We start from the raw sequence: 206,867 nt of genomic DNA, 5'->3' as shown, positions 1-206,867 counted from the left end.
CAGGTTCTTCGGCGGCCCCCGGGGGCCTGGCCTTTGAGTGCAGAGGCCCTTCTGCTGGCCGCCCGGGTGTGGAGGTCGGCTCGTGGCCGTGGTGCCTGCACTGCTCCCATCTGCCATGTGCTTGGCCAAGTTCATGGGGCTGCGTTCCAGGAGGGCTGCTCGGTGATGGATCAGCTTTCCCCTGAGGGGCAGCCTATGTCCCCGTCTCCTGAGGTGGCCACTCCGCCTGCGGGATGCTCCTGCTAACACCAGGCTTATGGTGGGAGTCTTGGGCCACAGGGCAGAGGCTGGACGCTGAGGCTGGCATGCAGACATGGCTAATCCCAGTTCAACCCTGGGTGCCAAGGCGCAGGTGAGCTTTCTAGGCTGGCGGTATGCCAAGTGTGTGGTCACAGCTCTGCTGGCAGAGGACAACCGGCAGCCCCGAGCCCCACCTCCCCTGCCTGTTGACCTGACGTGTCCATTCAGCACTGTCAGGTGTTAACCGTGAGCAGAACAGCTTTCCTCACCTGGGTGAGCCCTCCGGGGAGTCCTTGAGCCTGAGGGTGGGTGGGGCTCCCAACCTTGCAGCAGCGAAGCCTCAGGTGCACAGCAGACTCCCGGTGCCGGCGGCTGCTCTTCCCTGCCAGGCATGTGGGTCTTACACCAACCTGCTCTTGAGAAGCTTCAGGGCCTTAATAGGTATTTCATTCTACATGGAGGGTTTTTAACACATCTTTCTGAAACCCAAGATAAACTATTCTGAAAGAAGAAAACTATAGATTTCCTAGCAAGGAAATTCACCGTGGAATCATCTGGGCTTAAAAAAGTGGTCTGGATCCATTCAGTAGTAACACTAGTTTATACGTATGAGTCCTCACTTTCGGTTTAAGACCAGTCACCTGATGCAACCACGGGGCAGTGGGATTTGGTGGCTCTGTGGTGCTCAAGATTCTGGTTTGCAGGAGAAAGTGGCGATCCTGCCCTGCACTGACCCTCAGGCAGCGTGCTCGCTCTGAGGGGCTCACCTGGTTGGGGACCCACTTTCAACAAAATTTTCAGCACTAATTAGGAGCTGTGGTGAAGGGTCAACGTCTGTTCACCTGCCTTGGGCTGCAGCGGAAGTTGTGACTCATGACAACCCCACAGGGTGGAACTCGGGCTCCTGGAGCGAATCCTGCAGGAAAGGACTGAGCAGGAGGCTCAGCACAGGCACCGACTAGCAGGGTGCAGACACTGGCTGCGAGGCGCAAGCGACCTGAGGCAGACTTCCCAGATGCGTTCTGAAGACGGTGACGGATGAGGTTTCCTGGGAGACGAGGCAGGAGCGGGCCTGCCTGGGCCACTCGGCACCCCGGGACTCGTTGGCCTGCACGTGGTGCTGAATGTCCACCAATCACGGCGGGTCCAAAACCCCTGGCGGACTAGCAACAGGTGTTGAGGAATACAGGACCACCAAGCTCAGCTGGGCAGGGCTTAAAGCTGCTGGCATGGTTGTGAAATCCCGTAAAAGTACAAAGCCCGGCTCACTTGACCCTGAGCTGGACAGTCAGGAAACCTGGGGACAAAGATAAGTCCTTCCTTGTTTTTGACCTGCTGCTCCCATCAAGGCCTAGGACGGCTTCCTTCTCCCTCTCTCTCTCTCTCTCTCCCCCCCCCCCACAAAAAAAAAAAAAAAAAAAAAAAAAAGAAGCTCAAATCACGCTTCCTGGACTTCATACTCTGGTAGTGGAACTTACTGGGGATTGAACCCTGGGCTTTGTGCTGCAAAGCAAGTGCTCTACCAACTGAGCCGTATCTCCAGCCCACAGTCAGACGTATTAAGAGCTAAATCTTAAGAGTTCATTTCTGATTAACTTTACAGATTCATGTTGGTAACAAAGTTATGACAATAGAGGTTCAAGTGTTGGTCTCCAAAAGGCTGAAATGTGGTATATTTTTAGAAGGTTTTTTTTAGAAGTTAAAATGCTATAAAATTTAAATTTACATAAAAACAGTGGTTTCTGAAGACGTGCGTGCACCACCAGCTGGCTTTCTGCCTTCTCCTGGTTCTGTTTTGTGCTCGACACTGTCTCAAGCACAGTGCGGGGTGTGGGCCGGCAACACGGTTGGGAGCAGAGCTGCTGGGGGCCCTGCCACCCTGCAGGGCCTGCGTGACGCGGTGGAGCAGATGCGCAGCCTTGCCTGGAGTTCTCTCCACACTGCCCACATGGGTGCGTCTACCCTGGCATGGTGGGGACAGAGATGGGGGCCTCGCCTCTGCCCACTGCCACCTGTGTGGTCTACGCAGGGAGCATTTCTACCCACAAATGGGGTGGCCAGGGGCTCGTGTCCCAGAGCCACACTGCCTGGGTCAAAACCTAGTTCTACCCAGTGCTGTGTGACCTCAGGCGAGGGACCTAAGCTCTGTGCGCCCGTCTCACTTGTGAACGAGGGTGGGAGTGGCAGATACTTGGGTGAGTCGTGAAAATCAAGTAAACCAGCCCAGGGACACCAACTACCTATGACGAGCCCCGGCAAAAAGGTGAAGTAAAGGCAGCTCTGCCGTCATCCCTGCTGGCCAGGTGACACCCAATCCCACGAAGGAGACGAGCCAGGGCAAGTCTGCATCCAGCCGCCGCTGTGGGCACGAGGGCCGAGGTGTCCCATCTATGCAGCCCCCACCTGCTGGGACCACTCAGGACAGCCGCTCCGCACCTGGAGGAGGAGAGGCGCGGCGGAGACCCTCTGGTCTCAGACGGTCTTCCGACCACGAGGCTGCTTCAGCTGGGGCTGGGGTACAAGTGGTTCTCCAACAAGCCCACCCCCTGCTGCTTGGGCCCGAGACCGTGGGGGCAGCCCCAGGCCTCACTGCCTGGACTCGGCCCTGTGAACACCCGGTCCTGGAAGAAGCCTCGGGAGTGGGGAAGGCGGGACAGTGGAGGAGGAGCTGCAGGCCAAGGGTCAGCGCGAGCCAGCAGAGGGCTTTCTGGGACGCCTGGAGGAAGCGGCTCCCGCCCTGGCACTCTTCTTTATTTCTTCAGAAACCTCAGTGAGGACGGCACTTGTCTGCTGAGGACGAGGCAGCTGCCCAGGCCCCAAGCTCATCCCCACCAGTTCCACTCTAGCTCTCTGTCTAAGTGTTTGATCTCTTTCTACAGACTTTTAAAGACTCAGAAGGGAAAGTGGCTCGGTTCCTAATTTACATTTGCCTCCTCAGTCAACAAGAGGTGTCTATAAAGTCCCTTCTGCCTTTTCCCTTAAGGAAGTGGTCAGTGCAGGGAACCGGCTCTGAAAGCCCGAGTGGAGGTGGCGAGGTACCCGGGGGCTGCTGGGGCGCAGTGTCCACCCTCAGGCCAGTGCCTGGCAGCAGCCTAGAGCACCAGAGCCAGCTTGCCCAAGGCCACGGCTAGATTTAGTTTCATGATGAGCAATAAAATTCACATGTTCTTTATTTAGTCCATATAATACACCATTTTTTAGAGATTTTTAAAATTAGATAAAAGAGCATATTAAATGGCAAGTGTATGAAGTTTATCTTCATAAACAATGTCAAAACAAAAAAGTTTTGAATTACAAAATGTTAAAAAATATGTAGGTACTTAACATTTCACTGAAGCATAAAGTTACAGATATTTTCTAAAGAAAAATAATTGTGCCACTTACCTACTTTTGCTGTTTCTATGAACTTTTTATTCTGTACATAGGACATTTTGTACAAAATATGAAGTCTACATTTTTATTACTTATTACCATAAAACAAAGATACAATGTATGTACAGTATTAAAAGGAAGCCGTACTACAGCCACACTGGACAGACACTCGGACCAGGACACTTCTGGTGCACAGGGACCTTGTGGAAAGAGTGAGGTGCCACGCAGAGCTTTATGAAGAAAAACAGTCACCAGTTTATTTTCAATGCAGTACTTCTGAAATCAGTTTGGTACAGAATAAACAGTGTCTCTATATAATAATATATAAGTTGAACAATTAGCACAGGGAATCCGAGTACTAACTAGGGAAACTTCCATAGGCCAAAATATCAAGTAATACTCTTGTCAAATAAAATTAGTTTCTCTCAAAACTCCCCCCCATTGGTGAATGTTTATCTTCAATAAAGAGCCGAAATAAAACCTAGACCAAAAGATGTTCTTACACGTCGAGCTTTACAACCAGCCGGACAATGATAGTTTGCTTTTCCCCTAGGGCAGAAGGAGAGTCTTCCCAGAAACCTTTCTCTCAAACATACCGAACATCCAGGATCAGGGATACGTGAGAACCTACCAGCTAAAGACGGAAGTTCAAACAATGGTTTATCAAAATATGGAGGACGCTGCTTTATACAATAAAAGCACCCTTTTTCCCTCAAAAGGAGAAGGCATCTGAACTTTTTTTTTAAATCATAGATTTCGTAATGGTAAAATGGATAGATACTTGTCAAGTTTTTCAGGAAGCGTTCTCACAAGGTGGACTGACTTGTCCACTTCGGCTGGGGCTATCTTTTGCTTCAGTGCTTGCGCTTGCTCTCAACCCGAGGGATCCCCTCCCCCAGGTGGTTTTCCCTCAAGACACCGGGAAATCAGCGTCGTCAGTGGGTGTAAAGGAACCCAGGCAGCAGGGCACTGCAGCCGCACAGGACCCATGTCTGACTCCACAGTCTTCCACGGATAACCAGAGGCCACGATTAAAACACAGATCCTAAAAGAAGCCACGCTTTACCTCTTTCGCATCAAGACATTTGACATTAGGTTATATGTATGCCAGAGACAAAAGCAACTAGAGCCACTGTCGGAACAGCAGTACACACCTCAAGTAGCTTTCAAGCAGGATAGTTTGTCACAATACTGGCCACCCTGAGAGAAATACAGAACGGACAAAGCACGAGGTCACAGGTTTTGCTCCTTGTGCTCTCCATCTGGACAATAGCGAACTCCATGCAAGAGGTCTGGGGACACATAGCAGCACTGAGGACTGATGGGGACTCCCACTGTTCCTGCCTTACAGGATGGCGAAGTGTGCTCTTCCCCAGAGGAGGCCCACCCCGCGCACCCTCGCCAGTGCTTCCTCTAGGCTCTGAGGACCGCGTCATGGCCACTGTGCGGCACTGGACGCCCAAAGGCGCTGCAGTCTGCACTGGGCCAAGAGCTGGCTCAACTCAGATCCTAACTCTACAAAATGTGGGCCTCCTAGACAATAAAATTTTATTAATTCAAGAGCCTTGTTGAAGGGCAACATGTGTAAATAGATGAAAAATTGATTCTGCAAATAAAAATATGAACACATAATTTTAAAAATTCAATTCCAGTCAAGGTAGACACAAGAAAGCTCTTTTGAAACACATTTCTCCTTTGAGCTTACCCCTGGAATCCTGGAGCTGTTCCACAGACTCGGAAATATGGCTTTCGGTAGACTTAAGAGGAGGACATGGTGGACAAGCCGTAACCAAAGAAAAGACACGCCTAGCAGGTGCCCACGGCTGAGGGCTGTCCTGTCACTCTCCCAGCAGGCTGTGAGAACGTGAAAGCAAAGAGCCACTTCTGTGAGGTCGAGCAAACAAATGCGGGCCTAACAATCACGTCAAACAATTTCGGAGGTTGAAGTCTTAAAAACAGGTAATGCTTCTGAAAGCGTTCCTCTGGTCTGAAAACATCGCCACGGAACGGCCTCCTTTAAAGGCTCCCGTCCCGTGCGGGCAGGACATGGGGATGTGACAGGGTGCTTTCCGAGGGCTCTGACTCTGTCAGCCGGACGCAGGCTGCGCGGGGGCGAGCGGACGCCGAGGACACCGCCGCGGCCTGGCTGGCTGACAGGGTGAGAAGCCACCATTGTTTGAACTCCTGGTCTGGAGCTGAGGCGGGCGAGCGTTACTGCCTACGGGTCGGGCCAAGGAAGCGTTGCCTGGATAACTGACGGGTATGGCACAGACAGTGTTTCTACAGAACCCAGAAGCGCGCCGCACGGCGGCCGCCGGCCCGGCTAGCGCCCGTCCTGGGAGAGCAGCTCGTCGGCTCTGCAGTGGGCTTCCAAGGCTCTCTTGGTGTGAGGGTCCTGAGGCAGCTCGGACTTGCGGCGCGCAAGAGGACGGTCCTTCTTCAGATCTCTCTGTGCCTGGAATCAAAAATGCAATGGAGTTGGCTACAAACTAAGCCACCCGAGAAGCAGCTCGCTTCTGAGTCAGAGTCGGAGGAGCGTCACGGGGCACCCCACCGCCCACGGCCCGGGCCTGTGGCCGTTCACCAAACCACCTTGTTGATGGAACAGCCTGACAAGCGGCGTGGGGACTTGTGTAGGGCCAGAACCTGGATCCTGCAGAATCCCGCGCCTAGCAAATAGCCGCTAGTTCACGAAGTGCTACCGAAGCCACTTTGTGACTGAGCCCATCACAGGGGCATTTCAGGCTAGGAATTTCCTTTGGAAGTAGATAAAAAGAGTGAATGAAAAACATGTTTAGACTAGATTGAAAACCAGTAAGAATCTACAACTGGGCTGGGGTGTGAGCTCAGTGGTGGAGCGCTTGCCTAGCATGTATGAAGCACTGGGTTCGATTCTCAGTACTGCATATAAATAAATGAAATTAAAGTCCACTGGCAACTAAAAATGTGTGTGTGTATAGACACACATGCCTGTGTGTGTATATATACACTCTCACACACACACACAGACACACACACACGAGATCTAAAACTATCAAATTTAAAAAGATTAAATGGGACATTAAATGGGACACAGGGAGTATAAAAAACCTCTAGCATTTAGAAAAACTGTACTTAATTATTTACATAAAAGTTCCAGATGTTAAGGGTGGAAAACAAAAGACTCCCTTCTGCATTCCATTCTCTTTCTGAAGTTGAGGACATTTCGGTTTTACCCTTTTAAAAGTGGAGTGAATGCCATTTTCGCAGAAGGGTCTGCAAAGGAAGGGCACCGACTTGGAGCATTCATGTACCAAAAGCATCTACTTCCACGAGTAACAGTTATGTTAGTATTTCAGTTTAATGGAGGGCCACTGCTTATTACTGGGGTCTTGAAACAAAACAAGAAACCACCCACACCAGCCCATGCAATGCATATGCCAGATGATTGTCAATTAGTTAGCAACTTTTCTGGATAGGAGTTCCTTAACCAGATTCAGCATCCTTTCTGTTCAGTTTCTCCATCAAAAAGAAGACAGTATCAGGGGCTGGGGAGATAGCTCAGTTGGTAGAGTGCTTGCCTTGTAAGCACAAGGCCCTGAGTTCGATCCCCAGCACCCAAAAAAAAAAAAAAAAAAAAAGACAGTATCAAAGGAAGGAAGTTACTTCTGTGATATATCTACCAGAAGGAATTTGTTTAAAGTTAATCTGACAACAAACAATTTCTCAGAGTTTCCAGATATCTGACTTCAGCCTGGCATGCAGAATATGCCTCTTGCTTGTGGAGATTCAAGGGCCTGCACGGTCATGAGAGAAAAGCCCACCATTCTGCAGAGCCAAGAAGTTCCTAACAGGGTTTTCTGCAAATTTATCTATGAAAACAGCAATAATGACAAGGTTTGGAAGGAATCTTGTGTGGTAGTATTTTATGATCATTTGTAAAACTGTTACTTGAACATTAAATTAATCATGGTAAAGGCAGGACTTCTGTCTTTCCCCCTGAAGCTAGTGTGAGATGGTGTTAGGAGAGCACATTGGCAGACGGTGAAGGTCACGTCCCCTGTAAGAATGACCTAGTTTTGTAAAGCAGGTTTGCCTCAACCCAGCAGAAACTCAAAGCTGAAACTCTACCCTGAATTTTATGCCCACTGTATGTTGATCTGTAAAGTAAAACAAAGCAAAGCAAAACCAAGATTTTTATATAGATGAAGTATGTAATTGCTGTTGAAATAGGCACTTCAAAGAGAATACACATTGTAACGGAGAGCGGCACTTGCAGCTGGAACCAATGAGGAAAACAGGGAAACCCGGCTTGACCCCAGAGCTTCTGGAAGGAGAAAGAGGTGACGGACTCGTCTGGGCCTCTCTGCTCAGGTGGATCAGAAACCACAGGGGGAATGAGAGACAGGAGGTGAGCAGAAATGAGGCGTGCATGTGGTGGTCCCGGGATGCGCTGGGGGTGGGTGGGGGGGGTGAGGTGCTGGCGCGCATGCGGTGTGGCAGGGGGAGGCAGGTGGTGTCTCCGTGGCCTGTTCTGGGTGCGCTGGGAGAGCTGAAGGGCTGTCAGCAGCACTGGCGTGGGAACTCAGGCTGGGCACACGCTATTTGACAAGTGTTCTTCCTTTCATAGAGGATGAGGATGGATTCAAACTTTACTTCTTAATTTGGGGTGGGACTAATCAAAGTCTCCTAAGGGACTGAATTTCTTTAGCTTTGTCTTGACCACCACAGGCTGGCATGACACGGAAACAGGGAAATACTTCATGTACACGACGTCAGCTTGTCAGTTCTTTTTTGCAGATAAAAAGCCTTATTAAGCAGACTCTCGTATTTAACAGCAAATACCTGTACTGCCTACCTTTGTCTCTACACCTTCCTTACTTGCGTAGTTGACATTGCTTTCCTCCCGACCAACTGTTAAAAATGAGAATTGCAAACATTTTAAGCCTCTGATAACGATGTCATTCACCAGAAACTTGTTTTCTTTGGATGTTCTGTATAGGGTTACACGAGTTTGTCAAAGAAAAGTCAAATAATGGTTCTGACCAGTAAATACATCATTGAATTTCTCCTCAAATATCAAACCGAGTGTCCCTCTTAGTGCGACAGTCTCCTGCAATACCCTGCTCACCTCACGCCCTGTCCTGACCCAGTATTCAAGTCAGCTTAAAGAAACTTGGAATTGCCTTGGAAAAGTAGTTAGCTGAAAATAAACTCAAAGGAGTCCTGGAAATATTGAAATCATTCTATTAAAAAAACCCAACCACTAGTTTTCAGTGTGACTTCGTATGTCCATTTGGTCACCAGACTGTACACACCCACGTTCCTGCATCTCCTTATTACTGTAACAATCAGTGAGGATTTCTGAGAGATGGTTCCAAACATTTTCAAATTAAGTCTATCATTTCAAGCTGGGTGTGGTGGTGCACGCCTGTAATCCCAATGGCTTGGGGAGCTGAGGCAGGAGGATCACGGGTTCAAAGCCAGCCTCGGCAATAGCGAGGCACTAAGCAACTCAGTGAGACCCTGTCTCTAACTAAAATACAAAACAGGGCTGGGGATGGGACTCAGTGGTTCAGTGCCCCTGGGTTTAATCCCTGGTTCCCAAAAAAGAAAAAAACCAGTATCATTTCAAATATTATACCTAAGAGTCCACACTTCATAAATACCTTCATCTAGACAGCATGAGATTCAACCACATTTTAATTGACTTACTGAATTCAATCAACACACAGAAGGCTACAGTAAGGCTGGATGCTGGGAGATGCTGGTTCTGATTCTCTTCTTTTTCAGTTTGTTTGAGCTACTCTGAATCCTCTGCATTTCCAGAGGGATTTTAGAATTAGTTTGTCAACTGCTTAAGGAAGGGGAAAAAAAAGCCTGCTGGGATTTAGTTGAGGTTATAGGGATTGGGGGAGAACTGACTTATGCCCCTGGCATCTGAGTCTTCTGATCAGGAACACGCCCCATGGGAATAGTAAGGCAGAGGATGCCAGCGGCTCAGAAAACTGTTATTCAATTAGTATCAAGAACCAGGAAAGCCAGCAAGGAAGCCAGCATGCCACGGCTGTTGCCCAGAAGCATCCTGTCGTGCCTCCACCTGGAACCGGGCAGCCACGGACTGCGGGCCTGGCCCACGGCCCAGGGGCCCTCCTGGAATGGCAGAGGACTCAGCAGCCAGCAGGGCTCCTCAGCAGGGACATCCTGGGAATACCAGAGCCCGCTCTCAAGAGCGCGTCACTTGCGATGGATCTCTGGTGTGTGTTCTGAATCAAGCTCTTGGTCCCACAGAGTGGGATGTAGACTGTGAACATGTCAGCTTAATTACATCTGGGCAGAGCTCATGGTTTTCCTAGTTTTAATTCTGGCTTAAGTTGAAGGATGTACCAAAAAGAAAACTTCCCTGAACCTTCAAATATTTAATGTGTGAGAAATGGCTCATAAACCATCCATTTCCTTTCGACTCTGTGTGGCCCAAGTATTTTAAAAAGGAACAGGAGGTCACGAATTCCCAGGCAGGCTTCTCCACGGATCAGAGAAAAAAAGACCAAGGAGGAGGTAAATTTACATACCACCGAGTAAAATATGTGGGCTTTCACATTTTTGATGAAAGCGCCTCACTGCCGAGATTAATCACTGAGGGAAGGATGGAGACACTGGCATCAGTCACAAAACTAGTCCCTGGGTCCAGGCAGGGGCCGTGCAGTTTCCCCGTGTCAACGCATCTTCAGTCTCTGGTGAGCTGAAAGAAGCGTTCATCCACCTATTTTTGTCTTTAAATTAAGTAGAGGGTCTAACTGGGCAAGAGAAAGGCCCTCTCCTTGCACAGCTGGGCAGAGGGTGCCAGGACGGGTGCCGTCCAACTGAAACAGAACATCAGTCACGTATGCACCTTCAAACCCTTTAGTAGCCAAAGTAGAAAGAAATGGATCACATAAATCCAACATATCAAAAATGGGATCATTTCAACACATGATCAATAATAAAAATTAGGAATGAGATGTGCACCCTTCTCTGCACACTGAGTCTCGGAATGCTGTTGTATTTACGCCAATCACACAGCCTGACCCTAAGCCCCTTTTGTGTGCCCATAGCCTCATGGGGCTCGATGCTGCTGTGGGGACAAGACGGGTTGCTGGGCTGTCTGGGTAACGCCTCAACTTGTGGGAAACACACTACTTGAGTCGAAATAGGTAACATTCTGATTGCTTTCCCAGGGTCTGCCTGCTGGGCCTCTGGCAAACTCTAACATCTTAACGGCAGTCAATTACTTAACTGAGCTCTGAAGGACACCAGCACTGAGAAGCCACCTGCACAAGTGGACAGTGAGCAGCGATGGGGTCGCTTTGGCCATTCACTTTCACACTGGGCTTCTAGTGCTGGGCATCTTCAAATTCTCCCACAGGTCAAGAATGGGGCTAAAGTTGTAGTCCTCAAGTCCACTTAGGGCTACGCTCCTTTGCTACATCAGGGACCACATGCAGAGAAGCACGGTGGCCCCAAGGCTCCTCAAACCCAAGCAGGTACTCAGTGGGCTGCCCTCCTTGACGCTGTGTGGCAAGAGGCTCCCTGAGGGTCGGAGGTGATCACCATGTTTATTCCCACAGTAGAAATGAAACTATCAGAGCGTGGGAATTACCACAGGTGCCCCAGGCAGAGCCCTGGCCTGGGGGTGGGGACATGGGCTCTGCCCTGGTGTACTGAGTGGGGGGGGGGGTTAGTACCTGCTGTGAAGAACTGGAAGGGAACATCTCTGGGCCAGAGCAGAAGCCAGAGGCGGGGAAGGGAAGCACTGGCAAGATATTACTGCAAAGATCTTGATTTTGCTCAAGTTAATATTTAAAGAAAGGTAAAAATGGAGGAAAGAGGAACTGTATAGAGGGAAAAGAGGGGTGGGGGTGGAGGGGAAGGAAAAAATAACAGAATGAATCAAACACTATTATCCTATGTAAAAGTATGACTGCACAAATGGTATGCTTTTACTTCATGTACAGAGAAACAGTATGTATCCCATTTGTGTACAATAAAAATAATTTAAAGAATAGTTAGGAGTTGGGATTATTACTGTTAAATGAAGAAATAAATTAGTCACATACTTAAAACATTAAAAGTTGTTTGTAATAAATTGATCGCTAAGACCTATAGATAAAATGTTTCCTGAAAGATCACCAAAATTTAATTTACAAGTTTGGCTTGAACAGAAGGCACTGACGTATATATCACGTTACCTGCTAAAAGCACACACATTTTTTTTCTTTCCTTTTTTTTTTTTTGGTACTGGGGAATGAACCCAGGGGCCACATCCAAGCCCTTTTTATTTTTTGAGACAGGGTCTTGCTAAGTTGCTTAGGCTGGCCTTGAACTTTCAAGCTTCCTGCCTCAGCCTTGGTCCCAAGTGGCTGGGACCGCAGGCGTGCACCACGAGCCCGCTATCACACGCATTTCTTAAGCAAATCTTGGTGGGTGTGTCCCTGCTGAGCTCAGTGCTCGGGCACTGTTACCTGACGAGCCTCCTCGGTCACTGTCTTTCTCAGCATCTGCACATCTTCAAACACAGGCCCATCTGTCTCCATGGCAACCGGCATGCTCACGGTGCTGGCTTGACTATACACTGCGTACTGCAATGCAAAGTGCGGAGTCACTCTCTGTAGGCGCTGGGTTCTGCACTCCAGGGTCTCATCCTGGCAGGGGACGCGTCTCCCCTGCGGCCCTCCCCCGGGGCCCTGGCCTGCTGAACACCACAAAGCCATTCAACCTCCTGCGGTCCAGGCCATAGGGCTGGCCTACTGCCGGCCCCAAGGTCACTTCCATACCCCTCCTGGGTCTCCTGTGTCTGATGGCCAGCCCATCCTGGGCCTCCAGCCTCTGATGCTGATTCCACATGAGCCACCACACACAGGCACGTGGGGCGACACCACCTCACTTCCTGTCTCTGTGCAGCCTGGTCACCTCGGGTCCTCCTCCCTGTATGACCCCAGGGCAGGGGACTTGAGCCCTCTCCCTTGGGCTCATTCTGTTGGCTTTTCCTAACATCAGCTAGACCTTCTCCCCTAGTGTTTTTCTTGCACCAAAACAGACACAGCCTGGTTAGCCCAGCACCTCCTCTCCACTGCCAGCCTGCCGGGGAGCTGCTGGAGGGCTGGCGCTCCAAGGTCAGGAGGGCCCACGCTCCCGGCTCCCTTCTCTCCCCTCGGTGTTCTGGGTGGGTCGGGAGGTTGTGGCTACAGAGATGCTCTAGCCCTGCCCTGCCCAGAGGCTCCCAGCTTTCCTGGACAGAGGCTGTGGTGGTGTGTGGTGTCCGCCCTCCCTGTGAGCCGGGAGCGGGCAGCCTGTGTGCCTGTGGCAGGCGGGGCCAGGCTCAGGCTTCCCTGGTGCCCAAGTAACAGGTGACATGCGTGCTGCTGGAAGGACCGGGGCAGGAGGGGCTCGGAAGCTCATCTATGGTCTCAGAGGCAGAGGGAGGGGCGCGTGAGCTCAGGCCACTGTCTTCCCGCGTCCCAGCCTCACCCTGTCTGCCTCAGCGGGCCCTCTAGCCCGTGCAGCTTGGCGCAGCCGCAACACAGTCCAGTCTCCGCCCTCGGCTCCCCAGTGGAGCTGTTGGTACCAGGGCTGTCAGCTACCTCCTGGATGCCATGCCACGTCCTGGCTTCGTCCTGCTGGGGCTCCCTACGGCACGAGGCACCAACAGTCACCCCTGGGACTCACCCCCCCATTTCTGTGACACCAGTTCTACCTGGCTTCTCTGCTCCTGCTGAGGCCTATCTTAGGTCCCCCTGTCCTCTGCCTACCTGGACGACAGTTTCTGATCCTTTTTGAGGATCTCACACCCCACGACCTCCAGTCCTCCCTGTTCATCCATGGTCCTCACATCTATTCCTCTCACCTATGGGCCCCAAGGCTGTCCGTGTCCGTCCAACATTCTTTGAAAACGGGCAGCTCCCTTGCTGGAGCCTCGTCCTGGGCTCAGATTCTTTCTTCCGACACCAAAAGGTCCCTGGTCCGCTCAACACCCTATGCCCTTCATGTCACCTGTTCTGCCTTACAGCGCCCTTTCCACACATTCCTCCAAGAGCCCCTCTGGGCCTGGTTCCTCCTGGCAACCTGTTTCTGTTCCCACCAGAAGAGCTTCCAAAGTGGCAGTCCGCCTGGGCTGCTTTGCTCCTTCTGGCTCTTTCAAGTCTGCTCCTTCCCCAGCTTTGCCTGGCCCTCCCCTGATGACATGGCACGGGTGCCACTGCCAGTGGGTCTCTTACTCTTCCCTGTGTGTGCTCCTGTTCCCTGGCCTGTAGCCGTGGCCAGTCCACACCTGCCTCCTTCAGCGTCTCTCCGAAGACGCCAACCATCTCTAGCACATCACTCAAGAGCATGTTATGCTCTGTGTCCCTGCTCCCCTGCCGCACCTCAGCCTCCACAACGCCAGGGCTGTGTCCTGTGCTCAGCTTTGTGTACCTGGCAGTCGCCACCTTTCTTCAAGGGGGTCACCACCAGGTGGGGAGATACAGAGGCAGAAACCACTGCAGCAGTCTCGAGATGTGCCAGGGACTGTATTTAAACCAACGTTTCAGTATGTGGCCACTCTGAGAAAAACAGCCAGTGCTTTCCATGGAACATGCCAGCAACCATGCTTGGTGCAGGCGCCAGCCCTCCCTGGCATTGGACGGAAAGGAGCCCCAGGGATGCTGCACAACGCTCACAGCACACTACGTGCCACCAGGCACGCAGGAAATGCTTCTTCCCAGGAATGCTGGTCTTCCCCAGGACCCCACAGGAGCGTCTCCCAGCAGAGGGGCCAGCCCAGACCCTCCCACAGCTACACCTGAAATTTGCAGAAGTACGCTCTTCACTTACACGATTCCCCCACCAGAGCCAGGATGGGAGTGGTCAGATGGCATGTGACCTCCTGGGGGCTTGGGAGGAGCATGTTTAAATCAGAAGTCTTCAGTGTTTTAGGATTTCAAAAGTTAGATCCTGTGTGAGTTAGGAAACCCCAGGGAAGCTACCACAACTGCTAAAACAGTAGAAACCCCGGGGGCACCCGCCAGCCAGGTGCTCCGTGTTGCCCGAGGGGACAAAGTCTTGGTCTGTGAAAACTGGAGGTGAGCACCAGGGAGAACTCTGAACAGATGTCAGCCAGCACAGGGTGAATGACAGGATCTACCTGCAGAAAGCGAAGCCAGCAAGGCAGATCCGAGAAGGAAACCAAGCTTCAAAACCCAACCGTCTTTGTTACAGAAATAAGACCGGATCATCCACAGACTGCTACTAAGCCGTGAGGCAAGCAGCGACCGGAGTTTAGGAAGGCATCTCTCAAGGGAGGAAGAGCAAGCTCTGAGGCTGTATGTTCAGCTCTGACGTCTTTGCCCATGAAGTATTTTCCACTTGAGACAATGTCACGGAGCTGAGGCATGCACATGGGGCTCACGATGGGTCACACAGAGATGGGGGTGAGGACGGAGGGCAGGGAGGTCAGCAGAGTGCCAAGGCCAAACTCAGCTGGGTTAGTGGTCATCAGGGTGTCACAGCGACTGAGGGAGTAAGCAAGCTACCCGAGCAGACCGGGGAAGCGAAGGCCGGCCTCCCTGGGGCACTGCAGGGGAGCACGCAGGCTCTTTATTTGCAACACAAAAGTTTTATGCAGCTTGTTCAATACATTATTTCTATACGCCAGGTAAAGCAAAAAAAAAAAAAAAAAAAAAAAAAAAAAAATCAGATATTCTGATTTATACATATTTTTACAAGTTTTCAAGGCTGCTTATTTCGAGAGTGTGGAAATCTGTCCACACCCCTTCAGCCTGGGCTCTTCACACAGCGAGGCTCCCAGGGGCACACCGGGCAGGGTTGAACCACCTCCACTCGCCCCAGACCTCCTTACTCTCACTTTGAACACAGATTTATTTGCTGAAGCAGAGAGCTACAGTTATCTACCTCAATCAAGTTTCTCACAGTAGTCTCAAAAGAGCATCTTTGTCTGTAAGAACGTGGATAAAGAACTGTTAGAAAAAGGCTGGCTACTGGTTTAGGTAGAATCAAGGACATAGGCCTGAGAATGTCATTCAGTCCCCACGGTTTACATCTCTTGATCACAATTTTATCAGAGGGAAAACAGGTCAACTTGTTATATAGGTAAAATACACACCACAAACGTCATATTCCTGTATCTGATGTCAAACGATTTAAAAACCCACATCCCAACTTAGATAAAGATTATGTATCTTTCTCACCAAAAGAATCACATTGTTTAATGAAGCATTTTCTCTGGGGAGAAGGCCTCCTAGTTCCCAGGGATCTTCATTAAGTGGCACTGTCACTTAGACAGGCAGAGGCCAAGGGGGACCATTCACAGCCGCCTCTTGCCAATCACTTAGACGAGTGCACGCAGAGCCCAGAGAGCACGACTGTGAGCACCTCCCAGACCAGGGCAGCCCTGGAGTCCGCCAGGGGCTGACGGAGATGCCCAAGGGCAGGCGGCCCCAAGACACCACGGCCTCGACCTGCGGAGCACTGCCCTGGCTGGGGCAGGAGGAGGGTCAGTGCTAAAAGGCAGAATTTGGTTAATTTTCAACAATAAAATACTGAGCCTACAGAAATCTAAGTTCAGGAAAGAGGACATCACCTTCACACTTTATCTATTTGAATTGAATTTTCTCTCTTTTAGAATTGATTTAATATTAAAAAGAAAGGGAAACATGGTCGAAGCTACTGCTCTATGACACACGAGAAAGCAAACCACTCCTGGATTTTCTTTTTACCACAGCATGTTTCATAAGATCGATATCTTCTTTAAGAAGTAGGAAAACGTCATTTCTGTGGTAAAACCTTATGGGCAAAATAAGTACGTGTACAAGAGGAGGGTTACGAAGGTGCAAATCATTCCTTTATTGCGACACTTCCACGTACAATGTCAGCGAGACCCGTCTCCGCGCCGGCCCGGCCACGCCCTACCTATCTGACAGGCATTCAAGCAACACCCTCCATACTTCATGTCACTCTCTTTTTTAGTACCTGGGGATTCGCTTTGGCTAGATTTTCTATTTTAACCCATGCTTCTTCTCGCTCTTTCATCTTTAGCTTCTCTCTGAAAAACAGTAAAACGTCATTTGTATTAGAGACGATGACACTGAGGGGAAGCCGCGGCAGGAGGGAGGCAGGGAGACCCCGCCACGCCTGCTCTCCTCCTTGTTACTTGGGGTCTTAGTCCACGTGCCTCACAGTGCTGCTCAAGAGGACTTAATGTGAATGACGAAATTGAAAACTGGTTGAGATTTAAAAGACTAAACAATGTAAAAATGCTAAAAATTCAGTAAGTCTGAGGATTCAAATTCTTCGAACACTCATGCAAGTAAATGTCACATTCTCCTTCTTGGGAGTAGGAGCTTCTTCACAGGAGCGAGTCAGCTGACGAGGAGCTTACTCATTCACTGAAAATCAGACTCCATCAGAGTGGAGGGAAGCAAGCTGGCAAGAGCTGGCATTCCGGTACTGACGGTCACCAGGAGACCTGGCTTCTTGTCTAATTCTGCTGTTAAATAATCACAGGAGCTTGAGGGAGACAGCGGACCCGCACCGGAGGAGGAGCGCTAAGGCCTCATTCAGAGTGCTGGTTCTCTGAAGGGAATGTGCCACCAGAAGCCCTGAGGCTCAGAAACCTCTCACCTGCACACGCTTCAGCCCCGAGACAGGGAGCACCATGGCGGGAGGCTGGGGATGGTTGTGGTGCCCTGATTCTGCTGCCCTCTCACACGTCTCACACTTCACCATTTTGTATTTTGTTCTCTTTCGCTTCCCTTGTGCAGAATATTAACTGTCATGCCGACGATTTTATCTGTTGTGTTCATGGGTGTATTGTCAGAAACTGGCTTAGTGGGCCTGGAGTACGGGTTTACTGACGTATCTGTCTAAAGAATGAATAAGCTGGCCACACAGACACTTTGTAATTTGAATTACACTCAAAGTTTATGCACCTTCACCAGTTTTAAGTGCCCAGCAAAGAATAAAATCTGCCAAAAGTCTGCACTCAGCTCTGCAGAGTGACTTTGATCACTAATCAATCATGCAATTTCGAGCTTGACCTAGGGACAGAGCACCTTGTCACCCAGGTTGTCCCTGGGCAGATGTGGGCTCTGAAGTTCTTAAAGGCAGAAAAGCAGAACTTGATTTTGTCAAGGACAGAAAGTTTCGGAGGATGCCCACGTTTATGGAATGGTTAAATTAGAAAGACCTATACTGAAGTGTGGGTTTTTGCTCCCTCTCATAAACCTTTTGGGATGTGGTTCTAATTCCTGCCTTATAAGCATGATACAGGACCACACTGGTAGCCTTCACGTGTCCCTGATAGCCATCCTGAATGCTAGACTCCTCATCTTTGCAAAGATGACTAAACTAGCAACAGAAGGGAGGACGGCCAACTTTTTAACACCTGTGTTCCTTGAAAATAACTCACCATGACTAAGTTTTAGTTTGCTTTCCACACATGACAGGACTAGTTCTCATCGAAAGCTAAGAATAGCTTTTTGGAGCAGAACAATGATTCTTACTGAGTATTAAGGTTTACTGAGTATTAAGGACAGAACCCTGGAAGTGGCAACCTGCAAAAGGAAAAACTTACTTCAGTTTCTCTGCTTTAAACTGTTGCGTGCAGTCATCAAACAATTTTTGGTTCATTTCCATGAAGAGTTTCAGGGCATTGTATATCAAGCCGTGTATTGTCCTGCAGAGAAAACGGCACAGTGACACTCAGACGCTGCATTTGATCCGTCTTCCTCCTGCTTTTCCTCTTTGAAACTTCTCAGGCTGTTCTGTATTTCGACAGTCCTACGTTTCCCAATCTTCCTCGTCTTTAACATGAAAAGCCTGATAGTTTTGATCCCCTCATCTTTTTCTTAGAGTCCTTAGTAGACCCCAGTCAGGCCACCACCCTGGCCACCAGCAACCAAATGCCACCTCGCTTGGAAGCTGAATAAAAAACATTGAAACCTGAATAAATATATTGAAGACAAAATAATACAGAGGAAAACACCTTATTGTCTACAAATATCTGTTTCCTTTCAATCTTATTCACTGAGGATAATTTTAATTATGCCAGGAGCTGGAGTGTGGCTCAGTGGTAGAGCACTTGCCTAGTATGTGTGAGGCCCTGGGTTCAATCCCAAGCACTGCACAAAAATCCCCCGAAATAACAAAACAAAACAAAAACCAAAACAAAAAGAAACCTCAAAACCAACAAAAAAACCAAAAGAAAACCAAAAATAATGTGAAAGCAGACCATAAAACAACTCCATCAAAGCTTAGCTCTCTGGCCCGATGTGCATGGAGGAGGAGGGACCAGCCGTCCCTGAGTCCATGCTGGGCCTTGAGGCAACTCGACCATGAGCCTCTGAGAGAGAAGAGCAGGAAAACTGCCTAGCAGAGCCCTGCAACCCACGCTGCTGTGAGCAGCACACAGCAGCTGTCGAGAAGCAAGCAAACAGAACCAAGAGCACCCAACTCCAAACCACAGCCACTTTTCAGTCTTCATCATGAAACGCCAATCGTGTTAGAAATCACTTCCTCTAGCAACCAGCAGGACAGCTCACCAGTCGCGCTCTGGAATCATGCCACACGCACTGACTTGTGTGCAGGAGCACGGCCACTCGTGGGGCTTTGTCATCACCTGCTGTGCTCAGTAAAACCCTAAGTGCCTCAGAGTAAAGGTCACCGAAGTCGCCATGCTGCTGGGCAGCATGAGGAACGCTGCCACCCAGGGGATTGAGAGGCAGGAGGTTCCCAATTCTGAGGCCAGCCTCAGTGACTCAGTGAGCCTAGTTTCAAAATAAAAATAAAAAGGGCTGGGGGTGTGGTGAGTGCTAAAGTGGGGAAGGTACCCTTGTGTTCAGCACCATGGCTCCCACAACCGGAGGTCAGCACCTGGTCAAACCTACAGGTACACGGCAGGTGCTGACAGGCACTGAGGCCGGTTTCAGGCCAGGTATGTTGTGTATACAAGAAAGCCCTGGATGCGTCGACATGCAGACCACCTGGTGGGTGATGGTGTGCTATTTTTCGGACAAGGAACCCGGAGATCCGCCTTGCCCAGGTTGAGTAGCCAGTCAGCAAGCGCGGCAGGCATGCTTGCCTCTGACCTGCCTGTTCGCGGCTCACCACCTGGACAGCCTCTGCTGCTCCAGAGCGCCAGGCAGGAAAACAGGCAGGGATGCCTGCTGCCCTGGGGCCTCGAGTGGGCAGGACAGAGGTCCACAGAGGGCTGGATGGCAGACAGTGCCTGTTAGGAGGCTGCTGGAGCCAGGAGCTGCTGACCAGCCTGAGGACTGCAGGGCAGTGCGCAGTCCCGTTCAGCTGTGCTTTCCTGTCCACAGGACAAGCAGGAAGTCTTGGCGTCACAGCTCTGCTCTTCACACTTAGAATTCTTCTTTTTTTTTGTACTGGGGATTGAACCCAGGTATGTTCTACCTTGGAGCTGGATCCCGGGCCCCTTTAATTTTTGAGACAGGGTCTCACTAAGTTGCAATCCTCCTGCCTCAGTCTGCTGAGTGGCTGGGATCACAGCAGTACATGTGAGTCACTGGGATTACAGGTGTGCACCACTGTGCCTGGCCCTGACTTAAATTCTAATTAACGATGATAACATCCAAAGAAAAGAAGATGGAGAAAGAAAAACTCTGGTGCCCACATTTATTTGAATAACATGAATATTAAGTTCAGTATTAATCATAATGCAGCACTTATGCGGATAGTTTCCTTTTAAGGTCTCAGAAGGCTGTCTGTCACTGGTGACTCCATTTCTTCACCCTCATTAAGTGAAAAGATGAAGGAGAGAAGTGAATATTCTCAGTTCCTCAGGGGTGTTTAAGCTGCCTGCTCTTCCCTCTTGCCCTCCAGGCAGTGCCCACAGCAGGTTGGCCCCTGTGTCCTGACAGCACTGAGCCAGAGCTCTGTGGTGACCTTCAACTCCCCTGGGGGCACTCAGGAAGTGTCCAGGAGGTGCTGTGGCTGAAACCAGCAGGTGCAGACACAGGGCCTCTGCCCCGGCTAGAGACAGGAGTAAGGGAAGCAAGACACAAAACAGGGCCTGCACTTCACACGGCCATGTCACTTCAAAATTGGGAAGAAATCAACATCATTTTTTAACTGGTATTAAAATTCAGATTTCAATTCTAATTGCAGTAAAAGAAAAATACAAACATTTAAAAACGTCCAGGAAAGAGGGAGACCCCATTCTTTCTTACTTGTTCCAATGGGTCTTCGAGTTGCGGTACAAAGATGGAAACATGATGGGCAGAATCTTTGCTGCGTTGTCACTAATTAAACTCATAATGTATTCATTATTCCAGTAGTACAGCGCTCGCTCCGCCACCTGAAAGACACGAGTGGAAGTGTTCTTGGTGTTCATGCTCAAACACAGCAGGCAAATATCCTCACCGTTAAACCTATAAATAGGGTAACAAATTATACTGCATCAGGAAATTAATTATTTCAAAATGTTCTAGACTGTAACCTTGAAGAGCCTGCAACAACGATGTAGCAGTTAATTTCTTATTAGAAGAAATAAAGAATATTGTTATTCACATCTCCATTTATTCAGTAGACACTTATGTTAGATGTTAGGCTAGATGCTCAGATATAAAGCAAATGAGTTCATTCTACTCATCCATCCATCCATCCACCCAGCCATCATCCATCGGTATACCCACCCACTTACCCATCATTCATCCCTCTATCCATCCACCCAGCCATCATCCATCGGTATACCCATCCACTTACCCATCATTCATCCCTCTATCCATCCATCCAGACATCATCCATCGGTATACCCATCCACTTACCCATCATTCATCGCTCTATCCATCCATCCAGACATCATCTACCTGCCCTCCTACCCGCCCACCCTCATTCTTAGTCTCCAGCCTGTGTGACATGTGTTCAGCACTGAGCACACAGCAGAGGATGAAGCGGGGCAGAAATGCTTGCCTCTGCAGAGCTCATGTTCTGGTAGGGAACAGACAAAGGACAGTGATTATTTGATTTCCTAGAAATGGTGAGTCATGGAGAGAGACAGCAGGGAAAGGCAGACGTGTGGGTTGTGGGTGGGACTTCAGCATGCAGAAGGTGACATGTGAGCCAGGCCCTGGGGGAGGACAGGTCCTGGGAGTGAGGGCTGAGGAGCAGGGGAGTAATCAGCAAGGGGAACGGGGAGCCAAGACCCCAGAGTAGCATCCCAGGACCCACCCTGGTGAGATGGGAAGCCGTGGGAGGGCCCGTTATTGTCATTTAGTAATACTCGTTACTAAAAGCTTCCAGCACACAAAGCTGAAGGGCTGTGTGAGCACCCACATCTCCACCTAGGCCTGTAACTGTGTGCGTCTCTGCCCTACTTGCCGTCTCTCCGTAGTTGACAGGCACTCTTGGGCACGTTCTGCAGAACCATCTGAGTCAGTGTGTGGTAGCCACCAGGACATGTGGCCCATCCCTATCTTGGCACGTGTGTCCCTAGGCAGAGTCGGTCCTCCTCCATTACCACTTGCCAACACCACATCAAGCATGCAGATCTGGTAGCAGTCCTCAGAAGCTTGGCGCAAAGCTGAGATGGTGTTTCTGTCACCAAAAGCCTAGAGATTCTGGGATCACGCGTGGTGGTGCAGGTGGAGGCTGAGGGCATGGCGGGTGAGGCCTGAGGTGGGCTCGAGAATAGGGTCATTTCTCAGAAGAAGCGAGGTGGGTGATCTTTTCAGAATTGGGGTGAATATGATGAAGGGAAGGGAAAAGTGTATGAGAACAGAGAGCACAAATTTAAAAAGGAATAAGGACAGCATTAGAAGCTTCTAGATCATTCCTATTTAGGAGTTGGATACTTTGTTTTAAAAAGCACCCATATGTCCATATATGTATTTGTGGTAATATTTTAAGTCTAAATTTGAAAGTAGAAGCTTGAGACACTTAATGGCTTGAACTTTGAATTATTCTTCAATTTTTAACACCAGCAATTTATTATTATTATTGTTATCAGTACTAGGGATGAAACCCCAGACCATCACCCAAGTTAGGCAAGCACTCTACCCTTTTATTTTTTATTTTGAGACAGGATCTCACTAAGTTGTCCATCCTGGCCTTGAACCTGCGATCCTCCTGCCTCAACCTCCTAAGCTGCCAGGACTACAGGGGTGTACCACCACTCCTGACTAGGAACATTAATGTTTTTTTAAATGTAAGGGAGGACATATTTATATGATGTCAGAAATGGAAGAGAAATGTCACAAGGGAAGAGAATTTCAGATGTGGAGATTCTTACCATCACATCTCTATCACTACTGATCACTCAGCTGTGGAAACAAGGTCAGGTGGTCAGAGGTCTCAGACAGAGCCTGGTGACAGTTTCACAGAGAAGTTGCTTTTCATAGGTTTTGTTGAGAAAAATGCTTTCAGTAGTGAGGACAAGGTTCTAGAGTATAGTTTTTAGAAATAAAGTTTCTCCATCTTATTTTGAAGTATGATTAAAGTAAAAACTTGGAATTTTACCTTAAAATCATACCAGAAGCAAACCATAGTTATATGCCGAAAACTTTTATTTCCAAAAGTAACACCTGAAATCATCTAATTATCCTTCTCCCAATCCCACATACCTGGAAGTGTGGGCTGGAAACGCACTTGGCTAACTGCCGGAAGAGAGGCTCCATGATCTTCACAAATTCTGAGGGTTCAATGACATCTAAGATTTCTTCTAATTCATTCAAGAACATTACTTCTTTTGGACTGTGAGTCTTTGGCCAGTATTTGAGAAGTGCCATTACCACCTAAAAAAGAAAGGGCACAGGAAGTGATGCCCACCAAGCTACCTCCCTGTTGCAGGAAGCATCTGTGTCTAGTCAGGTGCCCTTACTGCAGAGCAGCCAAGAGCTGGTCCTGGCTTCTGGTGGGACCACTAGATTTGTTAATTTGCACATGGTGTTTTATAATTTGATAAACAGGTAGACAGTTCCTTTAATAATAATAAAAAAAGATGCAAAACAAAACAAACAAAATTCCCTAGCAGTTAGGAAAATTCAGTCAAAGTAAGACCAGTGGACAGAGCCTTCACCTGTGCATTCTGGGGTGGAAGTGGCCAGATCCAAAATTGCCGTGATGTGTTCACGCATGTTCAATCCACTTCTCAAATTAACTGAACATTTGATGTATTTATACACATGCACATATGTGTGCATGTATAACAGTTTGTAACTGTGTTGAAATACATCAAAAATGCAAAGTGAGCCAAGCAGATGCTAACTCACCTGGGGTGCCATGGCGACCTGGGCAGGGTCCTCACTGGCTCCACTGCATGCCTGTGGGCCCTTGGCCAGCAGGAGCATGTGGCAATAGTGGCTCTGGCCTGGAACCTCACCATTGAGTGTTTGTGCTGCCAGGCTCCGTGAGCCACATCCAACCAGACCACAGGGTTTCCTGTGAAAGTTGTTCCTCGCTCAAGTCAGACAGCTAGAAAGGGTTTCTGTGGGCAATCTTTTCTTCCTTCTTCTCATTTCTTTCCCTCTCTCCCTTTCTTTTTGTGGCACTGGGAATTGAACCCAGGGGCACTCTACCACTGAGCTACATCCCCAGATCCTTTTATTTTTTTATTTTGAGTCAGGGTCTTGCTAAGTTGCCCAGGCTGGCCTTGAACTTGGGATCCTCCTGTCTCAGCCTCCTGAGGAATGATAGGTGTGCTTCACCTTTCTTTCATTTCTGTATTTCCCAAATGTCCTACCATAATCAGACCAGTAGAAAGTACTGAATTGGACTCAATGCAGATTAACAATATTTCTGGAGTTTAGCTATCTTACTTCTAAAAAGGGAAGATGATGTCCAACAGGCAGTAGACGTAAGTACCTGTAAGTATGCATGCATGCATGCACCTTGCACATACAGTTGCACAAGCACACTGATCACTCTGAGGGAGCCGCTGCCTCAGCTCCCGTGCAGGACCAGGACTGTGGGGGACTCACTGCATGCTGGCTCTCTGGGACTGGCTCATGGTTCTCACTGACGCGTCGTTCCCAGCTTGGCAGATCATACCCACTCAATGCTGAGCCAGCCAGTCCACTACTACAGTGGTCAGAAAACACGGTAGGCATTTAAAACACATCCAGTTAGTTTTTTTTTTTTTTTTTTTTTTAATGGTGCTAGGGACTGAAACTGAAGGAACTCTATCACTGAGCCATATCCTTGGACCTATTTCTAAAGTTTTATTTGAGACAGTGTCTTGCTAAGTTGCTGAGGCTGGCCGTGAACTTGTGATCCTTCTAGGATCCTCCTGGTTCCACCTCCTGAGTTCCTGAGATTACAGATGTGCACCGCAGCAGTCACCCAGAATAATTCTGTCTGATGCTTTTAGCATTTGGGTTCCTGGGCAATCTTTTATAATATTAATTTCATGAAACTCCAGTCTTTTTTTTTTTTTTTTTTTTATGGTGCTGGGGATTGAACTCAGAGCCCTGGGCTTGCGAGGCAAGTACTCTACCAACTGAGCTATATCCCGGCCCTCCAGTCTTTATTTAAAAAGTGCTCCTTGCTCTGAGTTTATAGCTCAGGGTAGAGTGCTTGCCTAGCATGCACAAGGCCCTGGGTTCCATGCCCAGCACTAAAAAAAAAAAAGTGCTCCTAGTTTTGAAATCTGACATAAAAATCCACAAAACAACTGTCTTTAAAAGGAGTTTTTTCTACAAGTGCATCATTTAATCATTTACCTTCTACTTGCAGCTTGAAATAGTTTAGTAGACATTTATTAAGTACCTATTCTGCACAGTGGAATTGTTGTGGAATCCCACAATTGCAAATCACCTCATGAACCTCCCACTTCTTTACATCTGTCAATAGAATGTTATTAGGAGGAGTACGTTAATTTTTGAGTCATACAAAACAACTGATTTAGCTATTTATTTCACTAGAAAAGGTAGTACTTCTAGGATCAGGTTCATGCCCTGGACTTATTCTTCCTGCTACCTGAAACTCCTGAGATCAGTGCCCAGTCATCTCAGCTGCTCCTGAGCACGGTGGGACTTTGCAGATGAGGAGTCTGCTCAGGGGCTGCTGATCCTGGAGAACAACCGTGGCCACAGGCTGCTTGCCTGCAGCTCTGGGCACAGAGTTTCCTTGGAAACCCAATGCACTGCCTGCTCCCTGGAGGGTGAGCAGCCCTGGTGGGCATGCCAGCGGGCATGACCTCAAGCCCTAGGAAGCTCACTGTCCTGGGGCAGCCAGGAGAAAGCTACACCAGGCCATGCGGTAAAATTCGATTAGCTGGCCTAACACTCCTTACTTTGCTATTCAATAATGAAGAACAACTCAGTTTTTAAACAGTGCATGATACATGAAACGGCCGATTCCCCAGAGATGGCTAGGAGGTGGGTGAAAACAGACACAATTCTTGTCTGTAAACTCTCTGATGAGCCTTTTTTCTTACAACAATAAATATGTTTAATGTGTCCAGAAGCTTGTGAGCATGGTACACCATGTGCAAATGAAAAAACAATGAGTACAGGTTACGAACAGGACAAATGTCCTTTATAAAACTGTAGTCTTACAGTGGATCATACTTCAAAAAAGTACTCTTGAGCCTGGAAACATGGCTCACACCTTTGTGAGTCTACAACTAGACTGTATTCCTGATAAGCTTCCACTGCTGAAGTGTGACAGAATGGCCTTTGCACTTTCCTAAAACATTAACTTCGAAGGAAGAAATTTAGTGACATGAGGGTCTGAATGTTTTTAATATACAGAAAACTAAATCTGCTTTATGTAGCCAGAAGCGTACTGCTACGTCATCTGTGCATAGAACTAAGAAACGAGACGGTCCTGGGTGGACACACCGGGACGGGGCCTGTGGGTCTGTGGCTGTCTGTGCAGGTGCCGAGTCAGAGCTGGAACCTGCAGCTTGCAGACAAGGCTGCATGGGCTCCTGCCCTCAAGACAACTGCAGTTGAGTCTCGCCCTGCTTCCTACATTAGTGGGATAAAAGCATTCACAGACATCATCAGCTTGCACATGCTCCCAGGTGGGGGGACAGGACAGAGCCTGCACAGCCAGCTCCACTGCCAGAACCTCAGACCACAGTGGCTGGCAGGCAGGTGCTGTGGGAGGTGATGGGGGAGAAGTTTCAGTCTACAGTAGACGAGGTGAGACATTTGGTGAGTTCTTTAGCTATCGAAGAGTATGAGAAAGGTGTACAAAGAAAAATCACAGCACTCTGTGTACTTCTGTCTCCTATGCCTTTCCTTCCCTCTAGTTTGAACAGAAGGATGGGGGGTGGGGCTGGTGGGGCTTCTTCGCATGTTACTTTCTTCAGGAAGGGCATCAAATAGATGGGGGTTTAGGACAGTAACCAGGGGGAAAATACCGTAGGCCCCCCACCCCAGGGCGATCAAACAGCACGCAACAGGCCCTTGGCACATGCTAGGCAAGCGTTCTACCCACCGGCTTTTTAAAATTAATAACATTCTTTTTCTTTTCTTTACGTAAACATGATTGCATGATTGCAGTGAAGAGGATAAAATTAACACATCCTCACAGAAAATTTGACTAAGGATCTTAACCATGCTTGTTGCCGAAGTCTGATATGATCTAGTATATTCCTTGGGGTCTTCCTGAATCTCAGAGTGGAGGCAGAGGAGTCTGGAGACCAGGGCAGACGAGGGCCAGGACAGGGCACAAGTGAGAGCTGCTGCAGCCTGTTGCCTCTGAAATCTGCAGAATGAGAGCTTTTCCTAGACCTCCTGGGAGGCTGGGGTGCAGGGGTCTATACTCAGGACTTAGTGACAGAAAGGCAGCAGTGAGAGGCCAGGGTAACGTGGGAAGTCCCTGAGTATTTCTCACTCACTTTGATTAGAAGGACTACGATCTCACAAGGAGACTGAAGAACAGCTAACGGGACTAAGGACTCAGGAACTGCAATATCTACATTTTCTAATCTAACAGCAGTGTTTTAAAAAGAGGACTCAAATGTTTAAAGTGGCACCTGACACTCCTTACTCTGCTATTCAATGATGAAGAACAACTCAGTTTTTAAACAGTCATTTCTCCAGAGATGCTAAGAGGAATGTGAACTGACAGCCCAGCACGAAGGTGGGTGACAGTCAGAAAGGGAAGGAAAACAAGCACTGGCGAGGACGTCCAGCGGCACCCTGGGCATGCTGCTTCCACAGCCGCTAGCTCGAGCGCAGAACGGAGCCTCAGGAAGCTCAGGAGACAGTCCCCATGCAACCAGCAGTCCCACCCTGGAGCACACTCTGAGGAACCGAAAGTAGGGCTGGAGCAGAGAGGCTACACCCTGTTCACAGCGGCATTGTTCACAACAGCCAGAAATGGGCCACCAGTGTTTACTGATGGACAAATGAGCAAAATGTGGTCTGTGCAAACAACAGAGTATTACGCAGCCACAGCCAGGAGTGATGTTCTGATACAAGATGGGTGAAGCCTTGAGGCATTATACCACGTGAGAGGAGGACTGTAGGAGTCCACGTTCACGAGGAACCCAGAGTAGTCAGGTTCAGGCAGAGAGATACGAGGAGCAGGTGCTGCGGAGGGGCAGGAAGCCATCACTAAATGGGGGCACAGTTCCTGTTTGGAAGTCCTGGAAACCCACTGGTGAGCTGCACAAGGCTCGCCGACCCTGAGCTCTACGCGTGGAATGGTTCATGCCGACCCTGAGCTCTTCGCGTGGAATGGTTCATGCCGACCCTGAGCTCTACGCGTGGAATGGTTCATGCCGACCCTGAGCTCTACGCATGGAATGGTTCATGCCGACCCTGAGCTCTACGCGTGGAATGGTTCATGCCGACCCTGAGCTCTACGCATGGAATGGTTCATGCCGACCCTGAGCTCTATGCGTGGAATGGTTCATGCCGACCCTGAGCTCTACGTGTGGAACAGTTAAGGCCAACCCTGAGCTCTAGGCGTGGAATGGTTCATGCCGACCCTGAGCTCTACGCGTGGAATGGTTATGAAGGCAGATTCCATGCTGCAGAAGTGTCTCTTACTACCCTGGAAATCAGTGATTCATACTTTTAATAGGTGCATTGTATGGTATGTGAATTACATCTTAATAAAGCTGTGTCAAATCCTTAAACTGTCATCTGACAAGCCTGACTTGGTTAATCTTGACTACAATATCCTTTTTAATTTCTTAATGAAGATAAAATGCCATGAAAATGAGAAATCCAGAACTGAATGGTAGCCATCTAACACTGAGCTGTGATTCAAAGCTCACAGAATCTTCAGGACAATACAGCCTCTTCTGTAAAACAAGCACTTCACATCCTCACTAAGCCTCCTCCAACTGGTTGTGGGGACATGCTGTCAATCTACACAGATGTGAAGATCTGGAGCACCCACGGCGGGGGGCTGCAGCTGCTCCGCACTCTGCCCTCGTGGGCGTGAAGTACGGCGTGGGCAGGGGCAGCTCAGCACGTGAAAGAATCATGCGGCAGAGGACCTCGCCGTGCGCATCACCGCACCCTGAAAACCTTCACACTTGAATGAAACCAGCCTGTAGGTTAGTACTGCGATTTAAGACAGGAAAGCTGCGTGACTGGCAAGCCGGTGAGGCAGATGTGCTGCGAGGTCAGGAGGTGAGCCCGCAGGCGGCCGGGGCCGAGGGAGCACTTACTGGTTCAGTGAGGGTGCTGTCCTTCTCTAGAAACTGCACGACACAATACGCCAGCTGAAAAGGGATGGGAGAGAGTGAGCACTTGGCTGCAGCAGGGAAACACCCCCACTCAACACCCTCCTCTGGCAGCTGGCCTGAAGCGACTGTGCTGCTGCTGCAGGGTGCCACCCACCCCAAGGCACTAGGGGAGGCTAAGGGAGGCACCCCAGGACCACTGCTCAGCAGGTAATTCTTTCCCAATTAGTTGGTGATGATCTGCAAGCTAAAAGAGAAAAAAAAAAAAAAAAAAGAAAAAGAAAAAGGGGTGGTGGTGGTGGGAAGCACCTTTTAGACTACCCACCTACCCACCAACGTGACCCAGCACGATGGGTTTGCCTTGGGGTCCTTTTGGAGATTAGCATGAACAAGGAATCAAACAGCTGGGAACAAATTAAAATCTGGTTCCACCTTAACTCTGAACTATTAATTCCTTTTGTACAATTAATACAACAAACTGAACATAAAAATATTACCAGTTAATAGCAATCAATTGGAGAAAGTAACAATGGCAATCCTGCTTGGCCCTGTGACAGCTAGAGATGAACATGCATGAGGGCAGCCCTCCTGAACCATCAGCACTGAGGACACAGCACGCGGGAGGCCCATCTCCCAGGTCAGCAGAGCCACCTGACCAGATGGAACCGCTTGCTGGCTGATCTCTTAGCACCCCTCTGGTCAGACCTTTTTTTAGAAACCAGTCTTTTTTGTTTTACTAGACTTTGTTACAGGTCATTTCACTGTCTGGGGCTAACAGGCTTTTGTCTTGAAGGTACCAGATTTCAAATCACGCTGCGGAAAGCTTTCTTCTGGTAGTCCTTCTTGACTGTTCTCACAGAGGCGGTCACTTCTTTTTTCTATGCTAAAAGTGAATCACACAATTCTGTGTTTCAGAGATTTTCCTGAATTACTCAAAAGGAATCTCTCTTTATTCCTTATTCAATTATGCAGGACCTTGTTACAGAAGGTAGTGATGTGAGAAAGAAAACGCGCCCTGGGAACAGGCTGATCCCTGCCCTGGGTCCCCTGGGTCCCCTGGGTCCCGAGGCTGGCATGCCTTCACTCCCGCCCCCTCACCTGCGGATGGTAGACACTGAGAGATTTCACTTTGTGCAAAGGTAGCAACACCTTCAATAGGAAGATCTTGTGCTCTTCTTTTAGTGGTAAGGCAAATCCATTAATTATACTGTTAAGAAAGAGTTTATTCAAAGTCTGAATATTTATAAATTTCAGATTACAATCAAACATTGTGTTTTTTCCTTCTAGCATGAAAACCTAGTAGGCACAATACATATTTCAGAAAAGGATGAATCAGTAGAAAAAATAAATATCTCTGAGGAAGCATAACCATTTTTATCCTTGTGACTGCAAGGTAATGATAAAGTTTGGGGTTTATAGGGTATGGCTCAGAGCAGGGAACTGGCTGTATCACAGGGGTCCTGGGGGCAGGAAGTCTGCCCAGCTGAAGGGGCCCAGCCCTTCTGGCTGCATTCATCTTTTGGGTAGGCATTCCTGGGTACCTAGAATATCCAGGCTCATTCCAGTGCTGGCCACAGAATCCAGGCGTGCGCACAGCAGGTGCTGGTCAACAACCAGGCAGAAAGCTGCCCGTGTAAGCAAAGGGCAAAGGACCTCCAGACTCAAGTCTTTGTCTCGAGCATGGACTAGTTTAATTAGGCAAGTGCAGATCAATGAGAGCTACAGGGCAGTGATGGCAATCCTCACGTGCTCCTCCACGACCCACGAGCTCAGGCTGCAGTGGGCACCTGGCAGCACGCACACCCCCTGCGGCAACTGAGGGGGACGTGACATCCTTCCCACCTGAAGAGCAACCTGTCCCTGGTCCTGCAACTGGGAAGGGGCATTCCTCAACCACACTGTACTGCACTGAGAGACCCGCCCGGCCTGTGAACACTGACCTCCACATCTAAAACAGAAGCAAAGCTTTTCTCAGAACTCTTGCTCGGGACCAGACAACAGTGTCTGTGAGAAAAGAGCCTGTGTTCAGATGCTGCAGGGAACCACTAGACTCAGTACGAGAACAGGCTTCTTCACTGCAGGTGCCTCAAACCCCAAGCTGCTCCTGCACACGGAACAGGAGGCAGCGTGGAAAAGCACTCCCAAGCCATTTACTCTGGAACCCTGAGGAATTCTGGGAATAGTGGGTTTGGGGGCCTAATATAAAATATACAGTCTACAGATTTTAAAAGAATGATAGTAAGTGAGAACTTTACCTGGATTAAGATGATGAAAAGTTGAGATGGCAATTATTTTACAGGTACACATGTGAAAAATCCACAAAGTCAAAGCAATCTGAGATGTTAGCATGAACATTAACATGCAATACCCCAAGTGTACATCTACTCTTCTAATGAGCATCTGACATAAACCTCAGGTAACTATTTTTAACACTGCTCTTGAGGAAACGAAGTCCCAGTGTCACAGTAATGACACTGAGGTGTATGGAGTGGGACCTGGACAAGACCAAAAGTCCAGACGGAGCCTCTACCTGGTGTGCTCTAACCCACGAGCTCACAGGCTCCACTTCTGTTCTTTTAGAAAGTGCCACGCTGCCTGGCGGAGCTCAGTGAGTTGATCATTCTGGCGTGCATTCCACCCTCCATCCTTTGCTGCCAGTCACAGAAACTTACCTTCCCAATATTTCCAGTAATTCTGCTATGCCATTGTGATGCTCTGTTTCATAAATAAATCTAGAAAAAACAATTTGTCAGTTAGAATCAGACCCTAAAGTAACAGCTGGAAAGACTAAAATCCTCTCAGACAAAGCTTGCGGGAGGAAGCCAGGAAGCCAGGTAGCTAGAGGCTCGTGCACCTGTGAGAACCTTCCGGGGGCAGTTGCTCCCTGCCCAAGATGCCCTTCAAGACGCCAAGCAGCTTTGCAAAGCCTAGAGAGTCAGTGTCTTGAAGACAAAGGCTCTTCTTGCTCAGATTTCTCCCCAATATTTCATTTTGAGAAATTTCAAATGTGCAGAAAAGCTCAAAACTTCACAGGGACCACCTATGTTTCAACTACCCAGGTCTAGTTGTCCATGATGAGCCTGTCACACCGACACCTATCCAGCCTTCTACCTGTCCACTCATTAATCCATTGTAAATTCTGCTGCACTTCAACAGGTGATTTCTTGTCACTTTTACAGTCTCTATTACTCGGCACAGTCCCCACAATGGGCAGAAGCTCTTCCGGGTGGCTCTTGGACCACATTGTCTGCTTCCCTGCTGGCATCCTGCACGTCCTCTTGGCTGCTTCGAAGGCAGTGTTTCAGAGCACCAGTGTCCCTGGGGTCTGCTGCGGCCCCGGGTCCCTTCTGTCGTGCTCCCTGTGTGTGCCTCTGGCAGGGCTCCTGGCCCACGTGCCCCAGCCTCCTCAGCGTCTCCCTCCAGGCAGGACAGGACTTCTAGTCACTGTGCTCTCAGTGCTGGGACCATCTTGGCATCTGTTTGACACTTAAATCTGCTGAATGAACTGGGAACAGGGAGAAGGAAAAGGAAAATGTTCTCTGCTCCCACAGGAGCAAAAGGCCTACTGCTGCCCCGACCCAGGCTCACCCAGCAAGCTTTACACCAATGCGTGCACAGGATTTGGTTTGAAGCAAGAGGTATTGAAAAGGTTCCTGCCTAGCAGATAAAACCTTTCATTCAGAAACAGCTTTAAGCCAAAAATAAATTCATGAAGATTAAAATAATTTGAATTTGAAATTTCACTGTTCTTCTTTGAAACAAAGGGACTAGAGACCTTAAGGTGGAGAACAAACACCCAGAGATGTGAAATCTGCCTGACGAGAGTTCTTGATGTTCCTGCATTCCCAGAGGGCCAGGATTCTCCGAGGGGTGGGGCCTGACCTGAGTCCCACAGGAAGGTTTCTGAGATATTCAGGAAGATGGGGTGTGGAGTGGGAAAGAATGCAGGTCTGGGAGTCGGGGCGACAGGCAAGAAGGCAGACTGAGCTCCAATCCCAGCAGCAACAGGACCCCTGGGCAGCCAGACACAGAAGCAGGAAGATGCACTTGCCCGTGGACTGAAAGCACAGCAAGTGGGCACTGAAAGACCCTCGACCCCGCTCAGGAGGCGACACTGGAGTGTTCCAGTCACATCTGCCTTTCCCCTCCTTCCAGCTCCTGCTCTGAGGGCAGGCACTGCCACCAAGCAGACGTGTGCCTTCTGCAGGCGTCCCTGTGGACACGCACAATTTCTAACACGCAACCTGAAGGCTGCCCTTTGCCTCTTATTTTATTTGAAATACTTGAAATGGTTTAAATGCACGAGACTAAAGTTCTGCAAGCATGGCCATGCAGCTGCAGCTCACTCTGGGAGCTGAGCCAGGGGTAGGGGACCCCCTTGGGTGCCTCTTCTGGTCGTCTCCCCGACCTCACCATTCACATGGGAGTGGGCTCAGCCCTAAGCCGTCTGGCTTTCCAAAACCAGCATTACTTTTTTTTGGGGGGGGTGCTGGGGATTGAACTCAAGGGTGCTCTACCACCAAGCTACATCCTTGGTCATTTTATTTTGAGACAGTGTCTTGCTAAATTGCTGAGATTACAGGTATGTGCTGCCACACTCTGCTGACATTACTATATTCTTATTAAACAATTCTTAATTTCTAATTACTTTAAACTAAACTTGAAGTGGATGTAAGAAAGAGAAAATGAAGCTAGTTCTCTTCCTTACTTTTCCAGAGGAGACAAAATGGGAGAGAAGACAGAGCTCCATTTGGAGCAAGTTGGGGAGCTTCTCATTCTTGAGCAGATTCTGAGATCCAGGCAGAAACTTGCTTGTGGAGAGGTCTCCAAGATGGACAGCACCACTTCCTCTCCTCCTGCCTCCCAGGAAGAGGTGGCTGCTTCCCCTCCTGTCAGTCTGGGCTGTCCGTGACCACCTCCTGACACACAGGGCAGATGGACCTCACACCAGTGCTGGGACAAGCCTGTACCAAACCGGCAGCTTCCGCATCTTTCCTCCTGACAGCAGCTGTGGCAAGCTCAAGCAGGTCACCCAGAGAGGCCCGTGGACAGAGATGTGCAGCAGCCCCTGCTGTGCTGGCCATTCCTGCAGAGCCACCAGACGTGAGTGAGGAGCCACCTCGGACATTGCAGCCCCAGCAGATGCCCCTGGAGCACAGCGGTCCTGCTGAGCCCAGTTCAGGTGGCAGCACTGTGAGGATGACAGGTGGTGACTCAGCCACAAGGCTGTGGGGCAGCTAAGGAGAGGAGCCCCTATCCGCCCTGCCCACTGACCCTCAGGTTCCACCTTCTGCCAAGCAGAGCGTCAAGTTGTCTAGAGCAAACTGACTACGAACTGATATTAACATTTCCTTTTTTCTTTGAGGGGGTGTAACGAGGGATTGAGTTCAGTGCTTAACCACTGAATCACATCCCAGACCTTTTTATATTTCATTCTGAGACAGGTCTCCCTATGTTGCCTAGGGCCTTGCTAAGTTGCAGAGGCTGGCTTTGAACTTGCCATCCTCCTGCCTTAGGATCTAGAGCTGCTGGGATAACATGTACCACCATTCCTGGTTATATTAACATTTTCAAGAAGTTGAACAAAATAGGTTTGAAATACTTTTCTTATAAGAGATAGTTGTATACGTTGAGAATCCCTTACCTGAAACAGTTTTGAATGTCGAACTTTTTCCAGCTTTTAGGACATTTGCATATGCATAAAGTGAACGATCTTGGGACAGGACCCAAGCTGAAACCTGAAATTCACTTATGCTTCATGCGCACCTTTTATACATCGCCTCAAAGTAATTTTATACAATGCTTCACTAAAAGAATTTTTTTTGGGGGGGGGACAATATCTCACTGAGATGCCCTGAACTCCTGGGCTCCAGTGATCCTCCTGCTTCAGCCTCCCAAGGAGGGAGACCACAGGAGTGCACTGCCACACCTGGCCACGCCATGCTTGCACCTTGACTGTGACCTGCACGTGAGGTCAGGAGTGAGTTTTCCGCCTGCGGCATCACGTCAGTGCTCAGAAAGGTTTTTTTTTTTTTTGGTACCAGGGACTGAACCCAGGGGTGCTTTTCCACCAAGCCACATCCCAGCCCTTTGTACATTTTGAGACAGGGTTTTGTTAAGTTGCTTAGGGCCTCATAAGTTGCTGTGAGTTGCTGAGGCTGGCCTTGAACTTGCCATCCTCCTGCCTCAGACTCTGGAGCTGCTGGGGATTACAAGCGTGTGCCACTGTATCTGGCTCAAAAAGTTTTGAAGTTTGGTGTGTAGACTTCAGATTAGGGATGCTTAACCTGCACGACAAACTTAGGTAAGTTGAATATATCTCTCAAGAGCTTTTGACTTTTTTCTCACGTGAAATAATGAAGGATCAAGTAAATTATAGAATCTAAATAACATGTTTGCTTTTGATTATCTACACCAAAATAATTTACAGAAAAGATCACTCAGAGGAAAAAAACACAAAAATACTAGACTCTAGAACTGACCCTTTGGTGAGAAAAGAACTAAGTCAGTGTGTAATGACTTTGAATATGCTAAGTATTTTGTAAAAGTTATTTTTAGTTGTAGATGGACACGATGCCTTTGTTTTGTTTCTGTGGTGCTGAGGATCTAACCCAGGGCCTCATGCCTGCTAGGCGAGTGCTCTACCACTGAGCTGCAGCCCCTGCAAGCTGAGTATCTTGATTAGTTTTCTCCTGGGCTTGGGATCTGCTTGCTTGCTCATTCAGCGGCCTTGCAGGTGCTGCGCAAGCGCTCTCCCAGGAAGCGGTCCCGCCTACCTCACGCAGGTGCTGAGGCACTTGTGGTTCTGCTACCTGAAAAAACTCACTAGTGCCGAGGAAGCAGAACCACTGGAAGCAAAGCTTTGATTTTAGGATCAAAAGGCTGGAATTTAAATTGTACCTGTTCTATGCTATTTAAAGAGTGTATATTATGTCCTGATAGATAGCAACAGCAGGCAAGTAACCATCTTGTTAAAAAGGAAGTGAGGTACCAAGAAGCATAAACAGGAACATGACCTCTAGGAGAACAACGTCATCCTGATCACCGTTGGCAAGTCAGGACGGGCTCTGTTCAGCCACGGGTGCCAGGATACAAATGGGACCCGGGAAACTTGGAGGCGTTCAAAGGAGAGCCACACACACAATGAGCAGCCATGCCACAACGCTATCAGGGTGAAGACAAGGGCGCAGAACCGGCCCAGGAGTCAGAAGGGCGGGAGCAGGGATGGAGGGAGGGCTGCTTCTGGAGCCTGGCACTTTCGGCAGCCCGCCTGCCCCGCTCTGGTCTCTGCTTCCCTTGCTTAGCCACTGTGATGGAGGGAGGACCCACCAGGCCAGTGTGTTACTATGGCTGGTACCTTGGACTCCTCCAGGCACTGACCTGGCCCTAGCCCTGACCCTGCAGCTAGACCGCATGGAACTCCCCCACTTTCTTATCTCACAGAGGGACACTGCTACAACGTTCCTGTCACCAGGAGGGATTTGTCACTTCCTGCAGTCAGATGTCTTAGAAAGGCAAGGCAAGCTAACCTGAGTAACTAAAACTCAATGGAATTAATGGCCTATTTGGTAAGCCTTCCAGGGACAGACGAGGAACCACAGGGACTGATTGCCCCACTGGCACTCATCTTGTGCTACTGCAGGCACTACACAAAGCTGGTGCTGGGCCTGGGGACACAACAGAGCACGTGACCAGACAGGATGGAGCCACTGCCAGGCACGTTTCCTGGGGAAGGGGCTCCTCAGGAAGACTGGAGGGCTTAGGGAATGACGAGCTAGAAGAGGGTGAGCCAGAAGGGGCAACAAAGGTCACAAAGCTCTCGAGGAGACAGCCTGGACGTGAGCAGAGGGCTTGGAAGGCTGCGCCCACCACCGAGAGACCTGGGCAGCAGCAGGCACTTGTCAGTAGACTGAGGGACATCAGAACCTATGAGGCCTGGCCAGCAACGTGAGCAGGGCTGGGAGGCGGGGCTGTGTGAGGAAGTCACAGTGCACACAGCACCTGGAGCCCCCGGTGCTCCTTCTGAGCTGTGGGCTGTCTGCCATCATTCCCCAGGGTCCTGCAGGCCCAGGCCCGGCACAATGCTGGAAAGCTGTCCTGCTCTGCCCGTTATCTAGCAGGCTCGCTCCCCCAGGTGCTCAGCCAGAGCCCCTAGGATCTGAGTTCGCAGAGGTTCCCAGGTTGAGGCAGTTACTCCCTGCTCATTCCTCCCTTCCATACTGAAATTCCACAGGGAGAGAATGAGGCAGCACACGTAGGGAAGGAACGAGGTGGTTCAGACAGTCAACCCATCCACATTTTGGGACAACTGGACGATTCAGCAGAATGGAAACAAAGTCAGGATGTATGGCGAGGTCTGGGGAGCAAAGGAGGGAAGCCACCTGGACAGCAGGCCCTGGAGCGTGCAGAGGGCCAGGCCCACTGACACTCACTGGGCCTGCAGTGCCCAGCAAGCACGCGGCTGAAGCCTCCCTCCGCTGTCCTCGCCCAGGTTGGGGAACACACCATGCTCGAGGATGAACGCCACCCATGCAGGGACTTACCTATAAAATATATTATTTATCTGTTTCCTGATGTACGCTCTCAGGCCTAAGAACTTTCCATAGATTCTGTGAAGGGTGGTTTTTAGAAAATCTCTCTCCCGAGGATCCTCGCTGTCAAAGAGCTCTAAAAGCTTCAAGAAGAAAAAGACACTCAGTGATGAGTGCACTCTGCAGGTCAGGGCTGCTGCAGGCTCAGTTAATCTGTAACCTTACCTGCAATACAAACTTCTGATCAATATATTTCTTCGCTATATTAGGCTGGAAATCTGGAGACTCTAAAAATCTTAAGAAAAATTCATAAACAAGCTAGGAGGAAAAAAACAACAACAGTGAGTCAAACACCATGATATTTTATCAAGGGGAGATGAAAATATACTTAGCTGAATCTTTATTTGCATGAAAATATTAAGATTTTTACAAAAAGCCACATCTCTACAGAATAAATGCTGAATTATATGCTTAACTTAATTATAACTGGGATGGTCATTTTTTTTTTTTTGTGAGAACTGCACTTTCCCTTAAATGGCACTTAAGCAGAATGCTTTCCATGGCCCATGTCACCAGTGCTTAAGTAACTGCTCAGGGCCTGCGGTGCACAGTTCAGGCCGTAACCAAACTCTAGGTGCGATCTGCAGCCCGTCACCCACAAGTGCCTACAGTGCTGAGGCACAGAGCCAAGCTGACAGGAACTCTGGGTCTGCTAGGGGAGAGGGGCCCAACGATGAGACCCTCGCCTGCAACTGGTGAGTGTGCTGGGTGCCATGGAGCGGCCTGCCTGCCAGGAGCAGGTGTGGACGTCAGGTGCTGAGGGGAAGGCCTGGCTCCTGAGGGGCCCCTCCCCACGTGTTCCACCCTCTGGTTCCTCCCTGGTTTCCCCAACTTCTTTCCTGTGGTGATGTGGCCTCCCTATCCTCCCTCACGTCTGACCCTGCTCTGTCATGCTGGCCTTGGTGCCTCCTGACCAATCAATCTTGTGTCTCACAGATATATCAGAAAAAGGCGTCAGTCAGCTCAGGAGCCTGGGATACGCAGTGGCACAGCCAGATTCAGGTACTGAAGGCTGGAACATAACCCGCCAAGTCCTCTAGGCTTGACCTCAATGGTCAACCACAAGTGGGCACCGCCACAGAAGGCACGGCTCTGTAGTCTGTATAAAGTGTACACACGCGCACTTCTATGCTGAAACATTTTTCTTTTATCTGTAGTTTTGAAGGTCTGTACCACTGAAGACCTGAGGTCCTCTGGCCAGCAGCTGAGCTCAGGGAATACCCTCTATTCAGGTCTGCCATCTCCCAAGTTCAGCACCTGCAAATGCGGCCAGGCTGCTTCTAACGTTGGTTCGTCTTCCTCTGGGTCAAATTCGGCTCCCGTAGGATTGGAGGAAGGTGGCAAGGTTCGAAACATGTTAACTGCAAACTAAAATCCACATATTCTATGATTACAACCAGCATATTTAAAATAAGTACCAAGAACATTTAAAACACATCAGTAATTCTAATGATAATTGCTTCTCATGGTAAAGTGGCCTCAAAATTCAGAAGTAGTGTGGGCCCCCCAAAGAGCCTCGGCCGGGAGTGCAGCAGAAAGAGGTGGCCTCAGGCAGGTGAACAGCGGGCCGACCCGCAGAGACATCTTGATTCTAACTGTCACACTTTCAAAGACAGATGATGTCAACCAACGCTGAGAGAGCATTGGGCTTCTGAGGTCCTGTTCCGTCTGCGGGGTGGGAAAGCAGGAGGACGGTCTAGTGCAGCAAGAGCAGAGGAAACATGACGGTGGGGACACTGCCCTGTCACGGCGAGGAGGAGCAGCTGTCAACACAGGATATCCCCAGGGGAGCTGCGTGTCCCGGACTGGCCAGTCACACTGTTGTCTGTCTTGCACAGCACTCGACAGGTCGAGTTTTTCTGTGTCACCAACTTACAGCATATTTTTCTCTTGTACTGACCCTAACTGTGAGTGGTTACCTTGCTGAACTTTGAGCCCACTGTGGGCCAGCTGCAGCTCTGGCTCTGCAGCCTGGCTTACCAGTGGTCAAAAGAGCCCCTGCCCCACACCTTCAAATGTATGAATCAAATATCTGACATAAAGATAAAATCCCGCTGCAGGGCAGGGAGACAAGAGGTGGCCCAGGGGAGCCCAGTAAGCCAGCTGAGATGCCCAGTCTGGTCAAGCCAGTGAGTGCTCACTGCCACCGTTTCTTCTTTCTTCACAGTTACTGACTCCCAACCTACGAAGTCGCCGACTATGAGGCCGCGCCACCAGAGCTCCTCCGTTGCCTGGCTGGGGCTGACGTGAAGGGCAACTGCAGCGGAGGCAGGCGGTGTAGGGGTGAAAGAGGAAAAATGGCCGGAAGCCCAGAAACAATCACTTTAAAAAATCTTTTAGTGAAAATATAGGAGTAATTTTCCTAAGACATAGTAGAAAGGGAAAAAATTTGGAAATTAACTCTGAGTAGCTCTGGCTGTCACTGATGTGTCTCCAGCACCGTCTTCCCTCTGGCGACCAGGACTTTCTCTGTGAACCGGATGTATGCCAAGGCCCTGTAAGGCTTCCCAGACCACCAGCAGTGAGCCCAGAGACTGGCTGGTGGGCAGGATGCTTTCTGTCACCAGCCCAGAGGCCCTTGGCAGAAGGGACCAGGCAGGGAGTACCTCTTGGCACCCTGCTCCCAGAGCCCAGGGACGAGGCAAGGAGGAACAGGGTGCGTAGCCACCAAGGAGGTCACATTGTCTGTATGGGCCACCGTATCCTTCAGCGCTCGCGCAGGGCAGAAGAACCAGGTCTGTCATTGCCAAACACCTTCCCCAGCTCTGTGCCTCTGGGCTGGGAAGTGCTGAGAGGTGAGCAAGAACTGAGTCTCCAGGCCTCCTAAGGTGGGGCTGCCTGGGCCCCCTCAAGGCATATGGTGGGGGAGGGAGCCAGGGCTGCCTGCAGAACAGGATGGGAGCTTGGCTCTTCAACGGGTGGGAGCTGTAGGCCCAGCCAGGAGCCCACTTGGGAGCAGAGGCCTCTGTGGAACAGGATGGTGCTTGGCCACAGGCAGAAGCAGATGGCAGAGTGGGCTGCGGGGAAGGCTGGGGTGTGGAGGAAGGGGAGGTACTGTCCTCCCAGAGGCTGAGCACTGTCCAGGAGTCACAGGTGCACCACACATGGAGGGCCACCACCAGTGGAGGACACAGACAGTGAGGGAACACACAGGCAGCTGCCTTCTGGCTTGGCTCAGGGAGACAGAGTGGCTGGCAGCCGCCCCCACCCCAGTTCAAATCCCTGAGGGAGCTGCCCACAAGGATGGGCTTGGGTGTGATGGGGCAGGTCTGAGAAGACAGCCTTAAGCTCGAAGAGGCCCTGTAGCTAAAGACAATTGGAAAGCTAAGCCATCTGCCCAAGATGTATCCAGGAGCAGGAGGGTATGACGTAACCCATCACAGCTGAAGAGTTGGAAGAGGCACAGGCACCCCAGTGTGGAGGTTCATCTCATGCCAACCTGGCTAGGTTGACACTGATGGGGTGTCCTGTGGAGGTGTTTGTAGATGTGGTTCACATCTACAATCAGTTAACTTAGTAGAGATAACCCTCCATAATGTGGGTGGGCCTCATCCAATCGGTTGAAGGCCTTTAAGAACAAAGCTATGGCTTCCTGGAGGAAGAAGAGTACCACCTGTGGATGCGGGTCACCTCCCACCAGCTCAGAGCTGCCTGCTTTCCACCCACCTGCCTCCTGTTGGCATGTGCTCTTCAGTTCAAAGTTCCTTGAAAACCTCTCCCTCTCCTGCTGTTTCTCTGGTAAAACCGTGACTGAACACCAGTTAGCTGGGATTCCTTAGCAAACTGGTTGTGTTGTACTCGGAAAGCCACAACTGCAGTCTCAAGTTGAAGCCCACTGCAGTGCTTAGCCGAGGCCCACGGGCTATGGTCTGTTCACTGAATCCTGGGTGTGGATTAGGCGCTTGCCGGGTGAACCTAGCATCTTGTTGCTAGCCCCTGGGCCCTCATTCAGCCATTGAGACCCTAACCCCTTGTGGCTGCAGCTGGAGATGGAAGTGAAGGCAGTAACTGGTGAGTGAGGTCCTTAAGGGTGGGCTCTGATCTTAGGGAGACCAGACCCCCCACCAGACACACTTGCTCGAGGAAAGGCCACATGAGGACAAAGCACCCTGTGAGCTGGAGCCCTGCCCAGCACTGTGATCTCTGAGAGAAACGGATGCCCGAGGTTCCTGCTCTTCAGCCCTGGCAGTGCCAGCAGACTAGCATGGCACCCCTGACCACAATCCCCCCAGATCCTGCAGTTTCATTACTGGTCACTCTGGTCCATTAGAAGTGTTTCTCATATGTAAGAAAAAAATCTACTTGTAACCCCTACCCCGCTTTCTTACACTGCACGATTTAGTGCTCACCTCTAGAAAAAGTTAAATAGTATGCTAGTAATTTTCAGGTTAAAAAAAAAAAAAAGAACAAACGATACTACACCACAGTCATTGCTGGGTTTCTCCTCCAGTGACACCTGGCACAGAGCTTCCGGGGCGAGTCTGCGGAGGGCCACACGTGGTGCAACTCCAGCTGTCACCGGGCACCTGCCACCTGTCACTCCCTGTTCCCGGTGTGCAGTCCAGCCCTGGTGAGCCACGGCAGGGGGTCTTCATCAACGCACCATGGGAACCAAGACTGGGAGGTCTGCAGTCTCAGGTCTTGTGTGGTCACAGACTCGCTATGAACTCTTAAGCTTACGCGGTTCAGAGTACACCCGGAGGCGTGGACGCAGACACCAGACCAGGCCAGGCGGTGTCTCCGTTTCCTCTTCCTACACCTTCCTATGCCTCGAGCCCTCTCTTCACCAGGCCACCGAGCTCACGGGGAATGTTCGCGAAAGCACCTGCTGAGGGGAAACACCGTGTGCCGCACTACTGTCATCCAGCATCCCCGCCCCCGCCACTGGTCTCAGCTCCTCAGGACGGCGGCAGCGCGGGGCAGGTGTCTGCACGTGACCATGCAGCTCCACTGTGCAGACCTGGACTGGCTCTGTGTGCCATCAGGAGGTGCCTGCTTCTGCTGTCTGCCTGGCACTTCCACTTTCAGTTCTGAACTCGGTCCTGCAGGTCTCTCCACACTCCAGATTTACTGAATCAGATGCAAACCAAAGCAACTTGAGAAGAGTCTTATTGAAAATTCTTACGATGCAGCAATCTCATGCAGCTGTTCTGTACCTGTATCATTCATTACCAATGCACAGAACCTTTACACCATGACAGAACTGCAGCACATTAAAACACATAAGGATTTTAAGATATGAAGGGATACACTCCAAAACACAACTCTGCTAATCTAATTTTAGAGGCAATAGGAAAGACATATCTGATTACTCATAGTTTTCTGTTCAAAACCACAGGGCTAGTCTACTATTAACTACCCTCTCAGTTTTATTTACGTGGACAGGATTTGTTATTTGTTTATTTATTTTTTGGTACAGGGATTGAACCCAAGGGCACTTGACTATTAAGCCACACTCCCAGCCCTCTTTTTTATATTTTATTGTGAGCATGGCCTCGCTAAATTGCTGAGGCTGGTTTTGACTTTGCGATCTCCCTGCCTCAGCCTCCAGAGCGGCTGGGATCACAGGTGTGTGACCCTGTGCCCAGCTTGGGCAGGATTTTATAACAGGTGAGTGGCCTCTTTCTTCCATGCACACACTTCTAAGAGTTAGGCGGCTATGAGATATGTTCCTGGGAAAGGGGTAAGTCCCTATAACATTAGCTTTTTAAATGCAAAACTGTCCCAGGGTGTGGTGGTGCACACACTTGTGATCCCAGCAGCTCGGGAGGCTGAGGCAGGAGGATTGAAAGTTCAAAGTTAGCCTCAGCAACTTATCGAGGCCCTAAGCAATTCAGTGAGGCTCCGTCTCTTAAAAAAAAAAAAAAAAAAAAAAGGGCTAGGGATGTGGCTCAGTGGCTAAGTACCCCTGGATTCAACCCCTGGTATCAAAAACAACCAAATAAAAAATCCCCTAAACAACAGCAGCAACAACAAGAAGACCCTACAAAGTGTCATTTGCTGGAAAACAGAGGCACAGACTGACCATGACAGCTGGATGGTCCACAACCAGCTGCAAAAACCACAGCCGACAGCAGAACTTTCTAACAAAGCAACAAGGAAGTATACTAGATAGGAAGCCCCCTGCATGCTCCAGACACCGACACTCAACGCCTGGCAGATACTGCCCTGGTCAGAAGGCCTAGTGGTGATCACAGAGCTCTGAGGAAGAGCCCCAGGAAGACCTGAGGCAGGGGCGCCGCGTCCACAGCAGCAGGGGCGGGGCCTCATGAGCCATGTGCGAGGGCAATGCAAGCTTTCTTTTTTCTTTTTCTTTTTTGTGGGGATTAAGCTACATCCCAGTCCTTTTTGCTTTCTATTCTGAGACAGGGTTCCACTAAACTGCCCAGGCTGGCCTGGAACTTGTGACCCTCCTGCTTCGCCCTCAGGAGTAGCTGGGATCGTAGGCGAGTGGCACAGTGCCCCACTTGAATGCAACCTTTAACAGAAGTTCGACTGAATTTTTTATGAACTCAGTGAACCTAAACCGCCCCTTTCCTCACCAGTTGAACTTGGAAATGAAAGCCCAAGTCACATTGCTCAGCCTCAGCACCTGCACCTAGGAGGTCCTCAAGAACCTGTGGAGAGCCACTGGATTCTCTGGGACAAGCACACATCAGTCACCTTTCAACTGTGACACCCGAGAGCCGTGAACCTGCTGGATCAGACGGCAGCTCTTGCCTGTGCCCTGCTCGCAGTCCCAGCCGTGTCCCCGATCGCAGGCTCTGCTATGTGGCCCGGCCTGTGAAATACAACCAGGGGTTGGGGCTGCCGGGCAGCGTCCTCCTCCTGCACCCCCTACCCCAGTACAGGCACTCAGCACATCCTCCAGGTGAACAGAAACTGCCCTGTTTGTCACCCGTCCCTGCTGCCACTTTCTCCAGGGCACAGCTGCTGTCAAAGAATGCAATATTCCCCCACATAGATGCCAGAATATGATATTTAGGGAAAGAAAGTTATATTTAAAACTTATTTTGAATGGCTTGCTATTTTAATCATCTACTCAAATATAGGTTGGGTATCTTTTATCTGAAATGCTGGGGACCAGAAGAGTTTTGGAATTTTCAGATTCTGAAATATTTACATAATGAGATATCTTAGGGATGCAATCCAAGTTTAAACAGGAAGTTAATTTAGTTTTCACATGCACCTTACATATATAGCCTGAAGGTAAATTTAAAAATTCTTTTTCACTTATTGTAATTACTTTTCGTACTTCGGCTTTTTGTAAAGCCTGACAGCGAGTTTCTATGATACTGTCAGAATGCCTGCATTTCGCCTGTGACCACTCACATGTGGCTGGGCGTGGGATTTCCCAATTGTCATGCTGATGCTCAAAACGTAGAGATTTTGGAATGTTTTAGATTTCAGATTTTCAGATTAGGGATGTTCAAACTATATGTTCCTAAATGACATGTGAAAGCATGGAAAGTAAAAACCTACAAAATTTTTGTAGAATACTATAAAGGAAACTTAGCCACAACTTTTGAAACAATGAATAATTTTATAACTAAATGTACAAGACCTTACTTCAGATAAGCATGAAAATATGATAGCCACAATTATGTGTATCAGTGTAGTTTGTTTTATTTTATTATTATTTTTTGACATCCCCAGCCCTATTTTGCATTTTATTTAGAGACAGGGTCTCATTGAGTTGCTTAGCACCTTGCTTTTGCTGAGGCTGGCTTTGAACTCGAGATCCTCCTGCCTCAGTGTCCTGAGCTGTTGGGATTCCAGGCGTGTGCCAAAGTGCCCAGCTTATTTCTTTTTGAGACAGGGTTCTCATTATGTTGTCCAGACTCATCCCTAACTTGTGTACTCAAGTGATCTTCCTGGTAGGTTGGCTGCAGTCTTTTGCCAGCCACCTAACTTGTTTTTGTCTGTGTTTGCTGTACTGGAGATGGAAAGACCTTGTGCACGTCAGGCAATCGCTCTGCTACTGAGCTACATCCCCAGCCCTTTTCATTTTATTTTGTGTCCAGCTACAGCTTGAGTTTACTTAGAAATTTTCACCCCACTTTTTTATATTGGAGCATTACAGTTGAACATACTGATGGAATTTGTGTCACACATTCATACGTGCACATGACACACAATATAACATACATCTGGCCGACATCACTCCCCAGCACTTTCCCCCTGCTTTCCTACCCTCCACCCCTTGGTCCCTTTCCTCTACTGCTCTCCCTTTGATTTTCATGAAATTCACCACCATCTTTCTTTTCCTTTTTCCTCTCCAGCTTCTGCATATGATAGAGAATATATGACCCTGACCTTCTGAGTCTTATTTGGCTTGTCATGATGATGATATCTGGTTCCACCCATTTTCCTGAAAATGCCATAATTTCATTTTTCTTTATGGCTGAATAAAACTCCACTGTGTATATACACCACATTTTCTTTATCCATTCATCTGCTGAGGGACACCTAGACGGTTCTATAGTCTGGCTACTGTGAAGTGTGCTGCTATGAACATGGGTGTGCACGTACCACTGTATGTTATGGTTTGGATGTGAGGGGTACCCCAAAGGTCACGTGTCAGACGTGCAAGAAGGTTCAGAAAAGAAATGATTGGGTTACGAGGGCCTTAACCCAGTGGATTAATCATCTGATGCGATTAACTGAGTGGCAGCTAAAGGAGGTGTGGTGTAGCTAGAGGAGGCGTGGTTTTGGGGTATACATTTGTATTTGGCAACTGGAGACTCTCTCTCTGCTTTCTGATCATCACGTGAGCTGCTTCCCTCCACCACCCTCTCCCACCACAATGTTCAGCCTCACCTGGAGCCCTGAGGAATGGAGCCTACCTCCTATGAACTAAGACCTCTGAAACTGTGAGCCCCAAATAAACTTTTCCTCCTCTACAATTGTTCTGGTCAGGTCTTTTAGTCACAGTGGTGAAAAAGCTGACTAAAACACTGTAGTATGATGACTCTAATTCTTCAGGATAAACACTGAGGGGGGTACAGCTGGGTCATATGGTGGTTCCGTGCCTAGCGTTTTGAGGAACCTCCATACTGATTTCACTAATTCACAGTCCCAACAACATTGTAAAATGTGTTCCTTTTTCTTCACATCCTCTCCAGCATTTATTATTCTTTGTACTCTTTTCTTTCTTTTTTTTTTTTTTTGGTGGTGCTGGGGATTGAACCAGGGCCTTGTGCATGCGAGGCAAGCACTCTACCAACTGAGCTATATCTCTAGCCCTATTCTTTGTATTCTCGATGACTGCCATTCTGACTGGTGTGAGGTGAAATCTCAGTGTAGGTTTTTTTGTTTTTGTTTTTTGGTACCAGGGATTGACCTCTGGGTGCTTAACCACTCAGACACATCTCCAGCCCTTTTTTGTATTTTATTTAGTCAGGGTCTTACCAAGTTGTTTAGGGCCTTGCTAAGTTGCTGAGGCTGGCTTTGAACTTGCCATCCTCCTGCCTCAGCCTCCCGCACAGTTGGGATTACAGATATGCACCCTCCCACCCAGCTTCAGTGTAGTTCTGATATGTATTTATCTAACTGCTAACAATACATTTGTTGGCCATTTACTTTAAAATTTTTGTTTTCAAGTTCATTTTAAGAACAGAAAATCTATACATAATAATTCATAATATTTGTAATTCAGTTCAATTACTATCATTTAGAAATAACAATGGCTTTGGATATTTATCCTAAGTTACTGTGGGAGAAATGTTAGTTTTATACAGCTTCTAAATAAATGCATCTCCAATATTTTCTAATGACCAATTTCCAAAAATGTTGGAAGGACTGTATAGTGAGTGAATGGCTATTTCCTATATTAACCATCAACATTCTAATATATTTACTTTATCATAAATACTGATGTTTCAAAAGTAAAAAGTGAGAAGGTTTAGAATACTTTAGAACAGCAAAATGACATACTCTGCTTCCACATGCTGTAAGTAAAGTGATCCGGGACATTCAGAGTTACAGGACTCAACCCTGCTCAGTCACATGTCCAGAGTCAACCACCTCCAGACCACGTGCCCTGACCCCAAACCCAGAATTCTAACTGACTCAAATAGCTGGATCACTACATTTTAAAAAGAGAGATGAAGTAGTCTGTGATTTTTTTTAAAAAAACGTTTTATCTTTTTGGTGGTACACAGGGATCAAACCCAGGGCCCTGTGAATACTAGAAGTTTTTACCACCGAGCTACATCCTCACTACATTTTTTACAATCATTGCTGGATCATCTGTATGAATGGGATTGTTTACTGATAATATGTTAAAAATGAAGCAGAGACTTATGCTTTCAGCAAGATGGAATAACTGAGATGGGGTTTCTCCTACTCGCTGAAATGACCAAGAAACTAGGCAAAATTACATGGAAATAGTTTTGCAGACAGTGGATTTCAGGTAGTGAAGGTTAGTAATCCCTGAGAGAGGGTGAGCCCTACAATCACCCCAGTTACAGTCCAGAGGTTTGCAGGCTGCAGGGCATGGAGAAAGAACCGGGTGGAGACAGCAGTCAGGGGCTAGGATTCCCAGGGCGGAGTCTTACAGAGGAAGAGACAGCTCCAGAGGTCTGCAAGGGTCCCCCATCAAACAGAGTGCGAATCCACAAATGTGTGTGAGGAAACTACCAGAGGTGGGAAGAAAGCACCCCAAGGCTCAGTGAGAACCAGAACAGCCTGGACCTCCATATCCACATTTCAAATTCCTGGATTCAATCAACCAACATTTAAAATGTTTGGAAAAATGTTTCACCTGCACTGAACATGTATAGAATGCTTCTCTTGTCGTTATTCACTACACAATGCAGTACAACCACTGTTTACCTTGTATTAGGTAGCGTAGTAACCTAGAGATGATTTAAAGTGTACGGGAAGATGGGCAGTAATATGAAAGTATTATGCCATTTTATAAGGGACTTGAGCGTCTCAGATTTGGGCCTCTGTGAGGGATCCTGAAGCCAGCCCTCACAGAAACTGAGGGATCACTATACTGACCCAGGGCTGGGAATAGGGCCTGTTCCCACCAACCAGACTGGAAAAATTTGTGATTCATGGGACCTGGGATTCATCATCAGAAGGCTCTTGTCTCAGCAGCAAACAATGAGCCGTGGAATTAATATGGCTCTGGTCTTACCTAACACAAAACCAAAAGAACTGACTGTTTTCAAGTACCTTACTTACACTCACAAACAAGCCTCAAGAACATTAACAGAAAAACGTAAGTGTGCAGCCGGCACTCAACAAGGCCAAATTCACAATGTCAGGCATCTCATTAAAGGTGACCACACATGCAAAGAAGCAGGAAGATACGCCTTACAATGACCAGAAAAACAGTCCTTTGAGCTGAACTGGAACTGACATGGGTATCAGAATTAGCAGTCAAGGATGTTAATTCTATGTATTAAAAAAGTCGGGCGTAGACACTGAAGATGTAAGAGAAGACAAATCACACTACTTGAGATGACAATTCCAGCAGGTGGGATGTGAAATGTGGTAGCCGGAATTCACGACAGAGGAGACACTACAGAGAAGGTCAGTGAGCCTGAGGACAGGAAACAGTGCAGTAAACCATGGGGGGATGAAGAGAAATGGGGCGCCAGGGTGTGGCTCAGGGGTAGAGCGCCAGCACGCACAGCCCTGGGCCCTCTCCAGCACCCTGGAAACAGCACCAGCTGCTGTGGGATGACCAAGAATCCTCACGTGTGTGTCGCTGGGGTTCCCAAAGGGCAGGGGACAGAGATTTCTTTGTGTGTGTGTGATTCTGGGAATTGAGCCCGGGGTCCCTCTACCATCAAGCTATACCCCAAGCCCTTTTATTTTATTTTGAGATAGGGTCTCACTAAGTTGCCCAGGCTGATCTTGAACTTGTGATCCTCTTGCCTCAGCCTCCCGAGTCACTGGGATTATAGGCATGTGCCATCATATCCAGCAGAAAAATGTTTTTGGAACAATAATAGCAAGGAAAAAAGAAAGAAAGAAAGGAAGGAAGGAAGGAAAAGATAAGTTAATGGCCAGTTTTTCAAATTTGATGAAAACTATAGACAAATTCTAAACACAAGATAAATGAAACCATGTCAAAGCACATCATAATGAAATGGCTTGAAAAGAGCAATAAATGAGAAAATCTTGAAAGCAGCTAGAGGGGGAAATGTATTATGTCCAGAGGAACAAGGTAAGAACGACAGCAGATTTCTTATCAAAACAATGCAAGGGGCTGGGATGTGGCTCAGTGGTAGAGCACTTACCCAGCACATGGGAGGCACTGGGTTCGATCCTCAGTACCACGTTAAAAAAAAACAACAATGCAAACAAGACGCAGTGAGCACTGAAGCAAGAAAGACCTTCAGACATATTAAAGTTCAAACAGTTCACCCTCAGAGGCCCATGCCACAAGAAATATGCAAGGAAGCTCTACAGCCAGGACACAGAGCAGAGGGCCTCTGGACCTCCCCGGTGGAGTGGTGATAGCAGGAATCAGAAAACATAACCGTCTGGGTAGGTATAAAGATGTGACAGATCATAAGGTCTCTTTAAAGATGGCCACTTAGAACAAGACTAATAATGGACTGTGGGGTTTGCAACATGAACTAAGGCATGTGGCAACAGCAGAGAGACTGGGAGGGAAGCAACAGGAACACTGGAGGTTTTACACCGTGCATGCCAGACTGTGACATCACTGAAGATGGATTCTAGAAAAGTTAAATAAACACTTAAAATCAAGAATACAAGCAACAGTAAGTGTTGGTGAGGATGTGGGGTAAAGGCTCACTCATACCTTGCTGGTGGGACTGCAAATTGTGTAACGATTACAGAAAGCAGAATGGATATTCCTCAGAAAACCTGGAGGGGACCCACCATTTGACCCAGCTGTCCCATTCCTTGGTTTACACCCAAAGGACTTAAATGACACTACAGTGATGCAGCCACAGCAATGTTCACAGCTGCTTAATTCACAATAACTAAACTATGGAACCAACCTAGATGCCCTTCAACAGATGAATGGATAAAGAAATCGTGGTACACATACACAATGGAATATTATCCAGCTTTAGAGAAGAATGAAATGATGACATTTGCAGGTAAATGGATGGAGCTGGAGAATATGCTAAGCAAAATAAGCCAATCCCAAAAACCCAAAGACTGAATGTTTTCTTTGATATGCGGACGCTTATTCACAATAAGGGGGGTGGCTAGGGAAGAATAGAGGTACTTTGGATTAGACCAAGGGGAGTGAAGGGAGGGAAGGGGGTATGAGAGTAGGAAGGACAGTAGAATGAACTGTGCATATAAGACTATATGACCCTTGTGATTCTACATCAGGTACAACCACAAGAACGAGAAGTTATACTCCATTTATGTATGTGAAGTGTCAGAGTACATTCTACTGTCACGTATAACTAATTAGAACAAATACAAATAAATCAAATGACAGAGTTACAGTTAAAAAGCTGACAAAGGAGACGGAATGTAATCATAAGAAGCACAGAATCGATTCAAAAGAAAGCAGAAAAAGAGGAAAGGGGAATACGGGAGAGGTGGGACAAATAGAAAGAAAACAGGATAGTGGAAGGCTTATTTATTTATTTTTAATATGGTGCTGTGGAGTGAACCCAGGGCCTCATGCATACTAAGCACATGCTTTGCCACTGAGCTACATCTGAGCCCAGGTGGTCAATTTAAACCCAGTCAATCAATAATCATATTAAAAGTAAGATATTTGAAGAATCTAATCAAAAGGCAGAGATTGTCTGACTAAAAAGGCAAAACCCAACTATACACCGTTTATTACAAGCCCACTCTAAGTACAAAGATACAAACTGATCAAAAGGAAAAGCAGGGCCAGAGGGGTCGTACTAGTAGATCACAGGGTGCGAGATGCAACCAGGGGTGACAAGGAGGCAACTGACAAGAAGCCACACCAAACACGCACACAAATGACAGGAAGGGAGACCTGACAGGTCTGCAGGGCAGAAAGGATGATCACAAACAAAATGCACGGGCAGGGCTGCAGTTCGGTGGCTCCCTCGCATGCACGCACGAGGCCTCGGGTTCGATTCCCAGAGCCGCCAACCAACCAGCAAAACAAAGAATGCCCCTGTTTATAACAGCACCAAAATATGAAGCACTGATTGATGAGTCCAAAAAGTAGGAAAAGAACTTGTGTGCCAAGAGCCACAAAACAAAGACCAAAGCGGGAGACACACTGCCCCTGGCTTCAGAGGCTCATTCTGTTAGGATGCCAGCCTCTCCACACCCACAGCCGACACCGCTCCAACCAAATCCTGAAGGCTGTCTGGTGGATGAACTTAAGCTGACCTCCTCCCCTGGCCCAGACAGGGCCTCGCTCGCTTGCTGAGGCTGCCTCTGAACTCGTGATCATCCTGCTTCTGCCTCCAGAGTCTGGGGTTCTAGGTGTGCACACCATGCTTGGCTGACAAACTGACTGCAAAATGCAAATGCAAAATAACCAGAACAGCCAAAATACTTGAGGAAAAAAAGAAAAAGTCAGAAGAGTAACACAACCCGATCTCAAGATCCACCAGAAAGGGACAACACGGAACACAGCATGGTGCTGGTGAACAGAGACCCAGACAGGGAACAGAAGACCGTAGAGGGCAGAGGGACTCGCTGATAGCGTCTGCAGGTTCCGAGAAAGACAGAGAGCCTTTTCCATGGAGACTGGTCAGTCTTTTCAACACAGGCTGTTGAATAAACAGAACGCTTTAACATCCAAAGACGAGCCTCAGTCAAAATGGATCACAGACCTACGTGTAAAGCGTGAAAGCACCAAGAAAACAGGAGAAAGCCCTTCTGAGCTTTGGTTAGCAGAGACGCCTGTGATACCACCAGAAGCACCACTGGTAAAACTGTAGCGTGGACTTCACTGCAATTAAAAACCTTTGCTCTGTAAAAGACCCTTTAAAGCATAAAAAAGCAAGCTACAGACTAAGAGAAAACAAGTGCGGGTCACGTATCTGCAAAGGATCTGTATGCAGAGTATATGAAGAAACCTCAAAACTCAACGGAAAGAAAACGACCCAAGTGAAAAAGGGGCAGAGGGTGTGAAGAGAGTCACCTCGGAGGACACGGACAAGACGGCGCAGGAGGAGCATGTTCAGAACGACCGGTCGGGAGAGCGACCAGCGCCAGGAAAGCCAGGGGGATGCCAGCAGGATGTGAGCAGGCTGGTCCTCCTGCTGTAGGCGCGGCTGCACATGTGGGGCGGCGGCCGGCAGCGGCTTCTGAGGAGGCCAGGTCAGACAGCACACCTGCTCTGGCGACCCACTGCTGGGAGTGTGCTCAGGTTGAATGGAGACCTAGGTCCAGAACAGTTCACGAACCTTTACAGCAGCTTTACTCTCCCATCTGGAAATGACCCAGATGTCCCTCAACTGGGACTGGATAAACAAACCAAACGAGAGAGTATTACACAATTAAAATGAACCACCTTCTGACGTGCAATCACATGGATGAATCTTGAGCACATTATGCTAAGTGAGAGAAAACAGACTTGAAAGCACAAATCCACTTGCATGACATTTGGGAGAAGACAACTTGATAGGTCCAGAGGACAGATGAGTGATGTCAGAGGCAAAGGGGAGGGGAGGTTCTGACTCCAGAGCAGCAGCATGATTGATCTCTGTTGTGGTGGTGGTCACCCGACCACATGTATTTATCGAATCTCCACAAACTAGGGAGTTTAGCTGTATGTAAAGTAAAAAATTAAAAGTTGCAAGAAAAAGATTCACTAGACCAGAAGTCCCCAGAGCTTCCTGGTTCACCATGTCCTTAATGTCTGAGTGATCGCTGTGTCCAAAGACTAAAAGAAACACCTAAGAACTCTGAGCTAAAGTCAGTCTACGCTGAGCTGTAACTGACATGCAACTGACTGCACATATTCAAGGTGCTGGCTGGATACGTTCAGCACACGTGTGCACCTGTGCACCTGTGAAACCATCCTGCAATCAGCTAATGAGCTAACTTGCTCACTGTGCCCCACACTTCTTAACAGACTTTTGAGAAAATAACATTTGTTGTAAGTATATATTCCTTTTGTAATTTAAAAATATCAAACAAAATAAAGAAAAATCTCAAAATCATAAGAGCAAATCTCTAAAAAAAAGGGTTTTCACTGATATTTAGAGTAAAAAAATTATTCTCTGAATTTCAGAAAGTATATTTTTTAAATGTCCTTTGGCTGATCATTGATGTTTGCTCTTCTTTAGCCCATATTATTTTAACTTTGGCTAAACAAAAAATGAGCAAGCAAAACGAGGAATCCAGCCGAACCCTCTCCTGAAGCAGGCATGCTCACCACTGGAAACCGCACTGGCGCTGCACCACCCCTCTGCATTCACATGTTCTTTCCGCACCCATTTCCCAACCAGCATCAGCCTATGACAGCAAGGGAGGCTTTCCAGAACACACTGCAAGGATCAGGTCCAAGGAGGGAGGGGTCCAGCGTGGATTCTGAAGTGAAGCACAAGCCAACCCTCCTGGGCCCTGGGAGTGAGTCCCCCAGGGACCCGGCCAACACACCTTGGGGACAACGAGGGTGCCCATCAGCTTCCAGTCAGCATCCACTCAGAGCAGGAGGACTGACGATGCAACAAGCTCACTCCCTGAACCTCCAGGAGTCCTGGCAGTACTTCCACTGCACATCATAAAAACCAGCTGGTTTTAATTGTTTTTTTTTTTTTTTTTTTTCCAAAGAAAGAAAAACATACCTTAATTGATTTTGTTTCTTTCTGGAAGTGGGGTCTTCCTATGTTGCCCCATTTGGTCTTGGACTTGGGACCCTGCGGTCCCACCTCCTGAGTAGCTGCGATTACAGGTGTGCACCACCACACCAGGCCCCTGTACTGATTTTTGATGATGACTACAGCACTATATGATCATTGTTAATTATTAAAATATATAGTACAGGTGAAGAATTTACATGATCATACCAGCCAAAAGCAGCTACAGTTTGTGCTGTGTTCCTCTAAACTTATTTTTATCACCACAAAGTACAATAAATCAATTGCTGGTGCAAGAGGCCATAGTGCAGTGTAGTGGTGCTGTGTGCAGCGTTTCAAGACGTGCTTCCTCTCCCCAAACTTAATTTTACATCTATGAATTCATTTCTGTTTCAAACATAAGACCACACTTCAGAGCATGTGTCTTTAATCCCTCAATTGCTAGTAAAACTAATATAACTAGCTCTCTACGAGGTAGTTGCACAGCCGAACAGAAAAATTAAGTGATCTCAAGGAATAAAACCTACACCACTGGTTAAAGTTCTGAAGAATCAGTTGCTTCCTGGGCCCATTTCTGAGGCCCCGGAGAGGAGGGGACACTTGAATGGCAACTTCATCATAGGGCCGCCCTGTTCTCCACAGGTGTCCCCTTTCACCCCCTAAGGCCCATGGTCGCCACGGCCTCTTCTGCTCCGCCAACTCAATCTTGCAGTCAAGCTACTTGCCTAACTGACACATCAGCGGACAGAAAGACGGGCACATGTGCTCTGGGGAAGTCTTCCCCCAAGTCTACTGCGTGGTTTGGTGGGTCACAATCAGAACCCACCTCCCCAGCAAGAGTTCAAAGATGGGAGGAGGTACAGAGGCAGTGCCAATAAGGCCAGTCCTTCCTGGAAGCCACACAAAGAGAACACAGGCAGCACACAAAGTAGGGGGCACGGGACACAGAGAGGGGGTCCTCCCCTGAGTCTGTGGACCAAGTGTGAGCCATCCTGTGTCTGAGACTCCCCTTTGAGCATGAACAGTGAAGGAGGGGTGTGCCCAAGATTCAAGCCTGCCCTTTGGCACACCAGGGTTCACACACTTCTTCCCAAGTCACCATTTCACCTGCTGGGGTCAGACGGCTGGGTAACTGCTCCTCTCCCAGGAGCTCACACCAAATCTGCCCCTGAATCTCATTCCTACCTTAACGTCTGCTTGCCTACTACTTCTCTCCACCCTCCCCTAGGCCAACTTCCCTGCACCTGCACTTTATCCCCAGTGTGTACTCCACAGTGCTGCAGATCACTCGGGGCGGCCTATCCTCCACAGTGCCTGTGCACATGCTCCCAGACCTGACAGGAGCCTCCGTCACAGAGCTCAGTCCTCCTGCCTGCCTACTTTCTGGTCTTGTCCCTTAAATAACAAAGGCAGGCACTGGGAGGGCTGAGACCATTGCTGAATGCCTGCACTGGAATCCAGCAGGTATGCAGTACATATTTCTGAGCGACTTAGTGAGTGGCTGTGTTCCATTCCGCAACCCAGCACAGTCAAGTGACTGGGAAATTCTGATGATGTTAAGTGCCTCTGAGCTGTCCAACTCATCCAAACAACGATCACAGTTCCCTTTCTGAACTTCAGGTTATAGGCACCTGTGCCTACTAGGACTAGTCTCAAAGTCAATTCAGGAAACTCTACCAAATGAACGAAGCTTATGCTGAATTCAGTGGAAGAAATGCAAGCGTGTATTTCTTAGGGAATTTACAATCCGAAGATGGGGCAAGGCAGAAAAATCACTCACAACACTTTTTCTTAAATTTCTGGCATGCCCAAGATCAACCTGGAAGATGAATGAAGACACAGGGCTGCAGCCTGTTTGAGGGTCTGCTTCTGCAGGGCCAGGGAGGGCCAGGAACCCAGACCTCAAGACAAGCTTCGGGGCGGTGCTGAGGCTGCAGTCTCTGAGAAGTACTGTTTCAGAAGTCCTGCTCTCAAAGTTTTTGGTCTTAGGACACTTAAACTCCTAAAAATTATTGAGGACCCCACATAATTTTTGTTTATGAGAGATATCTACTGATATTTACTATATTAAAAATTAAGCCAGAGAAATTTAGTAACAGTGTCTCTATTTGGTTTTAATGTATAGAACATACGCTGATGGGAAACAACTATGTTTCCCAAAACACAAACGGCGTGAGAAGAGTGGAAGAATGGTGTGCCTTCATTCCGCAGCTCTCTCCAACTGTGGCTGGGCAGGGGACCAGTGACCATCACACCTGCTCCTGTGCTCAGAAGGTTGCTCTGGCTGGAACAGGCGGGCACCTGGGAAGTGAGCGGCAGGCAACCGCACGTCCAGATGACCATGGGCTTCTTTGCTACACTGGGGGACTGTGATGGCTTGTTATGGAGAGCTGCCATGTGGACACTGAATCTCAAAGAGGGCCTGTCCTCCCCTACATTCAAACCCAGAGGTGGACGTTGCCCTCCCAATGGCTCTCTTGCCCATGAATGATTTTGTGATGTCACTTATTGGTCATCTGGAAAGTACTGGTTCACTGAGTTACAAAGACCTTCCATGTGGTGACTCACTTCATGGTAGTTATTAAAAATCCCACTCTTCATATCACCATGGGGCCCCAAATTTCCTTAAAAGCTCAAATTTTACCATTGACAATGTGGTCAGTTATTTTACTTAAGTGACATTCTCATTTAGTTTGTTTTGAGAAAGTGAAATATTTAAGTCTGAATATTTGGTGCGTCTGTCACTCATTTTCCAGGCAAAAGTGGGGCTCCTGGAACGCCAGCAGCTGCACTCGGTCCTCCCTCCCAACTCTGTGCAGGTTGTGGTCCCAGGGCTCCTGCAAACCCAGAGCTCAGCGGAGGGGACTGAACTGCCACGATGCAATATGTTTAACACCTCCTGCTTCGGGCGGGCCTTCAGGGGCAACTGGGTGTGTGGCTGTGGCTATGCCAGGTCATCCTAGCGCCACTGCCTGGCTCATTGCCAAGGTGCCCAAGCTGCACCCACGATGGCTTCTGCACCATCGGTGCCCATGTAACTTCAGTGAACAAGGGAAAAAAGTCTCGGTGTCATGATGGAAAGGATCTTGACCCGATGGACCCTCTGCAAGGGTCCACAGACCAGGAACCTCTGATCGGCTGACTTGGACGAGACCCTGATTCAGAAAGAGAGGCTCGAGAGCTCATCATCCGGGATCTACTGCAGGCTGTGAGTCAGAATGCTCTAGAATCACAGGGAGAGACTGTCATGCAGATCCGTGTTTCAGATCTTGAAAGGGTCCATCAAATTTAACTCCCTAAGCACTGCTATCAAAGCAGTTTTACTTTTATTACTTCGAATTTTTTTAAGTATTCTGTTACTTGGTTTTGTGGTCAACATTATGACTATCAGAAAAATGTCCAGTCTGAGAAGCAGAATAACTAGAGAATTAAAACAAACAAAAGCCAGATGCATGGTAATATTTAAAATCTGAACTGAAAGGATAAGAGTCACCATAATTCGAGCCTCAGAACCTCAAGGACAGGAGTCCTCCACTGGGTGCTCCCTCTCCACCCTACTCTCTGAACCTAAGCTTCTTCATCTGGAAAGGGAAAGGGCCATGCTAGATGTCTATAGGGTCCTGGTAAATGTCAGGACAAGGTCCACCATGCTGAACACACAGTCAGCTCTCCAGGAGGCTGAGGCTTGAGGAACAAGGGTTTGAACCCAGCCTGGGAAACCCTTTCTTAAAACAAAAATGAAAAACCAAAACATAGCATACCTGAAAATATGCTCAGCGACACTAGTTGTTGGGGAAATGCAAATCTAAACCACGACAAGATGCCATTTCACACCCACCAGGCTGGCTGGAATCAAAGATAGATAAGTGTTGGGGACACGGAGACACTGGACCCATGGACACTGCTGACAGGAACGCTTTGAAAAGGCCTGTCAGGCTTCAAACTGTCAAATGCACAGAGTCAACGCACGTCCCAGCAACTCCACTGCTAGGTGGACACCCACGGGATATGCTCACACAGAAGCCTGCACAGAAAGGTCCCCAGCAGCATCGCTCACAACAGTCAAGCCCAGAGGTAACCCAACAGGCGCGTGGCAAATAAGATGTGGTCGTGCTAAAGGAGGGAATATTATGTGGCAGTGAAATCATTTGGTTAAAAAAAGAGAGAGAGAAATGAAATGCTGATCCAATGGTACCACAGGGATGAGCCATACCCTGCTGAGTGGAAGCAACCTGTCACCAAAGACCTCGGACTGTGCAATTCCACACACATGAAATGTCCTGAGTAGGCAATCTACAGAGACAGAAAGCAGACCAGTGGTGGCTTAGGGCGTGGGCTGGGGAAGAGGCACTGGCCAGGATTAGCAGTAAGGACAAGACTTCCTGTAGCAGTAGAAATGTCCTAAAATTTGATGTGACAATGGTTGTACAATCTATTCAAATCAAAATGCACTGAAGTACATATTTTAGGTGGGTGAATTAAGATATGTGAATAATATCTCAATGAATCTGTTAAAAAACCACATAGCAGTCTAGGCTAGCAGGCAATATATTTACAAGTGGCAGGATCAGGAGTACAACATCCACAGAGCATCACATTCTTCAAAGTCAGTGGAAATTAATGTCTCTAAAAATACTATGACCAAAATATACACACGCATCACAAAGAGACACAGAACAGCAGGCAGTCCTTGGAGCACTGGCTGATTGCTGCCTAGGTGACCAGCACAGCAGGCAGAGCTGCGGGCTGCAGGACTCCTCAGCAGAATGGACCCTGCAAGTGTCCAGCTTCACACCTGCCACGAAGGCTCTGCCTGTGGGTGGAGGCCCTGGGGTGGGGGCAGGACTTCTGTGCCCTCTGGTGATGGAGGGTCACACGGTACAGTCCCACCCCCGCCCACACTCTCTTCTTCCATTATGCCTCTCATCAGTGCTGTCTGTAACACAAAACAAGAGCAGCGGATAAGAAAGCCCACCGGTCCCTGTTCCCATTCCATCCCCAGAGCTGCAGACAAGGGCCAGGGAGAAGGCTGTGTTCTCTTCAGCACTTTCCTCCCCTCAGAACAGAAGAAGAATGAAGTGTCCCACCCTCAGTGATCACAGAAGATGACCACAGCCACAGTTCTTCAAGGGACAGTGCAACAAGCCTGGAGGTGCTCTCTCTCTGGACCTTCTTCCCACCCGCCTACAGGGGCAGAGGGCAGCCCACCACCAGGCCAGGCCTGGGGTCTCTTCTTGCAAAGAACCATCATCTAAAACAACACAGTGCTGGGTGGCTTGTTTTGTGCTCGTCTCCACTGAAGACGAAAGCTTCGGGAGGGCAGAAATCTGCACAACTCTATTTCGTCGCCTAAAAGAGCGATAAAGTCCACTCCTGGGGGAGCTCAGGAAGGTCTGCACATGCTTCTCAGGGTCAGCTGCAGACCTAAGGGCTGGCCTGATGTCCTGCGAGGGCAAAGTAAGAGTAGGAGGGAACTCCAGCTAGGAAACAATCATAATGGTGAGCAGAGTCATGGTGATTCAATAAAAAAAAAAACAATCTCAAGGGCTGTCGGTATCCTGCGCGGTTCTGGTGGTGTTCACGGGGCAGTGACAGACGCAAGCCAGCCGCTGAGTCAGCAGCCAGCAGGCTTGGTTCACGCACAGGCGTTTAACCCAACCAGGCTAACTGGAGTCTCTTCAGCTTTGCAGACTCCTCCCTCTTGGCAAATCAGGGACTAGGGTCACTGAGACCTTTAAAAATGAATCAATCTTCCATACAGGTAATTTATATAAGTCTCAAGAATATTAAAAACACGACACAGGGCTGGGGATGGCTCAGGGGAGAGGCCTGCTTAGTTCACGTGAGGCCCTGGGTTTGGCCCTCAGTACCTCGAAAAACAAAAAAGGAAGATGTCATGTGAAGAACAAAATTATGAATTGTAGGAGAAAATATTAGAGGTTTTTTTCTTTATGATTCTGGGGCTGGGGTAGCCTTCCAAAGAAAGTGAGAGCTAAATTAAAGAAAGAAAAAGACACCCCCTCGTCCTTAGTCTGCACAGGGGATGTTTCAACATTTACTTTCTGTTCACTTGTCTCCAGGCAGGAGTTGAGCAGGGGGGGCCACATGGCCCTTGTAGTCTCGAGGCTGACCATACACAGCTGCGCTGGTCAGCATAAGTAACTTAAAATGATCAAGCCAATCACACCCTCTGCCACAGAAGACTCAATGACAAAAGGAACATTCCGATAACAATGAAAAAAAAAAACTCAACAGAAAACTGTGCTCAGTGTCAAGAGGAGTTTTGCTGACCATCATGTGAAATGCTGCGGTGAGGTATAGCGGGTGGAGTAAGAGCTGCCACTGGTCTGCAGACAGGCTGGAGTGGGGACTTGGAGGAGACCCGGGGGGGCATGGCCTGCCTACAGGCCGAGACTGTCCCAGTCAACCAGGACACTCCTGATCCCGGGACCAACAGATGGAGGCCTCCCCAGCCAACAGGCATGGACTCAGCATGCTGACATCTGCTTGGTCCCATCAACACTTGAACTCTGTCCCAGCATTAGAACTCTCCTGCACACGAATGGATGGTGTGCTTACTTCTAAACAGCACAAGGGTTTTATTATATTAATGTTATGTGTGTTTATTTATTTATTTATTTGGTACCAGGGATTGAACCCAGGGGTGCTTTACCACTGAACCACATCCCCAGCCTTTTTTATATTTTATTTAGAGACGGGATAATACTGAGTTGCTGAGGCTGGATTTGAACTACTGATCCTCCTGCCTCAGCTTCTTGAGCCACTGGGATTACAGGTGTGTGCCATTGCTTCTGGCACTATATGTTTTCAAAAAACAAAAAATTTAAACAGGATAAAATAATAAATATGCATAAAAGTTCTATTATTTTCTACCCCACAGGGTAGTTGTGAGGCCCGAAGGAGTTAAGAATGCAAAACACCTGCTAGAAGACCGCTGGCCCTCCCCTGCCATGATCACAGCAATCCAGCGAACAGCACCAAGAACAAATCTTGGAAGAGGAGGAGGCTGTTCCTGGGTGGTGCTGTGTGGGGCTGCGACGTCCCAGCCTGTCCTGGGAACACCAGAGTCCTGCTGAAGCTCAGGGCTGGGATGCACTGGCAGGCCGCAGTCACTTACCATATGGACTACTTCTGGGTAAATGGGCTCTGTGATCACATTCCGATTGTGGGTGATGTATTCTACCATTTCACTTAGAGCAGCTCGTTTTACTTCCTTCCACTTGAGGTCACTCAGTGGGTCGGAAACAAAGTCGAAGAGGACACAACACTGACGTAACTTCTGGGTAAAAAGCTTCTCTTGATCCGCAGGAGGAACATCTGAAAGGAAGAAGGCAAAGCACGTTGATCTCAGTGCCTAACCTAAGTGCCTGTTTCTTTTTATTGTGAATTATTAGAAGTTTAAGAAAAAAGAGAGGGTAGGGGTGAACAGAGGTTAAACATTCCTTAAACAAATGGCTAGTCACTGCTCTGATCACAGGTACATTGTATAATAAAGTAGGTGCTTTTCTTTCTCTTTGGTATTGGGAATTGAATCCATGGGGGTACTCTACCACTAAGCCGCATCATGGCACTTTTTACAATTTTAAATTTTGAGACAGGGTCTCCCTAAGTTGTAGAGGCTGGCCTCAAATTTTAGACTCTCCTGCCTTAGCCTCCAGACTTGCTGGGATTACAGGCATCTGCCACTAAGCCCAGCTTTTTTCACTTTTTTAAAAATTAAAAATAATTTATTTGATACTGGGGATTGAACCCAGGGGTACTTAACCACTGAGGCACACTCACAGCCCTTCTTATTTTTTATTTTGAAACAGGAATCTCACTAAGTTGCTTAGGGTCTCACTGAAAGGCTGAGGCTGGACTTGAACTTGAGATCCTCCTGTCTCAGTCTCCCATGTTGCTGGAATTTCAGGTATGTGTCCCTCTGCCTGGATGTTTTTCACTTTTTGAAACTATGTTGAGAGTAAGGTTCAAAATAAATTCCCCTCTGAATGCATTCACTCAACAAATACTGTCTGAGCCAGTGGTCACATGCCGGTCACTGCACTGGACCAGGAGTTAAAAGGCAGTGGTAAGCCCAGCCTGGGTGCAGATCTTTATCCTGTCTGATGACTGCAGGGAGCAGGTGCCGGTGAGCAGAGGACCGGGGGGATGCTTGCTCACACGTGTCTACTGGCTCTGAATGTTCACAGGTAGGACGCAGGTGGCTGTCCACTCCGGCTAGCTGGCAAACACTGGCCTCAGTCTTCAGACTGTCAAACTATTAGACAACCAGTAAGAGCAAGCACTTCAGTGCTCCTGAGAACATTTCATTCCTCATGCTACGGTGGGCACGTCGCATGTAGTGACCAGGTGTTAGTGACAGCAATATAGAAGCAGCAATGAGAACAGTAACAATTTTAGTGAGTGCTTACCTGGGCTGGATAGTGCCCAAAAACCTTTATTTATAAATCGACACTTTTTTCATTCAGTCTTTACAGTAAGACAACAAAGAGTGGTGTTGTAACAGTATTCGAGGGTAAGAGAAGCATTTGAAGCAAGGCAGGTCACTAGATTTTAGTGCAATAAATGTACAGACAGCAATTCGGGTCCCACACTGCAGACGCCTTTAAGAAACTGCCCAGTAATTAAGTTTTGGTGTAATATCAAAGAAAATGTCCATATTTTCTGAAAAGACCATCAAAACACTTTTGCCTTTCCCAACCCTGTCTTCCTACACTCCATCAGAGCAGCACACGGCCAAGGCTGAACACAGTCATCCCCAGCAAGCCGGACAGCAGAGACTCGGAAAAGAGAGAACAGTACCACTCTTCCCACTCAAGCTCTTTTGTTTTGGAAAATATGTCTATATTCCAAATGGAAAAGGCTAGAGAAAGCATGCATGTGGCAAAACAAGTAAGTAGATGGATTGATAAATAAAAGCATACAGGACACATCGTGACATGGGAGACCCTTCCTCCACACCGTCCCCTGGCCTCCCCCTCTCTTCCCAGAGATGAACTCTGAACTGAGCTGGCTCCACTGAGGGGAGCCCCTGAAATATCACAAGAACCACCACCTGCTCCAACATACTGTGACAATGAAAAAGAGGCAAAAAGACAATTTGCAAAAAACCAAAAGAATTTTAGGACAGGAAAGCAAAAAATTAATGAAGAAAACTCCTAAAATAACACCACAGGATTGACGAGAAGCTGGAAAGACTCAAAAAAAAAAAAAAAAAAGTTTTTAGAGGTTCTTCCGTAAATTGAGTGCTGATGCTAAAACTGAGTGAGAATTAGTGATATCGCTGTTAAGACCACAACTCTGAGGAGGACGACAACTCGTGAAAAACAGAAATCAACTCTTTTCAAGAATCATGCACACAATTCAGTTTTATGTTAACTGTAACAATGTGTTTAATTCAAGTCCAAGCCATGTAGAGTGTGTTTCACCATTCATCTTTAAAATCTCCAACCAATACATTTTAGTAAATTAAAAAAATGCAAGTTAGTTTGCATTTGATCAACATCTTAAAAAAACATGTGCTAACAGGACAGTAACACAGGGGAATAAAGGTGGGTGGAGGTGTACAGGAATGGGATTTACAGCTTAACGGATTCTGATTTCCCCTCCGTGCTGGGGATTGAAGCCAGGTGTTCTCTCACTGAATTACATTCCCACCCCTTTTGATTTTGAGACAGGGTCTCACCAAATTGCCCAGTCTGGCCTCGGACTTGCGATCCTCCTGCCTCAGCCTCCAGAGCTGCTGGGATTACAGGTGTGTGCCACTGCACTGGCTTTCTTTCTTTTTTCTTTTTTAAAAAATATTTTAAAAATTGCCAATGAACCTTTACTTTATTTGTAAATAAGTAGTGCTGAGAATCGAACCCAGTGACTCACACCTGCTAGACAAGTGCTCTACCACTGAGCCATAACCCAGCCCCTGGCTGATTTCTTGATAGCATAGATGTCATCACAGATACTAACTTCTGCCCAGGTCATTTCAGCACCCCCTGATTTTCATGTTTATTACCGAGAACTTGAGAGAGCTTCCAATTATTTCAAGACACCCAGGAAGAAAACACACAGACATTCTGGGGCCTCCGAAACAACAGAGGTCAACAGAGATCCTGGGGGAGGTAAAGGGAAGGGAAGGGGAATAGGAAAAACAGAGGACAGAATCAAACGTCACATGTGGGTACATGACCAGTGTAACTCCATGTCATCTACAACCACAAGAATGGGATACTAATTAATGTATAATATGTATAATGTATAATGTATAATATGTCAAAACACACTCTATTGTCATGCATGCTATAAAGAACAAAAATACATAAAAAAGAAAGATGGTGGAGTAAGAACCGATGTTTTAAGGCCTATCTAAGGAAGGGAAGCCTGTCATTCATATGTGATAAACAGTCATGCTCAACAGAAGCTACCCTTTAAGTAGGATGGGCATGCCCACTTCTAGATTTGCAAATGCCCCTGGTGCCAGTGTGCAGAAGGGCAGTGTTCTTATATCATAGCACCAGAACGAGACACAGGGAACTGAGCTGGCTCCACTGAGGGGAGCCCCGGACTAGCAGGACGCAGGAAGAGAACAGCAGTGTGCCTACTTATGTTTTCTTTGGTAAAAAGCAATAAATTAAGATGTACTGACATTTCATATGCAAATAGGCACACGTGGAGGAGCATGCTAAGACTATATTACTGCTGGGCAGCCGTGATCAAGGGGGTCTGGAGACCAAGGATAGGCAGTGAAGAGTCACTGTAGGCTTTTGTCAATGATTCCTAAGTGGCCACTAATATCACAGCTGACATCACAGAAATTACAGTGCACAGTGAAGAGGTCGGTCCTTCAACATATGGCACTGGGACAACTAGTACATAGGGACCAGAAAACAGAGGCAGGGAGGGGAAGGAAGAAATGGATCACATTATGTACAAATATAAAACAAACTAGCAGCTTACAGACTTAGATCTGAAAGGCAAATTGCTACTGCTTTTAACAATAATATAGAAGGGTGTCTCAGGTGGGTAAAAAAATCAGAAAGGACTTCTTCAGATACAAAACTCAGTAATTGTTAAAAACCAATCAGCTGAGCTGGGGCTGTGGCTCCGTGGTAGAGCGCTTGCCTAGCACATGTGAAGCACTGGGTTTGATCCTCAGCACCACATAAAAATAAAAATAATAGTATGAAAACAAACAAACCAAGAAACAAACAAAAAAACCAATCAGCTGAACTAGTCTAAAACCAAACACTTCAAGACCACCATCAATAACGGAAAGGTGAGTCACAGAATAGATTTACTTGAATACATGTAACCACCAGACTCAGATCTAGGATACAGAAGCTCTTCCAATCAATCAGTAAAGAACCTCCACAGAGCACCAACAGGCAAGCAGGCACAAGTCTTAACCAGGCTCTGCATAAACTATATTCACATGGTCAATCTCATGGGACAGGATCGCCACTCTCAAATGACTACAGAAATGCAAATTAAAACCACAATGAGATGCCACCAGTTACCCCAGAGAGCAGCACACACTTATCAGCGTGCGAGGAACTGAGTGCACACAATGCCAGTGGGCTGTGGAGCTGGAAGTTACCAAGTGGCCTGGAGATGTCTGCACCCTCAGGACTGCCTACCGGGCACACCACCTTGTGACAAGGTGACACGTGCACAGCACCTCTGTTCTCACAGCCCAGACTGGCCATTGGTGGTGGATCAGACACTGGCATAACAATATTCCAAAACCATGAGGGCAACAGGAAATGGATAAATCTTACAAAGTGCTGCTGCACGGCAGAGGCAACCAACCGACCCACCGATTTATTCAGCCTGACCTTATTTAGCACACCTTGAACTTTATAATGAAGGATCTATAGGGCCCTTGGGGTGCACGGCCCGGGTGGTGGTTATATGGTGTTTACTTCATGATCACTCACTACACTTTGATTTGTTTCACATGCTTCTGCATGTGACTTGTATTCCAAATGGAAAAGGCTAGAGAAAGCATGCATGTGGCAAAACAAGTAAGTAGATGGATTGGTAAATAAAAGCATACAGGACACATCGTGACATGGGAGACCCTTCCTCCACACTGTCCCCTGGCCTCCCCCTCTCTTCCCAGAGATGAACTCTGCTGCTTGGTCCAGGTTGTGGCAAGTCAGCAGGTTTTCAACAGGGCTTGAAAGTACCTCTAAACTAACTAGGAGATCTACCTGGGACTGGGAACACACCCGCGTGGGAAGTCCCCGTGCGTGCTGATGCCTCTCCATGTGGAGGAATCCAAGCTCTAGACAGTCTTCTTTGTTCAAAGATTTTTCCAACCAAAATGAGGACCTGAGCGATCTCTGATTCTATCTACATAGAGATTCTCACTCCAAGAAAACATCAGCACTTGGGATCCCAAGTGTATAAGATAAAACTGTGGTTTGGTTTATCTATGGGACCTAAAGCATCCATGTGAGGGGACAGGTGTGAGAACCAGAGTTGTGGAGAGCTGGCGATCTCGAGGACACAGTGCACGTCTTTAGGAACTGATTTAGAAATCAATCCAACACACATGGGCCAGGCACTGCGCTGGCATTGCCGAAGGGGATAAATTAAAACAAAATTCTTGATCTAAAAGAAAAACAACTAAAACCACGTGAGATGTGGTAAGTGCTGTAGTACAGCCACGTGGAGGCACTGGGGGAGCGGCAGGAGTGAACCATTCTGCTCTTGGTTCAGAGGCACGAAGGTCAGGGGGAACTGGAACTGTGGGGTGGGGGTGGGTGGCCAACACTGGCCATGGAGGTTCTGACAGCCACATGAGGTGGGAGCGGTCATCTAGGGGTGACCACTGCTCAAATCAGAGGGGCCTGGAGTCACAGGACAAATTAAACTCTCCTGGAAAACGAATGCTCCTCCAAGACAGTTGCTTCCATGAGACACTGGGTGAGTGTCACATGCCCCTAACAAATCACTGGACACTTAATGACAGGTTTTCATGGAGCAGTGTCTTCGTCTGTTCACCATTTTATCCCCATAGTGGGACTGCAAATATTTGCTGAATGAACGGATAGCTGTGAGGGAAATAAACTTAACTGAGAGGTTCCACAATTTAAAATGTCTACATCAAAACAATGCCATGCGTGTCAGAGGAGAATGCAACGTCTACGTGAACTTTAAGACAAGACCCAGAGTTCCAGAGAAGCCACCTACTCTGGACAGCACTTCCCACCCTGGGGTCTCCACAGCCAGGACTCTGTGTGGGTATGGATCTGAATCACCACGGCTTGGTGAGATGAGCGGTGCGACTTGACCTGGGTAAGAGCTCTTCCCAACAGACACCGACGGACCCAAGTCAGCAGGCCAGAAACAGGAAGAGACCTTTGGAAGACAATTCCACTTCCTGGGTGGCAGAAGACTGTCATCTGTGGTGAAAACGGACCCAAGTCAGCAGGCCAGAAGCAGGAAGAGCCCTTTGGAAGACAATTCCACTTCCTGGGTGGCAGAAGACTGTCATCTGTGGTGAAAACGACCGATTACTCTACAGAGCCAAACTCCAACCTGAGAGCAGAATCAACACATGACTGATGTGTACGAGGTGACCTGCATCACTGCCTGACCCTGACCCTTAGTAGCACAGTCACAAAACTGACTGACCCTAACCCTTAGCACAGTCACAAAACTGAATTTTCTCAAAATGAAATTTATAGTAAATCTTTCCTAATTTCAAAGTGCAAGTGTTCTCTTTCAAACATTCTAAAATAAAGGTACATCTTTCACATTTTCTTGATAATCCTCAAAACACTGATAAGGCAGTTTAGCTTCTGCTCAGGTGTGTGCCTGTGAGCTGCTACATGCATCCAGGGCCTGGTACCCGCTAGCCAAGTGCTCTGCCACTGAACTGCACCCCAGTTCTGCTCAGGTTTCTAAGAGGATGTTATTTCATTCAGAAGCAGCCAAAGTCCCCACCTCTCTTCATGGTGTCTGCAGTACTTGGTAGAGGGGGGCTGAAGTAACTGCCGGGTAACGGCAGGCAGACAGGACTCTGAGGAGTGCGGTCGCCATCCCAGGCGTGTCCCTGTCTCCCTGCAGTGCACTGTGTTTGGAGGTGTTCCAGGAGCCACAGTGAGGCATCCAGCGGTCTCTGCCGTCATCACGCTCCTGAAACTATCCTTCCTGCATGCCTTGCAGGTGGGATTCTGGCAGAACAAAAGCACTGCCTACTAAGTGAATGCGGGTATGCACGTGGAAATGCAGCTATGCTCTCGGTTTCTCACCGACACTCTATTTTAGACTTTTGGGTAGAGACGACCTGCAGCTCCAAAGCCTTTTCAAGCCCCAGCTCTGTGGCTCTCTCTCCTTGTGGTATGCCTTCACCCTGCCTGAAGCCTCCTTCCTGCAGGAAGAGCTGCTCACCCAGGGCCGAGTCTGGGTCCTCCACAAACCTGAACCGCTCTTGCCTTAGACATGTGCCTCCTCCCTTTGGGGTTCCTGCTGATTCTGGGCCTACATGCAGCTGCTGACCAAGAGAGGGGTCTGATGCGCTGTCGTATGATGTACCAACACTGACTACCAAATGCCACCCCTTTCTTAATAAGGGCAGTTAATTTCACTTAAAAGAGCAGAGGCAGAAGCCAAGCCAAGTTCTAGTTCATGCATGCTTTCCACCCCTGGGAACAGGGAATGGGTGAGGAAGGGTGGACGAGGCAGAGCAAGGTCAGTCAGGGATAAGATGGAGGCCAGGAGAGACTGGCTTCCTCAGAAAAGTTCTCAATCCTGCTGGTGAACAGGCAATGTGACCTGAATCACACAGAAGAGACAGGCTGGTTTCTAGTCCAGACTCTGCAGAATAAGAACATGGAAGTCATGAAGTCATTCAAAGTTGCAGGTTCCTGAAGCTATAAACCTCCTGTGGACACACATGCTTTCATTATGTGTCCCTGCCTCTTGGTGTAGGCGATCCAGAAGAGGAATCCAACAGACGGGAGCCCTACCAGAGATGGCTTTTTTTTTTTTATAGGAAAAGATTAAGATAGGTCAAACAAATTTTGAGGAATGATCCAGAATCCCAGCATTATTCGCCATTGTAGGCCATACTCCCCATTTCAGAACTGTGTTCTAGAATGTGGTGAGCGAAGTTAGATGCGCTGATTAGTACTAATTAGTAAATTTTCAACACCTGGGGTGGATCCCTGTCACTTTTGTCTTTTACTCATTAAATATTAAATAATATTATTGCACTTGGGGACCAGCAGCCCTAGCAACACAGTAGCTCATTTATGTAAGAACAAGGGCAGATGCTATCTCAGTAAAAGTAACAGTTTTTATTATATCTGATTAATGAAAGACTGATAAACAAGATTCCAGAACTTTCAACCAGTGGACAAATCAGTGTGGAGTTGTCAAAAGGGTATACTGACAAAAAATATGTGATTTTTTTTCAGCTTCTGTTCCATGTTCTCTAAGTCCTTTCTCTGTGTCTTAGAACAGGTGTGAGTTCTTCTTTCTGGACACAGCCTCTCTTGCTATGACTGGGCTCCTTCTTCACACCTGATGGCCCAGGGCTGGGAGCAGAATCAATGAAGGACAGAATGTAGTACACCTCAAGGGCCTGTGTGTTGGGACCTGCAGTCTGGGGCTCTTACCTGCAGTGCCAGCCTCACCAAGACAACCTGGGAATCAGGGTCACAAAGCAATCCAGGCACCATGAAGTCAGGGACAGTGTGCATGTGTTCCTTCTGGGGAAGTGAGGCAGAGAGAAACGGGCACCGGACTCCTTTGGCCTCTTTTGCAAGCCAAACCCACCGCATGACTACGCTTACCTCTAAGATGTAAATGACACTGCTATGGTTTGGACACGGCTTAAGTGTGTCCCCCAAGGTTTCATGTGTTGGAATTTAGTCCCCACTGTGAGGTATTAAGAGGATGAAAACTTATCCACTGTTGTGTTTAGAGGGGGGCCGCTGGGAGATGACTAGGAGTCGATAAGTTTGTCAGGGTGGAGCCCCGAGACTGGATCCTGGTGGCTCTATAAAGAAGAGGGAGAGACAGGATACAAGCAGACACAGGCTTTCCCTCCCGGCCCCTGCCATGTGATGCTCTGTGGCTGAGATTCTGTCAGTAAGAAGATCCTCATCAGAGGTGGAAACAACGGGCCAAACCAAACTGAGCTAAATAAGCCTCTTTTCTTTATAAGTTACATAGCCTCAGGAATATCAGCATAGAAAAGAAAACGCACTAAAACCAATCAGTGTTAATACAATCCTATGATTTCCCAGTCTCCATCTTGCCTGGCCATCGCCTTGTACTGCTGAGATTCTACCATACCAGAGAGATAAGCCAGTGAAGATGCCTGGCAGCTCTCCCCATCTCTGAGGGGTTCTCCAGGGCCCAGCAGAGCTTGCGATGGTGGAGAGGGCCCATACTGCACTCACTGCTTGGAGACCTGGACAAGAATCCCTGAGGCTTCCTGACTTATCCCTGACACTGAATTTGGTCTCATTCTGTGATTAGGCTTTTGGAGAGAAATGTGGTCAAGAAGGGACCATACATCCTGCACTCTGGCCCACTAACTTCTGCAGATCTCCAGCCCTGAGGTCAGTGTCCACAAATTACCGGCATGTGACAATGGTGTCTTAATGGTACTGATGACTCCACAGGTGCTCACGACCCATGAATTCCACGCTCCTGCTGTCTGTAGCTAACTTGCCACTAAGAAGAGCTGATCGGGGCATCCCCTGGGGAACAGAATTCTTCCTGTGCAAGGTGCCTGCAGGTGATCAGCAGGAGCTACCACTGGGGTGGGATACCCAGTGTCAGGGGCAAACACAAATTTTGAAGTGTGATGTAAATGGAAACTTCCACATTTCTTTTCTTTTTCAGTAGTACTGGGGACTGAACCCAGCTCTGGTCTTATCACTGAGACATCCCTAACCCTTTATTATTCTGAGACAGGGTCTTGCTAAGTTGCAAAGACTGGCCTTGAACTTGTGATGTTTGGGCCTCAGTTTCCCAGTAGCTGGGATTACAGGTGTGCACCAGCTCTCCTGGCAAAGCTTCCACACTTCTTAAGCCTGTTGTGTTACTGTCTCAAGTAATAACTACTTTAAACTGATTGCTTGGATACAATAAGACACATGTAGAAAAAGCAAGGTTTTTCCTCCAGCAGGGAAACTCATCACTGCCCCGCATGAGCTGAGGGGCCTGGGCCCACAGTGCAACTGGGTTCTAAAACCCTGTTCTCAAGGGTACTGCAACTCAGCTGGGGAGTTGATGGACACAGACCTGTGCCTGGAGGGATAATTCCCAAAGGGAGAACCAGCAGCAGTTCTTCAGTGCTGAACTCTTTCCATGCCCTCTGCTCCCATGGGGGATCCCTGATGGTGAGGTGGCAGGGGTGGTCAGCAGCACACTCAGCTCTCAGTGCCACTCCCTGCAGCCTGTCACCAGCCCGTATGGGTGGCTCCACTGACGGAGTGCATGAGTGCACTCTGCAAGAGCCAAGAGCCGCTTGCTGTTTGCTCCCCTGCCTTGAGGACTCCAGTGGCAGCTCCAAACAGCAAAGTGGCCACCCTGGAACCAGTTAGCACCCTGCCCTTCCCTTCTTCTCAATGGGGACTCAAGCGAGGCAAGTGCTCATTGGGGAGCTTGGCCTTCGACTGAAGTCACCATTTGCCACCCTATAAAAGGGGCTGTGACCTCATGCTCCCTGGATGACACAGCTGTGAATACATTTCAGGTTAGCAGGCTGTCCCTGGGGTCCACCAGTGGGCTCGTTTTCCCTTGCAGGGGTATGCCAATGTGATAACAAAAATCTGATGTTTTCATTATTTGACAAGAGAGACACACCAGTTGTAGTGCTTAGTATGTGCTGAAAGACACCAATCCCTCTCCTTCCTTCACTTGTTATTCTGCAGAACTGGGGATGGAACCCAGGGCTGCACATATGCTAGGCAAGCCTCACCACAGGGCCTTCCCAGTCATGAGGCTGACCCCCCCACACCTGCAGGGGAAACAGACTATTCAGGACCAGACATGCACTTCCTCTTAACTCCCACTCTCCTGACGCAGCAGGCGCAGGCCAGGGAAACCTGCCGTACGAGGGCACCCCCAGGGCAGTGCCACTGTTTGTGCCCAGGAAGGAGGGTGGACTCTGGCCGACTGGCAGCAGCTCTGCAGGGGGGCAGGGTGGGTGGCAGAACTGCTCACAGGAGCTTGGCAGAGGCTGGCAGAGTGTCTCTGAGGAAGACAGGCAGGCCCAGCAGGCCGTGTGCTTTCCTCCCTGGACTCGCCTGCGCCACCCTGGGGACAGCATGGGACTAATCTCCTGAAGCTGCTCAGTGCAGTGCCTGCTCCAGCGGCCTCCCAGGGCTCTGGCTGGTGACAGGCACTGCCCTCCGCCTCCCAGGACCATGGACAGTCATCGGCCTCTGTTCTAAAACTAGACAGTTCTACTGCAAAATGAACTCCCCATTGGTCAGGGGCAGCCCCTTTCCCTTGCCCCACTCCTTGGGTGAGGACAGAAGCTTGGCACATGCCTCCAACACTGAAGCCTCCTACTCTGCAAGTCACAGACGGATCCAGGACTTGAGGTGCCACCTCTGTGGAACTTTCTGTCTAGTCCTGTAAGTTCTATGTTTCCATACACAACACTTTGAGATTTGTCCTTTGAGTCCAGATTTTGGTTAAAACGTGTACTTGAAGCACTTCAAGGCTGTAATGCCCCTTCGTTTCTTTGCTAGGCCTCTAAGACACAAGGCAGCAGTAGCTCAGAGGAGTTAGGAACCTGGGCAGAAAGAGGGAGTACCTGGCCTGGATCCCAGCTCCAACTCAGTGACCTTGGACAGCAAGCTTTCTCTCTGGGGGCCTCAGTTTCCTCAATTGGAAAATGGGAATACTTGTGCTTCCTGGGGTTGTTGTGAATTAAGATATGTGTGTGTGTGTATATATATATATATATATATTTAGTTGTAGATGGACACAATACCTTTATTTTACTTATTTATATGGGGTGCTGAGGATCGAATCCACATGTGCTAGGCAAGTATTCTACCACTGAGCTACAATCCCAGTTTGTGCCTATATATTTTGCTTTTGTATATGATGCATTTCATTTTTTAATGTTTTAGTTATACATGATGGTAGAATGTATTTTGACATATACACATAGAGTGAATTAAGAGATATTAATGTGTTTAGTGTAATCCCTAAAATAGTGTGTCCTTGATAAATTTTGGTTGTTCTTTTTTGTTCGTCATAGCTCAAGTGACTTACTGTCTTTTACCACTCAATTCTGTTGTTCTCCCATCCCTTAGAAATGTCCACGAGGAAGGCAACATTTTTCACCCTCTCCAGGCACTTCCAAGCAGACCACTAATACGCTGCACTCAGCAATGAATCTGTACCTAGTAAAAGGCAGGATCCCCACTGGTTCTGTGTAAGACAAGTGTGTGCCTGCCCTGCAAACAGAGCCCAGAGACTGTGCCTGCTCTTCCTGTTCTGAGAACAGGGCAGCACAACACAGCTCCTTAGATGTTGGCTAACAGACTGGATGAACCCCAGATCAAATTATTACATACGTGCCCACTAGGTCAAAGGGAGCCAAGCTCTCCCACAAGTTCATGAATATCTTAGTGTTACCAAGATGTGGCATAACTAGATTTGAACAGAAAAATATTCTTAAAGTTTGATGGTTTATAAATGATTATGATGAAGTTGGGTTTTTCCTTTCTGTTTTTGTGTCTTATGGGGTGTGGAAGCTCACATGGATAAGAAGATCAACTGCAAAGTAGTAGGCAGACCAGGCAGCAGGAGACACTGCTGTTAACCAGGTGTGACCAGTTGTTTGACCTGTTTGGGCCTTCGTCTCTACAACTAAAAAATCAGGTTCTTTCAGGAATTCAAGTGCTAGGAGAAACTCCTAGAGCGGGAAGAGGAAAACACAACAGGGCCCTAAACAGAAACTAGAAAGAGCGATGGAGGGGTGTATGTGTGCATGTGCACTTCAATCCAGAGGGATTTACCAGGGAGTACTACACATGAAGACTCAAGGGCTTGTACCCTATAAATGAAACCCCTCTACAGAGAGCTGACCTTGGTGTTTACATGAAACCATACCTTGGTATTCGACTCCCAACTTATCATGCGTAAATAGGTATTTTTGAAAAATGCTGAGTTTAGAAAAAGACAGGCTCATGGCAAAATGAAAAAAAAAAAAAATAACCCAAATGACAGTCAAGAAAGAACAACTCGGCTGTTCCTATCTGGATGTCAAACAGGGGTCTCCTGGTGAGGCAGAGTCACATGAATGTGCCTGAGAAACAAACACTACATGTCCTTCTGTCCTTACCACTCTCGCCCCATGTCCAGGTGTCCAACGTACCGATGAACGATTGTCGGAAACTCACTGCACATTGTACTACAGGTTAATACAGTGTGCCAGCCTTCTTATACTGTTCTCCCTGACAGAACCTCTTGGAGACAGTGAATCCTGCAAAGCACATGCCTTCATGGCCCTGGGCCTGCTGTGCTGGAGAGCAGCGGGCAGGCAGGGTGGCCAGAAATCCAGGAGAGGGGATGTTGGACACCAGTGTGGCCATGGGAAGGCAGAGCAGCAACCTGATGTGCACTGGTGAAGCCCGAAGGCCCAGGTCAGGAGGGCCCAGGGGTCTGTAGGGGAAGGGTGCAGGTGGACAACCACGAGAAGTTACTAAAAAGCCCCCAGAGTCCATGCCACCTATGATCACATAACTAGAGGGCTCTAACCCGGCACAGTGAGGACTAGCTTTCTGTACTTGTAAGGTCTTTGCCTCTGGTAAGAGCAGATCATTATAACCAACCTCCATTGCACTGGGGACAAGTAAGTCTTCGAGTCAAACAAAACCTGTTGAAAGGCGTCAAGAAGTTTGCAAAATAGTGAAGACTTATAGGACCAAGAGAAAAGACATGGGATGAGCACTGCACCTGGGTGGCCTTCTCCTAGGCTAAGCCTTGGCCCTCTGGGACAGGGGGAGAAGCACGAGCCTAGCCTCTTTATGGCCTCCTCGGTGAATGAGACAAAAAAATAAGACCAGGGCCCTGAGGTTGGAGACGAGCCGGAGACCTCTGTGTTCTGTCATAAATAAATACATACATTCATAAACGTGTGTGTGTGTGTATGTGTGTGTGTGTGCAAGAAAGGGTAGAACAAATGCAGTAAAATGTGGGAGAGAAAAAAATCAGAGTGACGTTTAAATGTACGACCAGGGCCACTTCAGATGTCTGTGGTCCCATGGATGTGTCAAGGACCAAAAGGCGAACACCAAGAACGAGCCAGCAGTGCCAGGGAGGGCTGGGCGCAAACACCTGCTCCCCTGCCCAGGGCCTCCTGGGGATTGGTAGCTGTGCATTTAGTGCTACTGCTATAGCATCATGAGGAGAGAGTACAGTTCCTGCTTACTTCAACTGTCAGAAAAATACTGTCGTGCTGTTTTGTAAGCTACCACCTCTTAGATCTGAAAACACGCTCCTGTGAACGCTTGCTGTTCAGCCACCAAACCTCTGCAGTAATGACCGTCTCTGCCAAGGCTGCAGCAGGGCTGAAGCCCAGGCCCTCGCCGCCACCGCTGCACTCATGGGTTTGTCGCGTACTCCCCAGAGTTCTGGCTTCATGTTTCAGCGTCGATTTATCAAGCCACCCAGGTTCATGCCAGTTCCATCACCCCTAGAACCTCCGTCAGTGTCATGAGGTCAGCTTGTCTCATTTCTACTTTTTGCCCTGAATTTACCTTTGCCCGATATTACTGTCATGACCCTGCTTTCCTTGTGCATCTGCCTATCTTTAACTCGATTTCCCAGTCATAATAAAGAATGGAAGACAAAAACACCTTGACAGATAGTGTATTTGGCTTTCATAATTCTGGAAAAAAAAACCCAGTTTTGGACAAGTTACCTGACTTGGCCACTAAAGGAGAGATGGACCTCAAACACGCACAGGTGCTCCTGCCCCTCCACCCTGTGTCCTCTCCGAAGGGCATCCTTTAGCCTACTGTAGGGGAGGGGGCTTTCTAGGCTGGATGACTGGATCCAGGAGTGAATGCGGAATTACCACCACCAGTTCACCCACGGCAGTGACAAGCCACTTGATTAAATCAGTCACTTTCAGTAGCTTTGTGATCTTCTAACATTTTTGCTAAACTTATGGAGTAAGGACTCTTAGTAGTGCCATCTTCTTAAAACTTTTGGTCAAATAAGACAAAGCTGGTCAAGACCAACTGGAAAAGACTCCTCATGATCAGGATGACTGAGAAGTTCCATCTCCTCACTTATGTAAGGAAAACCTGGCACTGGATGGGTGAACAGTGGTGCGCAGCACCGGCTGGCCTACTGTCAGCCAGAAAGGCAGGCCCAAGCTGCCATGTTGGTTAGCACCTGGACCCCACTCCCATGTAGCCTGGGCTGGACAAAAATACCTGACCAGAAAGAAATGTCTAGGCCAAGTCAAAGCTGTCTCCCCAAAATTAAAGCTACTCACAGTTGGCTTCCACTAACTGGAATCTGGATGTAAGAGGAAGCAGGTGGTCAGCGTCAGTGATCTTGGTGTGTTCTAGACCTGGTCTAGACCTGGGCCACACCCGATCTCATCCAGCAGTCACAGCTCTTTTGTGAGGGAGACACTGCTACTGTTCCCATTTTACAGATGGGCCACAGTCACTCAACAGGGTGGGTGACTTGCTTCAGATCACACAAACAGAAAAATATGCGCACCCCTGAGAGACAGCGGAGAGAAAACCTGGTTTAAAGGCTGTGTGACTGGCGGCTGGAGGAGAGCTGGGACGCAGGGGAGCCAGCTGTGCTTCTGGAATCTGACCCTGAGGCCCAAGGTGTGGCTCCTCTGCTAGGGTCTATTCTTTACTGCTCTCTTAAACACCCCTCCCCTTTCATCTCATCCCCCGGCCGAGGCTGCTGCTGCTGCTTGCAGCCAAAGGGAAGAGCCTGGAAGGCCTCTTCAGAACAGGCCCAAGGCCCTGTGGCTGGTCCCAGGTGTTCCGCACCCCAGTCATTCACCAGCTCCTTTGGGAGTTCTGCCACACCTGTGTGGATGTACCATCATTTACCTGGGTGTTTAGCTTAAACAGACACATATATAATCACTAAAAGATAATAACACGCAATTCTGACTTAACGTCCCCCCTACCCCGTGTAGCCAGTGGCACTGTGTGCTGACCATATTCAGGGGACTCCTGGGCTGTCCCATGGTGTGAAGGAAAGGACAAGACAAGAAAGCCTGTTTACCTAATTCACAGACTTCTGAGCCAACAATGACCGCTGCTTGGCAACTGCATACGAAGCCTCCAGCTACCACCTCGAATGAGGAAATGAAAATTGCTTTAGCCTCCACAGCAGTTCTTTCCTTTCACTGGGAGGACGGGCGGACAGACAAACAGAGAGACGGACCACGTCCTCTCAGCCTTTGATGGCGCTGCCAGTCTTTGGTTCTATAAATGAAGCAGTATTTAGGAGCCCAGTGTGAGAATCTCTCCCCAGATCCCAGGCTACCCACTGGTTCTTTTTTAAGTTTTGCTTTCAAATATACATCATAATATTGTTGCTCAAATAAGTATGCTTTGGACAAATTAAACTCAACATTAGAGTAAATAACAGCTAATTCCTTACTAACTTAAGGAATTAATTGTATACAATCAGGTGGCATGTTCCACCTTACCAATCACACAGAAGATCTGATCCACAATGGATCTGCAGCTACAAACTCGGAGAAACTTAAGAAGGTGATATGCCCATCAATCTGTTAGCTGAAAACAGTTTCTGAAACTGCTGAATAACTCCATTCAAAGGTGAACTGATCCTCTAAACTGGCTTCTAGCAAGCTTTTTCCCCTGTAATACACTTCTCCAGACAGTTGAGGCCGTATCAAATTCTTTCCTGGAAGTAGCCAAAAAAAAGCGCCATAATGCCCCACACCAAGGAGGGCATGTCTTACACATTAAGACACAACACGAACATATCATTGTACCAGCACGTCAGGAAGGATCAGGCTTCGTCAGTGATAAAACAAAATAGCAAAATGAACAAAACCAAACCAGCATACACCTGTCCCCAAAGCTGAGTGAGCTGCTTTCCTCTGGGCTGGGCACAGTCCCCGAGCAGCTTCCCTCCCAGTGAGTGCCGCGCAGCACCGCTGCACTCGCAAGTGGGTGCTCACCCAGCCCACCACTCCAGGTGCTGGGCACCCGAGCGCTCAGAGGCGTTTGCTGACCGGCCAAGACGGCTGCACGTGCAACTGCACTGCGATACCAGGCCTCCCTTCTGCTTCTTCACCATCCATGCAGTTTTCTCTGCCAGGTCTCGTGTCCCATGTCCTCGGTCCCACGTGTAGCAGCTACAAGCCCAGCAGTCACATGAAGGCCGCCCTGTTGGAACATTTGTTTTTCCACTCTGTAACTGGGGCTACCTACTCATCTTCTCACCTCACAGCACTACGGAAGCAGGAGGGAGAGAAGTGTAAAAAGAAAGCTGTACTCAGAACTTATCAAGAGGATACTTACTTATTAAACATAATACAGGGTGTTTTAATTTTTTAAAATCGTCTCATGCTCTTGTTCCAAGGCTAACGGCCTTGGAGTGAACGGCTGCCTTCAGCGTTGATGGCTGAACTCCCACTAGCTCAGGCTGACTGGACTGAGTGGATCTTCAAAGCTTCTAGTGTCTCAGTGTGAAGGTTGTGAAAAGCTGCTTCTAAGGTGAGATAAAGAATTTGGGGCCTTGGCTGAGTGCTAAGAGTTTCTGCTTGCCCAAAACAGAGGTCTGTCGACAGTGATTAGACCTAAATCACTGACACACATGGCCCCTCTGCAGCTAAGTGTCCGCACACAGTATGCTCCCCTGGATGCAAGCACTGGAATGAGACCTGGGTCTTCCAGTTTATGCTCAATCACACCAACGAGTGAAATGGGCTTCTCGAAAAGTGGAGGTGAAATTCACACCATACAGAAGAAAGCATCACCAACACACAGCTTGGAGGCATCTGCAGACGTGGTGCCATGCGACGCCCGCCGCGAGCTCCCACGCTTGGGCACCACCCCAAAGCCACCTCTGGTGTCCGTCCAGCCCTCGCTCCTCCCGCCCTCCGTGGTCCCTGGCAACCTCACGCGTCTGTTGAGACGCCGATTTCATATACATATCATGGATATCTCATGTAAAAGGAGTTTGAAAATGGGCTTGTAAATCACATAAACCATTTGAAATATTATGTGCTGACTCTGAATGTGAACAAAGTAAAAGTGTGGGACCTGTGGTCAAAAATGACATTCTGGAGTTTGGATTTCAAGACCACTAAGGTTCCCTGAGGGTCGCTGGCTGACACTGCCTCACTGCTGAGGAGCTCATTCAAAAACATGACAGCGGAAAAGACCCTTTAGTGTGAAAAAGGGCAGTCTCTGACTGAAAGGATCGATGTGTGCAATGTGCTCGGCTCTGTGGAGACCCGCCCATGTCACTCTTGCTTTTCAGCTGGGAAGTGCCTGACCCTGGACCCAGATGAGCTAAAAGCCTGTGCTCACTACCAAGAACTAGATTCCCAACGAAGGTGGCAGGGCATGAAACAGATTTCTGTCAGAAAGAAATCGTTTTGAGGGCCAAGGCTGAGGGGACATAAGTTATCACAAGAATCAACAGGGCTGGGGTTGTGGCTCAGGGGTAGAGTGCTTGCCTGGCACTGGGTTCAAATCCTCAGCACCACATATAAATAAATAAATAGATAGATAGACAGATAAATAAATAAAATAAAGGTCCATCAACATCTAAAAAGAATTAAAAAAAAAAAAAAGAATCAACAGATAAGAACAGCAGCTTTGCCAACACCTATGAACCTGCTCACACCCCCTGGCCCCCGACCTTGGCAACAGCAGACGGGGTGCTGTCCCTCTGCTCCAGCTCCACCTGGGGCCTGTGGTCTGCAAAGGCTGAATGGTGGCAGCTCACAACGGATCTTTACAAACAACTCGCCTAACTGGGCACGAAGCTTCACAACTGTGTGGTGCTCCTGGGAATAACAGTGCCCCATGCAGTTAAGTACGTTAAACATTTACAGTGCACTGTAATAATTATAAAAGAGAATACTAAATCCAAATAGCTTTTCATGATAAAACCTTAGGGCTTAGAAAGTCAAGCTTCTGGGGGTTTTTCAACTGTCCTTTTTTTGGAGGGGAGAGGGGTACTGGGAATTGAACTCAGGATGTTTTGTCACTGAGCTACATCACCAGTGTTATTTATTTATTTTATTTTGAGACAGGGTCTCCCTAAGTTCCTAAGGCTGGCCTTGAACTTGCCATCCTCCTTCCTCAGCCTCTCAAGTCACTGAGATTTACAGGTGTGCTCCACCAAACACGACTGGTTCACTGATTTTTGACAAGTATGCCAAGTCCCTTCGAGATGGGAGAGAAAAGTTTTCTCAGTAAATGGCGCTGGGAAAATGGAATATTCACAAGCAAAACAAAAACTGGACCCTCATCTCACACCAAACACAAGAACTACTTAGAGACCTAACTGTAGGCACCATGACTGTAAAACTCTTAGAAGCAAACGCAGGCTTAACCTCTGGATTTGCTACTGGTTCCTTAGTTAGCTACAATGCTCAAGGCACAGGTGACAAAAGAAACTGGTGTTCTCCTAAATTACAAACCGTACTGCGAATGACACCATCGAGATAGCACAAAGACCCACAGAACTAAGGACAAGGTGACAGGGACCGGCACTGTTCCAGTCAGCGTTCTCACTGCTGTGAGGAGAGGGCCTGACCAGAACAACTGTAGAGGAGGACGATTTTACTTGAGGGCTCGCTCTCGGTTTCACAGGTCTGAGTCCACAGAAGGCCACTCCCCTCCTCAGGGCTCGAGGTGAGGCAGAACATCATGGTGGAAGAGTGTGGCTGAGAAGTATCTCACATGGTGATCAGAGAGTCGTCTCTACTTGCCAGATACAGATACATCACCCAAAGCCACACCCCCAATGCCCACCTTCTCTGGTTACCATTGGGTCAGTCCCACCCGGGACTCAGCCCCGTCACTTCTCTTCTGAACCCTCTTTCTTGCACTGCCTCACATGCGAGCTTCTGGGGGAGCCCTCACAGGCAGACCCTCACCGGCACTGGACAGAGGCCTGGCTGCGTGGAGGGAGGAGCACCGCGGCTGGCCACACCCTCGGCCCGCCCACACTCCACCCACCTTGGGTCCCTTTTATTGTTCCGTCCTCAAAATCCTCTGCTGAGGCCTCTTCTCAAAGCCACAAGGCCCAATCCCTCCCAACTTCCTTCTTAAATTCCCCTTCCTGCCCCAGAAATTTCTGGCACCATCTTGAAGATGACTCTGAATGTTCTGGTTTTCAACAGTTGGTTTTGCCAGCCTTACGTTCGCCCAAGAGTGAACAGGGCTGACCACCTGGTGACAGCGTCTGAAATAGTCACATGGGTTCATTCAACTGAATGAAATGAACAAATGAAAGATCAGCGGAACCGGAAGGGCACCACCTGAACGAGGCCCTGGTGAGCAGCTGAGAGGTCACTGAGTCGTGCCATCTACCCAGCACTCCTGTACCCTGGTGTCCTCACAGACGAGAGCGGTGCTCCAACAGGCTGGGAAGGCCGAGTGCACACACTGACAAGAACTGGGAAGGCGGACTTCAGGCCACGTCTCAAATCCAGACCCAGGACTGCAGCCTTTCTGCACTGGGCTAGCTGGGCACCAGCACAGGCTAATATCACAGCATCCCCGTGGGAAAGGCAGCACTGCCCGACTCAGTTACCAGTTATGCCCCCACTGAATGCTACGCTTGTCCTTCTTGTCTTTTGGTCCTGGGGCTGGAACCCAGGGTGCTCTACCAATGAGACACATCCCCAGCCCTTTTGATGTTTCATCTTGAGACGGCATCTTGCTAAGTTTCTTAGGGTCTCGCTAAGTTGCTCAGGCCGGTCTCAACCTTGTGATCCCTCTGCCTCAGACCCGAGTCGCTGGGATACAGCCACTGAAAAAGGCTCATGCTTCAATTCTTTCCAACAGGTAACACGCTCACATGGTTCCAACATGCATGTGCACACACAGTGCCAACCATTCTACTCCACAACCCACCAAAGGTGTTGCTGAGAGCTGCTTCCACCTCTCTCTGTTGCGTGTTCCTAGCCCACCCCCCTTGTGTAATGACAACAGTGGCACACCACCCCACTGCTCTGTCTTGCCATCCACTAATGGCTCTCTGCTGTTCTCCTTTTATCAGTTCATAAAGGGCTGCTGCTTTTCTGCTTACTTGATTTAAACCCTTTTCCAGGATTATTCTCATCCCCTGGCCAAACCCATCCCCAGCACATGCTCCAGCAGGCTGAATCCCATCTCCACAGATATATCCTGGGACCACCAATTAGCTAATCAAATGAGCGGAGGAGGATTTCTGGGAAGTGTGCTCTCTCTTTCCTGAGCCTCTCAAAGCCAGCATCCACAGCCCTCTTAGCAGTTCCAGCACTGAGCAGAGGACAAGCACCACCTTGGTGACATCTAAACCCTAGCCTGATGAAAGCTGTCCAGAAGGGCGGCCTTAGGCAGAAGGTCAAAACTCAGTTTTGTTCTCCTTTTTGTGCTAGTTATTTCCATAAAGCTCTCCTAGCTTTGAAATAAACTTGGTTAACTAAAAGTTTTCAGTCTGAATTTCACCCTAATGTGACACAACAAAGGCTGTGGGGTTGCTACATGACCAACACAGGACACAGTATACCCAGAGCGGGGAATGAGGAAGGATCTGCAGAGCTTCACGAAGACCAGGAACGTGTTTTTTTTTTTTTTTTTTTTTTACTACAATGTAAACATCACCTCATTGTATACATCAAGAAATATTTCTGCTTTACTGTCATTTCCCCTTAGGTGCCTAAACTAAAAGAGCCAGTTTTTAGAGAAAGAATGCCACTCTGGGGCTGCATTTGTGGCTCTGCAGAGCGCTTGCCTAGGAGGTGTGAGGCACTGGGTTTGATCCTCAGCACCACATAAACATAAATACATAAGGTAAAGGTATTGTGTTCATCTACAACTAAAAAAAAAAAAAAAAAGCCTCTTTGTTCTACAGCTCCAAACTCTACCACTACACCAAGAGAAAAGATGTCTAATTTTTTTTCTACCAGATTCTAAAAACTAATCATTGAGCATCTTTACCAGTTTAAAGTTCATGTTCAACATTGAAATACTCTTGCCAGGTCTGCTTAGGATGCAGCTGGAAAGTGAACCTCCCGGGATGTGAGATCTGAGTTCAAGAGGAAGGTAAGTTATGGGCCTGTTCCCTTCCAGCAGGAGCTCCACGCCAGGCCAGGGTACAGCTAGGTCACTCAAGGCCCACTGAGTTAACTTCACCCAGAGCCACAAATCGCAAGGAAGAGCCTTACCTTCATGACCCAGAATCTGCATCTTGTTTTTCTAGATGACACCATAAGCTCCACTAACCTGGCTTCAGTGGCACTGCACTTACACCGCTGTAAAAACAGAGCCCGGAAAGCGCCCTGTAGATCTCTGTGATAAAGGAACCTGCAAGAGCAGCTTCCCATGCCCATCCAGAGCAGCGCAGGCCCAGAATCTGAGTCAGAAAGCCCAAGTGCTCACTGGTCTCTGTCACCAACTCCTCTGGGTCCTCAGGCAAGTTGGGGATCCTCTCTGCTTTGGTTTCCACAATTGTAAAAATGGGACTAATAATACCTGTTTACTACCTCACAGGAAAGAGGGCGGTGGTTAATGAACAGTTGTAAGGAGCTTTGAAGATTAAAAAGGTTCCTGGGTGCTAATGACAAACAATAATAGCCTATCTATTCTCCTCTGGGAGCTGCAGAGGACATATGGAATTGCTCCCAGTAATGGTCTTCCAGATTTTTTTCTTAAATAATTTTTAAAAACCCTGGAAGACATGTACATTGGTGATGCTCGGCACACATGATGAAAGGAAAAACCCAGCTCCAGCACTGCGCTGGAGCTGCCTGGGCTCTGCAGCAGGGCTAACTGGGTAAATATTTACCCAGGCGGCAAGTCTAGTTACTATGGACGCCACAGCTGAGGCTATTAACTTGGCCGATAAGTCCCTGTTTCCTGCCAAAGAACTCTTCCCTGAACACGATTTTTAAACTTCCCTTTATTTTTTTTTTCACATTTAGATGTGAAGTGGAATGTTAGAAATTGCTCAGGGGACTCCAGGTGTGGCTCACCTTCACTCTGGCCCTCTGCTTTTTTGTAAGAAACAGAGTGAAAAGGCTCAAATCAGCAAAGGTTTGGGTTAGCCCAACAAGCTGCAGGCCCAGCTGTTCTGTTGGCTGGTATTTGGTACTACACAAACCCATGTGCACACATACCCAAGCAACCCACCAAAAGGTACTTTTCCAATGTAGGTAGGCAGGACAATCTGTGATAATAATTCCAACTCACACAAACACAAAATGGAAAATTATATATTGAAAGTTGACAATTAAATGAGGCACAAAATTTAGAAGTAAAATGCAGGTTTCAGATCACTAATATGGCACAGTTTTAATAAACAAAAAGGGTCTAGGGCTGGGCTGTGGCTCAGTGGTATAGCGCTTGTCTAGCATGTGTGAGGTGCTGGGTTTCAGTCTTAGCACCACATGATAATAAATGAATAAAAAATAAAGGTAAGTCAACATCTAAAAGAATGTTAAAAAAAAAAAAAAAGCCTAAAACTCTTCACAAAAAAAGTGCTGGTTTCCACACCTGATGGCCTCATCCGGAAAATAAAGAGATAAAAGAATGGGGTTCTTAGGAAGAGGAAATAGGGAGGAGAGTAAGCTGAATAAATAGTTTCAGAATATAAAATTAACTTTGGCTTAAAATATAAATTTAACTGTTAAGAGTAAGGACAAGTCTTTTCAGCAAAATGCCATTTGTGACTTTAAAGAAAAAGGGTATCTGAATTTGTAGATGCTTTGGAAAAAACCTCCTGCTCACTGGATAGTCCACTGGCAGGACTTTTTTTTAACTAATGAGGTCATAAGAAGAGAAATTCGCTCATTTTCATTATGTGTTTCTTATTCTTGGGAATATCAGACTGGAATGTGAATCGAAGTTGCTTTTTTTCAACTTCCTTGAAAATAAGGAATTAAATGTATTTTTTAAAGAGATCATACTTGGTGGTTCGGCAAGGCGCACCAACCTAATCCTGACCCGATAACACTGCTAGGTCTGTAACCTGGATCCAACAGTTCTGGATTCCTGTATGATTTGACCGACTAATTCCGGAAAGGATGTGTAGGCTAGGGAGGCTCATTTGATGAGCAAGACCTCAAAAATTTTCAACGCCTAGTAAAAGGTCATGTGTTAAAAGGGTAAGTGATATTCTCTAAATTAGAATGCCTCCTCAGGACCAGGTCTGAAGAATCGAGGAATGAAAACCCATATTTCCAGCAGTCTGATGGGGCAGAAGGGGCCTCGATTCTAAAGTTAGGCCAGGCGGGTTTTGCTATGGACTTGCCATTTTTGACACCTGTAAAATGAGTGCAGAGCAGAGTGCTGTTGGCTGGCGGTTGGAGGTGAGTGTCAGTGATGGCTGAGGACAGTCACAAGCAGACGGCAGGTGCTACACCTGCCTCCCTTTCCAGACACGCACCTATTCTGAAAGTTCAAGCCTAATGCACAGAAAGGCACAGGAGACCACACCAAAACACTTACGCCGCGTCTGTGCGCGTAGCACGGGACAAGACGGTGAGGTGTACCACCAAACTACTGGAGAGAGCTTTCAACTTACTAGAAATCTGTAAAAGGTTTTCATTTTTCAAATTGTTCTCCTGTCAAAAATTTTTCCACTTAAGAAATAAAGAAACAGAAACCACTATCTATGTACTTTCTGCGAATGAGTACATGACTTATGTGGACAAATAAATAGAGACACCACTGGGGTGGGGGCAAGGTAGCTCTGGAACAACACACAGCAAACTAAAACAGTCCCTGTGGAATGTGGGGAAGGCATGGGACAATCTGCAGGATCAGATCAGGGAGAATTTTAGTTTTAGTTATAATTAAGAAAAAAAATAAAGGAGGTTATATTTACTTAGTAATTAATTAAAAATAAATTAAAAGATTTGATAAAGGGAAACCAATGAAGGCAGAAGAGAGGCAGGAGGATGGATGCCTGCTGTCACCTGGATGGCCTGAGACATTCACAAGACTGGCTGCGACTTAGTTCACTTCATGTTGCTGTTCCTATTCTGCTTTTTTTGAGAGGGAAGAGAGAAAACACAGAGGCTCGGTACACACAGGGTCTGAGTCACTTCCAGCTCACACTAGAGTTCCTGGGCCTGGTACTTTTTATTTTTGTGGCATCAGGGCCTGTTTACACTCTTAGTGTGAGGACCCAAAAGAGTTTTGATTACACGGGTTATACCCAGTGATACTGACTATGTTAGGGAATTTAAAAAACATTTACCTATAACCCATTTAAAATAGCAACAGGCCATTTTGTGTTAAATAACATCTTTATGAAAGTTATTTTTAAAAAATTAGGGAGAAAAATGGCACTGTGTTGCATTTTGGTATACATCTTTCATGTCTGACTTAACAGGTAGCTTTGCTGATCTGCTCCTGTATTCAAGGTACTGTAATACATTGTTTTAGCTAAAGTATTGGGGAAAGAAAAAAAATCCAAACCAACACAGGCTCATAGAGATGTTTTTGAGAAAGGGAGCTACTTCAATGGTCTTTCCAAAAAAGTTTTGATATTCTCTGATCCTACACCAAAATTCAACAATTAATAGCTTTTTAAAAATAAACATTTTAGTTGTTGATGGACCTTTATTTTATTTATTCATATGTGGTGCTGAGATTTGAACCCAGTGCCTCCCACATGCTAGGCAAGTGAGACCCACTGAGCCTCAGCCCTGGCCCCAACTGCTGATAGCTTGTTAAAGATCAGTTGCAATGTGGTATCTGAAACCATACTGGTGAATTTTTCAATCACGCTAAAATCCAGTGGTGCGCCTCACACTTTGAACACCTCTGTGTGTGTGTAACAAGGTCTCATTTACCCTAGTTGTTGGGAAAGAAGTGGTGTGCCGAGTTACCGGGCCCCCCGCCACATGCAGGAAAGCCCGTTCGCTAGCACCACCAATCCCAGCAGGAGTGCGACTGGCACTGGGAGCTGGCATGCTCGTGCCAGCAGACGGAGGCTCCAAAATTCAAAGTTTGCTTGAAAGTTCGAGTTTTATCGTGGGCAAAAATAGTGTCACAGTTGCTTCCCTTGAATTAATAAGCCCAGTTCATAGATGTTTCATTCAAGTCATAATAACCACAGTTTGTCTGCCTTTTGTTCTTTCAAACAAAAATGATGTTCCTGAAAAAGTGGCTAGTTTAGTTCGCAGTGCAGACCCACCGAGGGGATGTCCCTCCAGTCAGCCGTCACGTTCCAGCGCACCGAAAGGGCTTCCTGTGAACCTGGGACCTCCGCACACAGAAGTTAAAAGGCATATGCAGGCACGGAGATGTAGCAGACCGATCATTCCAGCTCCATCCTGGACGGTCGTGGGTCAGACAGCACGCACACGGCAGAGTGCACAGTGGTTGCAGCTGGACACCATGGCCTGCTGTATGGAGAAGCTGTTTCACCCCTGCTGCCTCTGCACCCAGCAATGTCCACACAGTGAATATGGCACCGCCGTGACGGTCTTGCAGACCCCTGAAAGCAGCTCGGCAACTCCAGGCCCACAGGCCACCCCTGGTGGTGCTCTTCCTTGTGTGACCCAGGGAACTCTCAGTCTGAGTTCTGAGGAAGTGGCTGTCAAGTGTTCTTGGCCCACTACACAGGCCACGAAGCTGGAAAAGTCCATTCCAAGCCGCACATGTCCACAAAGTGCCCCCAAGCACACACATGCACACCCCTCCACCCGCTCTTCCTTCAAGTCTACCAAGAATGAACGGCTGGGAACTTAGAGAAGACTTAGGCTTGTTCCCTAGAGTGAAACATTACTGACCTCATCATTTTATAAATTCAAATACCACAATTAGAACACACTGTTTATGAGTAACACGACTGACAAAAATCCAGTTTTATGATAAACAAGTTGCCACATGTCAAGGAAGAGGACAAAACCCTCTAATCCAACAGTGTTAATAGATCATCTCTGATTGGAAATATCACTATATTAAAATTTAAAGCAGTAAGATTTAGGGGTTAGTTCATATCTAACTAATTAAAACAGCAAAACAAAACAGCACTGGCTAGGTGCTGTGGTACATTACTACAGCCCCAGCTACTGTGGAGACTGAGGCAGGAAGATCTCTCAAGTCCAGGAGTTCAAGGACGGTCTAAGCAACACAGTGAGACTCCGTGATGGTGGGGGTGACACCAGAACAAAACAGGAATTCAGCAGAGTCTGATGCACGAGTCTGACAATATGATGAGCCTTTTGAAAGTCAAGCAGCTAAAGTCAACAGGGAGCAACATCTGCATTTAAGGCAACTAAAGGGAATGACACACTGAAGTCACACTGTTTGTGATTAGTCACAGACGCATTTCTGACTTTTAAACATGAACCTCCTTATGCTGAAACTCTCTCCAAGGGTTAAAAGTGTAAGTGCCAAGTCATTATTTCACTCGACTTGACAGATGGATGAATGGGGACCAGAAAGTACACTCGGGGCAGAGGCCACAGAGGTGGTGCCTGGACTCATCTGGGCACCTGATTTTACACCCTCTAGAGTACAGAAGTTACCGACTGCTTTCAGTGGCAAGAGGCCAACTAGACTGCAAGAGATGTAAAGGCTCCGGAAATGAGAGACAGACAGATGGACCGATGAGCTTCGAGATGAACAAACAGAGGTAACACAGCTGTAGAAAATCAAAACAGATTGTGGTTAAACTGCTGAGTTCCGAAGTACCCCATGTGACCTACAAAAGGGGTCACCATGGCCCCACTAACACTTGAGCAGTCCTACCACAATCCAGACGCCATTTTAAGCAATTTACACGTATTTTCTCATTTAACGTTCACAGGTCCACAGAGGTACGCGTACTCACTTCTATGCACAGAGGGCCTTGTCTGCCCACCATGGCTCAGCTAGTCAGTGGTGAGGGGGGTGGGGTCTGCCTTGGGTGTGAGGCTCCAGAACCCCACCTTTACCCTTGACCACCAAGCATCAGCCTCTCAACTTCAGTGGAACCTTGGTTTTATCTCCCAGTGTGCCTTACTCTACAAACTAGTAAAAAGGCCAGCAAACAGCAAAGTAAACTTTCCAAACACCTTTGATAAGACAGTGCTGTTCATGAGTCAGTGACCAGGGGGCAAAATCTTCACCACATAAGACCACTGCTCACTACTCAGGAAACAACCCCTAAAGTATTACATTTGCTTTGCACATTTTTTTTCTTAAGCAGAACCTTCTTAAAGACATTTCCCTCGAACACTGATCCATCTAAAGCTGAGTGCACACTGGTGTACCTCCTTCCCTAGATGCAACGACTGGCATTACTGTTCTTTCCATTACTGTTCTTTCCAGTCTGAGTGCGTTACAGAGAACACGGTATTTCACGTGTGAATACTTCAGTCTGCATTCCCTAACAACGAGAAGTCTCCTACAAAACCACACCACCTTCACTGCACCTCGAGGAAGAAAAGCAATCCCACAGCATATCATTCTGTACTTTTCTCCCCAATGTCCCAAAATGTCTTCTATAGGTTTTATTTTGTATTTTTTATTACAAGAATCTGATCTAGATTTACTTGTTGTATTTCACTCTTAATCACTTCAGTCTTTATTTTTAAACTAGAATGGTTTTGACTTATAAATAGGTTCAAAGACTTAAAATCAGACCCTTATTTGCTGTGGTAGGATGTGTCTGTGCACTTGAGCCAATGTCTTCATAAGATTAAAAAGAAAAGAATTTTTTTTTAAAAAAAAGCATATTAATGAGAGAAACTCCCCTGCTAAAGTTCTCCACATGGCACCATTTCCCCTGGGTCGGGAGAGGGGTCTAGTCTGTGCAAGGCCAGGCAGGAGTGTGCAGCATGTCTTGTGTTTGGCAGGTGCTTCCTGCTGATGAAGTAGTTAGCCAGGAAGTACACTGGATAGTTAATGTCTCAGTGAGTGTTCAATGAAAGGACTTTTTTCTTCTCAATCCACTGACAATGACTCAGAAACCATGCTCAGTGCGCCATGAAAGAATTGGAGCTCAAGTGACTGTCTCCAGGACGCTCATGATTTTCTGGAGGAGATAAGAACAGCCAGAAAGTCATGCCTGGTGGACCTGGGCAGTGAAGTGGGATGGGGGTAGAGCTCCCAGAATGATTCTTGCAGCCCCAGGTGCTGAGCTGCAGACACGGGGAGTAGTGCAAACCAAGAGGCACCCATGGCGGGCGCTGTCACCACACCTCCCCACGTTGCACACTGCGCCGTGGCGCAAGGAGGCATGGGGGCTGTGCTGAGCTCAGACTGCCCAGGCTCTTGACATTCTCTGAGGCCCTGGGCAAGGGGCTCTCCTTTCTCTTCTAGGAAAACAAAAACAAAAACGAAAATAGAAACCATAAACAATAATGCCTCACAGTGCTGGACAGATTCAAGGAGAGAACAAGACAGGAGGACGTGGCTCTGACCCAGCACACTGAAGGTACTCAATCAATGCTCTCTTCCCCCCCGGGACAGTCACCAGCAGCAGCTCGAGGGCAGTAGTCCTGGACTGAGCCCACAGACTAGGTGACCCTGGGGAGGAGACATAGCTGGATTTGTCCTGCTCACCCTGCAGGCAGGAGCAAAAGTTCACAAATGTTCATGGATGTTCAGGGTTCACAAAAGCTCGCTGGGATTGGCCAAGTGCTACAGGATGAACAAGGAATAATCACATCTGACACGGGGAACTGGAAGCAGGATGTGCCCCACACTAGGTCTGAGTCTGTCCTTTTCCTAGGTTGAAAAACTCACACCCCTTCCTTGACTAATAACTTTCTCTGTTTTTCTCATTTCTCTACACGATTAACACATCTCAATGAAGTTCTAGGCGGCAGTTTCTGCTATAAGGTAGAAGCCCCATGAGCAGATGTTAGTCCCAAGTTCAAGGGTAGGACTAATTAACAAAAGGTGTGCACTTTACACAAGGGCTTTACACCCCCCAAGGGCTGTTACTATGGTTACCTTCCACACCCAGGGACAGAAAAGAAACACCTTTGCATACAGGCTCACTCCAGTTCAGGTGTACAGGTGTGTTCTGAACAGTTACTTCACAGAGAACTAACTGCAGCTGTGCAGTAAACAGGCGTCTGTGTAGTCAGGATCTTGAGTTGAGCTGAGACATTATTCAGAGGGAAAGAATCACTGATTTGCTCTTTTGAAGGGTCTTTTGTTTTTGTTTGTCATTTAAACATTTCTCCTTAATTTTGGTAATGTGGGTAGCAGGTCGCACGCTCACCATGCTCACTGACCTCTTGTCACGCAGGTGTATTCTAAATTCAGCAACTTTTGAATCATTATCAACACTGAGTACGTTGTGAGATTCACTGCGGCAGGAAATGAAAGCCAGGGTTCGGCTTCTTCACGTGCTTCCTGAATGTCTTTCTGAGAAAGACAAAGACCACTCAGCTGGCGACTCAGCATGTACTTGTGAGAAACCACAGGTTCCCATGAGTAGACCTCCACCTTCCAGAAGTGCCCTCCACAAAAAGAATGATTTGCTCTCCAGGCCCCAATGGGCTTGTAAAGACATCCCCACTGACCAGGACAGGTGAGAGCAGTCAACAACCTGGAGGCGAGGCCAGGCCAGAAGAGGTGGGGAGCTGCTCACGGTCTCTCTGGCCACTAACCTCATTCTGGCCTGGCTCTCGCTACCTTAAACCGAGCTCTTGAATGGGAGGGAGGAGGAATTGGCCACAAAACCCCAGCCCACCTCCACCTGGCCTGGCCATAAAGGGCAGGAGAGGTGGCATTGGGACCCTCTAGGAAACAAGCTTTACTGGTCTTCGCAGTAAATGAAGAAAATGGAAAATGAAGGATTAGCCTAGAACAGGGTTAGATGCCCAAGGTCCAGGGGTGGAATACAGCCTGCCTGCTGTTTCTGTAAATAAAACTTTACTGGACCACTGACATGCCTATTCCTTTAGTGTCCATGGCTGCTTTTGCTCACACAGCCAAAAATATCTACAATCTGGCCCTTTTCCGAAAATGTTTGCCAATTCCAGTCTAGAACTGAGCAGTTCAATATAGTAACCACTAGACACAAGTCCATTTAATACAAGATAACTAAAATTAAGTTAAAAATCCAGTTTCTCAGCTCAACAGTCCCATGTGGCAGGTGGCTAAGGCAATGGACAGCAGAGGACATTCCCTCCGCTGCAGGCCGCTCTCCTGGGCAGGGCTGGGAATATAGGATTCAAGTCATCAAGATGAATTCACAGTCATCAAATTCTAGGTCACTCTCTCTCTCCTTAGGAAGGTCTGCAATGAGTTAAAATATGTCCCTTTCACACTTGAACTCTTAGGATATGCTAATTCCATGCGTTGATCACAAGCTTCAGATTATTTGTTATACAATAACTGTAACCAATGAGAACTACAAATCATCTAGTGGTCATTTTTACTTATTTGCTTACTTGCCTGCCCCCTGCCCCTAGTGGACTGTAACTCCGTGAAAACTGGGTCATTTATGGTGTTGGCAGAATGAACAAGAAATGAACCCAGGTGCAAAATGGCCCTGCAAAAAGAGGCCACTGAATCGAACAGGTGATATGGCAGTGGATAGACACACCATTGTAACCCTACTGCAAATGCTCTACAAACAGTTCAAATTTCTACTTTAAAGTAAGTTTAAAAAAAAAAAAAATTACAAACAAGCCATCTGGGTTTGGATTTTCGCCCCACCACGTAAGGGCAGCCCGGAGACCTTGGGCAGGTTATTTTTGCTTCTGGGTGAACTACCCTCCTTCCTAAATGGGATGGACGAGCAAACCAGTTAACTCAGCACCAAACCCCTCCTGTCCCTCCTCCTTCCCAGCACCCTGGCATCAGCCCCCTGCTCCCTCCAGAGCACCCTGCCCACAGTTCCTCCTGCACTCTCTCCTCCATGGCTGGGTCTCTCCCACAGAAGCTCCTCTGAGGCAGGGGCTGAATCCTAGTCACTTTTAATGACCTTCAGCTCTTGGGCCACAGCAGCTGCTAACTGGAGGTTCAACTAAGACTCTAAGAGGTCGATAAATAAAACACATTTTTGAATCCTATTAACAAGCTTGCTCAAGAAGTTCTTATGAGTAAATGAAGCATTCTTTGAATTTTGAAATTAGACATACCCCCACCGTTTGAATTAGTAGTTAGTCCTAGGTCCCTAAAGGTTACTCTGTAAAAAGTCAAGTCTCTTTCAGGTTAATACACTTCACTGCTTACCCCACTGCAAATACACAGTGAACAACCACACACAGTGAAAAATTCAAACTGGGCAAATAAGATCTTGGAATTAACAGCGAATAAGGTCTTGGAATTAATAATAGCAGCAGCAGTAAATGTGGTGGTTTTAAGATATAAAATCAATGATTCTATTTCAGAATAAATTCATAATTCGAAAAGTAACATTAGGTATCTAATAAATATCAGAAGACTCACAAACCAAAAATATTAATTTTATATGTGATCAAATTTTTTTCTTTTTACTGCTAGCTAGTCAATATTTAAGGTCTAACTGAAAACCAAACAATTTACATTTTGCTCTTGTCCATTTGAGTTCTGCAGCTAGAACACCTAATGCTAACTGTAGGCATCCTATTACTTGCTGGTTGCACAGTCAAACAATAAATTCACAGCAGACCCTAAAATATTTGGTCATTGTGAAAGCTGATTTCCACCAGCTCTGTCAAAGGGGGTTTTGGGAGAAAAAGCAATGTGCATTTCATTCTAATAGGCTGGGTGTTCACGTGCTCCTATCTTCCTGGGTACACCCTAGGATCTGAGAAACCCTGCCCAGCATTTTAGTCACAGGGGCTGTTAGTCACCTAGAGGTCCTGCCCCCACCCTTTCTTAACATGGGTCCTTAAGGAGATTCTGATAGTAAAAACTGTTTTGTGAGGGAATTGCTGTGATACTACATATTTTAAAAGTGATTTGGTGAGGCTTAACACCATTTTCTCTTTCACCCAATTATGAACAAAATTTACATAACAAATATCTTAAAATGCCAACTAAGTATGTACTACCCTGATAACTCCAATTCAACATGACCAATAGGAACTGTGTTTTTAAGTTAAATTCAGAACCCCAAATACGTACCAACTGTAAGAGAGGCAAATTGTGATTATTAAAACAATGATCTGTGCACGTCTTAGAAACTTGTTGCCATTTTAAATTTAAACACCAAATGCAACACACAGTCTGTGCATGCTGAATAGTTTGTAATACTCCACGAAAATGCTAACATCTAAAAAATTACAACCCCCAACAGATTTCAGTATTTCAAAGCATGAGCATATTTCTTATAGGCTCTATGGCAAGAATGATAGTCCTTCTAACAGGAAGCTCTTTTCTGTTCAATTCTGTGTATTTTTGGATCGCAATTTATCTTTAATTCTGAGACGTGTCCCCGGCAAAGCCTTTGCAGTATTAAGCAACACCAATGTAACAGAAACTGTGCGTACCGACAGCAACTTGGCCCGGCTTGGCCGGCCCGCCTCTCTTTCCTACCCCCACCCAATACCTTCCCTGGGCAGTGACTTCACATCCTTTGACATCAGCACAGCTTAGAAAGGGGGATGGGAGAGCGAGCTGAAAGCAGAAAAACCAGCTTTGAACTATGCATGCAAGGCCTCTCTCGAGCCGCGGATTCTATAAGTAGTTTGTAAAATGCCGAACGGCAGTGACACACCCCATCTGCTCCGGTGAAGCCTGCAGCGAAGTGGAGTGAATACTGCTGAAGGGACTTCCTGCTTTTCCTATCTGAAGCACAATAGCCATTTATTAACTACCCACGGAAGGTTCCGGTCAGTGGAACACACAATAACTCACCTCGAATGTGGAGAAGGGCCACGGGCTGGAAAGGCCCATTGGAGCTGGCCGCATCCACCACCATCCCGCTGCCCGCCTTATTACATGTCAACATCTAGACTCCTGCGGGGAAGCCAGTGTACTCCTAGGGCAAGAAACCAGCCTCCATTTTAGTTTAAAAAAAAGACAAACTGAAGCTCTGCAGCTGGAGGGAACTGGCTGGCTAGTGATGTCAGCAGGCACGGAGCTCGCTGATTGGCCAGAAGCTGCAACTTAAAATGACACTGAAAAAAAAAAAAAAAAAAAAAAAACTGCAAACGGAAAGAGCGTTCTGCTTGGCTGTCAGTGTGCACTGAAAGCCTGGGCATTTTCCGGCTTTCTGCAGTCCTCCTTTCTCAGGAACTTTCAGGCAATGATCCCATCTCTCCAGGGAGATACTGGAGGCCACAACCCCCTACCGGACTGTAAACAAGCGATTCTGAGGGCGGGTGGGGGAGGCGTGTGCACAGGAGGTGCTCTGTGGGCACCAGTCTGGCATTTCCCTGACGCCCGACGCAGCGGCACTCCATGTGCCTGTCCTCTTCTCCCTTCTAGTTCTACTTTAGGATCTCACTCTGCGGACGTCACAGCCACCGGTGTTGTAAGGCAAACGGCTATTTAAATATCACACAATTCCAGTTCATCAGTCCAGACTCGTATTCAACTTCCCCTTGACCAGGGGGGTAAGTTATGAATTTATAATCCCCACACACTGATTTTTCCTGAGACTTAGTTGTCCCCCCGCTGGAAAATGTAGAGTTAAGAAAAATGAAGGCTGCTTTGTCTTTGATAGCTAGGAAGTGCTGCGAATTAGAGTCTTTATTTCACATGGTTGTGGACGCTGAAACAGGCATAAAATGAAATGTGGTGCTTTCTTCTGGAGCTTAAAGATGTCAATACATCAGATTCTTTTATTTAGGTTTTAGATATTTTGTTTAGATTTAAAATTGACATTTCACTAACTTTTACTGGGATATTATTAAAAGCAACATTACTTTCCTATCTTCAGACAAGGTCAATGAAAAAGTTGCTCCAAGAAGACGTCACTCTAACGGGAGCACGACTCCCACAGACGGAGACAGCTCGAATGAAAACAGACCCAAGAAGCCTCTTCAACAGAGCAGAAGGAATCTCCTCACTCTGTGCAAACAAGGAAGTCTGCCCAGGTGACGTCCCCTCAGAACCATTTCCCACACAATCCTCGCCTCTCCCATTTGCTCCACCCGTGAAGAAGAACGAACTCCTAAACACGATTTGCAGCAAGAAAAAACACGTGCCGCTGGTGGGTGGACTGACTTCTGCGCCAGGAGGCCACACATCTCAGAGGAGGAGGGCACCGCTGCCCCCATGCGGGGGTGCTCTCCCGGTCTTCCCACCAGTGAGAGCGGAGATGCCAACTGTGTTCAACAGCTGTGTGATGAACAGAGAAGCAGGGAACCAAGTCCCACCCGGCCCTTCTCCCCAGAGCTGAGAGCCCTGCAGGACTCCACAGCCAGCCCCACAGTTTCCAGTGACCAGCAGACGCCACCCCAAGGCTGTCTCCCCACCAGTGCACACTGCTGGCCTCGCACCCGCCCAGGTGACACGGCTACCTGAGCAGTAGACACTGTTAAGCGAAAAGCCCAAGCCTCGGGTCAGGTGACCTGAACTCAGATCCGGGCTGTCCACTTGTTCTGGGGACCTCTCCTCTGCCCTAGGCTGTCTTTGAGGAGAGGACCACCACTGACCACAGGCCACCTCCGGCCAGCGGTGCAGAGGGTGCCCCTGCTCTCACTTCCACTCACCCGGCCTCTCCTCCCCAGGAGGGACAGACACCAGGTGAACAGGGTGCTCAGGGGTGTGGGAAAGATCTGGAGGCACGTGCTTGCTGAGGCTGAGCTTTCAATAGGAAGAGACTGGCCGGCCAGCCACATTTCAATATTTCACATGAGACAGGACGGGGAGATACGCCCATCCTAGGGCCGTGCTGACAGCTGGATACAGAAATAAGAGGGAGAGACTCCCGGAAGCTTCACATGAGACACAGATTAGAAGGTGAAGAGCAAGTAAGACACTTCTTGATGTATCTTTCCTAATGATCTCAGATCAAAGGATCTCGACTTTATTAGTGATTTCCCTCCACACTCTTTAACAACCTTATACATATAAAATAGTTCTTTAAAGAACTCTAAGACTGAGACCTGGAAATCACTGATAAAACACACTTTAAAATATAAATCACTTAAGAAATAAGACTTGAACAAACAAATATAAGGCGTATTTCTGAACTGGAAGCATACATGCTCTAAATATGCTGATGCTAATTTTCCCCTAAAATGGCAGATTAACAGCATGTGATCCTGAGTTGCTGAGATTACAGGTCTATAACATGATGCCTGGTTGCAACTTCAGAAAATATCTGGCAATATGTTTCAATATTTATTTTTGTCTAAGTACTAGTTTTACTTTTGGGAATCCATTCTAGAAATGTAGTAGCCATAAATGAGTACCACATTTAAAAATACATATATTTTAAAAAATCCAGATAACTTTGGGAAATACTGACATCTTAACATTATGTCTTTCAATCTATGAACACAAGATGTTTTTCCATTTATGGGCTTCTTTAATTTCAGGAGTGTTTGTAGTCTGGAGTGTACACAGCTTTCAGCTCCTTGATAAGTATATTCTTAAGTATTTCATTATTTATTTGGTACTAGGCATTGAACCCAGGAGCACTCTACCACTGAGCTACACCCCTACCCCATTTTATTTTATTTTGGGACAGGCTCTTGCTAAATTGCCCAGGGTCACCTGGAATTTGCAATCTCCTGCCTCAGCCTCCCAAATCACTGGAATTACAAGCATGGTGTAGGACACCATGAGTCTGTCACTTTTGCATGGAGTCTGTGTTCATCTCAGTGGTCAAGATTCAAGTGGTCTCTGGAGTGGAGCTCTCTGCCCACTCTGGACTACCATGCCTGGCTCAAGTACTTTATTCTTTTTGACAGTATCATGTTCTATTCATGGTTCCAAAATAATGGAAACTACCTTAAGGTCAAAAGGATTATCCCACATACTCTGTGAAATTTCATACATCCACCAAAAACACACATTTACAAAACTGAATTATGAGTGAAAAAGAGTATGATTTTTCACAAATAGTATGATCAGAAAGTAATCCCCAAATATCAACAATGGTCATCACTCAGTGGTATGGTTATAGGTGGCTTTTCTTTTAGAACCTCCACTGTATTTTTTAGCACTGCTAAAACAAGTACATTATTATTTTCATGAGATTTAAAAGTGACAGTTTTTAAAAGGAGATATAGATTGTTACAGGGAGAGAATCCCTTAATGAAGGTTTCTCTTAGGTGCAGGCTAAGAACAGGGAAGGGGTGGGATGAGAACCAAGGAGATCTGATACAAAAGCTTTTACTGAGATTGATAAATGAGATCATGGATGCAAAACCACATAGACCTTTGCTGAAATCAGGCATAACAAATTGTAATAACAGATAAGGGTGATGACTCCCTGTCTCAAAGAGTCGGTTATGAACTGCCTAATTTCTCACCATGAGTCTGTCACCTTTGCATGGAGTCTGTGTTCATCTTACAGATCAAGGTTCAAGTGGTCTCTGGAGTGGAGCTCTCTGCCCTGATGAGACAAGCACTGGCAAATGCAACCTAGAAGGGGCTCATAATATAGCCACATCACTCACTCTGGGACATGTTTTGTCACCTTCCTGGGAGGGGCCAGGCAGAGGGGAAAGATCAGCATGGGGCAAGAGGCTGCCCTGAAGAACCCCGATGGTTCTGTCCTCAACTGGAAAAGGGAGTGTACCTGATCCCTGGTGTGGTTAGGATTGTGGCCCCAGCCAGCACAGGCCAAATGCAGGAAGCAGTGTGCATCCCTTCGCTAAGAACATCAGAGTCCACAAAGAGCATTTTGGAAAGACCCCTTGGCTGCAGTGCAGAGACACTGCTGAGCCACGTAAGGGATGTCCATGTAGGGTAACCCCTTTGGGCCACCTTCCTCTTATTTCCTGCTGGGTTCTGCAAGAGCTCCAGCCGCAGGTTTTTCCCTTGGCCTAGTTCCTGGACAGTCCCTGGCACGGGGGAGGTGCTGTCAGTGTATTGAATCATCTGGTGAACAGTACTTTCCATGACCCTGAAACAGACCCCCTTTCCGCTCTGCCGCCAGGTGTCAAGTAGACACCTCCAGTCACCACCTTGATCAGACCCCTCTTTCTGTTACGCTGGCCTGCCCGCGGTGCTTCCAGACCCCTCCTGTCTGCAGCTGTGCTGGGAAGGCTCACAGGGCAAGGCTGGGAGCTGGCTCAGCACAGTGCACCTCCCACTAGGAAACGGGCAAGCAGCAGGGCTCTCAATGCACCCTCCAGCAAATGTGGTACGTGGGAAAACTTCTCACAGTATGAAAGCTTAGATCTGTAAAGGAATTAACTTTTATTTTCTGGTCCCTCCGTCATTGTTTTGTTCTCTGTTTAAAAACAAATGCCTGTAAATACATCCTACTGACTATTTCCAGGTAGTATTTCTGAATAAAACTTTCATATTTTCACTTCTAAATTCAGCCAAAGGTTTTCTTTTTATCTCCCCAAGCCCATTTGCAGGCACATTAAATATGCTTACATTTTAGTAGATAAATTTCACTGTAATTAGCAGAGGTTTTTTTTGAACCTAGTGATCTGTGACACTACAGCCATTAATGTGGGGGGATTGGGCTGGCCAGCACTATTTTTCAAACAAAACCCCAAACACAAAAAACTGGAAACCACACACGCATGGATTGCTGGGTATGTCTCACTGGGTAAGAAATCTAACCTAAAAAATTTGGCTTCACTTACAGTTTAAAATAGACCTTTTCCTTAGACACATCAAAGGTACCTAACATTCAGCTGTGCTCAAAGGCTGCCAGGGAACTTCTGCTTGCCAACAGCAAGGACAAAGGGACAGGCACTGACTGCCCTGTTGATCTGAGTGAGTCCTGTGAGTAATTAGGAAGCCACGGCCGAGCTCAGCCACAGCTAAGTAGAGGAACTGTGCAGACCTCGCCCGGCTCCTGGGTGAGACCAGGGCTCATTCACTGCTGCCTGCACGGGTGGGAAGCCTGCAGAGCAAGGCAGGAGCTCACAGTCCTTCTTGTTCTGAGAGTGCAGGGAGGCCCCACGCAGTAGGGAAGTCCACGTGTGCTGAAGATGGTCATGCCCATTTTGTTTTGTCAGCTCACGCCCCTGCCGACCCTGTGGTAGATCAACTGAGACATGGACCTCATCTTCCAAGAAGAAACCTGAGGTGGGGGGAGGCGAAGGCAGCGGTGAGTCCAGGCTGGGTTTGGCCACCCTTAGAAATGACGCCACAGCAGTCTCTGTGAAGACTGCAAGGATAGGCAGAGGACAGGTGGGTGGCTGCACCCTTTCTTGGATTTTTGGCGGGCACAGGCCTGGGTACCAGACACAGGTGCAGCGGCCCCTGCTCTCGCCAACAGCACAGGCAGCCACATCATGAAGAGTGGAGTTCATGCTGGACCATGCTGAGCCCAGGTGTCCATCAGGGGACAACATGCTGAGTCCACACTGGAATGCCACAGCCTTAGAAAGGACTTGAGTGTTAGTGCACGCTGCGACATGGGTGGAATTAGACCTCAGGGCTGCAAAGGCCCGGCATTCTGCTTCCCAATCCCAGAGAAAAACTTGGAGGACTGAGTGGGAAGGGTGTGGCTGTTTTACTCCTCAGTTGCTCCCAGGATGGCAGGCAGGGCAGGTGCAGCACAGGTTGCACACTGCACTCATGGGTTCTTCATGTGGTGCCAGGACAGTCCTTGAGTTCACAGCCACTGCTGTCCTGCTTTGATCCCCATCTGAACACTGGAGAGGAGGGAGTGGCCAGTTTCCGCTTCCTCACGGAGAACACCACACTTGGCAAAGTCCCTCCTACTCACCAGGAGAGACAGCCCTCCCAGGCACTGACCAGAGGTAAACCCCAGCAGGAGTGCCTGGAGAAGGTCATGCTAAGTGAAATAAGGTCGATGGAGAAGGACAGAAGGACGGACACCATGCGACTCCACTTACATGAGGTCCCTGGAGTCATCAAACTCTGGAGATGGAAGTAGAGTGCAGGCTGCCAGGGGCTGGGGCAGGAAGGAGGATATCCTGTGTCATAGGACAGTTCCTGTGCGGTCTGATGAAAAGTTTTGGTTGCAGATCAACAGCACAGTGAATGTATCTGATGCCAATGAGAGGCATAACTATGAATGGTTAAATGATAAATAATATGTATGCATACGTCACCACAATTGAAAAAAGAAGATAAGGCAGGCTGGAGTTCAGGGACACTGGAAGCTGAAGCAGCAGGGTACAGACTGCTTCTGGGGAAGGTGGAGCATCACCGGAGCCAGATCTCCAGCTGGAGGGAATGGATGGAGAAAGCAATGTCTGAGGAAGCCTGTGTGTATGTGCGTGTGTGAATTCTAGGTACTGGGAGAAAGCCTGGGAGCAGTGTAGAAGGTGGATGCTGCACACTTACGTGAAATGAGAGATTGTGGCTGGAAGTTAGAAACCAAAACCCTGGGGTTCCACCCAGAGAGGTCTGAGTTGACACCTGGAGTGACTCAGAGGGGCATCTGTGGTTCAAGGGGCGTGAAGAGGACAGCACTCGCAGCACAAGGCTGGGCTGCTGTGGGACTGGCCTGTCACACAGGCAGCTAGCTCTCAATCACCTACAGGCAAAGTACTGGCTGTGCTCTGCTACCCAGATGCTGACCAAGGACAGCCGTGAACACCATGGTGCCTGGAAGGCTTGGGGGCATCTGGACACCATTCTAGCTATTCTTCTGCTCTGACCAACACAGATGGTCAAATGTTTGCTCTAATCTGGGAGCAGGCTCACCAAGCACAGGGACTGTGGGTAAGCAAGACAAGGCACAGTCAAAATGCACGACAAAGAAAGTACTCATCAGGGCAGAGTCTCCCTGTTTGGCCCTCTCTAGGTTGACCAGGATAAGTCAGCAATCTGGTAAATTTCTCACACTCCATTCTTAGTATTCTTCAACTAAGAGGCAAGAAGCCAAGTCCCCTGGAAATATGTGCATAATTCATTTTTTAAAAATGTTTTTTAGTTGTAGATGGACACAATACCTTTATTTTATTTATTTATTTTTATGTGGTGCTGAGGATCAAACCAGGGCCTCGCACGTGCTAGCGCTCTGCCACTGAGCTGCAACCCCAGACCTCATAACTCATTTTTAAGCAGTAAAAGCATGCATTGTTATGGCAAAACTTTCAACTATATTGAAAATAAACTGCTGTGCACGAGATGAAGTGTTGCATTTTCATGAAAGGAGAGCAGGATATATAAAATGTTAACTGCCACTCAAAAGCCAAACTGGGAAACTGAGCACATTCTCCTACGACACTACGAGGACTGCTTTCACAGAAGGCCAGAACCTCAGGGTCTCCTGTGCAGGGTCTCCTGGTAACCGACAATTACAGCCCGCATTGTTCCATCATAACTCTGGCTTCTTCCTGGCCTACTGTTTCTAAAACAGGGAGCAAGTCCTCAAGAAACATGATGAATTCGCTGTACCCGTAAGTCACTTTAAAAAATTGGTCTCTTCAGCTAACACTTTAACACTTCTACCTTTCAAACCAAACATACCAAATGAAGGGTTCGATGCAGAAAGATCTTGCAGTGAATAGGTCTGAAGACTGTACTCAACCTGTTACAAAAAACTAAAATACAAAGTACAAAATACAAAATAAGTTTCCAACTTAGCAACTGACCAAAGTCTCTGAGTCATGGCCCCGCTGGAGTGACGCCACCATGCAGACACCCCACACCCTCCGGGAGCACGAGGTGGTGGCACCCCCTCTGCAGAGGGCATGTGCACAGAGCCTGCAGTTTCTGAAAATCTCTCTTCCTTGATCCCCGACAGCTTTACTTTGAATCCAGCTTAAGGAGAAGTTAAAAGATGAGAACAAGGACAATAAAAGATTTACATATGGGCACTGCTTATAACCGTGGAAAGCTGGGGTACCCACACAATACTATAATAAACAACGGCTAAAATGACACCTGTCATTTCCACTGGTGTCAGAAACAAGACACACGTGCTCACTCTTACCACTACCATCAAACACCGTACGGGAATTGTCAGTCAACTAAAGAGAAAGACATGCAAGGTATAAGAATCAAAAAAGAGGTGAAACTATCTTTTGGGGCAGAAGATCCAGATACCTGGAATGTCCAAAAGAATCAACTGAAAAATATTGTAAGGAGTAAGATGATAATTCAGTACAGAAGCATGATGTAAAAGTAAGGGTCAAAATGATGACGACTTTTAGAAGACACATGGAAGAGAAAACCCTATTTCAACAACAGCAGCAATAATGGACCATCTGGGTATTAATAAGAAATGTGCAAAATCCACACAAGAGAAACTGTTAAACATCCCTAAAGGAAGCAAAAGTGGCTTAGGAAAATAGACACGACATAGTCCTAAACAGGAGAAGGCAAAAACCTTAAGATGCCAACCCTTCCTTGGACACAATTTAAGCGGATCCCAACAAAAATGCCAACAGCTCTTTCTTCAATGAGATGAGTCAATTCAAAGTTTCAAGAGTTAATGATATTTGTATCACTGCTGAATTGTTTTAGTAGACTGTACAGCCAAAATTACATCAATGATGTTAGAAAGCAAGATTTTCAGCATAAGACAGAGGTAAAAATGAAAATCCAAGAAAAAAGTGAGATCACTATAATACTAAGGTTAAATTAAAACTATCAATATGAATGCATGATTTAAAAATAATTACACTCTAGCTCCCGCCACTGAAAGCAACTAAAAGTAATCTTAGTTCTGGTCTCTAATAGCATTTCCCACTAAAGGAACCAAGTCTGATTCCAGGTCTGGGGCAGGAAAAGGTGCAAAATGAGCCTGCAGCATATCTCACTGCTGGAGATCAAGAAATAAAAAACACATGATCCAAAAAGTACATAAGAGTTAGCATAAAGGACACTCAAGGTTGAAATTATGTATTTGAACACAGGAAGAATAATGATTTTAGATTAAAAATTGACATCAAAGACAATACATTAGACTCCATAATGATATTCAAAGAAAAGAAGTCAGAAAAAAGCGTAAGTGGTTACCATTTCAGGGAAACTGGTAACTCAAAGACAAAAGAATTATGCTTACACTCTTTTTCCAGCAGGAACCATATTTCAGGATAATCAAATATCCAGTTGGTATGAAAAATAATCATTTTCAAAAGAATGCCAAATTAACTTGTAAAACTGGACTCAGGAAAGGTTATCAACAGCTGTTTAAAAGATCGGCATGTGGGAATAGACATCAGCTGGGTGTCAGATTAGGACTAGTACTTTCTGAATTGCAAAGGGAAGCATTTAACTGTACTTGGAGAGAGGAATGATTTGTCCTTGTCCCCATGTGGTGGTGAAGTTGAGCCTCATTTCTCAGGCAACCAGAGATCACATATCTTCCACAAGGAAGACACCATCTACTGAGTTACAGCACCACCCCTGTCCTAGACCAGCCAAGAGAGATTTCCACTACACCTGGGCAGAACAGCTGGCCTGGCCAACTTGATAAGTCGGTGTTGTGGTTTAGACTGGCAGGTCTCTGGCAAGGTGTCCCCTGTGGCCACTAAATCGATAACAAATCCCTGTTGAAAACCCTGACTGTAGGGTTCAAATATTTTAATACAATGACCAGTGCGTAACAACAGCAATGACGACGACGATGAGGTCAGGAAGCAAGCAGAGAAGACATCATGAACAAAATGTGACAGGAACTGTAGAGCTGGTCTTAGCTGCTGCAGGTCAGAACAACGTGCTTACCGTAACGCTCCGCGGTGTGTGCAGAGCAGGGAGACTTAAAACAACAGCGCAGATTTTAAAAAGACTCAAACAGAATTTTCAGACATGAAAAAATACTTCTGAAGTTAAAAGGTTAACAAACGGGTTGAACACATATAGATAAACCTGAAAATTCTCAATCACGTAGAAATTGAAAACAAGTGTTAGAAACTTTGATAGCAATTTAACAGGGTAATTTTATGTCTGCTGACTATGATAATGAAAATTGTGGGAGTATTTTAAATTTCATTTCTGTAATTATTCATTGTATTTTATGACAAAATAAGGGACATATACCCAAGATACATAAAGAACTGTTATAATAATAAGAAAATCAAGTTAAAAACATACAAGAGAATTTGAAAATACATTTCATTAAAATGATATACAAATAGCCAACAGACACATGAAAAGGTGCTTATTCATTTCCAATCACTAGGGAAATACAAATAAAAACCCCAGCAAGACACCACTACACACCCACAGAAAGGCTACAATCGGGAGGCCAGGCAATAACAAGCACAGGCAAGGACGTGGACACACCGGAACCCTCGGGAATCAATGGTGGGAATGAAAAATGATGCAACCTCTTTGGAAAATAGTTTGGCAGATTCTTAAAAAGCTAGACAAAAATTTACTACATAAGCCAGCAATTCGATTCAGACACTGCCTCAAAAGAAATGAAAACACATGTTCACACACTTATACATGAATATTCACGGCAATATTATTCATACTAGCTTAAAAAACCAACCCATGTGCCCATTAATTGGCCACTAGACAAACAAAAAATGGCAATATCCATAATAACAAGAGTACTACACAGCATTAAAAAGAAACAAACTACTCAATAGGGATGAACCTCCAAAACCTCATACCAAGTAAGAAAGCACATTATAAAAGATAACGTACTGTGCAACCAAGAATACTTCACCCAGAAAAGCTACCTGTTATGGTTTAGATGTGACATGTCTTCCAAAAGCTCCTGTGGGACATCCCAAGAACGTTTAGAAGTGAAGTGGTTGGGCTGAGTGTTAACCTCGTCAGTACATCACTCCCCTGGTAGGGACCCACGGGTGGTGACTGTAGGAGGCAGGGCGTGGCTAGAGGAGGGGGTTATTAGGACAAGCCTTTGGGGTATACGTTTTGTCCTTGGTGAGAGAAGAAGTCTCTCTCTCTCTGTGCCTCTGGTGCCATGTTCCTGCTGCTCTCTCCTACGACACCCTTCTGCCATGATGTCTGCCTCAGCTCAGGCATGGAACAATGCAACTGCCATCTGTGGACTGAGACCTCTGCAACTGGGAGCCCCAAAATAAACTTTTCCTCCTCTAACATTGTTTTTGTGAGGTCTTTGGGTCACAGTGATGAAAAAAGTTATAAAAACACTATCATTCAAAAATAAAGAACTGAAATCTTTCCCAGAGAAGCAAAACTGGAGGGATTCATTACCACTAACCAGCGTTAAAAGGAATGTGTAAGGGACTCTCACATCTATAAGCAAACAGATGATCATGAATAAATGCAAAAGTATAAAACTTACTAGTAGAGCAGACATACAGAAAAGAAAAAGAATCAAACATTATCAATACAGAAAACCATCAAGTCACAAAGATAAACAATAAGAGAAGAATATAGGAACAAATGATATATAAAACATCAAGACAAAAATTAACAGAATGACAGGAATACATTATTAGCAATTAATAATAATCCTGAATGTAAACAGATCAAATTCCACAGTTGACTGACTGAATGGATTAAAAAAAATTAAGACTCAACTATATGCTGCATATAAGAAACTCACTTCACTGGTAAGGACATATATAGATGGAAAGTGAAGGAATGGAAAAAAAGACATTACAAATAAATGGAAACCAAAATCTAGTACAAGAGTAGCTACACTGATAGCACATAAAAGAGACTAAAAAAACTAACAAGAAAATCTCTTGATCTTTTCTTAGAGATCACTGATCCCAAAGAGAACAATTCAATAAGAGAATATAAATATTATAAATATCTCTGTACCCAAAAGCAGAGCACCCAAGTATATAAAGCGAATATTGGATCTGAAGGGAGAGACAGACTGTAGTACAATAATATTTGAGGACGTAAATGAACCTAAAAGATATTTATAGAACATTTCATTCAACAGCTACAGAATACAAATCCTTTTTTTTTAAAAAAAAATTTTAATCATACATGTATATGGGGTAATAATGACTGTCTCATTCTATGGTCCTTCCCATCTCCACATGCCCCACCCCTCACTCCCCTTTGCATAATCCAAAGTTCCTTCATTCTTCCCTACCCACCCACCACTGTGGATGAGCATCTGCTTCTCAGAGAAAACATTCAGTCTTTGTTTTTTTGGGACTGGCTTATTTCACTTAGCATGATATTCTCCAGTTCCATCCATTTACCTGCAAATGCCAGAATTTCATTCTTCTTTGAGGCTGAATAATATTCCATTGTGTATGTGTACCACATTTTCCTTATTCATTCATCTGTTGAAGGGCATCTAGGTTGGTTCCATAGTTTACCTATTATGAATTGAGCTGCTATGAACATTGATGTGGTTGCCTCACTTAGTATGCTGATTTTAAGTCCTTTGGGTATAAACCAAGGAGTGGGATAACTGAGTCAAATGGTGGTTTCATTCCAAATTTTCTAAGCCATCTCCATACTGCTTTCCATAGTGGCTATACCAATCTGCAGTCCCATCAGCAGTCCCCACACCCCGCCAACACTTATTATTGCCTGTATTCCTGATAACTGCCATTCTGACTGGGGTGAGATGAAATCTTAGAGTAGTTTTGACTTGCATTTCTCCAATTGCAAATGATGAACATTTTTCCATATGTTTGTTGATCTTATGTTTGTATTTCTTCTTCTATGAAGTGTCTGTTCAGTTCCTCAGCCCATTTATTGATTGGGTTATTTGGGTTTTTTTGGTGCTAAGTTTTTTTGCAAATCCTTCTTAATCAACATATGGTACATACATTCTCTAGGATAGACCATATGTCAGGCCCAAATAAAGTCCTAACAATTTCAAAAAAACTCAAAATCATATATCATGTATTGCCTCTGGCTACAATGGAACAAAACTAGAAATCAACCAGAGGAATTTCAGATATCGTATAATACATGGGAATTAAACTAATGGACCTACTAGGAAATCAAAATGGAAACTAAAAAATTTCTTGAAAAAAAGAAAATGGAAGCACAACATACCCAAACCTATGGGGTACAGCAAACACAGTACTAAAAGGGAAGTTTAGAGCAATAAGTGCCTACATTAAAAGAAAAAAATAAAAGATTTAAAATGAACGACCTAATGATGCAGCTCAGGAAACTAGAAAAGCAAGAACAAATCCAACCCCAAATTAGTAGAAGGAGATAATTAATAAGATAAGAGCAGAAATAAATAAAACAGACTAAAAAATTTTTAAAAATCAATGAAACAAAAAAACTGGAATTTTGAGAAAAGATAAACAAAAGTAGACTAAGAAAAAAGAAGAGTCAAACAAATAGAATCAGAGGAGAAAAAGGAGACACTACATCAGATATTACAGAAATACAAACACATCATTGGGGACTATTGTAAAAAAACTGTAGGCTAACAAATTGGAAAACTGAAGAAAAATATACATTTCTAAACACATATGACTTACTAAAACTGAACCATGAAGAAACACAAAAACCTAAGTGCCCCAATAATGAGTAACAGGATTAAATCAGGAATAAAAAATCTCTAATCAAAGAAAAGCCCAAGACTTAATGGCTTTGCTGATGAATTTTATCAAACTTTTAAAGAACTAACATCAATTCTTCTCAAACTATTCCAAAAAATTGAAAGGGAGAAAACCCTTCCATGAGGCATTGCCAAAATCTGACAAGGAAAAAAAAATCTGACAATGCCATAATGAAAAAAAGAAAAAGGAAAGAAAAAAAAAAAGAAAAAGAAAAAGAAAAGAAACTGTAGACCCAAATCCCTGATGAAAACAGATGCAGAACTTCTCAACAAAATACTAGTGAGCCGGATCCATCAGCACATCAAAAAGATTGCATACCACGAACAAGTAGGATTTATCCCAGGGAGGCAAGACTGATGGACACACTTGGTTCTCCTGACGTAACACATCACAGCAAGAGAATGAAGGACAAAACCCACGTGTTCATCTCAGCAGACACAGAAAAAGCATTTGACGAAATTCAACATTCTTTCACGAGAAGAAAAAACCCTCAACATGTTAGTTATAGAAGAAATATGCCTTGATAAAATAAAGGCTGTATACAATGAATAGGGAAAAGTTGAAATCATTTGTCCTCTAAGATCTTGAAAAAAACAAGCATGTTCACTTTACCATTCTTATTCAATTTAATACTAGAAATCCTAGGCAGAGCAATTAGGCAAGAAAAATAAATAAAGGTCATCCAAATTGGAAAGGAAAAGGTCAAATTATCTCTGCTTGCAGACAACCTGATCTTATATGGAGAGAAACCTAAAGACTCCACCAAAAACCATTAAAACTGATTTTACAAATTCAGTAAAGTTGCAGGATACAATCAACATTAAAAAATCAGATTTTTTCCATATATTAAGAATAAATTTGCTGAAAATAAATCAAGAAAGGAATCCCATTCACAATAGATACAAAAAATAAAATATTTATGAATAAATTTAACTAAGGAAAGATCTCTACAATGAAAATTATACAATACTGATGAAAGAAATCGAAGAGGACACACATAAGTGGAAAGACATTCCATGTAATTAAATGTCTACACTATGCAAGGTAATTATAGAGTCAATGTAATTCCTAGCAAAGTACCAGTGACATTCTACACAAAAACAGAAAAACAATTCATAAAATTTGCATGGGATCACAAAAGACCCCAACAGCCAAAGTAAACTTGGAGTAAGAAAAATAAAGCTGGAAGCACCACAATACCTGACTTCAAAGTAAACTACACAAGGCTATAATAACCCAAACAGCATGATAATAGCATAAAAACATAGATCAATCGAACAGAATATAAAAACCAGAAAATAAATCCACACATCTACATTTAATTGATTTTTGACAGAGGTACTGAAACACACTGTAGAAAGAACAATCTGTTCAATAAATGGTGCTGAGACAGCTGGATATTCACATGCAGAGGAATAAAAATAGACCCCTATCTCTCACAATATTAAAAAAAACAACTCAAAATGGATCAAAGACCCACATGTAAGATCTGAAACTATTAAAAAAAAATTCAAGACACTGGTATGGGCAAAGATGTTTTGGATAGGACCCCCAAAGGATAAGCAAGAAAAAAAAATTAGACAAATGGGATTATATTAAAATAAGAAGCTTCTGTTCAACAAAGGAAGTAATCCACAGACCAGAGAGACAACTTACAGAAGATGAGAAATTACCTGCAAACTATTCTTCTGACAAGGGATTAATACCCAGAATATATAAGGAATATAAGGAACTCGACAGTAAAAAATTACTCCTAATAATTTGAGTTTAAACTGGGCACATGATCTGAATAGGCATTTCTCAAAAGAAGATATCTAAACATAATGTGTAAGTGAAAAATGCTCAACATCACTAATCACCAGGAGATATGAATCTAAAACATGTGATATCTTTTCATTCCAATTAGAATTACTATTATCAAAACACAAAAAACAATAAATGCCAATGAGGATGTGGAGAAACAGGGACTCTTACACACTTCTGGTGGGAATGTAAATTTGCACAACCATTATGGAGGTTCCTCAATAAACTAAAAATAGATCTACCGATATGATCCAGAAATTCTACTTCTGGGTATATGCAAAGGAAATGCAATCATGTTGAAGAGACCTCCACACTCCCATGTTTACTGTAGCAAAGTTCACAAGAGCAAAGATGCAGTCAACCAAAGTATCCATGAAGAATGAATGAATAAGCCAGGCGCAGTGGCGCATGCCTGTAATCCCAGAGGCTTGGGAGGCTGAGGCAGGAGGACCTGGAGTTCAAAGCCAGCCTCAGTAAAAGCGAGGTGCTAAGCAACTCAGTGAGACCCTGTCTCTAAATAAAATATAAAATAGGGCTGGAGATGTGGCTCAGTGGTTGAGTGCCCCTGAGTTTAATCCCCAGTACCAAAAATAAAACAAAACAAAACTAAAAGAATGAATTGATAAAGAAAATGTGGTGTATATATACAATGGAATATTACTGAGCCATAAAAAGAATGAAATCCTGTTATTTATGGCAACATGGACAAAACGTCAAGACATTATATTAAGTGAAATAAATCAGACAGAAAAACAAATGCATCATGTTCTCACAATATGTGAAAGCTAAAAATGCTGATCTTAGAGAAAGGGAGAACAGAATTGTTCCTAGAGGCTGGGAAGGGCAGGATTGGGGGATGGAGAGAGGCTAGAAAATGGGCCCCAAAATACAATTAGGTTTGAGGAATAAGTTCTAGTATTCCAGAGCATAGCAGAGTGATTAATTTACAAAAATGTACATTTCAAAATAACTAGAAGAGTGGAATCAGAAAGTTATTAACACAAAGACATAATAATTTCATGTGTTAAATTTGCAGGGTGTGTTAAATTTGCAGTGTGTGAAATTGCAGGGTCTCCACAATTTAGAGACCGTGGCTCAAATGATCACACTTATCCCATAAATACTGCCATTACTGTGTCAATTAAAACAAAACAACACAAAGAAACTCTTGTCCCTTGAAGTTGCTACAGCTAACTTGAAAATCAGTAAAGAAAAGGAAAGTATTAATAACTTTATAAGAAAAAAACCACATATTGTACAATCTTAAATCTAGAGACAGAAAGCAGAGAAATGGTCGCCTGCGGCGGGGGCTGGGAGTGGGTGCTGATGGCAAATGAGCAGGAGGTGACTCTGGGAGGATGATGGAAATGTTCCAGAGCTGGGCTGGGCTGTGGCTCAGGGGCAGAGCACTTCCCTGGCATGTGTGAGGCACTGTGTTCTATACTCAGCACCAGATGAAAATAAGTACAATAAAGGTATTCTGTTCATCTACAACTAAATATAAAACAAAAATTAAAATTAAAAAAGAAGTGCCATTTAAAAATAATAAAAAAAACCTTAAAAAAAAAAAAAAAAAAGCAATGTTCCAGAACTGGAGTGTGTAACGGATGCACAGCTCTACCCGTGGAATAAGACACCTTTCCACTCACAATGGTATGTAAATTATGCCTCAATAAAACTCTAAGAAAGTCTATGACTTGAAAAATTAAAAAAGAAATTGAGGGACAGAGCTGACATTATTCTCGGAGGAATACGTGGCTTTAAATTCCTTTATTATTTAAAAGCAAACTAAAAATAAGTGAATTTGACTTAATAAATGAGAAGGATAAAAGATAAAGGATAATTAAAGATAAAAGTGGAGATGAAAGATGCTAAACATAAACAAATAGCTGAAATAATAAACAAACTCCTAAAGAGAAATAATGACCACAGAGGTAGAAAAAAGAAATTAAAAGATTCATTAAGCTGGGAGCTGTGGCACAGGCTGTGATTCCAGCTACTTGGAAGGCTGAGGCAGGAGGATCCCAAGTTTGAGGCCAGCCTCTTTAAGTTAGAGATGTCTCAAAATGGAATAAAAATGAGGTGGGGATATAGCTCAGTGATGGAGCACTACTTTAGCAGGCATGAGGCCCCAGACTTATCCCATAACCACAGAAAGATTTGTTAAGCAGTATCATGTACTAGTAACCACATGACCCACTCTAAATTAACCCACTATGGAAGGAAGCTACAGATTATCACAGAGAAAAGCACTCAGCCTAGCTGAGTTCTAGGGCAACTTTTTAACTTTATTTCATGAACACAATTTTATTATTCTGAAGTCCAGGTGCATCAATCCTGGTCATGAGATGGTAGCGTGAGGGAGCTGGGTGGAAGACTTCTGTGGACCACCTTCAGGAAAGATCAGAGTCCCAATGTCAATGCATCTAGGTTTGATGAGACATAATTGTATAAAAAGGAAGGAAACTACACATTAGCTTCAAGCAGTAAATATTGTTTTTCTTACATTTTTATTGGTGCACTAATGGTGGGATATGTTGTTACATATATACTCTTACATGTGCACAATATAACAATATATAATTATGCTAAGAAGTATTTTTAATGTACGAACATCCAAAGTAAGAGAGCCATTGGACCTTCATCACATGAATAATCACTTAGTGGAAATACATCATATTTTTGCAGACTGCTGAAAAAAACAAAGTTTTAAGTTTACTTTTTCCAAGGATGCTGCAATATATTTTAATTATTTTTATCCAGGAGCAAGGGCAATTACTACTTGGATAAAATAACTACTTGTAATTGAAAATATACCCAAAGGTGTTCCAACTCCTTGTCTTTTGAATTTCTGATCCTTGAACTGGAGCGTCTCTATCATCTTTGGTTGTCTTTTTGTTTCTCCCCGATTTTGTGTTTGAAAGTCAAGGGAAATAATTCAGGAAATAAGCTTCTTTGGCAAAGCTTTAAGAAACCACACACACTATTCTATTGCAGAAGTGTGCTGTCAATCCTACAAACTCATAAACTCAAGATTTACATCTCTTGAGAATTCACCGAGGACTTTATTCTCAAAGGAAAACACACACCCAGTACCTCTCATTCCCAAATGCACCCACACTATAGGATAATCACTCAAACCCATATTAGGGGACAGGGCCACTACAATGGAGATTTAATGTGGATTGCACAACTCTTCAAGACAAAAGCTGTGCTATTTTGCCTTGCCTGCTTGATTTTGCCAGTCATGTTATAAAATGCAAAGAACCCATAAAACAGCATGAGATGAAAAAAACCAATATATAATTGGGCCAATTATCACTCCCCTGCACTTCTTCCCTCCTCCAGTCACCTTCCTCTGTTCTATTCATCTCCCTTGTATTTTTCATGAGATCCCCTCCCCTCCTTTTTCCTCTCTAGCTTCCACATGAGAGAAAACATGTGACCCTTGACCTTCTGAGTTTGACTTATTTCACCCAACATAATGTTCTCAAGTTCCATCCATTTTCCTGCAATTGACATCATTTCATTTTTCTTCATGGCTGAATAAAGCTCCATTGTGTACACAGAACATTTTCTTTATCCAGTCATCTGCTCATGGACACCTGGGCTGCTTCCATGCTTTGGCTACTGTGACTGGTGCTGCTATAAACAAGGATATGCATGTACCACTGTAGTGTAATGATAAATACTGAGGAGTGGCATAGCTGATCATATGGTGGTTCCATGCCTACTCTTTTGAGGAACCTCCATACTGATTTCCACAGTGGTTGAACTAATTTGCAATCCCACCAACAGTGTGAAAGAGTTGTTTTTCTCCACTTCCTCTCCAGCACTTATTATAAAAGCAAAGATTAAGAAAATTAAGTAAACGGAATCAGGCAATGTATAAAAATAATAATATGCTGGAGCAAAGTTGAGGTTTATTCCAATAAAGATCATGCAAAACCAAAAAGATCTATCAACACGGCAATCACAACACTGTATTAACATCTTACAGAGAAAAATCATACAGCATTTAATCTGGTTCAGCAGCAGCATATGCGCCAGCTTGCACAGCCAGCCAGGGCTATGCTGGTGTAGATCCTGGATACCAGTCACCCAATAAAGACCATTTCTCAGAACCAAGAGCCACGTTCACTTTATATGTGGCGATCCTAAAACTATTCACCAAAATGTCAGAAACAGGATGCTTGCTATCACCTACTACCTGTGCTTAACTGGTCCTGGTTAGTGTTAGAATAAAATTAGAATTACCAGCATATATTGGTATAAATGCTAGAAGAGAGCCAGGAGTAGTGGCACACTCTGTAATCCCAGCTACTTGGGAGGCTGAAGCAAGAGGATTGCAACTTTGCAGCCAGCCTGGGTAACTCAATGAGATACAGTCTCAAAATAAAATAAAATAGAGGGCTGGGGATGTAGCTCACAAGTGGTAGAGAACTTGCTTAGCATGTGCAAGGCCCTGTGTGAAATTCCCAGTACTGGGGGTGAAAAAAGGAACAGAGATAAAAGACCACTGACAGGGCTCTGAGGGCTATGTAAGCAGACTCCAGTAAAAGACTTACTAAAATTAATAAGAAAATACAGTATGGTGATGGCAAAAGGAAACACTTAAAAACCAATTGTTTTCAAGAACTTAACAAGAATCAATCCAGAGGAGAAATGGAAAAAATAAATTCAGTCTAAGAATGACAAAAATTACAAAGTATTTAGAAATAAATTTAATGAAAAGGTAGAGGCCTAACAAAAAACAAGACTCAGAAAAATGGGTCTTTTTCTAGAAGGGGAAAAAGTATCAATCTTACCCAAATTAATAGAGAACTTTAAGGTAATGCCAATAAATTCTGATTTTTTTTCTGAACCAGACAGTATTACTTTAGGTTCTATACCTTTCTCAGTTGTTCTAGAACAGCTAGAAAGAATTATCGAGTGAGCCCAGTGAGGTCTTGATCAGTGCAAAATGATCCTGGACATGGGCAGACCACGCAGTTCACACTCTTGCAGAGCCATGAAGACTCAGGTGTCAACGGAAGAACACTGTGTGACAGGTGTAATCAGAAAAGGAAGAAGTGGGCTTGAGAGCAGGAAGCAGGAGCAGAGCAAGAGAGGCGTGTGCAGAGACTCCTGCAGACGTGAAGGAGGGCTGCAAGCACTTGAGCCTAACTGTACCTGCCCAGGCTCTAATCTGTGAGAGAGAGGGGCAGAGCACACACCCAATGTGCTGGGTGGGACAGGGTTGGGCGGGGCTTGGTGGGTGAAGGGTCAGTAATAGCCAGCCTTGTCATCCAGACATCCAAGGCGTTCTGACCCTGGACCTCCTGAGGCCACTGAAGGAAGGAGTCCCCCCCACACAGTTCTTTTGCTAAGTCACCATTGGGATGCTGAGTCCCAGAACACAGGGGTTCAGTTTTGTTTAATGCTGTGCCCTAGTATCAGAACAGGGCCTGCTTTTCTAAGTGTCCAGCACACACTTGCTGAATGGGAATAAGCAGCACCAGAAAGGCATGGACTGTTTGGGAAGGGGAAGACTCATCAGAAACAATGTAGTGAGCTTACTACCAACCACCAAGGTGAAGTGAATAAAGCCAACACAAGCTATGCAGAATGCAGCGAGTTCAGAACCCGGGTTTCAGCAGGCAAATGACAAGAAATGCATGCATAAAATCTACTTGCCCACCTCCACCCATCCACTCACTCACTCACAAACTCACCTATCCCTGTACCTACTCCCCTCAATCCCTGCACATCCGCATGGAGCTCCTGCTATGCCCCATGGTGTGAACCATCCAGCTCAGTGAAGATTAACTGTAAAAGGCCCATTAATACAACTTGAGGTACGAAAAACAGCCAGTGTTTTCTTTATTTGGTGTACCAGCTTTTATATTAGCAAATATCAAGGTTTTCAAAGGTCCCCCCCCTCTTTTTTTTTTTTTAACTTAGGGTCCTTACCTCACTTCCTTGATAAGATTTTCAATATCTCAACCTCAAAATCTGAAGGAAACTCTTAGGAATTGAGCACCTTCAAATGGGAAGAGGCAGCTGTGCCATTTGGGGGGAAATTTCAAGTGCAGTACCCTTTCCCTGACTGAGCTCATAGGAGCCCTGTTGGAGGTGATCTCCAAATGGTTCACAACAAAGCAAGCCCATGGAGTATCGCAGCTACTTCTTTATTTCTTTAATACTAAGAGGAAGAGGTTCTACTATAACTCTTATAACTACCCTACTTGTAGAAACTCCTTTCTGAACTGCTACAGTTCAAAGACCAACAAAAGGGAATTATTTACATGAAAAACTGTCTAGCTCTCTTGAAACTACTATGAAAAGATGTGAAGTTTTTCCTTTTTAGTGTAGAATACTTACATTAGTTATTGGATTTTTATCTTAATAGCTCTGGAACTTATTTTGTTAGTTGAGTAAATAAGTTAATGGCATTCAATTTAAGAAAAAAAAAAACTCAAATGAGAAGAAAAGGTGATCCCAAGAAATACAGACACAGCAAAGGAATAAGAAGCAGCAAACTATCAAAATATTTCTTCTCCAAGTAGTGAAAAATTTAACCGTTAAAAGACAAATAAATATTACCTTTTAATGATGGTAGTTTTTGCAGTTCTCTGTTATTGCTGGCATTAAACCGAGAAGAATTCTGCCGCTTGTCTTTTTTCACAATGGGCTGAGGGGCTGGTACCTTTATTTTAGAAGATGTTGAAGACTGGACAGAAACAAGGCTGTTCTTTCTGCTGGAACTCTGCTTTCCAAATAAAAACAGAACAATGAATACATAAAAGAGCTGTGCTCATGGGACAAATAAAATACAGAAAAAACACACAAACCCTCAAGTCTTGCTCCGGGACAGTGTTCTCTGCTCTGCTGCAGACATGAATCTCTGGAGCTGCTGGAGCAGGCTCATGAATCCCACCTCCAGTGATGCTGGACTTTCAGAGGCTCACGAGATGCCTCACTTCTTTCCCTCTTTCCTTCCTTCCTTCTTTTCTCCTCTCTCTCTCTCTCTCTCTCTCTTTTTTAAAACAGTACTGGGCATGGAACTACTGAGCTACACCCCCCGCCCTTTTCTAAACTTTCTACTTTGAGACAGGATCTCACTAAGGAATTTGCGATCCTCCTGTCTCAGGCCTGCACCACCATTTCCAGCTCTGGGAGGGAGGCAGAGGGTTGGGAAGGCAATCAGATGGTGGAAGCAGAGGCCAGAGTCAGAGAGAGCTGAAGACTGCAGAGGGACCACAAGCCCCTATACAGGCAGCCTCTAGAATCTGGAAAGGTCTAGGAGACAGATTCTCCTCTGGAGTTTCCAGAGGCAGCAGAGCTCTGCCCATCTCCCTTTCAGACTTCAGATCCCCATAACTATAAGGTGTAAGTTTGTGCTCCTGTAAGCCATTCCGTTCATGGCCATGTGTAACAGAAGCAACGGGAAGTGAACACAATCCAGGACCTCCTAAGAGGACAAGTTTCCCTGCCAGCCCCCTCGCTAGGCTGCAGAAAGGTGCTCCCCTGGAGCCCAGAACTGTTCTTCCTCCTGGCTTTGCTCCTACTCTCCCACTCATCTCCAGATGGCATCACAACCGCAAGGGTCATGCCACCCATGAGGCTGGCCTGCAACACACCAGGAAACACTGGTGCAGAGTGGAGGACAGTCAGAGGGAACATGCAGCAGAGCCACCCACAAAGGTCTAGAGGACTGTGTTCTCCACTGTGACCCTGGGCTCCCATCGGGAGGGCTCTCTGGTCAAAGACCAGCTGAGGTGGCAGACCACGGTTTGTTGCCACCATCACCAAGCAGTTTGTTGCCCATTAGAACTTACACAACATATTCGCTGTGCCCCACCTGTCTGCCCAAAGCAGCGGAGCTCATTTCTGCCCAGATGTACTTTACAAAAGTTATCAAGCTCTGACCTAGAGCCACAAACCAGCCAACCCAGTCCCCAGCTGTGCAGGGTCTCGGAGGGCAAGCATATCAACAGAGCCCCAAATGAATCTGTTTTTTTTTTTTTTTTTTTTTTTTTTTTTTTTTTTTTTGTGGTGCTGGGGATCGAACTCAGAGCCCTGGGCTTGCGAGGCATGCACTCTACCAACTGAGCTATAAGCCCAGTCCTCTGTTCTCATTTTTGAAAAACATTTTCACTAAGCAGTAAGAGCTGCTTTATTTTTTAATAATTTACCTGAGAATAATAAAAGAGTTTTCGAAGATGAGACTGCCCAAAACAGCAGACAGAATTCTGAACTGGGAGTTCAGGCCTAGGTTACCTTCTCTCCCACAAACTGGTTTCTGGTCAAAATGCACTTTCTTGGTTTTGATCTTGACATCTGCTATGGTGTTTATGGTTTGTGTTCCCCTCAAAGGTTCATGTGATGGGAACTTGGTCCTCAGGGTGGTGGTACTGGCAGGTGCCGCGCGCCTTTAAAAAGCAGGGCCTACTGGGAGGTCCGTGAGTCATTGGGGGTGTGGCCTCAGGAGCGACTGTGGGACATTAATCTCTCTCTGTCCTGGGTTTGAAAGGAGACTGTTGGCTCTGACACACTCCCACCATCATTGTCTGCCATTTGGACCTCACCAGAACGAGCCGATGGCACCCTGCCTTTGAGCCTCCAAGTCTGGGAGCAAAATAAACGTCTTTTTCTTAGTAAAGATCCTACACATATTTCATTATAGTGACGAAGCCCAACTAATACAGCACCTGTCATTCTTTCTGTTGGATCATGAAAGAATAAATATGCTGTTTTAAAAACACCATCTATAATTTAACTCTTTCTCTGAATTCCCCCAGGTAAAACTTAACTGCTTAGCTTTCTTGGGATGACCCAAGAAAAACCCTCGCATTTACTGCAAAGTCACAGAGCTGCTCCCAGGGCCTGCTCTTGTTTTAAATGGCAAACTGCATACATGTGTTCCAACAGATCATAAATTCTGCTTCCTTTTATTTTTCCATGAAGCTCAATTCAGTGCTATACAAATAATGACCTTGATAAACAATCAGTAGAAAGATAAATGCTGCTCCATAGTTGCTTCCTACCCCAACAGGAAAATAAACTGTGCATCTCATGTAAGACTGTGACCTGGGGATCTGGCTAACGCACAAAGCAGGAGTGAATCAAACACACAGGAAATGAAGGTCCTCACAGGGGAACAGGTTGAGACAAAATTTCTGATGTTTGAGGAATAAAGTCATCCCAGACTACAAGCCAACGGCTCCTTTCCCCTGGACCCTGCCATTCTCACCCCACTCTGGTCCCCCCCACAGCCTTCTCTCCGGAGGCAGCAGCGTGAACTTCCAGAAAAGAAAACTTGCTCCCATGCTCCAACTTTAACCCACGTGACGACTTCAGGTCCTTCTGGCTTCATGAAAGCTACCACCCTCTGCCTAGGCGTCACCCCACCACCTGTGCCTCTGTCCTCTTGCCCAGTGACTACTCTGGTTCTTTCAGGCCCCCACCCTCTGCCATGTTCAGACTGAGGTGGTTCCTCGCACTCTTCATAGGGCCCACATGGCACTGGAGGCACCGGTGTTGTGTCACATCACACTGTGGGACCTTTCAGCCCCAGCACATGGCACATTTACTTTGCTCTGTCAGTTATGAGGTAGATTCCTCTCTCCCTGACAAGGACCATGAGTCCCAAGAGGGCAGGGACTGTCTCTTACCTTCTCTCAGTCCTTTGGGACCCAGCAGCCAAAGAAGGCTCCTTGGAGGAAAGGAGCTGTGGGGGTACCCACAGGCTCAGCACTGTCAAGAGTCAAAGCAAAGAGAGGAGGACAAGCATGCACAGGCCACGGAGGCGCAGGAGCTCTCCGATGCAGTGGACAGACCAACCAGCCCAGGTCAGAAGGTCTGGCTGGGCAAAGGTGGAAGCAGATCTCAATTTCTAAAAGACCACCCACACTCTGGGGGACTGCGGGAGTGGGTGAAAGGACCCGTGGGAAGGCTTTGCCTTTTGGTGTAAGCTCATGGAAATGTGGCATATGGGACAGGCAGAGATATTAGGGTAAAATCAAGAAAGCTGGAGGACAGGGTGTCTGGGTGAAAAGAGAAAAGGGAGTCAGGGAAGACCCCCACTCTGTCTAACAGACAGGTGGACAGTGGACAAGCCAGTGAGATGGGAAGTAATAAGCTCAAGTGTGTAGTGTGCTGTCTCAAGTCCCTGGTGGCAACTCAAGGATGAGGAGCCCAAGTTTTTCAAGAACCAACTCTATTTTATTTTCCTTATTAACAAATCAGCAGCTGGATTTCTTTGCTTGCTTTCTCGGTTATGGCGGCTCTACCCTGCCCCAGAGACTCTTCTGCGTTCCTAGCACCCATGGACAGTGCCCAGGGCAGTGTGCCTGCCACCGGGTGGACACTCAGGAAATGCCGTCTGGGCTGGAGATGTAAATTTGGAAGTCAACAGTCCCTATGTGGTTCCTGAAGTCTGGGGCATGAACACCCGACAGAGGATGACAAAGGGAGAAAAGAGGCAGGAGACAGCCTGGGGGCAGAAGAGCACACTGCCAGCTGCGAGGCAGGAAGAAGCCTGGGGAGCCTAGCCCCTGAAGCCAGGCGAGAGAGCCTTTCAGGAAAGTGGATGTCGGCCCTGTCCAATGCCCTGAAATGGCCAAGCGCCTACCAGATTCGGCAGCACAGAGATCGCGGCAGACTGAGGTCGGTTTCCTGGAGTGGGCCCAGGAGAATCAACTGAGGACAAGGCAGGAGTCCACGAGGATTAGCAACATTTCTGAAAGAACTGATTAGAAAGGACAGAGGAGTTAGGGCACTGGAAGAAAGGGTCCAGGAGAAAGCCTGCAAGGATTTAGGGTGGGAAAGCTGGCTATGCCTGGATGCTGGGGGGATTGGGGCCCACAGGAAGGAGCTGCAGCTTAGAGAAGGGCTGCACAGGGAAGGCCTAGACCCAGGCCTGCAGGAAGAAGAGGGCAGGAGGGGAAAAGGATGGTCTGAGGCATGGACACTTGCCAGTGGTTTTGTGGAGAGGGGGCCGTTGGGGGAGGATTAGAGAAAAAGAACCATATGAAGCCGTCTGTCTAGAGTCACTGTAAAGAGGTGAAGGGAGGAGGCTGAGAGAGTGAGAAGGTCAGAGGGGATCACCTGGTGAGGACAAAGGGCAAGGTGCCTGGAGAAGTGAGTAGCTATGAGCAAGCAGCCCATCCTTACCCCTGGACATCAGGCCAACGCACACGCAAGGGCCAGTACCCAGAGGGAGCACTGCTCACACAGAATCTTCGCTATTTACCCTGCAAATATCTGTCCAGTGCACATCTGTGCTGGACCCTGCGAGTGACGCAGTGTGGCCCTGTCTTGGTGGTGTGGTAGCCTGGAGGGAGGCGGGGTGGGGGGACTCTGGGGAGCAGCTCTTCCAGAATGGCACACAACCTGCAGGCACTCCCATGCCCTGCTGTGTCCTTATTTCCCAAACAAGGACACTGAGATGCAGAGTGTGGGGTGATCGCCGGAGGCATATGGCGCCTGGTCTCCCCAGACTTGAACCCTTGGTGGACTTCACGTCCCAGGGTGATCCCAGCACTGCCTCAACACCTCCCACCTGACACCACGCGTTGGAACAATTCTGCTCTGCAGTCTTTCAAAATTCTCCCCTTCTGCAACTTGAAAACGGAAGGACCTAACTGCCACCACTTACATGCCAAGGACCATATGATATCATGTGACATGCCATTTAAGAAGTGTTTCCAGCCTCCATCTGATCAAGCCTCTATAGAATGGAAGAGAAGATGCCAAGCAGCCACAGGTTGCACTCTGCAGAGCACAGCGCAGGCAGGGGCAGGCTCTCTGCTGCAGCTGCTAACATCTGGCCAGGAAATCTTGTTTTTTGGGCTGCACTCTGCACTGTAGGTGGTTCATAGCATCCCGGCCCCTTCCCACAAGAAGCAAGCAGCCCCCTACCCCAAGTTGTGACAACCAAGAATGTCTCCAGACACTGCCAAACGCCCCATGGGGGGCAAAATCACACTTGGTTGAAAATCACATCCCTCAAACTTACGTGAACCATTTGATTTCTTCAACAACTAAACTTTGAGAAGAAGAAGAAGAAGGGAAAAAAAGGAATCTAGGCAGAGATATAGTAAGAGAAATTCTAGGCACATAACAGCCTCATGTAATATACACAGCTACAGAAGAAGGTAGCAGGGCAGCAGTGATTCCAATGTTCACTGTTACATTCTTGGTGTTTTTTTAGGTGTGATGATTGTGATTTGGTTTTAAGAGTCTAAAGGCATAGGAAATAAAAGCAAAAAGAGACAAATGGGATTACATCAAACTAAAAACTTCTGCACAGCAAGAGAAACATTAAACAGAAGAGCCAATCTACGGATGGGAGGAAATATTTGCCAAGTATCCATCCACATGGTATTAACATCCAGCATATGTAACAAAGTCAAAAAACAACGAAGAGCAAGAAATTCGATTAAAAATGGGTCAATGAGGCTGGGGGGATAGCTCAGTTGGTAGAGTGCTTGCCTTGCAAGCACAAGGCCCTGGGTTCAATCCCCAGCACCAAAAAAAAAAAAAAAAAAAAAAAAAAAGGGTCAATGACCCAACAGACTCTTCTCAAAAGAAGAAATACAAGTGGCCAACAAATACATGAAAATATTACAATGAGATAAGCATCTCACTCCAGTTAGAACAGCTATCACCAACCACCACCTCTACAACCACAGGTGCTGGTAAGAATCTGGAGAAAAGGGAACTCTTCTGTACTTGGTAAGAATGGAAACTACTGTCACCATTACGGAGGACAGTATGGCAGTTGGTCAATGAACTAAGAACCATTACATGATCCAGCAATCCTGCTTCTGGTATAAAGTTGAAGGAAATAAAATCAGCATACCTGAGAAATACCTGCATGCCCACATTAACTGTGGCACTGTTAACAATAATTTAAGATACAGTATCAGTCTAGGTACCTAAACGTATGAATGGATACAGAAAATATGTTATATACACAATGCATTATTATTCAGACATAAATAATACAACCCTGTCGTTTGCAACAACATGGAATGAAATGAGGACATTCAAAAAAGCCAGATATAGAAAGACAAGTACCACATGTTCTTCCACTTGTGGAAGTTAAAAAAAGCTGGCCTAAATGTAGAAGAGGGATGGCTAGAGGTGGATAAAGGGAGGCTGGAGGTGACCAGGACCCTGCTGCACATACTGAGGTATCATGCTGACCCCTTTCAGCACATATGGCCAAAGTGCGTAAAGAAAGACAGGGGTCCTGCTGAAGGATGCGGCATGACTGAGCTGAGCCTCAGTGTCTGAGCAGAGGAAGGGGCGGCAGGGAGGCTAGACCAGCAGTACCGCCAACCTCCTCACAAAGTCAAAGATGGTGACGAGCACCTGGGCATCTCTCGCACGTTTCCCTCCACTTTTGTGCATGTGAGAAACCTTTAGGCTCCTCTCAGGGTCGTCCCTCACCTCTGGACTAGACGACTGGGACGTAGCCACCCAGTCTTTGCTCAACTCTATGCTGCTACCAGACGTCCCCTGCTGAACCTTCCCTGCAGGCATGCCAGGTTGCACCGAGTTGTGAATGCTCTCTGAACACGTCCTGTTCCTTTTACGTGAAACACCGCCTCCCCTTCCGACTCTCCGGCCTCCTGTGAAAGCTTCTGAAACCTCGAGCCTCCCTCCTGGCTCCAATGCTGCTTCTGCTCAACGTCTCCCAGCTCCTCACAGGAGTCAGGCTCAACGGCATCCCTGACATCCCAAGGCGCCCGCTGATGCTGGCCTCCAGTCGCAGTCTGCCTCTGCAAAGACCTGTTGAGCCCTCTAAGAGCCGGAGCTGCCTTGCCTGTCTCCCTGCAACGCTCATGTGCCAGCTGCAGGGCCTGCTGACTCCTGCCACTGCCACTGCTGGAGCTCTAGACCCGCCCATCACTCGGCGGCTCCCACCACAGCACACACTGTGGCTCCCGCAATGCCAAACTGCCTGTCCTCCCAGACAAAGTCTATTTTTGTATGCTGAGGAAGAACTTTAAAAGAGAAAAATCTTAATAATACAATTTTTTTGTTCTAATTAGTTATACATGATAGTAGAATGTATTTTGACACATCATACATAAATGGAGTATTTTAATCAAAATAGTGTGATGTGGCATATAGGTCAGTGTGTTAGACATCAGTCAAGATCTTTCCATGGGGAATTTACACTGGCACCTCACTTCCCACCAGCACAGTTACTGTTTTTAAAAAGTGGAAAATAGTACTTGTAGCATGACATGGAGAAACTGGAGACCTTGTGCGTGGCTGGAGCGTAAACAGGCTGGGGCTGTAGAAAACAGTCAGGGACCTCAATAAGTCACACACAGAAGCATCACATGACCCACAATCCCACTTACACGTAGCACCCAAAAGAACTGAAGACAGGTGCTTGAACAAAAGCGTGTACACAGTGCTCACAGCACACTGTTCACAGAAGGTCACAAGTGCAAACAACCCAAATATTCATCAGCAGATAAAATAGAGTGGATCTTGTCCTTACCATGGAATGCGATTCAGCCATAAGGAGGAACGGAGCCCTGACATAGGGCCCAAATGGGATGAGCCTTGACACCATGCCAAATGGAAGCAGACAGACACCAGAGACCACACACTGTACCACCCACCGGTAAGAGACAGAGAGAGGCAAAGCCCCTGAGAGGCTGGTGGCCACCAGCAGCCAAGGGCAGGGGAGGAAGAGACTGCTACTGGGCATGGGTTTTCCATGTTCTGGATTCTTCTAGCTCTGCCATAACAAACACCCCAGTCCCCACCTGTCTACAAAACAGACAAAGCTGCCTTTCTGGGCTACCAAGGGCAGCTTTGGGATACTGAGATGTATCTGAGGTCCTCAGTGGCCACTCAAATGGAAGCTACACCATAAAATGGAAGCCTCCACCCCCTGCCCTTCTCAGGGTCTCCTGACTAAACACCTGGGCCCTTGGGCTGCAGGAGTCACGTGCATGGGGTGGGGTCTTGAGAGGAGGGAAGGTGGAGCAGTCAGTTCCATGGTAGGCAGGATGAGGTGCCACCCTGGCAGACCTGTGACCCTCCTGTGTTTGGGCTCAGGCACATAGCCAGAGGAGTAGGCTGGCTGCCCTGTGACCCTGCTGCACACTGCTTGCCTCAGGGGTACACAGCCTGCTCCCCAAGTCTTCCCAACAGCCATAGGGAAGGCGACCCAAGGAGGGGAACAAGATGTTAGGGCTTCCCTCGCCCTCAGAAAAAGCTTCCAGTATGAGACACATCACGCGGGAAGGTTCAGGTGCCTGGAGGTGCCTGCTCCCCACAACCTCCTCTGCAGTCAGATGCCCATAGCCTCATAAATTTGGAGTGAAAACAAAATCTAGGCAGCAGATACATGGGTGTTTCCTAGTCTCTGCACTTTGAAATTATTCATTCAAACAGCACAACAGGCAACTGGCTTGGTGACAAAGCCTCACTCCTAGATGTTTTACCATGTAAGGGATCACTACACCACACAAGCAGCTCCTTCCCTTCATTCAAACTCACAATTGTGAAAATTCACAACTAGATGCAGGATGTTTATTGTTCAATAGGGCAGGATCAAATCACTGGTCTCTCAACAGCTTCTAGATGGCAAATGAAGTCAAATACAAGAGATGCTTCTTTCACTGAAGTAACCAGCGCTGATTTCAGAGAAAGGTCCATGGACAGACTCTCTGGGTGACAATCAGACCAGGCTCTTGCCAGATACTTTGTTAAAGATGACCCCTATTTCCATACCTGTGGGCCACTGCTCTAAAGTGTAGGATGTGCTTGGGCCCAAGGTCACCCACACACTCAGAACACTCCTGCCTCACTGAAGATGATGCCACCATGCAGGGACATGCTCTCTTGGGGGCTGAACCCCAGAAGGTGACTTCTGGATCACCTGGAGGGAAACATGTTAGAGAACAGCCAAGACCAAAAGAAAATAACACCAAGAGACCCCTTAGGGAGCAAAAGGGCATCTGACCCCGAGCCTGCTTCCTGTGGAGATAATACGCAAAATAGTCTAGAGACCCTGGGCATTCAGGTCCCTCTATGAATGTGGCCTCCTTGGTGAGACACCTGGACTGTCTGAAGCACCTGAGCAGGAGCAAAGCGGGAGCCACACAATTCTGTACTGTTCTATTTATTAGCCACATGTGGTTTTGGACCCCAAAATAAATACAGAAGAGAAACTTTTTGAGAATGACTGGAAGATTCCCTCTCCTGGGACCTGGAGTCTTCCACACGGGTGGCTCCGGGGCAGGCCTATCATGAACTACGAGGCAGATGCAGCTTCCTTCTTGCCTCACCTCCTTTTCTTCTTGTCTTCCTCCTCTTCTGCCAATTCATTTGTTTTCTTTTGCTTTAAATTTAACCTGAAATTTGGTATTTAATATTACAAATAATGCTAACAATAGATAAGTTTAAGACACTCATGTAAGAATTGGTTTTGGAAAACTCGGTAGGTTCCCAAGGAAGCTCTGTCCCAGAGAACTTTCTGGAAAGCTGGAAAAGTTCTATATTTAGGCTGTCAAAGCATTCATTAGCCATGTATGCCTACTAAGCACTTGACATGTGGCTAGTGCTCTAAGTAACTGAATTTTTAATTTGATTTTCACTAGTTTAGATTTAAATAAAATTGGGAAAAAATGTCTAATATCTGTCCAGAGCATTCTAACACCTTTGGAGTTCCAAGGTACTTTGATATTACCACTGGGCGAACCCAGCATTTGGTTAGCACTAACACCTGCAGGATCCGAGTGTCTAAAACTCATCTTTTTTTTTTTTTTTTTTTTGCCATACTGGGGATCGAACTCAGGGCCTTGTGCTTGCAAGGCAAGTACTCTACCAGCTGAGCTATCTCCTCAGCTAAAACCAATCTTTTTAAGGCAGTGACCATAAATCTCATTTTAAAACGTGTACATGCACATGCACGCCCCCAACATCCAGAAGATGAAGGAAAATCCAAGATGTCCTTAAATTAAATCATTTTTCCCCCGAAGTTTAAATTCTATGCTTGTTCTCTGCCTCCCCCAAGTGGAGAAAACAAAATTGACAACCCTGTTTGGACTGGGAGGCACCTGAGAAAACCTGAGCAAGAAGGTACAGGGATGTCTTGGCTTATCACAACTCACTGATAGGAAAATGCAGGGAGATTAAACACAGTGTGTGGCCAAATCTGACTTGGGCAGGTTCCTGACATTCAAGGAAACCCTGGAGACTCGTCTTATAACTGAGTTCCTGCAGATGAATTTCCCCTGCCTTAGGAAGACACTGCCAGGATCCATGCTGGTAGGCTGATTGTCACAAACCCCACAGGGACAGGTGGAAACTTCCCCATTGCTGCGTGGCAGGGCTCCGCGTGTGTTCGCTCTGCAGCTGCCTGGATACAGGAACTAGCTCCCTCATGGCCCAGACAACTGGGAACTGCTTCCTATCCTTCACTCTGTGGTCGCTTTCTAGGCTGCTGAGGGGGAGAGGAGTGTTGTTGACTGGCTGCGTCTGCAGCGTGACCCACCACACGGCAAAGTCTAAAGTGCTCTCTGAATGCCACAGCTCAGTGCAGAGCCTGTGTCTGCTTAGGTGCTTTCAAACACCTGAAGTTCTTACCCAAAGCTCCAGCAGGCTCCTTCCACGGGATGGGTGCCATCTCCCACCCATTCAGGGGTGACAGTCTCACTGAATGGAGGGGGTGTCAAGTTACTCCCAAGTACATTGTATGTCCAGAGGCAACAGGTGCCACAAGTCACAAATAATGTAATCAGTCAATGTAGGTCAGGACCGCGTACTGTTTTGATCTGTGCGGATCCTCAACACAGGACTTGGGAAGCTCAGAACAAAGCCATATCTCACTCTCTACCCACCTCATAAAACACACTAAAAATACATTCACTGAGAAATACTTCCCAAATAAATTTAAATTAGGAAACATAAAGCATCGAAAATCACAGTGAAACATATTTCAATGGATATCCTATTTTGAAATATTTTAAATTAAAATAGTAACTTAGGAGACTACACTTTTCACCACTGTTTTAGCAAGATCTTAAAAGACTACTCTCTTTTTCTATGTAAAAGCAAACTAAAAATACTCTTATTTCTTAAAATGTTCACAAACATTAGAAAAAATTCTAAGTATCATAATTTTCTGCATTAGTATAATGTTCTTTATTTAAAACAAATAACAATGAAAAGTCTGCATTGAAATTGCCCTAGCCTATGAAAAAGGTAATAAAGAAACCTATTAAACAAGATTTTTTGCTGATTTATAGTATCAGAAAAATCTAATTCATTTGAAGTTTTCCTTTTTACTGAGCACTTTTTAATCCACCAACCAAATAGTTCTTAACTCCAGAGCCTAGTACATATGGCAAAGAATCAATTTAAGACTGTCCTTGGGGTTTCCCCTAGTTAGGGAAGCAAGTTACAGTAAAGGTGGTTGAAGCCAATATGAATTACAATTGATGCAGCAAATAATTACTACACAAGTTTGGAAGACAGAAAACATGATTCAAGAACCCCTCTTCCGCTGCCTTTTTTGGACCCCGGGCCTAGCACATGTTGGGCAAGCACACAGCCAGAGCTACACTCCAGCCTACAAAAAGAAAACTAGAATCCTTTAAATTTCAGAATAGATGAACTGAAGTTGGAACTAAAAAGATAAAAGGTTCAGGTACAGAAGATGGGAAGAGTATTCTAAAACAGAGGTCCTCAAAGCACGGTCTGGGGACCTCTCAATGTGGTCCCTTAGGTATTTTCTGGGGTCCAGGAGGTCAAAATTGCCTTGTAAAACTAGGACAAGATTTGTCCTTTGAGCCATCATGACGTGGAGCTTTCCACAGGCTACAGTTGTAATATCAATTGGCTGCATGTAGAAGAGGACTGCTGAAAAGATTTCCAAAAACAGAGCAGTGACTCTTCTCAACTTTTTAAAGGTGTTTTTTAATACAAATGTTTCATATGTTAATGTGCAATGGGAGTTATTGTTAACATTAGATGAATTAATATTTTAAAACCTTGTTCTAATTTCTAATTTGAAAAACATCAATAGACAGACACAACCCATCTAAATGAAAGCTCTTTGGGGTTTTCAACAATTGCGAAGCATACGGAGTGATCCCCCTTCTGCTTGGGCACTACTGTTCTCTAGGAGCCGGCCTATCCAGGTGAGCGTGCAAGTCATACTTTGCAAGCAAATGCACACACTGCATGAAGGGCTCTCTCCAGCAGCGGCTCAGCAGGGCACTGTGCTCCAGGAAACAGCAATACCTAGACACATTTTGCTTGCTACTGGCACCTGGAGGGTAAGGCGAAGGGTGCCTGTGAACCCTCACAAAGCACAGAACCCCAGGATGGCCCCATATGTCCAGTGTGGAGATTGAGACCCTTGGTCTGGAGCAGTAGTGGTCCTATGGAGCACTGGGGGTCTACCAGTTGTGTAGCTTATACATGGAAGGAGCAGAAGCTAGGCTTACAGCAGAACCAAGTTTCTTGGAGGTCCCAAGGGAATCAGCTTAGGGCAGCATCTCCTGACTCCCAAGCTCTACACCTGCAGCTGGTGACCTGCTGCATGACAGGCATTCCAGACAAGAGCTCTGGGCAAGAATGATGGGAGGCGGGGAGAGTGAACCAAGGCATAACAATCAGGAGCAGAGAATCCCATTCCTATGCCATTACCACACAGGACTCTCAAAAGGGATTTTTCAAGTACTACTTCTTTTGGTCCTCTCTGGATTTCTGTTGACGGAAAGAAGCTGGAAAGGATGGAAAATGAGGCATGGGAGGCCCTAGTGGAAGCCTGGAGCCCAGGACCGAGTGTACAGATGGTGGCTTTGGCTTTTCACGGGAGAGTCTCCCTGGAGGCAGCCACGCCACCATACCACTCTCCCCAAACAACTCTCACGACCTTCTTCCCACTAATTCAAGAGAAAACTCCTGCTGTGGAGGCAGTGAAGAGAGTCGAACAGCATTTTGAGAAGATACTTTCATTAAAAAATTTATCTATGCTAACATATAATGGGTATGTTATTAGATAAATAAATTTTTAAATTTCAACTTAATTTATAAAATTAAATTACTACCTAGAACCATATAACCTCAGGCAGGTTTGTCTCTGGAAAGCCGGGGTGTGGTGGCAGTGGGATGTAAAAGCACGAATTACACAGAGAAAGAAGTCATTCCTGAGGGTAGGTGTCCAAATAAGCTCCCATGATGGGAAGGACCGTTCAGGTTTGTTTTCAGCGACAGAGGTTACGTACGAGTTGCTGTAGCAGCTTTCACATGAAACCAAGCTGAGCCGACATGCAAAACACATGACTAGGGAACAGCAGCAAAGTACTTCAGAAAAAGCATTAACACTTTTTAAAATGCAACTCTGGACACAGTACACAAATAAAAAAAAATACAGCATAACTATCCTATCATCTGACCCTATAAAATGAACTTTAGGATTTCAGAGAAATTTTTAAGATTCTAAATATTCATAAAATGTGCCTAGTCATGCTTCTCTAGACACAAATGTTCCTGAGATCAGCTGCTCAAAAACATGTTCCCTCTGTTCATATCCAAAACATTTTCCAATTTCAAGTGACCAAGGAACACAGTTGTGTTCCCATTTCTTAAAGGTGTGCTACAAAATAAACCAAGAGCGAGTGTTAGACAGAAACTTTTATTTCCAGGAATCACGGATAAGCAACAGGTCAAATTTAAACATTCTATTTGAAAGAGGGGGAAAAAAAAAGAAGAAAGAGAAATGTACCAGTGTCATTCAAGTAGAAGTTTCTAGAATGAGCAAAAGTTGCACAGTAGTAGTTATGACCTTTAACATTTTGTTACCCTGAAGGACATATCCTGTGGTACATCTTGCTGGTGGGAATTGTTGAAGAAAAGCACAACCTACTACCAGTCACACAAGTGAAGCAGCGTCACGGCATTTTTGTTTTTTATTTTCTAGCCCCCCAGCTGAAATACTCTGACTGTACTACTCTACCTTTTGCTCCAGCTCTTTATCTTATGAAAACACCCACACCATCTAACGTTCTCTTGTCCTAATCAAAAAGTGTTCTGTAACATACGCCAGGTGCTGCCTTGTCTGCTGTGAGGCTAGAAGTCAGCCAGCCAGGATTTCCTTACCAGGACCCTTCACACACTAGAGGAAGTGTGTTAAGTCAGCCACAGGTCAAGATGTTGAATATTTTCTCTGCTGGGACTATTTCCCAAACCTGGCTGCTCTGCCCTGGAAGGGGACCTACCCTGCGTGTGCCTCCAGGAGTGTGGAAACTGTCCATCTCAGAGGGGAGGCACGTAATGTAAACAACTGCTGTTTGTGAAGGTGATGTGATATCAGCAAGGCTTGAAAAGTAACATGGGAATATCAAACCTATTTAAATTGTTCAGGTTAAAATATTCAAATCCAGAGTACCACTGAGAGATCTAAGAGGAAAAATACGTGTGCAGAAATGGTTTAATTCACCTGCGTGAGTCAATCATATTTGGTAAGTGGGTGGAACTAGAAGTGAAGCAGTGAGCTGAGATGAAGGGAGGAAAACAACAGAGAGAGAGTCAACTCAAAGTTCACATGAACTGAAGAGCCTCAGTTTGTATTCCTGCAAGATAACGACACAGTGTCATGCTTAATGTGCCATGCTGCCTCTGGTCTCCTTATGAGGAAGTAGTGAAGGGCCCAATATTTCAGTGTTTTTCAGTGGTAATTTCAACTCTGTGGCTCCAGCTCCTAGACAGTAGCACTAGAAAAAATACAAAAAGACAAGTGGGGCATCACACTTAGACACTGCAGGCTTCACTCTAGCGTCTTCACAACTGACAGCCTAAGAACCCAGTCCATCTCACCAACATGCCTAGCGGTGGTTTTGGCATCTCTGAATTACTGATGGATTTTCCAAATTTAACCTTATTCATCTTTATAGCCAAGTTCTTTCCACTAAAATAGGAATAAAATAAACATGCAGATTGATATTTCTTTGTGATCCTAACAGCAGGGGGAGACAGGTATGTTAGCAAGAAAGGCTTGGGGGACAGTAGGAAGTCTTAGCAGTTTTAATGAAAGCAACAAACTGAAAAAGAAAGCATGCAACATGCACCCCCGCAGAGCAACTATTCGATCTAAACTGTCATAAGGGTGGCGCAGGAAGTAATCAAGTCAAATCCAAGCAGGTCAGAGTAAAACTGGATTGCTGTAAAGAAAGGGGAGGGACAGACTGGCACAATCTGATCTACTGGTAGGTAAGGAACCTCTTCCAGCTCTGCTTTTTGCTCTAGGGAGGGCAACAGATTTGCTAGAATGAACCACCTGGTGCCAAGGAGGGAGGCTCAGAATACACCAAATGATAGAGAAAAGATAACATGGGGCTAAAAAAAAGTCTACTGCACCTCCCAGGCAGCGCTTAACTCCTTCTAATTTAGTTTATAGGAAAAAGTCTGACACTCACAAAGTTAATGTCATCTAAGACCAGGGACACCATGATCCAGGCCTGGAGAACTGGTGCTAAGCACCTTCCCAGCTACACATGCATTCAAAACAACCTACCAGCTCTGCCTGGGCCCATGTGGCTCTTGGACCCTTGGCCCTGGGTGATCTAGTTCCATGACAATTAGTCACAAGGAAGAAAAGGCAAAGTAAAGTGGTGACTCTGCAAATCCTCTCAAGGCACAACCATGTCAAGGAACACAGACTCCAGCAGGTAGACGTAATCCTGTGTGTTCCAACTGTTCCTTAACTGAGCCCAAAGACCATAAACAAACAAACAAACAAAAATAGTCAATTCAACAAGAGGGTTGAGGGAGGGATGAGAGAAGAAATAGAAGAGTGTACAAAAATACCCAAACTAGGATTATCAAAAATACCCCTGCTAATGGGTTGAAAAAGGCTAAGCAACCAGCCAACGACAGAAAAAATGAGCTTGCCCAGGACACCAGGGGCAGAGACTGCACCAAGGAGAAGGGTGACAGAAGAAAGAGAAGGAGACACTAAGAAAACCAACTTGCAGCTTGCAAAGAGGGTGGGGGGACACCCCAAGGTTAAAAGGAACACGAATTCCAGTCAAAGGCACCTAATGCCAGTATTCATAGAAGGGCTGCTAGGGTTGAGGTGGAAATGAACTAAAAAATACCAGCTCCACAGATAAACCCAACTTTCACTAAATTATTAATATTTTCCCAAAGTGGAATACTACCTAAATAACTCAGATAAAGATAGCACAAAAAGTCTTAGATAGAGAAACATTTTAGAAGACTCAGGGTTTTATTACCCTCAGTTTTTTGGTTTTGTTTTTTAATTTGGTGGGGAGTGGGTATGGGGATTGAATCCAAGCTACATTCCCACACCTTAAAAATTTTTTTTTTGGAGACAGGGTTTCATTAAGTTGGGAGGCTGGCCTCGGACTTGCAATCCTGCCTCAGTCTCCCACCCCACCCCCAGAGCTGGGATTATAGGTATGTGCCATGGCAGGAGAATTATCTCAGTTTTAAAACTCCAAATTAAAAGCTGCTCACGAAAAACTCAAGTGAATATCTGAAGGCCATTACCTCTGATTCCGAGTCTTGTCCTTCTTTTGAACTTTTCCCACTTTTCCCTGGTTTTGGTGGATCCTGGGAAACATCAAACAGAGCGGTCTCCTCAATCTTTAGATGAAGCAGATGCAGTTTCAAAACCGATTTACATAACGTAACCAGAGGTGCGGTGGTTTTAACCATACCCTCAGGAGTCTACGTCACCCTCTTTAAAGACACAGCGCTGCCAGGCTGCACCCCACCCACCCAATTCCGATGCCTGCTTCTCCTCCTCGGTATCTGGGGCTGAAAACTTCGGCGGCGACACGAAGCCCAAGGCATCCGGCGCCCTCGGCTTCTGGAAGGGTCGCACCACAGTCCTTCTCCCCACCCGGACCTGGCCCAGGACTCCCGGGCCCTCCCGGAGCGCTGCGGGGCTCGGCCGCCGCGCAGCCCCCGGCCCGAGCGCACCCGCCACGCCGCGCGGCCAGCGAGCCCCGCGCTGGACAGCCCGCCGTCGTCCGGCGCCCCAGCTCCGCAGGCGCCGCGGGTCCGCTCCGCCCGCCGCTCGGCTCGGCGCCCTCCCGGCCGCGAGGCTGGCGGCCAGCCCGCCGCACCTGCGCCGCGCCGGCCGCCCGGGCCCGCCGCCCCCGCCCGGCCGCCCGCCCCCGCGCCGCGGTCCTCCGGCGGCCGGGCCCCCACTCACTTTCTCCTTCTTGGTTTTATTCGGCATGGCTGGTGCGGGCCGCCGCCGCCGCCCCTGCCCCTGCCGCCGCCCGACCCCGCCGCAGCAGCGCCCCCGCCCCGGCCGTCGCGCCGCCCCGGCCGCCGCCGCCACTGCCGCCGCCGCCGCCCGGGGACTGAGTCGTCCGCTCGCTCTCGCTTCCCCTTTTCCAGGCTCTCAGAGGCTGCGGCAGCCGCGGCGGCGGCGGCGGCGGCGGCAGCGGCGGCGGCGGCGTCTCTCCGCCCCTCCCCCGGCCCGCCCCGGCCCGCCCGGCCCCGCCCCCAGCCCCGCCCCGCCGCCTTCAACGGCGCCCTGCCATTGGACGACGCGCCCTCACGTGCCCTAACGCTCTGCCGCGCTGCCTCGCCCCCTGCGCGACCTGTCCCCGCCCCCTCCGCGCCGCTCGGCTAGCGTCTGGTTCTGGCGGGCCGGGGTCTGAGGTGGGCGGGCCGGTCGGGAGAGCCCAGGCGGACCTGGGGATGAGGCCGCCACTGTGGTGACAGGGCCGTGGCCGGATGTGAGGGTGCGGGACCTAGAGAGCCGGGGACGAATGAGGCATGAAAAATGTGCGTTTTAAATGTGTGACAACAATTTCTGCAGCTGGCTGGGCGCGAACGGCGGCCTTCCTCGTCCCCGCGGCTCTTGCAAAACGAGGGCACCCGCAGCGGCGCACGTGGGTGGCCAAGGCAGCCCGGGAGTCGCGGGAGCGGCGGTTTCGCAGGGCCTCGCCAGGCACCGCCCACCGGGCCGGCCACACCCACCCTTCCCTCGATGGCTCCGCCCACCGAAGGCCCCGCCCGCAAGCTGGGCGGTGCGGCTTTAAGGGCGTCTATTTCATTTTTTGCTTTGGTTTGGTCGTAAGCCGCGTAAGAAAACTTGTGCTCGATGACCAGGAGCCTCTTAATTTCTCTTGCTTCACTAATAGCGCCGGGGAGATGGATTTTCCAAGGAAAAAAAAGCTTTTTACTGGACTACTTCCGCAGTCCGGTTGGAGCCCCTAAGCAATCGGAGGTGTTAATGATGGACATACGAGATTGCGGAAATACATTTGGTAGGAAGATTGGGAGTGAACGGATTTCAAGCGTGAAAGGCATTGGGGGTCTTACCCTGATCATTAAGGAGCAGCATCTTGACTGGGCACTTAGAAATCCTCTCAGCCCCGGTTTTGTTCCTGAAAGTTGCCAAGCAAAGCATTTTCGGATGTTCTCTGTTGTCCTACAATGGGAAAACTGAAAGAAGGAAAAAAGAAAAAGCTCTAAAATGAGGGGCGTTGTGGGAGGTCCTGAGATTAAGTGCCGCCTGCAGGTGTCTCTGTGCTCACAGAGGACTGTCTGCAGGTAAGCAGAACAGCCTCAAACAGCTATCTGTGCAGAAGAAACCGTGTTTTGATTACTTTTAATAGTTTCTCCAAAACAAATAGTCAAAAGAAAAGTGTGAGCAGGTGGAACATTGCCTCTAGTTAATTTAGTGACATTTCGAAAATAAAACATGCTGTCAATTTAGTAAATGCAGCATAAATCCATATCAATAAGGAGTAACTCTAAAATTATTGGATTTTGACTGCTGAACCCTCAGGAGGCTTGAGATTTCTCCAAGATAAGTCTGTATCACTGATACCCTGGTATTATGATCTCTGATCCAGTGTTGCACATCATTGTTGGATTTAATAGACATCTGTTGGATGCCCACTGTGTGCAAAGCATATTGAAAGAGGTTCCACAGTGAACAAGGCAGTACTCTGGTTCTCCAGCAATTCACATGATTGCATGGAAACAAGATAACCCTGTGTCTGAAGTCCTGACATGTCAAGTCTGCAAGGACTGGGGTGAGGTTGGTTGAACTTGGAAGCAGGAAGGAACACTGCATGGAATGTTTCCTTGTGGCCAGAGAGGAGATGTATGTACAAGGGCTCTGAATTGAGATTGGTTTGACTCACCAAAGGATTGGACTTGTTTCTGAATGCAATTTAGGATTGCTGATGATCCTAAGTGATTAAACTGGAGAGCGATGTGTGATGTGCTCACAATTGCAGTTTAGGAGACATCTGTGGTGGGAGTGTGGGAAGGGGCTTAGGGTAGGCGAAGGCAGGAGGCAGAGAGCACCCAGGAGGCAGGAACCATCCAGGTTCATGTTGGTGAGGCTCCTCCTCAGCAGTGACAGGAGGAAGGATCACTGATGCCCAGGATGTGAACTCAGGCAGCTGAGGCAGGCTGACAGATAAAAAGATAGTGTCGTGTTTGCCATTTGCCTAACAGTGAAGTAGAGAGCAAGTTGTGAGGGAACATGGCGATTTTGGTTTGGGACATGTTGAGTTTGAGCTGTGTCTGCAAAATACAGGGGCTCCAAGTTGGCAGTTGGAAATACAGCATAGCGGTCCAGTTGCATGTCCCATTGGGTGTTTGTCAGGTCAGTTTCAGGTTCCAGGGAAAGCATAGTGATGAGATAACAGAAGAATTGCCTAGTTGTACCCAGTGACCTTGAAACCATAGTAACCGGATAAGTCTGACTCAACACTGTCACCCGACACACGTGGCAGTAGCACACTGAACTGGTTTTTGTGGGCCCACATTAGTGGGGCCATTCCGTGACCAATCTTAACTGAGAGTTATTGTCCGCTCAGAGGACACTAGGTGTTGTGCAGCGTACTGCATGTTGTGGCCTTTACAGATATCCGGACGATAGATATAGTTCCTGCTCTCAAAAGAAGGGCTTCAGAACAGGCTATCACCAGGGGATGCAGCGACAGTGTGGGTGTATGTGCACATTCGCGCACTCGCGTGTGTATGAGTGTGCATGTGTACACATGTGCCTGGGTGGTACCTCTTCCAGGATGGCCCCATTTTCTACGTTCATGAAGGCACGTCCCATATCACACAAACTGCTTTTCTTCAGGACCCTATCTTTCAGGGACTTTTCTTCAAGGTGGCCCCAGGCAATCTGGGTGTACTTTCTCCATGACCAGCTCCTGGAGGAGGGAATAAATGGTGGATTGTTTCATTTACACCCCCAAGGTCCCTCTGGAGGGTTAGAGTTCTTCCCCAGATGACCCTCCTCCAGGCAAAGACCTGCAGGGTCCTGCACACACTGGGGAGCAGGAGCTGGCCCAAGAGCAGGATGGAGGGCTGACACCCACGCCCACACCGGCTGCTGCTCACCTTCCCGCTGTCTTGCCTACTCAGGTGCTGGCTCTGCCTCCCTGACTCCTCTGAGGTGGTGAAGCTGCCCTGTCTGACCTACTGCAGCTTTAACCTTCCTGCCCCAGGAAGCCACCTCTCATGGGGCTTTCTTCTTGTCCTTCCTGCCCGGCCAAGTGCTCTGGATGTCAAAGCAATCTTGCATACTTGGATTTCTGGATGTGTGTGTGTGTGTGTGTGTGTGTGTGTGTGTGTGTATGTATGTGATTTGGTTTTTTGTTTTGTTTTGCACGGGGGATTGAACCCAGAGCTGCTTTACCACTGAGCCACATCCCTAGCCCTTTTTATTTCTGAGACAGAATCTCAATAAGTTGCTGAGGCTAGCCTTGAACTTGGGATCCTCCTGCTTCAGCCCTTGAGTTGCTGGGATGGCAGGCATGAGCCAGCATGCCCGGGACATGCTTAGATTTCTGACTGAGCTTCCTAGGAACAGCGATCGTGTCTTTGGTACTTTGTATACCCAGCTTTGGGCGAAACTGACCCACTGCTGATTGTGGTTTGGCCTCATAGCCAGACATGTTTTCTAACCTTACGCCACCTTTTTTTGGGCTGTTGTTGCCCCAGCCTTGTGGTGTATTTACAGATTCCCTCTGTCCACGTCACCAGCCCCCAGGATCCAGACCCCTCCTCACCCTTCCAGGCTAGGGACTGCCTGTATTGAACAGTAACTTCTTTAAGGCCAAACTGGAAGTTCAACCCCTGTCCTGTTCTCAGTTCATTTCCACTGAAATGTCATTTATAATCATTTCTTATTGAGTTAGGCTCTATTTATTCATACACCCAACGCCTTCTAATACAAAGTTGCTTGTAGATTTGGGATGGAGGAGTGGGTAGTAGATATAAGTGGGATTACTTTTAAATTAATTATCCATATATACAGACTATGGATCCCAGTACCAGGCACCTACCAAGCTCTCAGTAAATCTAGTTGCCAGCAAGTGCTCAGTGATTTGACATGGGGTGCCATTGGGTTCAGAGGACTCTAAGGAAAACCCAAAAGTTATACTTTTAAGGTCCAAGGGCACCCAATGAACTCTGTTAGGCTAAGCGAGTCTTTGGCTTGGCTCCCAAAGAGCTTCAGTGGACATCTGGGCCAGTCAGCCCCACGTCTGGGTATGGACACCCTCTGGCACTGCAGTAACATGTCCAGGCTACCAACCCTGTGGAGACCAAATGGGAGAATCCATAAACTCATAAAAACTAAGTTTCATGTAATGGTCTAGAAACTAATAAAATTCTATCTCCAAGAATTGAAGAAAAAATGAGAAACAACACACAAATAATTAATTTTCAGGTAAATAGGGTAAAATACAATCCCTTTCTTCTTTCCTCCCAAATCCCTAAGACCAGCAGAGGAGATAAGAAGGTACGGAAATAACCCGAGGTGGAGAGAGAATACCTTAAGAGCATTAGAGACCAGATTGGGAGTTTTCCGGGAGAGGCGGGCATGCTCAAATGTGGGTGGCTGCGAGGAGAGGCTGATGAAGAGCCACAGCGGGTGCAAGCCTCCGGTCCTTGTCCTGTTTGGGGTCTTTTTTTTTTTTTTTTTTTTTTTTTTTTTTTTTTTTTTTTTGTGTGTGTGTGTGTGGTGCTGGGGATTGAACCCAGGGCCTTGTGCGTGCAAGGCAAGCACTTTACCGACTGAGCTATCTCCCCAGCCGTGGGGTTGGTTTTAACAGGCAGGAAACAGATGGTGCCATCAAAGGGGGTTAGTTGGAAATAGGTCAATAAAAGGTGTGTTTGGAGACAGGCAGGGATCACGGACGAGAGGGAGCAAAGTGCCTGCACCAGTGCTGTCCTGTCCCCGGGTCTCCTGGTCAGAGGGAGGCAACGGTGCTGCCGGGCCTGTCAGGAGCCGCTGTCAGAACCTGGGGTGGGGTGGGGCATGGTGAGCAGATATCGAGACCCCCCCACACACCAGAGCCAGAGGGTCCAGGAGCCCAGTGAGGTGTGTCCTGGTCGTGCCCCAGGGCAGGAAGCAGGGCGTGGCTCTCCAGGGCACTTCAGATGGAGAGCAACCTGGCTTGTGGAGAAAAGGGATGGTTGGAATTAGCAGCGTGGACTCCCTCAGTCTCAAAAAATGAGAAGGAAAGGCCTCACACGGGCAGCCTGGCTCCCTGGGACGGGGCCACGACTGGAGACAGTTTTGGAGGTCCCGGCCGGTGGGTGGAGTGCTGCTAGCAGCAGTGGGTAGAGGCAGGGATTCCGCGCAATGGACCCTACCACAGGGATCCTCCAGCCCAGAAGTAGTAGTGCTGAGGGGAAGAAAGCTGGCCAGACTCAGAGTTGGGGTGGCAACTTGCTCACCTCTCACTGGGCCACCACGGGTGTCTCAGAGGACAGTGGCACAAAGCCAGACCGTGCCCTCCGACGTCCTGAGAGAGGACATTCTCTCCCAGACGGAGCTCCACACCTCCCACCCCACACTACTGCCATTGGTGCGGCCTGCACATGAGGAAGAGAAAACGTGACGTGCCTCAGACAGAGAGCAGCCGGTGCCCCCGGGCAGTGCTGCTTCCCCAGGGAGACCTGGAAAGATGGCCCTTCTGCAGACGCGGGCATCTGCGCTCAAGGAGAGAAGCAGGACTGCGCTTGCATCCGCACGTTGTGTAAGACCCACACAATACAATGTGCACCCACCTTAGCATGTCCTCGTGTACACCTGAGTGGCCCTAAGCCCCGTCATGCCCAGTATGCTCTGGGGCCATCACCACCACCACCCTGCTCTAGAACTTTCTTCCCCTTCCCAAACTGAAGTCTGCCCCCACTAAATAACTCTCTGTCCTTCTGCCCCAGCCCCTGGAGAACCACCCTCTGTCTCTGTTCGTTCAAAGGACCTCATTGCAAATAGGACTATACAGTACGCATACTCTCGTGACTGGCTTTGTCCCACGGTGGACTCGGCATCTGCAGAGGTGTACACACTGAGTACAGAGAGGTGTGTACACACCGCAGCCGTTTCTCTAATTCTCTCTCCACAGCACTTAGTTGCGGCCACCTCTGGCTGCTGTGAACGAGGTGTGCGAAGGTCACTTCTGAGGTCCTGCTTTCCGTTCTTTTGCATATCTGCTCCTGGAAGCGGAATTGCTGCATCACAGGGAATTCTACTTTTCTCTGAGGAACCACCCTCCTGTTTTCCGTAGATGCTGCAACATTTTATATGTCCACCGGATGCACACGCATTCCAGTCTCCCGACATCCTCCAACACCTGTTTTTCCTTTCCTTTCTTCTTCTTTTAATTGCAGCCATCCTTCTAGGTGCGGGGTGGCATCACCGGGAGTTCTGACTCGCCCTTCCCCAGTGGGCAGTGCTGCTGAACATCTTTTCATATGTCTGCCTGACATCGTACGGGATCCTCTGTGGGTAAACATCGATTCACGTGCTTTGCCCACTTTAAACCTGGACTATTGGGTGTTGTTGAGGTGTAAGAATTCTTTATTCTGGACATTAATTCCTTATCAGTTATATGATTCTCACGAATCATCCCCCATCCCATGGTTGTCTTTTCAGTCAGTTTTGTCCTCTGATGCACAGAAGTTCCCAGTTTTGAGTATGCTAGGTGAGTGCTCTCCAAGAGGAGCCACCGCTTCTGCTGGAAGTTCCCAGTTTTGATGTAGCACAATTGATCTTTCTTTTTTTCACTTTTTAAAAAAATTTTGATTCACTGTACACAAATGGGGTACAACTATTATTTCTCTGGTTGTACATGAAGTAGAGTCATACCACTTGCATAATCATATGTGTACATAGGGTAATGATGTTTGTCTCATTCTATTATCTTTCCTTCCTCCCACCCTTCCCCACCCCTCATTTCCCTCTACAAAATCCAACCTTCTTCCATTCTTCCCTTACCTCCTCCCCTACCCCCCACCTTATATATCATCATCCACTTATCAGAGAAATCATTCTGCCTTTGCTTTTTTGGGATTGGTTTATTTCACTTAGCATGATATTCTCCAACTCCATCCATTTACCTGCAAATACCATAATTTTATTCTTTATGACTGAATAATATTCCCTTGTGTATATATATGACAATTTCTTTATCCATTCATCTGTTGCAGGGCATCTAGGTTGGTTCCACAATCTAGCTATTGTGAATTGAGTTGCTATAAACATCTCTGTAGTATGCTGATTTTAAGTCCTTTTGGTATATGTCAAGGAGTGGGATAGCTGGATCAAATGGTGGCTCCATTCTGAGTTTTCTAAGGAATCTCCATACTGCTTTCCAGAGTGGCTGCACCAATTTGCAACCCCACCAGCAATGTATGAGTGTACCTTTTCCCCCCACATCCTTGCCAACACCTGTTGTTGCTTATATTCTTGATAATAGACATTCTAATTGGGGTGAGATGAAATCTTAGGTGGTTTTCATTTCTCTTATTAATAGAGATGTTGAACATTTCATTTATCTGATTGATTGCTTGCAGATCTTCTGTGAAATATCTTCCCAGTTCCTTAGCCCATTTATATTGATTGGGTTATTTGTATTCTTGGTGTAAAGTTTTTTGAGTTCTTTATAGATTCTGGTGATTAGTGCTCTATCTGAAGTGTGTGTGGCAAAGATTTTCTTCCACTCTTTAGGCTCTGTATTCACACTGTTAATTGGTTCTTTTGTTGAGAAAAAGCTTTTTAGTTTGAATCTATCCCAATTATTGATTCCTGCTTTTATTTCTTGTGCTTTTGGAGTCATGTTAAGGAAGTCTGATCCTAAGCTGACATGATGAAGATTTGGACCTACTTTTTCTTTTATTAGGTGCAGGATCTCTGGTCTAATTCCTAGGTCCTTGATCCATTTTGAGTTGACTTTTGTACAGGGTGAGAGATAGGGGTTTAGTTTCATTTTTGCTCCAATGGATTTGCAGTTTTCCCAGCACTATTTGTTGAAGAGGCTATCTTTTCTCCATTGTATGTTTTTGGCACCTTTGTCTAGTATGAGGTAACTGCATTTATGTGAGTTTGTCTCCGTGTCTTCTATTCTGTACCATTGGTCTACCGTCTATTTTGGTGCCAATACCATGTCGTTTGTTACTATTGCTCTGTAGTGTGGTTGAAGGTCTGGTATTGTGATACCCCCTGCTTCACTCTTTCTGCTTAGGATTGTTTTGGCTCTTTGAGGTCTCTTATTCTTTCAAATGAATTTCATGATTGCTTTCTCTATTTCTGTGAGGAATGTCATTGGGATTTTAATTGGAATTGCATTGACTCCGTGTAGTGCCTTTGGTAAGATGGCCATTTTGATAATATTAATTCTGCCTATCCAAGAACATGGGAGGTCTTTCCATCTTCTAAGGTCTTCTTCAATTTCTTTCTTTGGTGTTCTGTAATTTTCATCCTAGAGGTCTTTCACCTCTTTTGTTAGATTGATTCCCAGGTATTTTTATTTTTTGAGGCTACTGTGAATGGGGTAGTTTTCCTCATTTCTCTTTTGTTCGCTCTGCTTTGGTGTCATATCCAATAAACCCCTGCCAAATCCAGTGTCATTCCTCTAGGTTTCCTTCTGAGAGTTTTTTTGGGAGGGACACTGGGGATTGAACCCAGGGCACTTAACCACTGTGTCACATCCCCAGTGCTCTCTTCTTATTTTATTTAGAGACAGGTTCTCACTAAGGTGCTCAGGGTCTCACTAAATTGCTGAGGCTGGCTTTAAACTTGCAATCCTCCTGCCTCAGCCTCCCAAGCTGCTGGGATTACAGGTGTGTACCACTGTACCCCACTGAGAGTTTTGTAGTTTTTAGCTCTTATGTTTAAGTCTTTGTTCATTTTGAATTAATTTTCATATATGGTAAGATCCAACTCCATTCTTTTGGGTATGGATATCCAGTTTTCCTAACACCATTTGTTGAAGAAATGTCCTTTCCTCATTGAATAGTCTTAGTGTCCTTGATGAAAATCATCAGATCGTATATGCAAGGGCTTATTTCACACTCTCTATTCTATTCCATTGGTGGATGTCTATTTTTATGCCAGTGCCACACTGTTTTGATTACTGTATCTTTGTAATATGCTTTGAAATCAGGAAGTGTACAGTTTTGTTCGTTTTCAAGATTGTTGTGGTCATTTAGTATCCTTTGAGATTCCACATGGTTTTTGAGACTGAGTTTTTCTTCTGCAAAAAATACCATTGGAATTTTGATAAGGATTGCATTAAATCTGTAGAACACTTTGGGTAATATAGATATCTTTAAAATATTAAGCTTTCCAATGCTTGAGTACAGGATGACTTCCACTCATTTTTCTTTGATTTCTTTCAGCAGCTTTTTGTAATTTCCAACCAAGTCTTTTGCTTTCTTGGTTAAATTTATTCTTAAGTATTTTATTCTTTGTGATGCTAGTGTAAATGTAATTATTTCTGTAATCTCCTTTTTGCATTGTTAATTGTTAGTGTAAGAAACACAACTGATTTTTGCTCATTGATCTTTCATACTGCAACTTTGCTGAATTCATTAATGATCCTCCGTGTGTGTGTGTGTGTGTGTGTGTGTGTGTGTGTGTGTGAGAGAGAGAGAGAGAGAGAGAGAGAGAGAGAGAGAGAGATCTTCAGTGTTTTCTACCTGTAAGACATCATCTGTGAACAGAGGTAATTATACTTCTTCCTTTGCAGTTTGGATGATTTAGTTCTTTAACTTCCTTAATTGCTCTAGCTATGACTTTTAATAGTGTTGAATAAAAGTGGGCATTTTGCCTTTTTCCTAATCTTAGAGGAAATATTTTAGTCTCTTACTACTGAATATAATATTAGCTGTTGACTTTCATGTATAACTTTGTGATGTTGAGATAGTTTCCTTCTAATCCAAGTTTGAGAGGTTTGGCCACAAAGATGTGTTAAATTATGTCAAATACTTTTTTTTCTGCTTTTTTTCCCTGCACACTTGAGATGACTCTCTTTGTTCTGAAAATGTGGTGTAGTACATTGATTGATTTTCATATGTTGAACCATCCTTGCATTTCAGGAATAAATTCCCCTTGGTCCTGGTATATAATCCTTTGAATAGCTGTTGAATTCTACTTGTCAGTATTTTGTTAAGCACTGTTGCACTGATATTTATCAGAGATATTGGTATACAGTTTTTTTTTTTTTGTCTAACTTTGATATCATGCTATTATGGTTTGGATCTAGATTATTTCCCAAAGGGTCATGTGTTTAAAGACTGGACCCCAATGTAGTAGTGTTCACAGGTGGGAATGTTTGGAAGTGACTGGATCATGAGATTTCTAACCTTGTCATTGGATTAAGTCATTGATATATTCATAATTTGATGGCATTATTGGGAGGAGGTGGAAACTGTAGGCAGTGGGGCATGGTTGGAGGAATTGATCACTAGTGATATTCCCTGGAAGGATATATCTTGTCCTTGGCCCCTTCCTCCCTCTCTCTGCTTACCAGCTGCCAGGAAATGAACAGCTTTCCTCCACCACACCTTTCTGCCATGATGTTCTGCCTCACCTCAGGCCCAGGGCAATGGAGCTGGCATAACGTGAACTGAAAACTCTGAAATCTTGAACCCAAATAAATCTTTCGCCATTGTTTTTCTCAGGTATTTTGTCTCAGTGACAAAAGGCTGACTAACACACATACTAACCTTATAGCATGAGTCTGTAAGTGTTCCTTACTCTTCAATTTTTTGGAAAATTTTGTGCAGCATTGGTGTTAATTATTCTTTAAATGCTTGATAGAATTCCCCAGTGCAGCCATTCAATGCTGATTCAATGCTGAAACTGCCTTTTAGAATGAATTTTACAGTTTTTACACAGGCCCCCCAAATTCCTATCAGAGGAATAGTTCATCACTTTGGAAGGTGATTTTTTAATAACAATGTGATTTTCTCAGAAGAGTTTTAGAACATCTTATTGGAATAGTGAGTTTTGATTACTTCATTGCCATAATTTCTGTTTCTTAATTACTATAGTTTGTTTTCTTCTTAAACAACCTCCCACCCCAAATCAAGTAAAACCACGTTTTACCCAACGTGGCACACATGACCTTTGGCTTTTGTGGGTGTCTGGTTCACACTCGGAAAGTAAAGATCTGCTGTCATTCCAGGTATGTACCAGAATGTGCCAAAGGCCATGGATGAGCTCTCATTCGCAGTCGGTCAACTGACGACTGACAACAGGTGGTGCCTCACATGGCAAGTTCTCGGAAGGGCTCTCCACAGCCCTTGGCGGCCATGACTTTATGGGAAGAACAGAAAGTGTAGGGGTCCTGCATGAATATGGCTTCTGCCACTTGCTGCCTGTGCTGTCTCGAGCAGGCTTGCAGGGCTGGAGTTCTGTGGTTTCTCAGAGCAATGCTAGCTTGGGACTAACGCCAGGTGAGAAAAACCACTGACCAGTTCCCCTTGCTCTGGCCCGATGGCTGTTAAAGTCTTCGGAGTGCCCCTTCGCCTCAGCTTGTGGGGCAGTGATGAGAATGCCGACTTTGGAGTTACAGCCACTTCCATTCATCCAACCACCCATTTATTCATTTATCCATTTATTCTTCTTAATAAGTCCCCAGAAGCGCACCTGTTCACTTAATTGTCTTGGGGCTCAGCTTCCTCATCAGTTCCATGGTGATGAGTGTCCCCCTCCAAGGGCTCTATAAGGCGAACTTCCTGGCAAGTGTGCAGTCGGGGTTGGCTTTGTGGGCCTGTGACCTGTGCAGCTGAGCAGAGTGCACAGGAGGGTCCTCCCTTTGTTTACTGCTCAGATATCATCATCTTGAAATTCTTCAGAGTCTGGAACGAGGGGTGCTGCATACACTCTTCCTACTGGGCCCTTCCATCCTGTAGCATGGCAGAGATGCCTTGTTTTGGTGCTGGAGGGAGTCCTTGTTACTGTAGTGTCTAGGCCACCTGGTAGCTGCACATATTTTTTCCCCCACCTCTTTTCTCTGGGCTCTCTGAGTCCTGAGAAGCTTCTGGGAGGCACATGGGGAGGGCTTCAGGGTATACCTTAACCGTGGTGGCCTACAACCTTCCTCTGAGCCATGATGTGCATATCTAGGCATTGGATGTCAGCAGAAACCCTCTCTCTGTATTGTTCTACTTCCCAGTTTCAGGGAAGCCTCTCTGCCTTGGGCTCTGTCCTAGTCCTTTTTGCTTGCTATAACAAATACCTGAGACTGGGTACATTTTAAAGAAAAAAATGTTTATTTAGCCCACAGTTTTGGAGACTGAAAGTCCAAGATCAGGTGGCCCCATCAAGCTAGCCTCTGGTGGGGGCCTGCATGGCAGACGGCAGCACAGTGGTAGAGGTGCCTGTGAGTCTGGTCACACTGTGGGACTGGACGCCTGGGAGTGGAGAGAGGCCAGTCTTGCTCTTTTATAACAACTTGCTCTATCCCGAAGGAAGTCAGGGTCCCGTGAGAACTACCCTCTTGAGGGTGCTCCAGTCACCTGATTACCTTGCCTTAAGCCCCCCCGTCGAAGGTTCCACCACCACCCCGCATTGGATAGAAATAAACTCTTCTACTTGTTGTTTGCCATGGGCCATCTGAACCCTGGTCCAGCGACAGATTCCGTGAAAACTGGACATCCTGCGCACAGAACAGATGCAAGTGCTCATGGCCAACACTCAGGCCTCTGTGTCTCAGAGGGTTTGTGCCACTGCCTGTGGGCAGAGTGCTGGAGGAGCAAGGTGGGGACAGCCACCAGAGCGGCCGACTGAGCACGCATCCCTGCCTCGCGTCTACACAGACGGAAGCCTTAAGGCCAGGTACGTCTTGACCCATCAGAGCTGTTATGTGAAATCTCATCAGTTTTTCCTTTATATTTGCATTAAGAAGTGATTTTCAAAATTTGCAAAAATAAAAATATACCCTTTACTTGGACTGACGTATTAACATTTACCCTGTTTTCTTGACCTCCCTCTATCATCTTTTGGTTTGTTTATTTATTTATTTTGTGGTGCTGGGGATTGAACCCCAGGGCTTCACACAGGGCAAGCGCCCAGGCCTCTTTCTGTCATCTATCTATCTATCTATCTATCTATCTATCTATCTATCTAATCTATTGATCTAATTTTCTGTGAGCCGTGTGAGAGTAAATTGCACAGAGCACAGCCCATTTCTCTCTGAATACCTGGTTTTCAGTTCCTGAGACTGGGGCTTTTCTCTGATATGAACAGTGCATAAACTTGTGTTGACTTAATACTTTATTTCCCCCCTTCCCCTTTCATCAGTTGATCGAATACCAGCTCTTACGACGTGCTTTTGCCCTCCAGGACAGGATCTAACCTATGGTCGGGTGTTGCACTAAGTGTCAATGTCTCCTTAGCCTCTTTCAACCTGGAGCTTCCTCACAGCCTCTCTTTGTCATTTGTGAAATTGACATTTTTAAAGAGTCCATCCCCCCAGCAAGGAGCACTCCTCATTTTTGTCTGATATTTCCTTTGATTTGCTATTGTTATCCATTCCAGATTTTTTTTGTGTGTGTGATACTAGGTATTGACCCCAGGGATTCTACCATGGAGCTATTGCCCTAGCCCTTTATATTTTGAGACAAGTTCTTGCTAAGGTACTAAGGCTGGCCTCAAACTTGCGGTCCTCCAGTCTCAGACTTACGAGTAGAGAGGTAAAAAAGTCTTATGTCTTTCTCAGAGATATGCCTTTGGAGGCACAGAACACCCTCAGCCTTTTACCTTGTGTCTCCCGATGCTGGCCTGAAAGAAAGTTAGGGAGCAAGAGGAAGTTTTCTTTGGGCGACGCTAATCTCCTTTGGCACATTTCTTCCCTACTAAGCAGCTCTGATGCAAATCTGATATCTAAGAAGATTCTGTAACCCGTTCCCTCTGAGATAGGATGAGAACGTTCACGCATGACCCCCCCCTTCTCCTAAATGAGCGCCCTCCCAGGCCTGCACACAGCTTGCTTAGGGTTCTTTGGTTCTAAGTAACAAGAACCCCTCAGGCTAACTTAGGCAAGGGATGGGGATTTGTTGGAAGGTCGCTGGGAAATGCAAACTGGCAGGCTTTGGAAGGGTGGAGTGAGGGCAGGCCTGGGGTGTGTGCGGCAGGAGATCGGCCAGTCTAGAGTGTGCGGCCTGCTCTCCAGGGGTCAGAGAGACCAGAGCGGTGTGACAGCCTCCCCCCACCCCATCTCCTGTCCCCTGGGCTAAGAGTTAAATGGAATCAGGGAGGGACAGTTCTCCCAAGGAAGAATGCAAGGCAAAAAAATAAATAAATAAAAAAGAAACACACACACACACTGTAGTTCTCCTGCCCTGCCACTTCCTGGGCCTCTTGAATCCAACTTCTTTTCCTCCCACGAAGGCACCAGCACGCCTTCTGCTTTGCTGACTTGTGGTACTGGACGTGTCCTCCAGGGAGCCCACCCTGCCCTCAGGGATGTTTCAAGCCACACTGTCCTACAGCCACAGGGGTAGAAAACGTAATGCCACAGCCGCACCCGTTGGTAAGGAATATTTCCTGCGGGGAGCCGTCTATGACGTGCGAAGTTGTGCCTGGTGGAGCCATCAGACACGGAAATCTGGCTCAGGAACTGGCCATCGTTAAGAGATTGTTCCAGATCGCCTGAAAGTATGTGACGTCAACACTGGAGTTTGTGGGTCCTGGATGTGTCACGTAGCTTCCTGAACTCCACCCCATCCTGTTTCTCACGGAAGGAGCTCCTCCTGGTCCCCCTTTTATCTGTACAACGATGAATAAAGGAAAGGCGGGCTCCATTTTCTCGTTAGAGCCAGATCTCATAGAGCCAGATCTTATCGTGGCTTAACTTGCCGGGCCCCTTTGTTTTAAAAAAGATAATTATCTCCTGTGGTTATTCTATTAAATAAGATTCTTGGTGATTAACCTACAGCCGGCTCATCCCTCTGACAAACCCTTTCCCTCACCCATGCTGGACGTGGAAGAAACCTGATAATTTTCCAAGATTTCTAGTGGATTCCTGAAACTGAGGATAGTACCAAATCTTACATATAAGCACTGTGATAGTAGCTCAGTCGATCTGAGAGCCAAACTAGTTCGAAGCAACGAATGGTGAGCACACAGTGTGGATACGCTGGGCGAAGGCATGATTCATATTCCACTGGACTGGAGCTAGACAGTGTGAGATTTCATCACACTACTTAGAATGGTGTACAATTAAGACATATAAGTCGTTTTTATTCTGGAATTTTCATTTAATATTTTCAGACTCTGGTTGACCCAAGGCAAATAAAATCGTGAAGAGCAAAGCCACATATAAGGGAGGTTACTGTATAAGGGAGACAATCATGTACTGGGTAGCAATTTAGAAGGAGTCTGGGGCAAAAAGTGGGTGGATCCGTCTGAACTGAGAAATTAGGGAGGAATGAGGCGGGGAGCCAAAGGAGCAGAGGAGAAGAATCAGGAAGTACAGGGAGCTGGGGAGGACAAGCTGGGGCATACTAGCCAAGTTTTGAGGGATGGAGGTAAGAGGAGAGCTACAGGTTGAGAGGCAGGGAAGCCAGCGGGTAGAGGGATGGAAGAAACCCCATACACACTGGAAACAGTCCTAGTCGCCAAAGTTCCCAGAGCTGCTCAAATTGATACCTGTCCTCCAGCCCTGGTCCCAGGGGCCAGGTCCTGTCGCAGCCCCCGCCCTTGGCTCTCCCTGAGATTCGTCCTCTGCACATCTTTACAATGAGCCATCACTCTCTTGATCTAGTCAGACTGTTTCCGTCTTGGTCACCTGAAGGCCTAACAGCAGATTGCATGAATGGCCCTGCCTTCCACTCCTCCTGTCTCCATACCCTTTGGTTGTGATTTTGCAGGATCCTGCCTTGCAGCTTGGGGTTCAGCCATGGACTTGCACAGACCAATAGAATGAGGCAGACCTGAAGGTGCTTCATGCCCAAGCCTGAGCTTCAGGGGCCTGTGTGCTGCCTCTGCCTGTTGTGCATCCGCCATCACCATGAGAAGAACATGCCCAGGCTGGCCACTGGTCCTCAGAGCACAGCCACCTCCTCCAGGCCTGACCTGCATTAGCCACCTGCTTGCAACCACACACGTGCCCTGCCTGAATCAGCTGACCATCAGTGATCCTCAGGGAATTCACACGTCTATGAGATTAGAAGTTGCTTCTTTCAAGTCACTCAGTTTGGGGTGCTTTTGTTACACAGCATAGTTAGTAATTGATATAGGATAAAAAACCTAACCAAACAAGCAAACTAAAGGCCCATGAAGTCTGCCTTATGCATCCCTATGGATGTTTCTGGAGTTGGAATTATAGTGATAAAAATCCCCCTTTCCTCACAGAGCTGGCATTCTAAAGGGGGAAGACAGACAAAGAATTTGAAAACAAGCAGACAGTGAAATGCTGAAAGAACGGTAACGAATGGGTAATGGGTTAACTCACACTGTCCCATACGTAGCCACTAGCCATGTGGACATTTACATTTAAACAAAATGGAATAAAATCTGAAATTCAATTGCTCAGTTACACTAACCATGCGTATTTCAAGTGCTCAGTTAGCTGGTACTCAGTTAGCTCCCATACTGGCCAGCATAGATGCAGGGCGTTCCCAGTATCACCTGGAATTCCTGGACAGAGCTGGGTCAGAAGCCATGGAACCCTGGGAGGGAGTGGTGGCTCATGAGCTGAAATGGCCAGGGAGGTTTTCCCTGAGAAGGGGAGCCAGCCTGCCCCCATCTCTAGGAAAGAGGATTGCCACCTAAGGACCAGCCGGCACAAAGGCCCTGAGCCAAGACGACACGTGATGTAAGCCCTCAAAGGATTTCTCTGGCTCACAGGAGGCGAGTGGAGGTAGGCAGGTGCGTGATGGGCAGAGGAAGGCCGGACGCTGGCTTTTGGCTTCACAGTAGTCTCAGCTGGACATGAAGGGGACCTGGGCTAGGTCCTCCCTCACCCACTGCGGCCTGTGTTGACCTGGATAATGTCACACTCTCGTCACTCTGGGACTCACTGTGCTACTGTGGTGACACCAGCCGGCATGGCGACCGTGTTCACCAGCTGCTGTCAGAGTTGGTTCCAACACACACACGGACAGCTTGTTAGACCGTTGGTCTTCTTTTCACAACACCTAGCTCACTCCCAAAGTAGAAGACCCATTGCATGAGTCTTTGCCCGCCCTGCTAAACGAGAGAAAGAAAAGTTTTAAAATGCCACAATCCCACCTCCTGAGCACAGTTGTGCTTCCTGTTTCTTGCCCATCCTCTCGGTTTTTCCTATGCCAGTGTATTTTCCTCACTGAGTCCAGTGTGACCACACTAACCCTGGAGTCCTGTGATTGAAGGTCCCCAAGGACAATGCTGTGAGTCAGCTGCGGCAGCAGGCCTCCCGTGGGTGCCCCTCTGGGTGCTCCTGCCGAGGAGGTGGTCTTCTCCCGTGCCCGGGGGCAGAGGCACAGCCACCTTCCATGTCCCCTGCCTGCCTCCCTTCTGTCTCTCTCTGCTGAGCTCTCAAAAGTCTCCTCCCAGCCGCCCTCTTATTGTGAGGACCGTAAGCAGAGGACCAGGACCTTTTGGTCGTGTGGGGTTCTTGTCCAGGTCTGCCTTCCAGCTCTGCCCATCTTTGGCCTCTTCCCAGTCTCCCCTTTTTGTCTTTGGACAGGTGGATGTGGCTTCCCTGACTCACTCATTTTTGTTTTTTAGGTTTTTTTAATACCTTTATTCTATTTTTATGTGGTGCTGAGGATCGAACTCAGGGCTTCACATGTGCTAGGTGAGAGCTGCACCACTGAGCCACAAACCCAGCCCCCTGACTCCCTCTTGATAACCCCTGAGGACTTTGCTGAGGCTCAAACCCCACCCCAAGTGAGATGCTCTCCTGGTGTCCCTGTTGGAGTTACTCCCCTCTTAGTTCCCAGGACACTGTCTCAGCAATCTCTGCTAATCTATGATCCCGTGGGGGGACCTCCTCTCCCCACCTGGCACTGTGCCTGGTATGTAGTAGTCACTCAATAAATGACCGTGGGGCTGGGCTGCCAGGCTGTGCTTCATACTCATGGCTCGCTGGGCCCGTGGGGTTCCCACAGGACCTGCGCCCTCAGGACATGTGTTCTTAACGCCTCCTGAAAGCATGCCCTCATCCATTTCTCCCATATCAGCGTGCTCTGGCCAGGTGCTGATTCATGCTGAGTCCTCTGGACCCCAGAGGAGCAAAACAAAGTGACGTGATGGCACTGCAGGGTCAGGCAGCCAGCAGATTGTTACGGAGGCACCAGCACCTGCAATCATTCCCTGTTCTCAGAGAAAGCTAGCACTGGGGTTGCGCGTTTGGCCTTCTTGTTCTTGTGCTGAGGGCCTGTGGCCCAGTGTCACGTGATGTCCACACGTTGCGGGGATGGATTTTGCCCCCGACATGATGTCTATCTGCCTCCCTCCCTGCTTTCCTCTCTCCCCACCCTTGGATAATGCAGAACTTGGGAAAGCCTAGTTTGAAGTGACGTACACAGTTGCCCCAGCGATGACTCTGCACGGTGCAGGGAATGCCCTCTAGCCAGAGGCAGCGGCACGCAGGAAATGTGGCCTCACCAGACACTCTCCAGAGCCACCATTCGCACCCTGAGAGACAGGATGGGGCTGCGAAGGCAGGCGCATGCTGTCACTTTGGGCTCAGTGTCCTGTACTCTACAGAGCAGGGCAGGCCTATCATGGTCCAAAACGAGGCAATTTTGAACCCAGACTGTGATTTGTTTTTCTGGATGTTGCTGAAGACTATAAAACATCCAGCACCCACAGCCATGTACAGACTTGTACATCGAAAACCTTGCAACGATTTCAAATCAATGGAAGTTAATTTTTCAGGCATTCATGAAGTACCTACTGTGTGCTTACTGATTCACAGGCAGCCGTGAGGATCATCACCCACTGAGGCAGATCCCACTTCTAAGGCCTGGTGGAAGACTCAAGTAAAGGAAACAGATGAAGGACTTTATAAAAGTTGGTTGTGGGGCTGGGGAGATAGCTCAGTTGGTAGAGTGCTTGCCTTGCAAGCACAAGGCCCTGGGTTCAATTCCCCAGCACCACAAAAAAAAAAAAGTTGGTTGTGCCAACTCCTTGCACCCAGCCGTGGCCCCTGGCACGTGCTCAGTGACAGCTTGTGGGACACCGAGTCAGTGGGTTTCCACCTTACACGACAGCTCCAGGCAGCCGTCTCACTGTGGAAATTCAACAGACAGGTGAGTTTGTCCCCCAGGGCCGTAGCAAAGTCCCGCAGTCGGTGTGTGTCAACAACGGGTATTTTTTGTCTTGAAGTTCTGGAGACTAGAAGTCTGAGATCAAAAACTTTGGCAGGGCTGAATTCTTCTTCTTTTTTATTGTTGTTCCTCCTCCTCCTCCTCCTCCTCCTCCTCCTCATTCTTTTGCAGTGCTGGGGTTTGAACCCAGGGTATTCTACCTCTGAGCTACATTCTAGTTCCCAGTCCTTTTTACTTTTAATTTTGAGTCAGGGTCTTGCTAAGGTGCTGAGGCTGGCCTCCAATTTGTGACCCTCTTGCCTCAGCCTCCCGAGTAGTTGGGATTATAAGTGTGTGTCACACTGGCAGAGTTTGTTCCTTCTGAAGGCTGCGAGGGGACCATATATTCCAGGTCCCTCTTCAGCTCATTAATGGCCACCTTCTCCCTGTCTCTTCACATCCTCTTCCCTGTGTGCCTCTGTTTCTGGGTTCAAAGAATCTCTTTTCCAAGGCACACCAACTGTGTGGCATTGGGGTTTACCCTGATGACCTTATTTTTTCTTGATAAAGACTCTATACCCAAATGGAGTCACTTTCTGATGTACTAGGTGTTGGGACTTCAGCATGTGTTTTCTGAGGGAGACACAATTAACTCTACTCACGACAGAAGAGGCCACAGAGTTTCAAAAGTAAAACTTTAAAACTCTTCCAGATACATTTTCTAGCACAGAAGAGTTTTATTTCAAGTGTAGATTGTGAGTGCATTTTAAACAAGTTGGATCTGGTGTACATGGGGCTTCTCAAACTCAGAATCTGCACCAAAAGCACCATCAGGCCCACCTCAGAATCTAGTCCTTTCCCCTCTAATCCCATTGCGCCCAGCAACCAGAGTCACACGTTAAGACCACACATTAAAAAGCCTGTTACCTCCCTTTAGGGTGAATTCCACCGCCTGGCTTGGCTTGGAGCCCTTGGCCATGTGACTGTGAGTTCTTCAGCCTTACTTCTTACTGTTTGTTCCCTCTATTGGGACCTCAGTGAAACCACTTTCAGTTTCTTCTTGGGCTCCCCAAACTCCTCCTGCCTCCACTTTCCCACTAGCTAGCTCTCCTTGGGATTCCTTCTCCATCATCTGACTCACTCTGGGGCCAGAGGACCGTTCTGGGGCTCCCTGAGCCCCTCTCACCCATGCAGCCTGCAGGGAGAACTGCGTGCACCCCCTGGGGACCATGGGGGCCAGCTGTGTCTGGATACTTCCTCACCCTGAGCCCGGTGCAGAGCTCACCCAGTATCCAGAAGTGGCCCCTCAGTGCTGAGGACCCCAGTGAGACAAATCCATTAACTCCAGCACAGCCCAGCTGCTAACACAAAACCAGCTTTTACAGGAGCTCAGGTGAGTTTCTGTGGAAGTGAATGGCCTTGGCATCTAACCCGATCTGCCTGTGAGACGCTCAGCCTCACTCCGGCTGTGCCTCTCGACTCGTTACCCAGAAAGACTCTTTGTTGCCCTCTGCGTTTGGTGCTGCTCTGGTACAGAGTGGCCTTGAAGGCAAGTGAGCTCTGCAGACTTGACTCTCCATAGCCCAAGGCCACTGCCTGCCGGGCTCGCAGTGGTCTGTTGCCATGCCAAAAGGGAGAGGGGCAAAATGGAACCCACGTGTCTGGGAAGGCCTTCTCATATGTGTGTGTGCGTGACAGAGAGAGAGAGAGAGATACATATATACATACGTATACATATATATATACACATATATGGAGAGAGTATATACACTGATATATATCCATATATATATGGAGAGAGAGAGAGAACCTGCTTGGCCTCAGAAGTTGCAGGAGCAACTTGGGAGATGGATTCTCCCAGACATAGAGCAGAGCCACTCTTACAGAAAAGTGGAGAGATTGATGTGAGCAGGGAAACTAGAATCGTGGAATTTCATTATTCTAGGGACTGCACTGCTCTTTAGTTGTAAACGGATCACGCACACAGTGACAGCAACTAGATTCAGAGAACTGTCCTCCAGGCTCCTCAGAGGCTAAATGCAAGGAAAGCATGCTTACTCCTCGCGCTAAGCGTGTGTGACAGCTCACCCTTCCCAGGTGGCTGAAACAGGCCTCCCATCCCACCTGCTCTTCTTACGATGCCAAGAGGTGGGACTTGGGCCGGGGCTGTGGCTCAGTGGTAGAGCGCTTGCCTTGTATGTGTGAGACACTGGGTTTGAAAGGCATTGGGTCCATTTACAACTAAAAATACATATTTAAAAAAAAAAAAAGAGGTGGGACTTGTGTTCCCTGCCCTTGGAACAGGCAAGCCTGTGACTGTGGCCAAAGTAGCCTATGGAACTGCTGAGGTCAGGCCCTCTCCTGGAGGCTGGGCTCGGAGCCTAGCCCCTGTGCCAGCAGGAAGCCCAGTCCACATGCTGAGGCCCCAGCTGATCCTTCAGTGCAGCTGTGTCTGTGAGGAGTCCTCCCAGGACTCCAGCCTGTCCGGCTGGGCTGCAGGAGCGCCCCCGATGGAGCAGGCCAGCGTGAAAGGCTTACTGCTGTTTGAGCCACTTCGTTTGGGGATGATTCACAAGACAGCAACAAGTGGCGGGAACAGGATGTAAACGGTGCTCGAGGACGCGAGCTGACCACACGGGCAGGGCAAGTGTGCCCAGGCGTCTGCACACAGCACGCTTCAACACGAGTCGTGAGAGTGCCCATCAGAGGCACAATCACAGCTGCCCCACTTAATCATCAGCCAGGCCGACTGGGATGGGCGGGTGGAGGCTGCTGAGAGATGCAGAACATCCCTGGAGCCTCAGAGACAAAGCGGTGTTCAGTAATTAAGCAGATATTATTAGGCATGCTTACCTGGGGGAACAGTCTGTGAGACAATAAACCTGATGGTTTCTATTCTGCCTTTGTGGGCTGAATTTTTATTATTTTGATCCCAGAACCAATCAGAAAAGTGCAGTGTCTAAATATTGAAATGCGTTGATTCCAGGAGCTGTTAAGATACACTGGCAAAGACAGCCTTGTAATGGGCTTTTATCTTGAGTTCCAAGCTTCAGAAAAAAAATTCAGGGACGCATGTCCTTGTGGTCTGTGCTTGGGTAGCAATATCAGGCACCGGGCTGGGTGCCTTCTGGGTGTGTGACATGTTCCTCTCCGTCTTCTTGGTTCCTAGTGGTGATTAGTATCCTTGTGTAGGGGAGGTCCTGCCCATCGCGTGGGTGGTCCAGATCTCGTAGGGCTTAAAGATTTCAGATGCCCCTTGAAGGAAAGAATGCAAAATGAAATAGAAAATGAGGCCGAAGCCTTGGGAGGGGCTGTGGGGTGCGGGTGCCGCTCCCAGCAAAGGCACCTTGGAGCTCGTAAATGATAAAGCTGGAACTAGAGCCCAAGTCTGCTGGTTGCAAAGTCCAAGGTCTTTCTGCTACGTGACAGCCTTGTCTGTCAGGACAGTCCAGCTGCTGAGGACACGTAGTGGATGCTCGGATGCTCTCTGCAGGGCGGCTTGCAGCTCCTCTAAGTCCTCCTTCCTGCTCTTCCCTGAAGGCTGCTGTGTTGGCCTTTAGAGCGGGTAAAGGCTGTTGGTTCCAGTCTCTGGTCACCTCCTCCCACACCTGGAAGGACTACGTGAGGGAAGCAGGGAAGCACGAAGCTTCTGCTATTGACAGTGGCCTTTTCACAGCAGCTGGCTCTGGCTCCCCAGGGCTCCGTCACAAGGCCGGCTGTGCACGGCACCAAGGATTCTGGGGAGCCTGTGTTGCCCCGTGCGTCCTCCTTCCATCGCCCCCCAGCCCACGATAGTGCTTCCAATGCCTCCAGTCTTCCTTTTGTTAAGCACTGCCCTTCTCAGGCTCCTCTCGGCCACCACGTAGGGGAGAGAGGAAGGGAAGTTATCTCACATCTTGATCAGGGATAATTCTGTGCTCAGAGTTTGGGTCACTCAGGTCCTAAGTGAGAGTTTTGTGAACCCCTGTGAGTGTTTAAATCTCTGGGGGGAGCTCAAACCTTCTGGAGAGGCTGCAGTGGGACCCAACACCTGCGTTTTTAGCAAGCCTTTCCCACACTTTGATGCAGACGGGCACCAAAGTCTGAAAACCCTTGGTCTGAGCCATTGCTAAAAACATCAAGCACTAGTTTTGGGGGTTTTTGGAGTTACATCCACACACCTGTGCAGTTGCTGTCCCTGGGAGGAAGTTCAAAGTTACCAAAAGGTGCAGAATAGGGCTGGGGATATAGCTCAGTTGGTAGAGTGCCTGCCTCGCAAGCACAAGGCCCTGGGTTCGATCCCCAGCACCACACACACAAAAAATAAATAAATAAAAATTTAAAAAAAGGTACAGAATAATGCACAGGGTGCCCAAGGACGCCCAGGTTTGGTCCTCTTTGAAATAAGTAACACTGACCTAAACCAAACTACAGTGGGCCCCAAGTGTCCCTCCCACGTCCCTTCCCCTGAGGGCTCTCAGCATCCAGTCAGGTCATTCAAGAACACACCTGTAATCCCAGCAACTCCAGAGACTGAAGCAAGAGGATCACAAATTCAAGGCCAGACTCAGCAACGTAGCGAACCCTGTCTCAAAATAAAAAGTGCTAGGGAGGTAGCTCAGTAGTGCACCTGTGTTCAATCCCAGTACTGGTTCAGTCTATCAAATGGCATTCTCCAAATTCTGATACTTTGTATTTAATTTTCCTTCAATTCAAAATATGTTCTAATTTCTCTTTTGATTTATTTTTTAACCCATGGTTATTTAGTAGTATGTTAGTTTCCAAATATTGGAGACTTTGTTGATATTTTTCTGTTACTTAGGTGTCCTTCAATTCCACTGTAGCTAGAAAGCTTAGTTTGAATTCTAGGAATCCTTTGAAAATTATTGATATTCGTTTTCTGGCCAAGAATATTATCTATCTTAATAAATGTTCTATGGGCACTTGAAGGTGCATTTTGATGTTGTTGGAGTGTTTGGAAAATGTCAATTAGCTCAAGTTGATTGATAATCAACTTTTGCTGCATCCTTACTGATTTTCTGTTTACTTGTCTTATCAACGATTGAAAAAAGTCTTCTGAAATCTCTGACTATAATTGTGAATTTATCTATTTCTTTGTACAATTCTAATAATTCTTGCTTCATGTATTTTGAAGTTCTGTCTTTAAGTGCACAAGTGTTTAAATCGTTAAGTCTTTTTGATGAATTACTTTCTTTATCATTAGAAAACTATCTTCATTATCCCTGAAAATATTTTCTGATTTGAAAACTATTTTGTGTGAGATAACTATATATAAACATATATGTAAATATAAACATATTTATAAAAATATTTACATATAGTTTGTTTTGTTTTCTTGACATTGGGGATTGAACCTGGGGGTGCTTTAACATGGAGCTACATTCCCCAACCCTTTTCATTTTTAATTTGAGACAGAGTCTCACTAAGTTGCTGAGGGTCTTGCTAAATTGCTGAGGCTGGTCTCGAACTTGCCATCCTCCTGCCTCAACATCTTGAGTCACTGGGATTATAGGTGTGCACCATCACATGCGGCTACTTTGTGTGGCATTAACAGAACCACACCATCTTTCTCTTGACTAGTGTTAGCACACTATGTCATTTTTTTTTCTTTGACTTTTACTTGGTCAATATCTTTGTGTTTAAATTGCAATTCTTGTAGGTAGTATGCGGTTGAATTCTGCTTTTAAAAAAACCCCAATCTGACAATCTCTACCTTTAAATTGGAGTACTTGGAGCACATTTAATGTGATTGTTGATAGGGGTACATTTAAGCCTATCATCTTGCTATTTTTCATTTGTCCCATTTGTTCTTTATTCTTTTCCTCCTCTCTTTCTGCTTTCTATTTTATTAGTAACTTTTATGATTCCATTTTTATTCCTTTGTTGACTTTTAAGCTATAAGTCTTTGTTATCTTAGTGACTGCTTAGGGTGTGACATGTGTGTGTAGCTTAGTCTACCTTCATGATGTCATATCACTTCCCATATAGGAACCCTACAATATACTACACCCCAAATGGGCAGTTATACTCCATGTATGTATGACATGTCAAAATGCATTCTACCATCACATATAACTAAAAAGAACAAATAAAAATTTTAAAAAGAACCCTGTAATAGTACATCTCCATGGTATGACCTCTCTTTTCATATATGCCACTGTCATACATTTTATTTGGGCATATGTCATAAAGCCTCACTGCACATTATTTTAGTTTTGTTTAAATAGTACTATATGTATGTGTGTATATATATATATATATATATATATATATATATATATTTTTTTTTTTTTTTTTTTTTTTTTTTTGTGGTGCTGGGGATCGAACCCTGGGCCTTGTGCTTGCAAGTCAAACACTCTACTGACTGAGCTATCTCCCCAGCCCCAGTACATTATATTTTAAAGAAATTTAAGCAAAAGTTTTAAAATAACAAGTAACCATGAAGTCACCATTTTCAGTGCCCTTTATTGTATAGATCCATATTTCTACCTGATACCATTTTCCTTCTGCATTATGGATGTCCTTTAACATTTCCTGTGTGCAGGTCTGCTGGTGATGAATTCTTTGAGATTCGTTTGTCTGAAATGGTCTTTGTTTTGATTTCAGTAAAAAAAATTTCCCGGGTATAGAATGCTAGGTTGGCAGTTTTCTTTTTACCACTTACTGTGGGGAGCCCTCCGTGTTCAGCAGAATCAGGCCTGACTGAGCCTGACACACAGGGGTCTGACTCCCGGGAACTGGCGCCATGACAGGCTGGTCCAGACCGCCTGAGGTAGGCGGCCCTGTGCAGAGGTGGCGCTGGCCTGAGGAAATGCTAATGCTCCAGGAAATGGCTCCCCAAACTCCACCCATCCTGTTCCTCACAGAAGAAGCCCCTCCCGGTCCCCTTTTACCTGTGTGACTATAAATAAAGGGAAGGTGGGCTTCTCCATCTTGTTGGAGGCCAGATCTGCCTGGCTCCTCCATCACACCCACTCCCATTTGAAAAGATTTTTGGCTTCTGTGTTTGTTTAATTAAATAGTTTCTTAGTGACTAATCCATAGCTGGCACCGTCCTCTGACAGACACCCTTTCCCTCATCCACGCTGCTGTGACGGGAGAACCCTCTTTTTTTCCCTATGATTTATTACTCTGACATGATTTTCTACTGTCTTCTTGTCTGCATTGTTTCTGGCAGGAAGTCTGCTGCCACTCTCAGGTTTGTTATTTTGCCTATGTTGTGTTTGTTTTCCTCTTGTTCTTAAGATTTTCTCTTTATTATTGATTTTGAGCAATTCGAGTAGGATGTGTCCTGGTGGAGTTTGCATCGTGTTCTCTGTCCTTGGGTGTGTCGGGATTGCTGGATCTGTAGGTTTATGGTTTTAATTAAATTTGGAAATATTTTGGCTGTCACTTTTTCATTTTTCCAGTATTCCTTTCCTGTCTTTCAGGGACTACAATTAGGTACAAATTAGCCACTAGAAGTTGTCCCACCCTTGCTGGTGCCCTTTTCATTTTTGAAAAAAGTTTCTCTCTCTGTGTTTTGTTTTGGATAGTTTCTATTGCTGTTTTTAGTGGAATTATCTTTTCTTCTTCACTGTATAATTTATAGTTAATTTAACCCAGCTGTGTTTTTTAAAAAAATCTTATACATTGCTGTTTTCATCTCTAGAAATTTGACTTGAATATTTATTTTTAATTATTTATTTATTTATTTATTTTTACAGACTGTATTTTGATTCCTTGTACACAAATGGGGTACATCATTTCATTTCTATGGTTGTGCAAGATGTAGAGTCATACCAGTCATGTAATCATACATGTACATAGGGTAATGATATCTGTCTCATTCCACCATTTTTCATATCCCCCATTTCCCTCTACATAATCTAAAGCTCCTCTATTTTTCTCTCACCTCCACCTCTCCTCCCCCGTTATATATCATCATCCACTTATCAGGGAAAACATTCGGCCTTTGGTTTTTTTGGGATTGGATTATTTCACTTAGTATGATATTCTCCAATTCCATCCATTTATTGCAAATGCCATAATATTATTCTTCTTTATGGCTGAGTAATATTCCATTGTGTATATATACCACAATTTCTTTATCCATTCATCTGTTGAAGGGCATCTAGGTTGGTTCCACAATCTAGCTATTGTGAATTGAGCTGCTATAAACATTGATGTGGCTGCTTTACTGTAGTATGCTAATTTTAAGTTCTTTGGGTATAAACCGAATAGTGGGATAACTGGGTCAAAAGGTGGGTCCATTCCAAGTGTTCTGAGGATTCTCCACACTGCCTTCCAGAGTGGCCGCACCAATTTGCAACTCCACCAGCAATGTATAAGTGTGCCTTTTTCCTCACATCCACACCAACACTTATTATTGCTCGTGTTCTTGATAATAGCCATTCTAATTGGAGTTAAATGAAATCTTAGGGTGGTTTTAATTTAATTACTAGAGATGTTGAACACTTTTTCACATATTTATTAATTGCCTGTATGTCTTCTTCTATAAAGTGTCTGTCCAGTTCCTTGGCCCATTTATTGATTGGGTTCTTTGTATTTTTGGTGTAAAGTTTTGTAAGTTCTTTATAAATTTTGGAGATCAGTGCTCGATCTGAAGTGTGTGTGGATGACTTGAATCTTTTTTGTGCCTTCCGCGTCTCTAACAATATCAGGGCATATGGAATGCTGTTTTGATTCCCTTGTCTGCTAATTCTAACATCTGTGTCAGTCTGAGTTGATTCCGATTGATTCATTGGTCTCCTTTTTTCTGACTTCTTTGCATGTCAGGAAATTTTTGATTGGATGCCAGATATTGTTCATTTCATCTTGCTGGGTGCTGGATGTTTTGTATTCCTGTAAACATTCCTGAGCTCTGTTTTGGAATGCATTTAAGTTACCTATTAACAGTCTAGTGCTTTCTGGGTTTTCTTTTATATATTAGGTGTATTCGTAGCAGCTTTTGGTGTAGGACTAATTATTTCCCACTTCTGAGGCCAGACTTTCTTGAGTGCTCTACTCAATACTCTGTGAACCATGAGTTTTCCAGTTTGGCTGGTTGGAACCTGTGCTATTGCCAGCCCTATGTGAAAGTTGGGCACTGTCTCCTCTGGTCCTCTAGTGTGGTTCTTGTTCCAGCCTATTGTTCCTCCCAGCATGTGCCAATCAACTTTCTGCTGAATGCTTGACGGGGGCCCTCACACATCCCTGGGACCTGTCTCTGTGCTGCCCTCTCCTCTTTGGTACTTGTAAGAGTCCTAGTCACCTTGGTCTTCCCTGGACTCTCAGCTCTGTCTCAACTCAAGGAGTCTGCTAAGTTCTACTTCAGACCCTTTTATGCTGTGATCTGGAAACCCTCCCAAGAAAGTGAGCTGAAGTACTTGTGGGACTCTCTTCATTTAGTTCCACATTCTCAGGGACCACTGGGTTTTATTACCTGATGTCTAGTGTCCTGAGATTTTCATTTCATATATTTGGTCTAGTTTTTGGTTGTTTCAGCAGGAGGGTAAATCCAGTCTCTATTATTCCATTTTCTTTCAAAACTGAAAATAACTTTTTTTTTTTCTTTTGGTCCTGAGGACTGAGCCCAGGGGTGCTCGACCACTGAGTCACCTCCCCAGCCCTTTTAAAATATTTTATTAGAGACAGAGTCTCACTGAGTTGCTCAGGGCCTTGCTAAGTTTCTGAGGTTGGCTTTGAACTCGCGATCCTCCTGCCTCGGCCTCCAGAGCCGCTGGGATTACAGGCGAGAGGCACTGTGCCCGGCATGAAAATAACTTTTTAATTACAAAATTAGCTCACATTCATTGAAAAAAAAAAAAAAACCACAGAAAGTAACAAAAATAAAAATAAAAACATGAAGGTCACTCCTAATGTTGCCACTCCTCCATGGCCGCAGTTAACATACTGGTCTGTGTTCTGTCATCCTTCTTTCAGGGCATGTGTATGTGCACGTAGCAGGGGTACAAAATCCTCACTGCACATTAGACATGCAAAGAAAACAGAGCATCTTTATTTTCTTACTTGATTGGATCTTTCTTGATAGGTACCATCTGCTGGGTAACAAGATGGGAAAAAGAGTCCAGGCTAGTAAGTTTAGTCTAATATGTTGGAACAGCTCTTTGAGAAACTTGTGATTCAGAGGTAAAAATTCTTGACCAAGTAGATTTCTGACTGCTTCTCATCCTCTTCCTTGGGTCGTGTCTGCACACGTGGGGAATTGACTGTGGCTGTTTTGGGTTCTTCTGGGATCCAGGGAGGTGGATCCTCTGGTCCACACATTCTCCAGGTCTTGTCTGACTTCAGCTAAAAAGTTTTGGCCTGGGCTGACCCATGAGAGGTAGCTGTGGAGGGACACTGACGAAAGGAGATCAGATCATGTGGCGCCAGGTGAGTCCTTGTAAAGACACTGGTTTTTATCCCAAGTGAGGTAGGGAGCCATGGGAGGGTTCTCTGCAGCAGTTTCTGTGGTAGGAGGCAAAAGACTGATTGGAACGAGTTGGAGAGAAAATGAGAGAAGAGGAACTAAAGACGGAGGAGCTGATGCTCAGTCTTGCCATAAAACAGAGCAGAAAGCGTGGGAGAGATCAAGCTTGAACATTTTTAATTCATTAAATTTTAAACGGGCGATAACGGGAATGATCCAAGGGAGTGGACAAGTGACCACCCATGGTGGTGGCGGATGGTTGCTGAGACGGGGAAGCTCGCGTAGGGCCAGGCGGGAGCACGGCCAGGTGCAGCAGAGCAGGTGCTGGACGGAGGTGGGGGCAGCCTCCTCGGTGGCTTCTGTTTCTCAGTGGCGTGTCAGCTGAGCAAAGAGGCACCGCGTGGGGTCGAGGGTGTCAGAGGAGAATGTGGCAGGCAGGGAGTCCTCTCGCGAAGGGAGTGCTGGGGTTTGGTGCTCTGGAATTCAAGTGAGACCAGTCACCATGTTTTCCTTCGCCCTCCAACTTACCCGGTGCCAACAAGTGTTATCCTGGCCCATGTTGGAGGTTTCCCCAGGTGAGCACGAAGAAACGAGAGGAGGGGACGGGAACTGAAGATACACCTGAGAGAGGCTGCAGTGTTGGACCAGGGACTCTCTCCAAACGGGCGAGGAAGGAATTACAGGTGTGGGGACGAGGAGGGACGATCAAAAAGTGGAAGGACTGATTCAAGGCTTGTAGGTCGCAGGGGTTGCAAGAGTTGTTGGCCTGGGGGACCAGGCACTGGGCTGGAAAGATGGGAGCTGGTGGTCGGAGCTCTGTGGGCTTGAAACCCAGGCTATGGGTGGATTGCAGATCCCACAAAGGCCCAGAGTGGAGCTGTTTATATAGGTAGCACAGGAGACATGTGGTCCAGATTCCAGATGCATCATTCATAATTTTCTAGGAGCTACATTAGAAGAGTGAGAAGGAGCAGGAAAAATGGACTCAAGGAATATGCTTTTTTTTTTTTTTTACTTTTTTTTTATTGTAAACAAATGGGATACATGTTGTTTCTCTGTACACAGAGTAAAGGCATACCATTTGTGTAATCATAAATTTACATAGGGTAATGTTGTTTGATTCATTCTGTTATTTTTTCCCCTTCCCCCCCACCCCTCCCTCCCCTCTTTTCCCTCTATACAGTCCTTTCTTCCTCCATTCTTGCCCCCCCTCCCTAACCCTCACTCTAACCCTAACACTAACCCCACCCACCCCCCATTATGTGTCATCATCCACTTATTAGTGAGATCATTCGTCCTTTGGTTTTTTGAGATTGGCTTATCTCACTTAGCATGATATTCTCCAGTTTCATCCATTTGACTGCAAATGCCATAATTTTGTCATTCTTTATGGCTGAGGAATATTCCATTGTATATATATACCACAGTTTCTTTATCCATTCATCAATTGAAAGACATCTAGGTTGGTTCCACAATCTGGTTATTGTGAACTGAGCAGCTATGAACATTGATGTGGCTGTATCTCTGTAATATGCTGATTTTAAGTCCTTTGGGTATAGGCCAAGGAGTGGGATAGCTGGGTCAAATGGTGGTTCCATTCCAAGTTTTCTAAGGAGTCTCCACACTGTTTTCCAGAGTGGCTGCACTAATTTGCAGCCCCACCAGCAATGTATGAGTGTACCTTTCTCCCCACATCCTCGCCAACACCTGTTGTTGCTTGTATTCTTGATAATCGCCATTCTAATTGGGGTGAGATGGAATCTTAGGGTGGTTTTGATTTGCATTTCTCTTATTACTAGAGATGTTGAGCATTTTTCCATATGTTTGTTGATTGCTTGTAGATCTTCTTCTGTGAAGTGTCTATTCATTTCCTTAGCCCATTTGTCGGTTGGATTATTTGCATTCTTGGTGTAGAGTTTTTTGAGTTCTTTATAGATTCTGGAGATTAGCGCTGAATCTGAAGTATGATTGGCAAAGATTTTCTCCCACTCTGTAGGCTCTTTCTTCGCATTGCTGATAGTTTCCTTTGCTGAGAGAAAGCTTTTTAGTTTGAATCTATCCCAGTTACTAATTCTTGCTTTTATTTCTTGTGCTATGGGAGTCCTGTTGAGGAAGTCTGATCCTAAGCCGACATGTTGAAGCTCTGGACCTACTTTTTCTTCTATAAGATGCAAGGTCTCTGGTCTGATTCCGAGATCCTTAATCCATTTTGAGTTTAGTTTTGTGCATGGTGAGAGATATGGGTTTAGTTTCATTCTGTTGCATATGGATTTCCAATTCTCCCAGCACCATTTGTTGAAGAGGCTATCTTTTCTCCATTGCATATTTTTGGCCCCTTTGTCTAGTATGAGAAAATTGTATTTATTCGGGTTTGTATCCGTGTCCTCTATTCTGTACCATTGATCCACCTTTCTATTTTGGTACCAATACCATGCCGTTTTTGTTACTATTGCTTTGTAGTAGAGTTGAAGATCTGGTATTGTGATACCCCCTGCTTCACTCTTTCTGCCAAGGATTGCTTTAGCTATTCTGGGTTTTTTATTCTTCCAGATGAATTTCATAATTTCTTGCTCTATTTCTGTAAGGTACATCATTGGGATTTTAATTGGAATTGCATTGAATCTGTATAGAACTTTTGGTAGTATGGTCATTTTGACAATATTAATTCTGCCTATCCAAGAATTCTTTAATTTCTTTCTTTAGTGTTCTGTAGTTCTCATTGTAGAGGTCTTTCACCTCTTTTGTGAGATTGATTCCCAAGTATTTTATTTTTTTCGAAGCTATTGTGAATGGGGTAGTTTTCCTAATTTCTCTTTCTGAAGATTCATCGCTTATGTATAAAAATGCCTTAGATTTATGTGCATTGATCTTATATCCCCTACTTTACTGAATTCACTAATGAGATCTAAAAGTTTTCTGGTGGAATTTCCTGGTTCCTCTAAGTATACAATCATATCATCAGCAAATAGGGATAGTTTGAGTTCTTCTTTTCCTATTCGTATCCCTTTAATTTCTTTGGTCTGTCTAATTGCTCTGGCTAGAGTTTCAAGGACGATATTGAAAAGAAGTGGTGAAAGAGGGCATCCCTGCCTTGTTCCAGTTTTTAGGGGGAATGCTTTCAGTTTTTCACCATTTAGAATGATATTAGCCATGGGTTTAGCATAGATGGCCTTTACAATGTTAAGGAATGTTCCCACTATCCCTATTTTTTCTAGTGTTTTGAGCATGAAGGGGTGCTGTATTTTATCAAATGCTTTCTCTGCATCTATTGAAATAATCATATGATTCTTGACTTTAAGTCTATTGATATGGTGAATGACATTTATTGATTTCCTGATGTTGAACCAACCTTGCATCCCTGGGATGAAACCCACTTGATCATGGTGCACTATCTTTTTAATATGTTTTTGTATGCGATTTGCTAAAATTTTGTTGAGAATTTTTGCGTCGATGTTCATTAAGGATATTGGTCTGAAATTTTCTTTCCTCGATGTGTCTCTGTCTGGTTTAGGTATCAGGGTGATATTGGCTTCATAGAATGAGTTTGGGAGGGTTCCCTCCTCTTCTATTTTATGGAATACTTTGAGAAGTATTGGAATGAGCTCTTCCTTAAAGGTTTTGTAGAACTCGGCTGAGAACCCATCTGGTCCTGGACTTTTCTTTGTTGGTAGACATTTGATGACTTCTTCTATTTCATTATTAAAATTGGTCTATTTAAATTGTGTATGTCCTCCTCGTTCAGTTTAGGCAATTCATATGTCTCTAGAAACCTGTTGATGTCTTTGAAATTTTCTATTTTGTTGGAGTATAGATTTTCAAAATAGCTTCTAATTATGTTTTGTATTTCAGTCGTGTCTGTTGTGATATTTCCTTGTTCATTCCGAATTTTAGTGATTTTGGTTTTCTCTCATCTTCTCTTTGTTAGTGTGGCTAAAGGTTTATCAACTTTGTTTATTTTTTCGAAGAACCAACTATTTATTTTGTCAATTTTTTGTATTGTTTCTTTTGTTTCAATTTCGTTGATTTCAGCTCTGAGTTTAACTATTTCCTGTCTTCTACTACTTTGGGTGTTGGTCTGTTCTTCTTTTTCTAGGGCTTTGAACTGTAGTGTTAGGTCGTTTATTTTTTGAGTTTTACTTCTTTTATTAAATGCGCTCCATGAAATAAATTTTCCTCTAAGTACTGCTTTCATAGTGTCCCAGAGATTTTGATATGATGTTTCTTTGTTCTCATTTACCTCTAAGAATTTTTAAATTTCCTTCCTAATATCTTCTGTTATCCATTCATCATATAATAGCATATTGTTTAATCTCCAGGTGTTGGAGTAGTTTCTGTTTTTTACTCTTTCATTTATTTCTAACTTCAATCCATTATGATCTGATAGAATACAGGGTAGTGTCTCTATCTTCTTGTATTTGCAGACATTAGCTTTGTGGCATAATATATGGTCTATTTTAGAGAAGGATCCATGTGCTGCTGAGAAGAAAGTGTATTCGCTCCTGGTTTTATGGTATATTCTATAAATGTCTGTTAAGTCTAAATTATTGATTGTGTTATTGAGATCTATGGTTTCTTTGTTCAATTTTTGTTTGGAAGATCTGTCCAGTGGTGAGAGAGGCGTGTTAAAATCACCTAGTATTATTGTGTTATGGTCTATTTGGTTTCTAAAATTGAGAAAGATTTGTTTAACATACATGGATGAGCCACTGTTTGGGGCATAGATGTTTATGATTGTTATATCTTGCTGATTTATGCTTCCCTTAAGCAGTATGAAATGTCCTTCTTTATCCCTTCTGACTAACATTGGCTTGAAGTCCACATTATCTGAAATGAGGATGGATACTCCAGCTTTTTTGCTGAGTCCATGTGCATGGTATGTTTTTCCCCATCCTTTCACCTTTAGTCTATGGGTATCTCTTTCTATGAGGTGAGTCTCTTGCAGGCAACATATTGTTGGATCTTTCTTTTTAATCCAATCTGCCAGTCTATGTCTTTTGATTGATGAATTCAGGCCATTAACATTCAGGGTTATTACTGAGATATAATTTGTATTCCCGGTCATTTGGTTCATATTTAAAATTTTATTTATTTATTTATTTCTTTTTTGACACATCTTGGTTCCTCCTTTATTTGACAGTTCCTTTAGGATAATTTCTCCCTTTGCTGATTTGCTTCTTTGTTTTTTATTTCTTCCTCATGGAATATTTTGCTGAGAATATTCTGTAATGCTGGCTTTCTTTTTGTAAATTCTTTTAGCTTTTGTTTATCATGGAATGATTTTATTTCATTGTCAAATTGAAGGTAAGTTTTGCTGGGTATAAGATTCTTGGTTGGCATCCATTTTCTTTCAGAGCTTGAAAAATGTTGTTCCAGGCCTTTCTATCTTTTAGGGTCTGGATTGAAAAATCTGCTGATATCCGTATTGGTTTCCCCCTGAATGTAATTTGGTTCTTTTCTCTCACAGCCTTTAAAATTCTGTCTTTATTTTGTATGTTAGGTATTTTCATTATAATGTGTCTTAGTGTGGGTCTGTTGTAATTTTGTGTATTTGGAGTCCTATAAGCCTCTTGGACTTGATTTTCCATTTCATTCTTCAGATTTGGGAAACTTTCTGATATTATTTCATTGAATAGATTGTTCATTCCTTTGGTTTGTTTCTCTAAGCCTTCCTCAATCCCAATAATTCTCAAATTTGGCCTTTTCATGATAACCCATAGTTCTTGCAGATTCTGTTCATGATTTCTTACCATCTTCTCTGTTTGTTCAACTTTGTTTTCGAGGTTAAATATTTTGTCTTCAATATCTGAAGTTCTGTCTTCCAGGTGTTCTATCCTATTGGTTATGCTTTCTATGGAGTTCTTAATTTGGTTTATTGTGTCCTTCATTTCAAGGATTTCTGTTTTTTTTTTTCAATATCTCTAACTCTTTATTGAAATGATCTTTTGCTTCCTGTATTTGCTCTTTTAACTGTCGATTGGTGCGATCATTCAATGCCTGCATTTGCTCTTTCATCTCATCATTCAATGCCTGCATTTGCTCTTTCATCTCATCGTTTGCTTCCCTGATCATTTTAATTATGTACATTCTGAACTCCCTTTCTGTCATTTCTTCTGCCACGCTGTCGTTGGATTTTATTGATGTAACATCTAGATTTGTTTGGGGCATTTTCTTCCCTTGTTTTCTCATATTGTTCAGGAATCAGTGGGTCATTAAGATATTGCAGATTTCCTCTATCGACTTATAATGTCCCTGAAGATTGCTAGTATATCCCCTCTTATCCTTCAGTAGCCTGAAGTCTTGGAGGAAGTTGATAATATGGTGCTCCACAAGAAGCTGTCTCTCTAGGGGTGGTGACCCTCAGGTGGGGTATATTCCCTGCTAGTGGGCAGAAGACCAACCGTGGTGGGAGTGCACCTTTTAATCTGCCTTCCTCGAGGGCTGGCAAGGCCGGTCTCTTCTTTACAGGCCTCTGGGCGGATGGCCTTCGGGAGCGGCTTCCTGCACCCGTCTTTCTGTTGAGGTGTCTGCCTTTCTCCTGTTGGTGAGAGTGCCGGAGACGTCGCTGTCATAGAGACCAGTCTTTGCTTTCTGCATAGGGTTTCCCAAGCCTTCCGGGCTGGGGGACGGTGTGTCCACTGCGTCTGCCATTAAGGCACAGCTGGAGCCACACTCCCCTGGCACCTAACTGCCCCGCTGTCCTTCTCTCCCGGGACCTGAGCTTTTCATCTGTAATTTGGGACATGACAACTATTTTCTAGGTGTTTCTTGGGGCTCAATGGGTTCATAAGGTCACAGCAGCGCCTGGGTGTCGTGAGTGGGAGAGAGACGGGCCGAGTTTGTGGAGAGCAGTTTTCTCCTCTCGGTGTTTTATCTTGGGAAGTCGAAGCTCCCTCATGGGGTTCCCTCGGGAGTGAGTGATGCGTGGGAAGAACTTCCTTGTTTCAAGTTTGCTCAAATATTGACCACCTTGCAGTTTTTAAACACACCTTTCCTTTTGGACAGTTTTATAGCCTCGGAGTTACTGTGCAGGTGGATGGAGAGCTCCCGATCACTCCGTGGCATCTTTCCCACGTCCATTTGGATTTCCTGAGTTCTCACTATTCCCTGCCTGTTCCCGGACCCCCACTGGGACACCACGGCGCCTCCAGGAATCAGGGCTCGCGGCTCCTCTTGGTGACCCTGGTTCTTACACAGTCTTGGGTGTGACCTTGAGGATTTTGAGGGGCCCGTTGTAAGACGTCCCTCTGCAGGGACTTGTCTTCTGTTCTTCTCATGATCTGACTGGGGTTTTGGGCACAGGGAGGTCTGCAAAAGTAGATGCCATTCTACCATACCACATCAAGAGGAAACATTATCTACGCCATCTATCCTGCTGATATTGGCCTTGATCCCGTGGCTGAGATAATGCTCATCAAGTTTTCTCTGACCCCCCATCCCCCCCAAAAAAGAAAGCCATTCCTTCCCCTGGTCCCGCTTGCCTTTCTGGGTCTTGTTGCATGAGAGTCAGTGTGTGGCGCCGCCTTGGAGGGCGGGGCTAAGCTCCGCCTCCTCAGGTGTTTCTGCCTGAGTGGTTTGGAGCTCTGGGTGGCGGTTCCTCTCTTCCTCCCGTTGCTTATTCATCCAATCATTTGTTCATATCAGTAGGGATGGGTGGATGTTTGTTTTGTGCTTTGGGTTATGATCCGGTGCTGTGCTATTTGTTTGTTGCTCGCACGTTCAAGCTTTGGCCATTGGGAGTCGGTTCCGTGGTCTCCTGGGTCTCCATGCCATCACTGTGGGTTCTTCCTGAGGTGTCAGCTCATTCTCAGTCCTGGTGTTCCGGCGTGTTCTGTGATCCACTAGGGAGAGCCACTGCTTGGCTCTGACTCGCCCGGCCTGAGCTGCTGGCCTGATCATGGCTCGCTGGTAGCTGTCCTTTCATGGCTGTGTCTTTGCAGGCACAAGAGATGTGGAGGCCCCAGGGTCCCTTGCACGGAGCACTGGTCCCATTCGAGAGGCCTCGCACTCTTGACCTCACCACACCCAAGGCCTCGCCTCCAGGCACCACTGACTTGGAGGTCAGCGTCTCAACACACGCGTCTGGTGCCACTCAAATATTCAGACCAGAATATTTTGCTCTGGGCTCCCAAAATTCATATTCTTCTCCCTTGTAAAATACCTCATTCCATCCCAACGGCACCGAAGTTTTAACTTGTCCTAGCATCAACTCAAACGTCTGAAAGATCAAAGTCTCATCTAAATATCACCCAAATCAGATACGGGGGTGAGGCTCAGGGTACTGTTCACCCGGAGGCAAATTGCGTTCCACCTCTGAACCTGCGCCAACAAGTCACCAGCCTCCCAAATACGCTTAGGTCGGGCCTAGGGTCATCATTCCTATGCAAGAGGCGTCCGAAGGAAGGGAGCCAGCAGATGCAGAGCCGGCGGGACCCTCTCAGTGTTGAGGCCGAGGGGCGTCCTCTTGGGCAGGGAGCCTCTGCACACGCCTGGGAGGTGAAGATCCACGTCCCAGAGGCTCGGAGGCCAGGGTCCCACCTCGGCGGTTTTGCCCGCGAGGACCTGGGGCCTCAAGGCCGGCAGCCCTGTCCTGCAGCAGCTCTGTCCCTGGCCTTGCCCCTGGTGGCTCTCTGTGGCGGCCCCCAGGGTCTGCCTGGGTGGTGCAGGAATCCCCACCCGTGGCTGTCCGTCTGGGGCCATGGGGCCCCCGTGGTACCACTGAGTATGCCCCACTGGGGGCTGTACGTGGTGGCCGCACACGCTCTGGACGGGGTGGCCCTGACCTTTGTGGCTCTGGTCCATCGTCTTGAACAATGGCCAGGTCCTGGTGCTGTTTAGGTGGCTAGGGATTCTCCCTGCGCATGGTCACTGGCCATTCCTCCATGTTCCCTCCTGAAAAGGCCTCTCCCTCTACCACGAGGAGAAAGCTGAGGGTCCTGGAATCTCTGTCCAGTCCCTTTGGATGAGGACGTTGTGCTGAGAAGCCCTCAAGGGGAGCCGGGCTGCTCCTCGGCCCTGCTTAGAAGCTCCCAGCCACACGGCCAGCCTCGCCTCTCCCTGCGGGGCTTGGCTGGGACGCAGACCAGCGCGGTGAGTCCTTCGGGCTCTCCAGCAGGGAGTTCTCCCTGCGGTGCCGCCACAGCTGCTCCTTCCCTGGGAGCCCAGCTGAGGCCTCTGCTGCCCACAGCTCTGCCAGCCGCTGCAGGATGCCGTGCGCGCGCGAAGAGCGGAGCTGGGCACCTCCAAGTTCTTCCAGCCCCCGTCGTTGTCCAGGTCCAGAGCCACCTGGGCACGGGTCGCAGCAGCACCCTCCCCAGGCCACGTCCCCTTGAGTGCCGCTGCTGCCAGGGCTCAGGTTTCAACGCCCACTCAGACTGAGCGTGCCCTCCCTTGATGGCTGTGTCTTGTGGTTGGCTGCGTTCGTGTTTTTTCTATTTTGTTTGGAGCGAGCCCAGAGACAGGTCCTGACGACACATCCAAAGACTGGATGAGCCGTGAGGCAGGTGGAGCTGGGGTGCCTTTCCCAGCACATGCCCAGCACCGGGCAGTGGCTTCACGTGGGCACACCAGCGGCTCCGAGTTGTTGGTGCTAAATATAAAATGAAAAGACAAATAATTAGATGGAACCAGCTGAGCCTCCCTGGAGAGCAGCATATGCCGAGGAGAAGGACCCAGGGAAACAAAGTGAGCCCATCGAAGGAGATCAGCACGGCTGCGGCTCCAAATCTGTCGTGTCTGAGCAAGTTCTGCCACTGACAGGGACCAGGCACCTGTGTCTTTCCACGGTCGGAATCCACGGAATGACAGCAGATTCACAGGCTGCCTGCTTTCAGCAGTGGCAGGTCACAGGTACCCCAGGGCCACACGCCAGGTAAACACGTCACTTGATTTCTAATATCTATGATATTCAAGTCACATGTCGTACTTCACACACACACACACACACACACACACACACACGCACACACACCCCGTGTGTATCACAGAAAGACCCGGAAGGGTTAGGATGGCCACAGAGCAACATGAGGATGTGCGCAGAGCAGAGGCAGGGAAGACACAAAGGCAGAGTCAGAGTCATCGCAGGTGGTCGGATAAGGATTTCTTTTTAGATATATTTGATAGTGGAGTGTATTTTGATGTATCATACGTACACAGAGTAAAACTTATTCTAATTAGGATCCCATTCTCGCAGTATATGTGGAGTGTACTCATATATGAACATAGGAAAGTGATGTCCACTGTCTTTCCTATTCCCATTCCCCTCCCCCCATCCAATTTGGTGAACCTCCACTCCTCCCTCCCCACCTCCTATTTTGAGTCAGCATCCACATGTCAGAGAGAACATTCAGCTTTTGGTTTTTTGGGATTGGCTTATTTTACTTAGCATGATAGTCTCCAGTTCCATCCATTTACCAGCAAATGCCATAATTTCATTCTTTTTTATGACTGAGTACTATTCCATTGTGTATATATATCACAGTTTATTTGTTTCTTTTTTTTTTTTTGGTACTGGGGATCGAACCTGGGGTACTTAACCACTGAGTCACACTCCCACCCTTTTTAAAAAATATTTTATTTAGAGGCAGCGTTCACCAAGTTACTAAGTGCCTCACTAATCTGCTGAGGCTGGCTTTGAATTCATGATCCTCCTGCTTCAGCCTCCTTAGTTGCTGAGATGATAGGCATGCACGACCTCACCCAGTTATACCACATTTTCTTTATCCATTCATCTGTTGAAGGGCATCTAGGTTGGTTCCATAGCTTAACTATTGTGAATTGAGCTGCTATAAACATTGATGTGGCCGTGTCACTGTAGTATGCTGATTTTAAGTCCTTTGGGTGTAAACCGAGGAGTGGGATGACTGGGTCAAATGGTGGGTCCATTCCAAGCTTTCTGAGGAATCTCCACACTGCTTTCCAGAGTGACTGCACTAATTTGCAGTCCCACCAGCAATGTATGAGTGTACCTTTTCCCCACATCCTCGTCAACACCTGTTGTTACTTGTATTCGTGATAATAGTCATACTGACTGGAGTGAGATGGAATCTCAGTGTAATTTTAATGTGCATTTCTGTAACTGCAAGAAACGTTGAACATTTTTTCATGTATTTGTTGACTGATGGTATTACTTCTGTGAAGTGCCTGTTCAGTTCCTTTGCCCACTTATTGATTGGGTTATTTGCTTTTCGTTGTTGAGTGTTTTGATTTCCTTGTGTATCCTGGCCATCGGTGCTCTCTCTGAGGTGCAGGTAGTAAAGCTTTGCTCCCATTCCGGAGGCTTGCTCTTCACATTCTTGATTGTTTCTTTGCTGCGAGAAGCTATTTAGTGTGGCGCCATCCCGTTTTTTGATTCATGATTTTACTTCTTGCTCATGGATAGGTATTTCAAAGAACCATCCCGCAGAGTTCTCGAGACAGAGGGTCTGGGTGGAGAGCAGTTTCGTCACAGTGTCAGTGCGGAGTGGCGTCCCAGGAAGAGAACTGCTCTGCTGAGGCCCCACGGCACAGGACACCCAGGCTCGTCGCCGCGATTTCCCTGGGTGCAGCTCATGGCGAGAGACCAGGTGCCGGGGCCAGGCTGCGCGGCGTCCGTCTTGGGGGCGCCTCCTTCGTGCATCTCAGAGGCTGACGAACTGCCGTGTCGGGGTTCCTGGGTGAGTGGGATGTCGTGGGTCCAGTGTTCCCGGCTTAGTTCCAGGTGGGAGTTCAAGCTGTGTCGCCCTGTGCCCGGGGCTGTGCTGCAGGTGTGGTTGTTCACTTGGGCAAGTGAGGGGTGGACGGGTTCTCCCTGGGCACTGGTGCTCAGAAAGCAGCCGCTCGGGGCAAACCTCTGCCTCTCGAGGTCAGGCAGAGCCTGGGGACCCTTCTGCACCCCGCGGGGCAGCTGAGCAGGGCGTGGCCCGCCTGCCTGTGTGTGCTCTCGGAGGTTTGGTTGGCCTCTCGGAATCTCAGCTTCTGTGCAGAGGGCATGGGTACTGGCCTCACAGATGGTTTGAAGGGTTTGGTAGCTCCGGGCACTGTCTCAGGTGGTGCAGCAGCTGAGCAGGTGGACTGCCCACACTGCCCTCAGCTGGGCCAGCTCTGCTTCTGTCAGGTGTTTGGGCCCCACCTGTGATATTAGCCTCTTGACCCCACCTCGCCTCTGAGCCTCCCTGCCCTTCCCCGCACCCGGGGTATGAGTGCCAGCTGCAGCCACTGACTGGGGCACATATGGCAGCAGGAGTGGGCAGCAGGTGTGGTCAGCAGGAGTGGGCAGCAGGTGTGGTCAGCAGGTGTGGTCAGCAGGAGTGGTCAGCAGGTGTGGTCAGCAGGTGTGGTCAGCAGGAGTGGGCAGCAGGTGTGGTCAGCAGGTGTGGTCCGTGGGCACGGTCACTGCATAAAAGGCATCGCCTCTCTGCTCCACGCCTCCTGGACCCCTGTCTGGTTGACAGTTCATCCTGAGGGCAGGACTGGGGAGCCCTCCGTCATTTAAGCCATGACATCCGCAGCTGCCGGCCCAGCCAAGGTGATGGGGAGCTCTTCTCCGGCCGGCACGTGAGCTCTGTCGGTGCCCCGCCCACACCGTCAGCTCCTTCTCTTCCCCTCAACCCTAGCCTTGTCCACTGTGTTTTCCCTGGAGGTCTCGTCCACCTGCTAGCAGTGCCCAGGTTAGCCTCTCTGGTCATTCTGGCTTTCGACTCAGTGGGACTAGAGTCTGAAACGCCACCTGCCCCAGACTCTGTCCTCAGGTGCCTCCCCACCTCTGCCCTGCCCTCTTTCTCTGCAGCCTCCTCGTCTCTGACAATAAGGGGCCTGGGTGGTGACTTGGGTTTGCTGGCCAGCACAGCAGCCCCAGGCCACCTGCTACCCGCCTTCTGGGCAGCAAAAGGCCCTGGCAGAGAGGCCCTCCCTGCAAGAATCAGGGAGGAGGAGTCAGACTCCAGAGCGGGCAGGGCCCAGCGTGGGCGCTGCGCTTGGCACGGCAGCTTCCCTTCCCTGTTTAAAAGTCGAACGGAGGTCTAAACTCTGCCCCTTGCGCCCAGTGAGAGGGCTTGACTAGGGTGGCTTGCTCTCCACCAGGCCTCGGCCAGCAGCTGCTCACAAAGCACTTGGGCTTTCAGGCGTGGTCCGGTCCAGCCACTTGGTGCTTGGGTTGTCCATTCCTGTACTTGAGCCACGTTTCCTGCCGCTCCTGCTCTCCAGAGCTTTTAAAAGCACGGTCGGCACACATTGATCCCAACAGAGAGCCCTGCGCTTACAAGAATGTTTCACAGCCCACTCCGGATGAAGAGCCCTGATTTGGAGCATTTGTGGTTTCTGTGCTTGAAATAGGCCTGCCAAATTATGGAGCCACTCTGGAAAGCAGTGTGGAGATCCCTACGAAAACCTGGAATGGACCCACCATTTGACCCAGCTATCCCACCCCTCGGTTTATACCCAAAGGACTTAAAATCAGCAGACTACAGTGATGCAGCCACATCAATGTTTATAGCTACACAATAGCCAACTTGTGGAACCAACCTAGATGCCCTTCAACAGATGAATGGATAAAGAAAATGTGGTATGTATATATGATGGAATATTACTCAACTTTAAAGAAGAATGAAATTCTGATGTTTGCTAGTAAATGGATGAAGCTTGGCTTGTTTCAGTGCTGAAACTTAGCACTTATGCTAAGTGAAATAAACTAAACCTCCCAAAACCAAGGGCCAAATGTTTTCTCTGATATGAGAACATTAATTCACAATGAGAGGGGGGAGGGGTAGGGAAGAATAGAGTCACTTTAGATTAGGTAGAGGGGAGTGAAGGGAGGAGAAGGGCACAGGGGAAGGAAGGATAGTAGAGTGAAACAGACATTATTACCTCATGTCCATGTATGACTGCATGACCAGTGTTATCCTGCAACATGTATAACCAGAAAAATGAGAGATTACACTCCATTCATGTATGATTTCTCAAGATGTATAAATGCACTCTACTGTCATGTACAACTAATTAGAGCAAATAAAATTAAAAAAAAGTCTTCCAGGGCCAGATTCCAAGCAACCTGAAGTTATAACGTGTGGGGTGGGAAGAGACATGGCTCACAGCACTACAGGGTCTCCACTATAGAGACCACAGGTTGACAAAGTCTCAACGACAGGAGCAATAACAGGGAAACAATAAGGAGGGATTAAGTTGCATTCACTACCTTTTAAAAATATCTATCACTTAATTTTTAATAATGATTGTGCTTAAAAAGTCAATTGGCAAAAATATTCCCAAAGCGTAACCGCTAGGGTGAGTTGGACAAACAGCATCGCTACAGGGTGAAGCCCAGCTCCATCCGAAAGCTCACATGAGTGGCTCTTTGCTGTCCATGCTCCCTGTTCTCAGCAGGCACATGCCACCCCATGCCAGCTCCCTGGAACCCCTGCAGTTACCCAGATGGCCCTGCGGGGCTGTGCACCTGCTGGGCTCTGCCTGATACTCCTCCCCTCCGACTGTTTATGGGGAACACCACTGCCTGTTGGGGCTTTGCAGAGCGGGGGGATGCCAATGTGGCCCCTGCCCTCTGGGGTTGGAGTCCTCTAGGGGCTGGGTCTCCAGGAACATCTGAAGTTGCAGATTTGGGTGAACTGGGAGGACTCTTTGGCTGGTGGCATGTGAGCCCCTCCTCAGCCGGTGACGCTATAGAAGCTTCCAGACCCTCCTCAGCTGGTGACGCTATAGAAGCTTCCAGACCTGGCCTATGACTTCTGGGTCCTGGATGATGCATGGTGTTTGCTGAGCCTGCTCTGTGGGCCCAGCTGAAAATGCATTTTCGCCAGCTCAGGAGGTGGAATTCCTGGATAGGTTCCCCCTGAAATGACCTGCATGATGGCTTGGGGTGGCCTAGGGTGGCCATCCATGGTGCTGAGGACACCTGGATGCTGGTGGGGATGAGGGAGCCTGGGGTCACCACCATGTACCCCAATGACACAGACTTTCCTCTGTGCTGTACACACCCCGCTCAGCTTTTCAAGTTACTGTTTGCCATCATAGACTAGAGAATACTCTGGAACATGAACTTAACTGCATGAAGTAGCATGCAGGTCAAACAGGAAGCAATACAGTGGGTGCAGAGTACAGTCTCTGGAAACAGGCCTGGTTCTGATCTTGCCACCAGTGTCACTGCTGTGTGACCTCAGGCAAGTTACTGCAGTTCTCCAAACTTCAGAGTCTTCATCCGTAAAATGTCAACAAGTATCTCAGAGTGGTTGTGAGAAGTGAGGAGTGAGTTAATACAGATAATAAACTTGCACCTGTGACTTGTTCATGCTGATAGATTTTCTGCTGCCGGAGATACAGAAAGCAAAGCTGATCCTTTACTGCCATCTGGTGTCCATCAGTCTCCATTACACCCTAGGTTGTGCCCCCCTGGGTGATTCTTCACTGCAGCAGGCAGCAGGTGGTTAATTGTTGTGCACCCTCCTGGGTCTGCTCCTAGAACCCTGTGGTAGCAGCCTCTTCAGCGAAGAGGAGGATCTTCCCTGGACGCTGCGCTGCTACCATGCCCTGGACGCTTCAGAACCGGCGCCTGTTCAGTCTGCAGGTGCAGGCAGGGCCCTGCTGTGGATTTAAAAAACCCGGCTGTCACTCTTCCTGCAGATCTGCCGGGTCTCTGCGGGTCCCCTCCACCCTTCCCCATCCTGGTCTGCATTCCTGCGTGTCAGTCCTTGCAGCAGGGACCTGGGGCTGTGGTTGCGGGGTGGTGGGTGCTTTCGGGGGAGGTTGCCGAGCCCTATCCCAGGGTCCCTGGGCACCTGCGTGGCAGCCTCATCTCGGTCCCTCCCCGCCCTCCCGCCTCGTCTCTTCCACCAGCCCTGCACTGGGATTTCCGTGTGGTCTCTCAGGTGGCAACGGCCAGTCTCTGCCTGCTTGCCCCTTCGCTCTACAAGGTGGGTATATCCCTGGTCCTCTGGGTCCTGTGAAGTCGGAACTGACCTAGGAGGAGGAATCAGACCCAGAGAAGTCGAGTCCACCGGCCAAGGGGAGCGCCCCAGGAAGAAATGGACTAAAGGCCTTGCGACTTCCAAACTCCCCCCCAGCACCCTCCCCACCCCCATTATGCGGAGCAACAGGTGCAAATTAGAAGGAACAGCCGTTGGGTTTCCAACATCTTCATCTTTAGGTACCTGGCAGGGATACAACCCATCTCTGATTCTTGCCCTGATAGAAACTTTGCTTTTACAGCCGGGACACCGAGTCTCCCCAGAAAGAGGACTGGCGGACTCTATTCCTGACCTTCCGGTCCCCACCTGGGAGGTGCAGGCTGAGTCGTCAGGTCCCAGGGGCGTCAGGCAGGGGCTGCTGCAATGTGGCCAGAAGGAGAGACCAAAGGCTAAGGTGGGGGAAGGTGGGTGGAAAGGAACCCCAGGGTCTTGGCAGAGATCAGAGAGTCCAGGTTGATGGGTGGTGGGGCGGTGGGAGTGCTGAACTGCCCGTGGATCAGCTGTGAACCCCATGAGGGTGTGGGAGGTCTCCTCAGTGAAGTGCCTGTGCAGGGACTGGCCCGGGTCTGGCCCATTCATGTGATTGACATGTGTCTTTCTGCCCAGGTGGATGGTGAAAGGGCTGCCTCACCTGGTGACAGTTGCTGGTCCTGGGAAGTGGCGGGGGTGTTCAAGGATCTGCCCTGTCCCTGCTCCAGGTCCCAGGGCAAGACCCCCGCCCCACGCTGGGTCCCTGTGGTCTGCACAGGAGCACACATGCTCTTTGCTTTTTCTCTTGGGAGGTGGGGTGGCCCTCCCCCACAAACCACCCTCTGGGTGCAGGAGCCCAAGTCCCCATGCCTGGGAACCTTCCCTGACTGTGGGCCCCCAGTTCCTTTGGCTTTTCTCTCCCCAGGGACCACCTGAAAACCATGCCTGGAGCTGCCCTGACCTTGCGTGTCCTTTGAGGGCATCTCCTGGCCTCCCCATCTTCCCATGCTGTGTCACAGGGGTGCCCCTCAGTTTGGCCCCCTGAGGACAGCTGCTCTTAGCAGGGGCTGACAATTCAAGACTAAGGAATAACTGTATGAGGAGATGCTGCAGGCGGAGCTGGAGGGGGGTGCAGGCATGCATGTGTCTGTGTGTGTTCGTGGGCGCTTGTGTGTGTGCTCACATGTGTGGGGAGATTCCCTGGTGGGACTGAGTTCCATGAACAGGTCACCTCTGGAAACCCGGAGGTGCCCAGGCCATGCAGCAACAGCCACGGGATGGGCCACAGGAGGACTCCACACTCTCCGGGCTGCAGGGAGCAGCATGAGGTCCTCACTGCCCCCCACCCCATCCCCCCAGGATCTCCAGCTGCTTCCCAGAATGAAGGTGAGGACTGCACCCTGGCTGAGGATGTGGCTCTGGGCTGTACCTGCCTGCAGGCTGCTCAGCTGAGAAGGGCACAGGCCACTGTGCGTGGGACAGGTGCAATACCACGCTGTTATGATTGGGGACTGACAGAAAGTTCAAACCCACAGAAAGGTGGAAGGCCAAAACAGTTTTTGTTTGTGGTCCTGGGACTGAACCCAGGGTGCTCCACCACTGAGCCACACCCAAGCCCTTTAACATTTTACTTTGAGACACGGTCTCTCCTTGCTAAGTTGCTGGGGCTGGCCTGGAACTTGCACTCCTCCTGCCTCAGCCCCCGAGGTGCTGGGATCCCAGGCGTGCACCACCATGCCCCGCAGGCCAGAATATTCTTGTGTAGTTCTTCACATTGGTTTTCTCTCTCTCTTTTTATGTATGCATTTTTTTTTCTGGAAACATTGAAAGTAATTTGAGACATTGGTACACTTTGCCTTTCTGAAGGTCTGGCTAAGCATTTGTAGCATTAAAGTTTTATAGAAAAACCTGAGCAAGTTCTCACATCAACAGTCTGTGTACATTACGAAACCAGAAGAGCAAACAAATCCAAAACACTCAGAAAAAAAGGAAATCAGAAATGCTTATTTATTCATTTAGGGACACTAGGGATCCAGTCAAGGGCCTTGCATGTGCTAGACAAGCATGCTGCCACCGGGCTGCACCCCCGGCTCGCTCTCCCTCCCTCCCTCTCTCTCTCTCTCTCTCTCTCTCTCTCTCTCTCTCTCTCTCTCTCTCTCTCTCTCTCTCTCTCTCTCTCTCTCTCCCCCTCTCCCTCCCCCTCCCCCTCCACACAAAATCTCTTGCCTGAGTTCCCGCGTCTGAAGTGGTGTCTGGGTGCTTTCACTGGTGCGGGGACTCGGATGGGTTCTTCTACCGCCACTTAGGCGAGTGGAATGCCATCTGACGCCCCAGACTCCCGCTCACCCCACCGCCCCCGCCCAGACACTGGCCCCACCTTCCACTCACCTGGACGCTCTCCTTCACATCCAGACACCGGCCTCATTTGGAAAGTGGCTTCTCCCTGGCTTTTGGTTACCTGGGAAGTGACCGTTGAGTGTCCGGCACTCCCGAGGCTCTCTGCAGCTTGGGGAACCCCCAGCCACGGTTCCTGCAACTATGGCTGAAGCCCTGTGCTGAGTGCTGGGGGGAGCCCCGGATTGATGGGGACTCTTTCCCGATAGGACTGCCTCTTGCCAGACCTTCTCCCGTCCTGGGTTCTCTCTAGGACATTTTTGTCTCTACAAAAGTCCGGGTGCGGGGCACCCAGGTACCTCCACAGGCTTTGCCTCCACGCTTATCTAGTGGTGGTGACGAATCCCTGGAGAACTCGTCCTTCGAGATTCCCTGGGGACCGATGGACACCTTACCTCTATACTCACTGATTCCTCTCGCAATGGACAGCTGGCTCTCAATCCCTACCCAGACCCCCTGGGTTGCCTCTTAGTTAATTTAAGGTCCGCCTCACGCTGGATCTCAAACCAAACAGTACTCTAGAGCCCCACATTCTTAGGGATCTTTTTAATTTCTGAGAGCGCTCAGGGAAATGGAAAGAGATTTCCCTACATTCAAGCTTTCTCTTTCTTGAGATCTTTGCTCTTCCTGCAAACCCGAACTTTCTCTCTCTCCCTCTCCATCTCTTTTTTCTTAAATGCTTTATTTTTGAGCTCACAATTTTGATTCTACATACCTAGGTTAATGGTTTTTTGATCAGTTCTATTTTTATTCAACTCTAGAGTTATTTTTGAACATCTGTAACATTTCAATGGGGATAAAAGCTACAAGGTCTTTGCTTTTGTGGTATGTGTATATCATGTTGTCTAATGTATTGTCTATGTATGTATGTACATGATAACAAAATTGACATAATGAGTGCTCATAAAATTACAATTTAAAAAATGGATCCAGATACCTTTAAGTCATGTGATTTTAAAAGGTTCAATTTAAATCCAGTAAACAAATGAAAGTAAAATGTCTTTCAAATTACTTATCTCACAAGTCCCCTGGTGGTCAAATTAATAAAATGTTGCTGTCTATAAAATGTCTAATATCAATTGTTTCAACAGGAAAGAAAAGGCAGATCCTGTTCAATAAACTTATCTGATATCTTGGTTTTTACAGTAAAATAAGTAGATTAGATTTGACATATAGGATTACTCAAATGTGTTTGTTAGAGACATCTGATTAATTCACAAAGTTAAAACGCTAACTGTTAAATAACATCAAGTGCTCTTAACTCCTTAAATTCCATGGGGTAACTTACTTAAACATTATTGGTGTTTTCATAGATTGGTAAATAAAATGGGTTTAAAATTGCTTTGTGTCATAACTAAAAACAAGGTTACTAAGAGTTAAGTCCTAACAGGTATAATTCTATATGCAAAAGGGCCAAAATTTTCAATTTGTGTTTCAATTATAGTACTGTACATAAAAAAATTTAATCTTATTAAAATGGAGTAATTTATCTAAATTCAGGAATTTCATAAGGACTGTTTCAATTTTTGAACAAAAAAAGGTCAACTGATAGGAAAGAGAAAATAAAAGGTTCTAGGTACAAAAATATAGTAGAAGGGATGTAGGGACCATTCCTCAAGCTTACCTGACAGCAGTCGCTGACACCATGGTCTAAGTAAGCCAACAGTCTGGACAGAGAAACTGAGGTGATGGTAAAGACTCGCTATGGAACAAAGGTCTTTGTAGCTGCTGAGGTTGAGTTACGAGCTGAGGGGAGGCCTCGCTTGTCAAGTGTCCCGGCAAGCTGTGAGCTCGCCTGCACTGCCTTGCCTCATGCTGTGTGCAGGAGCTTGCCATTCCCCCAGTCCTTTGTCTCAGACCTGTTGCTGGGCAGAATTGCTTAGGCATGCTTGGTTTGTTTACACTACCTCGACGTATAGTTCACCTATAGACTGACCCTGTTATGCTTTAAGAAGCATGTTAACCTGATTGGATAATGTGCCTATATATGTCCTGTACAATCCTAAATAAAATTAGATCTGTGCTTCAGAGCTCGATTTCCGATGTCTGAGTGCACTAGGGTAGGCGTCGACGTCCTCACCCTCAGCGACCCCCCATCTCCGAACATCTACAAAGGGAGAAGAAAATATTTCTGGGTAGGAAAGTCTTTCTGTGATGAAACCTGGGATGGGATCCATGATCATTGCCTGCTGGTTCTCCCTTCACAGGGATCCAAGCTGCCTGATCGTGCCCACTCCTCCCTGGCCAATATCCACCTTAGGGTGTTTCTGCCTCTTGCCGTTGCTGACCTCCTTGCCCACCACAGAATTCGACTCTGGACACCCTTCCCTCTACTGGCGGTGAGTCCTCAGAACTCTTCTGCGGTGGCCCAGAACTCACTCTCTCTCTCCCTCTCTATGAAAACCCCAGCACTGGGTCAGGGTCTCCCTTGGCTTCAGCTGCAGACCTGTCAGGGACCGTGATGACCCTCACTGATGGTCTGCTCCTATGTGGGAAATCAGAGAGGTTGTGGGGATGCCCCTTCCTCTCCTATTTCCCTTCTCCAGGCTTCTGAGAACTCTTAGCCATGGGCTCTGCCCAATCTAAAATTCTCTGCGACCCCCACCCCCTTTGCTGTCTCCTAAGAAACATTCGGCCTCTCCATTTGACTCCAGATCTCAAACCTCACAAGCTCACTCCTCTTGGCTGGAGAATGGGACTTGTACAACTTTGTCACTGCAGCAGCAGGCGGGTAGAGATTCCCTAAGTTCAAACCTTCTCTTCTCTTCACTCTCACCCCTCTTTGTGTCAATAAGAATAGTATTGGGGATTTATTTATATCATTTAATGTTCTATAACAGGACCTGTTAGAGTCTGACTTGTTTAAAGGTTAATATCCTGAAATATGAAAGCATTTTGCCACTTTGCCACACAAAAGGAAAGTTAAAAAGCTCTCTCAGCCTTTCCTTGATTTGTGTTTTGGATGTAATGTCATTGTGTTAACTAACATTCACATAGACTCAGGAAACAATACATGTATCAACTTCAGAACTAGAACACTTTACCTAAGATTTGTGAAGAGCCCCACCTTACCTGAGATAAGGCTCTGCCTCCCACCCTGTTGTATGTCAGAATGACTCCAAAATAAACCAGACTTCAGTTTATTTAAAGTTATATTCAAAAGATTGTTTTTTATTGTAAAATTACTGTGATCTCAAACAGGGGATATAATATATAGCTCAGCCAAAATGCAAGATAGCTATTACACAAACTAAATGTTTTACTGTTGTTAATTCCATTTTGTATTTTCCTTGTAAACTCTATAACAGTTGCCTGATTGATGTTTTGCAGAAGTACTACTTTAAGACCAAATGACCTAAATTATTTTGAGATAATAAACCATCACCTATTTATGAGTGGTAAGACTGGTTTGCTGGATGTTTAAGGTCAAACTTAGAGACTGAGATTAAAATGCAGGGTACAAGAAAAACAGCATTGGCTCTTGCCCTCTGAGTCAGCCTGAACCCAGGGAACAGGAGAGCTTCTCTAAGGAGCTTTGCAACTCTGGGCCACATGACCTCCCGATCAGGGAGATTAATGAGACCACTGGAGGATGAAAAGCCAACCAGTGCAGAGGGTCATTGAAAAAGGGAGACATCGCTGATGCTTCCAAATGAAGTCACATCATCAAGGAGACTCTTCCTAGTAAATGGCACTAAGGGAGCTAAGAAACTGCTCTCAAGTTCTCCATGAGTAACCCCTGTGGGAACTCAGTTGACTCTTAACAGCAGGCAGGAACAGGTCAATTTGACCAGCTTGGTCTTGAACACCTATCAAAAACAGTTATAAGCAAAATACAGTCATAACTGAGTTTAAAAGGAAAGACAATAATTCCTTTATTGAAACTTATGACCTACACTTGTGTTAGTCCCAAGAATAAGTAAGACTGGAGGCTACAAAAGAGATTCTTAGGCAGGAGTGCCTGATAACTATTAAGAGGAACTGCCAGAGTCAGAAATTTTTGGTCATTTTAAGGTCTACAGATCTTCCCAAACAGGACCACAGAATTGCCTACAGAAGTTCCTACAAGATCAGATACACAAGTTCTGGAGCTGGCAGACACACACAAGTTCACCAACCCCATCGGTCAATCCACCACTTCTCCTTCAAGACTGCCAGCTCCTGACACCCAAAGCTGTGACTGCAATTCACTATTGACACCTCCATCTCCAAAAACTCTGCTTTAGGCCCTCCCTAATCCTTTTCTTTCTTCTTCTTTTTTTTTTTTGTTTTACAGGAGTGAGACTCTTTGCCTCTAATCAGCAGGAAGAAGCTACAGAAGAAAGACCATCGTTCCACCCCCAGTATCTATTAAAACAAAAAAGGAGGAATATTGGCATTGGATCTGCTATTTTTCTGCCACCATTATTCTGCCTCCCCACCACCACGTTACAACCCAGATTGTCAGCCCGTGAACCTCTACTGTGTAAGAATAGCTCCACGCCATTCTCTCTCTCTCTCTCTCTCTCTCTCTCTCTCTCTCTCTCTCTGACCCTGCAGGCAGACACTCTGCCTGTCCGCTTAATAAAATCTCTTGCATGAATCCCCGCATCCAGAGTGGGTTTCTGGATTCCACCTTGGTCATTCTTGTCTCTGCATTTTCATTGTATTACATTCTTAGATGATTTGGGGGAAGAATTGACCTGAGACTTCCAACCGACTATCATGGATGTTCTATTTAAGTCTCTAATTTCTCTTAACAGTGCTCTGTAGCCTTTGGTCCTGTGAATTTGTTCTTTGGGGTTTTGTGTTTTTAAATGCTATGGTAAGTTTTACAGTTTCTAACATTTAATATTCTGATTACTGCTGGCATATAGAAATGCAATTGATTTTTTTATATTGCCCTCACATCCAACAACCTTGCTAAATTCACTTATTAAAATCACTTGTTGGTGGATCCTCTTGGATTTTCTAATACATAGTAGTTATCTGCAAATCTTGCCAGTCTTAAAAATCCTGGATGCTGTTGGCCTTTCTGCCCTGCTCTGCTGTACTGACTGTGACCCTCAGGACTGTTGAATGGTGTGGTCAGAGTGGACATTCTTGTCTTGTTCTGGATTTCAGGGGAATTGACTCTCAATATTTTACCAATTCGTGTGAGATTTCTGTAGATCATTTATCAGATTATGAACATTTCATCCTATTAGTGTTCTAAAGGTTTTCAATCATTCATTCTGTTAAATCGTTTTTTTCATCTGTTGAAGTTGTCATGGGATTTTTCTTTTATTTTTGTTCCTGTTGACGTAATTTATTAGTCAGGGTTCCCCAGAAAAACAGCTGAGAGTACATATGGTATAATATAGGTATAACTGTATTTATATATAAATATTTATATAGCATATCTATATAATCATATTAATCATATTATAATATTAATATATTGATACATAATGTCAATTATATATTAATATAATGTATTAATATAATTTATGTATAATATAAAATTATGCATACTTATATAATTGTATATTACATATTATAATGATATAATTTTGCCTTTGTTTATGAAAATAATTGGTCTACATATTTTTAAAATAATTCCTGTAATAGCTGTGTCAACATTATGCTGGTCTCAATAAAAGAGTTGGGAAATACTTCCTCTTTTTTATCCTCTAGAATAAAGTGGGCAATATTTATGTCATTTCATACAGATTTGGAAGAATTCACAAGCAGAGCCACCTGATACTGAGATTTTCTTTATTAGAAAATTAGACAAATTCAATTTGTGTATTGGACTATTCATATTTTAATTTTCTTCTGTCAGGTTGATAGGGTGCATTATTTGAAGAATTTGCATATTTAATCCAAATTGTCGAATCCATTGGCATATTGTGTTCATGTATCCACTTCTGGTTTTTGGTGTGTATAGGTATGTAGAGATGTTCCCTTTCAAAACATTGATACCAAATATTATGATTTAGTCTTGATTTTATCTCTATCATTCTAGTTAGGACTTAAAATTTTATTCATTTTTTTAAAGAATCAACTTCAATATCATTGATTTCCCAGTTTCACGTGTTTTGTATTTTATTAATTTCTGTTGTATTTTCTACTTTCCTTCAGTTTATTTACTTCTCATTTTCTAGACTTTTGAAATTAAAGCTTAAGTAATTGATTATTTTTCAGGGCTTTTAAAATTTTACATAACTTTTGCAATTAGGTATACAAATTTATTTCTAAATATTACCTTAGTGCATTCCCCAAATTTGAAAACATTCATTTTTCATTATAATTTAGTTCAATAACATTGTGTAATTTCTACTTTGATATCTTATTTGATTAAATGATTATTTAATAATGTATCATTTGTAGTTGAATAGTTTATAAATTTTTTTATGTCATTTATTTCTAACTTAAATTCATTGTGGTTGGAGAGCACACTCTGATTATTTCAATCTCTAGAAATTTTTGGAGCCTTCTTTTTTAGTTTGAGTTTATTGTAAATTTACATATAAAATTACTTCTTTGTGTGTTTGGTTCTAAGCTTTAGCATGTGCGTGGGTTCATGTTATTAAATGCTTTTTCTGCATCTAGTGCTATAATTACATGATTTTCTTTCTTGTGATAATATGGTGGATTATCCCGATGGATTTCAATTCTGAAGCAGCCTTACATTTCTGGAACAAAACTCACTTGGATTTATGTATTATTGTTTTTGTACATGGTCAAACTCTGATAATTTAATACTGTGGATTTCTGTGTCTATACTCACAAGGGCTATTGGTTTATGGTTTTGTTTCTTGATCTGATTTGTCTCTTTCCCTCCCTCCTACCTTCTTTCCTCCTTTTGTATTGGGGTAATCACTGGCCTCATGAAATGAACGTGAAAGCATTTTTTTTTTTCCTAATTTCTGGAAGGGATAATGTAGACCTGATGTTAGCTTTTCCAAAGACATTTGGTAGAACTTGTCAGTGAAACCATCCAGCCTGAAGTTTCCTTTTCAGAAGATTTTAAACTGCAAATTCAGTTTCCTTCATGTACATAAGACTGTCAGTTGCCTGCTTTTCTTTGGTAGATGGAGTCATTTGGGAAATGCTGTTTCATCTCCACGGTGGGGCCTGTGTGTGGAGCTGTGCTTAGGCCTCCATGGCCCCCCCATTGTCCTGGGGTCTGTGGCCACAGTCCCTTCTTCATTTCTGAAATCAGTAACCTCTGTCTCTTATGTTCTTTATTTTCATACTTTCTTTATTTTTGTTAGCCTGACTAGGAGTAGGTCAATTTTATCCATATTTTCAAGGGATCAACTTCTGATTTCATTAATTTTTTTCCATTTTTTTCTATTTTCAATTTAATTTCTGCTCTTATGTTTTCCTTCCTCTTTGTGGTTTTTTTTTTTTTTTTGGCTCTATTTTAGTTTTGTAGTTTCTTCAGATGGAGGCTCAGACGATTGATTTGAGGCCTTTATTTTTTTCTAATATAAGAATAGAATACTCTGTTTCCTTTAATACTGCATTAGCTCATACCCTACTACTTTTGACATGTGAGTTTCATTTTCATTTAGCTTGGCCCTTTTTAGGTTTTTAAACGTTTTTTATTTGTGCATTCTTTATTTCATGTTGGTTTCATGAGAGATGTAGCTTATTTATTAGTCTGTTTAAGGAACCGATTTTGCTTTCTTCTCTTTTATATGTACTAATTGAATCTTTTGTTTATTATTTTTTCTTATTTTATTTAGGTTTATTCTGTAGTTTCTGTCTTCTGAAAATGGAAAACTAGCTCATTAATTGAGCCTTTCTTAAATTCATTTAAGTCCATACACTCTAAGCGTTAGTTTTTTTTTTTGGTATTAACAAAAGTTTTGATAGGAATTATTTTAGTCATAGTTTAATATTCATTTTAAGACTTCTTTTATTTATATTTTGGAACCACAAACTCTTCAGAAGTGCATTAGCTTGTTTTTTTCTAGGAAGGAAATCCCCCCAAACAAGAAAACAAAAGCAAATCAAACGGGAATGTTCACCTTTTGACTGTGCTGATTTGGGTAGCCTGGATCTCCAGGACCTTGTCCAATGCATGATGAACGCCACAGGGTCAGTGTATGGGATTGAACGGAGGTCCCACGGCTCATGGACGCTGTGGCCTGCGTTCTGGATCAGCGCGGTGGAGTCTGGAAGAAGGCACCTTTCCCTGTCGGAAGTATCCACTTTGTGGAAGGGACCATCCTTTAACAAGAAGAAACCTGTGCCAGGCGTAGTTCAGAGCAGCCAACCTAATCCTTCAAACAACAGCTGAAGTGGCCAAAACACTGCTCGGTGAAAAGAGTGAGCTGGGCAGTGTGGGGCGCCCACAGGCACACGGGCGGCCTGGAGGGCGAGGCTGGTAGCTGGCCTCCCCTGCAGACGCTGCCCTGTGCAAAGAAGTGTTCTAGACCCCTGTGAGACGCCACCCTTTAACAGAGCTTGGTTCTAGTATCATGCACACAAAGCTCTGCAGGCCACAAGCGCACACTTGGAGGGACATTCACTAAGTAGCCCCTTCTAGAACCAGCATGTAGATCAAGTGACCAGGACCAAACCTCCAGGGCTCTTCTGTGCTACCCTCTGGGTTTTAAACCAACCTCCCCAAAGAAGGCGGTGGACTCTGCAGTTGTCAACACCGCCGACTAGTTTGGTCTCTGCAGAGCGTCCTTCTTGTGCGCTGTGGCCTGTGTCTGCTTCCCTCACTGTTCTTACTTTGGGATGCATGCATGTTGTAGTGCTGTAGTGGGTCTTGTTCTCACTGCGGCCTAACGCGGACAGAGCGCTGCTGACCCATTCACCTATCTGCAGGTGGACATTTGTTCAGGGTCTAGTTAACAGAGCTAACCCGCGGGGTTTTACACATGCCATCTTGTCGAGAATACTCTCCCAGTATCGGTGCAGGCATCGGCCTGCCTCACCTTGCTTCCTCTGCTCTCTCCGTCTCTGGGCTCCGCGTCCCTGGGCTCTCACCCTCTCTGGTCTCATGTTCGACTTACAGCTGCGTCTGTGTCTTTGGCGATCCGAACGTTTTTCTTGCTTGGCTGATGGGCCCGGGCTCCTCCTCTCACCTGGGCGTGGGCTTTGCACCTGACCCGAGTCCTGCGCGGTCATCTTGCTCCTCTCGGCCTCGTGCTGCTGACGTCGGTCTTCCGGGCTCCTGCGTCCACGCGTTCCTCCGCGGCCCGCGAGTCTGGCTGGACAAGGCGGCACACAGTGCTGGTCTCATGACGGTGAGGCGCATTTGCACGTCTTCCCTGTCGCCAGGGCAGCAGGCCTGTGAGGCCGCCGTGCCCGTCTTGCTTCTCTGCGGTGACCATTTCCCCACCGTGCGCTTCTGGCCCCTCGTGGCCTCCGGCGCTGCTCTGCGGTCCCGCTCCCCGGGCGTGACCACGGCCGGATTCGGGCCTCCTCCTTCCCTCCTGCGCTTCCTTCTGCCCGAAGAGCTGCGGTTTGTTTCAGTGTGGACCCCTGGGGACAGGCTTCCTCGGGGGTCTTTGTCGGAAGCTGTCGTTATGTATCAGCCGAATCCGAGCCCGAGGGTCCCAGGTAAAAGCAGCAGTGGCTTGTGTCCGCGGCGCTCCTGGGACTCCAGCCCTCAACTGTCCCCGGGCCCGGGGGCCTTTGTCCCCAGGCACCACGGACTGATGGAGATTCCGCTTTGCCCCATTTTGGTGAGCTCAGCGTTGCAGTGGCGAAGCCCTGGGACTCAAGGAAGCTGTTGTGGAGGCCCTGGGTCTCCTGATTTCTCCAGCCTCCTGGGACCACCTGGGTCTGTGCCGGTTTTTACCCCCCAGAAGTAGCCACTGCCCGGGCAAGCTCAGCCTGGATTACATCCAGTTTACTTTATTATAAAGTAATTATATAAAAATAATTTTATCTAAATATATACTATTCACTGTATATTTTATGATGCATACCTATTTATTTTAGAGGTTATGTCCTATTTATTGTCCTAGAAGCTGCCTGGCTGGAGGTGGAGGGTCTAAATCCTGAGGAGCCTCAGCAAGGGCTCTTAGGGTCTTTACAAAGGTGAAGGGAACTTGCTCCCTGCACCACAGGTGTGTGCTGTCCCTGATAGCTCAGGGGGCCCAGGGCACTGTCCAGGTTCACCACGTGCATGCTGCAGGCGATCTTGTTGGGGTTCAGTGCCAAGTTCTTTTCTAGTATTTAAGACAGTAACTTCCAAAGAATTTAATTTAGCCTCAATCTTTTCATCAATATTTATCTAATGGTGTAGTGCTTTGGAAGTATTTTGAGCCAAATGATTAAGAAAATGAACACTTTGAATATTTTTAGATAAAGGTGCAGAAGCTGTCATTGTAGAAGTCAAAAAAGATATTAAAGAACTACTCTGAGTACAATTAGAATAACAATGCCCTGGGTTCTGCTTAGTTGGGCAGGCATCTGTTGTAAGACTTGAACTCTAGCATCAGCTTATCATGGGCCCAAAATGTTAGCTGGGAGTAAAACAAAGGAGGGTTGATAAAGAACAAGTACCTCTTTCCCTCTATTATATCTGGTGATACATTTGGTCAGATTACATCTCTTACACGTACATGATGTTTCTCTTCTCTTCTTTTTACTCTTACATTTCTAGAAAAGAAAGTATAAGGAGATTGAACACAGCCACAAAGGCATAAATTTTGTCTATATTCTCTTAATTTTTTTCATCTTTGATGAGTGGGACCACATTAGGATGGAGGCCAAAAAGACTTAAAATTCTATTTTTTAAGTTCATCACTTTGATCTGGTGCACCTAGGTTAATTTCTTGATCAGACATATTCTATCCAACTATGAAGTCTTTCTAATGCTCTGTTTCATTCAGAGGCCAATGTACAGGGTTAACTCTTAATCTAATGGATTTTTAAAAATAAGCTGCAAGGCCTTTGTCTGTGTTTGTTTTATGTATATATACACTGGTGTATTGTAATTTCTACATATGTTTGGTACCAAAATTGACTTATGAGCTCATAAATTAAAATTAAAAAATGGATCCAAATACTTTAAATTCATGTGATTTAAAAGGTTCAATTTATTTATTTATTTTTTGCCATACTCAGGGCCGCAAACTTGCGAGGCAAGCACTCTACCAGCTGAGCTATCTCCCCAGCCCTAAAAGGTTCAATTTAAATTGTGTAAACAAATAAGAGTAAGGATACCTTTAAAAGTTACTAACTTGCAAGTTTCTCTAGGTGGTCACACAACTGATAAAATATTAATATCTATAAAATACCTACTATCCATCATGAATACATTTTTCATCAGCAGGGAAGAAATGGCTAATGCTATCCAATACATTTGTTTGATATATTGTTTTTTTAAAAATAAGTAGATTTGACATGTATGGGATTGATCATAGATGTGTTTGTTAGAGACATCTGATTGTTTTAAAAAATTAAAATGCTAACTGTTAAGTATAACATCAAGTACTCTTAACTCCTTAAATTCCATAGGGTAACATACTTAAAACATTATCGGTGATTTCATAAATTGATATTAAAAAAGCGTTTAAAATTACTTTGTGTCATCACCGAAAACAAGATTACTGAAAGTCTCAAAAAGTATAAATCTATGTAAAGGGTCCAAAAGTTTCAACTGTGTTTCAAGTAGAGTACTGTAAATAACATAAAGTATCTCATTTTATTAAAATGAATTAATTTATCTAAATTCAGAAATTTACAAGGGTTGTTTCAAAATATAAAGAAAAAGAGGGGCCAACAGATAAAAAGATAGAAGGTTCTAGGTATGGGAGTACATTTCATGGAAGGGAAAAAATGTTTCTGGGTAAAAAAGTCTTTATGTGATGAAATACATGAGGGTCTTAGTAAGTACTAAAAAAGTCTGTGTGTAAACAAAGAGTAAATTTCAATAAGTTTGTGTGAAACTAAGTTGGTTAGGTATATGTAAGACAATCAATTAAGTCTATTTAGGGTTTCTACCTAAGGTCAAATACTAATGTACTGATACAATCCAAAGTTTATTCCATATGTTAACTGACAAGAATTTCTTAAAACATTAATTTATGTTTAACACTGTGTCTATTAAGTTTTATTCTTTAGAGCAATTAGTTTCAATAAAATTGGGGTTTGTACAATTGTGATTAAACAACCACTATTAGAGTATTGTACTATATTATAGAATCTAAATTTTTCTTTAAAAGTTGAATTTGGTTAATATGAAAACATCAATGTAATTATGATGCTATTACTTTTCTTTATATATTAAATGTGTTCATATCTTCCAGGTATACAAGTCCTTAAACTAAAAGGTTTAAAGGACCATTTTATCAAGCTGATGTTCTCCAAACTAAAGTTTTTGGTAATAGTATCTTTTACACTGGGATATAAAATTTAAAGATATTTGTTTTAAAAGAGATATTAAGAACCTGATCTATTTAAATGTTACGTGTTAAAATGACTTCAACTTCTACTCATTTAAAGTTGTATTTAAAAGATTATTTTTTGTTGTAAAATGACTATTGAAAGCATCCAGAAACCACTCTGGACATGGGAAATCACACAACAGATTTTCTTAAGTGGATAGTCAAAGTGTCTGCCCCCAGGGTGAGAGAGAGAGAGAGAGAGAGAGAGAGAGAGAGAGAGAGAGAGAGAGAGAGAGAAATGAGAGAGAGAGCATGCACAAGAGCGAGAGCGAGGGAGAGAGAGAATGGTGGTGGAGCTATTCTTAAGTAGTTGAATTTTGCCAGCTAATAACAACGGACCAATGACTGATGAGAAGGTTTGCAGACTGACAATCTGGGTTGTAAAATAGTGTACAGGGTGCAGAATACTGGCAGCAGCTGATGCCAATAACTATGATCTCAAATAGGGTTTATAAATAGGGGTCAGCCAAAATTCAAGATAGCACTTACGCAAACTAAATATGTTTTTACTCCTGTTAATTCCATTTGTATTTTCCTTGTTAACTCCATAACTATTGCCTGTTAATGTTTTGCAGAGGTACTGCTGAAGAAGAAACAACCTAAGTTAATTTGAGTTATTAAGCCATCCTCTATAGACAGATGATAAATAAAAGGGGTAAATAACTATGAAGTTAGAAACATAAAAGTTAAAGACCAATATTCTTGCTCTAAGATGGAAGAGATTTGACTCTCACCCTCTGAGTTGGCTTGAACCCAGGGAACAAGGGGAAGTTTTGCCCTTCTGGGTCACATGACCTCTCAATCAGGGAAATTACGGAGACCCAGAAAGAAAGGCAATCAGTGCAGATCCTGCAAAAGAGGAGGGTCATTGGAAAGGGGAGAAATCCCTGATGCTTCCAAGGGCAGCCACTTGGCCAGCAAGACCTTGACCCAGCCTAGCACAGATGGTACTAGCAGAACTAAGAGGCTTCTCACAAGTTCCCCAAGAGTAACCCCCAAGAAAACTCGGCTAACTCTTAACAACAGACAAGAACAAGGTCAATTTGACCAGCTTGATCTTAAACACCTAGAAAAAACAGTTAAAACCAAAACACAGTGATTCCTGGACATTTAAAACCAAAACGATAACTATTTTAATGTAACTTAAGACGTACACTTGTGTTAGTCCCCCACAATAAGTAAGACTAGAGGTGACAAAGAAAAGATTCTTAAACAAAAATTCCTGATAACTATCAAGAGAAACTGCCAGAGTTATAAGTTTATAGTCAGTTTGAGGCCTACAGATCTTCTTAAACTTCTATGCAGGTAGGCTTAATCAATGTTTGCTATTATGATTCTCTAGTCCTAAGTAACAAAGATAAAGGGATTTCTAGAAAGCACAGAGGTCATGCCAATAAAACGATATTTTACAAAAATCAGATGACATTAGGTAACTTAACTAAATGTTGAGTTTACATTCCTGATAACTCCGACAGTGTTAAAGATTTACAAATAAAGGCCTATCCTCTCCAGCCTTGTTAGGCTCTGTTAGGCATTGCTATGGGAACATCTCAGCCCTAGTAAGAGATTATTAATTTCTATCATCTTTATGAAATTCACTGACATGTTCCAGATGCTATTTATTTTGTATTCATATTTTTTTGTTTCTTTCAAAGAACCAGACTTTGACACCTAGAAAGACCCAATTTCTAAAAAAGGGCTCCAAACTGCTTGCCCCTTCTTAGCTCAAAGCAGCAAGTGGTCATCATACTTTTTCCCTACATCAGTAAGAAGTCCCTTAAATTAGAGGAGTAATAATAAAAAAAAAATTAAAAGACAGTCAATATAGATAGGTAATTGGGTTAAATCACAAAAGTAAAGGCCAGTTTGGGTCCAAAAAGTTGGAGGCAAATGATCTCTGAGAGATTAAAATGTTAATGCTTCCAGAGCCCTTCCTCCACCCTTACCAAGAACCTACTCCTGTTCCAACCTGTTGTTAAGTCTCTCCAACAGATTCAACTTAGGAGAGAACCAGCCCCAAGAGACCACTGATTTCCCACACCCATTCCAGCCAAGAGACTATGTCTATCTCAAATCATCCCAGAAAAAAAGACTAACATGCAAATGAAATGGAGAAGACCTTACTCACAACATTTATTCATCACATTTGAGTCAAGACAACAGAAAAATGGACAGCCCTCAGGGACCCCAACCGCCCTCTAAAGGTAAGACTGAAAAAAATGTTACTCATGCTTTTCTTCTAGCTTGGACTACATCAGGAGTAAATCCATGCCTGGCCCTTCAACTTTTTGAGATTACCAAATGGGATGAATTCTGTGTTACTGTTCACATCATTCCCTAGATGTACTATTATGATGAGGAGGGAAAAAAGGAACATCTGGGGCTAATACATTGATCTAAATGAGTGGTCTCTTAGTTCCTCTCCTAATGGGATTAGATATAGCTGTCTCCACTGCTTTAGGGACCACTGCACTCATTACAGGAGACTAAAATTTCAAAACCTTAAATCTACAAATAAACAAGTAAATTAAAAAACTCCATAAACCACTTTAAAAAATTCCCTTGACTCACTTACTGAGGTAGTTTTGTAAAACAGAAAAGGGTTAATTTTGCTATTTTTAAAAGGGAGGAAAAGCCAAAAACCTGAGGGAAATGATACCAAAATCTGTTCTCTTGGTCCCCCTGGTTAACTACTCTAATAACCACAATGGTGGGACCTGTCATCCTAGTTATGCTAGGGCTTTTAATTAAGCCATGCATGATAAACTATTTAACTAAATATGTTAGAGACAGAATCCAATCTGTTAAACTAATGGTGTTATGCACCCACTACAATCACCTGTACAGTGATAATGAATCAATGGTTTTAATACGTACATAAAACCAGTGGGGAATGTGATGGGCTGACAGATTTGACTCCATGGAAAAGTTATAAGCCAGGCTATATGGACAATGACTAAACAGACTCCATTTTACCTTGAGACTCCATGTTATGTAGGCAATGCTTCTCCCATGGAACACCCCACCTATGTACCCATCATCAGTTGCTTAGCATGATATATTTGGCAACACAAAATGGCAATTCTTGTATAATGAAAAACTGTTCTCTTTTTGATTCTTATTTTTCCTAAACAATGTACCATGTCAACAGTGATTGTGTGGATGTTAGTAACCATTCTTTAATTTGTACCTAAGTAAGGTCATTTTGATCCACTTCCCTTTCTGCTTGTGATTTCAGATCCTATGATGTTAGGTTGTAGTTTTGAAACATAGCAAAAGTCATTTATGATTGATGTACTGACTTATGGTATAAAACTCCTGCAACCCTATGGTTGAGGTTGTTCTCCCAATAGTCATTTTTGGGGCATTGTGTGAGACAGTCAGACAGCCGGCTAATAAAGACTCTCAAATTTGGACTTCTCAGTGGTGATTCATCTGTTCTTAAGTTGTGCCCCACAACACGTGAATTCTGACACAGTTGTCTCTTATCAATTCTTGGAGACCAATCCAGAGTATATCCACCACCACTTCTAGAGAATTTTACCATCCACAGGCAGGCTTGGCTGAGCTATCAGACATAGGAATCTGGCTCTCAGGAACTGACAATCATGAGAAATTGTTCCAGATTTCCTGGAGTTTGTGGTTTCTGTTCAGTGGTTCACTGCCAGAATTTGCAGGCCCTAGATGTGCCAATGACCCGCTAAAACAAAATGGCTTGCTTAACTCCACCCCATCCTCTTTCTCATGGAAGAAGTCGCTACTAGTCCCCCTTTAATCTGTATTGCTATAAATAAAGAAAACGTGGGCTTCTCCATTTTTGTTAGAGCCAGACCCTTATGAATGGCTCAACCCAGCATGCCCCCATTCTAAAGATAATTCTGACTCTTGTCATTTTTTTATTAAATAAATGTCTTAGCAATTAGGTCACAGCCAGTCCATCCCTCTGACAGGAAGCCTTTTCCTTGCCCATGTGGGACATGCAGCAATAACTGGTGCCTTGACAGGGACAGTTCAAGAGGAATTCAGAAGTAGATAACAGGTGGGTGTTGGCCCTCCCTCGTGTAAAGCATGCGCATGCAAATAGCTTATTGAGAGGGAGAGAGGAATTTTTCATAGCATGAAATTAAGCATGGGGAATTCACTCTCTATAGAGAAAGAAATTTACTTAGCATCTTGAAAACTATCATAAAATAGGGGAATGTCTGTAAAATGAGCTCATCTTGCTAAATTCTTAGAGGCAATTCAAGAAGTTTGTCTGTAGTTTTCTGGAAGAATCACTTGATTTGCGTACTTAGGAAAAACTAGGCAAGGATCTGCATGTGGGTTGTATTTCAGCTAACGTGCCTAGAAGCACAATTTAAAATGTAGAAAGAATTTGGGTTTTAATAGAGACTTCCTTGTATTTGGACCAAGATATTGGGTTGTGGACTTAGGTTAGATTTGATCACAGGACTTAGAAATGCTGGTAAAAGTTTTAGACCTAGTAGGCAGGAATGTCCATCTTCTAGGACCTCTTTGTCTACTGGTAACATTTTAACCCAAAAGAAGGGGCAATTCATTGACCAAGTTTCATAGTTTAAATATGTGTGTTCCCACGGCGGCTTCCCACCTGCAGAAATGGCATGGTTTCTCTCCTGGGTGGGGAGGATGGGAGGTGGCAGAGAGGACTCTCTGGTGCCACAGGGAAAACTCACAGAATGCTGCCTGCTTCTAGAGAGCATGACTGGTTCCTGCCCAGGCAGAGCCCCTCAGGGCCAGGCCACCAAGATAAGAGGAGAAATGGCGCCTTGAATGGAGGCACCATGGCATGGGCTGTAAGGAATCTAAAAACATAGCAGAACTGCATGGTCTTCCCGGGCTCATTTCTACCTCTCCTCCCTGCTCCCCTGTGCTTGAAAGCTAATTCCACTTAATTCTACAGCACTAGAAGAAAAGGAAATTAAAATCTTAGCCACAGTCTTCTATTCCCTGATTATCAACTTGTTGGAAAAAATAAAACAAATAAAATAAGTATCTTTACTTATCTTGGCTAACTCTAGTGCCATGTTGTCTCTCTGTTAACAAGCTGCAGTTCAGTTTTCACCAGCACTTTCTGTAATACAAAGCTGCTCTCCCCGCCCTTTCCGGTGCAGGCATTTTCCCTGCCTCCCAACCACTTGTCAATCTGTGAACATTTTAGCTAGCAATTGGTTCATCAGTCAGCTTGCAAGTATCCTTCTCCGTTATTGGTCCCCTGTTAGCCCAGCAGAATTCAACTGCCTCAGGGTAGCTACCCTGCCATCTTTTTTTCTCTACCCGACTCACTTTCTTTCTCCCCCTCACTTTTCCACTCTCTCTAGCGTGTGCCCTTTCTCTTTCCCTTTCTTTTCCTCTCATTTTCTCTCTTACCCTGCAGGGAGACTGTCAGGAGCGGCAAGGAGGAGTCAATGAGAGTAAATTTGGTGAAAAATCAATTGGCTTTTATTTGATGCTGAGCACACAATTACTGATAGTTATTGTAACTTTTAGTCACACCAATATCACACATAACTTAATCACTGAATTTTTTTTTTATTATTGTAAACAAATGGGATACATGTTGTTTCTCTGTTTGTACATGGCATAAAGGCATACCATTTGTGTAATCATAAATTTACATAGGGTAATGTTGTTTGATTCATTCTGTTATTTTTCCCCCTTCCCCCCACCCCTCCCACCCCTCTTTTCCCTCTATACAGTCCTTCCTTCCTCCATTCTTGCCCCCCTCCCTAACCCTAACTCTAACCCTAACACTAACCCCTCCCACCCCCCATTATGTGTCATCATCCACTTATTAGTGATACCATTCGTCCATTGGTTTTTTGAGATTGGCTTATCTCACTTAGCATGATATTCTCCAGTTTCATTTGCCTGCAAATGCCATAATTTTATCATTCTTTATGGCTGAGTAATATTCCATTGTATATTTATACCACAGTTTCTTTATCCATTCATCAATTGAAGGACATCTAGGTTGGTTCCACAATCTGGCTATTGTGAACTGAGCAACTATGAACATTGATGTGGCTGTATCTCTGTAATATGCTGATTTTAAGTCCTTTGGGTATAGGCCAAGGAGTGGGATAGCTGGGTCAAATGGTGGTTCCATTCCAAGTTTTCTAAGGAGTCTCCACACTGTTTTCCAGAGTGGCTGCACTAATTTGCAGCCCCACCAGCAATGTAAGAGTGTACCTTTCTCCCCACATCCTCGCCAATACCTGTTGTTGCTTGTATTCTTGATAATCGCCATTCTAATTGGGGTGAGATGGAATCTTAGGGTGGTTTTGATTTGCATTTCTCTTATTACTAGAGATGTTGAACATTTTTCCATATGTTTGTTGATTGCTTGTATATCTTCTTCTGTGAAGTGTCTATTCATTTCCTTAGCCCATTTGTCGGTTGGATTATTTGCATTCTTGGTGTAGAGTTTTTTGAGTTCTTTATAGATTCTGGTGATTAGTGCTCTATCTGAAGTATGATTGGCAAAGATTTTCTCCCACTCTGTAGGCTCTTTCTTCGCATTGCTGATAGTTTCCTTTGCTGAGAGAAAGCTTTTTAGTTTGAATCTATCCCAGTTATTAATTCTTGCTTTTATTTCTTGTGCTATGGGAGTCCTGTTGAGGAAGTCTGGTCCTAAGCCGCCATGTTGAAGCTCTGGACCTACTTTTTCTTCTATAAGATGCAAGGTCTCTGGTCTGATTCCGAGATCCTTAATCCATTTTGAGTTTAGTTTCGTGCATGGTGAGAGATATGGGTTTAGTTTCATTCTGTTGCATATGGATTTCCAATTCTCCCAGCACCATTTGTTGAAGTGGCTATCTTTTCTCCATTGCATATTTTTGGCCCCTTTGTCTAGTATGAGAAAATTGTATTTATTTGGGTTTGTGTCCGTGTCCTCTATTCTGTACCATTGATCCACCTTTCTATTTTGGTACCAATACCATGCCATTTTTGTTACTATTGCTTTGTAGTAGAGTTGAAGATCTGGTATTGCGATACCCCCTGCTTCACTCTTTCTGCCAAGGATTGCTTTAGCTATTCTGGGTTTTTTATTCTTCCAGATGAATTTCATAATTCTTGCTCTATTTCTGTAAGGTACATCATTGGGATTTTAATTGGAATTGCATTGAATCTGTATAGCACTTTTGGTAGTATGGCCATTTTGACAATATTAATTCTTCCTATCCAAGAACATGGGAGATCTTTCCATCTTCTAAGGTTTTCTTGAATTTCTTTCTTTAGTGTTCTGTAGTTCTCATTGTAGAGGTCTTTCACTTCTTTTGTGAGATTGATTCCCAAGTATTTTATTTTTTTTGAAGCTATTGTGAATGGGGTAGTTTTCCTAATTTCTCTTTCTGAAGATTCATCGCTTATGTATAAAAATGCCTTAGATTTATGTGCATTGATCTTATATCCCACTACTTTACTGAATTCACTTATGAGATCTTAAAGTTTTCTGGTGGAATTTCCTGGTTCCTCTAAGTATACAATCATATCATCAGCAAATAGGGAGTTCTTCTTTTCCTATTTGTATCCCTTTAATTTCTTTGGTCTGTCTAATTGCTCTGGCTAGAGTTTCAAGGACGATATTGAAAAGAAGTGGTGAAAGAGGGCATCCCTGCCTTGTTCCAGTTTTTAGGGGGAATGCTTTCAGTTTTTCACCATTTAGAATGATATTAGCCATGGGTTTAGCATAGATGACCTTTACAATATTAAGGAATGTTCCCAGTATCCCTATTTTTTCTAGTGTTTTGAGCATGAAGGGGTGCTGTATTTTATCAAATGCTTTCTCTGCATCTATTGAAATAATCATATGATTCTTGACTTTAAGTCTATTGATAAGGTGAATGACATTTATTGATTTCCTGATGTTGAACCAACCTTGCATCCCTGGGATGAAACCCACTTGATCATGGTGCACTATCTTTTTAATATGTTTTTGTATGCGATTTGCTAAAATTTTGTTGAGAATTTTTGCGTCGATGATCATTAAGGATATTGGTCTGAAATTTTCTTTCCTCGATGTGTCTCTGTCTGGTTTAGGTATCAGGGTGATATTGGCTTCATAGAATGAGTTTGGGAGGGTTCCCTCCTCTTCTATTTTATGGAATACTTTGAGAAGTATTGGAATGAGCTCTTTAAAGGTTTTGTAGAACTCGGCTGAGAACCCATCTGGTCCTGGACTTTTCTTTGTTGGTAAGCTATTGATGACTTCTTCTATTTCATTACTTGAAATTGGTCTATTTAAAGTGTGTATGTCCTCCTCGTTCAGTTTAGGCAATTCATATGTCTCTAGAAACCTGTTGATATCTTCAAAATTTTCTATTTTGTTGGAGTATAGATTTTCAAAATAGCTTCTAATTATGTTTTGTATTTCAGTCATGTCTGTTGTGATATTTCCTTGTTCATTCCAAATTTTAGTGATTTGGGTTTTCTCTCATCTTCTCTTTGTTAGTGTGGCTAAAGTTTTATCAATTTTGTTTATTTGTTCGAAGAACCAACTATTTATTTTGTCAATTTTTTGTATTGTTTCTTTTGTTTCAATTTCGTTGATTTCAGCTCTGAATTTAACTATTTCCTGTCTTCTACTACTTTTGGTGTTGGTCTGTTCTTCTTTTTCTAGGGCTTTGAGCTGTAGTGTTAGGTCATTTATTTTTTAAGTTTTACTTCTTTTATTAAATGTGCTCCATGAAATAAATCTTCCTCTAAGTACTGCTTTCATAGTGTCCCATAGATTTTGATATGATGTTTCTTTGTTCTCGTTTACCTCTAAGAATTTTTAAATTTCCTTCCTAATATCTTCTGTTATCCATTCATCATATAGTAGCATATTGTTTAATCTCCAGGTGTTGGAGTAGTTTCTGTTTTTTACTCTTTCATTTATTTCTAACTTCAATCCATTATGATCTGATAGAATACAAGGTAGTGTCTCTATGTTCTTGTATTTGCTGACATTAGCTTTGTGGCATAATATATGGTCTATTTTAGAGAAGGATCCATGTGCTGCTGAGAAGAAAGTGTATTCGCTCTTGGTTGGATGGTATATTCTATAGATGTCTGTTAAGTCTAAATTATTGATTGTGTTATTGAGATCTATGGTTTCTTTGTTCAATTTTTGTGTGGAAGATCTGTCCAGTGGTGAGAGAGGCATGTTAAAATCACCTAGTATTATTGTGTTATGGTCTATTTGGTTTCTAAAATTGAGAAGGATTTGTTTGACATACATGGATGAGCCACTGTTTGGGGCATAGATGTTTATGATTGTTATATCTTGCTGATTTATGCTTCCCTTAAGCAGTATGAAATGTCCTTCTTTATCCCTTCTGACTAACTTTGGCTTGAAGTCCACATTATCTGAAATGAGGATGGATACTCCAGCTTTTTTGCTGAGTCCATGTGCATGGTATGTTTTTCCCCATCCTTTCACCTTTAGTCTATGGATATCTCTTTCTATGAGGTGAGTCTCTTGCAGGCAACATATTGTTGGATCTTTCTTTTTAATCCAATCTGCCAGTCTATGTCTTTTAATTGATGAATTCAGGCCATTAACATTCAGGATTATTATTGAGATATGATTTGTATTCCCAGTCATTTGATTCATATTTAAAATTTTATTTATTTATTTATTTCTTTTTTGACACATCTTAGTTCCTCCTTTATTTGACAGTTCCTTTAGGGTAATTCCTCCCTTTGCTGATTTGCTTCTTTGTTTTTTATCTCTTCCTCATGAAATATTTTGCTGAGAATGTTCTGTAATGCTGGCTTTCTTTTTGTAAATTCTTTTAGCTTTTATTTATCATGGAATGATTTTATTTCATCGTCAAATGGAGACAAACCCAAATAAATACAATTTTCTCATACTAGACAAAGGGGCCAAAAATATGCAATGGAGAAAAAATAGCCTCTTCAACAAATGGTGCTGGGAAAACTGGAAAACCATATGCAATAGAATGAAATTAATCCCCTATCTCTCACCCTACACAAAACTCAACTCAAAATGGATCAAGGACCTCGGAATCAGACCAGAGACCCTGCATCTTATAGAAGAAAAAGTAGGTCCAAATCTTCAACTTGTTGGCTCAGGATCAGATTTCCTTAACAGGACTCCCATAGCACAAGAAATAAAAGCAAGAATCAACAACTGGGATAGATTCAAACTTAAAAGCTTTCTCTCAGCAAAGGAAACTATCAGAAATGTGAAGAGAGAGCCTACAGAGTGGGAGAACATCTTTGCCAACCATACCTCAGATAGAGCGCTAATTTCCAGAATCTATAAAGAACTCAAAAAACTCTACACGAAGAATACAAATAATCCAATCAACCAATGGGCTAAGGAAATGAACAGACACTTCACAGAAGAAGATGTACAAGTAATCAACAGATATATGAAAAAATGTTCAACATCCCTAGTTCCCTTATTTGCATAAGGGAAATGCAAATCAAAACTACCCTAAGATTTCATCTCACCCCAATTAGAATGGCGATTATCAAGAATACAAGCAACAATAGGTGTTGGCGAGGATGTGGTGAAAAAGGAACACTCATACATTGCTGGTGGAGTTGCAAATTAGTGCAGCCACTCTGGAAAGCAGTGTGGAGATTCCTCAGAAAGCTTGGAATGGAACCACCATTTGACCCAGCTATCCCACTCCTTGGCCTATACCCAAAGGACTTAAAATCAGCATACTACAGAGATAAAGCCACATCAATGTTCATTGCTGCTCAATTCACCATAGCCAGATTGTGGAACCAACCTAGATGTCCTTCAGTTGATGAATGGATAAAGAAACTGTGGCATATTTATACAATGGAATATTACTCCGCAATGAAGAATGATAAAATTATGGCATTTGTAGGCAAATGGTCGAAATTGGTGAATATCATGCTAAGTGAGATAAGCCAATCTCAAAAAACTAAAGGACGAATGATCTCGCTGATAAGCGAATGAGGACATATAATGGGGGGTGGGAGGGGCTAGCATTAGGTTTAGGGTTAGGTTTAGAGTTAGGCTAAGGAGAGGGGCAAGAATGGAGGAAGGAAGGACTGTATAGAGGGAAAAGAGGGGTGGGAGGGGTGGGGGAGGGGAAAAATAAAATAAACATCATTACCCTATGTAAATGTAAAAAAATAAAAAAAAATATATTAGAAATAAAAAAAAAATTGAAGGTAAGTTTTGGTGGGTATAAGATTCTTGGTTGGCAT

At 46.0% G+C, this 206,867-nt stretch overlaps 1 protein-coding gene across 10 annotated transcripts; it reads right to left on the bottom strand.

The window, feature by feature from the left end:
- Positions 1-3,398: 3,398 nt before the first annotated feature.
- Ppp2r5c (protein phosphatase 2 regulatory subunit B'gamma) lies at positions 3,399-135,415 on the bottom strand. 10 transcript variants are annotated; one of them, XM_047539857.1, is made up of 17 exons: positions 135,224-135,415; positions 134,554-134,616; positions 117,598-117,760; positions 61,714-61,913; positions 39,082-39,192; positions 37,990-38,082; positions 37,777-37,907; positions 31,906-31,965; positions 30,332-30,440; positions 29,219-29,272; positions 23,205-23,375; positions 20,814-20,941; positions 18,197-18,298; positions 16,594-16,666; positions 12,093-12,209; positions 8,450-8,505; positions 5,930-6,067 (listed from the first exon to the last, which is right to left on the bottom strand). In XM_047539857.1, exons 1-16 carry the CDS (start codon positions 135,248-135,250, stop codon positions 8,458-8,460), a joined length of 1,650 nt encoding a protein of 549 aa, XP_047395813.1. In that variant the 5' UTR covers positions 135,251-135,415; the 3' UTR covers positions 5,930-6,067; positions 8,450-8,457. The 10 variants fall into 10 exon arrangements, with proteins under 10 accessions (XP_047395822.1, XP_047395812.1, XP_047395821.1 ...); XM_047539856.1 differs by lacking the exon at positions 8,450-8,505 and having other exon boundaries at positions 5,783-6,067; XM_047539865.1 differs by lacking the exons at positions 117,598-117,760; positions 134,554-134,616; positions 135,224-135,415 and adding exons at position 10,660; positions 95,564-95,753 and having other exon boundaries at positions 5,783-6,067; positions 12,087-12,209.
- Between the last annotated feature and the right edge of the window lie 71,452 nt (positions 135,416-206,867).

The sequence above is a fragment of the Sciurus carolinensis genome, chromosome 2, assembly GCF_902686445.1.
Source record: "Sciurus carolinensis chromosome 2, mSciCar1.2, whole genome shotgun sequence".
Lineage (NCBI taxonomy): Eukaryota > Metazoa > Chordata > Mammalia > Rodentia > Sciuridae > Sciurus > Sciurus carolinensis.
Note: the sequence above shows the minus strand (reverse complement) of the source record. Positions and strands in the feature narration are given on the sequence as shown.

Excerpts from the sequence above, each read along its gene's own strand:
- Ppp2r5c (XM_047539866.1), bottom strand. The coding sequence starts at position 95,657 with ATGTTGACATGTAATAAGGCGGGCAGCGGGATGGTGGTGGATGCGGCC. Across the intron at positions 38,083-39,081 it reads CAGCCTGGCCGCATTTGCAG|CTTGTTTATGAATTTTTCTT; the intron begins GTGCTGAACTTG and ends TTTTCCTCCTAG. Across the intron at positions 12,210-16,593 it reads TAGCCAAAGCGAATCCCCAG|TACGCAGTGTATAGTCAAGC; the intron begins GTACTAAAAAAG and ends TTTGCATTGCAG.